This window comes from Eulemur rufifrons, chromosome 5, assembly GCF_041146395.1.
Source record: "Eulemur rufifrons isolate Redbay chromosome 5, OSU_ERuf_1, whole genome shotgun sequence".
Lineage (NCBI taxonomy): Eukaryota > Metazoa > Chordata > Mammalia > Primates > Lemuridae > Eulemur > Eulemur rufifrons.
The window spans coordinates 10,999,459-11,287,816 of record NC_090987.1 but is presented as its reverse complement, the minus strand read 5'-3'; the positions used below and the strand labels follow the sequence as shown (position 1 = coordinate 11,287,816).

Sequence of the window (288,358 nt, the reverse complement as noted above, 5' to 3'; positions counted from 1 at the left end):
CAGAATACCTGAAACTGGGTAATTTTATAAAGGAACCAAATTTATTTCTTACAGTTCTGGAGGCAAGGTCAAGGGGTGTATCTGATGAGGGCCTTCTTGATGGTGGAGACTCTCTGTAGGGCCCGAGGTGGCACAGAGCATCACCTGGCAAGGAGGCTGAGTGTGCTGGCTCAGGTCTCTCTTCCTCTTCTTAGAAAGCACCAGTCTCATGCTAACCCATTAATCCATAAATGAATTAATCCATTCACTGCCCTCATGACCCAATCACTTCTTAAAGGCCCCACCTCTCACTACTGCCAAATTGGGGATTAAGTTTCAACATGAGTTTCAGAGAAGACAAACATTCAAACCGTAGCACGGTCTGAATATGATAGTTCACCTTCCTACTAAGTATTCCTCTACAGCCATCCTTTCATGTTCATTCTTTCTCTCTTACAATAAACACACACCACAGGCCTTCCTATACCAGCCACTCCCTGGGGGGCTTTAGGGGCCACTCAGAGAATAAAACAGTAACTTTGCCCTGACACAGCTTACAATGAAGTTGTGGTTGAAGAAGTTAAAAAGATTTTACTTCTTTGCTGAAAAAGAGTCAGAAAACTTCCCTGTAGTTGCAGACTCTAGTCCTTTAATTTAGGATTTAGGATTTTTCTCTAAGTGTTAAAAATGTAGTTCAGAAGGCCCAGGTGCCAGCGGCGCACTAATTGAACCCTTTGAATTTCTCCTCACTCACCCAAAGGCATGGAGGAAGAAAGTGCAGAAACAGGAGACCCAAACAGAGAAGCACGTTTCCCAAACATGCTCCGAGGAAGAAAAAATGAATTTGGTTTAATGTTCTTCACAAGCAGATTTTGGGGGCAAATGAGCAGAGTTTCCAAAGGCACCAAAGGCATGAAAACAGCAAAAGCAAAGCTACAGGAAACATGAAAGTTCATGGAATATGCAGAGCGCTGAGAGGTTAGTGCAACCAAAGCACAGCACGTGTGTGTGTGTGTGTGTGTGTGTGTATTCACAGATGTGCCTAGATGTGCACACACACATGGGGTCGTAGGGAGGAATGTTGGTTGCTGACACTGGAAAGGTAGATGGGAGAGCTGATCTCAGGTTTTTACCAAAAAGGCACACAGGCAGGATGTAGGGCTTGGGAAGGAGCAGCTGGCAAAGCGTGGCCTGGGAGGGAGCTCTCATACATGAAGTGGTCCTGCATTTTCAATAGCCCCAGCCCTGGGTGAGGAGAGTAAGCTTTTTTCTATCTTAACTGCAGTTTCAATAAAGTTGCTTTCAATCAACATTAAAGCCTTATTTTTAACCCCAGGTTCTTTCTCCTCTCCTGCTATGGTCATCGCTAATAGCCTGGCCTGAACTTAGAGAAGCTTCGCAACTTTCACTACCAAAAATTTATTTTTTGAATTTTTTAAATTCCTCCAACTAGAGCAATAGTAGTCTCTTTGAGTTCCATATGGAATTAAGATTCCTGTGAATTTTTTTATAGGAAAAGAATTTTCTCCCTTTACATATCATTGTTATACACTTCCACAGAGACCTGACCTGCCCAGCCCTCAGATTGCCACTAGACTAGGGGTTGGCAAACTTTCTATTAATATAAAGGGCCACGTAGTAAATATTTTAGGCTTTGCAGGCCATACAGTCTCTGTCGTACCAACTCTGCACTTGTAGCATGAAAGCAGCCACAGATAATATGTAAACAAATGAGCATGGCTATGTTTTAATAAAACTTTATTTACAAAACAAGACAGGAGCAGATATGACCCATGGGCCATAGTTTGCTGACTCCCCCTCTAGTCTAGACCAACATAACCTCATCCCTTTGCAATCAGGGAATGTTTAATCCATTTTGTAACTGGTCAATTTTAATTTTGTCTTACTGTTCAGTTTTCTCTTTAAGCTGATTAATATTCAGTTAGTCTTGCCATATGTATTTGTATTACTATCAACTGTCTTACATCCCTGGAGCAGCATTATATATATTAGAAAGCATTCAAAGGAATAGTTTTATCATTTTAATTTAATTGTTATTAATAACACTTATAGAATCCCTTCACTTTATAAAATTATTTGTAGAAAATGTGGGTAGGCATCCAAAATTATCTCCCCCTACCCACCCCAGGACCACAAGGAAATGAAGACAGAGAAAGAGAAAGATAGCAGAGGGTTCCTTCAGCCCTGGCTTTGTATTTTGATTGTATTAAAAGCATGACTGGGAATGTTCTCTGCACTGTTGAGCCAGAGGGTCACACATCTCATTATTTCACTCTAAGGTATATTCTTAATCAGATACACAAAAAGTGTGGTTACCATGCAGATCTTACAAGCAGGAGGGGTCATGACTCAGAATCTCAGAATTAAAAAGTACCTCGGATAGAAGTGGGTCCCAATTACATATGAGTCCCTTTAAGTAAAAGAAACAGAGAGGGCACATTATGAATGCAAAATTAGGTAGAAAAATATAATATATATTTATTTCTAATGAGAAGAGAAACCTTAACAAATCTTTAAAAGCTGAGAAACAGTACAACCATTTTCTTTCAGGTTCCATTTTTGATTTCCACTAAGACACTTCCTTCCTGTCACATTTAAGTTTTTAGCTGGTTCATAATTATGAAAAAAAATTAATCAAAAATTAAAGAACACACAAAAGTAATTAGAATACTTTTTATAATTGCTGGTAATATATTGTATAGAGCAACATAATTGTGTTATCAAATTACTCTTTGTGTATGAGTTTTGTCACCGGAACTTCTTTTTTGATATTGTCACTTTTTTGATATTGTTTTTTTCAGACTATGGTGCTATGTTGGTGGCAATTTTGCATGCTGTTTCATGTGGAACCACTATGCTTTGTCAGGACAAGATGTGTCAGATATGCTAAAATTCAATCTGATACGTTGGGATGCATAAAAACATGCAACTTTATGAAGAGTTGTTTTCATCTCCAGCACTGCTACGTGTGTAACTACAAACTCCAGAATTCTGATAAATTTTGTTTCAAAAGTTTTACTTAATAAAACTAAGCTGAAGTGGAAAATAGACAATGATCTTAATCAATTGTGGTTCAAAGATCTGCAACTTTACAGAAATGTATGAACGTGTAAACATATTGCTAGGTCCTCCTATGCAAGCAGAAGACCTGAAAATTCCGGCTTTGTTAGCTTCACAGTAAACCCACCTTTGATCTTAGAAGTCATTTATTAATAGTTTATGCCCCATGTCAATCACACATCCCTGGTGGTTAACTTTCCTCTGTACAAACACCCCCATGACACAGTTTTATTACCTCCCAAGGCAACCCATTCCATTTGTAGGCATCTTGAGTTACTATAGAATTCTTCCTTATGCTAAACCAAAACCCACCTCCTAATAACTAGTATCTGGTGGTCCTATGTCTCCCCTTTGCATGATAAATCTAATCACTCTTCCACAAGACAGTCATCCAAACATTTCAAGACAGTGATCATGTCATCCACTGTCTTAATTTGGGTTTGCTAGACAGCAGACCCTAGCTCAAGGATCATTGAGAGGTGGCTCTAGGAAACACAGTAATGGAGTAGGAAATTGAGAGACAAGATGAGGCAGTCAATAAAGTGGGCCTGGTCAATCCAATTACTGCTGTGGGCAACCGGAACGCAATCCTACTATTGGGAAACTCTGAGAAGCTGGAGTAGAACACATGCCTCCGACCGGAGATGTACACACCAACTCTTATCGCTTATTAGTTGAGGGATGCTCTTGAAGACCATTAATATGCACTGGCAGGTCAGGCTCCAACTCCTAGAGAAAGTCCACAAAGGGATGCAGAGGCTGACAGCTGGAAGTCAGCCCACCTGCCCTGCAGTCGGAAGGCCCGAAAGGACACGGGCAGCACATTCTCCATGTCAAGCTGCCCTGGGGTCTTCGGGGGTTCTGCACGTGGCACAGCCACAGGGCTCCTCCGGCCTCATCCTTCAGATGGCCTTGCCTTTGTCTGGCTTGTTTCGCTTAGCACCGAACATGACACTCCCTGCGTGGCCATGCCTTCCCAGTCCTCAAATTTCTGGTCCCAGAAAGTATATGAACAACACAGAACAGGCACCATCATTGATTTGAGGGTATAAGAAAACATAATCAGGTTCAGCCTCGAAAGCAGCCAAGAGAATTTAAGCAAATGGAGTGGGTGTGGTGTGGTTCTGAAGCAGCTCGTCTACTGGGGCTCCCAGAAGGCTTTTGCTAGAACCATGCCCAGGTAAGCCAACCAAAAAAAAAAAAAAATCCAGTCTCTTTAAAAATGCCAGACACATTCACTCTTTTCTAGTCATCTATAGCCTAAAAGGAGGTTCTGTAGTACTCTGTTATGTAAGCAAAGGGATAGCAGCCTAAGGTTAAATTATGGAGAATAAATGAACAATTGTTCATGTTGGACAATCAAAAATAGTCAGCTTTTTGCTACGAAGTGATAGAATTGTTCCTGTGATTCATTACAGCAGTAGTTTTAAAATATGTCCACAAATTCCTTGCTACTCCTGCCTTTCAAAGGTGGAGCCTGATTCCCCTCCCCTTGAGCATGAGTTGGACTTGGACAGAGGTGACCCTGTGAGACTCTGAGGTAGGTCATAAAAGGCACAGTGGCTTCCTCCTTGCTCACTCTCTTTCAGGAAACTGGCTGCCAAGTTGTGAGATGCCCCAAAAGCCCCATGGAGAAGTCCACATGGCAAGAAGCTGAGGTCTCCAGCTAAGAACAATGTGAGCAAGTCACCTTGAAAACAGGTCCTCCCGTCCTAGTCAAGCCTTCAGACGACTGCAGCCCTGCCCGACATATCTCCATGGCAACCTCCTGAGAGACCTTGAGCCAGAACCACCAACTAAGCCACACCTGGATTTCTGACCCTCAGAAACTGTGTGAGATAACAGATGCTTGGGCTTTTTTTTTTTTTTTTTAAGCTGCTACATTTTGTGGTAATTCGTCTCACAGTGGTAGACAACCAATACATTGAGAATGCCTGCATGGCCCACTGGACTTGTGAGATCATCAAAAATTGTCAGCTTTATACCCGAAACTGGAAGAATTCTCTCTTGATTCTTTGTCCCCAAACCTCTGTTTTCCTCATTCTTAATGAAATTCTAAATAACATTCCATCACCGTTTCTTGAATTGCACACGTTTTACCTAACTCACCTCACCCCAAATCTCAGCAATGTAAATGCCTCTATGTCTGCTCTTAGCTGCACTACCAGGCCCTAAATCCCATCAATGGGTGGCTCTGCCACCTTGCCCTAAGAGCTATGGGATAAATCTCTCACTTGGAATGGGAGGTGGAGACTATGAGTATCAGGGCAGGGCTTTATTTGGATGTGTTTTCATTAATTACCTTTTTGAGTTGTCTTTTCCATCCCCTTTCCCAATGGTCTTATAATAACAGCAAGTGAAACCTACCTGATTTGGCTCTAGCCCATGCCAATGCCTTTCTGTCTTTGGGGCTTTGTAAGCAAAGTAGTCAAGAACAGCCCCAGCCGACTCCATTGACGCTGGCCAATTAGTGTTTCAGCGGAGAAGTATTTCTGACGTAAGGCAAGCGTTCCTTGTGCCTTCCAGACTGCTGTGGTAAGTCATAAAACAGCAAATTAGGGCTGGGTGGAGAACTAGCCTTTGCTCCTTGATCCTGCTTTACTGAGAACAGCCAATAAGCTTCTGCTTGTGGTGAAATGAACTCGCGTTGTTTTCTTTTATCCCCAAACAACGCAAACAGCTGCAGTTGCAAGTTATTGCTTGCCAGAATTTATTTCTCTCCTACCTGGTCAAACATCTAGGAGCTGTGAAAAAGCTGATGGAAGGGAAAGGATACTTTGCTGTCTTCAAATTGTAGGTGACTAAAGAATTGAATTCATCCTGACACCAGGAGAGAATCAAGGTTATTTTTTTCTGCAGTTATGTCAGAACTAGAGAGTGAAATAGATGCTGGTGGTGGGTGTAAATACATGTGCTCCATGTTCCTAAAATTTTTTTTCTGCATTATTTGGAACATCCATGTAAATTAGAATGTGGCCCATCATAGTCATTGCACTGGAATCATCCTTCAAAAAAAGAATGCATGTTTCCCCTGGTAATAAAAATTCTCAGAGTGAGCCAGTGATTTCCTGAGCATCTCAGCTGTGGTTTTCACCTTTGATGCTGGCCACTCAGCCACCCAAAAGCTGATAAACCATCTGAAGGCTTCCAGATGTCCAGATGCCCCCACCCTGGTGCCCAGTTTGACCTTTTTCCATTTGGATGCTAACCTGTGGGTCTTTCTTGCCTTCCCAATTCACGCTTTTAATTGAGGGCTTTTATTTTATAAGCCAAGCAAAATTGACACTTCTCAACAGTTTATTCCCATTGTTTTGTAAACATGAGTTGGTCCAAGACAATTCAGAATCTTGTGCCAATACTGAAGTTATTCCAAACTGCTAATTTGAGGGATGAGTATTAGAAAGTCTGGCACACAGTAAGCACTCAATAAATGTTTACAAAATCTTCGTACATATACATGATTTTATTTTACTGAGGCAATTTCTGTTTTCAATACAGAGTAGAAGCAAGTCATTCCTGGCATGTGACACACTGAGTCAAGATCTCTTTGATAACAGGGACACTAGACAGAATTGCTAGAAGGGGCAGAGTTCTTCCAGCTTTCTTGTTACCATATCCTCTCCCACTCCTAACTGATTTCCTCAAATATCCACAGATATTAGAGTAAACATGCTGCAGCCTTAGAGTTATTTAGTCCTTGAGGATATAGAGAACTCAGTGGTCCAGCTAAGATTTGTCACTCCCTGAGCTACAAAGGCCTTCACAATACACCCTCTGACATGAACTCAGTACTAGCATGATATCTTGGCTCTAGGGGTTTCCTTTTAATAGAATGAAAGTAAAAGAGGGAGAAGGAAAGAAGGGACAGAGAGAGAGAGAGAGCACACACGCGCAAGCTCTTCAGCTCCCAGACTCAGCATATTCATATGAGCATGAAAGGACAAAAAGATGCCATGTTCAAACAAAACCTTTAAAAATTCCATTCTGGGAGTGGTCTTTTTCTCATAAAATGTATCTTTCCCATCTCCTTATTCCGGTGAAGAAATGAGAAAGATTGATGAAAGCACCTTTCTTTCAAAAGTCCTCCCTGTCAGTTCGGAGCAAGGAAAATTAAAATAGCAAACAAATTCATTCATCATGATGTGCTCTTGTCTCCTCATCTTTCTTCTCCTTCCTAGATTGCTCATCTCCCAGTCACCTTGCTTTCACTCCCTGTCTGATGGTGAGAATATTTATAATACTTAATACTTGCTATTAAGTACTTAATATTTGCCATATTCATAGGATCTCAAAGATCTTCATAAATATTAATTGTCTCAAGATATTTCAAAAATAGAATAGGTAAGGGAAAGTGAGCTGTGGGAAATCAAAAGGACAACTGCCAGCTCCTAGGAAAAACTTGGGGGTTTCTCTGGACACTGGGGCTCCCTATGACCTCCAACCATTGGCTGCATGACCCCAGCAGGGGTATCAGTCGGTATAAACTAGGTTATGCTGGGGTAACACACAACCCCAAACCTCAGTGGTTTATTTCTCCCTCATGCCACATCACAGGGTGGCCATGGCTCAGTGCCGCAGAAACATCATCCTCACTCTCAGACCCCAGACCCAGGCTAATGCAGAAGTTTTCTTTGTTGTTTGTTTTTAAAAGAGACCTTATCTTTTAGAGATGCACACAGAAAAGTTTATGAATTAAATGGCATGATGCCTGTGATTCACTTCACAATAATCTGGGGTTGGGGCGTGGGATAGAGAAAAAAAACGTAAGATCGGCTTAAGGTAGCAGGTGTTGGAGCAGGCTTATGAATACATGGGGCCTCATCGTTTATACTGTTCTGATTAATTTTGAAATGTTTGAAATTTTCCGTAAAAAAAAGTAAAAACAAAAGCAGAATCTTCTCTAAAGCAGGTGGTGCTGGCCCCAATTTTTCAGAAAAGGCAAGTGAACTCAGAATGACTAAATAATTTGCCCAGGTGCTTGTATGTGGTGGAGCCAGAGTTCAAATCCAGATATGTCCCGCCACCCAGACCCCTTGCCCGGCTAAGTCAAAAGAGAGGCTTCCTCTGGAGGCTGTTCCTCTGGGCTCATCCGTGAGAGAGGGTGACGTTCTTCTTGATTCCCAGAGGCCTCACCAGGAGCAAGGGGACCCTTGTGCCTGTTGCAACAGCAGCCTCAGCAGCAGAGACATTCCTGACATTTTTTGGATCCCCCTTAAACACCCAGTGGTACCCTGCAGAAAGTACACCAGGATGTACACACACAAATGAAGCCTGTAACCTTGAGCGTGCAGAGATATTTTCAAAATATTTTCAAGCCTTTTTCTTTCCTAGTAGTATTACTGAAATATAACCCTTCACGTCCAGCTTATGAGCCATGGGAAACAATCTCAACTGATTTTTGCCTGCATCTTGGACTCCAAATGCCATGTCTTGGCTTGGCCCCCTTCCTTATTCCATAAACTTCCCTCTAAGTTACTTTTCACTGCTTGCAAAAACTCAAATCTAATATTAATAATTGTCAAAATGAAAAAAAACCCACAATGCCATCCACTTATTTAGGGCTAGGAATTGCATGAAGTGCTTTAGAAATATTATCCCCTTTAATCCTCAAAACAACCCTTCAAAGAATGAAGATTTGCCAGCTTTGAGGCTGTTCAAAGAGAGAGCTCTGGGAAAGGGATTAAGGTGGTCCCAAGATTTGAATTAATCTTAGCCTTGACAGGGGATTTAGTAGCCTGGACACTAAGAGTCTTGGAATGGTTTACAAACTGATTCTTTAGATATCACTTTGTCTTGTCATCTGTGACTTTTGAGATCATCCTCAAAGAGAAAGACTCTATGAAACATCAGTAATCTGCCCTCTCCAATCTCCTCCCAACAATGATCAAGCAGCGGCCAATAAGTCATTGCTTTTTCTGAACCCAACAATTTTTACTGAGGACTGCGTAGAATGTGTTTTAGCATCTCACAATATGTAAAAACTACTTGAGAAAACCAATATATGCAGAGCTTGCAAGCTCTTCCTGAATTTGCATGGAACAGAATTGTGAGGACCTAAAGATGCAACTAAAAAAACTTTTTTCTTCCTCTCTCCTAATTCTTCTTGCTGCACCCCGGCCCCCCGCCCCAAGCCGGGCCCACCTCATGCTGTTTGTCACTATTTTTCTTCACTCCAACATCAATTTCCACCTGAACACATCGACTGTAAACATCTCAGCAGCCACAGGGCAGAGTGAGCGCTGCTCTCTCCTACAAGAATTTCACCTTCTACAGACTAAATTTAGAAAGTTATCAACGTCTTGAAAGGGTTAGGGAGTGCTCGGATTCAATTTCCTCGTTACAGTCTTTAAGCTGCTTCCCAGTTCTGGTGCATTAAATCCTGGGCCTGGGGGAAAATATTTGCCTCCAATGCGAGTTTCAGAAAGAAATACAGGTTTGGGCTGCAGATTGCTGCTCTGAAGCCCAGGGCTTTTATTTCCCTTCCCCCGACCTCTTAGCCAGGAGGACAGAAACTATGATCTTAAATAGTTTTAATCCTTCCAGCTAGGCATTTTTCATTCCTCATTGGACATCAATGATGACAGCACTAGGTGTCCCATTCTTAAGACCCTCATCACCTGTCACTTACATTTCCACTTCAAAATTAAAGGCATGAGCACATCTTTGCAAAATAATATCTTTTTGTTTATTCTATGTACAAGTACTATTCTAAATAATTCACTTAATACATATTTATTCCTTTAGGAATTTGGTCCCTAATTTGGTTTATTTCTCTTACTTGTAAATGCCACAATTCCTCCTTTAAAACTCATCTTCTGGCCAGGCACAGTGGCTTACATCTGGAATCCTAGCACTTTGGCAGGCCAAGGCAGGAGGATTGCTTGAGCCCAGGAGTTCAAGACCAGCCTGGGTGACATACTGAGACCCTATCTCTAAACACACACACACACACAAAAAAAAAAAAATAGAAAAATTAGCCAGGAGTGGTGGCACACACCTGTAGCCCCAGCTACTCGGGAGGCTGAGGCAGGAGGATTGCATGAGCCCAGGAGTTTGAGGTTGCAGTGAGCTATAATGACACCACTGCAGTCCAGCCTGGGCGACAGAGCAAGACTCTCTCTCAAAATAAAAAACAAAAAAACTCATCTTCTCCATCTTTCCTGATTAACCCACCCTCTACTGACCCCTTCTTTGGGCCACAGGCCTTAAACATAGAAGTATCATTTTGCCTCAAACACAATCACTTAGTATTGAGTTGCTTTTGCATACATTTATTGCTTCCGTTCACAGGTAGTCTTGTTAACTAGATTGGAAACTCTCCCAGGGCAGGAGTTGTTTTGCCTATTATTCTATCCTCTCATGTAGGGTTTGGCTCTTGGGAGGCCATGTAATAAATGCACAGTGACTAGTTAACTGACAGCAACTAATTATTTGGGTAAATGTCAAAAGTATCAAGATGATGGTTTAATAATAATCACCTGCAGTAATGATAATAGTCATAATAGCATTTCTTTAAGTTCTTTTCCCTCCTGGCTAACTTCCTCCAGACAATACTTATGAATTTTGCATAAGATTGTTGTTGTCTTCACATTACTGTTTCGTGAGATTTATAATCTTGTAAACCATTTGTCACTGAAACAACGTGGAAGATAAAAGTAATTTCAGTAATATGTTGAAAACATTATGCTGTTGAAATGTTGGCACAAATATCCTATAAAGTGAGGAGAGATGTGTTTCAGAAATATTCTAAGCTGGCAACAAGACTTGATACAGAAAGAAGTACCATCAGGCCTGTACAAGGAAAGCATCTAAGTTGTAACGAGCTAGTTTTCTTGGGCCCCAGTTGAAGGTTAAGTGGGGCACAAAGAGGACAGACCCCCTCCTGGCCTCTGCCTCTCAGATTCTCTGGGGAGACTGGATTTCTGGTTAGTCACCAGCAAAGAATACCTCCTGCTCAACCAGGCCTCTTGCCGTATAATTATCTGAGAACAAGTGAGATGCATTTCATTCCAGGCCTAGGAGTTTAGGATGCTGGAGGGGAACGTGGCACTGCTACCCACCACCGCAGAAACATGGTCTATTCATTCATTCAACACGGGCACATGTCGTGCCCATCAGTATCTCACAGTCTAGTGGCAGAGATGGCCACAAACACGTCATAGTGTCATGAAACATGCACCAAAATAGAGGTGTTAGAAAAATAATTCTATTGGAAGCAACTCCTCCTCAGCCTAGGCCATATTCCCTAAATCGAGCTTGGAAACTTCAAAGATGCTCTAGCAAAAAAAAAATAACAATAAAAAAAAAATAAAAATTAATAAATAAAATAAATTTTAAAAATAAAAAAATTCAAAAATGCTCTAGCATAAAGCATTTATTTCCCAAATAAATTGGAGACTTATTTCCCAACCCCATCCCCCCAAAAAACTAGAAATAAAATCCTATGAATATAGCATTGCCCAAAGTATGTTCTATGGACCACTAATTCTGCAGTATGATAATGGCAGTTATAGAAAGGAAGGATGGAAAGGAGGAAAGGAGGAAGAGAGGAAGGAAGGAAATTCCTGGTCACTGAAGTCTGGAAACTGCTGATTTAATTAGCACAGGATTTCTTAGATCCCTTAAAATGTTAACGTGCACTATGAATCACTAGGATAGGAACAGCATGCAATATTTCGCAGAGTTAGCTAAATGCAGTTTCTTTTTTCAACAGACATCTATGTCCTTGTACATACTCTGAGAAATACTGCTCTAGAGCTTTCCCCAATATCATTCCTTTCCATATCCTTTTCCAGGAGGAAGACATCATGCTTAATACAAGCATGGTATAGAGTGGATAATCAAAATAGGTTTGTTAATCTCAATGATCAAATACTAAGGTCTCACAGAAGGACATACATGCATCTCAAAGATCAAAAAATGATGGTTGATGGATTTTTTTAAATGATTTCTTCTAGTTCAAATATGTGTGGTCAAACTATTTTTCCCAGCTCACAGGACTGGACTTTGTCTACTGCCCTCAGAGCGCCCTAATTTAGGTTTACAAATTGCAACACAAGCTTGGTTTCCTGTTTCTCCAGCAGGATTTGAAAAATATGTTGACGCAGCTTAAAAAGCATACACTATAACTCGGAAGCTTAGGTAGTCTCACTTTAGGCAGACGAAAGCAGCTTCTACAAAACTTGGGGTGGTAGATGTTGCTTCTCAATACTGGCTGCATACAGAACCATCTGGGGAACTTAAAAAAATAAAACAACATTCCAATATTCAAGGCTCAACTCAGATGAATTAAATCAGATTTTCTAGAGGTGAAGCCTGAGAGTTGTTATTTTTCAGAAAGCTCCCTGAGTGTTTCTAATGTTCACCCAGGATTAGGAAGCACTGTCCTAAAAGGTCCAGCTATAAGCCACAACACCAGCAGCCACCCAGCCTCATTTTCAGGACTTGTTCATTCTTTGAGGGCCTTGCAGGATGTGGTTGGAGTCCCCCAAAGTCTGCAGGAAACACTGCATATTGTCATATCCACAAAACTGACACTCCCCTGCTTCCATCTTAAGCAATGACAAAACAGAAAAAAAGAAAAATAATTTTGCACCTTGAGATAAACCCAAAACAACACAGATACCCTGCCTACTTGTGGCTCCCAAGATAATAAAAAATTGAGCAGGTCCTATAAACCTTAATTTTCTTTAAAAAAATAAAAAAAAAAATTTTTAGCCCTCACCTTCACCTGCCTGAGCTGACTAAACTACTTTACCCAAGAACTACACTTATCTCATGTGCTGTTTAAACTGAGACATGCCTTTTAGGTCTCCAAAATGAATCTCTCATGCAACAATAGAGTTTACTATCACTTTTTGCCTTTTGTTTTTCCTTCTTTTCTTCCTAACTCTGTCATTTTCTGGCTTTGTTTATATTTGTGTTTCTAGATCAAGTCTGGTTACATTTCTGGTTTGAGGAAGAGTAATAATTTATTCCTTCTTAATGGCTGGGGGTAAGAAATCTACATTTGTAATCTCTATCAGGTGGCAAATGACAGAATAGGTTTATCCATCATTTTTGTTTGTTTGTTTGATTTGAGGATTCTGATATCTTCTGTTGTTGAAATGTTAGTACATAGATTCTATGAAATGAAGAGAGACATGTTTTGGAAATAGTCTAAGCTGGCAGCAAGATTTGGTATAGAAATCAAAGTCAGCAAAGCATACCTCCCCTTCTATGAGCTCATATCACTTGGGAAAATTTCCTGTGCCTATTAAAGGCAAACAGCCTTTTGAGTTCTGCAATGGCTGGACCCATGAGTTTTATGTTCTGCATTTATTTTTGACCTCTAGCTGAAATTATAAGACTGAAGCTGCTAGTTCTTTTTGTGTGTGTGAAAAACAAATTCTTTTTCTCTTCTTGCAAATTGAAGGTGATGAGCCTCTCTTAATACAGTTTTATTACACTTTGTATTTATGGCTACCCTCCCTTCTCTTTTCCCACCCCTCGTTTTCTTTTCCTCTCTCCCCACCTCTCAAAACACTTTTAAAGATAAACTGATTATAAAGATCTTTTATCTTATGTGCAGTCTATGGCTAACTAGTTCACTTGGATCTAACATCAAAGAGGGAAAAATTAACAACTTACATTATAAAGTTGCTTATATTTAGCAGAGCCCGTGTCTTGATTGGTGTATCAAAACTAAGACATACTTATATATAAGTTTAAAATAATAATTTTAAAGGTTTAAGATAAATTTTAAAGTAATTGCAGAAAGGAGATGGAAAATCCAATTTAATGCTTTCAATGTGAAGATTCTTTCAGAAAAATGTCAAAAGTTTGCTAAATCCATACCTCAGAGGAACAAAAGAGTTTACCTTGGAGATAAATTAATGGCCTTGGTTATAGGTGACAAGACACAAAACAAAGGAATGCAAAGGGACACATTTTAGAATGTCCCTTTAAATACAATTTAATGAATTTGTAATACTTGGTTTATAAATAGATGTTTATAAAGTACAAATCTAATTACAAGTTTAAAATAGAGTCTTATTCAAGGCGAAAATTTTAATTCAAAGCAATGATATTTCTTCCTGACTTTATCACAATACAAAAAAATAATACTGTAGTTTATGTAAAACTTGGGTTTATTTTCTCATGGAAAGCCTAATTAATCTGAGTGCTTTAAAGTTTCATGAGTCAAGAAAGTTATAGTTATTATAAAAATGTAAAATTATTTGTCCAGCTAAATAAATTATAATAACTAATGTCCTTCAAAAGGGCTTATTCTTGTTAAAAGTTCATAATTCCATATATCATATATATGTACATATACATATATATTCATATGAAAATTCTATTTTTTAATTGAAATTCACATAAGATTAACCATTTTAAAGTATATAATTCAGTGGCATTTAGTACATTTACAGTATTGTACAAACACCACCTCTATCTAGTTCCAAAACTAGTTAGGGTTTTCACCAGCCCAGCAGAAAACCTCGTGCACATTAAGCAGCCACTCCCTGTTCCTCCCTACCCCCGACCCATGGCAACTGCCAATCTTCTTTCTGCCTCTATGGACTTTCCTGTTCTTTCTTCATATGACATATAAATGGAATCATACAATACATAGCCTTTTGTGTCTGGCTTCCTTCACTTAACATAATGTTTTTGAGGTTCATCCACGCTGTAGCATATTTCAATACTTCATTCATTTTTATGATTAAATAATATTCCATTGAATGTACATACATTTTTATCCATATATCCATGGATGGACATTTGATTTGTTCCCATCTTTTGACTACTGTGAATAACGTTGCTATGAACATTCATGTACAGTTATTTAAGTACCTGTTTTCAATTCATTTGCATATTTGCAATTGTATTCCTGGGTCATATGATAATTTTACGTTTAACTTTGTCAGAAGTCACCAAATTTTTTTCCACATGGCTGTACCACTTTACATTCTCACCAGCAATGTGCAAGGATTCTAATTTCTCCACATCCTTGCAAACATTTATTATTTTCTGTGGTTTTTTTCTTTATTTAGCTATCCTACTGAGTGTAAGGTCATAGCTCATTGTGGTTTTAATTTGCATTTTTCTAATGACTAATATTGAGCATCTTTTCATGGGCTTTTTGGCCATTTGCACGTCTTCTTTGGAGAAATGTCTATTTCAAGTCTTTTGCTCATTTTTTAATTTGGTTGTTTGCCTTTTTGTTGTTGAGCTGTAAGAGTTCATTATATATTCTGAATACTAGAGCCTTATAAGATATATGACTGAAAATATTTTTTCCAATTCTGTAGGTTATCTTTTCACGTTTTTGATAACATCCTCTGATGTACAAAAGTTTTTAATTTTGGTGAAGTCTAATGTATTTTTTTCTCTTATTGTTGTGCTTTTGGTGTTAGATCTAAGAATCCATTGCCAAATTCAAAATCATGAAGATTTACCCCTATGTTTTCTTCTGAAGAGTTTTATAGTTTTAGCTCTTATATTTAGGTTATTGCTCCGTTTTGAGTTAATTTTTGTATATGGTGTGAGGTAGGGGTCCAATGTCACTCTTTTACATATAGATATTCAGTTGTCCTGCTTCCATTTCTTAAAAGAGACAATTTCTGTCATTAAATGGTTGTTTGACAAACTTTTGTTTCTCCATAATATGTTAGTTCAAGTGGCATTTTCAGAATCATTAGTTAACTTTAAGACTTTAAACTAATAAAAAAAAAAAATCAAGCTATTAGTACATGTCTTGTATGCCTGAAAACACTAGTTTTATTGTACTCTTGCCATCAGTTAGCAGGTTAAAATGGATGTATAAACTTACTTCTTTAAGAATTTTTTTTAAAGATGTATTTGATTATAGAGAGATATGTATACAAGACGATAGATGTGGTTTATTTGTTTTGCTTTAAACAAAATTTTCTAATTATGCCAGACCATGAAAGAAGGTAATAGAAGATAATGTGACGGTATATCACAAATGTAGACAGGAAGAAAAAATAAACTTATTAGTCTGGTGTTGTAATGCCTGTAATATAGTGAGTTTGAAAGGAGCAAATAAAATTTTTTCAAAATTGGCCCAGTGATAATTGGTTTATTTATAAGGTAAAAAAGGCTTATGTATCATTGACTGAAAATTGCTACATGGATGGTAACCAAAAGAGTAAAGTAAGAATTTGAGTCTCTTTCTCTGAAAATGATAAATTGATCCTTGAGTATATCAAATGCTCCTAACAAAAACAAAGAATGAAAAAGAGAAGAGTTAAAAAGCTTTCTGTGCCCAGATATCAGTGGTTCTCTCTCTTAGTAAAATACTGTATAACTAGTTGGTTTTTTGTCATAACTTTTAATCAATTTTAACAGGTCTTCAGTTTTGAAAAAGTTAGAATTCCTGATAATTATTTTTACTTACCGCTGTGTCTATTTAAAATATTATCTGAAACCATTTTCTGTCTTTGTGCATCTATGACTAAAGCTCATATTATGTCTCTTTGGACAATTCTTTTTGATATTATCTTTCCCAAATTCAGGACCCAAAGTCATAACATCAAATCTGTAAGGGTATTTATTACACCTAAATTGTTTTTGGAGTTTCCCAGATGTCTAGTGGGTATCACAAAGATTTGAGCTCTCACCTTATAAGAAAAGAGATAATATGGAGGAAATAAGAAATAATTGAAATTATCTGTCGTTCTCTACTTTTAATATCCTCAACACTCTTATGTCCACAATATGAAAAACCAGCAAGTAAAAAAGAGAAGCTAACCCTCTCTGTATTAACTATATAAAAATAAATGTTATTAATGTAAATGTTTCAGTAATTATGAGATTTTATGTCAGAAATACACTTATGTTCATGTTCATAGACGGGCAAAATAACTGTCAATGAAGTTATTTAATTTAAAAAAGAGACATCTTGGCTTTCTATATAGATACTCCTGTCAATTGGTAACAGTCAGAATGCATAGGGATAAACTAAAGACCCTGAGGATTTGACAATGTCCTCACTGTTTATATTGAGTTCCTACCCTCAGGATAAGCATCAGCTAAATCCTCAAAATCAAATGCTTATTGCATCCCAGTAGAGAATTTTACTTTTCTACATTCTGATATTAGGGTTATTATAGTAAATTAACCAGAGCCTTTGAGTGTTATCACCCACAAGTATTTTCTGCTTTTTCCTTATACTTAATCTAAAGGTCCCTGCTACAAAAACAAATCAGAAATTGAGGCTGAAAGCAATATCAAAAGAGCCTAAATAAATGACTGAACCAGATACTTTTGACAGGTGAAACTACAGGGAATAGACTCAAAGGTACAGGCTTCCATTTATAAGCCAATATCTTAACCACCAACAAACGGTAAGACTGTACCGAGAGACCGAATCAGGATCCCAGAAGCAAATGACTTCATGGAAACAGACTGTTTGGTCTAAGATAAAAAGTATACAAAGTAATTCCCTAAAACTAGATAAATGCAATGAACTGATTTAATTGTGGTCAGGGTTCTATTTTAAATGGAACTCTGACCATGTCAGGAAAATTCTTTTCTTTCTTCTTAATCTAGCACTCAGGGCATTTTTCCACAAGCCTATCTGGCAGTGTCCTGCCAGGAAAAGGGGCTGCCCTGACTATTGTTTCTTTTCCTCTCCCCGGGGGCCTCAAAGCCACAGGCTTGAGTGTTCACTGTCAAGGGAGCATATAGATGCTGTCATCTTAGCTGAGGACTAATAGGTTCTTGGGGGCTGCTGGTCTGTCCAGGGAGGAGTATGCAAAAGGTCTGTTTGTTTTACAGTTCCCAAGTGTAAGCGGACCCTTGATGCAACTTGCTCAGGGACGCAGCACTGCTCATTGTGCAGGATCTGCAAACTTCACCCTGTGCATCCTTCTTCTCATTCCGTTTCCATAAGCTCATGCCCTGGTTATATTCAGGAAGCTGAGCCCCTGGTCCCCTGGAAAGTGCTAAAGCAGAAAAGAAAAAAACTGCACTGCTATTCTTGGTCAGCTCCATAATGAGGAGCTTCAGATTCTATATAAAATGAAAGAGATTCAATTGGGTGAGATCACCAGGTCACAATCTCCCTGAGAACACTGCTATTTAGAGCAAACATCCTTCTCAGAGGGGTCCTTAAAGTTTAATAACATCAGTCAACTGCAGCTAGACCCTGTGAGAGCACAATCCCAAAATTATTCTCTGTGTGCTGTCTATTATGGAGGAGCTCTGGTTTACCTTGCGTGCGATTTTAGATCATCAAAGGTGACATTGAATGCTGTCTCCTAAATTTCAATCATAGCCTTAACCACCCTGTGATTTAGCCAATAGCGGTTCTGTGGCTCTTTGGGAACAAAAGGCCACCTTCGCAGGGCTGGAGGAAGGGCATATGCCGCAGTAGAAAGCAGAGAAGCACCCACAGTAAAAACTATGCAATGAGAGGTGGGAGGATGGCTTGAGCCCAGGAGTTCAAGGCTGCAGTGAGCTATGATCCCACCACTACACTCCAGCCTGGGCGCCAGAGTGAGACCCCATCTCAAAAAACAGACAAAAATAAATAAACAAATAAAACAAAGTTATGCAATGGAAAGATGTTTGCTTAGTTGCTGTGGCATGACTCAGGATTATTATGTCCCTAGAAGCATGCAGTTAGATATTTTTTTTAACAGAACTTCTCTTTTAATCTAGAATGTACATATGATGACCTCTATCCTCTTAACATCAACCTCAGTGAAAGTAAAGTACCAACGGAAGGGAAAAGTGTGCCCTTCAAATTGCTACCTATTGATGCATCCAACAACAAGGACATATAGGACATACCTCAAATAAATAATGTTGAGTAAAAAGGGCAGACACAATGAGTATCTATTGTTAAGATTCCATTTATATGAAGCTCGAGAACCAGCAAAATTAATCTGTGATGATAGGAATCAGGAAGTGGTTGCCTCTGAGTGGTGTTATTAATCGGGAAGGGGGTTGAAGGAGTGTGGGGAGAAGGAAAATGGTTGTTTGCACAGGTATATGCATATGCAAACATTCATCACATTTTACTGTATGGCCCTTTATTGTATATAAGTCACACCTCAATTTTTAAAAGTTTTAAAAAGCCAACTAGCTACACACAGTAGCCCTAAAATTGGGACTTAGAAGACCACTCCCTAAGGACAAGTGGTGGACCCCCTTCTCCACCCTATCCCTCAGCCCTCACCTCCCAAATAGGGTCAATATTGCCTAGTGCTGCTTGTTGCCCCTTGTGGGTGGTGACTGTCCCACTGCTCCACTGGCTCAGACTTCCCTGCTCTGGAAATGCTGGGGTACAGCTGGGGTGCACATGTCTCTCTATTCTCACCCAGCTGGCCTGTGCTTTTTCCTCCTTTTGATCAAAAGCACTGCAGCGCGGTTGGCATCTCCCCACTCGGGTTTGGAAATGCACGGCCCAGCCTGGCGTGGTCTGCCCTGCAGACCCTCCCTATCTCTGACATGCTCCACCCACTTGCTGTCTGTTTTCTTCAGTTCCTTTTCCTCGGATAACTACAATGTCCATGTAATACTCATTTGTGCCCCACTCATGAGTCATTGAACGTGATGGAACCTGAATTGGAACAGGAATGCAAAACCCTTGAGCCAAACCACGGTGGGAGTCGGACCTCTGCTCTTCCAGCTCATTCCTGGCCACAGACCCATCTCTGCCGCCTGCTCGGGCAGTGAGTGACTCAGGCTCTCGGACTTGATTCGGGCTTCACTCTGTGTATACATAATACGGAGGTGCTATCAGTCCATTAGGCATTGGAATTGGGATGTTTAAACAGAACAGAGAGAAATTTGAAGACATCCTTTGCCAAGCTCGGATGCAGAACTGCATTGAAGGATGATCATTATTACAGATTTTCACTTCAGTGGGGCGACATTTTTAAATGGGAGCAGAGAAATTTTTTGCATTAGTTTCCTTCTATTGGCAAGATCGCTAACAACATCTCTGAGATCTGAGGGAAATAGTCAACTGTGTTTTATTTTTGCCTCATACTATACATAAGTAGCAAAGGAAATCTCTGAATTTGTCCTCCCTGGAGACCAGACGATGTTCTCTGAAGCCCGGCGTGTACCTTCAGAGCATTGGTGCTGGGTGTGAATTTCAAAATCATATTTTTCTCTTCAAATAACTGTCCTTTCCATGGTCAGTCAGGTGTTTTCTCACATAAATCTCCAGGTTTAAATTCAAATCTAAACAGAGAGGAAATGCTACTCATTTTTAACCATTTAAATATAATAGCTTTCGGCATCTACATTAATTCTGTTTATAGGCTATGCAGGGTTGATAAATACTATGTATTCTTTATTTATATTGGCATTTTATATTTGAAAAAATGATTTATATTGTTTAGTTTTTCAGCCCTTAATGTCATCTTTGAAAAGTCAGAGCAGAATTCTATTCCTGTTTCACAGGCAAAAAAAAAAAAAAAAAAAAAAATGAAAAGTCAAGGTCATGTCTGAGAAAGATTTAAGAACCCAGGGCTTGAGTTTCCAATTCATGTCATCATTCCTGGGTTTTTCTGCATCCTTTGGTTTCATATCCAGTGATTCCCCATCAGCCACCCAAAACATTGTTGCGATTGTCCCTCACTGTGACTCCATGGATGCCTACGGGACAGTGACCTTAAGGAAGCCCAGGGTTCCTCCGCGTGGACATCAAGCTTCCGGCATGGTTCAACTTGACTTGTTCCTTGGTGATCAGCCCCTTCACCTGCGTGCACCCATGTGGTTACACTGCCTGCAGCAACACAGCAAGTCTGGGCTTTGGGTTCTCCTTCAATCCCAAGCCAATTCTTTTTGCCATTTACCTATTACCCAAGAGGATCCATGACATTTACTGTTTCTTCTGTATACAGTTAAATGTGGTAGACATGGGGCGTTTGCTTGGAAATACATGGGCATTTATTCCAACTAGAGGATGTCTGCTGAGTTCACCCCAAAACATTCTCTCCTGGTGAATGTTGAAAAAAACAATACTCCCAGGTTTGTTGACGATAATATTATCAATGGCTTTAAACATGAAACAGCCTCTCTGATAAAGGAGGATCTTACTTAACACTACTCAGAGATAGCCTTGCTCTGAACAGCCAGTCACCTATTTCTTGATTAGACAAGGCCCCATACATTGTTCTGTGAAGAGGGAGACTAAAACTTCTATCAGCTAAAAAGTAGGCTAGAAAACCCGTCTGATTCCCAAATCCTTTTTCTACCTTGTCACTTGGTTCCAAGACATTACCTACCACTATTCCAATCGCTAATCAGGGTGCCTTCTGCTATACAACAAATGAACTAAAACTCATGAGTTGGTTTCATTTCCTCTAAAGTCTGCTCATTACTAAGAAGTACCAGCCCTCAAGCTTATTAAAACCAGAGTGTGGGTTGTTTATAACCTGAGGCTAAGTCCATTGACTGTAAGAGAGCTCAATTTGCATGCTCTCCCACCACCGGGAGTTTCCCTTACTTCCTCCAGTAGTTTGAGCAAGTCTCTGCTTCACCGGAGGCCTGGCTGCAGCCAGAGGCAGGGAGGGGGTGGGATTCTCATCCGTGGACCGTGAATCATCACCAGCACACATTCTCAGCAGCAAAACCAGCCTTCCACTAGCCCAAGACTGTCTCTTCAACATAAACAATTCTCCACTTTTAAAAAGTCCATTTTAAAGCAATTGTTAGAAATGCAGAACTCATCCACATAGTCCTCCTCCCTAACAATACCGGTCCTGGACCCAGAACATTTCTATTCTCACAACTAGACATCTCTGGCCCACTGCTACTGCAGTGTGAACCGCTATGGAGCAAAAAGATCAATAAGCGTTTGAGTGTTTAGAGACGTTAAGTGTTTAGAGGATTGAAAAGCAGGGAGAGTTTCAGACAGTTGAGACCAGGGGAGAAATCGCAGTTAGAAATATTCTGCTTGCACACTGAATGGCTCCACTGGCCAACATGATCTTCTCTCAGTCTGCCTGGAAATGGTCACTCTCTTTTGTGAACCTACTATAAGGAAACGGCTCCTGCCTGGTGCCCTGGACACCTTGCCCATGTCCGCGTACAGCCATGCGGGCGAGGTTTGACATGGACAGAACACCTTAGGTCCTCCCTGGGGAGCCCCTCTCCCCCTCCCTGCCTGCCTCCCCTGGGAGGCTGTTTTAAGGCAATTGCTCATCATCTCCCAGGTTCGGAAGAGGTATGAAGCTTGGAGCAGAGCTACAGACTATGAACCTGCGTAGCTGCGTCTAGCATCAGGTATCTGACAACCTGAGCAGGGTCATCGCTCCTTTTGTTTTGGTGTCGTGCTCTTCTGTGTGTGGGATAAAGACCATGGGAAACTGGCACTTTGGCGAATCTTCCTTTCACTCTGTATGTAAATAATGAACTGAGCGTCTCGTAGTATCGTTATAAGCCCAGTGGGCCAGACCCAGCCTTGGCTTCTCCTTGTCTTGTGTGTGCTTTACACATATTAGTTACTATATGTAAGATTCATTTGGGTAAGAGTTAATTCTTTTGAAAATCCAAATTACTCTAAGACCACTGTCATTAACTTTTTGGAAGGAAGGAAAGCTGTTCATAGACCCCTCTGAAAATATGTTGAAAGATACAGATGCTTTTCCTTAGGAAAATGTAGCTGCATAAAAATTTATGTGGATTTTCTGGAAGTGTATATGCGCCATAGACCTTTGGTGGGAACCTCTGCTGTAAGGGGATTTAGGTCCAATCGATGACTTGTGCTCTGAAATAATATTATCAGATTGGTTTCCTCCTATTTATTAAGGGTGTCCCATACACAGGCACCACGCTAAGCAGTTGGCTTGCAGTGATGGGCAGAGACAGCGTGTTCTCGTGGAGCATACACCAGCTAGTCTACTGTGGAGACAAACATTAATCACACAATCACAGAAATAAATAGAAAATGCAACTGTAGTAAGCAAAGAGAAGAGTACATGGTACTATGAGGACTTGTTATAGGAGGATTCGACCCAGCCAGGGAGCTCAGAGAAGCATCCCCTGAGGAAATGAGATTGAGCTGAGAGCTAGAGGAAGGCAAAGGCAGCGTGTGCCAAGGCCCTGTGGTGAGTGGCAGCGGAGTCTCAGGGATTGAAGGAGGCCAGTATGGCTGGAGTGCGGGGAACAAGGAACAGCATTGACAAGATGAGCCAGGAGAGGCAAGTGAGGGGCAACAGAAGAATCTTGACCGTACTGTGAGAAAAATGAGAAGACATTCAATTGGGCACAGTGGAGTGGGGGTGCTGGGTGGTCATGTGATTAGAGTTGTGTTTGAAACTGTGACTGCAGTGTGGAGAGTGGACTAGACGGGACTGGAGCAGACATGGGAAGCCCACGCAGGGCCCTGCGACAGGAGACAGGTGCGAGAGTAGGGAACAGTGTCAGGAGTCAGAGGGAAGGGACAGAGTTGAGGGCTATGCTGGGCAGGTCTGAGCATTTTTGGTGGGAAGGACAAGTTAGTAACTGGAGCATGGGCCACTCCGAGCTGTGGCCTCAGGAGAACGAGCAGTAGAATAAGAAGAGTGCGGGAGGAAATGCATTCCTTTCCTGTTTTTTAAAGTGAGATTGGCAATGAAAAGATTTCATAATGACTGAATTTTGCCTTCGCTGCCATTTCTACATCCTTCCACTCCAGATCACTCTTCATTCGGATGGCACCTGGTCACATTTCTCATGGGCTGTGGATTCCAGAATTAGAAAGAAAACAGATGGCCCAATATAACACCTTTTCTGGGTTCAGAGGTGAAAATACTGCCCCAAATTTTTGATCTTGTCGTTTTGAATAAACAAGAAGTTTAGTCCCCCAAAATGTATCCTGCTGAACCCTAGTCCCCTGAGACACTCTTCAAATGTTTGATAAAATCAACTTGTTACACGCCCACCATAGGCTGCATTCCCTTTTGCATATTCATGATGCTCATTAGCATATTAAAGGCTCAGAGAAGCCCTGCAGCAAAGAAACTTCTAAATCTATTTTTCCTTAAGTAAACTTGTTTATTTATTTTTTTTTACCCTAACACTTGCTGCTACTCCAAGTGCAAGCTTAGGAAACTCACCCTCAGCCCTTATTATCTCTATTAGCCCAAGTCCATCATGGCCCGGAGAAGTTTCTCGGGGCTTTTCTCCATTTTGGCATCTTCCCTCAATTCTTAGTCTCCACTGTTCTCCAGCTGCTCTCTGGCTCCTACTGCAGGATCTCACCCAGGCTGTCTTGTCCCTCCAAAATGTTCCACACTCCACAGTCACTAAATTGCTCCTCAGTTGCTTTCAAATCAAAAGTCCATTGCCTCAGTACAACCAGTATCAGCCATCATGGAAGAAATGCAATCTGCATAAACCGATTCATGCTAATGTATGAATGACTAATAGCTTGCCACAAGTTCCCCCAGGAGACTCATCTTATCCCAAATAATCTCTCATTGTTGTGATTTTTACTAAACCAACATATTTAGGTTACACCAGGGGAAGAGATCTGGGGGGCAAACGAGCCACCCCGTAAAGCAGACCAGCCCTGGAAATCTCTGAATGATTTCTCCTCTTCCAAAATCTTCACTTCATCTACCCTTAAAATCATAGTAGTATAAAGTTTTCAGGTTTTCCCATCGTTTAGTCACTCGCTACCCCAGGAGTACCAATTTGTGTGAGCAGCAGAGAGAACTGTTCACATTTTTCAAGCCTCCGCTGTCTGCAGCGAGGCAGGAGCAGGGAATAGGGCCTTCAGTGCAAGACGGGGGATAAATCAGGCGCTCGTCAGTTCACATCTTTTCGTGACATGTTTACTTCTGTGAAGTCCTTATAGCCCTGTGGAAAGATAAGCAGGATATTCAGGTGGTAGGTATGCAATAATACAAGGGTTTACGTTTTCGCATCTGGGACGAGGCAAGCATTGTCCTCTTTGTAGTTACTGGTACCTTGACAGCGTCCACCAGCTCACAATGACGGTTCCGTCACACGTCCTGGATCTGCCCCCTTTGTTTAGCCTTTGTTTGTTCATTCCTCAAGCCTGTCACGAATGTGACTCAGCTGAATCATCTCATCTGGGTTTCTTGGGGCTTTCTTGTGTTTTGGCTGGGTTGGAGAAAATCTACAAGTCGTGCACTGAGAGCACAGTGCAGCCCCTCTGCTACAAAGAAACTCCTTCCAGTTGGCTGAAGCAGAGGCTGGGTGTCACGGCCCAAGGCCACATCCTTCAGGAGCACCTGCCGGGGCCTCTTCCATGCTAAGCCAGTGGCCTCTCTCCTGGGAAGTGCACATTCTACTTCCTGCTGTCAGACCCCCAAGCAGATTGTCTAAGACCCCTATTGTTTTTAACAAGAATGTTTCCTTTCCTTTATCCTGTGACAACATTTCTTAACCTCTGGACGTTCATGACTGCGTTTCATTCCTACAACCTTCTCTGGCATTTCAACTAACCTTAACCTAATTCTTCCACTCCAATTTTTAATGCTCTGACAATAGTGTTAATTGCTTCTACAAATTTCTTCCGAAGTGTCAATCAACCCACTCTGTCTCAGCCTCTCTGTCTCTCTGTATCTCTATGTCTCTTTCTCTCTGCCCCTCTGTCTCTTTATGTCTCACATACGTACATACACACATGTGTGCACATGACCAAGAGTTCTCACACCCGCTTTAGGAAATACTCTTAGAAATATTACTAGTATCTGGTATAATTTAAGCAGGACAACACCACCAAAAGCCTGACAGTATTCCTGGAAACAGAAGATCCTATTATTGCCAACAGTTTGAAATCTTCAAGTGCTCACATTTGTCAAGACACTTTGCCAAACAGCTAAAAATGATGCAAGTCTGCACTATTTCAAGTCATATTTTCAACGTTCTTTATAAGAGGGGTTACCTCTGGCCTGTGTCCATATGGATGGGAAAATGCCAGCAAAACATGGTGAAAAATATCTGTATAGCTTATATATTGAAGGAGAAACAAGTTTAACAAATTCCAGGCATAAATCTTCCATGGTAGCGATTTTACTGCTCTTCCCCTGGAACAGCACTGTCTTAAACTTCTCTGGGATTGGCCCAACTGGAACATATGTAGTTAGTATCCTTAGTAGATTCAAGCCACAAAGAGAGGGCTGTGATTTTTCTATGAGGTGAGCCAGTATATCAGCATTTGGTACAGTGTTACCATGTATAATTACAAGGTATAGGAGAAAGTGCTGAAAATAAATCAAATATCATTTTTAAAAAAGAAAACTTCGAAGGCCTATCTTAATTCTAAAACTTTGCTATATAGTCCCACCCCTTTGAAAAATATAGTTGTTTACCTTTTAATTGTTTACTTACTATTGGTTCAAGCCTAAAGAAGTGACTTCTGTTTCTGCCCAGTTGACCTTGCCAGAAGGTGTGCACACATGGACAGTCACTGGGAGCGAGGAATAGGGAATCCCACAGACCCTTTGTAGAGAAGACAGATGGTTTGGAAATTTGACAGTGAGAGCCTGAAGAAGGCTGGATTTGAGTATGAGTGGTTTGGTCCACTTATTTCTCCAATCGCTGGCGTGACCGACATCCCTGCCAAATTAGTGGGAGGAGATTCACCTGCCCCTCTAGTGCTTCACCTGTTCTCCACTGCTGGCATCAAAGACCAACAGCAATTTTCCCATCTCCTTTTTCAAAACTGATTCTCTGTTCATTCATTCATACAATTACAAGGGCCTAGACATATGGAGAGTGCACAGTATTGCAGATAGCAAAGCCTTAAAATAAGGAGAGAAGGAGTACAAGGGTAACTCTTAAACTCTCAGCCTTCTGGATCTTAGTAGCCCAGGTCACTCAGTTTGATCTACAGCTTATAGGCATCTTGCCTAAGAACTACCTTAGATTTACCTTGTAAATAATGATATAATTCCTTAATATAAAAAGTTGAGAATTTGACCATCGTTGACCTTTCTAACTCTATCACATTCTGATTCCAGGGAGTTTTAAGGTTGGAATCCAGTCCTGGGAGAACTTTTCAAAGGCTTGGCAACAAGACAGCCAGCCAGCCAGGGAGACATCGCTAGGGATAGACCCTAGGAAGCAGGCAGGACTATAGTCCACAAAGAAGCCACACTAGCTCCCCCAAGATTCCACCTGGTCCAAAAGAACATGAAATCTAGGTATGGCAACCAGTCTCCAAGACAGCCCCCCAGTGATCCACTCTCCTGCTGTGTGTCTTCCTCTCCAAGTTGAATAGGACTGGCCTGTGCAACCAAGAGGATGCTGCAGAATGGATGGTCCGCGACATCCCTGCTAGTTCAGGAAAGACATTACATCTGTTTCTCTTGAATCACTCACTCTGGGAGAAACCAGATGCCATATCACAAGGACACTCAAGTACCCCTGTGGAGAAGTCTGCATGGTGAGGAATTGAGGCTTTCTGCCAACAACCAGCATCAATTTGCCAACCCTGTGAGTGAGTTTTCTTGGAAGTGGATCCTACAGCCTCAGTCAAGCCTTCAGATGATTGCAGCCCCAGCTGCCATCCCAACTGCAGCCTCATAAGAGACTCTGAGCCAGAACCGCCTGGCTTCTGATCCACAAAAACTGGGATATAATGGATGTTTGCTATTATTTTAAGCTGTTAAGTTTTGGGACAATTTGTTATGTAGCAATAGATAACTACTATGCCAGGTATATTACTAAATACAAAATCACTGGTGATCACAGCTCAGAAACATGGAGAAACCTTTATACATATGGACTTGCTCTGGAAAGCATGGAAGTAACCACACTGATCCTGCCATTGCCCCCTACTGAGCCTGAGGCTTATTTTATCCTCTCAGGACTTAACTATGCCGAACATTTGGAGGGTGAGGGACAGTGGCAGTACCAATCTACATCACAAGGTGCAGGCGACTAGAAACAAATAGAAGGCGAATCAAGGGCCTGGTTAAGCAGATGAGACAAGGGTGGTGCCTTCAATATTTTTTCCATTATCAATGTCATGGATAAATTTTCTCAACAAATTCTCAAAGACATGTTTTAGGAACCTGGAAGAGGAGCTGCATTTCCCCAAAGTAACTCATCCTCAAGTATCAGTCCCACTGTACCCCATGGCAATTTTTATAAAATATAAATTAGCCTTACAAAAAAAATTCCACAAATTTTATTTACCCAAAACATTTATCCCTCAGTCTGACCCCTAAAACCTCCTGAAATGGTGTTGATACAAGATTTTAAAATAATGACTTGCTTCACCTCTTTAGCCCATGCTATTTTGGAATTGTAAAAGTATATTTACAAATGTTCATGCCAGAGTAATCAAAATCCTGTTGATTTTATCTGTGCAGTATTGCTGAGTTAATTTACTTGTTGGGATCAATCTAATTTCCAAAGATTCCCAGGGCCTGCCCAGAGGCACTGAATGTAACTGACACTTACACAAATAGCAGCAGAAAGGTTATGACCATGTTTAGTTTGGTGCTGTCTGGACTTCAAAGTCACCAAGAGTTTTGGCATCAGCCCCAAAAGTAATTTTCCCAGACACAGACCAAGGAACTTCCCCCAAAAGATTGAACTTCAAATGGAAAAATAAATATTGAAAATAAGAAGGGGAAAACATGTCTTTCCTACCCCCAAAGACCTCAAAAAAATCAATGCCAAGTATTCAGTGAAAATTCAGCAAACCAATTTGTTAGGAAAAGATGTAGAAGAGTGTCTATAACTCTCATTGAAAGGGTGAGGATCCTGAAAAGGCCTCTGGCAGATATATTTGCACAACCACTTTGCCAACATTTTTTGCAGATTTTATTCATTTGCATTTAAAACACAAGAAAATTCAGAGTAACATATAGGCCTGAATATTTTTTGCTCAAACTTCCTCCTGTTTGGTGCAAGGTTGGTACCTGATGGATAGGAATGCAGTCAGTCTGAGGTCCCAGAGAGGTACCCAACAGCAGACAAAGTTCCAAGAACATCTTCAGCTGACCAGCATTTAACGGCCACTTGATAACTGGATGATCTGACACTGATAACACTTTGTGTTCCTAGAGAGTGGGGACTCCCTTAGGTACATGGTAATAACAAACAGCTTGGAAATGGGGTAGACTTCCTTGAAACTGAATAATAATTAATGCTTTTGAAGTTGCAAAAAGAGGTTGAGCCAACAAAGCGAGGTGCTAAAACTGAATTATTTTCCAGTACTGAGGTGTGTTTTTCTTCTTTTTTAGGATTTTTTTAGTTTTATTTTTTTTGTAGAGATAAGGTCTTGCTATGTTGCCTAGGCTGGTGTCCAACTTCTGACCTCAAGCAATCCTTCCATCTAGGCCTCCCAAAGTGCTGGGATTATAGGCATAAGCCCACACCTGGCCCATTTTTCTGAATATATTTTAGTTAGCTCTCCATCACCGAGTGGCCTGTCTTTGTGATCTCGATAAGCAGGGATAATGTGGGTGCACATTACAGGAGGATACCTTGTGGTGTGGGGAGAAAAATGTAGAAATGACCCCCTGTTTTTGAGTTAAAATAGATCTAGTCCAAACTGGACCATTGAGTCAACTGGTCCTTTGATCCTTTTAGGTATAGAAACACAGCAATTTGCCTCTGGGCAAAGTTAAAGTTAGAATCTTAATCACTTTCATATACTTATATTTTTCTACAATTTGATCTATTTAGTCGGTTTACTTGCTAGGCTACCCTGCCTGTATTTCACTGCTTCTCCTTGGTGGTCCTAGATTTCAGACTGGACAGTGACCTGCAACAGCAAACTACTCCCATGTGCCTCTTCCTGAAACATATCATGCAGATCCCTACATGGACTGAGATCTTGAGAACACACAGCAACCCTGTAAAAACGGGTCTGGGGCCCATGCCAAAGTAGAGATAGCGCTAACTAAATTTGTTAGAGATTCTTATGTAAAATTCACTCAGGGAGGAATGACGTCAGCTTTCTAAATATCAGTGTAGATGGAAGAATAAAAGGAGACATGAGGGGGTGGAAGCTCTCTCTAGGTGCCTAAAGGATAGAGGGAAGGGTCCCAGAGAAGGTCAAAGGATACAGAAAAGAGTGAGTTAAGACACAAATTTCATGTTGCTTCACAATTTTGCCAAGGGCAAAACTGAATCTGAATGCAGCAGCCTCCAGAGGACATGGCGATATGTAACCTGTGTTCAAGGCTCCTCTGTGCTCTTTCTCCTGGTTGGGTGGATGACATCATTTGACAAGTCATCTTCCATTATGTCAGGAGTTTCAGGGACATGGAGAGATATCAACAGAATTTAGAAGAGACTAAAAGGTAATGCTCCTTGGGATCCATTCCCAGTTCTATCACTGACTCATAGGATGACTTTATTATTCCCATTGTTATTAAGGCTATTTTATTGAAGACTGATACAATACTTAACAAGATTTGGAGGTCAACCCAGGACCATTCCTTGGGGCTTAATATCTAAATTAAATGTGAAACTTTCTTGGGGATACAATTAAAGAGAAAGGCAGATGTGAAGGTTATACAATCTAGGAGAATTGGAGTTGGAAATTTTGATGCATCTTTCTCTTCCTTTAAATTTTTTTTCTCTCCCTTCAAAAACTTTATTAAAAAATAAATTTTTAATTTATTAAAGTGGAATTCATAGAACATAAAATTAATCATTTTACAGGGAGCAATTCAGTGGCATTTGGTACATTCATAATGCTGCACAATCACCACTTCTGTCTAGTTCCAAATCTTTCCAGCACTCCCAAGTAAAACCTATACCCATTAATCAGCCAATTCCTATTCCTCCTACTCTCCCATCCCTGACAACCCCAACCTTCATTCCGTCTTTACAGATTTATCTATTCTGGATATTTATTGTAACTGGGATCATAAAATATGCAACTTTTTGTGTCTGGCTTAATTGCACTTAGCATAATGTTTTTGAGGTTCATCCATATGATGACATGTGTCAGTGTTTCATTCCTTTTCATGGCTGAGTAATATTCCACATGTGGATATCCTGCATTTTGTTTATCCATTCATCTGTTGCTGGAAATCTGGGTTGTTTCCACTTTTGGATTATTGCAGTCCCCACACAATACTCCAAACTTTCCCCTTTTCTTTCCTTATTGTATATCCTTCCCTTCAGAAGACACAAATTACTGTTAGCTTATCTCCAGGGGGTTTCTGGAGGGCTGAGAACAGAAGCAAGGGTTGTGGGTCAGAAGAAAGGAGGAAGAGGAGTTTGGGAAAGAAAAACTAAGATGGAAGGGATGGTGTGACAGAGCAACAGGAGGAAGACCCAGGCAGGGCAGGACTGAGGAGAGTGGTCATTCTGTTCAGAGGGCTCAGGGAAGTTTCCTCTAAGAGATTTAGAATGTTGGCTGAAGTCTCACTTGGGCTGCGTCTTCCACTGCCCTCAAGAGAAAGTTTGGGTGTTTTCAAACAGACATTGAGATTTCCCACCCCCTGCAACCCAGGTTTCTCTAAGTATTATTAGTCCAGATATTTTCATGAAAGAATATCAGTTTGAATCCATTGACTCCTAAGACAGCCTTTTGTTTATTTATTTTTTAAATTTTATTTTATTTTTAATTGACAAGTAATTATATATATTTGTGGGGTACAACATGATGTCATGATACATGTCTACATTGTGGAATAATTAACTGATTAACATATCCTTCGCCTCACATACTTATCATTTCTTAGTGGTCAGAATATTTAAAATCTACTCTTTTACCAATTTTGAAACATACCATATATTATTATTAGCTATTTTTAACACGGTCACCCTGCTGTGCAGTAGATCACTAGCACTTACTCCTCCTGTCTAACTCTGGGCCCTCTGAACAGAGTCTCCCCTTCCCCAGCTCGTGTCCCGCCAGCCATCAGAGGGGAGCCACCATTTTACCCTCTACTTGCATGACTTTGGCCTATTTTGGTTCCGCATATAAGTCATGTGGTATTTGCTTGGACAGTCTTTTAGAAGGAGAATTGAACTTCAGAAGAGGATTTCAATAATAACAAATTGAAGAAAACATTGGTACCTATTTTCTTGGAGGTTTCCCTGTTAAAGGAATTGTTCGGTTAGAGGGAGACTAATGACCACCTACCTATTCCTGCCACTGAGAGGAAGCCTCTAATTCATCTTTTAAAAAAAGGAAAAGGGAAAAAAGTTAGACTTTTAAAAAAAGCTTAAAAAGACTTTTAACTTTTAAAAAAGAATCAGTTTGTAAAGAAATGGGAGACTTCTGTGGATGTGACCTACATATTTTCTTATTTAATTAACATTGACAGAGATGAAATGGGAGAAAACACAAAGGAGGTAGGTGACTGTATGCTTTCCTTTCTTTCTACTAACACAGCTGTTAGTAGGCCTGTGTCTTCAGATTGTTTTAAATATCTGTGAAAATACTGCTTTGGTGGCATAAGGTCACAAGGCCCAGTGTATTTAAGCAATTCATCCTGTCAGCCTGTCTGAGAAAGGTTTAAGTACAACACCTCCTGAAGCCCATAATTCCTTTTCTTTTGTCAAACTTAACTTCTTTTCTTTTTCCTTTAAGATCATGAGAGATCAAAAAGCAAGCTGTGGATAAAGCTGGTCACCAGGTAGATGTGAGTACTAGAGATGCCAGGGTTTAAATGGGAGTATTTATTAATATTTGACGGAGTCAAATCCAAACTATAAGTCAGAAATAAAACCAGACAAAAAAATCAGGTATGAATTATGATCCAATATCTTGAAACCCCATTCCAGACTTGAGCAGTGTTTTTCTGTTCCATTGTCAAAATGTGCATGTGTGTGCCCGTGTGTGTGTGTGTGTGTGTGTGATTTTATATAATTTAAAAATTACCTCTGGCACATGTCCAAAGGAGAAGCCCAAATTCTCTACTGCAAATCAGAAAAAAAGATACAATAGCAATCTCTGATGCTTTAATTTGTAACACTATATCTTAACAACCTGACACTGAAATTCTATGGGCTCTTCTTCCAGCATCCAGGAGGGAAGGGGTAGGAGACAGAACATCTTTCCAGGACCAGGGCATGGGAAGCACACAGTAGGTTCTGTTAGTTCTTAAGCCCAAGATCAGCATTTAGACTCCAAAGGGATAAAATAAAAGAGGACATTTAAAAAGACATCTAGATCACAACAAAAGTCTACCAATCCCTGAGGCAGTGGTTCTCAAAGTATAGCCCCTGGACCAGCCAGCAGCAGCACCTGGGAATCTATTACAAATGGAGATTCTCTGACGCCACTCCAGATCGACTATATCAGTCAGCTTGGGCTGTCGTAACAGAATACCACACACTGGGGGGCTTAAACAACAAAAATTAATTTTCTCACAATTCTGGAGGCTAAAAGTCCAAGATCAAGGTGCCACCAAGGATGGTTTCTGGGGAGGCCTCTCTTCCTGGCTTGCAGACAGCCTCCTTCTCGTTGTGGCCTCATATGGCCTTTCTAACGTGTGCACTTGGACAGAGAGAGTCCCTTGGTATCTCTTCCTCTTTCGCAAAGACAGGAATCCTATGAGATTAGGGCTCCACTCTTATAACTCATTTGACCTTAATTACCTCCCTATAAGCCCTATCACCAAATACTGTGACATTGGGGATTAGGGCTTCAACACAGGAATTATGGGGGGACATATTCAGTCCATAGCACCTGCTGAATCAGAAACATTAAGGCTGGGCCCAGTTAAAACTGTGTTTCAGCAAGCCCTCCAGGTGATCCTGATGCACTACAGTTTGAGAACCACTGACCTAAAACTGAGTAGATTGCTCTTGTTTTGATGCCAGAGTTCTGAAGGCCTGGGTTCAGTAACACATGTTAGTAGAAAGAAAGAAAAGTGTGCAGTTGCCCATCTACTTTGTGTTTCCTCCCATCTCATTTCTGTCAATATTAATTAAATAAGAAAATATGCAGGTCACATTCACAGAGGTCTCCGATTTCTTTATGAACTGATTCTTTTTTTAAAGTTAAAAGTCTTTGAGTATGTGGAGTTTAACCGTGGGCCTAACCTGGGCGCCATGGCTCACGCCTGTAATCCTAGCACTCTGGGAGGCTGAGTCAGGAGGATCACTTGAGGGCAGGACTTCAAGATCAGCCTGAACAAGAGCAAGACCCTGTCTCTACAAAAAATAGAAAAATTAGCCAGACATGGGGGCATATGCCTGTAGTCCCAGTTACTCAGGAGGCTGAGGCAGGAGGATTGCTTGAGCCCGGGAATTTGAGGTTGCAGTGAGCTATGATGATGCTATTGCACTCTAGCCAGGGAGACAGAGTGAGACTCTGTCTCAAAAAAAAAAAAAAAAAAAAAAAAAAAAAGTGGGCCTATAGAACTTGCCAAAATGATCAATTGTGTTGACTTTTTTGTTACCACGATGAAGTGTTTTCATAAGGATTTTGGAAACACAAAAGTAATCCACACATAGTGAGAAGGAAAGAAGCCAAACAATTTAATGGGGCTAAGAAGGGCTTTTCTGCTGGGACAGCTGCCATTAGAGGGGGGGACCTGCAGCGTTTGCATATTAAATATGGCCATTTTGTCCCTGGCCCAGCAGTGTAGGAGAAGCAGAAGTTCAGAGAGAAATATCCTGGGCCAGGGAAAGGGGCTCATTCCTAGTGGGGAAGGTTTTATGGCAGTACTTTGGCTATAAGCTATTGTTTTCTGCCTAAAGCAATAGAGGCAGAATAAATAGCCTCTTCCAGCCTGTGAGGAACAAAACATGAGACAAAACAAACTTTAAAAAATGAGAAAAAAAATTGAGAAATATGTTCCAAAAGGTGGGCTGGATAAAAACAGAGAGGAGCTGCGATAATACAACTGAACTTGTGGTCGAGGTTGAGTCCCTTAGCCTGGGAGAACAGACAGACAAATAAGGGGTAAGACTTAAGAGCAGGACAAGACAGGAACTCAGTTTAGCCCAATCAGGTAGAAAGTGAAATAAAGGGAAATTGAGATACAATGCAATGTGAATTTTTTTTACAAAAGTATTTCTCTAACTGAACAATGCACAGAGATTCAAGGGAAAAAAATAAATGAAATAGAACAACAGAAACAACAACAGCATCAGTTAAAGCAGTGGTTCATAATATGGGTCAAGGGAGAAAATCTTGCCCCCCAAGGGGACATTTGGTGATGCTTGAAGACCAGGGCAGAGGGGCTGCCACTGGCATCTGGCGGCTAGAGGGCAGGGATGCTGCTCATCATGGTTCAATGCACAGGGCAGCCCCTCTCAACAAAGAAGTATCTGCCCTTCAATGGCAATAGTGCCAGGGTCCAGAAACCCTAAGCCAAAGTATTGGAAACAGCTTTTCACATGCAAATATGGTAACAATCTGGACCCACTTGGCCCCCATATTTTTGCTCGTTCTTCAAGAACCCACTCAGTGACTGTGATCTCTGCAGCCGTCAAAGCACTTTGCTCCCACCAATCTCATAGTAGTTACTGTAACTACTATGATGCCTTTTGTTAAACAGAAGTTTTTAGTTTTAGCACTGTAAATTTCATAATCTATTTTTTAAGTTTGCATTTTTTTGTCTTAATAAAGAAATTCTTCACCACACTGAGGTCATAAAGATAGTCTCCTATATTTCATTTTAGAGGTTTTACTGTTAAAATTTATGGCATTAATCCTCTTAGAATTTATTTTTCTGATTGGCGTAGGTGGGAAATCTAATTTTTACACACATTTATCACATTTCCAATATGCATATGTCTCCTCCTGGGCTCTGTATTCTGTTCCATTCATCCATCTCTCTCTTTCTCTTCCTCTCTTGCTTGTTCTGTCTCTCTCTTTTTTCTTTCCTTTTTCTGAGTCAATACTGCTCTTTTAAAAATTTATTATACTGTTACGTAAGGCTTGATACCAACTAGGAGAAGTCCCGCAAACTTGTCCTTCAAAATGATCTTGGCTGTTCTTGGCTTTTATTATTTCACATGAATTTTAGAACCAACTTGGCAAGCCAGGGGCAGTGGGGCACACCTGTAGTCCTAGCTTCTCGGGAGGCTGAGGTGGGAGGATCTCTTGAGGCCAGGAGTTTGAGGCCTGGGCAACATAGCAAGACCCCCATCTCAGGAAAAAAAAAAAAAAAGAATCAACTTGCCAAGTTCTTTTTTTTAAAAAAGCCTGTTGAGATTTCTATTGCAGTTTATGGATTAATTTAGGAAGAATTGCTAGCTATATAATATTGGCTCTTTCCTTCAATAAACATGAATATCAGCCTATTTTTGTCTTAAGTCCTTCAGATATATTTTTCAGTTCTTACATTAAAGGTTCTGCACATCATTTGTTAGGCATATCCCTAAGTATCATATATCTTTGTGGCTACTGTGAATAGAATCTTGACATTTTTATTTGATTATTGCTGATGATTTTTAAAATATACTGATTATTACTGATGATTTTTAAAATATAGATGTTATAGCTAGATGTCTGGATGAACTCTGTTATTAATTCTACAACTTTAGCTGTAGATATTATTTGATTTATTATATAGACAATCATATCTAAAAATAATGACCATCTCTTCCCTTCTGAACTTATATTCTCATTCATTTATCTTAGTTTATTCTATTGGCTAGACATTGAATAGAAACAATAATAGAACTCATCTTTTTCTTGCTTGTGATTTTAATAAGAATGCCTCCAATTTTCATTATTAAACATGATATTTGACATAGGTTTTGGAAAGGCATACTTTATCAGTTCCCTTCTATTCCAAATTTGCTAATAATTTTTATCATGAAAGGATATTTTATCAAACATCATTTCTGCATCTATGTGGATAATCATATATTTTTTCTCCTTTATTCTTTTTTTTTTTACTTCATGTATTTTATTAACTCATATACAATTGCTTGTCTTCTGGTTTATTGAAGCAGTAAGTTAGACAACATTTGCCACAATGTCTATCAAAGTGGCTGGCCATAAAAACTCAAGCACCACATTCATCTGAAGGACACTCTGGATGAAGGTGATTAATTTTGCCATTCTCATCCACCTTATAGTATTTTAGGACAGCCAGTTTAACCTTCTTTCTCTTATGCTTATTCTTCTTGGGAGTGGTGTAAGACTTCCTCCTTTTCTTAGCACCACCATGGAGTCTCAACACAAGATAAAGAGTGAACTCCTTTTGAATGTTGTAGTCAAAGTATGTCCATCGCCCAGGTGCTTGCCAGCAAAAAATCAGTCTTTGCTGGTCAGGTGGAATTCCTTTCCTATCTTGGATCTTGGCCTTTACATTTTCTCTGAGGGTTCACCCTGAACAGTGATGGTCTTCCCTGTAAGGGTTTTTATGAAAATCTGCATCTTGGCAGATCAGAAAGTCTCCTGTATTCTTTTAATGGGCAAATGTTAAATACAGTGTCAATTTTTGTTTGCTAAACCAACTTTGCAATGGTGGAATAACCCCTGCTTGGTCATGATGTGTTACTCTTTTATACATGCTAGACTTGATTAGGTGATATTTTATGATGTTTGCATTTATGTTCATAAGTGAAATTGGTCTACAATTTTCCTTCCTCATTGAGCCTTTGTAAAATTTTAGTATCAAGGTTATACTTGCTTCAGAAAATACATTGGGGAATGTTCCTACTTTTTCTATTTTCTAGAAAAACTTAAGATTGTTGTTATTTCTTCCTTAATAGTTGTTAGATCTTCCAAGGAAGTCCACCTGATCTTATGTTTTAAGATTTTAATAACTTATTCAATTTCTTTAGTATTCAGAAATATTTAGGTTTTCTATATCATCTTGTCTGTTTTAATAAATTTTATATTTCTAGTAATTTGTTCACATTAACTAAATTTTCAAGTTTATTACATATAGATAATTTTTCATAATATTCTCTTATTTTAATGCCTATCAGACGGGTAATGATGATCCTTTTTCTATACCTAAGGTTGGTTATGTGAGTCTTCGCTCTGTTTTCAACAGATTCATATCACCAGGGGATTTCAATTTTATGAGCCTTTTCAAAAAATCAACTCTTGACTTTGTTGATCTCCTTTATTATATTTTTTCTATTTCATTGATTTCTGCTTTTATTGCTTTTATTTTTATTATTTTCTACCTTATCCTTTTTTTGGGTTTTCTAACTTCTTGACAGGGATGATTAACTCTTCAATTTCAGCCTTTCTTCTTTTCTCACCCTTGATTTTAATATTATGAATTTCACTGTAAACATGTAGATCATTAGCTGCATCTTGCAAGTTTTGATCTGTCATATTTTTCATCATCGTTTGGATTAAAATAGTTCTACTTTGACTCATGGGTTATTTAGAAGGGTGTTGCTTAATTTCTAAACATGTAGGGATGTTCCAGAATCTTATGATTTCTAGCTTAATTCCATCATGGTTGAGAACATGCTCTGAATGATTTAATCCTTTGACATTTCTTGAGCGTTGCTGTATGGATAAATATACATTAGTTTTTACAAATAGTCTATGTAATTGGAAAGAATGTGCATTCTGTAGTTGTTGGGAGAAATTTACTCTATATGTACCTTAGATTAAATTTATTAGTGTGTTTCAAATAGTCTTTATAGTTATAGATTGGGTTTTTGCATTTTATTTTTGGTCTGCTTGGTCTATCAGTTACTAAAAAAGGTAAATTTAAAGTGACCAGTATAATTATGGATCTGTCTATTATTATTTAATTTTTTCAAATTTTACTTTGTATATTGGTGCTATGTTAACAGGCGCACACAAAATTAGAATGATCACATCCTTTAGGTGAATTAATCCATTATCATTATGAAGTGTCCGTCTTTATTTCTCTAGTAATATTTTTTGCTTTAAAGTTTACTTTGTGTCATAGTAATATAGTTATACTAGGTTCCTTTTACTTAGTATTTGCATGGTATATTTTCCATCTGTATTCTCTTGAATCTCTTAAAAGCATCTGTAGTTGGGGGTTTTTTAAGCCCTATTTGATAACCTTTGTCTCTCAATTAAAGCATTTAGTCTATCTATATACTGATTACTGATATATTTAGATCTAAATCTCCCACTTCATTATGGGCTATGATTGATTCTGACTTTCCTACATTTCTTTTTTAACTTTTCTTGCTTTCTTTAATTGATTTTTTAAAAAATTTTTTATTGTGATAAAATGTGCATAACATAAAATGTACCATATTGATCATTTTAAGTGTACAATTCAGTGGCATTGAGTACATGCACAATGTTGTACAACCATCACCACTTTTCCCTTCCAGAACATTCTTATCATCCCAAACAGAAACTTTCTACTCAATGATTATGATTTATTCCATTTTTTTTCTGTTATTTTGGAAACTATACACTCTCTTTCTAATCTATTGAAATTATCTTAGAGATTGCAGCATGTACTCTTGATATATCAAAATCTAATGTTAACTTGTACTTATATCCTATTCCTGGACAACGCAAAGGCCTTACACATTTTAACTACATGTTTGCCTCATGCTATTATTGTCATGCATTTTAATTCTATATCTTTTAAACCCCTCAGATGGCATCATTATTGTTTTATACAGTCAATACTCATTTACTTTTACCTATATTTTTTGCCTTTTCGTTGCCCTTTATTCAGTCTTGCATCTCTGAGCTGTGATCTGGGATCATATTGCTATGTTTGAAAAATACTTTTCAGCACTTCCATTAGTGTGGTTCCGTTGGTAACCAATTCACTCAGTTTGTGTTTGCCTGAAAATATCTTTATTGCCTTCATTTTTATAGAATATTTTTGCTGTGTATAGAATACTAGATTGGAGATTAATTTCTTTCAGCACACAGAAGATATTCCATTATCTTCTGGCTTTGATTATTTCTGCTGTGGAGTCTCTAGTTTTATTTCACATCCTTGAAGTTAATTTGTAGTTTCTTCCCCCCACTCTGCTACTCCCAGCTGCTTTTAAGACTCTCCTGCTGTCTTTGGTTTCTTTGCATTTTCTGCTTACTAATAGTTTTCTCTGCTTCTCTTTCAGTTCTTTCCTGCCTTTTGGGGGTGGGGAACCTGCAGCCTTGGGGCTACATGTGGCCCTCCAGATCCCCGAGTGCAGACCCTTGACAGAATCCAAACTTCACAGAATAAATCGCTTTCTTAAAAGGATTTGTTCTATAAAATTTGGATTCAGTCAAAAGGCTACACTCAAGGATCCAGAAGGCCACATGTGGCCCCAAGGCCACAGGTTCCCCACCCCTCCTGCTTCACAGGGGCTGGTACAATAGGTTGCAAAATCTGCAGTGTAGGTTCACAAAAGGAGAGAGACAGACACACACACACACACACACACACACACACAGAGTGAGAGCACGATTGCATAAGCACAGCTCAGCAAGATTTCAGTTCCCAGCGTCTTTACATCAAGCCTGAGTGATGTGCTTGCTGAGTAGCAGCATTATGTGGATCTGGGCCTACCTGCAGAAGAAAATAAACAAATAAATAAAACCTAACGTTTACTCAGCCAAATGCTTCTCAGACTTGGCGAATTCCACACCTCGCCAGGACTGCAGACCATCCCCATCACTGTCAGTGCTTCCCAGTCAGGGAAAACGGGAACGCTGGGGAAGCCGTGTTCACTCAGACATATCGTGCAACTACTCTCTTCCCATAAAGCTGCTGCACAGAACTCATCAGTGTTCGTGACTTTCATCTTTGAACCCAGCCCCAGTGTTTTTGGATCTGGGCTTTTTCTATACAATTTGTTAACATTTTTAACATTAACATTTTTAACATTAACGATAATAATGGTCTAACATACAATTTTTTTTTTTTTTGAGACAGAGTCTCAAAAAGAGTGCCGTGGCATCAGCCTAGCTCACAGCAACCTCCAACTCCTGAGCTCAAGCAATCCTCCTGCCTCAGCCTCCCATGTAGCTGGGACTACAGGCATGCGCCACCATGCCCGGCTAATTTTTTCTATATATTTTTAGTTGTACAGCTAATTTCTTTATATTTTTAGTAGAGAAGGGGTATCACTTTTGCTGGTCTCGAACTCCTGACCTCAAGTGATCCTCCTGCCTTGGCCTCCCAGAGTGCTAGGATTACAGGTGTGAGCCACCACGCCTGGCCCTAACAGACAATTTTTAAACACTTTTTTCTAACGTGATTTTTTTCATACGATTTTCTAACATAGCCAAAAGTTATTCAATGTCTTCTTCATCATCCCAAGTGCCAGAAGAACCTTAGCAAACTTTATCATTGAATGCTCTTTCTCATCATGGAATTATTCCCTAGCCTTATAGTTTTAATTGCTTTTTCTTAATTTTTTTAAGTGAATTTTAAATAAGAGTTAAATTTTATGACACATTTTAACAATTTCTTGACTCCTCATTATTTCTGTTATCTCTGCTCTCCCTGGATTTCTCATTTTTTCTCGCTGAATACTTATTTTAAAAGTTATTTTGTTGAGGAATTATAGGGGGGAAAGAATAAACTTTTTTATGTCAGACAATGTCTTTATTTGGCCCTTACTCTTAGAAAATAATTAATCTGGCATAAAATTTCTACTTGCAAGTATTTTTCCACAACACTTTGCTTCTGGTGTATATTGTGGCTCATGAGAAGTCAGCTATTGTCTTAGTCCGTTTTGTGTTGCTATAACAGAATACCTTCAGACTGGGGAATTTATAAAGCAAAGAGGTTTATTTAGCTCACATTTCTGTAGAAATCTAAGCCTGACACCTAGGTCTGTGATTCTGGAAGAGTCTTTCAGGGAGACATTTTACTTGGTGGAAACAGTGTTGGCCTATTATATATATTTCTCATACATGTGCATATCTGAAACAGAAGTTCCACAACACAGTACCTACCCTTACTTTGTGCAATGCACTCTATAATGTTTCTCTTCCATTCTATTCTATTTCATCATTTTTAAAATGTTGTCACAACTCACTAAATTGCTTTTATGACTGTCTTAATCTGTTCAGGCTGTTATAACAGACCTGAGTGGCTTATAAACAACATAAGTTTATTTCTCACAGTTCTGGAGGCTGGAAGTCGAAGATCAGGGTCCTGGCAGATTTGGTGTCTGGTGAGGGCCTGCTTCCCGGTTCACAGATGGTGTCTTCTGGTTGTGTCCTCACATGGTAGGACGCCATGGTAGGGACACCATGTGAGGACAAGGAGCTCTCTGGATCTCTTTCATAAATTCCACTCATGACCTAATCATCTTCCAAAAGCCCCACCTCCAAATATATCACATGGGGTACTAAGTTTCAACATATGAATTTTGCAGGGAGATAAATATTCGGTCTATAGGACCTCTTGAAGTAAACACCATGGTCTATGATACTCTTTTTTAGAATCCTAGGGTTTAAACAGAGTTTTGTGTGCTGGCCTGGGACTCTAACCATCACGTATAACATTGCTTCGTTGGAAAACTGTATTCTTACGTCAAAACAACTGGATTAGAGTCCAACTTGCAGAACTCAATCCATCTGTAAACAGGGGCTGCCAAGGTCTAAATTAGGAACATTTTTATATTAGGAGTTCATTTAGACCAAAACAAGGAAAAGCTTACGATCAGCCTTCCTAAAGTAATTCCAATATACTTGTCTACTTGGGACTACAGCTCATTGGGAAGTAGTCAACCTTAGCATTTATGCAATGTCTTTTCCCTTTGCAAAAGGGCTTAATTTGAATTTCTGAAGACAGCACAGTGGTAATTCATTTTCCCCATAACACACGGATTGGAAGCTACTTTAATGTGTTTGCTACAAAATATAATTCTGCAGTTGCCTGAAGCATTTTCTAAAATCCACTGGTTTTTCTTCCCAGGGTTCCAGCTGTGTCTTAGACAAGACCTTTCCCATCCTAACTGGTCCTGAGGGACAGAAAGAGTCAGGCAATTTGGGACATATTTCCCCATGCACCCAAGCTTCATCATAGCTACCTTCAGGAACTCTCAGAATATCATTAGGAATCAGAGAGCCTGGCCTTATTTCTTGGGATTTCCAGATCTTTTAAAATTTTATGACAGTTTGAACAACAGTTTAACACAGTGAACTCTAAACCATGTGCGTATCAATAGTTATCCTCCGCCTTCTTTTAAAGACTTATAAATTAATCATTTTATACAATTATTTCAGGAAATATTGGGGTTTGGAAGCACATCAGTATATCCTACCAATTTTTATTCCTTTTTAAATGGTGAAATGGTACTCTAATGTCATTTTTCCCTAGCCCACAAAAAGGAAAGATAAATATTTCTTCAAGATAGTAAATGCAAGGATAGTAAATACCCTCTGCTTGGGGATGCAACACTGAGCGATGCAAAGCTGCTGCTTGCCTATGAGCTGATAGGAACTGTTAAAAGTGGTCGACTCCAGGAAATTGGGCTGGGGAGGGAGCAGAACTGTACACTGTATTATGAAATCTTCTGCATAACAACAAAATCCAGGTACTTTTACTATGGTAAAAGGGAAATGAAATTAAAAATTCTTCAGGTGGAAAAGATGTTTTTTCCTGCAATAAAAGTGATCACTACGTAATCTGCATGATTTATGTGCCGCTGAAGTAATTCAACAGCACATATGCGCCGGGTGGAATCTTCACCTTTGAGATTTTACATACCCTGAAAAAGCTTTTCCAAATTTCCCTTATGTTCTTAGGAAACAAATTATACGAAGTAGTTTACACAGGTCTGCTGGTACAACTCCACAATTGTCACATTTTCTACCCTAAAGGACTTAGACTCTCTAGATTTCTAGAAAACACAGATTTGGGTCCCGGTACAGCTGACCCAGACACTCAGGTACAAAAAGATAAAGAAGTGTGAATTTGGAGCAAAAGAAGAAGAAAGCATTTTGAAAGTCTACTGGGCTCACAGTGCCTGTATAAGACCATAAGAATGAAACCACTACATTAACTATGATTAATTAGTTAATTATAGGCATTATCACACAAAACCAGCAGCACTCAGGAAATCACAATGGCTTCTAGAGGCTGCTCATCACAAGTGTCACACTTTTATAGAATATATATAAAAAAAAAAACCAAGTGAGTTTTTATGCTAACAATGAACCAGAAAATCACTTTAAAATTAACTGGGAGTCAGGCAAGATTTTCCCTTTTGATTCAAAATCTGAAGGTCTAGATGTCAAATAAGGAACACAATGATAAATAAATATTCAGAATTCTGGTTAGAAAAGACCAAAGAGAGATCTAGATACAGGTAGAGAAGGAGAAAAACACTGTAATGATATTGTCAATGTTCCCAGTTCTTAAGTTAGTGGTGGGTTCACAGGAATGCATATTACTATTGTGCCTCATAATTTCCATATATATTATACATATTATTTTGTATTTATCAAGTTTTATGTAATAAAAATATTTTTAATTTTTCTTTTTTATTATAAATTGACAGTTTATAATTGTATATGCTTATGGGGTATAAAGTGATGTTATGATTTATGACTACAATGTGGAATAATTAAATCAAGCTAGTTAACATATCCATCACCTCAAATACTTAACATTTCTTGCGGTGAGAACATTTGAAATTTATTTTCTTAGCAATTTTGAAGTATACAATAAATATTAATGTATAAAAAACATTTTAAGGGAAAAATATCAAGTAGCCTGAGCACGAGAAACTATTGCATTACTCTGCAATATTATTTCACTTCCTTAGTAACATTAAGTTATATTTTCCTCTCGTTTACCCATCTTACAAGCTCTTCCACAAATATTTCATTGCTTAAAAAATATTACTTGGGTTAAGTAGGAAAAGCAAAGATTTAGAATCAAATCAACTCAAGTTCAATACCTGCAGCCTCTAAATCTCTCAAGTTTCTTCTGTTAATTTTAATTATTATATTAATTCTTCCCTCATTTCACTTGTTCATATGCATTGCCTTGATTATGTCAATAGTAACTATTTTTCACAGAAAGGCACCATCATTCTATGAACTCTAGTTTGTAGAGTGGTATATACTATGGCCAGAACTGACCTCACAGAAACAAGAATTTCTTCCACAAGGAATGCCACAGTATCTTTCCTGTGGGTGACTGCAACCACTCCCATGCTGAATCCTAGACCCTGGAACAGCAGCATGGGCTGCCTCCTCAGCCATCACTTGCCCAGCTGGGAGGGGCTGACTAACATTCGAAGACATGACTTGAAAGCTCAGGAGATTGTCAGTGAAAGAAATCTATATGGTGACTCACACTAAGAGGTTCTATAATGTAATAAAATATTCATTCGAACCCAGGTAGCCATGATCCTTGTTGTAACTGACTCCAAAGATGAGCACCAACAATTCCTCCCAACCCTGTTGGGAACCCTGCTCCTCCAGCAACAGGTGGACTCAATTTCGTCCTCAGGAATCTGAGCTGGCCCTGGAATTTACCTTAACCCATAGAATATGGCAGAAGTAAACTAGTGATAGTTCTGGGATAAGAGGCCTAGCAGCTTTAATTTTCAGCCTTAGAACCTTGAGCCTCCATAAAAAGAGGCCCAGGTAGTCTGGTGGAGAGACTACTTGGCGACTGGGAAGAGGGGAGAGGAGAGGGGAAGAGAGCCCTGGTCAGGTACCAGCTCCTCCAGAGAGCTAGACATGTGAGTAAATCTGTATTCGTTTCCTAGGACGGCCAAAACAAAGTACCACAAACTGGGTGGCTTAAAAAAAACAGAAATTTAGTCTTTCACAGTTCTGGAGGATACAAGTCCAAAATCAAGGTCTGTCAGCAGGATTGATTCCTTCTGGAAGTTCTGAGGGGGAATCTGTTCCATGACTCCTCCAGCTTCTGGTGGTTGCGGGCAACCCTTGGCATTCTTTAGTTTACAGCTGCATCACTCCAATCTCTGTCTCTGCTGTCACATGGTGTTATCCTTGTGTCTGTGTTTGTGTCCTCTCCTCTTACATGGACACCAATCATACTGGATTAGGGCCTACCTAATCCAGCATGACCTCATCTTAACTCATTACATCTGCAAAGACCCTTTTTTCAGATAATATTGCATTCTGAGGTTCTGGGTAAACATGAACTTTTGGGATATGTTATGCAACCTAGTTCAGAGACTGTCTTGAACATTCCTGCCCCATTCGAGCCTCCAGACCTGTAGGGCTGCATGGGAGACCCCAGGAGAGATGAGTAGACGAACAACCCACATTGCAAAATCATAAGCAAAAGAATGGTTGTAGTTTTCCACCACTAAACTTTGAGATAGTTTGTTACAAAGTAGAGATAATCAAAACAGTCCTTTTGAAACATTAGAGAGGTGATTTGACCAATCATCAAGTTGAATTACTAATAAAATGCTATAATTTATAAATAAAATTATTAACAAAAGGATGAGAACACTGAGGTTTTTGCAAAAAGCTATTGGAACTTTCATGAGATGTTCAACATGCCATTCATTAAATTGTTTTTCTTCACCCAAGGGTTTGTGAGGGGTGATTTCCTGTTTAAAATGAGAAGGAAAATAAGGGGGGGGGGTGTATGCCCCCAAATGGCTGTAGAAGGCTGACTAACGTGGAAGGAATGTGCAGTGCTATGAACCAGAGAAAAGAGTTTTGTTTCTTGTGAAGGACGGTGGATTTGATTATGTTTGATATTCCCCGGAAATGAAAAAGAAAGGGAATGAATTGGGTTACAACTGTCATTTTAGTCTGTAAAGATTAGAAAGGGAACAGACTTAAGGTGTATGTGTGAAGTGGGGGGAAGGAAGTCTGGTCCTGACCAGGGGTTCAATAATTCCACCTCACCTCATTCAGACAGATGCATTCAAGTCTCAAGCTTCTGCTAGCTTTGAATCCAACCAGATGAAGAAAGTGGTATGTTGCCAGTTTTCCATAACAACCTCCAAAAAACAAGCAGGATGGGAAATGGTAAATATTAGTCTCTTGTGATCCTAGAAACAGCATGGCCTGATACAAAACTGTTGAGTGAGAAAATACAAAAAGAGGAAAAACAATAGTCTCCAAAAAAGAGGATGGATTGTGATTATCATAGCCTACTGGAAAAATAATTCCAAATCTTCATAAGAGACAAGGACCTAGTAGACTCAAATTTAAGTCAAAAGACAGGGGTATTTTCCACTTACTAACCACAAGTATTAGGTAAGTTTCTTGTGCCATTTGGGGTTTCAGATTCCTCATTTGGAAAAGGGGGATAATAATACCCTACTTTCCTATACGGTCATTGTGAAAAGCAAATTAAATTATAAATATGAAAGCACTTTGAACAGTCCAAAAGTGACAAAGATAAGATTTCATTATGAACATTCAGCATATATTTAAGCATGTTCATTGGCAAAAATATTTTCTGCAGGGACAATTTCAAATATGGCTGATTAAAAGGAATCGCTAAAGAAACTGGCTAAACAGTGGTGGTGCGAGAGCCACAACCTCATTAACAGAATGTTAAGCTCTAGTACTTCTGACTTCCCATTTTCAACCCTGTCCAGGAATTCCAGACTTTCTTCTGCAAGATGCTTCTCTAATCCCTACCCTCACATATTCATAACAACGATCATTATTTGCAATAGGTGAACTTCCGGTTAACGTCCTCCAGGAAAACCACCCTCCTTGAATCTCTACACCAGATTCAGCTGTCACTTCCTATTTATGTCCAGTCCAACACAGATCATTGCCAGGATGAAGCCAGTGTCTGGAGCATATGTCTTCTCCTTAGGGTCTTGATTAACAGCCAGTTTGGCATCTTATGAGATGATAGAAAGAGAGAAAACCAAATTTATTTTTCTTCACCCCCACAAAGTCTCTGGACATTTGGGTTTCTAAGCAAGTCTAAAAGAAATGAATTAAGTATTAAATCCTGCTAACCATGTACAAGACAACTTACAAAAATCATTTTATGTCATCCTTACAAATATCTTCTGGTATTGATAATATTATTTTTCTTATTTATTCATAAGAAAATTGAAGGTCAAAGACCTTCAGTTACTTGCCTAGGGCCACACAGTAAAAAAAAAAAAAAAAAAAAAAAAAAGCAATAGAGCCAGAATATGAACCAGGTGGTCTGACTCCAGAATTCAAGCTTTTCCTACTATACAATACAGTATCTTCCTTGGAATCCTCATGTAAAAAAATTAGATGATGATAGAATTTACACATTCCTCCCAAATTTAGTTTATTGGCAACTATGGCACTATAGCTGAGCATACAAGCTGTGGCATGTCTGTGTTCTTTTGGTGGAAATTTAGTCATCCAGTTTTTACTCTTGGCTATGATATTTATAGCTGCTTCCCTTTCTCTCTCTCTCTCTCTCTCTCTCTCTAACCAAATGCATACTATTAGTCCTATATTCAATAATGAATTCTTCAGTGATGGTGACTGCAAACGTCTGAATTCTTAAAGTCTAACATTCAATACTCCCCTTGAGCTGGTCCCCTAATACTTTCCTATCATTTCCTGCACATTTCCTCATTTGCTCAAAGTATTGGAAAATGTATTAAGAATCACAACCTGTGGGGCCCATCTCTACATATGTTCTTATGATGCACTTTCATGTAGAATGATGGATCCCATCTAGAATTATTTCTTGTCAGTATTTCAAAACTCCTAATTGAAATGAAACAGTTACCTGGAATAATAACATCATAGGCTGACTAGAATGTTCTTGGCTTTTGGCCAAAAATGCTGAGTATGAAATACTGATTATTTCATCTGATTAGAAATTCTAATTAACAGTAATACATGGCTTTTATGATCAAATTGAGAAGTAAACTACCTCTTGATAAATGCAGATTTATTTGTAGTGACAAAATCTTTCAAACAACAAAATGGGATGGAGAAGGGGATAGGTAATAAAATCGCTCCTTCGTGATAGAAAGAATATGAACCAATTGACCTGCAGTGGTTTTTTATTCTAGACTCATTCTTTCGCAATGAAATTCTTCATGTTTTTGACATCTCAAATAAATTCTTCTTCCTCCACGAAGTCTTCTCCTACATTGTCAGGGAGAAGTATTTTCCTTCTTGCTTTTTTGTTCTTGTTTTTTTTTTTTTTTTTTTGGAGACAGAATCTCTCTCTGTTGCCCAGTCTAGAGTGAGTGCCATGGCGTCAGCCTAGCTCACAGCAACCTCAAACTCCTGGGCTTAAGCGATCCTCCTGCCTCAGCCTCCCGAGTAGCTGGGACTACAGGCATGCGCCACCATGCCCGGCTAATTTTTTCTGTATATATTTTTAGTTGGCCAGATAATTCTATTTTTTTAGTAGAGATGGGGTCTCGCTCTTGCTCAGGCTGGTCTCGAACTCCTGACCTCGAGCAATCCACCGGCCTCGGCCTCCCAAAGTGCTAGGATTACAGGCATGAGCTACCGCGTCCGGCCTCCTTCTTGCTTTTTGATCCTATGGCAAGATATATATGCTGTTCTCATGGCAATGTACTTTCTTATTTTGTTGGCTTTAAGATGCTAACAATTACAATCTGTATTGTTATTTTATACACAACAGAGAAAGAGAAAACACCAACTACCAACTAAACTATGGCACACCATCTTGATTTTTAAAATGTAAAAAAAGTTAAAAAAAATGTATGTTACAGAATTGATGAGAAACAACATCATGAGTAGTTTTCATTTCAACTCTCTTACTATAACTTCAAGAGGGAGCCACTGTGTGCCTCATCTATTTCTATTTCCTCAGGACCTTGTACTATGGTTCACATGTGGTATATATTCAATATGTGTGTTGTATTGAATTGTGAGCTTAGAATTCTCACTAAAGATTCCCAAAACTGGCTGATATTAAGGCCCTTAATCTGTTTCTGTCTTTTGCATACACTTTAGATAAGCCCCATCTATAACTTAGAAAATAAAGAAGAAAGCATATGATCCTAACAGACTTTCCATCTGCATATCAGAAAAAAAATTATTTGTTAGTGTTTTATTGTGCCTTTTATTCAGATAACTTGGAGTGCTATACAGAGAATTTCCTATTTACATTTCTTGAATAATTTACTTTTGAAAATTGAGCCAAGCAGGGAAGAGCATAGAGGAGCACAGGGAGAGAAGGAGAAGTCAATTTAAAACTGAACTCTCGGCCGGGCGTGGTGGCTCACGCCTGTAATCCTAGCTCTCTGGGAGGCCGAGGTGGGCGGATTGTTTGAGCTCAGGAGTTCGAGACCACCCTGAGCAAGAGTGAGACCCCATCTCTACTAAAAATAGAAAGAAATTATATGGACAGCTAAAAATATATATAGAAAAAATTAGCCGGGCATGGTGGTGCATGCCTGTAGTCCCAGCTACTCGGGAGGCTGAGACAGGAGGATCGCTTGAGCCCAGGAGTTTGAGGTTGCTGTGAGCTAGGCTGACGCCACGGCACTCACTCTAGCCCGGGCAACAAAGCGAGACTCTGTCTCAAAAAATAAATAAATAAATAAATAAATAAAACTGAACTCTCTTGTCTTTGTCCCTGGAAGATACCATAGTCTTAGTGGACCAATGGATGCTTGATGGCTAGAAGAGTGGAGGGTTGGATAGATGATTTAGTCAACTATTACTACAATAATGCTGCAAAACAAACAACATCAAAACCTCAGTGCCACACAATAATTCACATTTTTTTAGTTCACATGGTTTGGCTGGGCACTCTGCTGATCTTGGCTGGACTCATGTATGTAGGAAACATATCAGAATTCCTAAGGCTGAGGCTAGGCTTGGAACAGCACACCATCACTTTTGCCATATTCTACGGGCTGAAGCAAGTAGCATAGCCAAACTCAAGTCAAGAGGCAGGAAAACTTACCCCACCTCTTTGGAAGAGGACTAGCAAAGTCATGTGGCAAAGGGCATAGTTACCAGAAAGGGTAAAGAATTAGGGCCAATGATGTCATTCTGCCATGTATGGTAATAATGGTGTCCTACACATAAATATTGATTTAGAGTTTACAAAGTATATTCACAAGTATTTTCTCATTTAATTTTCACAACTAGACGAGAAGAGCAGAGAAGATATAATTATGCTTACTTTACTGAGGAAAAAAAGGGAAACAGAGAATTTAATTTGTCCTCAATAAACACTAAGTAATTCAGATGGAATTCAGACCCATACTTTAACAGTTCTTTGTGGATTACCACACACAGCTCCGCTGTAGGCATAGGGTTTGTATGCTTTCAGTAAAAGCTTAGGTCAGTTCAGAACAGCTCCTGATATTGGACTTCCAACCACACCTAAAGTTTCCTGGAAGTCGGCTCTGGCTGATTTCTAGATTTCTAGGCTACATACATAAGCATGAGTTGCTGCTTGTTTTCAGATAAACACATTAATTTTGAAGAGATTGAGCTGAGAGTACAAAGAATGATGAAAATCCAAATCGGTAGCAGCACCGAGAGGTAAACAGCACCACACGCTGATAAACTGCTTATGGATTTTCTGTCTTCAACTGATTGGGGAAAAAACTAGTTTGAGGTGATGAACTGTAACTGTAACATGTGGAAGTAATTGGTTTAGTAAGGAAAAGGGTGTTAATTTAGAAATATCAATACTACTACCCTCCTGGTGGATTAATACACAATATAGACAGAACAAAATGGGAGCTCTCCAATGATCTGAGAGTTTATGATTTCATTTACCACCAGGTACGTCTCACAAACATGGCACTCGGAGCACGTGGGCTTCCGCATCTCTACCAGAAAGCCGGGCGCCTTGCCACCCACTCACTGCCATTTAGATAGAGAGCATCAAAAGACAAAATTACAATTGAGTTTAAAGATCTCAATTGGCTTTATTGTTATTCTAGAAGCAAGCAATACTTCCTTCCATAAGAGTAAGTGTTCCAGTGACAGAAAAGGGACTGAATAAATCAGAAACAAAAAACAGATTGATCATTTCAAAGTTACTTTCCTCATAGGGCAGGATCAGGGAGACAGAACAATACAAAGACAATCGATTGGGTAACAACAGGTTACCTCAGGTGACTCCTTTGTTGCAAGGATTAAAACAGGGGGAACTTTATTATCATGCCAATTAAAAATGGAAACTGGCCTATCTGGGAAATTAGGCGCTCTCTCTCTCTCTTGATTTCTTAGAATGCCAGAGAACAACTCTGCTTTGGTTTGGTGAGCACAGGTGACTCCATTTTTATTTTCAGTCTGGTCTACTGGGGGCTAGTACCGGAATTTAGTCCCCAAAAATGACCTCCTATAATTTTTGTTTAACAACAGAGGAAAAAGCATGAAGGTCAAAGTCTAATTCAAGTTCCTAGTAACTTTCCAATAATTATACCAATAACCTTTAGCGGACCTAGACCTCAGTGGAAAACTTCCTTGAGACCCCTGGTACACTTACCCAAGGTTAGGATCCCTGTTATGATCGTGGAGCACCCTACTCTCTTCTTTTGTAGCATTATGTCAATTGCAGTTTATTATTTCTTCATATGGCTACCATCATGCCTGTTGTATCCTGCCTAGACTGTTAACCTTATGAGGGGAGATCAGTATGTTTTTGTTTCATCTCTTGTATCCCAGGACCTAGAACAGTGCTTGCCATATAATAGGCACTCCTCACATATGTCACATGAAAGACCAACTCAATGTCACCAATTTTTACCACATCTACCTCCCTATAGTATGTTCTCTGTGACCCAGAATGGAGGGGGTGTAGGAGAGAGCACCGGGGGACACATGCTTTGGATTAGCTGCCCTACCCGCCTTTCCAGTGGCTTCTCATTGCGAGCACAACACATCTCTTTCTACCCCTTTGTCCTAGTCTCTTGACACTGGCCATCGTGCTCTGTACTCCAGACGGATTGCCCTTCTTTTGGTTCCAGAACACACTGCAAGTCCACCTGTCCCTGGTTCTTTATACCCTGAACACCTCTGTGCACCCCCCTCCCCACTTAAATGACTTATCTCCTGGACACAGGTCAAGCATCACTTCGGGGAAGCCTTTCCTGACTGCCCAGGCTAGGTCAGGCGTCCCATCACAGGCTTTCATAGAATCACCTACTGCTGTCTTTGGTAGCACAAGTTACTGTTGCTATTTCTCATTTGTGTGATTATTGATTAATGACTATGTCTGTACTGGACTGTAAGCACCATGAAAGCAGGAACTATGACAGTTTTGCCTACCACCTAATATTCCTGATTTTTGCTCACCATTTAACACCCAGAGCTTGGCATTGTGCCTGTCATTTGGTTAAAACTCATTAAGTATTTATTGAATGGATCAATCAACAAATTAAATGCACAAGTATCTTTTAGAGCTCTTCCTCTCTTCCCATAGGGATAGTACCCAGATAGTACCCAGATAGTACCCAGATCTGGTTCTACTGCTAACTCTGAGTCATTTGAATTCACATGACTCAGGTTTTGGCCAAGAAACAAGTCCCAGCCAATGGTCCACAGTTTTTTGTCTAATATGTAGTGAGACTTTTCACTCACCACTGGCTGCCCCTTAGGGATCTTTTGATTTAAAAAGAGATACAGAAGTACCTGTCTCCTTAGAGAGAGACTTCATCACCCTATCAAACCAGTCATTAGTGAACTTCTTTGCTCATTTATCATAGATTATTGCTTGTATTTTAAAAACTCCTTCTACACCCACCCTGCCACATATGGCCACAGCTTGTTTGCAAAGAATGCTGATCATGCTTTCAAACAAAACTGTTCCCATATGCTTGTGATTCATTTCCCTCTTCCTGCCTTTGCTTCATTTGTTTTAGAATTGGAGTTTAATTTTGAAACTGTTGCTGTGACAGGAAGTGACTGGGGAGAGGAAGGATTAGAAGAGAGGGACCACGGAGCCGAGGCGGATGAAGGAGATGGTCTGTTGCTTATCCAACCCACAGATTAGATCAAGGGCTGTTAGACTGAAAAAACCCTTTAAAGGTTTGAGATTATGAGGACGTACATAAGATGGCAATTTACTTAAATTGTAAGAAAAGTACATTCTTGTGAAAACCGGATTTGAAAGTCTGGCCCTAAAAATCCAAATAAATCAAATGAAAACAAACAAACAAACAAAAAGGCATACCAAAGTCCCACTTGAGCCCTCCCTTCCAGTTTAAAGGAGGCAGACAGAGAAAATGTGATTTTATCTCCATTTCTGGGATGCATGATAGTCCCATTATCTGCATTACAGCTGAACCCAACATGGGGTTTAGTTGGTGACCAGAACGACAGTTCAAACAGTGTAAGCATCCTGTCTCCAGAGAATATTAATGAAATCAAGGAACGAGTTGGCTGATATTTTCTTCTGCGTATCACAACTCAGTGCATGACCTTTTAATAAAGTGTCTGTGATATAAACTAGCCTGGCATTCTTGGATAATTTATTCATGCAACAAATATTATACAGCATCCAATTATGTGCCATAGCCCTGTCTAGGAAAAGGATGCAGTAGTGAAAAGGAGAGATATCCCTGCCCTCATGGAATTTACATCCTAATGGGAAAGGATGAACAATTAAACAACCAAGCAAGAAAATAGATGTCAGAATTAATTCGCACCAAGGAGGAAGTGAAAAGGAGAAAGGACTAAGAAATGCAGAGGTGAGGTCGGAGGGTTGTTATTTGGAAAAGTGTGGTCAGAAAAGTCTCGTCTATCACGTACAGACATAAGCCGCATAGCTATGGGAAAGCACGTGCCCAAGTCCTGAACAGAAGCACACCTGGTCTGCTGAGGAACACCAAGGACGCTGATGTCACTAAAGCAGAGGGTAGGAGAGAAAGTGAGACGGGTCAAAAAGGAACGAAGTCACACGGGGCTTTGTACTCCGCTACTGTCCGACAATTTGGGGATTTGCTCTGTATGAGACAGGAGGTAACTGAAGGGTTTCGAATAAGAAGTGATATGGTCTGACTTAGGTTTTTAGATGTTCAGTCTGGCTGCTGTGTTGAGACTAGGCTCTAGGGAGTGGGACAAGGACAGATGCAGGGAGATGGGTTAAACAGAGGGCTACTACGATACTCCAGACAGGAGGTGACACCGCTCTGAAACAGGGCTGTTGTAGCAGAAATGGCAAGAGGGTGTATTAGTTTCCTGTAACAAAGTACCACAAACTTGGTGACTTAAAGCAACAGAAATTTATTCTGTTACAGCTCTAAGGCCAGAAGTCATCCAAAATTGGTATCACTGGGCCAAAATGTAGGCTTCGGCAAGGCTGTGCACCCCCCAGAGGCTTAGGGGAGAATCTGTTCCTTGCCTCTTGCAGCCTCCAGTGGCTGCCTGCTTTTTTTTTTAACTTGTGGCTGCATCACTCCAATCTTTAAGGCCAGCGTCTTCAGATTCTCTCTGTACCACCTTCCCCTTCTCCTCTGTGTGTATCACATGTCCCTCTGCCCCCTCTTATAAGGATACATGTGATTGTATTTGGGTCCCACCTGGATTTTCCAGGATAATCTCCTCTTCTCAACACTCTTAATCACATCTGCAAAGACTCCACCTCCTTTTCAAAACAACCATATAAAATAACATTCACAGATTCCATAACATTTTAAATTATCATATTTACCTGTCTGATACATTCCTATAATACTTTTATCCTACATTTTTGGGCTGCATGCTTTTTATCTTCATATTACAATTACTTTTTACTGTTATTTTCTATAGAGAAAATAAAAAAATCAGTCCTCCTTTTAGCATGACTGATCACAGTTTTTAAATTATTTTTAGTTTGTACGCATGAAATGCATAAAACCAGTGTCTTCACACACATACTCCCTTGCTGTTTATAGTCCCGGTAGAGATTTGAGTTTACAAACACAGGAATCTACTAAACTTTATTTCAAACAATCCTTATTTAAAACAACCTCATTCAAAAATGAGAAAAGGACTTAAATAGACATATCTACAAAGAAGATATACAAATGACCAATAAGCACATGAGAGGATGCTCACCATCACTAATCACTAGGAAAATGTAAATCAAAACTACAATGAGATCCCACCTCACACCCATTAGGATGGCTACTATCAAAAAAAAAAAAAAAAAGAAAGAAAGAAAATAACAAGTGTTGGCAAGGATGTGGAGAAACTGGAATCTTTGTGCACTGTTGGTAGGAATGTCAAATGGCACAGCCACTGTAGAAAACAGTTTGCTGGTTCCTCAAAAAATTAAAAATAGGATTACCATGTAATCCGGCAATTCCACTTCTGGGTATATATCCAAAAGAATTAAAACCAAGGTCTCAAAGAGATAGTTGAATATCCATGTTTATAATAGCATTATTTACAATAGCTAAAATGTGGAAGCAATCCAAGTGTCCATCAGTGGATGAATGGATAAACAAAATGTAGTGTACACATACAATGGAATATTATTCAGCCTTAGACACATTGCTACTATGTTTCCATTTCTGGCCCAGCACCTTTGCCTCTTGATGCCAGTAAAGTCAGTACACCAGGCAGGAGGAATTTTCCTCCAAGCCATTCCTGCTCCAGAAGGGTAGAAATGACTCAACTGCACACAGAAGAAACTACCAACCACATAAATATATTCCACTAAACCCAAACTAAATCTATCCTCTACTCAATTTACCCTTAAATCAGTCTCCAAAATACACATAGTCATTCCAATATTCCAATATCATCTAACACAAGGGGAAATTTTTAACTTTCTAATATGGAAACTTTCAAATTATACAAAGGTAAACAGAAAAGCATAGCAAATTCCCATAAACCCATCACCAGCTTCAACAGTTATCCGAGGCCAATCTCGTTTCCACTTTACCCCATCTATTTTCCCCCTTCCTGTATTATTTTGAAACAAATTCTAGATGTTACATCATTTCACCTATATGCAGCATGTATTTCTAAAATATAAAGATTGTTTAAAAAATAAAAACAATGCCACAATCATACTTCAGAAAACATTATAATTCCTTAATGTTATCAGATAGTCAGTGTTCAAATTTCTAATTAGCTTATGAGACACTAAAAATTTATTTTAATAGTTCAGAATTTGATCAGAATTTAAATAAGGTTGTCATTAATTGATATGACTCAAGGGTTTTTATTAATCTATAGATTTTTTATCTCTTTTTTTGTAATTTATTTGTTTAAAGAATCAGGTTATGCTCTATGGAGTTTCCCACAGTCTGTATTTTCTAATCACACCCCTGTGTGTCATGTGTTTATCATGTTCTCCTGTCCTCTGACTTTCCTCTGAATTAGTGGTTGGATTTAGAAGCTTGATAAGATTCCAGTTTGACATTTTTGATAAGAACATTTCATTGGCGGTGTTGGCCACCTTACTGTCTGGTTGTTTCTCTTTTTTTGATGTTAGCGGTTGATGATCAATGTTGCCATAGGTTAAAGTCCCAAAAATAGACCCGGAGACAAGAATCACTGTGAAAAATGACTATTTAGTACCTTGAGAGACCAGTAAGGTGATGCAGGAAGCAAAACAGGAAGGAGAGGAAGCCAAATCAGAGTGTGATCTCAGGCAAAATCCCACAGAGGGCAGTTTCTTCCTGATCCCGTGGGGAAATTTGGCCCTGTAGGTAATGCTTCAGAATTACACTAACTCAAGGCAAGGGACCTAGGGTATCACACACCTATATTTTTCAGTGATTGGTTAAGAGGTTCTGGCAAAGGTGGGCACTGTTGAGGCACTACCAGCTCTGTGTATGTCGGAGGAGGTGCACAAAACAGGAATAGGAAATTAGAGGGGATCAGGGTAGAGCATCCACATCATCTGCATATAATGGGAAGTTTGACCAATTTTGTTAAAAATATCTTCCTTTGCAAATATTACAAAAAGATATGAGCCTGTGAACATATTGCTATGCCTCCACCCCCCAGAGCCTCAGAGGGGGCCCATAGCAATGAGAGGCCTTGACACTTAAGCTTCTTTAGCTTCAAGATAAATCCACCTCTATTGTGAGGAAGAAAGGAAACAAGAGCATGTGGTATCCTGGAAGAGAAGAAGAGTAGAGCAAATTTTTCACATGTGTGAAAAATAGAGTGACGATCTGTTTTCAGATCCTGCGACTTACCAGATCTGTTGGCCTTCTTGCCTTCTTATTGCCCCTGACTTGCCTCATGGCTTCACATCCCCCATTATCCAGCTTAGACTCCATGACCCAGAATTATCAGTACTGTCAACTACTTTGCCTCCGTTGATCAGTCAAGAAGATGAAGACCTCTGGAGTTAGCCATTTGCAGATCATTAGAGACCCTGACAAAAGCAAAACAGAGTATTGGGAACAAAATCCTAATCAGTGTGACTTCATATAGAGATTACAGGAGGAGAGAAATTGGAAAGAAGTGCAGTTACACTCAGTATCCATGGGGAATTGGTTCTTGGACCTCCGTATACACCAAAATCCAAGGGTTCTAAAGTCCTTTACATAAAATGAAGTAGTACTTGCATACAACCTACACACATCTCTACATTACTTATGATACCCAATACATGTAAATGCTATGTAAATAAATAGTTGTTATGCTATATTTTATTAATTTTTTAAAAAAATTTTTTCGGTCATCAGTTGCTTGAATCTAGGGATGCAGAAACCCAGGATATGAAGGGCTGACTGTATAGCACACTTGGAGTTTTGCTAAAATAGACAGCAGAATAACGGAGCAACTGCTAGACAGAGTATTAAGGTATGTTTGTTTTAAGATGGGAAAAGAAGCAACATATTTGAATGTTGGAGAGAATGATCCTATAGAAAGGGATACAGAAGAGAGAACTGCAGATAGATATCCCTGATGAAGTGAGAGCAGACAGGACCTATTAGACAAGGGGAGATGTTGATCAAGACGGAAACATAGATGGTTCGTTCCCAACAAGAGGAGGGAGGCCAGATAGAGATATGCAGGTGGAGAGATTTTGAGGTGAGAGCAGAAGGAAGTTAAACAATGTCTTCAACTGAGGATGAAGAGTAGAAGGAGGTATGGAAGATTTGAGGAAAGAGAAAAAGGTACAAAATAGGTGTCCAGGAGAGCTGGATAGTATAACAGGATTTCCAGGCAGCTATAGGAGCCCACATGAAGTAGTCAGTTACGAATTTAGAGTGGGACCAATCAGCATGGTTAGGTGTTGTTCTTCAGCCACGATGTGCGTCTATAGGAGTAAACTAGGTGGAAAAGTGATTAACAAACTTTGAGGTTTTTCTAGGCAAATTAGAGACAGAGGCAAAGGAACTGACAGTGCTAATAATACTGTGCCATGGAATCTACGCTGGACAATGGGGGATATGAAGATGTGAATTAGGTAAGGCACAATAAAAAGGCAGTGAGACCAAAGATCCGATAAGTCTTAGGATTATTGGGCTTCCAGGAAGAGTTGCTGGAAGGTAATGCATAACTAAGTCACTTCTACTTGAGATTGTGTAGATGGTGTAGTTAACAGTGATGACAAAATCTACGGTTTGACCACAGGAGTGAGTGGCTGAAAGAGGGTAGGGAATAGATCATTGGAGAAGAGAGAAAACCAAAAGGCCACGGTATTGGAAGGCTCATCTATATGGCTATTGTAATGATTGAATCATAAATTCAACATCCTGTGGCCGATTATTAAGGAAGGTCATTCCTATAGCATCCTTCTTCCTCCCCCCTTGTACAACCATCAAAAAGACCATTGATTCTCAGTAGTTTCAGCTGAAGCAGGTCTTCCTGGATGCCTTGTGAGCAGAGTTTCCTCTATCAACTCAGACAAGACAACATGGTAGGACACAGAGGCCCAGCACCATCAGATTGTGTCCTTTACACTGGCCCTTTTGGACATGAATACCCAACTCTGAAAGGGGAAAATACCCTTGTGCTCCAAATCAAGCCATATAAACCTTAGTTTTGTCATTTATCTCCTAAACTACTCACACCTATAATATTGAGAAAATTCCACATTTTTCTGGAAGAAATTTATCCATCTAGTGCTGAACTTTTCTACAGAAAGCCAGAAAAACCCTGTTGTCATCTACCGGCATTTGTGCCCTTATTTGGACCTCCTCTCCCATAACCCTGGATGAAGCCTGTGTGCTCCTGAGGTCAGAACATGGTGAGAACAAAGCCAGTTATGAAAATATGGAGCTACCAGGGGCCCCCATACTATTCACCTTCGAACAGAGAATCCTCCAGGTCATTTAAACTCACCTGTCTCTCACCAGGTCCTGGCTTTTCCCAGATTCTCACGGTTTTCCGTTCACATTTCTCAACTCTTTTTCACCTCTCTCCTCATCCTTTTTCAAAGCCAGAGTTCTTCCACAGAAATGCAAAATGTGGTTAAAACAAATATCCAGGCTGGGCACAGTGGCTCACACCTATAATCCCAGTACTTTGGGAAGCCAAGGCAGGAGGATCCCTTGAACCCAGGAGGGCAAGATCATCCTGGGCAACATAGTGAGACCCCCATCCCTAAAAAAAAAAAAAAAATAGCCAGGCTTGGTGGTAGGTGTCTGTAGTCCAAGGCAGGAGGATCAATTGAGTGCAGGAGTTTGAGGTCATAGTGAGCTATGATGATGCCACTGCACTCTAGCCTGAGCGGCAGCAAGACCCTGTCTCTGAAAAAATATATATATCCAGACAGACTCCAGGAAGAATAAAGAATAAGCTACGTCTCAAAAGACCCAGAGCTAGAGAGGGAGAAGTGTGGGAGAAAACAAGTAAAGGCAAGTGTTGCTTTGGGTGGTGGGAGGAGTATCAGGTGCTCAGGATGGGAAGAGTTTCAGCTGGTGGATGGGGGGAAATGACTTCAGTTTGGGGTTTTTTATTTGTTTCTTTTGTTATTTTGTCCCAGTATCATCTCACTGCCAACATCACACTGGCCAGGAAGGGAAAGTCTCAGGAATCCAAGATTCCCTGCTCTGTTCATAACCACAGTTTACCACCTGACCTTATTGCAGCCTTCTTGATGGCACCTTCAACTGGCACCAGTACCAGTTACAGCTGCATTAGTTTAAGATCTTGCCAGCCAAGATCATCTCTTCACTTGTTCCCTATCAGACTCTGCCTTAGAGTGGGTTTCTATGGGATAGGACCTTACCAGACACTGCCAGGTTCTTACGGAACACCCTGGGATAAACTTGCTTTCCTTGAGCTTATCCAAACTCCTCCCCTCCCCTCAGAAACCTGGCACCCCAACATCCCTCTCCCCTCTCAGGAAATTTCTCTAAAGCCCATCTTCTTGCAAAGAACTGACTGCACACCCCAACTCCCCAACAACAGTCATAAACGCCAATTCACACAGGAGGTCTTTTGCCCACAAACTGAACAATAGCATTGATTTCCAAGTATCTATCTCTATGACATGCTCACTTGCCACTCAACCAAACTGCCTCTCCCTTCTCCTGTGGCTCTCTCCATGTTGGCCTTTGACTCCCCACCAAGGGCAACAAAGACAAATGGCTTCTCTATTTCCCCTTCCAAAGATGGGGGATCAAATCTATGAAATCTGTCTCAACATGAGTCTGAGATTAAACATGGAGATGACCTCAACATCCAGAAACAGATTTTTCACCCCAAAATTTGTCATGGAAGGACAGATAAGCCACTGAATGTGTCACAAAGACTCAGCAGGACTGAAGATAACCATCATTTTGCTGTCTATCTAAACTACAGTTTTCAAACAGCAATTAGAAATTGCAGCGATATACAATTTTTCTCCAATTTCTTAAATTATAACACCAATGTTAGTGTAATAGTTAATAACATTAGTAAAATTATTATAGAAAAATTGAAAAACATAGGAAAGTTTACAGAAGAAAATCAAACCACCCTTAATCTCATGAAAAGAGAAATAACTACTATTATTATTTTATTGTATTGCCTGCCTGTGTTTTTCTACTGATATGCAATATATTATTGTAATTAATTTATATACACATAATATGAACTGCTTGTTACTATAAATAATTTCATTTTTGTGGTATACACTGCATCCTTGAGAATCCTAAAGAACAGTCTTATGCTCCATTATGTAAATAATTAATTTTTTTAAATCAGAGAATTGATACCTGACTATACCTAAAGAAAGGTTACGTCAGATTCTGAGACCAACAAAGCTGAGTGCTGATCTATTTTCTACCACTTAGCAGTTCTATGACCTTGGTCAAGTTTCTTAAATCTTCTGTGCCTTGGTTTCCTCTTATTTAAAACGGGGATGATAATAATAGTATCTACTTTAAAGAGTTGATGTGTCAATTAAAGGAGAAATTACATGGAAAGTGCCTAGACCTGTGTCTGGTATGCAGTAAGTATTAAATAGGGTTGGCCATCATTATTATTTTTACCATCTATGTGTTTCTCCAAGGCTTCTTAAAAAAGTGCTGATCCAGTAATATTACTTATTTAAAGGCTGATAATAGTTGTGGTTAGAACAGCAAATTATTTAAGGTTTTAGTGAATTGAGAGTTGAACAGCAAACCTTCCTGAAGGCCATATAGTGTAATGGTCAAGAGCATGTGTTTTAGATAAAAACAAATAAGGCCTTATTCATCAATATCATCATAATAATAAACATTTCTGGAGTTAACACAAAGGGCCAGGTATTTTTATCAAAGCTTCGCTTATATTAACTCACTTAAGACTCACAATGATCCTAAGACGTAGGTACTATTAACAGGAAACTTAGGCACAATGAGGTTAAGAAACTCATAGCAAAGCAACAAGGCTAGTAAAAGAGCTAGGATTTGAACTAAGGTGACCTTAGTCTAGAGCCTCTGCTTTTAAATATTGCTGTGTTGTTATATATTTGAAAAAGATATTTAACATTAGCTAGTCTTTTGTTAAATAGATTGTGGTCTTTTTCATATGGATTTGACAAAATTATTTGTATATTCTTGATAAAAAGCCCTTTGCTAATTATATGTATTGCAAATATCTTTGCTTACTCTTTAGTTCACCTGTTGACTGTCTTAGCAGAGTCTTTTGATGGATGAAAGTTTTTAATTTTACTGTAAGACCAAACACCTATATTGCCCTATACAATCAGTGTATTTTGTGCCTATCTTATCTTCTAGAAACACTGTGTTTTTCCTTTTTCTACAATTTACTTGGAATTGATTTTTTTTATACCGTGTGAGGTAGAGGTCAAGATGTAGTTCTTGCCATCTGGATATCCAGTTGACCGAACACAATTTAAATTGAAACACTGTCCTTTCTCTCACTGCTCTGCAGGGTCACTTTTCTCACAAATCCAAGATCCATATGTATGTGAGAAAAGAATATTCTATCCTTTTTTATTGTTCTATTGGTTTATCCTATACCAACATTACAGTAATTGTGGTTTTAGAATAAATTTAGCAACTTTGTTCTTTTCAAGGGTCTTCACTATTGTTGACCTTTTGCATTTCCATAAAGTTTAGAATGTTTGCCAATTTCCATAAAATGATCTACAAGGATTTTGATTGAGATTGCATTGAATAACAAATTAATTTGGGAAGAATTATAATTTTACAATATTGTTTCTTTATAATATTAGCTCTTCCAATCCATGAACATGATAAATCCTTCCTTTTTTTTTAGATATCCCTTAATTTCCTGTAATAACATTGTACAGGTTTTTTTTTTTTTTGGTATGGCAGTCTTAAAAAACTTTTACTAGATTTGTTCTTAGGCATTTGATGTTTTGAGTTGCTATTGTAAATGGCGTTATTCTAAGTTTCATTGTACCTCCAGTACAATGGTGAGCAGAAGTGGAGACAAGAGTGGCAGGCATTCCTGTCTTATTCCTGATCATAAGCAGGAAGCTTACAACATTTCACTATTAGACATGATGTTGGCTACAGGTCGTAGGCTCTCATTTTTACCTTTTTCTTTTTCTTCTCTACTCTTTTCCTACTACTGCTCCATCCATTATCTACCTTCTAAAAATTTCTTAAATTCTCTTGTCTGCTTTTCTTGCCTCTTACATTATCTTTGATTTTGTGGGTTTATACATTTTTTATACCTTTAATTTTAATGATATTTTAAGAAGGCACCAAGGTAAACATATTCAAGCTACCATGCCTAAGTAGAAGTCCCACAAGAGTACACATAAAATAATCTACTTTTCTTTTGAGAAAATTTGTTTGATGTTTTAAATTTTTAGTTTTTTAATTGGCAAATAAAAATTGTGTATGTTTATGTTATACAGCATGATGTTTCCATATATGCATACATTGTGAAATGATTAAATCAAGCTAATTAACATATTTATTGCCTTACATATTTATCTCTTTTTTTGTTGCGAGAACATTTAAAATCTATTCTCTTAGCAATTTTCAAGTATATAATTCTTTGCTATTAATCGTAATTACCATGTTGTACAATAGATTTCCTGAATTGATTCCTCCAGTTTAACTGAAGTTTTGTATCCACTGATGAACATCTTCCCAGTTCCCTTCTCGACCCACAGCCCCTGGTAACCACCATTCTACTCTCTGCTTCTGTGAGTTCCAATTTTTAGATTCCACATATAAATGAGATCATGAAGCATTTGTCTTTCTGTGCTTGGCTTATTTCACTTGGCACAACATGCTCTAGGTTCATCCATGTTGTCACAAATGACAGGATTTCCTTCAACAGTCTAATTTTTAACTAAGGTGAACTTGATACAATGGATGAAAGTTCTGCTGTGTTTCTTAACTTGGCAGATTTTCAAAATAAGTTCTCTTAATCTTCATAGGTTTGAAAATATGTGGGAAACAAATATGTTATACACATAGAATTGTAGCTCTTGTAACTGCTAAAATAATAAAGAAATTTTATTACACAGTGATTGAAATTTCACTTTGTGGTGCCATAAGCCACTTGTATCTCAAATTATTTTCTTTATAAATTGACTTTCTGCTTTTGTGCCAAGTTCAATTTTCCACTTCATGCAGGAATCTATTTAAATATCCCTGAGCAATATCCATCTAAACTTCCCTGAAATACCTTCTATGCTGGTGTGTTTATTACTTCTCCCACGGACAGAAACAAATATTTATCTTAATTGTGCACATAAAGTAGTATCACTTATGTTTGCATTATACTGCAAATAACAGAAAAATCAACTAAATGGTGGCCTAAATAAAGCAAGGGGTTCATTCTTTCCACATAACAAGGAGTCTAGAGGTAGGTTGTCCCACCCTATTTTCAGCCCTCTGCTCTTGCATTTTAGACCTTGACCAACAGCCCCGTGTCTGTAAGATGCCTCCTCCACCTCCAGGCAGTGCTTCTGCAGTCCAGGCATGGTGAGGTGCCTGGTGAAGTGCAAAACACATGACTATTCTGTCAGCCCCTTTATGAAGAGGTTTCCCACAGCCCCACCCAGTAACTCCTCTTACATCTCATTGACCAGACTATCCCACTTGGCCATGCTTTGCTACAAGGGTTGAAGTCAATGTTTTATTAGGCATATTACCACCCTGAACAAAACTGAGGTTCCACTACCAAAAAGACAGGGATGGTGGATTTGAGTCAGAAGCCAATAGTATGTACCACAAAAGTTTATCCTGTTTTTCTATATTTATTCCTTCCCACCTTGAGAGAAGAGCAGTCAGAGGCTTTGGCAATAGCTACAACCTCAAAGGACCAATTCTGAACTGCTTGGGCACTAATAGGCACAGGGGGTAAAGTCAAAACCAGAGGCCTCATAGAGAACACACAGGGAAAGCAGACCTGGCTCCAGATTCCCCTGGGAAAAGAAGTTTAACAAAAGAATCTGGGAGGCCCTCCAGCTGGTCTGGTGGAGCTGGGAATGGGAGAGATCAAGATGAAGGACTAAGCAGAAACAGCTGTTGGCTGTCCCTGCCAGCCTGGAGGGGATGGCCCATGCACTTTCAGTGGACCGGTTCTGTTTGATCCATACACATGTAAAAATCATTGCCTCCTTCGCTTTCTAAGTGCTTGGAATTACTCTTTTCCTATTTAAGATTTATATTCACTAGGGTAACACGTGGTTATCTGCTGGAACTTGTAGAACAATCACACTTGGTACAGATGGGCATATAGTGCTGACTTACCACCCATCACTTCAGGAGTTTTTTTTTGTTGTGGTCTGTTATATACTTTTACCTTGTGCCAGGCTCTGGGCTGAGCACACTGCATGTTATATCATTTATCTTCATATAACATTAACAGTATGCATTCCAATTTTACAGATGAGAAACCTGGGGCTCCAGAGGAAGTAGTACTTTTTCCCAGCCCTCCCAGATTGAGGGGGGCAAGCACAAGGTTCAAGTCCAGGTCTGATTCTGAAACCATATGCATGTAGCAAAAGCCCTCTACTTGCTGCCCTGCAACTAGAAAGGAACTGATCTCACTTCCTCATTTACAGAAGAACACACACACACACACACACACACACACACACACAGCCCAGAGGTTTCAAAGGACCTGCCCAAAGTTGGCAGTTACAAAAAGCATAGTGAAAATTTGAAACCAGTTCCTGTGTTCCTTCATCCCACTTCTTTGACACACACTTAGCCTACTTAATTGATGCCTCTAGTATTTTGTTTCCTTTTGTTTTCTGGTCTTTTTTTTTTTTTTTTTTTTTGCATTTACAGAAAAAGGACATTTCAGGCACAATGAAGTCTATATGTAAAAACCCAGAGGCAAGAGAGGATACAACTGCATGTAGTTAAGTCAGCCTGAAAAACATTATTAGGAAGGTTAAGTAGCAAGAGATAAAGCTGGAAACATAGTCAGGGACTATTTCACAAAAGGTTTTATATGCCATGCTTAAAACGATTGCCATATGTATCTATTGAGCCTAGAACTTGTCTTGATTATGCAAACCTCCACTGAACATTCCCTCAGGATTGCGTATGGATGCCACACATTGAGCATGTCTAAAATAAAATAAAATTTATTATCTTGCCTTTAAATGCTCTCTTCTGGATTTTCATTTTTTTTTTTTTTTTTTTTTTTTTTTTTTTTTTTTGAGATAGAGTCTCCCTCTGTCTCCCAGGCTGGACTGCAGTGGTACAATAATAGTTCACTGCAGCCTTAAACTCCTGGGCTCAAAAGATCCTCTCACCTCATCCTCCTGAATAGCAGGGACTAAAGGCACGTGCCACTATGCCTGGTCCCTCCTGCCCCCCGTATTTACTCAATATCCAACCAGGAATATCCACCATCTGTGATTTCTCCATCTCCCTCAGTCCCTATATCGAGTCAATTCAACAAGCCTCCAAAAGATTTCAAATACACCTCCTGCCATTGCCCCGTCTTAATTCAAGTTCCTTCAGTCTTTCACCTATACTATTGCTACCCATGTGTTGGATCCTAAATCTAAGTTAATGATAACTGTCCCAACAAGTCCTACTTCAAATATGACATCTGTGAAATCTACCCAATCCCTTCATCTTGTCAGAAGTTGTCAGTGTCCCTCTGGGTTCCCACAGTGCTTGGGACACATTTGTTATACCTTGATAGCCCATTATTTGTTTGCAAATCCCTTTTATTCACTGGAATGTGAGTGGCCTTCAGAAAGAATTCAGTCAATCTTTGTTAAAGGAACAAATAAAAAGAATTACATAGAATACTTAGTGGATAATACAAGAAAGTATTCTTGCTTCTAGAAATGTGAATTTTGAGATTTAAATGGCAGGATAAGGTTAATGCTATTATGTCGTTTTTCAACAGATAATCTAAAAGTTGGCAGGAAAAAAAAAAACTTGAATAGCCAATTTGAACAAGAACCAGGATTATAACTTCTAAAGAATGGTACACATTTAAGCAATCTTAACCTTCCCTGAATTTCAAAAACAGGTGAAAAGTCTCATTATGTGTGTGATTACTACGGACTCTACAGCCCCAAGACCTAACCAATGACAAATTATACTGATATTGGCACAAGAGCAAAGATAAATAGCAGCCTACAGGCCTCTCTTAAAAAGCCACATCTTTCAAGTTGAAGAGTAATCTACTTTAAAAATGTCTTGGGTAGCAGTTCTATAAAGTTCAACGTCTGTTATTCCTTCAAATGTACCCAATACACTTTCTACACACAGAGAATCCCAGCTGTTTTCATAGCTCTGGGTCGGCCACTAGGGCTCTTGTCAAAAGACATTCCATAATGAATCTGCTTTGCGGACTTGACGGACACATCAGAAGTTGTCAGGGATGTAGGAAAGAGGTGACACTTTTGTTGTAGAACAATGTGAAACCATAAATACTGCAAATGTGCAAATCATTGTGGCCTAAGAAGGATTTTTCCCCCTTAGAACAAGCTTTTAAAAAGACAGTAAGATGATAAATACTTATTTCTATTTAAATGCACCTTTTCCCCATCAGCACATAGTATATTCCAATGTCATCACTTACACTGTGCTGTCCTGCAGCAAGGCTATTGCTAGCAATCTATTCCACAATCTACAGAGATAGCCTACCAAATGGCTGGCAAGTTCATGTCCATCTCTTTCCCCTTGCTGCTAGTAATGACAAGGATGATAAGAATGCCTGACAGTTTTCAGGTACTTCATGCCTTTATATACTTGATTCTCCTGGGGAAGTCTCTGTTTGCCAGTTGTGACTGGCAGAAAAACACAACCATGTTGATACAGCAGAGGGATTCTGCTAACTTTATTCTCCTGAGCCATTTGGTTGTTTATACTTCCAGGGTGTCAGCTCCTCTGAAAGAATGAATCAAACCATCCTGAGATAGGCTTAGGTCATTTACACCATCTGCTCTAAAAATCAATATATGAAATTAAAACAGGAAATGCCATTATTTAGGTGGCAGTAGCAGGTAAAAATGGTCTTCTTGACAAACTTCAGATATTTTCTGCTTAAAATTTTAGAAGCAAGTTTGTACTCCTTCTTGTCCATATTACAACTCTAATCATTCAACCTGAAAAGCATCATGAAGTAGAAGATAACAATTCTGAACGAAGTGCCGTTTTGAAAATGATCTACGCTTTCATGTTCATCAAAGTTGCTGGAATTTTCCAAATAAGTGGGGTGTCATTGTTCCTTTGATAGCAACTGTCTAATTCTGTTTTCTTAGCTTCTGAGAATGTGGAACGGACAAGGGTAAGGTTCTGAGTTTGCTTCCCTAGTAAGGAAGTTATCAGAGGAAGAAAGGCAAACAGTCTTCCTTGATAGCAACACTACTCCAATTCCAAAAAAGCAGCTCCACATGCTTGTCTTTTGGATCAGTAGATCCATCAACTCTGCATATGAAAAACAGCACAGGCCTTGCACCTATAAAATGGTCACCAGAGTCCAAGGCTTCGGAGAGTTCAAATACAACACAGACCTGGACACGCCACCGGGTCAGGGCATGGAGGCTAGCGGCAACTGGTCAGAGTCACTTCCGTGAGCTTTCCCCCTGTCTTCCTCCCATGGAGCTCTGTGTAGTCATAGAGTTTTGACAGGGACAGGACAAGGTGGGAGGAAGACACTTTGGATGAAGGAGGACTGTCCCATCTCTTGATGGCTTTATGCCACTTTTCATTTTCTCTGCCCCCTTGGATTAACCGATCAGAGAACAGTTTGGATCACTCCCTCTCTCTTGTTTGTTCTCATACGCCTGCTGGCCTTCCTCTCTACCTACAAAGCCTCAGGAGAATGTGATGGTAAGGTCAAGGTTGAGTGTCTAACCATTTCAGCTTCCCTAATCCAACCTCATAGCTGACACACAAGTGTTCAAGTAGAGCTTTTGGAAGGGAGATATGGAGAGAAAGGGGATGGAAGGATGCTTGGGTAGATGGATACAAGAAAGGACATGAAACTTCTCTTCCTTGAAGGAGACACATTTGCTCTGCTGCCAGCCGGTTGAACTGGCTCAATCTGAGAAAGCTGAATTTAATCAGGAGACCAGTGACTGCTACACCCCAGGATATAGTCAGGAGTAAGGCCAGAACTTCAAATTGCCACTCAGAAAAGCAACAACAAATGCTGGGGGTGGAGGTGAGAGGGGCGACTAGGAATGGGAACACAGAGCAGAACAGAATCCTTAGCAGAAGGTCCTGGCTTTTTATTAAACTTCATCTAATGCAGAGACAGAAGTCATGTGCATCTGCAGTTCATATCAAAGCATTCATTGCACTGGGTCAGAATCACAAAGCCAGACCCAGGACTCATCAGCTTTGTTCCTGGTATTAGTGGCCTCCTAAAGGAGCAGGTCTAAAAGCAGATAAAATAAGGGAACCCGTGAGTGAGCCTCTGGCTGCACAAGCTCTCAAACGCAGAGACCCAGGGGATGGCTAACAGGTCCTCACCTCATTATTCTCCCGTCTCAGATTCCAGTGAGTTCGGTCAGCCTTCGAGGCCCTGGGAGCATTAAGAACAGTAGCTCCAGCCATCAAGCTGACACGAGATGAGATCTTATAAACCAGAATGTCAGTTAGCATTACATAAGACTCAGGGGCTTAACAAATGAAATGCCACTCGAAGGCTTCACTCTCAGATTCAGAGAAAGGCCTTGTTATGGTGCCAGGCCCTGTTACAGGGACCCATGGTAGTATGTCTAACTTACTATGTCTAATTCTGCCACAGAATTACTGAGAATGAGGCTCTTCTTAAGTAAGCCCCTGAGGGTTTAAAGGACAACCAGGTTTATCACAAGCTTTTGACTTCCTGGTTTCAATTGGATCTGGATACATAAACACCAAAAATATCAAAGGGAAAAGGAAAGTCTCAGGATCTCTTTACTACTTCCAGAGAAATATGGCAGAAATGCTTCAGGAAAGCAAAACCATCAGCAATCTTGACATTAAAGAATAATTAACTCCACATTCAAGTTTATGGGCCGATATTTTTATACACATTTCATGGTGAACTATAATACTCAAACTTGTGGCCCAGTAAATTGCTCGAGTTAGCCATGCAAGTGCTATGATCTGTGCTTTTAAAATGGAGGGAAAAAAGAATGATCTTTCCATCTTTGTGTGGCACTGTATGTGCCTTGGGGGTTTCTAAGTACTAAGTTAAAAAGTGGACACATGTTTATGATACCTCATAAACCGAGACTGAGGAAACATCATGGGACAAATTTGTTTGAAACTATCAATGGGAACCCTTGGAATAGAAAGTAGAGATGAACCTCTGAGTCCACAGATGCATTTCAGTAGAGAGAAGTTTCTTTGAAGGGAATTGAAAAGTGGAGTGACGCTTTGCCCCAAGGAAGAAGCATGGCTTTCCTACAGTCAGCACTAACTAACCCCAGATCCAGCCGTGAGGACGAGGAACATCTTACCCAAAAAAGCAGGCACAACCCTGATCTTGCCTCAAAAATGAAAATTCAGAAAAAATGGGAGGAAATATTTCCTCTGTACCTTTTTTTTTTTCTTTTCTATTTTCATGTCTCTGTAACTAACCTGTTATGGTAAGGACTTGAGTGATATGTGGCAAAGTATGAAACAAGTAGTTGATTGTTGTGTACAATTCACCTCCCAAAGGTACTTACTTCTTGTGGCTGTTGTAACAAGTTACCACAAACTGAGTGGCTTAACCAGTGGAAATTTATTCTCCCACATCCAGGTATCGGTAGAATCAAGCTTCCTCTGGAGGATCTAGGGGAGGATCCTTCCTTGCCTCTTCCAGCTGCTGGTGGCTCCAGGTGTCCTTCACTTGTGGCTGCATCACTCTGTCATCACTCTATCCCAATGGATGTTGGGTAGGTAGCTAGCGATGCTTGCCACAACTAAAGTAGAATACATGTGAACCATGGATTTTATTGTTCTTGCCTCCTCTGGACATCTTAGCACTTGATCTTACATAACATATGGTTTATGGAAAGGGGGAACAGTCGAGAGATTCTAGACTGGGAGCCACAAAGCTCTCCACAGAAGGTCTAGTTTTATTCTACTGGTTCTCAGTGGCCATATTGTGCCATTCTTTTATATCAACTGCTGGTTAGGACACTGGCATTTCAGGTGAAGCACATTATTGCCACATGCCCTTAAAGAATACTTATCTTAGTAGATGCTAAGATGGGTATGTTAACCCATCACTGACAGTACTTTTTGTCTGTGTCTGGCCACTCAGCATTAAACTGTCCATGTTTTACATTGCTGGTCTTCCTTGAGGTGGTTCACATGAGGGACTTAAGCCCAAGGGGCTAGTGCAGAGGAACCACGTAGTAAATATTATCTACCAGTGGATTACTATTATCTCTTTAATTACACCACAAGTTCTTCAAGGGCAGGACTGATGTCTCACACTTTATATCTCCACTCTGCCTGGTAACAAGAGGATGTCAAATTATTTGCTCATTAATGCAAATGGGTTATTTTATTTAATTCATGCCACTGGCCTGCAGATTAAGGCTACTGCTGTCATCATCTATGTAATTCCACTCACATGACTTTAAGCGAAGGATAAAAGTATTCAGATTTTCAAACTGCTCTTCTCTATGTGGACTATTTTTCTGGCATCCGCAAGGAAGCAGTTGTATATCCCTACGGGATTCTGCAGAGTGTGGCAGTTAAAAGTCTTGGCTTTAGAGTCAGACTGAATTAGGTCTCAGTTGACTAGCAAGTCAACTTGCTAATTGTGTGGCGAGGTTGGGGGGTGGTCTGGGAAATGCATTGAAAAACTCTTTGAACTTTAGTTTTCTTATCTGGAAAATAAGGCTAATATCTATTTTGGGTTTTTTTTTTTTTTTTTGCTAATATCTGTTTTTGTTGTGGAACAGCCCTGGGGCCCTGTCATGCAGGCACAGGCTCTGAGAAGGTCCTGGTGCAGACACAGCAGGGACGTCAAGGCCTGGTGAAGCTGGCCCTCCTGAGGAGTGCAACAGCTGCCTCTTACGGTAATGCAAGTCATCTGGGAATGCTGCCATGGCTGGGAGCACAGAGGGCAGCAGGCTCATGCTCTGTGCTCCTCTGCCTTACTGGGCATGTCATTCTACTCAGGCTTTGAAGAGCCCCAATCTGTGGTGCAGACAAGATGAGCTAGGGAGACCTACAAGAGGGCCAAAAAAACCCTATACATTTTTCTCTCACTATTATCTTTCCAGTGCTTATTTTTGCTTTTACTAAAGTAAAATCAAACTTGAGCAGAATCTAAGATGTCCTTCTTGACAGACTAGAACCCAAACCAGGTTCCCCAAGGTCTGGCTTAGCACAAGTGGTTGCCATGACTCAATTAAATGAGATAATGAATGTAAAGCACCTGCCACAGGGGCCGGCATATGGCAGGCTCTCCATACTGATTGTTTTTCTCCAGTAGCACCTACGAGAGAATTCTTATTTTGTTTTGGAAGAATGAATATGCAAGAGCTCTTTGCATTTCTTGGGGATAGAGGCTATGTAAAGCTAAGATTTTTAATTACTATTTTCACTATGTAATACCAAAACAGGCCCTTAAACATTTTGTAATATTAGGCATGAAAGTAGTACTGTGAGTCAGGATGATAAAGTCTGAGATAGTTTTCATGGAACCATTCTGGCCCTCAATTCCAACTTATAAAATAAAAAGAGCATATATAAACATAAACATTTTAAGTAGAGCTTTGGATTTGTTATAATCCACTGTGTTCTGAGAATTGCCAGTGAACTCAATCCCTCTTTTTTTTTTTTTTTTTTCTTTTTTTGGGAAGAGATTACTTATCGGAAGGTTACTGGAATATCTCACTTAATTAAACTTGACCACCAGCAGCTCCTGAACTTTGCATCTTAGAAATTTCCTCTCAGTTCCAGCTTGAAAATCTTGCAAAGAACTCAGATTGGCCTGGCTTGGGTCAAATAAGCACCCCTGAACTAGTCAATTGTGGTAAGAGAAGAGTCATAAAAGACACTTAGCTCCTGCCAGAAACACTAAGTTAGCCATGGAGGCACAACTATCTCAAGAGAGAATGCTGAGCAAAGGCACAACTGACCACTACCCAGTCCCATGATATTTATGTTGAACATAATAGCTGATGGAAATTCATGAAGTAAAATGGACTACTAAAACAGTTAGTGGAAACTAATTCAGTAAGAAAAATCCATATACATACTGGGCTCTAACGTGGCTCAGAGAGAGGAGTGACAGGAGGAGAGCCCCACAGAGAAAACAGGGGAAGGCAGAAATAGGGAAATCAGGAAAACCAAGGAACACACAAATCATCCCTTCTACCCCCTGCTTATCTGTTATATCACTTATGCTTTTATGTAAAATTATTGTGTACACAGTATACTTTAAAAATATACAATTACAATTAATTTTATCTTTTTATTTTAGAATAGTTTTATAGAAAATTTACAAAGATGATACAGAGAGTTGCCACACACCCCCTCACCCGGTTTCTATTATTATTTTTTATTTTATTAACTAAAGCCCACACTTTATTCAAATTTCCTTAGTTTTTACCTAATGTCCTTTTCTGTTGTAAGATCCTATCCAGGATGCCACATTACGTTGAGTAGTCACGTCTCATAGGCTTTTCTTGGCTCGGACGGTTTCTTAGTTTTTCCTTGTTTTTTATGACCTTGTTTTGAAGAGTACTCATCAGGTATTTTGTAAAATGTGCCTGTATTAAGATTTGTCTGTTTTTGTCATGATTACACTGGGGTTAGGGGAGGAGGGCCACAGAGGATGATGCCATCTTCATCGTATCATACCCAAGGTACATCCTATCAAGGTAACTTATCACTGTTGATCTTAACGATGCTCACCTGGCTGAGGTGGTATGCTTTTTTAATAAAATAAAACCAATCACAATAACATAAGAGATACAACAAGACAAGCAGAGGCATATCAGGCAAATTGGGATTTGATTTTATGATTTCTAACTTTAAGGACATTACTTCTCATCAGCAAGGACAGAAACTTTTAATACACTGACAACTTTTCCTGGATGGTCTAGGAATATTGAGATATTCTAGGTAAAAGTTAATGGATGTCTATAAGATTTATAGTTATCTTTGTCGGTTTCTCCAAAATCATATTAGTCAAGTCCACTGAAGATTATCTACTTACAGCAAAAAAAAAAAAAAAAAAAATTACAAATTCATGGAATTGTTGATATTTGATGCAAGTGGTAGATGATATAAGTCAAGCTATTTAAATTCTTGTGTGAAAAGAATTTATCTTTTCATGGGTTTACTCAAGAGTAATAAGAATTTTAGATTTTAGTCCTTTAAGGTCAATTAAAGGAAATCTTGATGAGTGATATTTTCTTTTCAGAATTTTTTGTAACAAAGCATTTAAAAAAATTAACTAGTAATCATCCTTTACAGTGTCAAATCACAAGAAAACAAGCTGATAATGTTGTGAATTTACTTTTTAGATAAAAGGTGTAAAATATAAAGTATATAGACTTAGTCCAAACTAAAATAAGGCTGTACAATGATCTGTGTATGGATGCAATCTGCCAGTACTGAAGTTACCCACATGAAAGACTAAATGACAGGAGTAATTTACACAGAGTCAGGCAAAACCGTAGGTACATTTTAAAGTTTTCCCACATTAAGGGTTAAAATAAAAATGGTTTTCCAGTTCTCAGGGGAAAAAAATTCAATTAAGCATACAACACGCTATTTTTAAAACTGTGAAAAATTGAGGTTTTAGTATAAAAGTATATGGAGACATTTCTAAAGTATGTTTACCAATTGGGAGGCAGATTCTAAGGTAGGGTCTGCAATCAAGCAAGTGGAAACTTTGGATGAATTGCTATCTTCCTCCCTTCTAAATGCACAAAGCAAGTTACATCCCCTCAGTACTAAAATAAATACACCTATTTAACTTTGTTTGACAGGTGTTTCTCAAGCATATTTGATCAAGGAACCCTGTTTATTATCACATATATTTGTATACCAAGGAACCGATGTTCTAAGGGCCATACTTTGAGAAATGCTGCTATGTGACAAATAAATACCACAATTCTAAGTGTGGTGAGTCAAGCAACAACTGTAATCCATTTTAGTGTATCTAAGGAAATTAATAAGTGATGCATCTCAAATGTTCTTTTTATTTCTTTATAGAATGAATATTAAGTACAGAAATCCTACCCACCCTTTTTTTTTATAAACCATGCTGATGCAAAAATTGGAAAATGCTACAAAGACATTACCATAGTATTGAAAGCATGCAGTTTAACAATTAAAAATGCATTAAAATATTTTAAATAGAATGAGGGGAATGTTAACATAAAAAGAACCTATGAAGAGTTGAAAAATGGCCAAGTTATATCTGGTCTCTTGAAAGAGTCCTCAGAACTGGTCTGCAAGGGCTCCTCTCCAAATGACCGAGTTGAATTCTCTTTAGCCCCTGACAAGGTGGCATGTAATGTGTACATGGGAGCTCACCTGGTTCTCCCAAGCAGAGGGAAACCCTGCAGCAGCTCTGCCTGTCTCTAGGGACCACACCCAGGCAATCCTCTTCATTCTTTCTAGGCCAGTTTCACCAGAAATCATGCTTTTAATGGCACAGTTATATGTTAAAAAGGAGGAGCAAAGATTTACCAAAACAGGTGTGTAAAGGTGGTGGTGGGGACATGGGTTGACACAGACGATGTTCCTAATATCTGAGTTGGCTAAAATCTGGAATCAGTTTTTCATGAGAAATACTGATACAACTGATAATAGTTCAGCTCCATCATTAATAAATAATTTTGAGGACATTATTGTAAAAATAGACCACCATTTATAACGTTATTTTCCTAAAAATAAAAGCATTTTATGTTCTAATATTGCACACTAAATATAATAACATAGAGAATTAACCTTCTGGTAAATTATGGACAGGCTGCAGTTAGTTTCCTAAAGCCTTAGAGTTTTTTTTTTTCTTTCTTTTTCTTTTTTTTTTTCTTTCTTTTCTTTTTTTTACCCCCCCCCCGCCCCCCACCAAGCCTTAGAGTTCACTCCAAAATTTATTCATGGCCCATGTGACATGGCATGGCTTTTCTGTTGTCCAATATTTTCCTAATTTAATATGCCCACTTTAATTCTTATAACAATTCCTAATTTAAACAATGTTAACCAGCAAATGTCTTAAGTCTTGATTCAGAAATCTAGCATGACACAGGTAGAACAAAAAAATAAAGGCTTTAAACAGAAATACTTTTTACCTAAATCTTATTTTTTTCTCTGTTATTCAGTATAAAAATATACATTTCAAACCATTTTAAGATACCTGAGAAACAGCACAACAGAAAAGGCCTGTACCCAGGTGAGTCCAGTTACAGTGCAGCAAGGAGAGCCTTTGGCTAACAGGTGTATTTCCCTCTTCTATAAACTCACACTGACCTGAAAGGACAATATTAAGAAAAAGACATGCTTTGAAGAGTAAAATAAAGAAAGATAAAGCACAGAGCACCTTTTACAATGTTGTAATAAGGTATTCATTAATTTTGCTGTAGGAAAACCTGGGAATAGATGAAAGATAAAACTAGATATAAAAAGAGTTAAGCCATAAATGTTTATAAAATCCATTTTCTATGGCATGTGAAAAAAAAGTGTAAAAAATCCTTTGAGGTAATATTAAAGTTCATGATTCTCTTTCTGCCAGTGTCATCATTTGCCACTGTAGCTTCGGTGTTGTCCACTTAGATTTTATATTACAGACTGATGCATGAGGTCATATATTAACACAAACACTTCTTTTTTAAAAACGCAAGTGGTATAATGCTTTTACGGCTGTACTATGAAGTATTATTACAAATAAATTCTAACTATATTTCATTATAAACAGAAATTAAGAAACTATACTTCTCCAAGCTCATTTTTGAGTCTTCTAAGTTGTATTTGTTCACTTATCTGCCAATTTGAACACTGTCGTAATTTGTAGAGGGCTTCCTTGTCATCAATGTGAATTAACTTAATTCAAAAGCAATGATTTTTTTAAATGGGGCACATAGCAGCAAAGCTTAGCATCATCCAAAAACTACTGGCACACCATGGGCAAAAGGCCAACTCTACAGTGATATGTAAAGCTCTCTTTATGGACAATCCAAACAAAAATTGCTCTCAGAATATTTTGCCCACTAGAATTATTAAATAGTTTACAAATGGAAGTCTAATTTAATGAGATGATTTTAGGCCTCTGGGCTAGAATCTTACAACCAGAAGGAATAACAATTTAACACAAATTCTTTTGATATTGTCAGAAAGTTTAACCACTGATTTAAAGAATCCTGTTGAAATAATACATGAAAAAGCTATAGGGGTAACAGATGTTGAGTCCACAGTTAAAAACTACTCCTTTTAAATTTTTTCCTATGGACAAGACACAAATACTAAGCATTTTCTATCTTTTGTATTGCCAGAAATTCCATGAGAATCCAAATAAGAAAAAGTGAAGGTTAAACCTGCATCTGGATGGTTGACTATGAAAACCCTAGAAACAGCAGTAAGAAGCCTAAGATAGTACTACTGCATACTGAAGAAAAATGACAAACACCTGCAAACATTTTTTTCTATTGAAGCTTTGGTAAATTTGAAATAACACACCCTCATTGTCTTTCTAGCGATACTGTTGAGTAGTTAGGACGACTACAAAACCAGCGCTGAAAGCTGATAAATATTTATGGGGCCACCTGGTGATTTCTTTAAGTTCAGCCACAGCAATGATTTTGGATGCCGCCAGTACTGCCCCCACAGGCGCATGTTCTCCTTTGGGGATATGGGAAGCCGTGCGGTTGGGGACCAGATTGTTGCAGGTGCTCTGAACATCACTGAGAAGAGCTGCCAGCTAAAGCAAAAAAATAAAAATGAAGAATGTTTTCCTAAGCTTTTCCACAGATAGAATCACTATCTCATGCCTGAGAAGGCTTAAAAAAAAAAAAAAAAGGAAGGCTTAAAAAAAAAATCTGGAATCCTTTATTCCAGATAACCTATAAATTCAGGATTCCAAATACACATTTTCTTTATAAGAGTAGCATATGCTGTTCATCATTATTCATCTTCTTATTGAATCCTTGATGGGATTTTAGTTTAAAAGGAGAAGGTGAAACAGGATCCATATGCTAAATGATGGCTTCGGCAACATCATATGAGATGGCTTTTGGGTTTGCCACATAGTCTGAGTTTCTTTGTCGTGAGCAGCTGTGCCAGGCCATTGAGAAACACCAGAAAGATGGTCATGGACATGACAATCACGTAGTGGCTGATGCTGCACAAGGAGAAAAAGAAACACAATACTAGTAAGGAGAACACATATGAGGAAAAGCGTAAGATTCCTGTAAATAATGTTTTAATATAGACACACAAAATACACAGAATTACAAAGGGTACCAATGATTTCCAAATAGATACTAAAATGTATAAAAAACCAAAAGTTTGTATATAATGTGAGTTACATATTTGCTTCCTTAATAATGTATTAAGAATTAATAATGCATATTACTTATGTATTATTAATTTTTCATCCCTAATAACACAAACTACCATTATGCTGAAACAGTGATGAACATAATGTTTTGAGATATCTGCAGCAACTGTACTATGTTATGAAAGTGTCTGTGATTGGTATTGCCAGTACCTGTGTCTTTGTCATCAGTAGAAATTAAATTTCAAAAGCTTTTAGAAAAATAAAGACAATTATTTTTCTAAAATTATATTTAAGAAATTTCCTCCTCCAATTCTTCAATCCTTTGAATTCTATCCGCAGATTCCCCAAGATGTTCCCATGTTGAGCATTCTGACATTTTAGAGCATTGCCATTTCATGCTTTGAAATAAGTTAGAAGTACTCTGACAAAACTACCAGCTGCGAAAGAAAGATAAATGTTACCCAAACTCAATTTTCAGTGAAGTGAACATTTTAGTCAAGGAATTGAAACAAAGGGAAATTGGACAAATGTCTTTATTAATCTCACAATCAAAGCTACTGCCTCCCAGGCTTTTGGAAAAAGACAGAAGAATAACGAATACTATTAAAATTACTCAGTCTTAGTTCTCATCTATCAGCAATGGTAAATGTTCAGTTTTCCTTTTTAAACACAGTAATTGTACTGTCTACAGAGAACATAACTTGATAAAAAATTCAGAAGTATGGGAAGAAATGTAGGATATAGATGTGACAAATGTACAACATAGCAGAGGCTTCATGTGGTGATGCCAGCACAGCCCCGCCCAAGCTGAGCTACAGCGCATGTTGGCAAGTTATTTATTTTCATTGCTGACCAGCGTTACACTTAACTTTCTAACTCCATCATAGATATGCACATTTCATATTCTTCAACAAACAGAGGGGGAAATGTTTCAGCAGGCCTATGACCAGCCTAGTCATAGGGAGATCATCTTTACTTCCCCTTCTTTTCATCTACCCACAGCAAATAGAAGAGGAGTCCTGGTCCTGGTTCAAGAACTCCTACTCAGGAGTACCCCACAAAGCAAGCCCCAGGGAACAAGGCTTTGGGACATCAGGGAAGGTAACTGCTGGGTGTTGAGTCAAAAAGGCCGATCACCTGGAGGGAGCTGGAGGGGGAAAGAGATAAAGGGCCTTGGATGTCTCCCTCCCACCTCCCCAATAACTCAACCCAATAGGTGAGCTGCCCCCCAAAGTCAAATTGTTGGCTCTAAGCCAGATTTAGCACGTTAATCAGGTATTTGCCCATAGGCCTCTCAAGGCCAGAAAAGAAAGTCTGCTTTGTGTGACTTTTTTTTTTTGTAATGTTACCGCTTTTAAGTAAGAACCTCCAATTGTAAAGTTTTATAGTTTAATAAGATTTTCTTTGGAGAGGCACTGGTTGGGAAATTCTTATTTAGAATCCTTCTTTAGCTTCACCTTATAAAGTAAGTTTGAAGTAGAAAAGGAAGAGTTGGCTAATTAAAAAGCAAGAATTGCTGGATCCAATGGTATTTCTATTTTTGGCTCTTTGAGGCATCTACAAATTCTTTTCCACAGAGGTTGTACTAATTTGCAGTCCCACCAGCAGTGTAAGAGTGTTCCTGTCTCTCCACATCCTCGCCAGCATTTGTTGTTTGGGGATTTTTTGATAGAGGCCAATCTGCACCCAAATGTTTATGGCAGTACAATTCGCTATTGCGAGGATGTGGAAACAACCCAAGTGCCCGTCAATTCGTGAGTGGATTATTAAAATTTGGTATTTGTATACAATGGAATATTACTCCATTATAAGAAATGACAATGATCTAGCACCTCTTATATTTTCCTGGATTGAGCGTGAGCCCATTATCCACAGTGAGGTATCACAAGATCGGAGGAATAGCCTCCACATGTACTGGCCATCAGATTGGCACTAACTGATCAACACTATGGTGCTCACATAGTAGTAATATTCTCCGGGGATTAGAGGGTTGGTAGGGGGGTAAACTGACAACTAACGGGTGCGGTGAGCATTGTAGAGGGGAAGAGCATGCCTCTAATCCTCACTTGGGTGAGGCAAAGACATAAAATGTAACCAAAATGTTTGTACCCTCATAATATCCTGAAATACAATTAAAAAAAAAAAACATAAAAAGCAAGAATTAGAACTGCTTATGTTAAAAATCTGGCTCTGGTCTAGGCTAGACTCTTGACCTAATAAGAAAACAAGAAAATCAGATCTTTATTGATAAACAAATATCAACTTTAAAGTAAGATTATTTAACACTTTCTTTTTTTCATTGTAAAAATAATATAATAGGATACTGGACATGGAATTTTTTCTACTTAAATTGTGTATCCATGTGTGGTTTTTGTTTTGCTTTTACTCTGAATATGATATGGATCTTACCTACAATCATTTAATTAAATCACTAATAATTATTTATTTAAAAGTGAAAATAATGATCATATGACTAGATTTATTTATCATCATACCAAGCCTTATTGAGAATAAAATTATCTAGTATTTATTATTTGTGCCCCCCCCACAAAAAAAGAGTGCAAACAACATACCTGATATCACTACACACCTATCAGTGTAAGTCTCAGACTTAATACAAAAATTAACTAAAATGGATCACAGACTTAAACGTAAAATGTAAAAGTATAACATTTTAGAAAAAAACAACAGGAGAAAATCTCTGGGATCTAGAGCTAGGCAAAAAGTTCTTAGACTGGACACCAAAAGCACAATTTAAAAAAGAAAAAATTGATAAACTGGACTTCATCGAAATAAAAAACTTTTGCTCTGTGAAAGGCCCTGTTAAGAGGGTGAGAAGACAAGTTACAGACTGGGAGAAAATATTTGTAAGCCACATAGCTAACAAAGGACTAGTAATAGATTCTCAAAACTCAACAGTAAAAAACAAAAAAACAACAAACCAAACCCACAAACAACCCAATGAGAAAATGAGCAAAACACATGAAGAGACACTTCACCAAAGAGGATATACAGATAGCAAATAAACAGACCAAAAAAAATGTTCAATACCATTAATCACTAGGGAAACGCAAATTAACACCAAAATGAGATATTGCTACACACATACTTGAATGGCTAAAATAATAAATAGTGACAACATCAAATGCTGGCAAAGATGCAGAGAAACAGGACCACTGCTTTCTGGTTCAGCCACTCTGGAAAACAGTTTGGCAGTTTCTTACAAAACTCAACACGCAGCTACCGTAAGACTCAGTGAATATAGTTCTGGGCATTTATGCCAGAGAAATAAAAAATTACATTCACAAGAATGTTTATAGAAGCTTTGTTCACAATAGCCCCAAACTGGAAGTAATCTTGATGACTTTCAACAGGTGAATGATGAAAAAAATTGTGACATTTCTATACTATGGATTTACTCACCAATAAAAAAGAATAAACTATTGAAACACATAACAACACATAACGAATGAATCGCCAGAGAGTGAAAAAATGCTAATTCCAGGCCGGGCGCGGTGGCTCACGCCTGTAATCCTAGCACTCTGGGAGGCCGAGGTGGGCGGATCGTTTGAGCTCAGGAGTTCGAGACCAGCCTGAGCAAGAGCGAGACCCCATCTCTACTAAAAATAGAAAGAAATTATATGGACAGCTAAAAATATATATAGAAAAAATTAGCCGGGCATGGTGGCGCATGCCTGTAGTCCCAGCTACTCGGGAGGCTGAGACAGGAGGATCGCTTGAGCTCAGGAGTTTGAGGTTGCTGCGAGCTAGGCTGACGCCACGGCACTCACTCTAGCCTGGGCAACAGAGTGAGACTCTGTCTCAAAAAAAAAAAAAAAGAAAAAATGCTAATTCCAAAAGGTTATATACTACATGATTCCATTTATATTTATAAAATAACAAAATTATAGAAATGGAAAACAGATTAATTGTTGCTAGGGGTTAAGGAGGGGGTGTAGGTGGGAGGGAACTGCCTGTGGCTATGAAAGGCCAATGTTAAAGATCCTTGTGTTGATAAAAATGTTCTGTATCTTGAAGGTATCAATGTCAATATCCTGATTGTACTATATGTTATCCTACAGTTTTGCATAAAGTTACCATTGGGAAAAACTGGGTAAAGAATACACAGGATCTCTCTGTATTATTTCTTATAATCTCATGTGAATCTATAATTATGTCAAAATAAACTGTTTAGTTAAAATTTTTTTAGTTCACAGGCTGTACAAAAACAGGCTACATAAGAGGTAGGTTGGTGCTGGTCCGATGGTAGTGGATTATCAGAACTTATTAACATTAGTATCACTAAAATTGATATGACCCCCCCCCACCACTGCTAAATTTGACTGGCTTTAAAAAAAAATAAAAATAAAAAAACAAGAGGTGGGTTGGATTTGACTGAAGGGCCATGGGTTGCTGACCCCTGCCCTAGACTGTAAGCTCTATGGAAGTAGGGACCATGATTTTTCTCTGATCTCTTTCCCCACTGCATCTTTAAAGTATAATGCAAGGCCTCATGGGCATTTAATCAATATTTGTTAAATGAATTATTAAAGAGAATAATTTATAATTAAAAGAAATCATAACATCCTCTTCTTTCGTTTTATATTACCCTGGCAAATTTAATCTGGACTTACATCAGACTCTCCTAAAATAAGTCATAAACATAATAAAAATTAAATGCTAAAAAACAAAACAAAAATTGTTAAATAAAAAAAAGAATTTCTATGAAAATGAAGTAAAAACTAGCCCTTTAAGATACTGAAACATAAATTTAAGTGTAATCCTGGCATTAGAATCGATAGTCAGAACAATGGAAGGGAACAGATAGCCCTGTCACACAAGATACAGGAATCATCACAAAAAACAACTGTTCTGGCTGGACTCACTTTAAATTTATGAGCACAAATGAGATTTGGCTCTCATCAGTGCCTCAAGCCTGACTGCACACTTGTGAATTACTTTTCTGTCTCTGAGCCAAACCACTTCATGTCCTGTCATCCCTCCTCAAAGTTCTGTCACCTTCCTCCCATCTCAGCAGATGACTTTGCTTATTTTATTGAGAAAATACTGACAGAGCAATCACAAGGGAAATACCTCTTCTTTTCTCACCCAAACCCACCCATATCTGTGCCCATGTTTCCTTCTGTGCCTGCTCCTGTCTAAAACAAACCCCTTCACTTCTGTTTTGGATCCCATCCCAACTTTCCTACTAAGGAATGTTACTTTTGCTAACTATCCCATCCTCTTATACCACTGATTTTTCCCTCTTTTTGGTGAGCAAATTCTTTACTATATAAATGTGTAATTTCTCTCATCCTAAAAACAAACCAAAAACTCTCCCAAGTTCCCATAGCTCCCTCCAGCACCATACTAATTTAAGGCATCTTAAATTTGGTATATCCAAAAACCTGCTCTTAATCTCCCACACCTTCCTTCACCAAACTCACTCCTCCTAAAGCCCTCTTCATCTCTGGAAATGGCTTTACCATTCACTTAGTTACTCAAGGCAAAAAAAACCTAGGAGTCACCCTTGATTCTTTTCTTTTCCCAGTATATCTAATCTATCAACAAATTCCATCAACCTCTCTTTCAAAATATTTTCTAAGACTAGCCTCTTGTCACCATTTTAAATTGCTAAACTAGTCTAAGCTGTCATCATCTCTAGCTTAGAACATTCCAATAGCCTCTTAATCTCCCTGCTCCTCTCTTGATCCCTCCAATATGTGCTTCACACTGTGGCCAGAGTGTTGTTTCAAAAATGTGAAGCAAATAAAATCACTTCCTGCACAACAGTCTAATGCTTCACTTTACACTTAGAATAAATTCCTAATTCCTTACAATGGCCTTCAAGGCCACAAGTGATATCAAATGACTACTCTCCAAACTCTCTTCCTACCATATTTCTATTCTCACACTATTCTAGTTACACTAACATTCACGTTTTCAAAAGTGCTTACAGACATGGGGAAATGGTTATTATAGAAAGCCAACTTAAAAAAAAAAGTATATGTTTTTACATAAATTAAGGCTTAAAGGACATAAATCAACATGTTGAACAGTGGTTCTGTCTGAGACAAGGAATTATGAGTGACTTCTTATTTTTTTCTTAATGCTTTCAGTAGTCTCTATACTAAGCTTTTGATACATTTCTTTTTATGTGATGTTTACAAATTATGCTAGATTTAGCCACAGAACTCTAAAGCTGACTTCATAATTACCACAGAAATCTTCAACTCTATTCTGCTTTTGAGGCCTCAGAGGATACTTCAAAATCTATACCAGTTCCTGAGATTAAAATCCTCAATCTAATAAACTGGATATAATGGTCACAACTTCTTCATGTTATGAGAGTGTTTACTCCCCAATCCAGGGACTAAAGCTTGGAATCACAGGTGAGATGAGTGAGGGAGTGCAAACCACCCAGCATACAGCCTGAAGATCAAATCCAGGAAAGCTCAATTTGACCTTGGTTCCATGGGGGAAACCAGGCAAGGAGGTTGGGAGCCAAGTAGATGAAGAAAAGCAATAAGAACTGTAAAATATTTAGAAAGAATAAACAAAATGTGATAAATTCATACAACGGGACATTATTCAGCAATAAAAAAGAATGAAGTACTTATACATGCTACAATATAAATGAATGCCAAAAAAAATTATACTAAATGGAAGAAGTTAGATGCAAAAGATTACATATTTTATGATTCTGTTTATGTATTTGCTGGGCTCTGTGGCTCACACCTGTAGTCCCAGCTACTCAGGAGGCTGACGCAGGAGCATCAGTTGAGACCAGGAGTTCAAGACCAGCTGTGGCAACATAGCTAGACCCTCAACTCTAATTCAAAAAAAAAGAAAGAAAAGAAAGAAAAGAAAAGAGGAGGAATGTCCACAAAAAGCAAATATGTAGAGACAGAAAGCAAATTAGTGGTTGCCTGGGACTCAGGATGAGAATGGAGATAGACTGGAAATAGGCAGGGGGGAATTTTTGGGGTGATGGAAATGTTCAAAAACTAGATCGTGGTGCTGGCAGCACAACTCCATAAATTTGTTAAAAATCATTGAAATGATTTATAACAAACATTTAAGTCATTTAAAACCTTAAAGTAGATCGATTTTAACCTATGTAAATCATACCTCAATAAAGTTGTAAAAATTTTAGGAAGAAATAAAAGATTACATGCTAGCAAGTGTTAAATTTTGCTCTCATTTCTAGGCCAAAATGTGAAATCTGACTTGATCTCTAAACAAAAATGTTTTGTAAAATCAGCAGGTGATCCATCTTCAAGTTTAATGGAAAGTTTATCTATAAAAGGTATTCTACAGATCACTTATTTCCTTTCAAATGGCCTGAAATGACTGACTCTTGGCTCATTTAAGCTGACATTACTGGCAGGAAACAGTTGTGAAGCTCATCATCTTCATGCAATTGAGCCATAGGCATCCAGCTTGTAATATTTTGCATCAATCAAGTCTTGGTGTCATCTCAGCATAGCAGAGTTAAAGGAACATCAAATTTCAACTTGAAATGAGTTCAACTGTTCCCATTCTCCCCCATGACTATTTTGACATCATTTAAATCAGTAATTCTCAAGGTGGACATGTGTGTGACGGAAGAAGGAGACAGTGCATGTGTGTGGAGCCACACACAGAATTGCCAGCCAGGACTTTTCAACCTGCACGATGCGTGATAAAAAGTTGATTATATTTTTCCTTAATCAGGGTGATGGGCAATAGAAGCAGGTCATGTCTGTTAGATGTACTGGGGCAGAAAAAGGTTCAGAATCATTGATTTTAACGAATAAAGCTTGGTATTTGTTGTAAGAGTACAGACATTTTATGGCACTTATTAATCACATTTAGGATATTAAAAAAATTATTAAATAGAATCATGAGTTTTCATTATATCTAAAGAGAAATGATACTTTCATTGTCATTTGTATTTTAATAAGTTATAACAACAGTGCATGTAGGAAACAATTAAAATCCAAATGAACAATGCTATTAAATCAAACTGCAGCTCAAACTGATGATCCTGACTCTATTCACCTCCCTACAAATACATTGAGAACATAAATTTAAGTATATGTTTTTATAGTTATGAAAATTACCTCAAAGGAATTTTTCTTTAGTTTTAAAAATGCACTTTCAGTATGCCATATAAAAGGCAATACTCTGTAAAGTTTATGACCTGCTATAAATGAAGATAAAGTGTAAAGATCACAAGAAGAAAATACTAAATTAGCTCTGTCAGCTGAACACAATTTTATGGCCTGGGCAGGATATTTTTCACACGGCTGTTTAAAAAAAACACCTGATGCCACAGGTTCTCAAGAGAAACTCTAAACTTACACTAGCATCTTCAGCCGAGTATACTGACTGCAGTGTATTCTTTTCTAAGTCTCAATTTATTTTTTGTAAAATCTGCTCTGAAGATGCATTATGCATATAGAGTTCTATATCCATAAACAGATGTACTAGATATACTGCCTAATGCCCTAGTAATGCATGCAATCTTTATTGTTAAAGAAACTATTACTTATTTATTAACCTGAAAATAAAAGGTGACAAATCTCTCAGAAGAATTCTGAAAACCCACTGCAGTAACCACAACAACGCCATAAAGATTACAGATACATGCCAGACTACATTCATGGGGCTAGTTAGCACCCACTCCTCTCTAAAGCTCTGGGATAGTCTCACCATTTCAGCATTCATAAAGCAATAAAATAGTGAGGACAAAGGGACAACTTTCCATGCCTTTTATTCATAGGCATGGAATGGCTGAAGTTATTAACTATATTACTAATATGAAGGGGGTTAGAAATAAAATTTGTCACAAAGGGAAACCACTGCAGGAGCACAATTCAAATAACCCTGGTCAAATAACTCACTAAGGGAACTCTGCCAGTAAGTATATTATCAGCAACATCTCAGCTTTTCAAATATACTTTCACTTAGGAATAATTATAAACCCAAAACTTAAAAACAACACTTTCACAACTGCTTTCACAAATAGAAAGCAGAAAAAAAAAAATACAATAATGGAAGTTTTCATATGTGAACCCTATACTACGGTGCTTTTGTTTTGAATCTTTTTTTCTTTTTTTTTAGATTTCTCCCACCCCCTCAGCTTGTTTTGAATATTGAAGTATATTTTTTCCCTACTATCCAAGTCATTTCTGGCAATGTTTATGAAGATGCATGAACCACTCCTGCCCACTGGACCAGTACCACATGGTTCACAGAGGCAGTATATGCCATTACTGCTATAAAGGACACAAAGACAAGATCTTAGAATTCTAACTTACCAAAAGCAGCAACAATGAAAACCTCACATTGCAGCATCAATCAGGGGCAATTCCATTTAGAAAGTCTAAATTCACTAACTCAGATTTCATTTTTGACTCTCCAGCCTGACCTCTCTTCCCCAATTCCCCTCCCCTCTGCAACCATCTTCCTTTCTTAAAGTGGGGATCTTCCAGATAATATAAAAGACAAGACAAACAGAGCAAAGAGATATTTCAGCAGGAATGACCAGGAGAGTATGTGAGAAATTTATGTGGAGTATTTCAGTGCCCTCAGTCTGATAAATAGAAATGAGATCTATCTATGGTTCCTTATTATACCTGCCTTCAAGAAGTTTCTCAGAGCCAGCACCCCATTTTACCTATCTGTGGGAGTTAGACCCCTGATCATGAAGCACTGAGAATAAGATAAACTATGGTTTAACATAACTTATTGACTGGCTATGCCTTTATCGTCTTCCCATCCACTTTGGATTTTTAATGTTGTATAGATGGGGACGTAATGATTATATCAGGACAACAGGCATAGACCACGACTGTCCCAGGTAAACAGGACATATGATCACTGTGCATATAGGGCAACTCTCATTATAAAAAATATATTATCACAAAGTATTTCTACAGCATATATTTTATCCTGTACAGCATTAATTAATTATATAGTATTTTAATATGTATGCATACATCATTTATAGTACTGAAAGATGGAATTTACCATCCTTTCCTTATGGCTAGTACTGCAGAGTAGGGGTCATCAAAGCATTCTCAGCCTACAAGTGCTAATGCACCATCCTGTTTCCCTTGGTTTGAATGATGTTCACTGTTTTATGCCTTTGTAGTCTCTTTTTATTCTTATTAAATATTTTATGCTCTTTATTCCTATAATGGCTGTGTAAAGGAATGCAAGGAACAAGGCTGAAAGGTACCACACAAGTGCCAAGAAGAACGTTATGCTAGATGTTAAAGGCAAGTTTTGCAATGGCTTTTTAAAATGCACCAAGCCAATACCGGTAACAAAAGTAAAAATAAATAAGTTGGACTATATCAAAATGAAAAACTTTTGTGCATCAAAGGACATAATCAACCGAGTAAACTGCAGAGTGGCAGAAAATATTTGCAAACCATATATCTGATAAGGGGTTAATATCTAGAATATATAAAAAATTCCTACAACAAAAAAACAACAAATAACCCAATTTAAGAATGGCAAAATGACTTAAGAAACATTTCCCCAAAGAAGATATACAAATGGCCAACAAGTATATGAAAAGATGCTCAATATGAGGTACCCAGAATAGTCACACTCATGGAAACAGAAAGTAGAATTGCAGTTGGCAGGGACTGGGAGGAAAGGAACATGGGGAGTTGTCATGCAATGGGCACAGAGTTTCAGTTATGCAAGATGAAAAAGTTCTGGAGATTGACTGCACAATGATGTGAATATACTACCTACTAAACAGTATATTTAAAAATGGTTAAGATAGTAAATATCATGTTATGGGTATTTTACCAAAAGTTTTTTAAAAGGAAAGAAAAGAACTATTAAGGAGAAAGAAGGTAAAAGTTGGCAATTTGGCTTTGTGCAAAGTACTATGACACGGTGAAGGGCCTTGCAACATCACTGCAGCCTGGGAGATCCAACCTTGAAGGAAATAGGAAAAACTATGCCGAGAGGTACATAATGATTTCAGGGTATCAAAACAGAACTGAAGAGTAGTTGCTGAGGTACGATGCCAGGAACACATAAGGACACTTGTAATAACCCTGATAGTGCTGGTTCAGGTAGCATCTCCATTTCCAGGCACACATCCCACCCCACTCCCCACGCCATGGCATAAAAAAGGTTGTCAAAACTCCTAACTCCTAGGCAATCTTGTGGAAGTAACATCTAAAATACTGAAGCTCAAATAAAACCAAGGAATATAGTTCTTCACTTATATGCTAATGGAATGTACACTGCAGCTTTGTATTCAAGGTTCTCTAAGTTATGCCTCCCAAGGATGTTTTTTAGAAATTTCTTTATCTAAAACCTATGGTTTCTGAAATCCAAATTATTTATCACGCATATGTAATGGAGTGTTTTTTTTTTTTTTTACCTCTATAGCTTTGCTTATGTCCATTCTGTCTGTCTAAAACACTCGTCCCAAATCTCTAAGTCCCCTAATTACGCCTTTCATTCAAGGCCCAGCTCAACTGCATTCAATTGCTTCTCCCCTGAGAAGCCTTCCTTACCCTGCAAGGCTGAGACAGGTGCACTAAGTGTTGCAATAGCCCCTCTAAGTACCTATGAGACAGACTACTTAGAACTTCCAACATTGCACCATATCACCTGCTCACAGGTCTGTTTCCTCCTCCAGTTTTGAGCTCCCTGAGAGCCCAAGACTGTGTTTCTCATCCCCAGCAACTGGCCTGGCATACAGTTGGTGCTCAATAAATATTTGCAGTATTGACTTGAGATCATGAATATGAAAAGGTGCTTTGTACTATATACATGTTATCAACAGTAATAACAGTAAAAATTTTTACTTTGAAGAAAAAATATGCCAAGTAAAGATAAATCTCAAATTAATCAGAGAAAATCTGAAATTTTTAATCAGTGCAATATAATTAAATAATGTTATTCATAAATTAATGATGCATCTTCCTGTGAAAATATATCCTTTTCATTCCTTGGCACCTCTTTAGAGCCAAACCAATGTAGATTTCTCCCATCAAAAAAGTTTCACACCAATGTTCACAGCAACATTATTCACAATAACCAAAAGGTAGAAACAACCCAAGTATCCACTGACAGATGAATGGATAAAATATGGTATATACATATAATGAAATTTTTTTCAGCCTTTAAAAGGAAGGAAATTCTGACACATGCTACAACATAAATGAACACTGAGGACATTACCCTAAGTGAAATAAGCCAGTCACAAAAAGACAAAAACACTATGTGATTTCACTTATATGAGGGAGGTAACCACAGTAGTAAAATTCATAGAAACAGAAAGTAGAATGGTGGTTGCCAGTGGCTAGGGGTAGGGAGAATGGGGAGTTAGTTAGAATTAGTTAGGGGAATGAATTTGGGGAAAAAAAGGCAAAAGGATCAACTTTGTTTTCTTTTTTTCTCAAAGAGAAGAAATTTAGCAGATTATGATGATCACCGACATTCAAATCACAATACAGAGGAAACTGACTTTCTTCAGCTTAAATTTTAAATGTTACAGGTATCGCATGTTAAAATGTTCTCATATTAGGCCAGGCGTGGTGTCTCACACCTGTAATCCTAGCACTCTGGGAGGCCGAGGCCGGTGGATTGCTCGAGGTCAGGAGTTCGAGACCAGCCTGAGCGAGAGCGAGACCCTGTCTCTACTAAAAATAGAAAGAAATTAGCTGGCCAACTAAAAATATATATAGAAAAAATTAGCTGGGCGTGGTGGTGCATGCCTGTAGTCCCAGCTACTCGGGAGGCTGAGGCAGTAGGCTCGCTTAAGCCCAGGAGTTTGAGGTTGCTGTGAGCTAGGCTGACGCCACGGCACTCACTCTAGCCCAGGCAACGGAGTGAGACTCTGTCTCAAAAAAAAAAAAAAAAAAAAATTCTCATATTAAAGATTCTAAGAGGCAGATAAATGATTACATGAAATTTAAACCACCACACAAAATTCACACTGCAATTTGAGTAGCCTTATTTTCATAAACAGAGATTGACAGATTAAGAAACCATACAAGGACACTGGAGTGATCTACTTTGAAACCCCAGAGCCAAGCAATTTCTCTTACATCTTCCACTGTCCTTTAGTTCTCTCCAGACTTAACATCTATCCTCCTCCCTACAGTCTCCCAAGAAAACACTTGCTAATGTGTTAATGCCAAGAATTGAAGAGATGTGAATTGCTACTTGCTATGCCTACCTCAAAATCATACAGATACCTTCTATACTAAGATATTTTTACTTTTTTTTCACTGCACTCTTAAGAACTTTTATGTGAGTATAGTCATGTACCACATAACATTTAACAATGGACCACATATACAACAGTGGTCCTATAAGATTATAATAGATTAGCCAGGTGCAGTGGCACATGCCTATATCCTAACTACTCGGGAGGCTGAGCGAGGAGGATCACTTGAGACCGGAAGTTCAAGGTTACAATGAGCTATGCCACTGTATCACTGCACATTAGCCTTGGTGACAGAGTGAGACCCTATCTCTAAAAAGTAAAAATGTCCTCTGGTAGCTCTGTGGAAAAGAAAAATAAAATAAAATAAAAAGTAAAAACAAATTTTAAAAAAAGATTATAATAAGGCTGAAAAATTCCTGTCATCTAGTGACATCATAGCCACTGTAATTTTGTTTTGGTTCAATGCATTACTCATGTTTGTGGTGATGCTGGTGTAAACAAACCTACTGTGCTGTCAGTTATATAAAAAGTATAGCACATACGATTATGTATAATACATAATACTTGATAATAAATGACTATGTTACTGGTTTCCATATTTACTATAGTTTTTATCATTATTTTAGAGTGTACTCCTTTTACTTATTTAAAAAGAAGTAAGCTGTAAACCAGTCTCAGGTAGGTCCTACAGGAGGTATTCCGGAAGGCACTGTTATCACAGGAGATGACAGCTCCATGCGTGTTGCCACTGAAGACCTTCTAGTGGGACAAGATGTGAAGATGGAAGACAACAATATTGATGATCCCGATCCTGTGTAGACCTAAGCTAATGTGTGTTTGTCTTAGTTTCTAACAAAAAAGTTTAAAAGTTTAAAAAGTGAAACAAAAAAAATTTTTTTAATAGAAAAAAGCTTATGGAATAAGGATTTAAAGACAGAAAATATTTTTATATAGCTATACAATGTGTTTGCATTTCAAGTGAAGTGTTATTACAAAAAAGTCAAAAAGTTAAATAAAATTTAAAAGTTTATAAAGTAAAAAAGTTACAGTAAGCTAAGGTTAATTCATTATTGAAGAAAGAAAAAAAATTTTTTATACATGCAGTGTAGCATAAGTGTACAGTAAAGTCCTAGGTCATCACATTCACTTACCACTCTCTCACTGACTCACTGAGAGCAACTTTCTGTTCATGCAAGCTTCATGCAAGCTTCAACTTCATGCAAGCTTCATCCATGGCAAGTGCCCTACACAGGTGTACTGTATTTTAAAAATCTTTTATGCTGTATTTTTACTGTACCTTTTGTATGTTTAGATATACAAGTACTTGCCATTGTGTTACAATTTCCTACAGTATTTAGTATAATAACATGCTGTACAGGTTGGTAGCCTATGAGCAATAAGCTATACCACATAGCCTAGGTGTATAGTAGGCTACACCACTCAGGTTTGTGTATGCACACTCTATGATGTTCACATAGTGACAAAATCACCTAACGGCACCGTTCTCAAAACATATCCCCACTGTTAACTGATGCATGACTATATATACTATACCTTGTTCCAATATCAAGCCAGCTGCCATAATCCTTGACCAAGAAGAAAAAATGCTGTAAAATAAAACAAAATATGGCTCCATTAAAAACAAAGCTAGTTAGATTCGGTCTAAAACCAAAGTTGTTTTTGGATTGTATATTACAGATTTCTAACCCTTCAGAACCACTATCTGACTGGAATCAACAAAAATATTCCCTTTACTAAATTTTTGCTCAGATTAAAATGAGCAATAGTCTAAAATCCAGAAACAGAATTATCATTCAATTAAATGGACACAAAAGTGATATCTGTGAATAAAGAAGAACCAGCCAACTTTTGTAAAAGACACTAAATAATACCAAAGATGTTAGTGAAAGAAGCAATATCATCCATTCATCAACAAATATTTGCTGACTGACTACTATGTACTGATAAATTCCCCCTCACAAGACATATGATCTAGTGAATGATTCAGCAAAATTATCAAGCATGTGTGTATGCATGTGTGTGCATGAGAGAGAGAGAGACAGAGAGACAGAGAGAGAGAGAGCACACATGCGCATGCAAAAGAGGAGTAAGCATTCTCATTAGAAAACACAGGCAATTATGGGAGCACAGAGGAAGGGGTACATACACTGACTGGGGTAGAAGGGAAGGCTTCCCAATGAAAGGTGAATTCTAAGTGAAAATCAGGAGTCAGATGACAGAGGAGGTTGGGGAGACAGAAGTGTCTGGCAGAGGGAATAGCTTGTATAAACATTGAGAGTCCAGACAGAGCGTGGTAGGTTCAAAGTAAGGCTGGGGTAGAGAAAACAAGGAGAGAGAGGTGAGAGATGATACCAGTCAAGTAAGCAGAAGCTAGATCACAAATGGCTTTGCAAATTAAATTAAGCAGTCTGACCCTTTGTATAAAATTAATCAGAGAATTTTAATTCTCTATTCACGTCTTGCTTATTTGCCACTTTGTGAGCAAAAATTAAAGCTGCTTTGTTCTTACATTGTGTGTGGTCAATTTCAGAATATATTGGACACATAGTTCAATATAATACCAAAAATGCTCTTATCTAAAATTAGCGACTAGGAATCTGATTGGGAAGTTACCCTTATTAGTGCCTGTAGTCACTTGTAGCATGGGATGTTATATGGTAAAGGATTAACCTTACTCAAAAAGAGCTCTGGCCTTTGTTCTCAGCTCCTGAGAGGTCATTTCTTGGTCCTTGGGATGTCATTCCCAGTAGAAGTTCTGCCTGGGGCCTTGGCCACCAGACAGTCTTTACAATTGATTTATGATTGGGGCTTTGAGCCATGTGTATTGGTTCTACCCCTGGAAGGACTGAAGACTAAAGGTCAGCTGTGTGGGCATTATGTGATCAAGCCCCAGTAAAAAGTCTAGACACCAAAGCTCAGGTGAGCCTGGCTGGCAATACTCCGTGTGTACTGTTACACATCAATACTGGGGAGAGTAATGCTGTCCTGACTCCACAGTGAGAAAACAACAGATGCTCTGCATTTGGTGTCTTCCTGGATTCTGCCCTATGCGTCTCTTCCCTTGGCTGATTTTAATCTGTATCATTTCACTGTAATAAAGCATAACTGTGAATATAAGTGTTCAGTGAGTTCTGTGAATCCTTCTAGTGAATTATTGAACCTGAACCTGAGGGCGGTTCTCGGAATCCCCAAACTTGCAGACATAAAATACATTCTTCTTTTTGTTAACGCTCTTCACTCAGAACTCATTTATTATAGCTACATGTTCATAATATCTTCCCAATTAAAAAGCTGTATTTCCTTTTTCTTCCCTTCCCTCCCTCCCTTCTTTCCTTTCTTTTTTAATCTCATAGAAGGGTTAAAAATCAATATTTCAATCAGAAAATGAAATATGATATAAATCTAAAGTTAGCTTTTTCTGTTAATTTCTTTTGAAAGGTTCATTTGAGATACAAAGCAACATGGAATACTAGGTATAAAATGACAGATTTGAATAAATCAAGTATTAAGAATTTTGATACCTTAAGAAGAGCACTCTTACTGCATGACTAATATAAAAAGAAAGTCATTTATATGTGTAAATTATGCCAGCACTTAAAACTCAATATCTAAAGATTTCACGTACAGAAACACATTCATATTTCTCTTGATTAGATTAACTCAGCACTTAAGTTTCTGAATCTTATTCATACTGATTATCCAATATGCCTTACCAAAGCCATAGTGTCTGATATGATGAGAACGATGAGAAAAAGGCTGGGGAAAAAAAATTTTTAATTACATATAATACAACAGGCACATTTTTCAAGCACATTAAAATCCAAATAAGAATAATCAAATAACCCAATATTCTGTTAGTATTTTTGCTTCTCAAAATATTATTTTCAACAAGAGTTCTTTTCACATCATCATGGGTGACTGTCCCTTAGATGAGCTAGAGTTTAAAAATGTATTAGAAAACCATACATCTGAAAAAGGACTAATATCCAGACTCTACAAGAAATTCAAATGAATCAGCAAGAATGAAACAACCCCATTAAAAAGTGGGCAAAAGACATGAACAGGCATTTTTCAAAAGAGAATATATAAATGGCCAACAAACATACGAGAAAATGCTCAACATCAGTAATCATCAGGGAAATGCAAATTAAAACCACAATGAGATACCACCTTACCCCTGTCAGAAAGGCCATTGTTAAAAAGTCAAAAAACAATAGCTGTTGGAGCTGATGAGGTCAAAAGGGAATGCTTATACACTGTTGGTGGGAATGTAAATTAGTACAACATCTATAGAAATCGGTATGGAGATTCCTGAAAGACCTAAAAGTAGACCTACCACTCAATCCAGCAATCCCACTACTGGGGATCTACCCAAAGAAAAAGGAGTCATTAGATCAAAAAGACACATGCATTCATATGTTTACTGGAGTGCAATTCACAATTGCAAAGATATGTAATCAACCTAAGAGCCCCCCAACTAATGAATGGATAAAGAAAATGTGTGGGGGTGTATGTGTGTGTTTGTGTATACCACAGGGGAGCTAAGTGATGGGTATACATGGTCATACAAAATGGTATAATAGACTTTAGAGAGTCAGAAGTGAGGAGGGTGGCTAAGGGGGTGAGAGATCAAAAATTACCCATCAGGTACAATGTATACTATTCAGGTGATGGGTACACTAAAAGCCGTGACTTCACCACTATACAATTCATCCATGGATCAAAAGCCCACTTGTATCCCTAAATATATTGAAATTTAAAAAAAAGTTATTCAACACTGAGTATGTATTGCAGTGGAATGAATAGGACATGAATTATGATTTTTTAAATTACACTTTGAGGAAATTGTAGTCTCACATGCAATTGCAAGAAATAATGCAGAGGGATCCATAAATTATTGTTATTTAGAAAAGTTCATTTTAAGTCATGCAAAATAAAATAATGCTAACATAGTTTTTCTACTTCACTTTGGTGCAATACTTATTTTAATGAGTTGGAATAAAAGCAGTTAGAATCCTCTCACTGGTTGTTATATTCAACTTATCTTTGGGATTATGGACCTAATAAACAAGCATTGGTATAATCCCCACCCATATCTTAACACTTAGGCCTTTAAGAGCTGTAAGAAAATGTTTAGTAACATAAATAATGAGACTGTAAAAATGTGGGCAGAAAGAAGAGATGACACCAGTAATATTTTACAAGTGGATCTGGCAATGAGGAATGGATAGACTTTGGCTTGTATGATAGACTAAATAAAGGAAACAGGATGAGAAGCTAGTTTTCAGGAGGAGGAAAAGAAATCGCTGCGTTCAATGTGTGACAGATTAAGTTTAAAGAGTCAGTGTGACATGCAAGGTTTTAAAAGTTAAAAGAGAAGATTTTTATAAAGCCTCAATTTTGTCACCTTTGCCTCAGTTCTCTACTGTTATATTTAGTTTTTCATTGCACTAGTTTCAGTATTGAATTACTGTACACACACATGAAAATATAGGGATACACACGCACACACTTTGATGAGCCTTCTATTCTCATTCTACATGTCCCCAGTTCTTATTTAAACGTTAATTAAAATCTCTTTTAAAAAGATTATCCACTAACAAAGATGTAGGAAAGTACTTGTCATTCACCAGTGTTTCACAGCATCTAAGTAACCATCTTTTATGTGATATTGACAAGGCATAAATGTTCTCATTATTAAATTCATGTAAATATCTTGCAAAAATATACTAAACTAAACTAGAAATGAGATTTCTACTATTTTTAAGCAGCAGCAGAAAAATTTTTTATTATGGCATATGCATAATAATATGCCAAACCCAGTTCTAGCTTCAACTCATCAAGAATAACATGCAAATTTATGCTAATATTAGTTATTTCTTTCAGCATTGAATATGCCAGCTTGATTCAAGAATAACAAAACTGCTGGGAAGCTTCATATTTATATCAAGTGTTTTTCAGAGTCCCTGTGCTGATGAGGCAATTTTATTGGTTAAAAAAAGCAAATAGTTGAGTTGACAGCTTCTCTTCCATAGTCTTGATTGCTTAAGACTGACTGCTCCAGAAATTCCTCAAAACTCAGAAAGAATACTTCCCACTCTATTTGTCAAATGTGTAGACAACAAGACTGAGAAACTGTATAAATTATTGACATTTAGAAAAGTTAATTTTAAGCCATGTAAAATGAAACAGGGTTAACAGATTTGTCTAATACATATTTAAGAAATAAGCCAAAAGAAAAGTTAGAATGACATCCCCTGTTTTTTGTAAGCATAGTTATATCTATAACAAACAAGAAATTAACTATAGTAATTTAACATTTATGTTTTACTGTTTTCTAAAGAGGCTCTTCACTAGTTTGAATAATTTTTTTTTTTTTTTTTTGAGACAGGGTCTCTTTCTGTTGCCTGGGCTAGAGTGCAGTAGTGTCATCATACCTCACTGCAGCCTCCAACTCCTAGGCTGAAGCAATCCTCCTGCCTCAGCCTCCCAAGTAGCTGAGACAACAGGCGTGTACCACCACACTTGACTAATTTTTTTTTTTTTTTGTAGAGATGGGGTCTTGCTATTGCCAGGCTAATCTCGAACTCCTGGGCTAAAGCCAATTTCCCACCTCAACCTCCCAAAGTATTAGGATTATAGACGTGAGCCACCATGCCCAGCCTTGAATAATATTCTATTAATATCTTATTGCTAAGAAAGCATGTTTGTTTGGTAGAAGCCCTAATCAACTAATTTCCTCTAATGAAAACTGAATTCTGACTAAAAGGGTGAAATAGTTCTCATTTTTATAAATAATCTATATTAGAGTATCTTATTATAACAATCACATAAAATATCTTTAAATGTTTACTTTCATTTCCTAAAAATGCACAAATCCAATGCTTCTTAAACTAATGCATCTTACCTTTTTGATGATAACTGAGTAGTTAACTGAACCGCTTCAAAAGCACACATAACAAGAACAAAGGGGATTAAAATCTGTTTAAAAGAACAAATGATGCCATGAGTAACTGAAGCATTTGGAACACTTTTTGAAAAAAATACTATTTCTATTTATACAAATATTTTTAATTTCTCAAGTAACATATATACTAGCATAGAGCAAACACTGCAATAAAGGCATGATAACAATGACACATAAAATAGTGATGAAACTGATTTAAAATTCTACATTAATAACATGTAGTAAAAAAGACAGCAGACACCAATAAATATCCCAAATAAAAGCCTATTGCAAATTCTGTTCTATTTAACTCATTCTAATAATTAACGAGAATGTTCAAAAGATTCCAAGAGGGTGTGAAAGGTACCGAATGCCCAAATCAAATAAATTAGGTAGATTGATAATTTCTTCACAGATCCCTGAGTCCACATGGTTATTTGAAACTATAACACTATAAACATGATCCAGCTGCTTTATCACCGCTTTTTGGTTTTTTAAACATATGAATTTATTTCTGATTATGAAATCCATACTCATTGTAATAAATTTGGAAAAATATAGAGAAAGGTATAATAAAAATTTTTGTTGGCTGAAAATCCATAATCCAGAGCTAACATTGTTAATATTTTAAGGTATTACTTTCCAATGACCAATTTTTAAAAATACATTTACTTGATGTTTCTAAAAAAAGGAGGGCGATATGGAAAATAAATGCTGTTTAAAACTATAAAATTCTTTTTCAAGTGAAGGACATATGAATAAAATAGAACTCAGGAGGGCCCTCATTTCTGAACAAATAAGTCAACAAAAGTCAAGTATACTACATCATTAAAGCTTACTGAATCATGCTGGAGATTACGGATCTTGTATTCTAATTTTGAGCTTTATATTTCTTTCTTTTTTCTTGTTTTTAATCAAAGGCCCATGGTCTTTAATAGACTGGGAAAAGGACAACCACAATTTTTAAAAATGTCAATGAAAATTAAGCAAATAATAACATGTTTTAAAATAATTCAATAGAAAATGGGACATGAGAAAATGTTGAATCTCTTTTTAACATTTCTTAAACTTACAGTTGTATTAGTGTAATAACAAAAAGTAGATATTAATTCTATTAAGAGAACAAATATCTTTAACAATTATTACTTACATGATCTGAACAGAAAGTAATCAGATTTTAGGCAGGTATCAGTTACTTTATTTAGCTAAATATATACTAACTACACAAAATGTGCCAGGCATTATGGTTAAGGGAATTTGGTAGAGGGACTAAAACAAGCATAATGACTCTAGACAGGAAGGGGAAGAACATGAATTACATTTCACTGGAGAGTCTAAATCCCTGGGAAGCTGAGGATATGTTATTTTCTTTGTCTGGTCAGCACCTGGGTGGTGATTGGCACATTATTGAACATAGCACTCAATGACATACTTGTCGAATGAATAGATCAATTCCAGGTACATGGATTAGGAGAAAAGATAACATGTTGGCAATCTCACAGGTGGGGATCATGGGTTCTGGGAACCTTAGAATGTTGAGCAGCACTGCAGTTTTGGTCACAGCTTCCCCACAGGCTTTAATCACATTTCCAGGACTAACATGGAATCCTTACTCTTTTATAAGGTTCCATTTATATGCATGGGCCAGTCAGTGTTCTATTCTAAATGGGTTAAGTCACTGACTCATCACACAGCCTTGGAAGGTAGTCAAATGGGTTTCAGAGTGAAGCAAAAAAATTAACTGTATTTTGGAGTAAGGGCTCCAGTTCAGAATGGTATCAATGCCAAGTCTGAAAAGGTATCTTCTTTCCATTGCTATTTAACTGTGTCACAATGACTTTATAATATAAATGTAACACAATGTTACATAATCTTAATGTCACAATGTATTCATATAATCTTAATCAACAGCTTAATAAAAAATAATAAAATAAGAAAACTAACCTTCCACATCATCAGGGCTCCCATCATAAAAGGACTAAACACAGTCAGAAAACAATAGACAGAGGCAAGGTCAAAGCTAGGGAATTATAACAAAGAAAAAGGATTTAGAATTCACGCCATAACTTTAAATGAATGTTCTGCTAAAAAGGATGTTTAAATTAATTCTCTCTACTTTTACTAGAACACAAGTATATAAAAAATTATTATGAAGCCACTAAAAGAAACAAGGTAGATCTGAATATGCTGATACATACAAATCTCCAAAATATATCATTCAGTATAAAGGCAAGGTACAGGACAAAAGGTATAGAAGTCCCAATTTGCATTATTTTTTGGTTACAAAATGCTCTTTTCATTTAAAATTACCTGTTAATAGAAGCTATATTTCCAGTTCCAAAAAATGCTGTCACTAAGAAAAAAACCTAAATAGAGTTAAGGAAATGGCAAAACAAATCAGAATTCATACAAATTTCGTTTCATTCAGAAAAGATATGCTAATTCTATCATGAGGATAATTTGTCTTTTATTTGTACACTGATCATGAAGTGTTTTAAATGAGTGTTCCATCATATCTCCTTATGAATGCATTTTGAAATAACCTTAGGAAGGTTATTTTCTTCTTCCCTAACAAGAGCAAGTTGAATTGTGTAGTTGGCTGCTAGCAATTTTTTTTTTTCAAAAGAAGAATGTGGACTAGTGCATACCACAGACATTTTTAGCTGAAAGACATACTTTTAGTTCATATATGTTTGCTGTGTTCCCAGTATATGTAAAACACATGCTAGACTCTGAAACACTCAGAAAGAAATAAGGCATCATGTTTTAAAATAATTGAATAGAGAATGACACATCAGAAAATGCTGAACATCTTTTTGACATTTCTTAAACTTACATTTGTATTAGTATAGTAATAAAAAGTAGATATTAATTCTGTTGGTGTTCAGAACTCACTACTAGTAAAGTACTTAAAATAGTGCCTGGCCCATTGAAAGAGCCCGATAAATGTTACTTATTTTATTATTATAGACACACACACACAAAAGTGCTAAAGCAACACCAGACAGGAAGTATGAATCATGACAACTTTCAGTGAAAAAGTGGCATTTGAATTGGTGAATTGAGCCTTAAATGTATTCATGGATCCATTCATTCAACCAATCATCTAACTAACCACCATTTATTGTCTAGTACATGTTGGAGACAGAGCTAAGCACTAAGAACATAAATATAAATAAAATAGTCTCAAAATACTCATATGGTGACTAAGATTATGACGATATGTAGAAGTAGAGGAGAGACATTTTATGGAAAAGAAACAGTCCAAAAATAAATGACATAGCCAAGAAACAATAAATAGGTGTGATAAGGGCTTATATTAAAGGATACAGTGAAAGATGAATCAAGAAACATAGATGCGGCCTGCCAGAGAGAGTGACTTTAGTGAGGAGAGGCAGTTGTTAGTCAGTTCGGGACATATATTTGGTGATGCCCAGCAGAAGGCTGGACATGTGGCTCTTGAGGTCAGGAGGGAAGTCAAGGCTGGAAAAATAGATCTCGCAATTGTTTGCACAGAATGTCTGTCAAAGCTCTAGGAGAAGATGGCATGAACCAGGCACAGTAAGAGAAGGTTAATGACTGACCTTGGAGAAAAAAATATGGTTCAAGATTAGGCAAAGGAAGAGGTATTAGAAAAGGAGAATAGAGATGATAATAAAAAGCTAAGAAGAGAACTTGTATTGTGTCCTGGAAGTCAAGGGAAAAGAAAGAGGAAAATGAAGAGAGTTGAATGTTATAGCGTGGTTATACAAACTGAGTGAGGAGTGGGGAACGTGCAGCCTCCAGGCTACATGTGGCCCTCCGTATCCCCAAGTGAGGCCTCTCAACCAAATCCAAACTTCACAGAACAAATCCCTTTATTAAAAGATTTGTTCTGTAAAATCTGGATTCAGACAAAAGGCTGTACTCAAGAATCCAGAAGCCCACATGTGGCCCCAAGGCCACAGGTTCCCCACCCCAGAATGGACATACATGAAATCAGTATCTTGAAGAGATATGCACACTACCCTATTCACCGCAACATTATTCACAGTAGCCAAAACATGGAAACAATCTAAATATTCACTGATGGATGAATGCATAAAGAAAATATCTATATATATGTATATACAATGGAATACTATTCAGCCTTAAAAAAAGAAAAAAGAAAATCCTGCCATTTGCGACAAGGTGGGTGAACCTGGAGGACGTTATGCTAAGTGAAATAAGCCAGACACAGAAAGACCTCACTTATAAACTAAAATAGTAAAATTTAGAAACAAAGAGTAGAATGATCATAGCCAGGGGCTAGGAAGAGGAGGAAACTGAGAGATGTTGGTCAAAGGGTACAAAGTTTCAGTTATGAAAGATGAATAAGATCTGGAGATCTAACGTACAGCATGGTGACCATAGTTAATGCTATACTGTATACTTGAAATGTGCTAAGGGAATTGATCTTAAGTGTTCTCGTCACAAATAGAAAAAAGAAAATAGTAACTATCTGAGGCAATAGATATGTTAATTAGCTTGATTACAGTGATTATTTTATAACATATATGTATATCAAAACATCAAGTGGTACACATCAAATATAAAAATACAATTTTCATTTGTTAATTATACCTCAATAAAGCTGAAAAACTAAAACAAAAATAACAAAATAAATACTTCTCTATGAATTTCTAGCAGCTGGTCAGTCAACCTTCCCAAAGAGAGACTTTATTGTGCTATACCGTCGTTTAAACTTCTAATACTAATAACTTTCACAATATTGCTTCTGATGTGATCCAAAAACTCTTGTGAGATAGACATTATATAATGTGAAGTTAGCATAAAACACACATGAAAAATAATTCTACGGTGAGGGTAATTAGATTGGAGTTGGGAGTTGAAAGGGGGCTTTACCCTTAGCTGTAATGTTTTAATTTTTTAAAAATATATGCATATGTGACAAAATACTAATTGTTGATATTTTGAATGGGAGGAATACATACACACACTCACTTGTTATATTATTCTTTATACTTTTCTATAGTTTAACAAAATTTTTAAATGTGGACTATATGAGAAAACTACAGTTGAGAGAGAGGTTAAATGGCCTCTAAGGTAACACCACTAGTTAAGTGACAGGCAGAAAAACCTTCCATGTCTTCTTACTTCATTAAATGAGAGGTTGCAGCTCTTAAAACAAAAGTCTCAACAAAGGATACAAGGAAAAAGGCCCTACGGATGTCATCCAGATAGAGCTGCCGAAACTGAGTTATGTCAGTATTATAGGAGAATTGGATACTGGTGAGCTGTAAGATAATAATAAAAATGTTAATGCACAATAACAGCTTACTTCTATACTCAAAGGCAACCTTATAATGGCTAAGTTACAATAGCTAGAAACATACCCTGTGCTGACAAAAAAAATCAACAATAAATCTTTTCCTATAGCTTAATTATATCTTAATAAAATGTGCCAAAAGGTAAAATATGTTGCTAACAATATACAGAACAGAGTTGTACTGTTGATATATGTGTAATAAAAGAATTGGGATTTTCTTATCCTATATAAATGCTTCACTTTTAAATCCCTATATAATTTTTCCTTCTTCCTAATCTTCTTGAACCCAAGTATGGTATGATATTAAAAGGCATGGTAAAATCAAATATTTCTGTTTCTTTGTTCCTCTGTTAATTCTATTTGCAGAGAAATTATTTTCTTCCTATAAAAAAGCAAAATATTCCTGTCTTTAGTAAAATAGAAAGTCGTTCAACTCCAACAAGACGGGTGCACTCTTGCTTCATTCTCTTCCCCCCAAAAAAGAACACTGACAGGTAAGTCCAAAGGAAGACATTCCCCATTTTCACCCCCCATGTAATTTCCAGTAAGTTCTTGGACTGTTAATAGACTTTTCTAGAAAAAAATAGGCTTCATTTCTGTTAAAAAATAGAATTTAAAAAGTAACACAATGATCCTCAAACTGCTGAAATATTTAATATTAAGGACAATCTCTGATTATTTACATGAATTTGATCAAAACTGTTTTTCATGTATTGTTTTAATGTTCTAAGGTTGAAAAAGTTAAAAACCAGTAATTATTAAATATACTTTCATAAAGATTTTTCTTTATTGAAATTAATTATTCTGAATTATCAATTACTCCCCTGTAAACTCAACTGGAACCCATTAAGGAAGGATCTACCATGAAGGTGTTTTTCTGCAATATCATTTTATCTTCAGTAAAATTGTAAATATTCTATCACTAATTTCTTAGAATTATCTTCAGTTCTAAATAAGACAAAAGACATCAATTCAACTCTCTATCTTAGCATGATAAAGGTATCCTCAAAATTGTGTTGGATGTTAGCCAATTCAAAGTATATCATGTTGCAAAAGCAGTCTAAGATCTGGATGAAGGCCACAATCATTAAGGCAACAGAATAAGCACCTGGGATCAGGATGACTAGAAAGAGAAAAACAACAATGGGAATTTAAATGTCACCTTATGATCAAATTCATAAATTGACTTGTGACAACATAAACATTATTCTGACTAAAATAAATTGGTGGAAGGAAAAATTAGATGTGCAAACAGAGGAAAATAAGATAAAGAACATTCTCTTCTCCTCTATCTCTGCATCTATATTGATGTTTTTTATATTAGTGATGCTCAAGTAATCACTAAGAAAGGCCCAACCTATGTATTGCCAGTAAAACAATAAAATTGTGCTTTTCTATGATAAGCAAAAATTTTCCTTGTAAATTAATTGTTTAACTTAATTACTATACCAAGTAAAATTTACCAAAGTTCTTCAAACGCTAAAATTTTAAGTAGAAAGAATTTTTGAGGAAATAACATTGCAACTTCTTTATAGGATAGAGAATATTTTAATATTCTCAAAGAAACACAACAATGATTTTGACACACTACCTTCTGTTTACAGGAAACACCAGATCGTTGTAGGGTTTCTTGTTCCATGTATATCCAAACAAACATCAAACACGACAACACTAATGGAAAGAGAGCTTCGTACCTAAGGGGTGGGGATGGGGTGAGGTGAGGGGAGTAGAAATGAAAAGAAAAAAACATTAAAATAAATAAATATGCATATTTATACTGATAGATCTTTCTCAAAACAATTTTGATAATATTTAATACTTCTAAGTCACAATATTATTAATACAACATTTAAAATTTCTATGCTTTTCAGAAAAAAGTAGACAAGTAATATAAATTTCAACTCCAACATCACTTTTTTTGAAATGCATTAAATCTTGAGATAATTACATGTTTAAAATAGTAGAGATATTGAAAAATCATTCATAAAATAAACAGCATATATGCATAAAAGAGAAAGAAAATATTAAGACAAAGGTAAAAAGATAATTCCTGAGGTAAAATGATTAATATACATACAAAAACCACAAGATGAACATTCCAAATTTTCTAAAAAAATGGGCAATACAGGAACACAAACATAAAAATTGTTTGACCTTATCAATAACTTATATAAAAATTAAAAAAATAGTGAGATATTATATTTACTTATCACATTTATAAATATTAAAAAAAAGTATTGACAAGAGTGCAGTGAAAAAGGAACTCTCATACTCTATAGGAATGTAGACTTTCTGGAAGGCCATCTAATACTATTATATGTATCAAAAGTCTCAAAAATATTCATATACTATAATAATGCCATTTCTAGGAATTTACCTTAAGAAAATAATCAGACATATATACTAAGATTTCCTCATAAAGATGTTTGTTGTAATATTGTTTACAGAAGGGAAGAAATGCTCATGAGATAAAACAATAACAGCAGACTTTTTCTAAACCATTTCCGCTTAGTTTGGGATAAATGTTCCACCTTGGTACCCAAAATGCTCTATTATAGTACTTACACTGTCTTAATCACATGTTTACTTGTATGCATCTCCTACTAGTTTATAAAATGAGTCTGTGTTTATGTGGCCACCCACCACTGCTGACCTAGGTAGGTCACAAGAAGTATTTGTTAAAGGAGTTATTTACCTAATCAGAAGTTACAAAACAGAGCAAAGCAAAAGAAAACCAAATTTCCATTTTGACTCTTTCAACTACTCAACTCCAGATACACCATGCAGCACTAATTTTCTAAACATGAGAAAGCAAAAGAAAGAAAATTCTTTAAATTCTACCACAGATCATAAAACTAAAATATTGAAGACTGGGCAGAAGAAAACATTTAGGTTTGAGAAAACATACACAAATCACTTGGTATATAAGATTCAGAATGTCTAAGGATATGAACAGATACTACATACATGAGAAAATAGCATTAGTTAAACAAGTACAGAAGACTGTACAAAGCAGTACCATTTTTGGCCTATTAAAATAGCATTTGATATTCTTATTTAAAAATGAAAATACCAAATACTGTTGAGGATATGATGAAATAGTACCCCTCCTAGTTTCTTGGAGATATTATAAATTGGCAGTGTTCTTAAGACAATTCAGAGTTAAAAAAAAAAAGTTCATAGCCAATGGCCCACCTACCCTATACTGAGACGTGAACAAAGGAAAGAATCTAAACTATGTAAAAAGCTAATGAATAAAAACACTACTTAAAATATTATTTTTTAAAAAGTGAAAATAAATTTAAAAAGTAGAGAAATGACTAAGTAAATCAAGGTGAATCCACATCATGAAATATTAAATATCTATTAAAATGGTAGCTAAGAGCCTATAAGCAACCTGGAAAAATGTTTCTAAAATAATGTTAAGTAGAAAGATACAAAATAGCACATGTACTGTGATCACGTCTAAGTTGAACAAACAAACACAGAGCTAAGCATGAAAGAAAACACCAGAACATCAACAGAAGAAGTAGAGTTAATAAGTGATTTTCTTTCTTATCCTTACTTTCCAAAATGTGTTGATACTACTGTTACAATGATTTAAAAAAAATGGAAAGCAAAGATTTCAAATGCCTGTATCCTGGCCATTCTTTAAAAGTCAGTTCAACTTCCACAAGAGTCCTTGATGGCACCAACTGAAACTCTTTCTCTTGTCATGCAATTCACAACTTGACTAACTCACAATAACTTAACTGTTCCATTTTGTAATTGTCTAACACTGTAAAATATAGTCCTTATTTTATAGCAGCTTATAACTCTATTGTATACTGGTAGTACACTAATTATTTTTTCTGTATGTCTGCATAGTGCTCAGGACACTGGAGATGTGAAAGAAAAAGCAATTGTTGATTAATTGAATAAAGGTGCATACTCTGAGCAAAAGGGGACCATAATTTAAAAAAATTATTTGCAGTTATATATGAAGCTATTTTTTCCTAATATATAAAAACATAAATTTCACAGTTCTGCAAACAGTGCTACAGATTTACTTTCTTTCAAAAACTATGCACTACGATCACTTTCTTTTATAAATGTAGATGAATAAATCAGATAAAGACAATCTTCCTATGGGACTTTATGTCTTAAGACAATCAATATTTTGTATAAAGTCTGCATATCTGAATTAATAAACTGAAATACCAATGAAATGTCATCACAGTCTCAGAGAAAACATAACAAAAACCTTACCAAATTAGGATCTGCTGGTTTGGTCTCTGTGCAAATTGAATAGGGCTGACAAGGCATTTAACTTTGTATTATAGTTTGCTAAGCAAAGGGATAAGGTAAACAAAATTTCATAGGGAAATGTTTAACCATCTTTAACCAAGAGAACAAACGATTTTCAAGTACTATAATAGCTTTCATTTGCATAAAAATAATTAAGTGCTGATTAAAAATGAATCTTCTTTATTCATTAAATCAAGGATTCATTGTTAGAATTTAGGATTACTATTAATATATTTCTATAACATAATAAAATTGCATTTCTTTTAAATATCCTGTAATGCTGAACATTCACTAATTTACATAAAGAACCCTCCAGGTCATCCAAAATGATCATGGTGAACCCTAACACATGGACTATGTTTTGCAAAAGTGATTTGAAACATGAAAACATGTACAAAACTGAAATGACTAGACTGTGCTATTTCAAGATAATCCTTTGAGGTTTTTTTGCAAAGCTAAATATAGGTTCTGAATTGAATAATGCATCTCCTAATGCATTCATTAATAAGGTCATACTTAGCATTAATATTCTGATTTGGGATATGAATTTTCACTTTTTAGATTTTCTTAAAATATGTTAAACATACTTGTGATAATCTGTTTTGGTATCTCTTATGACTATTAAACTGGTGATTGAAAGCACTATTATACCCCCAACACAAGTTACCTGATTAACTCACTCTATATTATGAATAGTTTTTTCATTCAAAATTAAACTTCAATTATCCTTCCTTCTTTCTCTCCTTCCTTTTTAATCCAGTGAACTAGATCTATTTCTAGGTTTGCTGATATGTTTTTTAAAATTATTATATAATTTTGTCTCACTAGTTTTTTTTTTTTTTGAGACAGGGTTTTGCTCTATTACCCAGGCTAGAGTGTATGGTGTGTCATCATAGCTCACTGCAACCTCAAACACCTGGGCTCAAGCAATTCTCCTGTCTCAGCCTCCCAAGTAGCTGTGACTACAGACACATGCCACCATACCAGGTTAATTTTTCTATTTTTTGTGGAGACAGGGTCTTTCTCTTGCTCAGGCTGGTCTTGAACTCCTGAGCTCAAATGATCCTCCTGCCTTGGCCTCTCAGAGTGCTAGGATTATAGGCATGAGCCACCATGCCTGGCCAGTTTGCTGGTATTTTTTAATCAATTACATATTGTTGCTTTAGAATATGAAGGTTTATAAAGAGAAGGGTTTACTGATTATTAAACAACTGTGTAGAAGCGTAGCACATATTTCTGGACCCTTTCAAACACTTATTTCCTTAAGTCAACCTCTGGGTGAGATCTCTTAATAAAACTCATGTGCCACCTCAAAATGGTGACTTAGAACGGTAATGATTTTTATCTTTTGTTTCTTACATAAACCAAAAACTTGTACATATTCTCATTCATTTTTGCTTTGATGAATTCTAATACAACAAAATTCTTCATCCTGAAGTTTCACCAATAAAGGGGGAAAGTGTGAAAGGTTTTAAACTCTCAAGATGTTTATCACCCTTGAATAAGAACAGCTGGATGCTTATAGACTTCAAGTTTTATTTAAATCTCAAAGCAAGCCTATCTTAAGATCTTATTAGGTAGCTGGTGAAAATTTCCATGATGCTTATATTACATCTTTGTAGCTGTGGCCCACATCTGATTAGGCAGGGGAAAGGGAAACGACAGGAGGTGTAGGGAGCTTTGGTGAGAGGAGGAGGTTTAGCACCCCACTGGACTGGATCATCTCCTATCCAGGGACTACAAGAATTCCTGGGGTCTAGGTCACTTAGGGTGTTAGAGACTACTATGAAAAGATTTTGAGAGTATCTCTCTAATCCTGAATTAGAACAACTAAGTTTCCCAAAGAGTGAACCCCAAGCCCTTGGACCAAAAATGGCTTTATAGAATCATAACTGTGAATAATCTGTTGATAACACAATGGTGAAGCCCTGTGTTTAGTCTAAATTGGATCAAGATCCTATATTTGGGCCAAAATTCAAACTGTCTGTGAGTGGTGTTTATTAAATTCGTCTGTTCTATTCATTGTTTGTAATAATGTGCCCATTTCTTACCCTCATAAGGATTTAAGCAAGAATAAAATTCAAAAGCAAGGAAAGAATTATTTTCTGCAAAGTAAATGGAAGGAGTACATCACTGTACTCACTGAATTCTAAAAAATGCTTCAGGCTTCACCCTAAACCAAGCTGCTGGATTTTTTATTTTTTTTTTTTTAAGAAAATTTCAATCTTAAATAAAAATAGATTCTTTAACTTTTGGGAAAATATCCTGAAAGTTCCCTGAATCAAAGGGATATTTCAACTGTGATACATGTAAGATTAAGAATAAAAACAAAATATTATGTTCAAAGAAGAATGGACAAATCAAAGCATAATTTAAATGCATGGAAGGAATGTAACAAAAAATAAAAGTCACTGAGACTTAAAATTCCTCCATCATCAATCAGAATTTTCTAACACTGTAGTTAAATGACCTTTTAGCAACTTCAGGAAATAGAAAGATAAAGACAACAAACAATATTATGAAAACGATAAGGAAAAGAAAACAGAAGATTATAGATCAAGTCATATACAATTCTCACAGAGTAGAAAATATTTATAATTTATCCCTCAAGATATACAAAACAATTTTCATTTCCAGAGGTTAAATACTAATAGAGAAAATGTCAATATATCATTTAAAACTTGCTGCTATAAAATTAAATTTTTAAAAAAGTTTATACCCTGTGCTTAGAAGGAGGTAGGTTGACATCAAGGAAAGAAGTATGCTAAACAACCGCTGAAAGAGAACTGGAGAACTCAGTAGTGGCACAATCAAGGAGGAGGCTGCAAGAAAGCAAAGCATCTGTCAGTACAAAAGACAAAAAGTGTTAGATTAGAAGCCCTGAATCATCTGGTATCATTTACAGCAGTTATTGTTTGTGTGACCTTTAATAAGAAGCTATATTTGCCCTAATCATTTCTGTAAGAAATCAGAAACTTTATATTTTTAATTAAAGTGATATTTCAGTTTTTACTATATTTTTGGCTTAAAGAACTCAGATTTTCTTAATTTATATTTAGCCTAGATCACTGTAATAATGTTAACTCCTAAATGAATAATCTGCTATTTTCTAATGAAATAAAAAATATTACTCAAGATTCGGCAACTCTTCTTTTAATCAGGCATTTATATCTTAGTTTAAAGACAACTAACTCCTCAGAATCAGATTTTCCCTAATCCTCCTTCCTCCACATTTTCCCACTGTAAAGTATGCACCCACCATCACAGCGTGCCACTTGGAAAACTAGAAACAGGAGAGAATGACTTCACCATGCATGAGAGTTGTAATAAGACTAATCTTAATAAACAGTTATTTTTCCCCACAGGACAATAAAAGCAACTACCTCTGTGGAGGAAGGGCACACCAAGCAAGTGGGGCAGCAAAACGTAAACTCCCTCATCTCTATTTTGGGAAGGAAATGTGCTTAACCTCCTAATCTCCCAGTGCTCTAGAATATGGGGATAGATGACTTGGGAGGGAATCTTAGCTGAATCACATATTAACTGCTTAACTGCAGGGCAAGTTTGTGAACCCATCTAAGCAGTAATTTATCCATATGTCAAATAGAGATAACATTAAAAAGTTGTTGCAAGGTTTAAATACAATTTCACCTATAAAATATTCCCTGTGCATGGTGCCTGGCACATAGTGCTTGATAACTGTTAGCTTCTGTTATTGTTATTAGTCAACATCTTATAAGTTAAATGTAAGGACAATTTCATTTTCTGGCTGACCAACAGGACTGGCTAAAAAAAAAATGTTTTTTTCATTCAAAATCAAGTCACTGCAAGATTTAAGACTATGCAAGTCATATCTATAATACCCTTAGATGAGTAGCTTCTGACTTTTTTCAGATGTGTAGTTCCAATCATGTTATCATCATCTGATACATGTTTTAATTGGAATAAATAACATTTCAATGTGTCTTATTTTAAAAGTCAGTTCAAATGAAACCTCTTCTGTAAAACCTATAAATATTTTCTGTCCTTGTTTTACTTTTGTCTAAAGGATTGATAAGGTGCTAAAGGGGAATAAGAGTCCCCATTTTGAGTGACATAAGTTAGAACCAGTTTCATAACATATTACCCATTTGGGGATCATATTAGCAAAAACGCTCATTGGACCTACACCATGGTGTATCTGTGCCTGGAGGAGATCTTTGGAGATACTGAAGACTTACCTATGAATCAATTATTGCATGCCTCACACCATTTGGTAAGTATCCTCTAGTACCTAGTTCTACCAATCCCGAGGAGGAAATAATCTTGTTTAAAATGCATGCTCAGAGGAACGTGTATGCGTTTGGCAAACAACAGCAGTAAACTGATCTGAACCTCCTCCTCAACCTTCCAAAACTATAGTATAATAAAATCAATAAGGACAATAAATAAAATGTATAAGATACTCCAAATAGAGAAAGAAGCATAGGAAATATTATATAATATGCAAGTATGCTCTTCTGCAACATAAGACTTGACAGAATAAAGAACAAGCTTAAGAGTCATGTAAGACATACAAATGGACTCAAGTTCTTAATTAGAAGAAAAATATTTTCAACTTGGCATATAAAGCAAAACCTAACCCTATGCTGAATACAGGAGCCAAACTTAAAATACAGTGATTCAAAAAGGCTAAAAATAAAGGAATGGACTAGGCAAATGGAAACAGTGGAAAACCCAGAGTTTCAATCCTGATACCAGACCAAGTACACTCCAGGCCCCAAACAATCAGTAAGGCAAAGAAGAACACCTTATGATGTAATTTGCTCCAAATGACAAACCACCTATATAAAATAAAAATTATGACCTTCTTCACAAAAATAGAAAAACGATACTAAAATTCACATGGAAACACAAAGGACCCTCATTGGCCAAGGTGATCCTGAGCAAAAAGAACAAAGCTGCAGGCATCACACTACTTGCCTTCAGAATATACTTCAAAGCTATAGTAACCAAAACTGCATGGTACTGACATAAAAACAGACACATGAACTAACTGGAATAGAATAGAGAACCCAAAAATATACCCATGCATTTACAGCCAACTCATTTCAACAAACGCACCAAGAACATATATTGAGGAAAGGACAGTCTCTTCAATAATTGGTACTGGAAAAACTGGATATCCATATGCAGAAGAATGAAACTAGACTTCTATCTCTCACCACATAAAAAAACCAATTCAAATGGATTAAAGACTTAAATGTAAGATGTGAAACTATGAAACTACTGGAAGAAAACACTGGGGAAATGCTTTAGGACATTGGTCTGGGCAAGGATTTTTTTGGGTAAGACCTCAAAAGTGCAGGCAACAAAAGCAAAATAGATAAATGAGATTGTATCAAGCTAAAAAGTTTCTACACAGCAAAGGAAATAATCAATGGAGTGAAGACAGAACCTATAGAATGGGAGAAAATATTTGCAAACTATCCATCTGGCAAGGGATTAATAACCAGAACATATTTAAAAACCTCAAACAGCAGCAAAAATTAATCCAATTTAAAAATGGGCAAATGATACAAATAGACATTTTCAAAAGAAGATACACACATGGCCAATAGGTATATGAAAAAATGCTCAACATCACTAATCACCAGGCAAATGCAAATTAAGACAATGAGATCATCTTACCTCAATTAGAATGCCTATTGTCAAAAAGACAAAAAAATAATGGATGCTGGCAAGGATGCAGAGAAAAGGTAACTCTTATACACTGTTGGTGGGAATGTAAATTAGTATAACCACTACGGAAAACAGTATAGAGATTCTCAAAACACTAAAAATAAAACTATCATATGATCTAGCAATCCCACTAGTAGGTATTTATCCAAAGGAAAAAAATCTATATATGAAAGGGATATCTGCACTCCTACTCTGGGAGGCTGAGGCGGGTGGATTGTTTGAGCTCAGGAGTTCGAGACCAGCCTGAGCAAGAGCGAGACCCTATCTCTACTAAAAAGAGAAAGAAATTATATGGACAGCTAAAAATATATATAGAAAAATTAGCCGGGCATGGTGGCACATGCCTGTAGTCCCAGCTACTCGGGAGGCTGAGGCAGTTGGATTGCTTGAGCCCAGGAGTTTGAGGTTGCTGTGAGCTAGGCTGATGCCACGGCACTCTAGCCCGGGCAACAGAGTGAGACTCTGTCTCAAAAAAATAAATAAATAAATAAATAAATGGTAAAAGAGATAAAAAAATATGGACTCAATAAAGTGTTAAAAAATTTTACATATACACATACACACACTTATACATACAGATAAGGGACAAGCACAGGAAGTAAAGACTAGCTTTCTGCAATCCTTGTAAGATTCTATTTCTTGACCTTTTCAGAAGTTTTAGAAGTTTAAAGATAAAATACAATGATATGTGGAAAAAGTTTGTTTTCTTTGCTTTTCGTCTTCATTGTGGTTTATTCCAAGGTAGATAAGAAAACTAAGTTGAGTTAGGCTGCACTACAAAGAAATAAGCTTATGTGTTGAGCAAGAGTTGGGCTGCTTCTTAGGCACACTTGATCTTCTATTTATTATTTGTCATATATTATCTATCTGCTAGTGTGTTGTATATGCCTGCATATTTGTGAAGTTATGCAGTACAATAGAAAGGCTTCATAATTTGGGGGTTTTCTGTGGACTTGAAAACATGTCATATGAGAAATTATTGTATATAGTCACCTCACTAGAACATTAGCTCCTCTGTCCCTGCATAATATAAGCTCCAAGAGGGTAGGGTCTTGGTTCGTATTTATTAATCTAAGAAAACAGAGCAGAGGCAGAACCTGGTACACACTGAACATGATTTTTTAATATGAGGGACTAGTCATGACATTGTTCATGATGAATGCATGTAAATAGTAATTTTATTAATCAAGATAATTCACAAGAAAAGGTGGCCTGCAGAATACCCATAAAGAAATGGAGCTTATATAGTGAAAATGAAATGTGTGCATATTTTATATAAAATGAGAACAGTTATAGTCCAAGAATAACATCCACTTAAACATTGATCAAGGAGTTTGGAAAATGAGCAAATCAAAATTTTAAGAGATACATGTCTGGTTCCTATTGTTATAGATATATTTTTTGAGATGGAGTCTCACTATGTTTCCCAGGCTGGTCTGGAATTCCTAACTTCAACAGATCATTCCATATCACCTGTTGTTATATTTTTAAGCCTCTGCTTGGGTTTTAAGAAGAATCCACGGGAAAACACTCCTATTTCTTAATCCTCTTTTTAAGGTGAAGATCCATTCAAAGATCCATTCCTTTTTTAATGATGAACAACAGAAATTATTAAAAAAAAAGGGGGGGGGGCTAAACTGTATGTCATTCACAGCCATTACAAAGTTGTTTTTTTTTTTTTTGTAATGCATGAGAAACCTGGACTTAAAGCTTACTCTTCTCTTCCAATTGGAAGGTATACCTACGTCCTTAAATTAACACATACTTGCTTCACACATACATTCCAATATTCTTAATTAAGAATTCTACACACAGGAATATGCTTTGAAATGTTTGACTAGCTTAAAATGTGTATTGTGTACTAATTAATGTTATTTTCAGGAAGGGAGACACAGATAAAATTTAACCTTTTCTTAGTCCTGTGTAAGAACTAAGAATTTACGAATTGACAAGAAAATTAAGCATACGATCCTCTTCCCAAAACTCTCTTCTCTTTTGGAATCGCTCAGTAGAATGTTATCAGATTTTAGTCAATATGCAGCTTTGTTATCAGGTCACAAATATTCTATCAAGTAACTCTTACTAACACATGTCGGATCAGAGGAGTTCTAATTTTCTTTATCAAATTACAGCAAGAGATAGATATAATAGCTTGTTATTACTATTTTTTGGCAACAAAATTGTTTCTTTCAATAATCATAAGACAGACATAAATGGATCATTTTAAGACAACTAAGTTGATGGAAAGTTACCTCATTTGGTTTGCGTAGCCTCTTACCTAATGTTGCCCAGCTAACAATTTGATTCATAAGAGGCACTCCTTGTTTCTTGAGCAGACTACTATGAGTGCTATGTACAACATACATGGAAAGCACTGTGCTCAGCATCTGAAAACAAAGACAAAACAGATTTTAAAAAAAGGGGAAAGAGAAGATGATGAAGGATTATACACTACAAAGAATGCTCAGAAAAGTGCTGGAAACAACTGGAACCTGGACAAAATACTATTGAAATTGGACCAGCTAACCTTTTTGTGGCCAAGGCTAAGAGTTAGGACTCTCGTACCAATCAAAGGTCCTCTTTTACAATCATGAAATGAGGCATTTCATACTTTCAAGAGTGTGTTGGCATATATCATCACTCTGTTTCTATTTAGAAGTATTCATTATAAACATTGAAGGTTTCTTAAATCACAAAAATGAAGAGGGGAAATGTACACAGTTTAGTGCCTCCACTTGTGGCCCTCCTCCACAGTAATATCCATTTATTCATTCAACATATTTTTGTGGCTTATTTATCTGGCACTGGGAATACAAGGAGTATAAATACTCTTCAGAGAATATTTATAAACTACTGCAGAAGTTGGCAAACTACAGTTTGTATGCTGGTGGCCTGTTTTTATAAATACTGTTTTATTGGAATTTAGTTACTCCCATTCATTTACATGCTTGTCTACCTTTGCACTACAATGGCAGAGTAACAAATCTGCAACAGACTCCATATGACCCACCAGCCTAAAATATTTACTATCTGGCTCTTTCAGAGAAATGTGCTAAATTATGACTGTGAACAAAGTAAGCTCTCTTAGAGATCAGGTTAGCAGTCTCATTACCAAATCCTACGGATATATTTAATTTAATCATATTTTCAGTGAATTAAGAAGCAAAAATGCTGTCAATAAGGCTATAACACTATCCTAGGATCGTTTCAATTGTAAGACAGTTTTATTTCAGAGATGTTAAAATGTGAAAAAAAAATGTGTATTTTGGAACCAATGAAATATGGTGGGCAGTACAGGAATTCATAATGCAAATTATTAATAATAAAGCTAATGCAAAAAACAATTTTGTAACAGACTTGCCTAATACTCAGGGATATGTCTAACAAAGCACATAAGAATTTTAGCATATTCTTTGCTCCTCTAGTATGAGACTCAGAAACATTCACTTGTGTCAAAGTACTCATAGATAAAATCTGTCAAAGCTACTATGGCTTTAGTGTAAAGTCACTCAGTATACCATTTAAAATAAAACATATGTTCCAATGGCTTGACAGGATCTTTGACAAAATATTTCTTCTCTTTTCATAAGTTCTCTGTTACTATCCAAGAATGAATTTAACTTGTGATATCTTTTAAATGTTGCACATTTTTATTTCAGAGTGTTCTTATAAGTACTTTCTATTACCCCATATTTGTTCTGAGGAAATTTTTTGGGAAGACTCACATGAGTTTTGCTTTTTGTCGTGTTCTATATGTGGTTATTTGCTTATTTATCCATTTATAAGAAAAAAATGGTTTCCATCCTTATCTATAAAAAAAAGTTATTTTACAGAACATTATATAATCTCTAATTTTCACAACACTTTTAGATATTATCTCTACAGATTAAAAACAAACTGAAGTGAAATTACTGAAAATCACACATCTAATATGCAGCATAACTGAGAACTGACTCAGTTTTGAACCATCAAATTCAAAGTTCTTTTCACCACACCAAAGCCACCAACCAAGCTGAAGTCTATTTTCTCCTAGGACATCATCTGAAGTCTTAAACTGGCTATTTTTAATATAAACATACCCTAGGCTGTTTTCACTTCAAAGAAGCTTGTCTTTTTCTGACCCAAATGAGGACAGTATAGAATCTCAGTCCAGAGAAAGCCCTTTTTAGCTCAACTTTTTGGTCAGTACAGATGCCTGTTTAATCTCCTTAACCTCTGCTCTTTAGGCATCTTTGGGCTGCCTCTTTTTGACCTTTTTTCTATTTCGTACCTTTCAGAGAACGTATTTCCATATAATATCTTAAAGAGAAAATTTTCTTTTCAGCTGGCAGATACTGAGTGACATAAACACAATGGCATCTTAAGAACATAATTAAATATAACCATAAGATACATTTTGGTATATCATTAAGTATAACATAGTATTGAAAATATGTAACTGACCTGTAATCCATGTACCCATAGCTCTTCCTTTATAAAACCAGCTTTTCTTTTCATGAGAGATGTTACAACAAACAGGGACAGCAGAAGCACCAGCAAGCCTGCACCCATTCTGTTTTAAAATACAATTCACAATATAAAATTTTCTTAAGATATTTACTGAACACATATTATATAGAAACATGAGACATTTTACCCTAATGTAGAACTTCTCAGTCATTTGGTTTAATCAAGATGAAGTAGCAAAATGGATACACAGTTATAATTGAAATAAAAATCTTAGGATAAAGATGCTGTAGGGATGGGGTTATTTGTAACCTCTCCCCACAATTTTTTAAGTATCTTTACCTTATTTCTATAATTTCATTTTAAAAAATTTTATGCATACCAACTACCACAATTCTTAGTCTGAGTTGGGCAAATTTACAAAAAACAATGTAAAAAATAGCTAAATAAATATTTTATTAGCATCTGCAACATACAATTTGTGACTATGAGTGCTTATGCAAAAAGGATCTACATTTATAATCCATATTACATCCAAATAGCTCCTTTCTATCATTGACCTTGGTGCTTTCCTCAGCTGTCCTGGCTAAGGAAGGGTAAGACAGCTACCCCAGTGGTCACAGAGCAGCACACAGTAATGAAACAACAAATTATACTTTATGGATTATCATTAAAACTTAGGGGAAAAAAAGAATGCATTAATATGATCAAGATTCTTTTTTCTTTTTCTTTCTTTCTTTAATTCTTAAAATAATTTGGCAAATATGTTTTTACTTTAAAGCACTGGAATAAAAGACACATTATAGCTATACTGTGTACATTTTTGTTTTTCCCTTTGATTTTATCTTTAAATGTTTCAGATGATTACACCTTTTAATTTTCTAAAGAAGGGAGATGATGTGAGAGATCAAATGGAGACTAGAAATTTCTCTGTGAACCAGGAATCAAAATAAAGAAGTTGCAAATATAGCTAGTAGGAAACCAACATAAACTGAGCAATCTGAATTAAGTATAGAGGGAAACAATGTAATTTTTAAAAATACCAAATTAGATTTCTCATATTTTAACAAGTTTGTTTCCTGTATTCATCTTTAATAGAATATGCAAGTGGCAAATTTTAATGGAGGCCATTTATATAATTTCCTTTCCTTTTAGTATATGGTAAATTCTGCTCAACTATGTCAATACTACTTGAGCAGGACTGATAGGCAGGAATTGATGAAAGGATGGAAAGGGGCTTTACAGAAACAATAGAAAAGCTTACAGAGCAATCTGAGGCCAAGAAATAAATGAAAATATTTGACTTCATTTTCACACGTACTATTTATAGTTTACGACAGTTGCAAAATGTTTTGACTTACTAGCATTCTAATAAAGTATGGCTTAGATGCTCTTGGAATTCAATACAATTACTTTGGGCTCTGCTAATAAATTGACTTCCTGGGATAATTCCTGATCTTCTTGGCATTCTTGCACAAAGGAGAGAAAATGCATAGAACCTGATAAATCAGCACATACTTTTAAAAAATACTGTTTAGTTAATCTTTCTTCAGTTAAAAAAGATATACCCTCATCTGTTAAAGATTTGGTTAAAATGTTGAAAAATCCTTATAGAGTTTAGAAGAAAGTAACAAAGATGATTACATGATTAGAAAATAAGAGCAAATGTTGAATGAGATAATGATCATTTAGTTTGCCAAACACACACACACAAATAGCCAGTGGGTTACTTGACAATAATTTAAAAGTGCAATTAAAAGCAAAGAAAACCAATTATTTTACAGATTTATTTGGATCATATTGAAGAGAAGTAATTAAGAGAAAAGAATGGGGAATTCAGGTAAGGGTATATACAGAAGAATTTTTGAACAATTTGAGTGACTAAACATGGGAAAGTTGCTAAGGTAAATATTGTTTGCTCCCATGGAGATCTTTACCTTCATTTTAGAATAGGAGAAAATTTCATTTTTCTAAGACATTTTAGTGGGAATATGATTGAAGAGAAAGACGGGGATAACACAATGGCTTTTAGACCCTTTTGTTTTGGCAACATAACATTTATTCGTGTGAAACTAAAATTTTTACTGATTTCCCCAATGTACAAAAGAAAGAAAACCTTTTAGAGTATGGGGGGGGGGTATTTTAAGTTATTGTTGTTTGATGCAATTTCACTGTTTTTGAAGGCCCAGAAGCATTTCCAAGGAGGCTTACTGACTCTCAGAGCCTAGACCAAAATATTATGACTAATGGTTTGATAGTAGTATTTTAACTTCCAGTTTGTTCCCATGATTTTTAACACATTGACTGCCACACTAGAAAAAAATTTTTTTTCCTTGGGGCCACGGTGTTTTATTACGAAAATAGAATAAAAACTTTGAAAACAAAACAATCCTTTCTAATTTAATGAAAAATTTGTTATCTTTTTTTGTTTTCTGTGTGTGAGTTATATGCACCTTGAAAAATAGTTCATGCAGGTCCCAAGGTAAAGAGATGTGTGAGTTACATGTGCTTCATGAGGCCCTGGGCTCAAAACTAGCGTTAGTTAAATACAACTCACATGGCAGTTAATGTGTTAAGCTCACAACAAAATTTCACAGTGTTAATTGAGAAAAAAATTGCACTGAAAAGAAAATAAATTAAAATATTATTCATACACTAGAGAGATATTTGGCTTTCGACCTACAACCGGCATCAGTGGGAACACTGCCAGGAGCAAACAGAAGAACGTCCAACTCAGCGAGGTGATCTAAAATAAAAGAAAGTTATCTTTAGACAATATGGTATAGAAAACTATCATCAGTTTTTCAGACTATGACCATGAAACTAAAAGGAAAATGCAAAATTTTACGGTTGTTTAGTTTAAAAAGTAATATAGTTACTATTTGTGAAGGACTTGTTGCATAGTAGTTATTATATTAAATATAATATGAACATTATCTCATTTAATTCTCACAATAACCTCAAGAGGCAGGTTTTATTATTTACGATATTTCAGATGAGGAAACTGAGCTCAGAGAAGTTAAAATATAGGTAGTACAAGGTCCACAACTAGTAAATGAAACATATAGGATTTAAACCTGGGTCTGATTATTTTAAAGCAAGTGCTTCGTTCAATTGATGTTAGACCATATATTGATAATGACATCTATTAAAAAAAACTGGTTTGTAATAATAATCAATGGAGCCCACAAGGAAAAGAAGTAACAATACTTTTATAATTAGATTAAGATCAGAAAAAGATCATTAATCCCATTAATTGGAGATTTTTATAAATTCTCACAGGGTAGAAAGAAGATATTTCATTCTTTTTGCTTCTTCCATAAAAAAGTATTAAAGTGGAAACATGCAGGTATTCTTTGTAGAAGCACATTGTAATTCTCTACCTAGCTAAAGGAAGAAAATCAAGAATATATTTTATATTTAAAAATCATCTGTATTGAATACATACTTCTCAAAAAAAAAAAAAAAATTAGTGGTTCAGGGCAAGGAAGGAGGTGACTCCTCTGACTCAAGTTCAGAGTGTGGGCCCCTAAGCCACTGTGCTACCCTGAGCAATTCCTCCCCTGCTCCATCACCTAAGGTATTTATTTGAAGCTAAAGGATTCCAGGAACTGCTTCAGAGATGGACATATCAGCTCTGCTTCTATGGCATTTCAATTACCACATAACTAGCTCGATTCATTATGAAAGTGTAAGTGAATCACCAAAACCTTAAAGGTATTGTCAATCCTCCTATCAAAAAGACCAGGCTCTTTTATGTAATGATACATTCTATCCTTTTTTTTTAAAAGAAAAACAAAAAAAAAAAACCAAGCAAACAATTCCTTGAGTTAAACACATATCAAAACAAAGTAATTACAAATTTGTCCTATGTCAAAACGAATACTTATACCTTTGCTCGCGTCCAGAGCTGCGTGAGAAATGGCCAACCCGCAAATGCAACAAGTCCAGCTGTTAGCATATAGCGGTAGAAAAAACTGAGAACCTAGTAATGCATTCCAAAGAAGAAATGAAAAATGAGGTCATTTAATAGTAGTTGCAAATATATAAAAGAAATCTGAAAATGTTGTCATTTGGTAAATTACTTACTAATATTTCAATTCCGAGGGTAAAGACTAACAGATACCCAACAAAATGGTTCAGAGGAAAGGACAACAGTGATGCAACAAGGTCTTGAATAACTTGAAATCTGTTTCAAAAGATTATTTATTAAAAGACTACTTATATTCTATACTGAATTTAAAAAATTAAAAAATTAAAACTTTCAACGCAGCTAAAAATCAGGGAGTTTTCAACTCATAGATTATTCAAAAACTAAGATAAATGTTAACAGACTTGTTTCAATGGCTTTACTTACCTAAATTTTTTTTTTTCTGAAATCCAGAATTATTTTAGGGAAAATGTAATTTCTGAATTAACTTGAAAATGATCACGGTTTGCTTGGTTTTTATAAACATTAAGGACAATAAATGAATCTTATCTGCTCTTAGTTTAAGCATGGATACATACAATTATAGATACAATATCAAATATAAAATATTATGAACCCAAATGCATAAAAACTGAAAATTAAAAAAAAATTCATCTTAGTAATCTTATATTAAAATGTCAACTGTCTTAATAAAATAAAGGTAAGTTTTCCTTTTGCAAACTCAATTTAAGACATCACTAATTGTATACTAATTGTAATTAAATGTGAATCCATAACTATCAAAAATGTATTTCACATTTGAGTACTTTTTACATTTCATCACTGGGAAAAAAAAACTTCAACATTTGTAGTACATTAAGTAGGTAATTATAAAAGGTCAGCATCATTTGGTTTATGGTCTCTTTGTGATTGAAAATAATGGCTACAGAATGTTATCAAAACTATTAAGGTACCATGGAGGAAAGAAAAGCTAATACCAGTTGAAAGGAGAATGTTTCTTTTGTTCTCAACAATGAAAAAGCACAGAGGAACCAGAGATAATTTTGTAAAATCATTTAGGAGATTTTTTTTTCTCAAAGATAAAATGAGTTTTGTTTTATTTTCTATGTAATCTATCAAAAAGATAAAGCTAGAACACAATGTACTTTCAAAATAATGTTTTCCCTTAAGATTTGAATATATATTAATGTGTTGTCTTCATAATTAGGACATTTAATAATTCAAGAGGGGTTCTGTAGCAGAATAGAATTTTCTGCAAAAACCTGTCACTCCAAAAGTTTTGAAACTAGAGTAAATGACATTTTATTAATAAAAAATCTAAATTAAGTATGCATATCCAACAACCTTATTCTTTTAAAATAGAGAAGTAACAGTATGTTCTTTGACCAGTGTCTTTTTGCCTCATATTTTAAAATAGTTAATATTTTAAACATCTTGATATTATTTTTGATATTTTTAATATTTAAATATTTTTAATACTTCATGTTTTAAAGGATGGAAGATGTGGCCAAAGCTGCAGTTCACAAAAATCAGAATGGAAGTATGCATAGCGTCATGAAGCACGTGTTAGTCAACCTGGAGGATACCCTTACTCTGGCTCTCATTCCCAGATCTGCTTTAGGGGTCTGGTTTTCTCAGAGGATACTTTGATGTCCAAAACTAAATTTAAATTCTAGATTTCTGGTGCAAACACAGAAATCAACAAGATCACCATTATGACTCTGGCTGTCTGTGAACATGAACCAGTAGTAAATTTAGTGATATTATTTAAAAGTGTTTGAAACTTGCTGAAAAGCCTTACTTCTGACATTTTCTACAATGGTTAAAATCCATTTGAAGTCCAATTTGTGAAGAAGTAGTTAAAGGTAAAACCTTAGCACAGGTGAATAATAAGGGCTCATTTGTCGGTATTTATACATTACTGTATTAGATTTAATTACAAACTTTCATTTGTGTAAGTTTATATGATGGCTAAGAAAGCAGGGGCAAAGATGTTTGAAAAAATAATGCAAATCTCTGTAAAATATGAAGATATATTGGAATCTGAGATGATGAGACAAGTTCAAAATGTAAGTTACTCCAGGCATAGTATAAGGCAATCAATATTAATTACATTATTTTATTCTAGATTTTTCTTATAAAATATACACAAAGAAGGGATCAAGGTCACTGCTACTTCAGGGCAATAAAGATGAAGTAAAAAGGTAAAATAAAAAGGATATTTATATGCAACATTTATGCAGTTATAAATGAAGTAAGAAGACTTAGATCTTTGATGACTTAGGTACAGAAATCTAATGCATTTTAAATACAGATTTAACTGTCAATGAAGTGAAAAACAAGGCAGGAAAATGCATTACTTACTCTCTTAGAACCGCATACCATATTGGCACTGGCAGCAGACAATATACATAATAAGTCCAGGGACAGGCTTGAATCAGCAGGAAAAATGCTACTAAAACGCCAATAGCTACAAAACTACATGGCAGGAGATGGCTTGGTTCCTGAAAACCAAACAAAACATTGAAACATTTCCAAGTCCATGGTGATTGATAGATTTTTAAAAGAGATTTTATAAAGTGAAGAAAACATTACTTTCTTTAAATGGTTCTACAACTAGATGATTAATCAAAGAGTTTTGTATTAAAGAAAAACTATCATTTGAGGAGCATTTTACGGAAGAAAAAGCTGGATAGCCTGGAATTACTGCAATTAAGTAATTCACAACTTAAAAGTGACTATGATCCTAAAATTTGTTTGCAAGTAACTCGTTCAGAACTCTGAACATATTTCCTCTTAGGAACAGTTTTATAATGTTGTTTTGAGTTCTCTGGCTAGCTCACAAAGCCTATTTAACCAAAAATAAAGTATGGGACTTAATCTTCATTTGGAAAAATGTCTGTCTTTATTCAAGCTCCAACTTGACATGCTTCCCGAGTTGCTCTCTCCATTGCCCAACCACAGTAGGGTCATTCAGTCATACCTACTCTGCCCAACCACCAGCCAAACAAGAAGGGATTCCTCACCGTAAGTGACTAGGTATAGCCTCCATGTGCTCTGGGCCAGGTGGAATGGTGCAAGGATCAGGGACTTTAAGCACAGGAGATTATCCCAGATCACTGGGTGAGCCTGATTCAATCAGTTGAAAAAGCATTAAGTGTAGAACTGAGGCTTCCCTGAAGAAGAAATTATACGTGTTGAGTGTAGCTTTGGCTCCATCCTGCAAGTTCAGTCTGCCCTTCCTGATGGCCTGATCTTTGGATTTGGGACTTACCTACAATAACTGGCACCCATAATAACATACGCCAATTCCTTACGCTAAATCTCTTAATATATAGCTGCTACTGGCTCTGTTTCTTTCATTTAATATTCACCAATACAGCAACTCTTCACCAAATAAAATGAAAATGCTATAGTCCAGCATTTTAGACTTTTGATTACTTTGGTCTAACCTATATTGTCAGTAGTAGTATCTCTTATCCATCCCTTTAACAAACCTCCCACATTCCACCAAAATTATATTTGTTTTGAAGGCAGCATGGCATAGAAAGAGAAAGAATTTAAGTGTTAGAAAACATGAGTTCTATCATTGAAAACCAGTGTGTCCCTGAGGAAAATATGTAATCTCGCTGAGCCTAAATTCCCCTGCCCATATTATGATAATTAAAATCACCAAATTTAGAGCAATGTTAAGCCTAACTGAATAACATATGTAAAGCACCCAGGACAGTCCTGGAACAGTGGGGCCCAATACATATTATTTATTTCTATTATCCCAGCATAATAGTGCATTTTCCCAAATCTGCCTCTGAACAGATTTGCATCATTCAATTTGCTTTAATTCTCTTCATCTCCCTACAGTCTGACTGTTAAACGTCCACCAAGACTTACTTTTTCCTATTATCATCACCCTATTCAAACTGAACTCTCCTTTATTTAAAATATGATAGTCTTTCTATCACCTCAAACATTTAACACATAGTAAAGTTGTCTTCTGTAGTACAGTATAGCTGTAGTGATCTATATCTGGTAAGGTGGTTATGTGTGTACATCTCTTATGCATTTTATTTAATTCTAAGCTCTTTGAGGGCAAAATCTGAATCTTACATTTCTTTGCACAGCCTATGCAGCATCTAGCATCATACTGTACACTCAATTAAATATTGGTTGCATTATCAGATTAATGAATGTAGAAGCACTATCAATTATGAAATCTTGATGATGTATCATCAGTCTAAAAACATCATATTCTTTCTCAATAACCTGAACATCAGGATAAACACGAAAAGGCAATCTTTGGCACAAGACTGCTCTGGATTCAAATCTCAGTCCTTCATATGCTATCTGAGTGGCCTTTAGCAAGTTATTTAATCACTCTCAGCTTCGGTTTCCTCTTTTGTAAATGGAAATTATAATGCCTACTTCCAGCACTGTTATGAGTCTAAGATAGCAGAAAATATTTCAGGTATTCAGCAGAGGCATAGATATATTCATTACTAAAGCACTGCCATTTCTGTTTCTTTTCCCACCATGCAGGAAAATTATTCCCATTCTAGCCAACTTCGCATACATTCAAATAATTAAAATTACTTGGAAGAAATTACTTAAGATGTATGAAAACATTATAAAAAATTGGAATAAACACTAATGTTCTTCCTTCCATTACAGAAAAATACAATATAAAACAGGAAAAGTCACCACTGGAAATGTTTGCAGACCATTATTATTAAAAATACACCATCAGGATCTATTGTTTTTAAAGGATTTGGACATGGTTAATAATTATTAGAGAGAATGAAACAAAGGAAACGGAAGTGGTATATTTTCCCTGGTAAATGATAGTTAGTGACATATTTTAAAAGAGTAAAGTGTTTCAATATAGTAAAACCATATATATGCAGTTATATTTTCTCAGTAATATGAAGTATCAATAAAGAGGGTGTTTCTTAATTGAAAGCACAGTAAAGTAGGGATGAATTCTTAAAATAGGGATAAAAAGAAACTTCTGGAAAATTGTATTTTGAGAAATTTCACAAGTTGAAAGAAGGTAAGAATAATTCAAGAAAAATATATACATTATGGTATGTTATATTGCTTTGAAGCAGTTTTCTGACCATTTGTACTAGAGAAAGATATGGAATACTTATAACATGCTAAGTAGTTATTTAAAAAAGAACAGAAAATCAATACTATTAATACCATAGGAGAATTTAAATTATTTATATAACTACCTTTATAATCCTCTTAAGTTATAGGGCTGTTATTATCAATACATCTTTTTTCTAACTAAAGAAATACAGATGAATTGAAAAAAGATCCAATACAACAAAAGCAAATGAAAAATAAATAAGAGTTAGCTTAGAACAATGACTAGCACATTCTATGAACTCATTACACATGACTTGATTCAATTTCTTTCTTCAGTCCTAGTGATTTTACACCATCATGTAAATCTTCTGTATGTTTTCTGAACCTACCTTAACTTCTTTACTAACACCTCTTGTGAGACTGGAGTGCGACTTGATGATCAACAAAGAAGCATAAGATGTCCATCCAACAAAACCAGTAACAACACTGATGCCCAAAAAGAATCTGTCATATGTGTGATAATAGGATAGTCCTTTCAATGCAAGATGGATTAGCTCCTTGCATAGGGAGACCTGCGAAGAAAGAAAAATACGACTTGTGCGTGGAAAAATAAGAACACCTAAATTTCAAAGAAAGAAAATTTGTAACAGCCAAACCTTTATATTAAAATTAGTGAGCAACTGCAGATGATGGATTAAGAATAGATTTTAATTGTTCAAGGCTTTTCTTGCAAAGTATGAGAAAAATCCAAAATAAAATGAACTTTTTAATCTTGAGTAAAAAAGGTATTGTAAATGGAAATTCTCTATGATATACGTAGTGTTTAAAAATGATTCATTTTGTGGAATAACACAGACAATGCATGAAAGAAAGAAATGAAGGTCTGTAACATAGTTCCCAAATAATGGAGATGATCATATTTATATCACTTTTTACTTTCTCATACCAGATTACCCAAATAAGTCATAAAGCATCATTAAAGTAACTTAATATTTTAAAGAAGTATAGCTTACCATTTTAAAACTACAACAAAAATAAGCGTGGATTAGCAATTATTTAGGCAATTTTAGAAACTGAAAATAGAATTCTTTGCTACTTTAAAATTTTATGACCATTTAACAAAGAAAAAAATCAATGAAAACAATTTGAAGTAGGGGTTAGGAAGAGTCAAAGCTTCAATATGAATCATTGGACTTCTGATACTGGATAGATAATTCCAAATGACAACAGGTAGCATTCTAAAATATTATATATAAGTAGGGTGACTGCAACTTGTAATATACTTTCTCATTTTAAAAAATGGTAATAGTTTGAACTCAATCCTCTGCTAAAAAAAAAAAAAAGGAAAAAAATGGTAATAGTTCATTTCTAATATTAACCTAGAAAAATTTACCATAATATTATCTGAAATAAAAGAAGTATGTCCATGGCTAAAGCAGCTACTCAGGAAATTCAACTGTTCCCTGAAGGCTCAGGAAAGCTCTCTTTCCTGCTTAACTTTGTTATCCATCACCCTACTTTTCCCCTCTCTATCCCCCAAAATGATGATCAGCTATTTACATTTACAAGGCCTGTATACTTACTACTTCATCAAACTTTTTCTGTTTTATATAAGATTTTGCTTTTCTTAAAATGTTGAGCTGTTTGGAATCAGAAAGCAACCTACAAAAGGGAAAAAAAAAGAATAGGTTTAAAGTGTTTCCTCATTGTATTTTTTTTTCTTAATTGGAAAAAAAAGGATAGCGAAAATTAAGAAAACAAAACAAAACAAAAATGAAAGAAATAAACCTTGAGCTATATTGTATTGCTGCTGGTTAGCTAAACTCTTCCAAGAACTAGCTTTTGGTCAAATTTGGTTTTATTGAAACTTTGAGTCAAGAAAGAGACAAAAATTGGCATTCAGTAACCACCAGAGAGGAAAGGTTTTAGATAACACAACAAGGTCTCAACTGGGATCGCTGGAAGCCTACACCCTAAAAACAGAGACAAACCAGAGGTCAAACGAGATGTAAAATTGCAACACAGCTTCGAGTTAGCCACCACTCCTTGTGCCTGTTAGAGGATATGGTAAAACCTCTCCGGAGAAAAATGAGATAACCCAGAGTTTAATATATAGTGATAAGCATATGTTTTAAAATGATCAGAATTAACAAATAGGACCAATTGAAAAAATACAATAGAAACAAACCCATATATGATTCATTTATTGGTATTATGATGTGCAGATACTAAAATAATCATGGTTAATATATACAATAATAGATGACAAGATAGAAGATTGTACCAAAGAACTGGAATCTATTGTTTAAAAGATTCAAAATGGAAATTCTAGAATTAAAGAAATGTAATAAAACTGAAATTAAGAACTCAGTAATAGCAATCTGGACACAGCAGAAGAGAGATTTGGTGTAAGGGAAGATAGGTTCAGTAGGAAATATCTTGCCTGAAGCTTGAAGAGCAAAAAGACTGGAAACTACAGAAAAGACCATAAAAATATATATACACCAGTCATTATGAACAGGTCTAGTACGAATATATTAATAATAGGAATCCCAGAGAGGGAAGGGAGAGAAAGAATTTGGCAGAAACAATATTTGATGAGATAAAGGCCAAGAATTTTACACTAATGCACAGATTTAAGAACATCTATAAACGCCAAGTAAAATACAAAGAAAACTACACATGTACATGCTAGTAAAATTGCTGAAAACCAGACAAACAGAAAAAAGATGATAGAAGCCAGAAAACAATGAAATGATATCCTTAAATTGCTGAAAGAAAATAATTCATAACCTAGAATTCTACACCCATTTAAAAGATATTTCAAAAGTGAAGGTAAAATAAGGACATTTTGGGGGCTTGTACTTTTTGTGTTGTAGCTAAGAAACCACTGCCTAACCTAATGTCATAAAGATTTATTCCTATGTTTTCTTGTAAGAGTTTTATAGTTTTAGCTCATACACTTGGGTCTATGATCCATTTTGAGTTAATTTTTACATAAGGTGTGAGGTAGGAGCCCAACATCATTCTTTTGCATATGGATATCTAGTAGTTCAGAACCATTGTTGAACAATATCACTTTCAATAGCCTGTGAGCCTAGCTTCCAGGAATTCCACAAAAAACAGGCCCAGTTAAAACATTGCATCATGCTCACAGATATGGATTCCCACCAGGAATTTATAGTTTATTCACAGTCCTCCCAGTCCAGATACTATTTATAAATCTTGGATGATTGTTACTGTAAGGTGAAACTCCATTTTTATCAGGTTCCTACAGAAATAGAATTAACTTGTGAATCCAAGTTTAATTCCCATGTAGGACAATGGGTTTTGTTTGCCTGTTACCCACATTCTTTATCTACTTTAAAAAACCTGAATAAAAAACTGTATTTAAAAACTTTCCCACAAAGAAAACACTTAGTTCCAGATGGCTTCAGTTGGGAATTATTCCAACCATTGTAAGGATAAAATAACACCAATATTATACAAATTCTTCAAATAAAAACACAACTTGTTTTATGAGGTCAATGTAACTTTGACATCAAAACTTGATAATATTATAAGAAAGGAAAATGACAGGCATTATCTCTCATGAATGTAGATGGAGAAATCCTAAACAAAATTTCAGCAAGTTAAATCTAGTAATATAGAAAAGGATAATATATCACAACCTACTTGGATTAATTCCAGAGGTGTAAGATTGCTTTAATATTCAAAAGGTCAATGTAACTTACAACGTTAACAGACTACGGGAGAGAAAGCACATGATCATCTCGATAGCTCATTAAATAGCAGTAGATATAATTTAAAGTCCATTTACGATTTAAAAAACACTCAGGAAAATAGGTATTAAATGGAATTTCTATATCCAGTTAAACGGTATCTAAAACCATTTATGTGTGTATGTGTGTTTACTCTGATTTGATTGTATGAATGCATTGTACACCTAAAACATGTACATCTTATTATGTATTGATAAAAAAAGAAAATTTTCAACCTAAAATTCCTAGATTATTCATATAAGCTAAATTTCTACTAACTTCCTTAATATTCTACATTATTTTTATTTCAACTAATATTTCTTTTATAATACTCTTAGAATCCAATAGATTTTTATCATTTTCCTCTTAATGAATGCATCTGCTCAGCACTTCCTTGCTTCTAGGTTTATGGCACAAAACAGTGACAAGGCAATTTGGAGTGAATTCAGAATAGTAGCAAAATCAATTAAAGGACTGAAAATTAAGGGAAGGCTGAAGAAACTACATAATTTAATATGGCAAAGAGAAGACTTCAGGAATAAAATTATGTTCTCAGATGCCAATAAAGAAAGCCCTGATTAGCTGATCTCCACAAATCAAAGATGATTAATAAATTCTACCTCCATATAAATATAATTGTATAACAGAATAGTGGACTACTGCTTATAAGTGCTCCCTAGTGATATTAATTTGTTGTGAATATACTTGAGAAATCAGTGTTTTCATGACATCATACATAACTCACAAAGAATAATTTAGAAAAGCTTAAAAATAATTCTGAAATATATTAAAGTTACAAAAGTTTGATGACTTAGTAGTTGATGATTACCAAAATCCATCAAGGGTTATATTTAACAGTTTACAATTAAAATAGCATGAGAAAAAAATCTCAAAACAAGAATCTCTATCTGCATCAGTCACTATATTTGTTTTTTGCCCATACAATTTCAATTTTTATTAACAAAAGCACTTTCAAAAATACCATGACATATATCACAAAATACCATAAGACTTTACCTGTTTGTCCTAAGAAGATTCTTTCAACATATATGGAATTTAAATGATTAATTTATCATACTTTGTATTGATCAATGCATTTTTCTACATTCTCCCAAATATACCAAATATTGATGCTATGAATTCATTGTAAACACTGTACATTTTTGTCATTTTCCTAAAATTTTACCACAGAAAATGTCATTTTATATTACAGATTCTGAGTGATTTATTAACCTGGGACAAAAGAACTAGTGTAAACTATGATCAAAATCATTAATTATAATGTGAGGATAAAGCAATAACCTAAAGGCATTTCAAGAATGGATTCTGCAAAGTAAGGTGATATACGTAGTAACTGAAGACCCAATTCAAATGTCCAGTTAGAGAATATTCTTTCCCTGAGACCCTTGCTTTTTCTATGCTTTTGCTCATAAAATACTGGAATTGCTTCTTGAATCCTGTATTATTATCTGAAGTCCAATCTTTTTCTTTACCTACTTCCTACCTGACTGTCTATGATGCATATATCGAATAAATGTTTTTGTGTCCTTTTGTGGTGTTTTGCTTACTCTAGGTATCCAAGCCATACAAACAATACATAATGAAGACAGGAGTGATGATGGAAATGGCAATTAAAAATACACAAAGCTATTTTCTCAACAAGAAAATGAGTAGGAAATTATACATGAAAAACATATCAACAAACATATAAAAATCCTTATAAAAGCTTCTAACTCTTAGCTTATCATATTTATCTTCTAAAATATTTTCAATACAATTTTTAAAATGTCAAAATTTCATAACTCCCGTAAGAGTTGTTTCTGAATTTAAAAATATGATACCTAAAAACAACTACACAGTTTAAAAAAAAAGTCACTGTTACTATTCACGACATTACAACAAAAAATCTAAAATTTCTGACTTTTCAAAACTGGGGAAAGGGATTTGATTATTTTCTTCTTCTCCTACTTGTTAATGTGACAAACTGAGGGCTTCGAGAAAAACCCTCTTTGGAGATGATGAAATTTGCTTGTAGTAAAAAGTATAAACAAAGAAATGGCTGGAGGCCAGCCAGGAGGAATGCCAAAGACACTCAGAAATGATCAGATCACAGAACTAGAAATATAATTAAAACCACTGGACAACAGGGGTATTTTACATTTAAACAAGGAACTTTAGAACAGATGGGGTCCACAAGAGATCACCAGAGAAAAAAGTACCAAACTCAAGAATCTCTGCATGGATAGTCCTTAGAGAATTCAGCTTTAGCTCAGGGTACAGCTGGAGTCCCACATGCAGCCATTCAGATCAAAAAATAAATAAAAGAAAGGGTAGAAGAGTTCATTTAGGTTGATATGAGGAAAAATTCTCCTTTGTTTTTACATTACCAAAGTGGGTTGTGAATCATTAAAATATTTTAATAAAATATTCAAAATATTCATTAATTTCTACAAGCTCCATTATTTCTAGAAGGCTATATTTCATTATTACATCTGGATCTACTGTCCCTTTGCTACAATACAATTTCTTAAATATATTTAACATGAAAAATGTAAAGCAAAAAAAAATACTATTAAATTCCTTCTACTTGGCTTTAAAATAAAAAGTCATCATAAAGAAATATTATTGAAACATAAGTATGCAAAGATGTTTCATTTGAAATACAGATCTCCCCACTCATTGCAAAATTGAAATTGGTTATGGTGAGAGTATTCACACCACTGAAACTGGCAAATGCTACTAATTGGGTTCTTTCCCTCCCTCAGAGAGCTAAGCCCCTTGTTCAACACTTACCGAATACCACTGCCATACTACCTTATATCCCACTTTTTTACCCACCTCAGACCCACTATAGCCCACGGCAATTAGTGTCAGGTAAAGGAGAGCAGGTATAGTGGCTACTACTACCGTAGAAGTGTGCCGTGCGTCTCCATCTCAATTGCTGTCTGAGGTAGCAACAACAAATACAATAGCCCTCTTCCCAACAGTCTTCTCTGAAATTGTCTTTGTTAACTTCCCTAGTTCCTATAAATTTGCATCTCTCATCTGTGGGTTTGGTGCTCCTCCAGTGTCCTTATAAAAACAAACTGTCACTCATACTACATTGAACTATCCCTTATCACACCGTATTGTAATTTTTGCTATACTCTCTATATGTTCCCATTAGACTTTGAATCCGACGAGGACAGGTACTCTGTCTGTCTTATTTTCCAAAACCCACTACCTCTAAGAAAACAATAAACATTGGTTAAGCAAGTGAATCAATGAAGCATTAGAGATAATTTCTCTGCAATGGCTAAAATGATGACAAATGTGAACTGTTACCTTATGTTCAGAGTTAAACTGTGTGCCCCCAAAAGACATATTGAAGTCCTAATCCTTGGTACCTGTGAATGTGACCTTATTTTGAAACAGTCTTTGCAGATATAATCATGGCAAAATGAATTAACGCTGGATTAGGGTGGACCTTCCATCCAATGACTGGGGTCTTCAAGAGAAGCAGGAGATTTGGAGACGGAAACACAGGGAAGAAGGCCATGTGATGACAGAGATAGATTGGAATGATATGGCTACAAGCCAAGGAACACAAAGGATTGCAGGCAGCCACCAGAAGCTAGGTAGAGGCAAGGAAGGATTCTTCCCTAGAGCCTTTGTAGGAGGGAGCATGGTCCTAATGATACCTTGATTTTGGACTTCTAGCTTCCAGAACTGTGAAAGAATAAATTTCTGCTGTGTTAAGCCACCCAGGTTGTGGTTGTTTGCTATGGCAACCCTAGAAAACTAATACATCTTCCTATCACCTGCCAAAATTTAGATTACCCAAGAGGAAAAGTGACATTTTTTCCATTGTTAGTTTTCCTCTGAATCTATGCATGGTTACAGATATGAATAAACTAATAGAGTACTAACTGGAAGGGCAACATCCTTGATATACAATATTTTACATACTAATTTGTGAGGAAAAACTTCCTTTATTGACTAAATCTTTTTTATTGAAAACATCAAGTTTTAAAAGAATCTATAATTAACATGTTATGTTTAAGTAAAAAGAAAAGTATTGTCTTAAACTGTGCACATTTCTTTGCTGTAATGGTTACTATACATTTTTTTTCATGGTTAACTACGGAAGAAAGAAAACCAAATTTTAAGATTATAAAGAATTTTATCAATTATTCAGGATGACCTAGTGTTTGAAGGACAAGATCTCCTTTGAAGTATTGTATCTTTCTTACTACGATTTTTGCTTAAAAAAAAAAAAAAATTCATTCACATCTACACATGACCTAATATATTAATGATACCTTTTGGATTAAAGGGAAAAATAATTCAGGATGATAAAAACAGAGAAAGCAGAAGAAAAAATTATTTCTAAAACAATTTGCATTCCTTTTGCTTGATCAATGATATAGAATCATATCATCTTTCATGCTGTAAGTGAATAAAAGAATAATATTTTCTTATGTATGTATGTGATACATAGAAGTTTTTTCCAAAAAGGTGAATTTCAGTTTTGAAGCAGAAAATTACATTTCTTATAAATAATTAGCAAATCAGGTAGGTAAAGTGGTAGAAAGGTTCACATAAAACTAATATTTAAATTTGGTCTAAAGGAGGAACTTTTATCAGCTAAAAGAAATAAATGAATTAAAAGGAACCAAATATCTGTTGCCATTTTAGTAGAAAATACAGTTTGTTGTTAAAATTTCTTTGAGTTTACTGAATTTACATAATGATTTTCAAATAAAAGATAACATACGTTTTGGCTTCTATTGCCAAGCTATATATCTCCTTCCCAGTTCCATTTTTCCCCCTAAAATATCTCTTAAAAGATGTTTTTAGAGGTTTCTTTCCCTCATTTCATGGCATTTTTTTCTTTTAAATTATTTCTTGTCTTATTTTGGCTTCTATACTATATACTCTACACTATATACTCTATACTATATAATTTAGTACACACTTTTAGATGTTAAGTATTTTTTCCCCTTCTTAAGGTACTGTAAAACCTTTTCTGCTTCTTCTAGTCATGTAGCACCACCTGCTGGTCATACCTTGGCATACCATCAGGGTCCACTGGACCCAATTTTAGCTTTTCTTTTCTTTTTTGAGCACTTCTAACTATTTGTCAGAATGAATATTTCATGACTTTTATTCTTTTTAGAGGTCTTTAAAATATCAAAGAGAATATTTACTTATTTTTGTAAAAAACAGGATAACATAGGATATGCAATTACCATACAGACTCACTGGATTCTTTGACAAGTCTAGGATACAGAATTGTAGTGATCCTATTTTTTCTATGTCTTGAAACATTTGCAATTTCATCACCCTATGAATTATTTTATTATTCATCAATTACTCATAACTATGCTAAAAAGATTAAAGAAGACAACAGAAGAATGGTGAGGATACTACTGAACTAAAATCTAATGATGCTGGTGAAATTAATCACGTAAGTCAAATCTCAAGACTATGAATTTTCAGATGTCAGTGTCCTAGATGAATTTTGTCAAACTTAAGAAAGGACAAGTGAACAATGTATTTCTAAGAATAAAAAGGGAGTATGATATTCATTCGATAGGGAAAACTCCAACACACAACAATTTGTGACAAGAACCTAAAGATGTATGACAATAGCATTCTTTCATCTTTTCTGTTTATGGGCCAATATTCGTTAATAATTAATATAGTTTCCAAGAAAACAATACTGATATTATGCACATGTATATAAAGGTGATTAAAAAGAAACAGATGATGTAGAAATGAAAGGTGATTAAAAAGAAACATGATGTAGAAATGAAAAAAATTCACTGGATTAGAGAAATAAAAATAAAAGTATCCATTGACTCAGATGGTAAATAGTGATAATTGTTTCTCCTGTTATACTGAACATTAAAGAGTTCGGATATAGAGCTAACATTTAGTTAATGCCCTCAAATATATCTGTTTCAAAATACCTCAAAAGAGGAATGAATTTTTTTTAACAGGTAAAAGGAAATGCTCTTTTAAAAATAATTTAAAACACACTGTAAGCCAGTAACATCTCCCTAAATGATAGAAAAATCATTTTCAACTCAGTATTCCACCTGGCTCTGGTATCTTTTCCAATTTTATATAATTTAATACATGAATAAATTCTTATTACAGTGCTAGCTAATAACCTCATTAAAGCACTCATTAAAGCATCAGCTAGGTATGTTGTACTTCCATACCCTTCCTATGCAGTCACACGTGTACCAGTCGTATTAGTCTGTATTTTTTAAATGAACAACATCATAATATATTATAGTTATATAATTAACCTTTCCCACTCAACAATCCATCTTACAAATTTTCCCATATAAGCATGTATAAAACCACCTCATTCTTCTTAAACTGCCATATACTATTTTCCAGTATGGATACTACCAATGTTAATTTTACCATTTCTCTTACTGACAGACATTTGTTTCCAGTTTTCACTATAAAAATGATACTGTGCAAATCCAAGTAATTCTCTGAGAATAGACTTTGAGAAGTGGATTTTCTTAGACATATAGTTTGAGTATTCTTTTTTTTTTTTTTTTTGAGACAGAGTCTCACTTTGTTGCCCAGGCTAGAGTGCCGTGGCATCAGCCTCGCTCACAGCAACCTCCAACTCTTGGGCTCAAGCGATCCTCCTGCCTCAGCCTCCCGAGTACCTGGAACTACAGGCATGCGCCACCATGCCTGGCTAATTTTTTTTTGATATATATTTTTAGCTGTCCATATAATTTCTTTCTATTTTTAGTAGAGACGGGGTCTCGCTCTTGCTCAGGCTGGTCTCGAACTCCTGACCTTGAGCGATCCACCCGCCTCGGCCTCCCAGAGTGCTAGGATTACAGGCGTGAGCCACCGCGCCCGGCCTAGTTTGAGTATTCTTTTAAGAGATACTGCAAAACTATGTTGCAAAGTGGTTGTTCCAGTTAAAAATGTACCAGACTCTGAAGTCAGACTGCCCGGTTTCAAGCTGTGTCTCTGCTACTTACAGGTGAAAAATCTCAGGAAAATTACTTAAATTCTTTGTGGCTTAGTTTCCTTATTTGTAAAATGGGGAAAATAATAGTCACCACTCCACAGGATTGAGGAAAAATTTATTTAATACACGTGAAGCACATAAAACAGTACCTTGTGAATAGTAAATGTGCAGCAGATCTTATTTTCATAATTTAGGGACCATTTGCATGTTCTTCTTTGTGAATTTTCAGTTATCCTTTGTCCATTTTTAATAAGGTCATTATTTTTTTTCTTTTAAAGCCCAGATCTATGTGACAATGTCCAAATGAATTCCCTTTCTCACACGCCCAGCAACGCTTCAAATCATGCCACATCTGAGGTTGCTTCATATTTGAAGCAAGCTTTCTCGTAAATTTTGAAATGTTTCCTTTTCCACTCAGTTTCTGATTGTCATTGCTTATTTGGTGAAGGATGAAGAAATGTATGCTTTCTATGTATGCCATCATGTTCTTAATTTCCTCCAGCTTCTTATTCAATCCCTCTATTACTTAAAATTCATTTCATTTAGCTGGAGGTCGACTCATTTCCTATCCTAATTTGGAGGATTTGCCTCCCATTTGAACAACTCTTGTACAATTTTTCTTTCTTTAAGTTTATAGCTGCATTTCCTTTCCTTATTGTTTTTAATGCATTCTGTATCCTTTTTCATTTTGTAAAGTTCATGCTGGTTTTATTTCATGAATGAAAAAGTTTCTTAAATATTTCTGAGGATTTTAATATTTTTAGGTTCTGTTCTGCTTCTTGAATTATATATTTCCTCATGAGTCAATTCTCATTTTATCGTAGGCCTTTTTGGTCATATTGCAGGCTTTCATCTAGTGGTGATTTTTAGCCAGACAAGTCTGTAGGCAGGGATGGTCACTTTTCTCCAGGTTAGGTGAGCCAGTGAGTGGAAATGAGCCATCCTGCCAGGCCCCAGGTGACACAAAGTTAGCAGTGGCTCTAAATATGTGCGTGCAGTCAGACACTGAACATCAAATTATGGAAAGTTTATGGTCAGTTAACAGGCCATGTGGAAGGAGGGCAGTGTGTGCCTGAACCCTTGCTGAAGAGTCCTTCCCTGACCAGCCTTTCTAAAGTGACTGGTCCTAAGTAACTCTCATTTATTCTCACTCTCAACAGCCTTCATACCGGGAATTGATAATGTATTTCTTTGTTTACTTGTTTATTTTGTTACAGTCAGTCTGTACCACTATAATGTAAATAAACTCTACAAATTCAAAGACTTTGTCTATACGGTTCACTGCTATATTCACAATACACATAGTAGTCAATCAATAAATATTTCTTGAAAGAGGGCCGAACCCCTGCATATTCCTCAGATCCAATTCCATTAACAAATCTCAACTCTACTATAATACAATAAAAAGGAAATTAGAATCAGCATAAGAGATATATTTGATATAATACCCTAATGATATATTTAGGGTAATGAATTTTATATGATGGCTTATAAAATTCTAATTTTGTTTTATTTTTATTAGACACCCATACATACATACACACACATACACACACGCACGAACTCAGGCATACAACCACATTATTCAGAGGTCAATACAATATTTAAGCCTTTCTAGTTTATGAATACCACACTAGTGCTACATAAATTATCTAAAATAATTTCAGTGAAGGCCAAGGTATGGTGGCTCATGCCTATAATCCCAGCATTTTGGGAGGCCAAAGTGGGAGAATAGCTTAAGCCCAGGAGTTTGGGACCAGCCTGGGCAACATAGTCACACACCGTCTCTACAAAAAATTAAAAAATTAGCTAGACATGGTGGTGCACACCTATAGTCCTAGCTACTTGGGAGGCTGAGGTAGAAGGATTGCTTGACCCCAAGTGTTCAAGGTTACAGTGAGCTATGATCTAGCCACTGTACTACTGTTTGGGCAACAAAGTGAGACTCCGTCTCTAAAATAAATAAATAAAATGATTCCAATGAAGTCATTAATCACATCCCTAAGACTCACAGATGAAACAATTTATATTCATTTTGGCCAATAGCCAAATCCTTGCTAATTGAATGTGAACCTTAAAAGAGGTTGAGTAAACATGCCCAAGCCTACAAACACAGTCAGTATTGCAAACCCAGGTCTGTAACTCAGATCTTCCCTTTCCTGATTCAAGGAAAACACTACTTTCTGGGATCTGGGACAGCAAAATCTGCTGCCCACCAAAGTCGGCTCTCTTCTTTGCCCACCCAGTAGGAGTCAATGTTTCTCAGAATTCTATCCTGGGCCTTTACTTGTTTCTTTCTTCATTCTTCCTAGAGGCTCTTACATGTGTAACGATTTCCACCATCATCTGTATTCTGATGGTCCCAAAATCTTCATAACCAACACACATCTCCTGAGATCCAAGCCCCTGTTTCTAATTAATTAATATCTTCATCCTGTCTCTAAAATCAATTCTTCTTTCTATAAGCCATAATGGTACCAGCATCTTCTTAATCAACCACGCCAAGAGCCAGGGAGTCATAGTCTTTCTCTTCCTTATCGCTCTTACACCCTCCTAGCCAACCAGCCAAGCCCTGTTGAATTCATCTCCTTAGTATTTCTCACATATCTCTCCACCTCTCCATCCCCTCTTCCAGCCATTCAAAGGTATCTTAGCATCTGGCTCATTATTTAACAAAAGTAAACAGAAGAATATTTCAATTTGTATACAAAAAGACAAAGTTTATAGGTAAGCTAAATTATTCTATCAGCATCAATTCACAAATTCTTTCCTTCAAGTTAATAAAGAAATATAAGGGACTTACTTAAATGGTGTGAACAAAAATGATAAAGTAACTTCTTTTTTCTGAGTCATTTTTACCTGGGAACCAAGCATGAAAATACTATATCATAAATGAGAAAAAAATTAATGAATTTCATTTTGAAATACAAATATCCATTAAAGTGATTCTTCAAGGATGGTTAACTATAATACTTTGAAAATAAATGGAGTTTTGTTTATTATATTGTTTCATAAATATTTGAAGAAAAATTTAACATTTTCTTACTCAATAAGCAGAGAATTAAATCTATCAATCCTACAAAATAACATTACTGAAATATACTTAAAACTCATTCCTTAACTAGTTGAAAACAAAATAAGCCAAACTGCTGATTAACAGTGTTAAGAATAACAGAAAGTTTTAGTCAAAGGGTCATCTCTTTAAGTTGTTCATCTAATAATGTACAAGGAATGTCAAGAAATGTTACAATCTCTAATACTACTTCTGTGGGGCAAATTCCAATAGGTAATGACCTGACTGTAGTCTTTATATGCATACATGGCACATTTAGGGACACTCCTCAAAGGCAATTCTTACCTTCAAACTGAGTCATGGAACCTACACCCCAGAAATGTGAAATGCTTATCAAATACACAAAATTTGAAGATAATAAGTTATAGAAAAGCATTTATTAAAACACAAAACCAAATATTTTCTCTTTATATATTTTACAATTGTAGTTTTGTCATTTTTTTTTCACCTCGAACTGTTCAAGAATCTGCACTGCATTCGTAAACATGCTCTCTGCTTTGAAGAGATCGGTGTTGTTAAGATAATCCACAGGAAGGATTCCCTGCAAATAATAAACACTGGCTTAGCGTTAGTATTAACAAATCTCAGGCTATTCTTATAACATAAAATAGACTTAAAAGGAACGCAATAAAGATAAGGCGGCATAGGGACAAAAAAATAACTGAAATTGTTAAATGAAAAATCGTTTTTAAAACCATAACTGAAAGAGGTCCTATTATTTTTCTCACAAAGTAAATATAATAAATAAAGCAAAAAAGATGAATTAAATTCAATAAAACTAGCATTGACTGAGAGAGTACTATCTGCTAGGCAGTGAACTAAGTGCTTCATACACAGAAAACAATCGCTATAGTGGCGCACAGCCAGTATACTTTAAAAAAAAAAAAAGACATAAGACATATGAGAGTGTGTACATAGGAAGAGTAAAGACTACTTTGTGAAACTTTTGTTTCAGTTGCACACATACACACACATTTATGATTGTTGGGGTCATATTACTCAGCATTCTGAGTTAGATAACTTTTTTTTTTTAAAGTTTGATTTTGATGGGTGAATAAGTGTGGCTGGTTGCAATAGACAGGTTTTTTTGGTTTGTTTTTTGGCATTTCAGCATCGAGGACCATTCTTAACAGCATTACCATTTTCTGTTGAGAAATCTTCTCCACCGAATATAACATGGTAGGCTTATAATCAGGGTAGACAAATAACCCAAGCTAGATGATCTGGAATTGGATTCTTGAGAGTCAACAAACAGACACTAAACAGGTATAATTCTTCTCTGCCCTAGAGTCATTGCACGGAGCAGAATGGCCCTGCCATGGGATCATGGTTGTGGTTTCTTCTTCCAAGTCTCCAGAGCTCTCTTGGTTCCTGGTCATTTCAAAGCCTGGTTTTCAAGCACCCCTTGGATTCAGTAAAGCACCAATATCTTTTCAATAATTTCCCTTTAAACATACTTAGTTTCTGGAGCTTGTGTGTATTCAAAAATTTATCTATACATTGTTATCACTTATAACTAGAATACAAAGATACAAATCATACACAGGTTAGAAAATAAAAAATTTTAAAGAAAAGCTATTGGGCTTGTGATCCGTGTTACAGATTATAATACACACACAGTTATGAGGTATTACATATTTAGAAATAAATATACAAGAATATATAGTTTTAAATGTAATCAAAGATTACATGGAAACATAAAAAAAGGGTAAATTTTACTATGCAATATTTTTTTAATACTGAAAGTTGATCATTTTATTCCTTACCACTGAATTAAGGGGAAAGGGAACTCCAATAAGGGAAGCCATCAGTGGTGCAATATCAGCCTACAAATAGAAAAAGTTCAATTCTAAGAAGTCTACAGATATCAACAATGAAATTAAATAATGTAATGCAACTATATTTTGGAATATAACCATGGTATTTGTTATAATCAATTACCTTCAAATATTTATTTAATAAACAGAAGACATTAATCTTTAAAAATGTCATTTGCTAGAGGTACAAGAACTTACGAAAAAATAAATTTTAAAAGAAACCATTAAGGAAAAAATTATTTATCCTGATAGCTAACAACCTGGCCATTTTAAGTAACAGGTTTTCACTATATGCAAAGGATCCCTTAACTACACAGAAAATAAATATTGAGAGAAGATTTTTAACTGGATAAATGGATATATTAACTAAAGAAAGAAGAATCTATCAGAAGGAGGTTTGACCAGCCAGTGAAATCCAGGAAAGATATAAAACAGAGAAGAGACTCTTTAGTTAAAAGATTCCAAATACCACTTTGGATATCATCCCTTCAAGTCCAGCTCCTCGGAAGAGTTGTTCACGCTTTCTGTCTTGATTTCCTCATCTTCCCATCATTCCTCTGCCTACTCTAACTTGTTTTGACCCTTTATCATTCCATAGACTGTTCTTCCTAAGAGAGCTAGAAATCTCCATTTTTTTCTAAATCTAATTGACCGTGCCCTTATGCCCGGTTTCTAGTCCTTGCTTGAATGTCTGAGATCTCAGCAGGTTATTAAACCTTTCCAATGCATCGATAGCTACAACTGTTGCTGTTGCTGTTATTGTTAGCACCAGCCCCTCAGCAGCATGGCTTAGACTGCTCCTTTCTTGGCCTTTGTTAACCCCGCACAGCTGAGTTTCTTCAGTCTCACTGGCTGCTCCTTTTAGATACCTTCACTAGTCCCTCATTTAAAGTTGAGGTTTTGTCAGGTTTGGTCTTGGGCTCTCAATCCTTCTCACTTGTTACCATTTGAGCTGTCTGTACTAAGTACCATCCCCCAGAAAACTGAAAATTTCTGAAGTCCTCCTAATCACCTTCTCCCTTTCCCCTAGAACCCGCTGCTGGCCTCCTCTAATCTCTTCCCCACGCTGCAGCCAGGGCAGTTCTTTCACAATAAACTGTGTTACACTCCAGGCTTCAAACACTTCAAGGGCTCCCCAAGTTTAGGATTAAGCCCACAAGGCCTGTAAGGCCCCACAGGGTCTGTGCCTCCTTTCTTCTGCCTCCCTTCACCCCACAGTCTCTGTTGCACTGTCCACCAGCTTTCTCCAGGACCCTTTAATACAACCACATTCTCTCTTCCCAGAGCTCTGTGTACATGCTGCTCCCTCTGCTGGGAAAGCCCTCCTCCTACTGCCTTGGCCTGGTAATTCCTGTTTATTTTTCAATCTCAGCTCGATCCTCAACTTCTCAGGAAACTTTTGCTGACCACAGTCTACTAGATACATCCACTCTATACTCTCATGTCTTCACAGGCCCCCTCTGTGGTACTTTTCACAGATACAATACTACATTTATTTGTATACTAGTTCAGTTAGTATCTGTTCTCGCCCTTAACGTCTAAGCTTCCCAGGGCAGGGATCATGTCTTTTATTCACCATTACATCACTTACATTTAGCACAAAGTTTAAACACACCGCAGACACGTAACTGTGTTGGTGGAAAGAATGAATAAATAGATTCTCATCTGATGCAGATCTACAGCAGGAGTAGTGGCTGACAGACTCTGAGAATTCACAAACAATAGCCAACTCTATGTTCAGTTTCTGATTATGATCTGGGCTGGCTATGAGCAAAAGATATTCTTTTCGTGGTCTTCAAGTCATTCCTGTGCCTTTGGCAATGATTTTTTTTATTATAAATTAATAAATTGTTATTATGCCCAAGTATTTTCATTTACTTGGGTAATATGGATCTATCCTGGAAGAAAATATTATTTTTATTATGCTGAGAAGAAACAGGTTTCTGTAGCCATAGGCCTGAAAGTGAGACCTTAGACCTGGCTTGTCCAGCACCATAAGGAATGTCAGCTTGTGTGGTGACCTGGAAGGCAAGATACTCCTGCTACTTTGGAAGCCATATCCCAGTGATGCTACATACCTTCTACAAACAGTGAAGATGGCTATGAAAGTAGCATATTTTTAACAATGATGATTCTGTACTTCATATTTATAGATAATGCTACTAGTCTAACTTTATTAGGTTTGTCACACATTTTCCTGTACCAGAAGGTTTTTAGATGAGGAATTTATACTCTTGTCACTTTTTTCCCATTGCATTTGTAAGGATGCTGGTTAGAATTAAAGGTAAAATATGTGTTAATAAAGAAGAAATGGTAACTGACATACTATTGGAGAGAAAACTACAACAGGAGCTTTATTAGATCTGTGCCTAAAGTAAGCAATGCAACCACAAGAAGAAATCACAGAAATTTAACAGTCATGCAAATTTCAATTTACATAACAAATAATTATCCAGTGTTGTTTGGAGGGAGTCGTCTTTTATTTTCACTTTTTTTTTTTTTTTTTATTTTGCCACAAGAGAAATTAGTTGGGCTGAAATATTTGTCCTGAAAGTATTCCCCTTAGTAATTGAAATGTTTTGCAAAAGACTTTGTCAATATTATTAATATACCTATTTTTTCATATTTTTTGCCTAAATTTCTTGTAGGAGATGACATTAAATTTGAATGTGATTAAATTGAAACAGACCTGATTGACATCTCGCCTCTTCCAGTTCTCCAATCTCCATTCTGAAAAACACAACCAGCCACGAGCCCTAGTGTTAAGATTTTAAAAAGAATATATCATTTGATTTTTAGGAGTGGTCAATACTTAATGGAAAACATAAGTAAGGGAAACATCTATTTTAAGCCGAGTATTAATAAAAAGGATGCTTTAAAAAGTAGAGGTATATCTTTTTAAAAAAAGAATTTAAAAAAATAACTGAAAAGTAAATATCTGGTGTTTTATGTGATGATTTATTAAGTTTTTTTAAATGCTTTAATAAGCTAATAAAGTTTAAACGTATGCTGCTGTTTCTACTAGTCAGCTACCAAAAATTCACATTAATCATCTGTGTGAGGAAAAAATGCACATTCCCTGTCTCTATAACTTATGATATTTAATTTTCATATAGGAAAAAATATATTCCTTCTGTGATGATTCTTAAAGTCATGTGATTCTTGGATGTGAGGGCGACCTGGCTATGACATCTGTCTCCCCACATTGTTCTCTGGGTAGTTTCAGCTGATCTGGCTGGGCGGGTATCCCCTTCCTCCTTCACTGTTTCATGTGCATCCCTCCTGAAGCTGCATGCTGGGTCAAGAGGAGGAGGACCATTCTTCAGCAAAGGTATACGAGTAGTTGAACTGCCCTGCTAAAAGCTACAAACAAGCTCTGAAGTCATGTAATTCTAAAACATCAATTCACTAAGAAATCAAATACTAAAATAAAGTTAAATCACCTAAGTACAAACATACTATTCACCCATGCTATTCATACTATTCTATTTAGACCCAGTCCAAACCATTTATCACAGAGCAGCCAGAAAGGTAGCTGCTGCAACAAACTGGAACCCTGGCAGTGCTCTACTTAACACGCTTTAATGATACAGCAACACACTCAGAACTCACTTCATGTTCCCTACCCATGGCCTTTCATGTCTCAAATGACCTACCTCTTGCTTACCCCTTCAGCCTCTCAACTCACTGTACTCTCCTCGCTGACAGTGCTCAAGCCACATCAGCCTTCCTGCGCCTCAAACAAGCTAAGCTCTTTCCATTTTATGCCTCCACATTTGCTATCCTCTCTTGCCTAGAACACTCCTGCCCTCGCCTTCGCGTGAATGGCTCCCTCTTAGCCTTACTGTGAACAGACCTACTATTAGTCCACTCTACAAAAAGTATCCTACTCCATAAGGGAAAACTTCTCGGGTACTATAAATGTTGTATATGTGAATCTGAGTGGTGATTACATGGTGCATATACACATGTAAAATTCATCAAGCTATACATTTAAGATTAATGCACTTTACCTACTTTACCAAATATCTCAACAAAAATGTGAGGGGCAGGGAGGAAAGGAGCCCAGCCCAACTTCCTCTTATCTGTTTTATCACAGTGCCCTAATTTCCTTTATAGCAGTTATAATCTATAAATTTTGTTTACAATTATTTTAACTCTCTTACTAGAATACTAAGTTCTTGAAAGCAAGGACTATCCCAAAGATAGGTAGTAGATGAAAAAAAGAGTCCTTGAGATTTTTTTTTCATTTTTTTGCTTAAATAAGTCTGGAAATAGCATGACAGTGCACTGGCTGCATCATGCCAGCACTCTGTCAAACGCCTCCTCTGGAGGCCTGTGTTTGGAGCGGTGCTCTCCACTGACAAACGCACCATTACTTACGGAAGACATACTGTTGAGGACATTGCTCACCGTGCCCTCCTGTCTTCATTAGGGCCCAGGTAGATATAGCTTGGTATCATATCTACCTTTTTATCTACTATCTTGTAGATACTATGATTTTATAACTAACAGCATGTTTTTTATTAATATTTGGGTTAGAAAATTGCTATCAAATTTATGATTTACCTCCAAGAAACTTCAGATTTCTTATTTATTTAACCTTTACTTACCTCACATTCAAATTAATTAATAAATTAACTTAATAAAAGAAGATTGAAAATTCCATTTACCAAATGTTTGTAAAGTTCCAAATAGTTATTAGCAGTGGTATGCCGGGAAACATTCAACAAATGAGAGAAGATAAAGAACAAACCAAATTCCTTGGTTTGTAGTGTTTGCAGAGAAATAGTAATGGTACAAATATCAAAATGAGGAATTTAAAACCATAATTTGAAAAGTGCTTTTTTTAAATTAAACTTTTGTTTTATTTTAAAATGCTGTCTATATAAAAACAATAAAGATAAATGTTCATACCTTTCAAAAATGCATCATCAAATTGTTGAGCTGGTACTTTTTGAGGATACTTGATTCCAGCTCCCCAAGCGATCAAAGGAGTTAAAGTCTCTGAAGGATGTCCAGCCCCATGGGAACCTATAAATCAGATACCGAGAATAATAAGACAAGTAGAGAAGAACTTACAGTTAATTTTTTTTAAAAAATACTTTGTTTTAAAGAGTTTATCTAAATATAGTTAATTCCAGCCAGCATATTCCCAAACTGTTATAAAACTTTTTATAACAATTATTTTTAAAATATTCCCATAGTACAAGTCAGAGCATCAACAACAAACAGGTAAAAACTAACAAAAAATCAGAATGTCTGCTGAATAACCAGTTGAAAGAATAAAAACAGCACGACAGAAAAGATGTTGCCGCTGCCAGAGTAGCACCAAAGACAGAAAGAACAGGGACAGCTACTTTGGGCAGCAATCACCCAAGGTTGGGGCATGCAGTGTAGGCTAGGTCCATTCTGCAGAGGACGACAAAGTCTCTGGGTTTTCTGCCAGGCTACTCTGGCTGATGTAGCCAAAAGAAGCCCTTTGTAAAGTGGGAATGCAGCTCACTAGAATTCTATATTGTGGTGTGAGGACCCAAACTTCATTTTTGTCTTATTTCGTTCCCTACTCACACACTGTGTTTGCCTTGGGAATCTCACAGGGGGCACAGGCTTATCTAGAACAGAATTTCGGCACTACTAGGTCCTTCGTTAATGCCATCTTAACATCACCCCCTTTGCCATCTCATATAGTTAATTCCATGTAGATAAATAATAGGTACTTTTTATTTTCTTCTCCACACTTATCTCTAGTTTCTCATTTGTAAATGAATATATATTCTTTTTATAGTTAGAAAAAAGATTCTGTATATAAGATCAGTCATTTTTTACACTAACATTTTAAGAATTCAGCTATTACGTGCTAGACACTTTGCACATACTAAGATATCTAATCCTCCCAACATTATATTTGTAAGCTACATTTACCACTACTTTAATTGTAAGGTGCATATCAATTAAAGACAGACTAACCCCAGTCTGTCATTCCATGGTCAGAGGTAAAGATAAATGTCGTTTTCCCATCATTTCCATAAAAATGTTTAAACATGGACACAATTTCCTTTACTCCGTCATCAACTTTTTTAATATTGTCCTTGTAGTCCCTGTTTATAAAGAAAAAGAACAAATTAAATTAATTTGGAGAAATCAAATTTATTGAACATGAACTCATTACATTCAACATCAGTAACTCCTAAAATACTTTTAGATTTCATCTTTAATATTTTAAAATCAGAGCTCTTTAGATTATTAAAAATATTTTTTCTTCTTTTATTAAAGCAAAAGAACCTGAAGTAGTTTTCAGAGATTTTTTTTAAAAGGAGAGTATTATTTATCAAGTACACTTCAATGAACACTTTTAAGATCTCAAATGAGAGAATTATGACTTTCAAGTTCGAGTCTCATAATGTACACTATACTGCTCTGGCCACATTAATAGACAAGTATCACTGTCTCAAGTACAAAATATTTTCATCCCTAATATTTGAATATGAAATAGAATAACAGAATATGATTTGAACAAATTACATTTAAGCTTTACATACAGTTGAACAAGGTTGGTTCGGTATGAACATTCCATTAACTAAAACAGTGCATCAGGTTAAAGAAGGGGAATTGAGGAATTCACTACTGGCAGCTAACCTGATAGGCTTTATGGTTACAGTTAGGGTCATCTAAACCAAATTCAAAATAAAGAATAAAAGTAAAATATAGTTTCTTCCTTTTTCTTATGGTCTGCAAAAGTGAGAAAAAATATTTGCTGTCATATAAGGAGTGCTACCATATTATTGTATACAAAACTTTATATAATTATTTGCTAGATACAACAGTGATTAGATGGAACAAAGAATAGCTAATTACATCTTTTTTGTGATATAAAAATTAACACCATAAAATGCTTTTTGTTACAAGATTCAATGAAAATGTTACTAAAATATATAGACATTTTAGATAAAATATTTTTTCTCTGCTTTGATAAATGAAGAATATGGAATATATGTACAGGATAAATTTCACTTATACTAATGTGCAGTCTGGCCACAGCACATGTGATTTTAACCACTGTATGATACTACATCTCATGTAATTGAGAACTTACTGTATATTACAGTGGCTATTTAAAATATTAGTTCTATTGTTATAATTACAAATAAAACATCATAGTACTTTAAAAGTTCAAACAGAATAGCTGTTTCCCTCAAAATAAATCAAATTGAACAAAGAATTAAATTACCTTGATGATGGTCGATGAGCATGTCCATTTGTATCTAGTCCTAATAAATGTAAGAAAAAAACTATTTTCTCTTCATTTATTTTAGAAAACAAAGACTGGTTGTTTCTGGCAGCATGAAAGAAGTCCTATATGTAACAAATCAGTTAAAACGTTATTTCACTTATTATTTAAAAATTAATACTGATGATAACATTTAACTAAATTTATATATAACTATTAATACAAAATTAAATTATCTCATGTTGTTTAAATTTGTCCTCAAGACCTTCCAACACAGTCTTTGCTATCAGTTCAGACACCTGTGTTTAAATAATGAGTGAGCTATTTTCTTTGTTTTAATTAGGCCAAAAAAAGATTATAGAAAGGGGATCTTGACTTCATAAAGATCTTATAATATTACTCATCCCATAATTAATTTAATAAAATAAGGCAGATGGAAGAAATATTTTGGCAAGAGCCAAAAATAAAACAGTAATAATGGTAATAGTTTAAGAATGATTTAATATTTTAAATATATTCAGTGAGACCACTTCTCAGCGAGACCTGTCTACTACCACTCTAGTTTAACCATAATCTCTCATTTGAACACTGCAAATAGCCTCCTAATTACTTCCTTTACCCCAGCTAGAATCTGTTTTTTTACGCTGTGTGACAGAAAAACATCTACTTAATAAAATACAGTTTAAAAATTATTATATCAATTTCACAATGATAAACTGGATTCATAAATCTCTTCTAAGACAAATGATTCACCTTGTACTCACATAAACATGAACATATATGCAAGTACCTATGAAGAGTACTTTTAAATTATTTAAAATAAGTTCAACAAGCTATTCCAAGATGTATCTTTGTTGTTTACATAAATGTCTATAACTATAGTAGATGTTAGCTTTTAATAGCAAGAGATGTTTAACTTTTCCACAAAAGTCTGAAACATTTCGATATTTTTCAAATAATTCTTATTATAAATGTTAAAAAAAATACAAATGGTACCATTAGAGAAACTAGCTCTTTAAGAATAGAAATCAATTTTTTAAAATAACATGAAAAAAACTGAGCAACTGACTTGAGTTAAATTCAGAATTTGTTCTATGACTGGTAAAAAATATTCTGCTATGTAAAAAGTGCTACTTTTTCATATATGGACATACAATCTGTGAAGCTATAAAATACTAATCTTGCAGAGATCAATCTCTAATTGTTAGATTCTCATTTTTAAAAGATGATCTTCTGGATATAAGAGGTGAAATATACTCCTAGTTTCTTTTCCTCTAATACTCAGTATACTTATGCCTACCAGCTCCCACTTTTTCACAGTCTCTTTGCTTTCAAACTACTCATTGATTTCCGTACCCAATTAATATTTCTTATGTATCATGGGAGACTGCTAAATGCATTCTCCTTTTTTTCCTTAGCAAAAACCTTTGATCTAATGGGACATGGCAATACTCAAAACCTACACATTTCCCATCCTTTCTTGCAGCTAGACATGCCTTTATGGTTGTAGCCAATGAGCTTTAAGTCAAACATTTCGATCAAAAAGCTATGTGGACCTACCGCTCTTTGAAATAAATGTAATTCACTAAGAGAGAAGGTCCTTTTTGATTCCACATACTGTTGGCTTAAAACACTGAAATGATGGCTGGAAATCTAGCATTATCTTGGATCATGAGATAACCTTGAAAATAAATCTCATGCTCTGAGGATAGAGGAGAACTTTAGGAGACTGGGTCTTGATGACATTGTAGAACCACTATAGCATCCAGAAATGCATCAGTCCCTGGTTGTCTACTTCTGGCATTATCTTTACTAAGATAGAAATAAACTTTTAAGCCATATTTTTTTTTCTATTGCACAGAGCTGAACTTAATCAAAGTTAATACATATATCTATGTACCAAACAATTCCTTGACTGGAGTTTAGAATTAACAATGTGAAAAAGTCAGTATCTCTGCCAACAGGATATATATAGGTTTGAAGGGGAATATGCCAATGCATCAACAATTATAGCACAGCATAATGAAGTATTAAGGAAATATAGAGGAGGGTTATTTAAGTCAAACTAAAAGTAGGGTAAAGCAAAGGAAAGTCAAAGACCTAATGAAAGAGATGATCCATGAATTGCATTTTTAAAAAATGAATAGATTCAACATGTATGAATCTTTGAGGATATTATACTAAGTGAGATAAGCCAGTCACAAAAAAGACAAATAATGTATGATTGTACTTATCATGATATGAGATACCTAAAGTAGTCAAATGCATAGAAACAGAAAGTAGAATGGTGGTTGCTTAGGATTGTGGGGAGGGGAATGAGGAGTTATTGTTTAATGTACACAGAGTTTCAGTTTTGCAAGTTGAAAAAGTTCTGAGATTGGTTGCACAACATCGTGAATATACTTAAAAGTACTCAATTACAGACGCTCCTTGACTTATGATGAGGTTATGTCCCAATAACCCATTCTAAGTTATATCTTAGAATATAAGATATTTTATCTTATATTCTTGATATATCTTGATATTATCTTGAAAATATCTTAAGTAAAAAATGGATTTAATACACCAACCTAATGAACAGCATAGCTTAGCCTATTATAATGACTATAACGTGTTTTTGCTTTTCTAATCTGCTTATCTAATTTTTCTTTAAAGGACAAAATTTTTTAAAACATTATCTACTTTGTTATTATAAATGTATTACTATTACATTTGAACAGCATTTTTCAACAGGCTTTCGCACATTTCACATAGTCTACTACTGCAAGAGACTGGTTCTATAGTCAATGAAAGATCAGAATTTACCTAGGATGATTCACCAAACTAGAAATGGAATGTAGGTTTCCTGAATCCTAATCTAGTGCTACTTTTACTATCAGAAACACAGAATTCTAAAAGATTATTTTTTAAAATTATTTTTTAAAAACTTCTATTAATTGATTATTCTAGACTACATAATTTCTTAGAATTCAGTCTTTTTAAAATAGTGGGCTATAAAATAGAACTTTCAAGCTCATCAAAGAAGAAAAAACTTAAGATACATTTACTAAGAAACCAGTTTCCAGTACTTCAGGTAAAAATATGGGTTTTGTATGTAAACCACTTAATAGCACGCACCTTAACATTATCAAAAACCCAACTATCCAGTTTTGTTGCATCATGGGCACCAAAATCCTCTTTTTCTGCATCATAACTATGTGTATAAACATGGTCTCCACTGGCACCTGAAAAGGAAATTTGGGGAAAATAAATTTTTTATAAATCTTTTTTAAACTATCACAAAATATAAGATAGCCATGTAAAGATTTTTGTAAGCAACCAAAATTTTTCACAAAGCACTGTGTGTTATGACAAGGAAGTGAAAGGTGGGAGGAATAATTAATATTTATTTATTTTATGTGACATGGACCATGCTATGTACTTTAATATATTGTATTGCTTTTTGTCCTCACAATAACAATCTTAATTTTACAGACACTTTACATGTAAGTTTAATTAACTTGCCAAAGTCACAATCCTAATAAGCAATAAAACAAAAATAAGCACCAAAGTTTGTCTCCTTTTAAGGATTAAACTATTAGAAAAAAATGTGTGTCTCTTAAGATGTTACAATCTAAAACAGATGAATTCAGAAGGAGCCATTTCTAAATAAAAAATAATAAACAAATAAAGTAGATGAAGATATGTAATATATAAACCTTCCTAAAGTAACAAGAAAATTCCCAATTCCAATATGTTACTTCTCTTATTCATAGACTCTGCATATTTTTCTCAATATAAAAAAATAAATATTGCTTATTGCCAAATAGTTTGAAGGGGTCAATGAATATATTAATCTTACACATTTGCAAGATTTTATTAAGAATCTAATCCACTTAGTGAATTCCTGGGTTGGATACCCTCTTCCAGATAATAAAGAAGAGATATAGTAAAGTAATGACAATCTCCATAACATCAATTCAGCTCTGATGAGTCTATTCTACTGCTCAGCCATTCTACTACTTCTCACATCCCATATAAAAAGATCTGAGTAGGCTTGTTGGTTACCATGAGAAAGAGAACATTCCTATTATACTGTCTCCAATTTAGACATTGGTTCTGTCCCATCAATTGCAGCCAGAAATAAGAAGGTTAGTTTGGCAAGCCATAGCAACTTAATCCACCCTCACCACACCAGCCCCTCAGAAAGCCAAAGGCTTTCCAAAGAAGGGAATATATAACAGAAAGCAGTTTGAGGTTTTGGGGCCTGCCCAGTATAATAATGTTCTATGAGCATTATATATAAAATTCTAATTATATATTTTGCTTTCTGAACACATAATAATCTTCAGTGGTTCTAATTATTATAATTACACCCACAGCTAAGTATAATGTTACAAAATCTTTCTATTAGTGAAATGATCAATCATTCTTCTCCCACCAAAAAGCACTTAATAACATGAAATCCACACAACTGATTTAAAAAATAATAACATACATAAATTTTTAACCAAGAGATGTTCAAATACTTGCAGAATCATGCACATAAACAAACACAACAAATCCAAATGCCACATTCAATATATTAAATGTCATATATTAATGTCATATATATTAAATGCCAAAATACATAGCATATTCAATATATTAAAATAGGAATTATAAATATAAATTTTAACATTTAAATCTTTATGTAAATGTCTACTAACTTCTTTAATAATCTATCAAAGTATAATGAAACAGATATCGACATCATTATTATAATGAAGTTATGTGATAAGCACTATGGTAAATGTTTCACATGAATTATCTAATTTAATTCTAAAAACAAAACTATGAAATAGAAACTATTATTACATTTTACAAGAAGGAAAACTGAAGCTCAGGGAGGTTATCTAACTTGCCCAAGATTATAAAGCTGTTAAGTGATAGAGCCATATACCATTTCATTGAATCAAAAATATCTATATGATATGCCAATATTTCAAGTACAACTAAGGAAAAAACTGCCAATTAAACTGATACATTGTAATTAACAATTAAAACTATCCATTGTAATACACATTCCTATTTCAGAGATGTTAAAAAAAGGTAAAAATATGTGTCTCAAAATCAATAAATATAATAATATATAAAAATGACCATATTGATTTATCACCTATTTACTATCTAAGGAAATATAATCAATGACTCTTACCTTTGGCAAACATAGGCAAGATATCTGGGCTTCCCCAACTCCATGTGTACTTGCTTTCATTAAAAAGAGAATCAAATTCTACAGGATTTTCCTTCCATCCTTCAGGTTATTGAGGAAGAAAGCAAGCAATAACAACAGTAGCATGTATATGGTGAAATAAGCCAAGAACAACGATGTTAGTCAGAAGACAAATGCAAAACTATTAATAGATTTTATGTTACCTGTATTACACCAATATTTTTAAAAAACTAACAATAGATAATTTACTTCTTTCTAGAATGTAAATCACTTTTGAACTTTGAGAGTAACATCTAGGAAAACCATGGATCCATCCAACCACACCCCTTCAATAGCATGGGATGATGAAAGGCTAAAGCTTAATTCTGGAATCAATACCAGTGTGTGTTCATGTGAGTAAAGCACTCTAAAACACTTTTCAAAAGTATCTAAAAACATACTTTTCACTTTGTGATATGATTCAGTAGTAAAGAAGCACTATTTATATGACAAATTTTTCATCTAATAAAATTGTCTAAATAGACAATACCTTTGGCAACTGCACTGACATCTTCATAAAACCCAGCTATCAGGGCTACGTGACCTGGCCGAGATTCTGTTGGCACACGTGTATGAGATATCCCCCAGCTGCCTTCATGCATTATGATATTCCTAAAAGATATTTAAGACAAATAATTAGCATAGACTATGGTTAAATACTCTCATAAGGCTTTAAGAAAAAAATAAGATTATTACAAAACGAATCAAAACCAAAAAAGTGAGCCGAAAATGAAGAAGGAAAGGAATCTTTCAAATCCTAGCTGAGCCCAGGTGAGACCAACAAAGAACCACTCACCCACTGCACAGAATCATGAGACAAAATAGACCACTGTTGTTTTAAGCCACAAAGTATTGAGATGGTTTGTTACATAGAGACAACCGATACACATACAATATTATTATATTAATGTTAAATTTTAGCAGGTGTGATGATAGTATTATGGTTGTATGAGAGACAGTCCTTGTTCTTAAGAGATACATGCTCAAGTGGTTAGGGGTAAAGTGTCACAATCCCTCACTTTCAAATTGTTAAAAAAAAAATAATTAAAACTAGGGGTACACACATGTGCACACCCATGTGTGTGTGCAGGCACACGTGTGTGTGTGTGTGTGTGTATATAGTTGAAAATTTCTTAAAATATTAAGGGGAGGAGAAATGGTTACCCTCCTAATTTGGAGATAAATTCCTAAATTTGATATTAAGACAGGCAAAAAGTTTCTTTTCCTAAAATGTATCAACATTATTTAACTGGTAACAGTGATTTGCAAAATTCGGGGAAAAAGGCAAACCACCAGTGATACCATTACAGGTAAAAGGGCAGCAAAGCAACAAGTTATAAAACAGTGAATGCATCAATAACATTTTTTAAGATAAATACTTAACTCTCAATATATTATGAAGAAAAATATTCATAAGTATTGGTATATTTTCTATTGATATTGATTTACCTTACAATAGAAGCAATTTTGATAAAATATATACATAATAAGAAAATGGTTTGAAAACCATTGGACCAGATGTTAAAGAAGAAATATTCTTGAACTTCTTGAGTTATATAATGAAAACTGGACTTGAAAGGGAAGAAATATCCAAAGAAATTTGGATATTTCTATTTAAAATCGTTAGTTTATATCATATTTCCTAAAAATTAAACTTTTCAAAAACAAGTTTAGAACAAGGTATAAGACTCCTGAAATTATAAATATATAATGATATACAACACAAAATATATTAACCGTTTGAGCCCTTGGCCCACAGCATTTCCTTTACTAAGACCAAAAGTGCTATCAGAAAAGCTCAAGTTTTCCTTCACAACCAGTAATTTTAAACTGAATTATATTTCTCTCTTTTCTTTGGCAACTAGGAAATTCACTCAAATATTTTAATTATTTATAGGAATTTATGTTATACATTTTTATGTACCGTACTTAACCCTGGTTTGATTTTATTTTCCCACCAATATTTCCCTATTGACCTGAGTTGCTCATTTATTTATTTTTATCCTTTAGTATATTATGCATTTCTCTGAGCCACCATGAAAAGGAATGAAATAATGTCTCTTGCAGCAACTTGGATGGAACTAGAGACCGTTATCCTATGTGAAGTATCTCAGGAATGGAAAAACAAATACCACATGTACTCTCTAATAATTGGGAGTTAGATGATGGGCACACACAGGCACAAAGAGATGTAAAGGCCAGTGGAATTCAAGAAGTGAGGAGGGTGGAAGGGGTTGAGGGGTAAAAACCTACCCATAGGGTACAATGAACACTATTCGGGTGACGGCCACACAGAAGCCCTGACTTTTAAGCATTATACGAGGTATCCATGTAACAAAAACATTTTTACCCCCTTAAATTTTGAAATAAAAAAAAAGAGAGAAGGCCGGGCGTGGTGGCTCACGCCTGTAATCCTAGCACTCTGGGAGGCCGAGGTGGGCGGATCGTTTGAGCTCAGGAGTTCGAGACCAGCCTGAGCAAGAGCGAGACCCCATCTCTACTAAAAATAGAAAGAAATTATATGGACAGCTAAAAATATATATAGAAAAAATTAGCCGGGCATGGTGGTGCATGCCTGTAGTCCCAGCTACTCGGGAGGCTGAGACAGGAGGATCCCTTGAGCTCAGGAGTTTGAGGTTGCTGTGAGCTAGGCTGACGCCACGGCACTCACTCTAGCCTGGGCAACAGAGTGAGACTCTGTTTCAAAAAAAAAAAAAAAAAGAGAGAGAAAGGCAAATGCACAAGCACCCTACTCTCTTTCTCATCATCACCTCTGTGCCCCCTGTGAGATAAACAGTAAGATATTTTGCTGTTTACTTAAGCTCAGGATAACATTTGTAAGAGATGTCTCTGTATCTGTTGACATGTCTTACCTAATAAATGGTGCTCTAGAGTTTCCATTTTCATCTAATTCATACAATGCATCTGCTCGGAGGCCATCTGCAACAAAGAGCACTAATCTTCTTGCTGGAGGAGGCAATGGTGTAAAGTGAGGAGTCATTCCATGAACCAAGGGAGATGTAAAATAAATGTCAAAGATGGAGGCGAAGAACACAAAATGGACTAGCAGTCCCAAAGTAAAGAACAGCAGCATGTCCAGTGCAACTAATTAATCTTCCAGAAAAACTGAAAAAGAGAACAAAATTAAACCGGGGTAAATCTTAATGCAATCATATGTGTTTTCACATATTTTGATTACTACATAGATTGAACATAAATTTTTAAATGTTATACAACTCATTTTCATTTACTGTGGTAACAATAAGCATTATTTAATAATGAGAGATAATACTGAAATGAAATACGTGATAAAGTACACCCGAGCAAAAAGAAAAAGTTCAAGTATAATAAGTACTTAGGTCCAATAAACTATAATAAATTTATGCGTATACTAAGCTTATAAAAATTAACACAGAACCAAAGAACAAAAAATTAAATCAGTCCTAAAAAGAATTAGGGTTCAGTCAAATCAAATCCTATATAAAATAGAAAATATAACCCATGCTAATCTGCTATTCTTGGAATTTTAAATTATTTAAATTACTTCTAATTATTTAAATGTCTGTGAGTTGATTTTTTATTTTTTTTACTTTAGTAATTAGCTCAGGGGTCTACTGTCTGTCTTGACTATCACCAAATTGAGCAAGAAACATACATACTATCCATTTGGTTGAATCACATGAAGCAAGTTAAAGTTCATCTGTGCTTCAGAAAATTTGTACTCATTATGGGAAAATTATCCATTCAATAAAAATGTTCTACGCACATGCTGGGTATAAAATTGTGTGCTGGGGTACTACAGAGAACAGCAAGAAGACATAGTCACAAATCTGATGTGCTTACAAATACTTAAAGAAGAAAACCTACGCAATGCGAAACATTCAAATAATACTTTAACACTTATGCCATTAAACTGCCAAGAGCAAAGTGAACATAGGAGTATTTTTCAAGCCAGTCTGTAATTTGCTTTTGTTGGTGAATCTCTGTAGATTACGAAAAAAAAAAAAGTACTGTAACTTATCTTACTTGTAATGTAACTGCATTAGTTACATACAGTGACCCTGGGCTGAAAAACACCATGGAACAGACACATCTTATTCTTCCTGGAGTGAAGAATCACATCAAGGAAAGAAAGAATGCAAACATACCCTGCAAAAACAAATGAAACATTAAAAAAAACACTTATCAAAGTCAAACAGATCATAAAAAATATATTTATAATAGAGCAAAAAGTCAAATTACAGGTCACTTATCTTCTGAGAGAACCAAGAGTCAACTAAATATCAAAGATATTCCACAAAGTATAAAAATTCCTTACTGAGTAGATGCTATTTTGCAATCTAAGGCAACATTCTCAGAGTTAATGTCTGCTTGCTTTCTAGTATACATGAGCTTCAACAAATACAGTTGCTTTCAAACAATTTTGTTTTAAGAGCATTTGGAGGAGGGGTGATTACTTAAAATTACCTCATAGAATATGATGGAGAATAAATACAAAAGTATTTATATTCTAAATTTACCCTCCGGGTTTACCATCATCTGTTCAAAAACAGCTAGCTTTTAAGGAACAAATATATTTACGTTCAAAGTTGCAAGGTCTCTGTAAGGATACTAATTATCTCACTTCGCCCAGGACTAAGGGGGTTCCTGGAACGTAAGACTTTCCGTTTAAGGGGCTTTTTAAAAATTGTTATAGAATTCATATAACATTTACCATTTTAGCTATTTTTAAATGTACTAAGTTCAGTAGTGTTAACTATGCTCACACTGTTGCGCAACCGATCTCCAGAACTTTTTCATCTTATAAAGCCGAAACTCTATACTCATCAAACAACTCCCCATTTCCCTCTCCCCCAAGCCCCTTGGCAAACACATTCTACTTTCTGTTTCTATGAGTTTGACTATTCTTGATATTTCATCTACGTGAAATCATACAGTATTTGTCCTTTCGTGACTGGCTTATTTCACTTCGCATAATGTCCCCAAGGTTCTTCCATGTTGTAGTATGTGTCAAGATTTCCTTCCTTTTTGAGGACTGAATAATATGCCATTGTATGTATATTCCACAATTTGGTTATCCATCCACCTATCGATGGGCATTTTGGGTTGCTTCCACCTTCTGGGAACTGTGAATAATGCTGCTATGAACATACAATATACAACCAGTTTTGTTTTAAAATAAACATTGGGCATTGGCCAGAGGTAGTCATGTAGTTCTGTTTCACTTAAGGAGACCGGAAATTTGCGGGAACAGATGGAATTATTTGCTCAGAATGGAATATATCTGTGGTACTATCTCTGCCACAGATATATTCTAATACATATTTCACACAGTAATGCAATAATACATATGTTGATTATTACATATAATCATTATTATGTACATAATACATTAATTACATTAGCTGAATGTAAAGAGTGGATTATAGTGGATAAAGAGATCAATCAGGGAGACTGTTAGAAAGCTAGTTAGTAAGGTAGGCCAAGGAAAGGTGTTAAAGAATAACTGACATTTAACCAAGCCTTCAAGGATATGTGGAACATTAATCAAAAGACATAAGCAAAGATGTAATATCTAGTGGCCCATTTCTCAGTGTTAACCAAAGAACCCTGTGATAATTCTTTCAGATCCAAAAAATTATCTACCAATGTATATTTTGTATGGATATTAAATAGAAAACACATGAATATTAAATAAAAATTGCCTTTAGCTGCATACAATTCTTTTTCTTTTATAGTGTAAAGAATCTCTATCAGAGTACATTACACTTATTTAAACAAGTGTTAATTATTATAAGGTTAATAGTCTTACTAAATTTTTTCTGATGCATTCTAATGAGTGAAATCTATTTTTAAGTTTTCCAATCAACTTTTTTAAAGTATAATTCATACACAAAAATGGACCCATTTCAAGTCTTATAACTTTTAACAAAATATATACACTCATGTAACCACCACTGGAATCAGGATACAGAACATGTTTGTCACCCTATTAAGTTCCCCCATTTCCCTCTCCCGCCAATCCCTGCCCCACAATGCCATCCATAAGCAACTACTGATCTGCCTTCTGTGATACTAGATTAATTTTGACTCTTCTAGAATGTTATAGACATGGAATCATGTAGTATTTACTTTACTGTGACTGCTTTCATTCAGCAGTGATGGTCACACTTATAACTTTGACTCAAGCAGTACAAAAGCAATCCATGTAACCAAAACATTTGTACCCCATAATACTCTGAAATAAAAAAAAAAGAAACCAACAGTTTTCCAAAATGGCTGTACAATTTTTATTCCCATCAACAATATATGAGAGTTTCAGGTGCTCTAATCCTCATCACATGTGCCACCGTCAGTCTTTTAAATTTTATCTGAAGTGGGTGTGTAGCGGTATCTTGTTGTGGTTTTAACAGACATTTCCTCAATGACTAATGTTATTGAGCATTTTTTCATAGGCTTGCTGACTCTTTGTATGTCTTCTCTGATAAAATGTTCCAATTTTTGTTCATTTTTAAACTGGATTATCTTCTTGTTATTGAATTGTAATAGTTCTTTATATATTCTACATATAAGCATACCTCATTCTATCACACTTTGCTTTATTGCACTTCACAGATATTGCGATTTTTGCAAACTGAAAGTTTGTGGCAACTCTGCATGGAGCAAGTCTAATGGTGCCATTTTTCCAACATCATGTGCTCACTTTGTGTCTCTATGTCACATTTTGGCAATTCTCCCAATATTTCAAACTTTTTCATTACTGCTATACCTGTTATGGTGATCTGTGATCAGTGATCTCTGATGTTACTATTGTAATTGTTTTGAGGCACCATGAACCATGCCCATATAAGACTGAGAACTTAATCGATAAACGTTGTCTGTTCTGACTGCCCCACTGACTGGCTGTTTCCTTGTCTCTCTCCCTTTCCTCCCTCCTTATTCTCTCAGACATAGAAATGTTGAAATTAGGTCAATTAATAACCCTACAATGGTCTCTGAGTGTTCAAGTGAAAAGAGTCACATTTCTCTCACTTTAACTCAAAAGCTAGAAATGATTAAGCTTAGTGAGGAAGCAATGTCAAAAGCCAAGAAGGTAGAAGGCTAGGCCTCTTGTGCCACAGTTAGCCAGGTTGTAAATGCAAAGGAAAAGTTCTTGAAGGGAATTAAAAGTGCTACACCAATGAACACACAAATGCTAAGAAAATGAAACAGATTTATTGCTGATATGGAGAAAGTTTTAGTGGCCAAGATAGAAGATCAAACCAGCCACACCATTCTCTTAAAGCAAAGCTTAACCCAGAGCAAGGCCCTAACTCTTAAATTCTACGAAGGCTGAGAGAGGTGAGGAAACTGCAGAAGAAAAGTTTGAAGCTAGCAGAGGTTGATTCATGAGGTTGAAGAAATAAGTCTCCATAACATAAAAGTGCAAGCTGAAGCAAGTGGTAATGTAGAAGGTGCAGCAAGTAATCCAGAAAAGTCTAGCTAAGTGGTGAAGGTAGCTACACTAAACAACAGATTTTCAATGCAGATGAAGCAGCCTTCTATTGCAAGAAGATATCATATAGGACTTTCATGGCTACAGAGAAGTCAAAGACTGGCTTCAAAGTTTCAAAAGACAGGGCAACTCTGTTGGTAGGAGCTAATGCAGCTGGTAACTTTTAAGTCGAAGCACATGCTTACTTACCTCTCCAAAAATTCTACAGCCCCTAAGCATTATGTTAAATCTGCTCTGCCTGTGCCCTATCAATGGAACAATAAAGTCTGGATAACAGCACATCTGTTTACAGCATGGTTAAGTGAATATTTTAAGACCAGTATTGAGACCTACTTCTCAGAAAAAAAGATTTCTTTTAAAAATATTACTGCTCATTGACAATGCACCTAGTCACCCAAGATCTCTGATGGAAATATACAAGGAGATTAATGCTGCTTTCATGCCCACTAACACAACATCCATTCTGTAGCCCATGGATCAAGGAGAAATTTCAACTTTAAAGTCTTATTATTTAAGAAATATATTTCATAAGGCTATAGCTGCCATTGATAGTGATTCCTATAATGGATCTGGGCAAAGTAACTTAAAAACCTTCTGGAAAGGATTCACCATTCTAGATGCCATTAAGAACATTCACAGTCCTGGCATGGTGGCTCACACCTGTAACTTTAGAACTTTGAGAGGCTGAAGCGGGAGGGTTGCTTGAGGCCAGAAGTTTGACACCAGCCTGAGCAACATAGAAAGACCCTGTCTGTACAAAAAATAAAAAAATCAGACAGGTGTGGTATCGTACACCTGTAGTCCCAGCTACTCAGGAGGTTGAGGCAGGAGGATTGCTTGAGCCCAGGAGTTTGAGGTTGTAGTGAGCTATGATGACGCCATTGCACTCTGGCCTTGGCAACAGAATGAGACCTGTCTAAAATAAAATAAAATAAAATAACATTCATGATTCATGGAAGGAGGTCAAAATATCACATCAACATTAACAGGAGTTTGAAAGAAGTTGATTCCAACCCTAATGGGTGTCTTTAGGGGCTCAAGACTTCAGAGGAGAAAGTCACTGCAGATGTGGTGGAACAGAATTACAAGTGGAGCCTGAAGATAGGACTGAATTGCTACAATTTCATAATAAAACTTGAATAGATGAGGAATTGCTTCTTATGGATGAGCAGAAAGTGGTTTCTAAAGACGGGATCTACTCCTGGTGAAGATGCTGTGAACACTGTTGAAATGACAACAAAGGATTTAGAATATGACCTAAACTTAGTTGATAAAGCAGTGGCAGTGTTTGAGAGGATTAGTCCAATTTTGAAAGAAGTTCTACTGTGGGTTAAATGGTATCAAACAGCATCACAAGCTATAAAGATATTTTTCATGAAAGGAAGAGTCAATTTGATGCGGCAAACTTCATTGTTTTATTTCAAGAAAGTGCCACAACCACCCCAACCTTCAGCAAACCACCACCCTGATCAGTGAGCAGCCATCAACACAGAGGCAAGTCCCTCCACTGGCAAAAAAATGACTACTCACCAAACGCTCAGATGATCATTAGCATTTTTAGCAACAAAGTATTTTTAAATTAAGGTTTGTGCATTGTTTTTTTAAACAATGCTATTGTACACTCTTAATAGGCCATAGTATAGTATAAACATAACTTTTATATTCACTGGGAAACCCAAAAATTCGTTGGCTTGCTTTATTGTGGTGGTATGGATCTGAAGCTGCAATATCTCTGAGGTATGTTTGTATCTCCAAGACCCAGTTTAAACGTTCCCTCTTCAGATGGTTCTCCGACCATGCTATCAAAAAGGATCCTCACATATCTTTATCATTCAATTGCCTATTCATATCCTTTAATCAGAAAGGATTAGAGTTCTCAGCCTATTCCTTGACTTGTACATTATGTGTGTTTATATACATTAGATATACATATTCATATATAAACTTTGTTCCTAGTGACTTTTGATAAAATAAAGTTTTAAATTTTTATACAGTACAATTCATCAAACTTACCCTTTCTGGAGTGAGTTTTTTGTGTGTCGTATTATATCAGAAAAGTTCCCTTGTTCTTATGTCATACATATTCTTCTAATACTTTTAGATTTTTGCTTTTTGCTTTTCATTATTTAGAATTTATTTGTGCATATAGTATGAGATAGAGATCAAATTTATGTTTTTAACCAAATGACAAGTATTAGTACAGCTACCACTTTAGAATTCAGTAAGATAAATTACACATCAGAAACAAACATGAGTAAAAAATTTTAAATTCAAATCTTGGCTTTCACTATTTGTAATAGTAAAATTTGGAAATAGTATCTAACAACAGGGAACAGATAAATTGTTTATATTGTTTATCTATAATGAAATACTGCACAGCACTGAAAATGAATTAAGTCACATCTCTGGCAAGGATACATCTCCTATATAAAAGGACTAATAAAAAAATTTTAAAGGCATCTTTTACCCTTTTCCCCCAACACAGCCAAACTTCTTAAAAATACTGAGTGTGACCTCTTTTTGCCCTAACCAATTCTCAAACAACCTAAATTAAGCCTTGTTTTCATTACTTTAGAGATAAAGCTTTCACTAAGACAGCTAATAGTGCAAAGTCCAATAGCTATTTTTTAGTCTGCATTTTTTGTGGTTTCTCCATTCAATTGACTTAATTAACCATGCCTTCTTTTTTTAATAAGTTCTCATCCCTTGGCTTCTGTGAAAATTACTCTTTTCATTTTCCACCTATGTCTCTGACCAACATAGACTAGTCTCTATCTAGACATTAAGTTTTGGAGTTACCCAAAACTTGGTCCTAGGCCATCTTCTCTTCTCACTCTATATTCTCTATCCTGACATGTTTAATTGTATCCTTATCTTCAGTTATCACCTATATGCAAAGTCTCAACAAATTATAGCTCCAAATCCACGTACATAATTCCAACCTTGATAAATCTTGGATATTTCAAAGACATTCAAATTGAGTAGGTTAAAGTCAAATTCATAATATTCCCCATGAGACTTGTTTATTACCCTCCAAAATCTCTAGTGTTCACAATCATAGAAGATGGCACCACCTTCCACTCAAGCACGCCAGTCAGAGAACTAGGAGTCATTCTTTATATCCTATTTTTCTCCCATATTCAATCCAACAATCATGTCTACTTTGTTTCTTGAATCTGTTTTAATCTCTACTGACCCCCTGCCATCCAAGATGTATACCATTTCTCACCTGCACTATTGCAATGCACAAATAGGTCTCCCCATATCACTCTAACCTCTCCCTGACACATTTCTTGCTGTGTAGTCAGAGTATCACTCTTTTGTTTTGCTTTTTTCAAAATGCAAATCCAAACATCTCTCTCCATCCTAATCAACACTAAAATCTTTCACATGACTAACAAGGTCTTACATGGACTAGCCTCTCCCTCCTTTCCTAACCTCGTAGAACTCCCCCTTGCTTTAGGTATCTCACCTCTCTTCTTTTATTTCAAGTATCCCATGCTTGTCATTGCTGTAGGACCTTCATAGGTACAATTCCTTTCCAAAGAATGCACTTCCAACCTATCCCGCCCCTCTTTTACCCTATCGTCTCCTAACATCTCCTTTCAAGCATTACTTCCTCAGGGAATATGCAGGCTAAGTCAGAAGCCAAAACGTTTACTTTGGTTTGTAATTACATAGCTACATCTTTGATTATTTGGATTAATGTCTGTCTCTGACACTTCACCATAATTCTGTGACAGCAGGACAGGGCATCTTCAGCACCAATCACAGTCCTACACACTTGGAAGCTCAACATGTAAGTAAATTATTTAGGATTATTTCACAGGTAAATGCAATATGTACTACAGCCACTAGAGGCTGCCTTGCTACTCGTTTTGTTTCTCCGGAACAAGACCTGTAAAGATTGAAAATATTTAAAAACAAACAAACCAAAAAATCACTTTTCATGATAAAGTAACTTACTATACATAAAATTGCAGTGATTTCAAATCAACATTCACAAACTACTTATTTTACTATTGCCAAGCACATGTGTATTAATCAATATTATTACTTAATATTTCTCTTTAAAGAGAATCACATTTTATTCAGATTTATTGAAAAAGAAAAGTTTGTTTGCCATGGTTGAATTGCTTGGAAACCTCCAAACTACGTGCATAAGTACCAAAATTTTTAAAAAATATATCCATGCAACAAAAAAGTTATCTAACTTATACCTGTGGAACCTTTACCACACACTGAAAAACAATAAAACATTAGATATTACTAAAACTTCAATGTTACTTATGATTATTTTAAGACTAATAAAGCCAAAAGTAATTTTTTAAATACTAAAATGAGTGACATGCTTGGGAGAAAAGCCATCTTTTACATTTTCATTATTAAGGTAAAACCTTTAAAGACTATCTTTATTATTCAGATGAAACATCAGCTAAAAAGGCCTAGATTAATGAAAATCTTTCTAAGTAGAAAGGAAATTTCCCAAAACTATTAATAATAAATTATGATAAGTAGAGATCAGCAATTATTAATATTCTAGAGTGTGCTACTTCTTATACATTTTTAATTGATACCAAACCTCTATGTATTGTGGAAAAGAAAAGTACCTACTGGGAAGACTAGAAAGTTGATTTGTTATGGGCTTACAACATCACACACACACTCCATGGTTATAGGACAGAAAGTAGAAGGAAACTACAGATTTATATAGTAAGTCAGTCATGGAAGAACTTCTACATCCAATTTCTTACAACTCTGTGAGAAAACATTTTAAATCTATTTTCAACTTGCATTTTAGAACTCAGATCCTAAACTAAAGATACTGCCTTTCAGCTCTACTGACTCAATTGCTTTTTCAGGTTTTGCTAAAACAGTTGCTAAAACAGTTGATATTTGTTTTATTTTTTAAAACCTGTCAAATATCCTCAATATATAGTAATATTTCATTAATCAATAACTGATCAGAGTAACAACGTTCACTATGTACCAAGTACCAGGCACTGGGACACAATTCTGTGACACCTTTGTCAAAATCATCTCTGACAGATGAATGCAAGTCAGGCTGAGAGGGGTTAGGTAATTTTTTCAAGGTCTCAAAATAAGTAATTGGTAGAATTGGAATTTGAATGTAGGCTTTTCTGATAAGCACAATCCTCTTCAGGAACCCAAAGTGCACACACAGTCCACTTCTAATCATGTCTTTCCCATGCCATTGTTGTTTCTCTATTCCAGAAATTAGTTCCATTTTTAATTTCTCCGGAAAACTGAATTAAATAAGGATCAGCAATCCCTTTTGCTATGAAATATGCAACAGCATATAGTATTGGTCATTCTGATACTATTTCCTAATATTGGGGATTTTTTTTTCATGTTTTTCTTTAATATGTGGCACAGAAAAACACTGACGGTTAAAACATCAGGAGCTAATGTACCATAGAAAGTACTTTAAAATTATAGTACTAACACTATTTTGAAAAAAAAATCTGTAGCAAAAACAAAATTTAAAAACTCAAAGTTTCATTCAAATGAAAATTTTAGTTTACTGAGCCTGGGTAAACTGAAATTAAAGCCTGCACTTAACCGTTGGCATACCTTTACATGGAAACCAATAACCTGAGCTAAGGATATATAAGAATGCTCTATTTTAATTTTTCCACAGAGTTAAAAGAGACACTTTACTGCTTCAATGTAATATGTCACTTACCTAATAGTCATAATTACTGCTGCCTATTGGGAGCTGTACAGTAAGAAAGGAAATCTGAAAGCTGCAAAAGAGGCAATTTGCGTGTGAAGAAAATATTATAGAAGCTATGGAGAATAGCAGTCTAATAGTATTGACTGCATTTATTCCCTTTACCACCTCAGAGTGTAATCAAGGAATGACAAAAAAGATAAATGTTGATCTTCTAAACTTAGGAGTCTACTTATTTTATGTGCTAACACCTAATAAAGGAAACCCAACTTTAAAATAGTTAAGTTCCACAATCAAACCTTGAATCTAAATGAACGAGTCAGGTTGCAAGGCATGGTGGTAAAAGAATTAGTTTTGTATACAGGAGAAATGACGTCAACTCCTTTGAATACTTAATAGTGCAGTTGATTTGGCCAGGATATTAAAACTTTCTAGGCTTAAGTTTCCTATTTTTCTATTGGTGGGTCAGCATTTGACATTTTGAAGGGTCCCTGTTGTGTATATCCTAAGTGTTTATTGAGCACCTAATAGTTTGTTGCCCACATGGAAGGTGTTCACAGATCCAGGCAAATCCAAACCTCTGTTTCATTTTCTGTTTAGCGTCCCCATCTCCCACCCTTACGCCTTTTACACAATTAACTCCGGGGCGGGAAGACGCGCTCAGAGCTGTAAGAAGTCGGTGCTGCAGCTAGGCCCCGAAGTGAGCAAGCACATGGCAGGGAAGGGAAGGAGAAGTCACATTCTGACTACTGCACTGGGCACTTGCTACACGCGCGGAGCAAACATCACCCACTGGCAGCAATGAGAAAAAGTGAAGCGCTCTGAGGGAGCAGGGCGTCCGCGGGTGAGAGGCCACAGTTCCCGTGCCGCCGCACCTCAGCGCACCGGTCCCTGAACTTTACCTGGAGCTTATCCGGGTCAGGCCTGATCTCGGGAACGAGTCCTCCTCAGCGCGAAGGCAGGACCCAATGCCATGAAAGCTCTTGAGCAGGGTCCCTCTGTTCCCCTGAAACGACAGCCAGGAGGGATGTCCCTAACCCACCACCACAACCACCTCTCAACCACGGAACGCCCCTGACATCTATCAGGCCGCGGCTACTCTCGCGATAATTCTGGGGCCAGTCCCCCATAACTCCAATCCCCGCCCTCCTTCTCTGTCCAATAATGGAGGAGTTATGGGCGGGGTTTTGCGTTTGAGCGGAGAGCGCGGCCTTCAATCTTTGCTATCTGGAACAGAGAATGGGCGGGGCTGAGGTGGGCAGGGGCGGGGCTGAGGCGGGGAGATGGGCCGGGCACGCACCAATTCTCGCGAGAGTGGTGACCAGGAAGACGCCTGCAGAGCCCGGCTGCTGGTGCAGCAGCGGCTGAGGCGGCAGGTGCTGCTGCATCCCGACCTCCTGCCTCTGAGCCTACGCCTGATCTCTGGGTCGGGAGGCGGGACGTGGTCAGGCCCAGGCTGTGGAGGTGCGCTGTGTCCACTGAGGCTTAGGAGGGATTCAGGCTGCGGCCTGTCAGAGCCAGTCAGGGAGGCGCCCACACTCCTGACAGGATAAGATGGCGGCGATGGCTCCTGGAGGTAGTGGCAGTGGTGGCGGCGGCGTGAATCCATTCCTCAGCGATTCGGACGAGGACGATGACGAGGTAGCGGCGACAGAGGAGCGGCGGGCAGTACTTCGTCTGGCTGCCGGGGGTGGCCTAGATCCTGGCTCTGCAGGCTCGCTATCGCCACAGGATCCCGTGGCCTTAGGAAGCAGCGCGCGGCCAGGGATCCCTGGGGAGACGTCGGCTGGTGCGGTGGCCCTGGGGAGCACTGGGGAGACCCCTGCCCGATTGTCAATTGATGCGATCGCGGCTCAGCTGTTGCGCGATCAATACTTGCTGACCGCCTTGGAGCTGCACACGGAGCTATTAGAGAGCGGCCGCGAGTTGCCTCGGCTGCGCGACTACTTCTCCAATCCAGGCAACTTCGAGAGGCAGAGTGGGACCCCGCCAGGGATCGGGGCACCAGGCGTCCCTGGAGCAGCCGGCATTGGAGGCGTTGGAGGTCGGGAACCGAGTACAGCGTCAGGCGGGGGACAGCTCAGTAAGTGGACGCAGCCTGTCACATTCCGGCAGGGTTGTTGGGATTGTAAGGAGTTACTGTGGGGCAGAGGGGCATTTCTGGGTGGGTACTGAGTATAGGGACGTTTTAGGGAGCGAGAGTTTGAGGGTGGGGAGGTGTCGTTTGTGGTGGAGGCAAAAGGATCCCGCAGTGACTTCTCTCTGCCCGCCTCCAACCCTTGGCTGGTGTTGCACTTGCTCCTGGCTCCGCTGTTGGTGTCGTTTATCTATAAAATACCTAGAGTTTCTAGTTTACTGGCTATTACAGAACTCCAGAAGGCTCCCTTGTAAACTGGTTTATTGCTTTAAGCATTTTTCCTTTTTCTCCAATTACCTGAATCACACTACCAGGAAATAGTGTTTCTTAAACTGCCCGTAGTAATTCTGAGACTCGAAGTCGAGAGAGACTAGGAAATACTTCTCTCTCCGCAAAGTCAGATGCACTGAAGACCCTTTGTTTTGGGGACGACTTTCTCACCCCAAAATTGGGTTTTCTGCTACATAAAATTTGTTCTGTTTAAATAATGTCGATGTAATTCACTTTCAATGCCTTAATTTAAGTAGTGTTCAAAATTACAGGAAATCCAAGGAGCAGTGTAGGCAGGTTCTGACTGCAGTCTATGTCACTGTCCTACTACCTTACTGGCTTTTTTCTCTGCATAAGATAGTTTACTTTTTTATCTCGTTATAATCATTTTTAGCAGCATAGAGTAATCGCTTACCCCATTCATCATATATTTATTTATAAGCGTTTCTTATGGCTTGAAAACTTGCTATCAGGGATGTACTGTATATAGGATTCCCAGTGTCCTCCCTTTGGGAGGTATCTTACTTTCCCTTACGCATGTATGAGATGTTTGTGTGTGCTACATGAAGCCATCTAGAATTTGACCTCATATGTTAATTCTATATTAACATGTTAATATAGAGTTTTATTACTGTAGCCTAATTGATTTGTGTGTGTGTGTGTGTGTCTTTACTTTTGAATGGTGCCAGCGACTTAAATTGCCAAACTTAGATGAAGTGAAGTGCAAAGAGTGCGTTTTCTATCAAGCTAAATCATAAGCACATTTCCTTCTTGGATATGGTATTTTCTTAATAGGTATAAATTCCTTACTCAGTATGTAACATAAGAGATTTTCTCATTGCTGACCTGTAAGACTTATAAAATGTGACAAAGAGCAGTGTCACAAAGTTGTTTGTGATGGTTGTGGCTTTTTAAAAAAAGAATTCTAAATTATCAATTATCAGATTTTCACCTGACAAGCTCTAGCTCAAGTATCACCTGTGTAACTGCTTTCCACACTCTCCCACCTTAGGTAATGGTTTGTTTCTTTCCTTGTACTACTTTCAAACCTCCATCGTAGCCTTTAGCCCTTTTGTATTTGCTTTGTTGACAATATAACGTTTCTCCATAGTCAGTTCTTCAGAGACATCTTTACAATAAATTCCTCAACTTTGCATAATCCCTGGCCTATTGTTGAACATAACTGAATTGTATCTGCTATACTTTCAACCATGTTAGTTACAATGAAATGAGTTACTCCTTCATAACTTTATTCATTTAATTTTAAAGAATTTCCTTACATTTTCAGCCTGCCTTATTATGACTTTATATTACTGTTTATAGTAAAAAGTTACCCTTATAAACTTTTTCTTGAAAGAATTATAATTTAGACTCATTAAATAATTTAGCATTATTTTAGAGTAAAAATGTACTTCTAAATGCCTTTGCATTATACATTTTTTAGTTTCCTGAAATAACTTAAGTCCTGTGACCAAAAATCACAATTAAATATTCATGTGCACCTGTGCTTTTCTCTTACCCTCATTTAAGTACTGGAGAGAGATGTGTCACATTCCAGCAGGGTTGTTGGGATTATAAGAAGTTACTGTGGGGTAGAGGGGCATTTCTGGGTGGATACTGAGTATAGGGACGTTTTAGGGAGCGAGAGTTTGAGGGTGGGGGGTGTCTTTTGCGGTGGAGGCAAAAGGATCCCACAGTGACTTCTCTCTGCCCGCCTCCAACCCTTGGCTGGTGTTGCACTTGCTCCTGGCTCCCCTGTTGGTGTCGGTTATCTATAAAATACCTAGAGTTTCTAGTTTACTGGCTATTACAGAACTCCAGAAGGCTCCCTTGTAAACTGGTTTATTGCTTTAAGCATTTTTCCTTTTTTTCCAGTTACCTGAATCACATTACCACGAAATATATGTGTGTGTATGATAGTTTTTGTATTTTTAGTTAATACAAAACAAGAAAATAAGGGGGAAAACATCAAAATTATCCATAATCCCAGGAGTGGTATTTACTTTTCCTGTCTTAAATGGTATTTCCCTTTCCTTCATTTTCTATTCATATATTTTAAAAAGCAAAAATTGGTATAAACTGTTTAACATGGTTTTATGTTATTTGACAGGCACTATACTTTTTAGCGACAACTTTAAGATAAAATTTGCATACAATAAATGCACACATTTTAAATGTACAGTTTGGTGAGTTTTGAAAAATTAATCACTACCAGTTACAATATGAAATATTTTTATTATCCCCAGAATATCTTTACTCTTTGCACTCAATATCCTTACTCCCATCTAGATCCCCACTAATCACTTAGAACAGGATATCTCAACCTGGGTTTGGGCATTGTTGACATTTTGGGCCTAACAGTTCTTTGCCATGGCAAAAAGAACACATGATAGTTCTTTTAATATACTGCCCTGTATATTAAAGAATGTTTAACAGCATCCCTGGCCTCTACCCACTAGATGCCAGTAGCAATCACCTCCACTCCATGGCACCCCAATTGTGACAACAAAAAATGTCTCCAGCATTGTCTGGGGAGGAGGAGGAAAAATTTCCCTAGTTGAGAACCACTTCCACGAATAAGTTTTACCTGTTCTAAGATTTCATATAAATGGAAATCATGGAGCATATATTTTTTGTGTGTCTAGCTTCTTTTGCTCAGCATGTTTTTGAATTTCATACTTTTTTTGTGTATTAGTAGGTCACTCCTTTTGGTTTTTAGCCCTTCATCTGTTGTTAGACATTTGTGTTTTTTTCCAATTTGGAGTTGTTATGAATAAAGCTGCCATGAACATGTTTATACAAATTTTGCATGATGTATTTTCATTTTCATTTTCATCTTCTAAAAAGATACATACCATGATTGTTCCTGCAGAGGACTGCTGATTGGGAGATGGAAACTGGGACTTTTCATGTGTGCCGTTTTATATTTTACCACATATCATGTCTTAAGTGGTGGGACTGGGATTCCAAGCCAGATCACTGACTTCGGAGTCTATGCTCTTTGCATTACACCACAACAACTACTTTATGTCTGCTTTAGCAAAAGTTCTCAGGTCATTTCAAAATATGATCGGGCAAAGTATCTTAATAACTCAGAATATGTCTTATTTACTCAGTCAGAGTAGCCAGTCTTGATGCAGAAGGCAAGCCAGGTAGTATAAAATTGATCATTTAAAAAATACTCAAAGTGATAAACCATAGCACCACACTAAGGCAGAGGTGAATGATCTGCCTGAAGCATCAGTTCATTTCATCAAGGTGGCCACACTGCACAGCATTAAACTTAAATCAAAATTAAGATATTCACATCCTACATGCAATTATAGGATATCTGAGCTATACAGAGTCCAGGATCGACTAAACCTTACCTGAGAGCCAAATATAGTCATCATTTATTATTCTGCATGAAATAATCTAACAAAGCCAAATTAGCTTGTACTCTCTTTTTCAATCTTGAAGGTTTCCTGCGAGATTACCTCTGAGTTTCTGGTCTACTCATGTAGTCTGACTAAGCCTTAGGGAGAAGTAGAATACATTTTCAATCATGGGTGTAGCCTTCTTCTAGATTTTCTCACGTATTATGTCAAAAATCCTCAGCAGTCAGAAATTATGTTCAATTGTTTTTGAAACCAGCTGATCCTGTTGTAGGTGGATAAGATTGCTCAAGGAAATGTCATCAAATTTTTTGTTATTTCTAACCATCTATCAGTATGTACTCGTGTGCTGCCTTAGTTCAGACCTTTAGCTCACATGTGTACCATCAGTTTTAGCCTCATCCTGTGGCTTTAATCTCTTCATCCATTCTTACTCTTTTGATTTTTAAAAGGTATTCATTCATGTTACTCCAGCCAAAACCTTTTAAATATTAATAAAATTGCTTCCTCCCGTCCAAAGCAACTTTTTCAAACCTTTTTTTAATTAGCAAAAGCTACATATTACAGAAAAAAAGAATTTATAAATTTTCTTGAACTAGGGATTTTAATTTTTTTCCATTTTTGCATAGTATATTTGTAAAAGTATTAAACTGACTTTAAAATATTTAATTATGGGTATGTATGATACAGTTCTCCCTATAATTTGGCTTCTTCCTGCCTTTTCAACCATGCTGTCCATATGTGAAAACTTTTGTTCTACTCACATTGTTTCCTCGTCCTTTGAATGTGCCTTATATTTTCTTAAACCTGTTCCTGGTACTTTTGTCCATATTATTTTTCCTTCTCTTGGAATGCCTGTCCTGTGTTCCTTCTTTTCTTTTTTCTATATCCTGTGCATTCTTAAAGGAAGGTCCTATTTATGTGCCTTCCTTTCCTTGAAGCTTCTCCAGCCAATAATGATCTCTAATTCTCTCAACTTGTAGTATTTTTTTGTCTGTTCCTCTTATGGAAATTAATTATATATAGACTTGTGAATTTATATGTATTTCTAATTTGCCCTAATGGTATTATTGAAATCTTTGTTTGTTAATGTTTTAGCTGTCTAGATTTTTTTAAGATGTTAGCTCATATGTCTTATATGTCTTTGTCTTCTTTCACACCTGGCACAAATGTCAAAAGTAGACAATTTATAAATGTTTAATTAACATGAGCATAGAGAAGAGACCATGTTAATTTTTTATCAATGTACAATGTTTAATATTGTGCCAGCATACAAGCTTTCAGTAAATGTTGAAGTTATGTTAAAGAAATGATCTTTAGGTAGTAGTGTCCTATAAATGTATAAGTTTGGAATATTTCCTTGTGAAAATTAACCTTTTTCTTTATAGCCTATTTCCTTAAATCTGCCTAAACAAGATTAAGTCAAGGCTGCTATTTCTGAGGCCATTTACAGTGTCAAATCCAACTTACCTGGAATCTAGGAGATCAGAACCTGTTAATATACTCTTACATATTATATTATGCAAGAGAACTACTAGTTTAGAGTACTGACTTTCCTGTCAGATTGCATGAGTTCATATTTCTTTTCCACCACTCCCTACTTGCATGACTGTGCATAAGCTGTTTCCTTTACAGTAAAATGCAGATGATAATGACTCCTGTTTCACAAGGTTGTTATGAAGGTTAAATAAGGTTATCTATGTAAAGATCTGGCACAGAATAAATGGTCAAAAATAGTGTTAATAATAATTACTCTTATTATTAGTAGTAGTAATCATGCTCTTTACCTAACATGCTTATATATGGCAAAATCATCTGGCATTATAGAAATTTTAACTCAAGTAAATAGTTTATCAATAAAGTTTAAGTGTTTAAATCTCTTCCTAAGTTTAAATCCTTTGACTTTGAAGTTTAGCTTGTTATGAAATCTTGTGACAGAGAAAAGATAAGGACTGCAGACTATTCCTAGCTTGCTCATAGATTAATTTTTTAACCTTTATCATTAAGTGATGTGATTACATTATTGTTATCTGTGTACATAATTTAATTTAATTCCAGTGGCTTATAAGTTTATTTAAGGCAAGGACAAAGTTTTGTTGAATTTTGTCTTTATTCTTCTCCTCATGGGTTAGTAAATATTAATTGAATAAAAACATAGCTTTAGTTTTTTCATCTGTAAAAATGAGGAGGTTGGAGTGTCTCTCAAGTTACTTCTAGCTCTCAAATATATTGAAAATAGGGGCCAGTGAAAAATGAGCCCCAGCAATGGAGAAGAATCTAGAGGATTAGGAAATGCAAATATGAGTTTTGCAATGAATAGAAGTAAAAGGCTCTCTCCCACTTTTATTTATGTATATGTATTTTAGGAAAGATGTCTAGATCTTGGTATATCCAGAAATCAGCCTTTTTCCTCTGGTTTCCATATTTGTTCTCAAGTGTTGCAAATCCTTTCTCTCTTTATCACCAAGGTTATTGCTATATCTAGGCATTCCAAATAATTTCAAAATTGACCTTGAGTAGTAGGAAGCAGAGTACCTTTGTAGTTTTACTCTGGCGTTCGTAAATACATTGCTCACATAAAAAAACTGTTCATTAGTGTTGAATACAATTTTATTATTTCCAAAATAGAAAATTTATAGTTAGTCTTATTCCTTTTAGCTTTCATATTTTAGAGTAGCTTTATAGGTTCTCCTTCTTGGACATGTATCTCTGAGATCCTTAAGTGAATAACATTAAAATGTTTATATACAACCTCAGGTTAAATATAATTTAAGGTAAATTTGTTATTAGTAATATCTTTACATTTATTGATATACGTGTGTGTGTGCATGTGTGTACACGCATTTTTTTTTTTGAGAGGCAGAGTCTCACTGTGTTCCTCAGGCTGTAGTACAGTGGTGTAATCATAGCTCACTGTAACCTCACATTTATGGGCTTAAGCAATCCTCTGGCCTCAGCCTCCCCATAGCTAAGACTATAGGCACATGCCACCAAGCCCAGCTAATTTTCAAGTTTCTTTGTAGAGACAGTCTTGCTCTGTGGCCCAGGCTAGTCTGGAACTCCTGGCCTCAAGCAATCCTCCTACCTCGGCCTCCCAAAGTGCTGGGATTATAGGCATGAGCCACCACACCTGGCCAGAATTTATATATTGTTATGTATTTCTTTCTATTTTATTTGTCTTGACAGGATTTTTTAGGTGTGGTTCAATAAGTCATCTTTACTGAAAGAATTGTAATTTTAAGCTAGCTGCTTGATTTTCCCCCCTATTTAATTGTGAATTGGGTACTTTCATGATTTTTTAATTACGAAGTACCCATATGAAAGTATGTATTAAATGTATTAATAACCATGGGAGAAAATACCAAAATTACAAACAAAAAAGTTTAAACTCTACAGAGAAGAGTATATAGTGAAAAATTTACATTCTACTCCTCAGAGCCAATTACTATTAACAACTTACTGTGTATGCTTACAAAAATATTTAATGCAGGTGTGAGTATGCACAAACATGTTTACATGGACTTATATATCTATGTTTTTAAAAAAATTATACTTTGATACTTTGCTATGCCTTTCTGTCAGTGACTTGTTACACTGTAGTTGTTCAATAAATAGTAAATTGAATTAACCAATACTTTTATCAGTCAGCAGGTGGTCAATTTTTCTGATGCATTTGGTTCTTAAAATGTGATGTAATTTTCAAGGATTTGAGACTAATTTTTTTTAGCTATAGTAAAAGTGCATTCTTTCATCAGTACTAAAATATTAAATAGAAATACTTATCAAATCAATCTGCATATCTTATAGTCACACTGTGCATAATGGATTTAGTTCTCAGACATGATAAAACTTATGAAGAGGTTTTACTGGTTTGCCAACTATTATGAAAGTACCAAACTATTAGTTTCTGAGTTATAAAGTGAGTTATTAAGAAGTTAAGTTACACAACAAGCATCCTGGTATTTGAAGAAATGTTCATAGTTAAAATACTTCACATTAGAATGTGGTAACTTCTTTCTTAATAAAAGAGGTTAATTAAATGCTTCTCTAGATATAAAAAGTGATATGTGTAGAATTTCACTTAGTTCACCTAATAGGGATACATAGGTAAGTGTTATGTTGATAATGACATGGTCCAGTTTGAAGAGTCAACCATTTAAATTATTGGCATGTACTAATTGTTTTAAAAGGAGTTGGGAGAGCCCAGTGTAGAGTTTAAATCTATGACTTGCATTGATTTGTCAGGATTGTGCTTTTTGAACACAGATAATCCATTCCCTTAGATATATCACTAAGTATCACTAAGTATATATAAAGTAAAATGGTTTAATAAAAGCATTGACAAAGCCATTAATCTGTCCCTTTTGTGCATTAGCTAGATGTGTCACCCTTAAAAAGTTCTACATGTATAAAATTTAACACAGAAGCAGATAAATTGTCCTTCCTGGTCCTTTACAACCTAGCTAGCCTCAGCAGTCATGATTTGCCTGCCCCTTGGTAGCGTCTATACATTATATTAATAACTGTGCTGTTCACATACAGTGTGTCTATACTTGAATTCTCCACCCACTTATTTGTTCTTTACCTCTGCCTGGAATGCCTTTCCCTCATTTGTTGACTTAGTGGACATCTGTTTTTTAGGGCTCAGTTTAAAATGTTTTCTGGCGGGGCATGGAGGCTCCACACCTGTAATCCTAGCACTTTGGGAGGCCAAGGCAGGGAGGATGGATGAGGCCAGGAGTTCAAGACCAGCCTGGGATGTAGCAAGACCCCATCTCTACAAAATATTAAAAAGTTAGCCAGGCATGGTGGCACGTGCCCATAATCCTAACTACTTAGGAGGCTGAAGCAGGAGGATCACTTTAGCCCATGAGTTTGTGGTTGCAGTGAGCTAGGATTGTGCCACTGCACTCAAGTCTGGGTGACAGAGCAAGACCCTGTCTCAAAAAATAAATTAATTAAAAAAAATGTTTTCTGATTGAAGCCTTCCCATGGCTCCCATAGAATCTGAAAGTCACTGATAGTGAACTTGGATCTAAGAAGCAAGTTTAATGACTAGTACTAAATGATCCCATAGGGATTTCTTATCCATTTAAAACAAAACTGCATCTCAGGGATCTAATAAGAATTGAGATATTTTTATATAAATTAAATTTCCCTTTTTCCCTGACTTTTCTGCATAGTACTTGGTCATCTTCTGGCATACTATATTTTTGTCATTTTGAAAGGTTATTTTTCTGATACAGAATTTGGGTTGCGGTTTTTTCTCATTGCACTGTAAAGATGTTCCATTTTTAATTGATAGCGTTATCGAGATAAAATTTGAATACCTTCAAATTCACTCATTTAGAGTGTACAGTTCATTGGTTTTTAGTATATTTACAGAATTGGTAACCATCACCTAATCTACTTTTAGAATATATTCATAGCTCCCCCAAAAATCTCTTACCCATTAACAGATACCCTATTCACCCCCTATCCGCCAGCCCTAGGAAACCACTAATCTCTGTAGAGATTCCATAGAGATAGACTTTCTATCTTTATAGATTTGCCTATTCTGTACATTTTATATAGATGCAAATCGTACAATGTGTGGTTTTTTGTGACTGGCTGCTTTGCCTTAGTGTAATGTTTTCAAGGTTCATCCATTGTTGTAGCACGTATCACTAGTATTTCAGTCCTTTTTATTGCTGAATGACATTCCACTGTATTGATGTATATACCACATTTTATTTCTCCATTTATCAGTAGATAGACATCTTTTGTTTATACTCTTTTGCTATTGTAAATAATGCTTCTATAAACAATCGTGTACAAGATTTTGTGTGGATGTATATTTTCATTTCTCTTGGGTAGAAGTAGAATTGCTAGATCCTATCATAACTTTGTAACCTTTTAAGGAATTGTGAAACCGTTTTCCAAAGTGGCTGTACCATTTTACATCCCCACTAGTTAGATGTGAGGGTTCCAATTTCTCCACACCCTCGCCAACACTTGTATTGTCTTTTTATTAATGTGACAAATAATTCATCTACCATAAATCACCCTTTTAAAGTGTACAATTTGGTAGTTTTCAGTGTATTTATAAAATCATGAACTATCACCACTCTCTAATTCCAGAACATTGTCATCACCCCAAAAGAAACCCTGTACCTATTAGCTATCACTACCCATTCTCCTCTACTGCCAACTAATATTCTACTTTGTATTTCTGTAGATTTGCTTATTCTGGGCATATGATGTAAATGGTCATACAATCATACACTGTGGGCTTTTGTGTCTGGCCTCTTAGCATAATGTTTTCAAGGTTCACCTATGATGTACTATGTATCAGTACTTCCTTTTTTATAGTAGAATAATATTTTATTGTATGGATATACCACATTTTATCTATTCATCATTTGATGGACATTTGATTTGTTTGTACTTTGTCACCACTGTGAATAAAGCTGTTAACATTTATAAACAGTTTTTGTGTGAACATGTTTCCATTTCTCTTGGGTACATAGCTAGGAATGGAATTGCTCAGCCACATGGTAAATCTATTTTAACTTTTTGAGAAACTGCCAAAATTCCAAAGTGGCTGTTCCGTTTTACATTTGGACCAGCAATGTGTGAGGGTTTCAGTTTCTCCATTTTCTCTGCAACACGTATCTTTCTGATTATAGCCGTCTGGTGGGTTTGAAGTGGTACCCCACTGTGGTTTGATTTTCATTCTTTTAATGAGTATCATTTCCCTTTGAGCATCTTTCCTTGTACTCATTGGCTATTTCTATATCTTCTTTGGAGAAATGTCTGTTTAAATTTTTTACCCATTTTAAAAATGTACTGTCCTTTTTGCTGAGTTGTAAGAATTCTTTATATCTTGTAGATAGGTTATTTGCAAACATTTCTCCCATTCTGTATGTTGTGTTTTCAATATCTTGATGGTGACTTTTGAAGCAAAAAAGTTTTAATTTTGATGAAACCCAGTTTATCAATTCATTTGTTTATCATTTGTGTTAGTTTCCTATGGCTACTGTTAAAAAAATTACCAAAAAATGGAGTAGCTTAAAGCAACACAAATTTATTATCTTTATGGTTCTATACTTCAGAAATCTAAAATGGGTCTCACCTTGGGCTAAATGGGCTAAAAGCAAAGCAGTAGCAGTTCTGCAGGTTTTAGGTTCCAGAGGGAAGCCATTTCCAGGTTCTAGAGGCTGCCTGAATTCCTTGGCTCACGTTTCCTCCTGAATTCCTCCTCCTTCCACGTTTGCCATGTTAGGTAACAGTCATAGATTCTAAGGATTAGAATGTGGACATCTGTGAAAGGCCATTTTTCTGCCTACCACCTGGCTTATTCTTTTGTGTTCTAAGAAATCATTGTCTAACCCAAGGCCATGAAGATTTGCTTCTACTTTCCTACGAAAAGTTTTATGATTTTCACTGTTACATTTGGGTCTATGACCAACTTTTGCTGTCTGGTCTAATTTCCCTTTTTTGCATGTAGATATCCAGTTGTCCCAATACAATTTGTTGAAAAACCTTCTCATCTCTGTTGAAATGTCTTGGTACTTTTGTTACAAACCAACTGACCCTAAATGTAAGGGCTTATTGCTGGACTCTAAATTCTATTGCATTGATCTATATCCCTTTGCCAGTATTGTGCTACCTTGATTACTGTGACTTTGTATTAAGCATCAGTCTTTTATCCTTATTCTTTTTCAAGATTATTTTGGCTATTCTGAGACTGTTTTGTTTGTTTGTTTCCATTAGTTTTAGAATCAAGTTCTAAATTTCTGCAAAGAAAAAGAGAGAAAGACAGTTTGGATTTTGATAGTGATTACATTCAATCCAAAGATTAATTGTGGAATATTGCTATCTTGACATGGATCTTCTGATCCTTGAGCTTAGGATGTCTTTCCACTTATTTAGATCATCTTTCATTTCTTTTAACAATGCTTTGTCATTTATTTTCACTGTATAATTTTTGCACTTTTTTGTTAAATTTGTTCTTAGGTATTTTTTCTTTTTGATGTTATTGGAAATGAAACTGTTTTCTTAATTTTAATTTTGGATTGGTCATTGCTAATGTATAAAACCCTGATTGATTTTTGTGTATTGGTCTTGTATTCTACAACCTTGAAAAACTTGCTTAATAGGTCTAGTTGATTTTTAGTGGATTCTTTAGAGTTTCTTATACAAAATCATGTCATCTGTGAATAGAAATAGTTTTGCTTCTTGCCTCATAATCTGGATGCCTTCAGTTTCATACTTTTAATGAAAAATCAGTAGTCACTCAAATCATTGTTTCCCTATACGAATGTATTGCTTTGCTTTGTCTGCTTTTAATATTTTTTCTTCATTTTTGGCTTTCAGCAATTTGATTATGATGTGCCGAAGTTTCTGTTCTCTTTATTTACCCTCCGTGGAGCTCTCACTGTGGATCTGTATCTGCCCCACCTCTTGCCTCACCTGTTGTTGATTTCAGTTTTACATTTGTTAGACCTTTTGTTATTGTTTCACACAGGTCCCTGGAGCTCTGATAATTTTCTGTTCAATTTTTTATTCTCCCTGTTCTTCAGACTGAATAATTTCTATTAATCCATCTTTAAAGTTGCTGACCTTTTCCTCTGTCTTCTCCATTCTGTTATTAGACTATATAATGAATGTTTAATTTCAGATATTTATTTTTCAGTTCTAGAATTTCTATTGGCATTTTTTATATTCTATAGTTTTCTATTATACTATCCATTCCTTTCATTCATTGTGTACGTGTATTCTTTTACTTCACTGAGCATAGCTATAATAGCTGTTATAAAATCTTAGCCTAGTGATTTCAACATCTGTATTATCTGGGAGTTGGTCCCAGTTGATTGTATTTTCTCTTGGAATGGATCACATTTTACTGGTTTTTGTGTATCAAGTACTTTTGGACTGTATAGAGGACAATGTGTGTGTTAGGTTGTGAAGAGTAGATTCTGTTCTGTTTTTTTCAGAATGTTGTTTTATTTTTTCAGTAGGCACTTAATCTTATTCAGACTCAGTCTGCAAACTTTCTTGAATGGTAGCTCAAATTTGTTTTCTTTTTTTGTCTTTTGCTGGGCTATTTGCAATGTGCACTGCGTGTGCGATGTTCAGGAGCTGGCTAGAGATTTGGACAGGAAAAATTGATTATTTTCAAGTAAGTTGAGTGATGTGATCATTTTTACCTTGATTGTTTATTTTAAAAGAATATTCCTAGATATTAGAATCATAATAACTGGAAATGATCATAGGTATTTGAATTTCAGTCCCTTATTTTGACAATTAAATAAAACTCTGCTTATTTAATACTTTTATATTTCTCTTATAGATCGAGCTGGGAGCATCAGTACCCTTGATTCTTTAGACTTTGCAAGATATTCAGATGATGGTAACAGGGAAGCAGATGAGAGAGTGGCAGGTAAGATTGTAAAGACAGACTTGGATTCTTTGACATTCCAGAAATGATAAAATGACTTGAGGAATTCTCTTCCTTCTAAAATTTGGCATGTGAATATAATGTATATAGTTATTATACAAAGTTGTGTTACTAATTACTAATTTATTATAAGTTTGGGGATACCCCATCTACTTCTTCTAGTGGTGCTGTGAGTCTCTGGTTATATACACCTACAGTTTGCTGAGTTATGCTTGTAGCCAGCAGTTTACAAGCAAGCAGTTGTAAAACTGGTGTAAGACAGGCTTAGGTTAGCCATGGTATAATGAGGCTTGGACCTAAGCCTCATTTTTTGATCCTTCAAACCAGGAATGAAATTCAGGTATGTATACCAGTACAACCCTATTGATTGTTAAAAATTGGTTGAAATACTTCCATGCTGGTTGGTGAATAAAACTTTGCCTTGAGTTTCCTGGGTGCTCCCCAACCATCACAGCATGTCTCCAGAAACTTCTGACTTTCCTATGATCCAGAAAATAAAAGGATTAATGTTCGGTATGGCAGGGGCCTCCAGGACCCTGCCCATTCCAGTAAGAAGGACAGTATCCTTTCTGATTGCTTGGTTGCTCATTTCAGTTTCCTTCCCTTCCCATTCCCCAATCTCCTTACTCTGCCAGTCCTGCCCTCTAGGCATCACCACTGGATCTGTAGGGACTTCAAAGGACCAGTCTATACCCCATGTTCTGCCTACACCAGATAAGCCCAGTTGGAATCTGCTGGGGGTCCACCCTGGAATTCACCCTTGTAGCAGCCCTGGGTCCTTAGGTATAAATATCTGGTGCCTTTCTGGTGTCTCAAGGCTGTGGCTACCTGCCATTGAGGTCATTCTTGAGCGCCTTACAGGAATTGTAGTTTTCATAAGACTTTGGCTCCGAGGGAGATGGATAAGCAGACAGATATATCAGTTAGGTATTTTGAGCTCCATCAGAATGGTGGATACTTCTGGAACAGGAGGGATGCCACATGGCACAGATGGGACCTGTTAGGGCAATATGGGGTCAGGGAACAAGAATGTGGATCTACAGGAATGTGGATTCCTCTCTTGAACATCTTTGTTGAATTTTTCTTTCATTTACTGGAACAAGTTTGTTAAAACCTACCAAATGTTTACCCGTCATGGTAATTATGAACAAAAATGAGTGCTAATTCTTATATAACACTTGCTCCTTTCGAAACACTATTCTAAATATATATTCACTCATTGATTTATGGAATTATCATCATCTTCCCCTCCCCAGGAAAGTGAGGCACTCAGAGAAATTATATAAGACTTCAGTAGCAGAGCTAGGATTCAAATCCAGATAACAGAGGAACAGAACTCACAATTAACTATACCATATGCTACCTCTTGGCATGAAAGATTAGGTTTGATCTAATTAAAAATGACATTCCAATAAATGATTTTCATTCATTGCTCAAGATAGAGATAAGTGTTTATTTTTAAATCTCAGTATTATATGAGTTTTAAAAAAAGTCATTGTTTTTAATTCAGCAGACACTAAGAGATGGGATCAGCAGTATAACCAATACCAATATCAATTTAATAGGACAGTCACTAAAAATAGTCTAATTTGGCCCCCTATTTCAAATCACAGTTTAGTCATGAGCATCATTTATTGACAACTGTAACAAAACATCAGATCATATCAGTAATATCTAAAAATTAGCAATTCAAATAGAAATTATTCAAATAATTTTAGGACTAATTTATCCTACTAATTCTTTCATTTTTCAAATAACATTGTTATATATAATTAGATATTATGTACTTTATGTTATATATTAAATATATGGTGTTTTAGTTTATGACTAAATATATCTAGTTTTGTATACTGTTTTATTGTACAAATTGTTGCGTATTAGAAAATAACTTCTACCCAGAAATTAGCTACATAATTATGTTTTTTTTCTTTACTTTCCATTTGAAAACTTACATTTTATGTTAAGTCAAATTGAAGAGGTTCATTATTCTCATCATTTGGGTATTTTAGTACTTCTAATTAGGGGAAAACATTGATGTAACAGCAAAATGTTTAGCTTAAATTTGTGATCATTAATTGTTTGGAACAATCTTTTAATTATTCATGTCAATATAGGTAGAAGAGAAGAAGAAAAGAAGTTCCTCTGTCTAAATACCACTGTGTATATAACATTTTCATTCCCTAACTTTTTATTAGAACTCAGAGTAAAACGGTTTATGTCTCTATCTGATCTAAATGGTTTTTGAGAGACAATTAACAAAGAGCAGTGGACCTGGGTAACCCACAGACTTATGCAACTAAGAGTGAAATGTATTCAGTATGTGATAGTTCTGACCTTACATTTTTAATCTAAAGAATGTACTGTTTCTAAGTTTGGAGTGATAAAGTAATTTTTAATTACTGTACTGTGCTCATATATAAATAAATACTGTCTTTCCATCTTCATTGGAAAAGGGAGGAGGAAGGAGGAAGAACATATGTTATCCCAAGAGAAAATCTTTCAGTCTTTTACTGTTCTTGTACCATAGCCTGTTATTGAATCAAATATGTGAGTATTTGGATGGAACTTTATTAAAAAGCTTCAATTAATCACAACTCCCATTTCTAAAAAAATTTGACTCTTTGCTAATCACTGGTAGTAACTTAAAAGCTTATCGAAAGACCAGTAATCCAGAAAAGATATGTCATCTGTCATCGAATCACATGTAAACCTCACTAAGAATGAAGAAGCATGTAAGAAAGAAGGGAAATCTCTTTATTATTTTTCTATACCAGTGTTGGATGGAAGCTGGTTATAGATAACACAGTAATGAGTTCATTGCCCCACCAGGCAAATGAAGGGTCTTCTCCAACCTTTAATCAGATGTTGTTTATGAGACAGATACTGCATTTGTTTTCAGCAACGATTTACCACCTTTCTCCTAAATTTAAAAATCTGGTTATTTTTTCAAGTCTGTACAGATTTTCCTTCAAAGAGGAAGGGATCTCTAAATGAACAAATATTTATTGAGCACTTACTCTGTGCAAGGTGCTTTATGTAAAATATTTTATTTAATCTTATTAACAATCCTACAAAATAGGTCATGAAATCTTTGTTTTATACATTAGAAAACTGAGGTTTACCATGGTTGAGAAATTTGCCCAGTAACTTCCGTATAGCAAGGGGCAAGATCAGGATGTGTACTCATAGAAGTTTTTTATTCCAAAGCCCACAATATATCTTTTAGTACCAGACTACAGCTGTAAACCATCTGTATATTCCTGTGGAGAGCAGAATCTTGTCTTTCCTCTATAGACTATTTCATGTAGCCATTTTCTTTTTTTTTATTATTTTTAATTATTATAGGTACATTATAGTTGTATATCTTTATAGGGTACATGTAATGTTTTGATACAGACATACAATATGAATTAATCAAATAAGGATAATTGGGGTATCCATCACCTCAGGCATTTACCATTTCTTTGTTTTAGGAATATTCCATTTCTACTCTTTTATTAGCTATTTTAAAGTATACCCTAACTTGTTGATAATAGTCATTTTTTGGTGCTATCAAATATTGTTCATTCTAACTATATTTTTGCACCCATTAACCATCCCCACTTTATGCCCCCCTCCTTGCCATTTTCTTTTAAAAGAAGTAAAATTTTAAAGGTTTTCATTTCAGTTGTTTTCCATTTCTCAATTTATTTTTATATAAAGTATATATTTTCATACAAAAATGATTTAAATAGTAGCAGATGCCAAACCAAAATGAGCTTAATCTAGGTGATCTTTTTTTTCTTTTTAGTAAAAGGCAGTTTATATGTTATTGGATAAAACTACTGTTAGTGCATATACAATGTACCTCTTAAATTTTCAAATGTTCTTAAAGGTAATAAGAGGTTATATTTAAGGTAAAAATAAAAGTGATTTTATATTCTTAAATTTGTGTGGGTTTGGGGGTGAGGTTTTTTTGTCTTTAACATATCCTAAAGTATCTTTCATGACAATGTTAGTTTCCTAGGGGAAAAACAAAAGTGGGAGGAAAAAAAAACAAGAAAGTGTCATGGTCAGATAAGTTTAGAAAATTGTGGTTTTCTGCAGGATTTTTCAAGGCTTTTAATGTGGTACTAGGTTATTGTAATAATTTATATGTTAAGTCATAAAGGTCTGAACTATGACAATTACAGAGACAAATGGAGATGAATGGTTATTTAGGGAGTTATTAAAGGATCGTAATCAATATGGCTTGGACATTTAATTGAAGTGAGAGTAAAACAAGGGATAAATGAAGAGTACTCTCCAGGTTTCCTGTTTGGCCAGCTGAGTAGGTAGTGGTGCCATTATTGGAGAGACTGCAGGAGGACAACCAGATTTGAGAGGAAGATGTGAAATCCATTTAGATAGGATCAAATTCAAAACTTATGAGACATTCAAGTGGGCAGGTCCAGGAGATAATTGGGTAGATCTGTGTGTTAAGAAAAGGATTTAAAGATTTCTGCGTCTTTAGAGTACTTCTGATAGTTAAAAACCACAGAAGTGAATATCATCCCAGTGGCTTATGAAGAGAAAAGGACCAGGGATGATACCCTGAGAAACACCAGCATTGAAATGAGTGATAAAGGAACCCAAGCAGGAAAAACAATAGATTTTTTTTCTCTAGAGGCTGTGGGACAGAAGATGCTTTCTTCCCACTAAGATCAAAATAGAAAAAGAAATGTCTACAAACTATGGAAATTGTATCTTGCTTTGATTCACTTATCCCTCTGTAAGTCATACCTATTGTTTGTATATTTCTTAAGTCTATAATAGGCAGGGAGAATTCTCTAAACTTAGTAGGGTTGGTAATGGTACTGTCTTAGGATTTTTGTATTATTTTAGGAATGGGTTTATATTCTAGCTCATATTCTTAAGAAAATTGAAAAGAAGTTTTCCTTTTCCTAGAACTGTTCTTGGAATACTAAAATAACAATGATGGGGAAGTGCTATTCATATTTCAAATCACCTTATATTCAGAAAAAAATACTCTAGGAATCTCTGATTTGAAAGACAGTTTGACATTACCATGAGATGGCAAAATCCTTGACTCAGACCTATTGATTTGAGCTCTTCAGTGGTGAACTGGAATGGGAATGAAAAAGTATTAATACTTGACTCAGACCAGTGTTATGGGAAAGATCATCCAAAATACAGTAATATTTTGAGTTTTGTACTAAAATGAATTAAATCTCACAAGTATTTCAAGATAATATTAGTGATAAATTGAGTTGAGGCAACAAAGGATCTATCTTTTATTTCTACTTTGAAATTTCACACTTTACCTGTAGTGTCTCCATATATTTGTACATCTACTAAGTCATGAAGCATGATCTTTAAGCACTGAAATACCTCTGATCTATACCATTATTATCCAACCCATGTTAGGAAATAACTGTTTCAACTAATCTGAAGTTTCTTGTACTAAATTATTAATTATTTTGGTAATATTGTAATATGTAATATTAATATACACCTACATCTTTGCAGTTATTACTTTAGTTCCAGTAAAATTGCATTAAGCAGGTTGGTCATTGATTTCTTCAGCATTTTTTAAAGTCATAAATATCCTCAAATATTTTTAGGAAGAATTATAATATTTGAAAAATACTTGGAAGTTTGATATAATGTGTCTTTTTACAGGATAATTAAATTTGAGATTTAATCTAATGTTTAAATAAAGAGGAGACAAATTCATATCTGTAAATATAGCACTGCTGTAAAGAACATTTCTTATAAAACTCACAAAACTGCAATTACTTGATCATACTATGCCATTGTAGAGATGTGCTATAGCTTCAAAGATATGCCTTTGTCTTGTAAAGTCTGTATTGTATATTAAGGGAAACATGCAGCAGAGTGAATTCATTTTGATAGGCACTATCTTTTCAAAGCATTGGAAACTTCTAATGATATTTGGCAGTATATATGTAGATGTGCATAAAAATATAAATTCTTGCCGTCTGACATGGGTTTTTCTGGCTTTCTGTGCCTTAATCATTCAATGTTTTGCTCTTGGTCACCTAAACTTTCACTAATTGAATTTTGAGTTTTTCCCAGTTTGTGTTTTAACCATTTTTTTTTTTTCATATTTTTATCATTCTGGTATAGGGCATTTCTGATCTGCAATTGTTCTGTAATATGTCTCAGTAAATTTTAAGTGATATCAAAAACATAATATGTACATTCATTTTACTTAAGATATAGTTAAGAATTTTTAAATCAAAATCAATTACCTAGAGTTTTGGAATTTAAAGAAAAGTAAAAGAACATATGGTGTAAACCTATTCTGTACTTACTTTACACTGAATGTGTACAGCTTTACTTTAAGGAAAGCTTTAAGACTAAGTATAGGTATTAGGGAAAATGTTTTATCTTTGTTGCACAGAAATGTTTGCAGATCAGCATTGCTAACTACCAAAAAACATACAGTAACATACAATATCATCTGATTTTTAGTTGTGCTTCCTATGTTGCTGCAGTTAAATTCTGTGCATCAAAATAATTGGCCTTCATGTATTAGATGTGATTCAATTACATCTTAAGTTTTTATTAACAATTTGCAAACTGAGTGAATCTTAATCTTTCCATATATTTTTATAGCTTTGTTGTCTCTGATATCATCTCATGTGACATCTTTTTTCTGTTTATTAGTCAACCAGGGAAAAATTGCATCTTTAAGATAAAACTTTAAATTCCTAGTTTTTCTGCAGAACTATTTAATTGTTGTAATTTTTCAAAATCCATTTGTGACAAAGATCACTTAATTTTCCCAGAGCTTTACTTCACAAAAATGTATTTTTTCCAAGTCCAAGTTTTCTTTCTCTTCAGCACAATATTTATACATTTTAAGAAAAATTCTCAGTTAAGACACATGTAATTAAATCTTGCTTGTTATGAAACATTTTAAAGAGCTTGTTAAAATATTTCCTCAGTATTCGTATTTATTTTATAATCAGACTGTGGTTATAAAAGAAATCTTTGAGATTCACTAATACCTCTTAAAATGAACATTATCTATTAGAAGAATTATAGGAAACTTTGAAATTTTACTTAATTTTACATGGTATCCTTAGATAACTATACTTTCAGAAATGTACACAATCATTTGCTTTAGAATTTTATTAATTAGGAATTAAAAGAGATACTATTTCTGTCCTTTGGCTTTAAATGAAAACTAATATAAAACCCTTAGAACTTTTTTTGGATATGTGTTTAACATATCTATGCTTGTTTTTAGAAAACATATGCTTGTTTATTGAAAAATTTACAGGCATCTAAACATTTATTAAATATTTAAGCCATATTCCTTCAACATGTTAATGAAGGGATCTATTCACTAACTTTTCTATATATTGATTTATAACATTATTCTAGACAGTGCATTTTAAAATAACTTTATTTTTAAAAATCCTATGGTTTTTGTTTTTAAGGGTATTTGCTTGGGCTTCATCTGATTTTACCTTTTCCCCTAAAATTATGTCACTTGAAAACATGTCATTACATTTTTTACCTAGACTAAGTAAAGCAGAAGTACCCATATTACTAATATTTTTATTTATCTAAATGAGAGTATACCATAGATTTTATTTTTAAATAGAGCTATGCCTTGTCAGACAGCTAGAACTTTTGAAAATAATCCCCTGAATTCTACTAAAACTATGGAAAACATTCACCAGTTTGCTTGCAAATCAACTCTGCTGCATGCGTTCACAAGTTTCATAAAGATTGCATGCTTTCTGTTTTTCAATACAAATTGTATTTTTTTTTCATACCCATCCTTGCTTTTTATTTTTTTATTTTTGTTTCCCTTTTCTTGGTTGGATGCCTGTGTGTGTTTATTCCAAATCCCTGTCCAGTCCTGGAATTTGAACTACGGAAAGCCAAGGAGACCATTCAGGCCCTCCGAGCCAACCTGACAAAGGCTGCAGGTGGTGTACATAAAACTTTTTTGAGACTTTTTCTATTTTGACAATGCAGAAGTAGCTTAGATATTTTAAAATGTAAAATAGTAAAATATTATTTATATTTTCTTCCACCAGAACATGAAGTTCCTTTACAGGAACGAAAAAATTACAAATCAAGTCCTGAAATTCAGGTGGGTGAATGACAGATCTAAAAGTATCTCCCACATAAAATGGTAGGACAAATATTGAAGGATTTTCCATTTGTCTTTTATTTTGCTTCCAGGAACCAATCAAACCTCTTGAAAAGAGAGCTCTAAACTTCTTAGTCAATGAATTTTTATTGAAGAATAACTACAAGCTTACATCAATAACCTTTTCAGATGAAAATGATGATCAGGTAATATTTTGACTTCTTAGTGCTAATGGATCAGTTTGAATCTTGCACCTTAAAAAAGTAAATGTCAGCAAGTTTATTATGTAGAAATCAGGAGGTCATTATTTTAAGTCAAGATTGTTCTCTTGATCCATGAAATCTCCTATAGATCTTTTAGCAAAAATAGAAATTCTTGATTGGGTGCAGTGGCTCATGCCTATAATCTTAGCACACTCTGGGAAACCAAGGAGCTGGAGACCAGCCTGAGCAACAGTGAGACCCCGTCTGTACAAAAAGAAGAAAGAAAAAAAAATAGAAAAATTATCCAGGCATGCTTTTGCGTACCTGTCATCCCAACTACTTGGGAGGCTGAGGCAGTAGGATCCTACTCCTAGGCAGTAGGATCACTTGAGCCTAGGAGTTTGAGGTTGCAGTGAGCTATGATGATGCCATTGCATGCTAGTTGGGGTGACAGTGTGATTCTATCTCCAAAAAAAAAAAAAAAAAGTTCTCTAAAGGAGATAGCAGTTCATTTACTCCCTCATTTACTGTATTTGGCAAAAATTAAATGTAATCAATTTCTAGTTATTTTTTATTACGGTAGCTTCATTGAACATGTACTATGTAAAAGACATTAAAGTCATATTTAGCTAACATAAATATCATACCATAACATACCATAACTATGGTTATAGTTTAGATTAATTGTGTTTTATAAATTAAAGAGTGAATAGGAAAAGTTTTGAATATATAAGAAATAGTATTGAGAGTCCGAAAAGAACACAAAAAGAGGAAAAGAAGAACAAAGATGAAAACAAATAGCAAGATGGTAGATTTGAACCCAGTTATATCAATACTCACTTTAAAGGTAAGCGATCAATCCTTCTCAGTTAAAAGATAGAAATTATTAGAGATTTCAACAGTGGTCTTCCAGTAATTGAAAGAACAAGGCACAGAAAATGACTTAGGATGTGAGACTAAAATTTATATGAAAGGGGAAAGGAACTGGTACAGTCAAAACAACTTTAATGAAGAATAACAAAGTTGGAGGACTTAAACTATCTGACTTCAGGTCTTAAAAGATATTGTAGTCAAGACAGCATGATATTGATATATAGACAAATAAATCAGTGGAAGAGAATGGAGAGTGCAGACATAGACTCGCACATAGATCATCTGGCAAAATGCAAAGTTAATTCCATGCAGAAAGGATAGTCTTTTTTTACAAATGGTTCTGGGACAATTTGGTATCTATATGCTGCAAAAATGAACTTCAAACTATATTTCATGCCATATATGAAGTTAACTCAAAATGGAACATAGACTTAAATGTATATCCTGAAAACCTATAAGGCTTCTAGAAGAAAACAGACAAAAAAATCTCTGAAGACTTTAAAGATGGGCAGAGATTGATTAGATACCAAAAGCATGTTGTTCTCTGTCAAATTTTCTCTCATCAAAATTAATAACTTCTGCTCTTTGGAAGCTACTCTTAAGTGAATGAAAATATAAGACACAGATTGAGTGAAAATATTTGCAAGTAACATATCTGATAAAAAGATTTATATCCAGAATGTATAATGAACTCTCTAAACTCAATGATAAAAATCAACCCAATTTTTAAAAGAATAGACAAAAGTTTTAAATAGGTACTTCATCAAAGAAGATATATTGGATGGCAAAGAAGCTCATGAAACAGATTCCCAACATCTTTATTCATTAGGCAAGTGCAAATAAAGTCAGTGAGATACCACAATGAATTTATTAGAATATCTAACTAAGACTGCATGAAATCTTGGGTAGGATATGGAGCAACTGGAAGTCTCATCATTGCTGGTTCTAAGCACAGGGTAAATATGTAATAAATTTTGTATGGATAATAGAAATATGGACATTTGAATAAAATATGTAATATTTATTTAATATTTTTTTTTTTTTTTTTTTTGAGACAGAGTCTCACTCTGTTGCCCGGGCTAGAGTGAGTGCCGTGGCGTCACCCTAGCTCACAGCAACCTCAAACTCCTGGGCTTAAGCAATCCTACTGCCTCAGCCTCCCGAGTAGCTGGGACTACAGGCATACGCCATCATGCCCAGCTAATTTTTTTTTTCTATATATATTTTAGTTGGCCAGCTAATTTCTTTCTATTTTTAGTAGAGATGGGGTCTCGCTCTTGCTGGTCTCGACCTCCTGACCTCGAGCGATCCACCTGCCTCAGCCTCCCAGAGTGCTAGGATTACAGGCGTGAGCCACCGCGCCCGGCCTTATTTAATAACTTTTTAAGTGCTAAAAGTCATTTAGTTATTATTGTGGGCTAAGCACTGTGTTAAGTCCTTTATATACATTTAATTATAACCCCTTATAAGAGATAATAAGTATTGTACCTATTTTACAGATGACCAGTTTAAGCCTCAAATTAACTTATAATAGTAATAATTGAGACAGATATGAATTTCATATTTATGTCTTGTTTTCTCCAAAGCCCCCACTTTTAGTAATCCTATCTGCCATAGATTTAATCCTCAATAATAGTTATGCCATTATTCAAATAAACCATCAAAGAATTAAGGGTATCACATTTAGAACATTCAGATGAATATGCCATAGTTTCTCAAAGAAGGTCTTGTAAATAAGTTATATCAAATTAGTACTAAATTCTGATATGTTAGAGGAAGATAGAATGGCAAGACTGTATTTGCATGTGATTCTTACTCTGAAACATCATAAAGCTCTTCTAAAATCTTTGCCTATAGAACGCTTGAGATTCTATGCCTTTTTGTATTTTTCATAAAACTGTGTTAGATTGAATTAAGAAGAACATTTTACTACACAACAAATCAAAGAGCAGCTATTTGGATTCTGAAAATTGCCAGAAGCATTTTTAATAATACAAGTTAGAATCATGCAACTATAGCAAGAAGACAAGCAGATTAAATTGCTTGCTTACTCACTAGAGATTACACTAAGTATACAGAGGTTGGAATAATAAAGGAAGAACAAAACTAATGCCATCAATGAGTTTACTTATAATCTACAAATAATAGCTATAATTTATGAACCAAGACTGTCTTAATCTAGACATATTTTACGCCTTTATGCCAATATTTGAGCATGTTTTACAACCTTAAGAGTTAGCACAAGCCTTAAAGTTGAGTTTACATTTTTGAGAGATTTAATAAAAAAGATTGTGTAACATCTTGACATCTAAGATCATTAAACCTGTTTAGAATGTCAGGAAACTTACATGAATAATATTGAACAGTGGAAGATATGTTATAAAATAAGTTTAAGAACAGCAATTACTCACTTAGAACATACACTTTGACATCATGACAAAATTATGATTATGTTGGCTTTTCAAGATATTAGCAATAATAACATGCTTCCCCAAAATGCAAGATAAAATCCTCAAAGTTTTTATATATATATACTTTTTTTTTCATCTTTTAGGATTTTGAATTATGGGATGATGTAGGATTAAACATTCCAAAACCTCCAGACTTATTGCAACTCTACCGTGATTTTGGAAATCATCAAGTGACTGGAAAAGATCTTGTGGACGTGGCCAGCGGGGTGGAAGAAGATGAATTAGAGGCCCTTACACCAATTTTAGGAAACCTTCCTCCACCCCTTGAAACTCCCCAGACTGTAGAGGTGAACAATATCAACTAAGTAGTCAAGTCCACAAGAAAGTATTTAAATTATATAAAAGCATACTGTGAGATCTTGAGTTTCTGTTTTTCTCTTCTTTTGATTTTAGAACTCCATGTTAGTACAGAAATTAGAAGATAAAATTAGTTTATTAAATAGTGAGAAATGGTCATTGATGGAGCAAATCAGAAGACTTGAAAGGTTAGTACTTAATCATCATTTCTAAAAATCCTCTTAAAAGTTTTTAAAGACAATGGCAAGTTATATAAATACATGAAACAGCATTTCAGTTGTGAGGTGTAATTTTTTTACCTTTTAATACTTCTGAGAGAAAGTTCTATAATTGCTTTATATATTTAAAATAATCATGTCTTTTTCCCCCCAAAAAAGTTATTAAATCAATGTAGTTATCTTACAATTGATTAGATCTTGGAATTAAGAAATAAGATTACTTCCCCTTCACATTAGTGTTGTAGATATTTCCCGTTCATTATTTCATTTAATTCTTATAATAACCCTATCGGTATTATATTATGGGTATTGTTCCCATTTTGCAAATGAATAAAGAAGTTAAGTGCTAATCAAAAGCAGGGTTTATGAGGCCTTTTTTATGCTCATTGTTGAGAGTTTGTGGCTACACTTTTAAGTATATGAAGCATCAGTGAATATTGTGTAAAAAAGGTTTATCACCTGCCAAACCATTTGCTATTAATATGTTATACTTTTAAAGCATTAAACCCATTATGAGGTTCATGCTACTGCCAAAATTTTTAAAAGTACAGTTGTTCTCTGGTAATTTCTCTTTCTTTCTTTCTACAGTGAAATGGACTTCCTCAAAAATGAACACTTTGCCATCCCAGCAGTTTGTGACTCTGTTCAACCTTCTTTGGATCAGCCTCCCCACAAAGATTCGGAAGACAGTGGACAAGGTCCAGTTGTAAATAGTTCAGACAAGGGAAAAAGCAAGGATATCCATCTTTCAGTGTCAGATGAAGCTGACTCCACTATTCCTAAAGAGAATTCCCCAAATTCTTTGCCTAGAAGAGAAAGGGAAGGAATGCCATCTTCTTCTCTATCAAGTAAAAACACAGTTCATTTTGACAAACCCAATAGGTTAGTATGCATCCTATATTTTGAATTGCGTCTTTCAGCTATTTAGTACATGTCAGACTGGAAGAGGTTCAGTTCTTACTTTGAACTTCCTTTGCAGATTAGATGTATGAAGTTTTACATTTTGTGTGAACTTAACACACAACAAAATACTTGTCACAGAAAAACATGTCACAAAGTAATTAATTAATAAATTAAATTACATCAAAGAGGAATAAACCAGAGGCTAGTTTCTGTCTTAGCAAAGTACTTAAATCTGTAAATAATATGTGTGTTACTATGTGCTATGAACACTTTTACCCAATACTTTTTCGCATTTCACTATTTTTCGGTCATTATCACTTAAAAGAACATTTGGTGCTGCCTAGTTGCCTATGTTAGAGAGGGAATAGTTTTGCTCCTGGTCATTTTTCCTATGTCTTCTTCTACTACTAATATTGTATCATTTATTTTTTTAATTCATTTCAGTTTTATTGGGTTGCATTTGTTGAACTCAGGTAAAAAGTGTGGTTCCTGCCCTTTATAATGCTTTCTACTGGAGGAGACAAAATATAATTTTAAAACCTTTAGATTATAATTAAGAAAGGAATATTTACAGAGCTCTTTTTATATGTCAGACACTGTTCTTAATGCTTTATGTATACTAATTTGTTTAATTCTTATAAATGTCCTATAGTGCATTTTTTCCACAAGGTCATGCTTCATCCTCCTATTAAAGAGAGTATACCCAGTGTGAGGATATGATAGAAAAGCATGACTGATTTGTTTTAGACATATTAGTATGTCATTATTACTGAGAAGTATGGGATTTTTTTTTTTTTTTTAAGAAAAGCTTTTTACTCATGAACCACAATTTTCTGTGCAACTAGAAGGGGTATGTGAGTGTGTATATATACATGTTTTCTATAGGTATTATGGGGGTTACAGAATTGAAATAGACACAACCCAATGCTCAAAGTATTTGTTCTAACATGGATAAGATATGGTCATAAAAATCTGTATTATGATACTCAAAAAATAATTGCATTTATAATAGTCCTTAGTGGTTAGGAATACTTTTGTGTATCTCCTTTGATACTCCAAAGCTACACTATGGAGATAGATGATTATTAAATTTGTGCAACTAATTTGTTTAGCTCTTACTATGTGCCGTGCAGTGTTACAAGGAATATAATGGTAAGCAAGACATATGAGTATCCCTTCAGTCACAAACCTTATAGTATGAGAGAGACCAATAATCAAGCAATTACACTATGGTATGAAAAGTAGTAGTATGAGAAAGGTATGGCTTGCTTTGGGAACACCACATAATCAAGGCACCTAACCTAGCAGGAAAGGTTTTGTGGAAAAGTGTCATCTAATCTCAGACTTGAAGACTAAGTAAGAGTTAATCAGGTTAAGAAGTAAGAGGAAGAGTCTTCTCACTAAGGGAGAACAGCATGTGCAAAAAGAACACAGTGCTTTGGTAGAACTAGGAAGGATTTATTAAGGTTTAAGCAAAAAATGCAAATGAAAGGAATGACAGGAGATGAAGATGGAGAATTAAGCATAAACTAAGTCATAAAAGCATTTGTTGACTCATTGCAGAGGGTTGGAACATGATGGTATCTAAGTATTAGAAAGAGTCTTCTAAGGTAGAGGTAATTGGAAGGTAGCAAAACTGGAGGAAAGGAGACAGGGTACATATTGGAAGAATCCAAGTAAGAAGTGATTGAAACCTGTACTATATTGGTGGATTGGCAATGGGTATGGAAAGAAGTGGATAGATTTACAAGAGAATTAGAAGTTAAAATATTGATTGGATTTGAGGTTAAAAGAAAGTGAAGGATAAAAGCTGATTTGAGGTTCCTGGCTTGGGCAAGTGAATAGATTATATTCCCTCCTCTGAGAGAATGTGGGAGGAGCATAAAAGAGCAAAAAAGCTCAAGCTTTGGCACAGCACTCTATAATCACAGAAATTCCTGAGTGCCACTCTGTAGTGTATACTAAATAAGCTTTATTATGTAATTTTGGGGGTTAGCCTTTTCTTTGTAGTTTGAGCACTAAAGTACAATTCATAGTCATAGTTTTATGAATACTACTAAGTAGAGACCAGTGTTGTTTTAGAAATACGTTGTTTTAACCTCCTTTATTAAACATAAATAGGCTAAAATCTTCAATTGCAAAAAAAAGTATTTTGAAAATATACCATAAATATTGAATGAGCCTCTTCTTCATTTATCTTTAAATTTTACTACTTTTATGTGGGTTTATATTATAATATTAAGGTTTATCGTGAGTATTACCTATGTCTTCGAAACTTTAATTCCTCTCAGCAATATTCCAAGTCCACCTTTATATCCACTTTACCTTTGTTTACCTTTCTGGGACCATAGAGAATCAGGGATGAGAAAAGGCCTCATTTCAGATTTTGCAAATACTTTACACAGTCATTCATCTACTACTATATCATTTCAGGTTTGATCCAATAACATTTAGGGGCCATTCACTCACATAACATCAAGCTACTGCAAGAAGATCACCAGTTACTATTGATATTTTTTTTTCCTCCTGTACAGTTCTCCAGTGAAGTGTTCTTCAAGTTACTGGTGGCTGAGAAATCTGGTTAACATTTGTGGGGTAGAATTAATGCAGTAATAAGGATTACAATATGCAACTTACTTTCTCCTTAAATGTCAGTGGTAATTCTTTGGTATTGTCTCCTTTTCATCCGATATCTTCTAGGAAATTGTCTCCTGCCTTCCACCAAGCATTACTGTCTTTTTGTCGAATGTCAGCAGATAGTCGTTTAGGATCAGAGGTAAATTATACCTGATATTCTTACAACTTCCTTAAAACGTTCTGCTATTTTTCTTCTTAGTATCTCCTACAGAAGCATCTATGATAAGACTATATTTCAAAAGCAAATCTATTATTTAAAGTAATGCTCTAAGAAATAGCTCTTAAAATTTTAAATTTTTAAGGAAGGTAGTTGGCTATTTTGTTCTTTGGATTAAAGCTTTGTTTATTAATATTAAAGTGACTTTTTGTAATCTCTCTTTTTAGTGTTATGTCTAATGATAGCATCTCTTGGGAAGAATTCAGAAAACCAATTTAAATATGCAGTTTATATATCAGTGATTCTTAGATTACTCCATTATTTTCACTTCATTAGGAGTGATTGTCTTCAACAGATGAATTTGTTAACTTTCATATTTGTTCTTTTCAACTATTTTGTAACTGTTGTTGTAGACTCATCTTGAAAGGGCATTTTATTATTTTTTTCTTTTGCCTTTGTTCTCACTCCTCCCTTTCTAGCTGCTTTGTTGTTGGTTCCACTTGACCTCCCATGGGTATCTGTCCCATGATGGTTTAGATGTACTCTGGAAATCCTCATTTTAAAACTGGATCAGCTTCCTTAGACCACTCCTTGTGTGCAACTTTGGTGCACAAACTCTTACCTTAGTCAATGATTACAGCTTTGTGGGCATCTTTTGTAGGACAAAAACAAACACTGAGGAGATGCACCAATCCTATGCTATTCCTATTTGTTCCCAGAAAAGCCTATTAGGCCTGCCTCTTTTCACCCTTGTTTTTTATTAGTATTTTAAATCCATTTCTGGCCCACAGAAATGTTGATGCTCTTTGGGACACTGTTATTGTTATCATAAGTTATAATATTAGAATGTGAGTTTAGAGCAGGGGCAGCAGGGTAGCCTGAATTATTACATACCATCATGCACAGAAGTTCTCCACTGTCGTTGTTTATTAAATCTCTCATTTTCTAGGTGTCTCGGATTGCAGACAGTGAAAAAAGCGTTATGTTAATGCTGGGACGCTGCCTGCCACATATTGTTCCTAATGTGCTATTGGCAAAGAGAGAGGTGAGACACATAAAAATATTTTCATCCTAATAATATCATCATGTTGTCCATTTTTTGTCATTTTGAAGTTTAGTGATATATTTTATTTTGTTAAAGTCTACTACTTGCAATCATATTCTTACTTTTGTGCATGCATCTCTGCTCCTAGAGAATGGTTTTACACCTCTGTCAGGTGAGTTCAGTAAAACTGCATGGGATTCATGTTTTTCCAATTTTGCTTAAAGCATTGTTAGCTTCTGCAGCACTAACTATTACTGTAGGTCCATTTATGTCTTGAATACAGCCTGGTTTTTATATTACCAGTTAACTAATTTATCTCTGCCCTTGGTATGATATGTTTGATATGTCTACAGAAATGGACAATCTTTGTATTGAAAATTAACAGGGACTAATTATGTAATTGTTCTTAAATGTATTCCTGTAGTTGCCTATTATAAATGTTAGTTTTATTATGTTTGGCAATAAATTACACTTATAGGATAGTCATAATATTGACTATAACTTTTAAAAATACCTTTTTTATTTTTCTTGTAATTAACCTATTATTGACAAATGCTTTAAATATCCAAAATACAGATGCAAGTATATTTAGTCCACATAGCATATGTTATGAGCCATAAACAATATAGGAAGCTATCTTTATAGTTACAAGTTATTATTAAATATAGTTATATTTAGCCAATGCAAGACTAATGAAAAGTTATCTGTAATATCATTTAAAGGACAGTGGATGATTTATTTGCAAATAAGTTAAATTATTTATTTTAATTATTCAGTTTATGAAATAAATTTCCAGTTCACAAAATTTTTTTTTTACAAAGAATAGATTAAGAATATTTTAGAATGTATCATGTAAGTTTCTACTGTCATCCTCTTAATATTTACCACTGATTTTACTCATAATTCTTGGGACCTACAGTATGATAGGTACATAATGCATTGGCAAAACCCATTTAAAGCTTATCCTGACCTTAATTATCCATTTAGCACTAGAAATTTGTACTGATCCTCAAGAAAACATGTAGAACTTTAAAAATGTTTATTCCTAGAGATATTTTTTATTAAAAAGACTATGTTTGCCTACTGGTGGTTTTATTTTTACCCAATTATTTAAAAAACAGTTGTAAGATATTAATAAGTATGGAAAGTCTTCTATGTCTTGAAGGATCAGTGTCCAATTTCAGATTGTTTTGCAGTTCTGCCTGGCAGAATGGTGTTTGAGCTTCTTTTCCTTTTTTAGCTTGTAACATAATCCATGTAATGCATTAATGTTTGCATCCCTTTTACAGTATTTCCTCAATATGATCCTTAAAGTATCACAAAAACCTAATTTTGAGATGCAGTTCTAGCTTTTTTATTTTAATTATCCATATTGTCATAAAAGACTACCACTAAAATATGATTGTACTGCATGAAATATTTATAAATTTGCATTATCAGTAATGAGATACATTATATATAGATATATTTACATACACACATGCACATATATATCTAATTTGTGGTATGATGCTTTTCTGGCTGATTTTAAATTTTTTATGTTTAAAAAATATATACTCATTTCATGAAGAACTGATCATTTATCTTTGTTTATTTAATTATTTGTGCATTATTCTATTTTATCAGAAAAGTTGCCATTTATAATAAAACAAAGTTGTTTTTCCTCAAAATTAAATTGGTAAATAATGAAATATATCTTAGTTTGGTTTAAAACCAATTCCTGGGCATAAAATGACAATTTTTTTTCATTATATCCTTGATATTGAATTACTTTTTAAATATTTCACCTCCATTCCTTAAATCTATCTTTTTAAACAGCTCTTATGATTGAAGGGTTAATATTTTGACTTTTATTTCTCAAGTTTTATATATATTCTCTTGTCAGCATAAGCCTTTTTATTGGTATGTAAATATAATTAAAATGTTCCTTGGTAAACTGGTCATAGTAATATCTTAGCTGATTAAATAAATAAAGCATTAGAAACAGGGTTTAAGGTTTTAATTAAGTAATACATTCACATGGTTTAGCATTTATATATTCTGGATATTTATTACATATATAATTTGCAAATATTCTCTTCCATCCCGTAGGTTGTCTTTTTACATTCTTGATAATATCCTTTGATGGACAAATGTTTTTCAATTTTATGATCTGATTTGTTTTTCTTTTGTTGTGTGTGCTTTTGGTGTCAAATTTAAGAATTTACTGCTAAATCCAATGTCAGGAATATATATATATAAACCAAATTTATAAAACTATTAGAAGAAAACATGGGGTTATTCCAATATATTTAGATCCTTGATCCATTTTGAGCTAATTTTTATATATGGAGTGAGGTAGGGTCCAACTTTTCTCTTCTCATATGGCTGTTCATTGCCTAACAACATTTATTCAAGAGAAAAATTTTCCCCTATTGAATGGTCTTGCCACTTTTATGAAAACTTAATTGGCCATAGATTGTTTGGCTTACTTTCTGGACTCTAAATTCTATTCCATTGTTCTTGTATAGCTGTCCTTATGCCAGTACCACACTGTTTTGACTACTGTAGTTTCTAATAAGTTTTGAAATTGGAAAGTATGAGTCCTCCAACTTTATTTTTCTTTCCATTTTTTGCAAAACAGATCATTGGAATTTTGGTAGAGATTATATCAAATCTGTAGATCATTTTAGGAGTATTGCCAACCTAACATTGTCTTCCAATTCATGGACATGGGATGTCTTTCCATTTATTTAGGTCTTTAACTTCTTGCAATAATATTTTGTAGTTTTCAGTGTACAATTCTTTCACTTCTCTGGTAAAATTTATTGCTAGGTATTTTATTCTTTTGGATGGTATTGTAAATGGAGTTGTGTTTTTAATTTCCTTTTCAGGTTATTTATTCATGGTGTATAGAAACAACATACAAATTTGAGATTTGTACATTTATCTTATATCTTACAACTTTGCTGAATTTATTAGTTCTAGTAGTATGTTTTATTAGATCTAGTTGTTCTGTGGAGTTCTCATCATGTCATCTGCAAACAGAGATAGTTTTGCTTCTTCCTTACCAATTTGGGTAGCTTTTGTTTTTTCTTCTTGCTTAATTACTTTGGCTAGGACTTCCAATACAATGTTGAATAGCAGTGTTTTGAGAAATCAGATACTCTTGTCTTGTTTCTGATCTTAGGGGAAAGCTTTCAGTCTTTCACCATTGACTGGTGTTAGCTATAGGGTTTTTATAAGTAAGTGCCTTTTATAATGTGAAGGAAGTTTCCTTCTATTCCTAGTTTGCTAAGTGTTCTTAGCATGAAAATGCATGAAGTTTTGTCACATGCTTTTTCTGCATCTGTTGATATGATAATATGATTTTTTTCCCTTCATTCTATTAACGTGGTATACCTGTATTACATTGCCTGATTTTATGTTGCACCACCCTTGCATTCCTGGGATATATCCCACTTTGCCTTGGTTTGTAATCTTTTTAATGTGCTTTTGAATGTGTTGATAGTATTTTGTTGAGCTTTTCTGTGTCCATATCCATAAGGAACACTGTTCTATAGTTTTATTGTCTTGTAGTATCTTTGTCTGGCTTTTGTATGGGGTTAAGACTGGCTCCATAGAATGTGTAGGAACTGTTTCCTCCTCTTCCATTTTTTGAATTAGTTTGAGGAGGATTGATTTTAATTCTTTAAATGTTTTTTAGAATTCAACAATGAAGTCATCTGGTCCTAGACTTTTCTTTGTTGGGAAATCTTTGATTATTGATTCAGTCTCTTGTTTTATATCTGTTGAAATTTTCTACTTACTGAGTTTTGGTAATTTGTGTGATCTAGGAATTAGTTCGTTTCATCTTGTTTATCTGATTTGTTGATAAACAATTATTTATAGTATTCACTTATAATTCCTTTAATTTCTTAAGGTTGGTACTAACATCCCTGCTTTCATTTCTAATTCTAGTTATTTTCATCTTCTCTCTCTTTTTTAAGTCAGTCTAGCTAAAAAGTTTGTCAATTTTGTTGATCTTTTCAAGAAACAACTTTGATTTTGTTAATTCTCTTTATTATTTTTTAGCCTATATTTCATTTATCTATAATCTTTATTATTTCCTTTCTTCTTCTGGCCTTGGGTTTAGTTTGGTCCTTCTGTAGTTCTGTAAGATATAAAGCAAAATTGTTGACTTGAGATCTTTCTTCTTTTTTAATGTATGCCTTTACAGCTATAAATTTCCCTCTGAATATTTCTTTTGCTGCATCTCATTAATTTTGTTATGTTGTGTTTCCATTTTTATTCACCTCAAAGTGTTCTCTAATTTTCTTAGTGATTTCTTCTTTGTTCCATTGGTTATTTAAGAGTGTGTTATTTAATAGCTACAAATTTATGAAATTTCTATTTTTCCTTATATTACTGATTTTTAATTTCATTCCATTGTAGTCAGAAGATACTTTGATTTTGATCTTTTTAAATTTGCTAAGCACTGTCTGTGGCCTAACATACGGTCTATCCTGGAGAATGTTCCCTGTGCATTTGAGAAGAACATATATTCTGCTGTTTTTGGGTGGAATGTGTTCTTTATATGTCTAGTTGTCTATATGTGGTCTAGTTGTTCTATAAGGTTCAGGTCATCTATTTCCTTACTGATCTTCTGTCTAGAAGTTCTATCTATTTTGCAAGTATTGAAGTTTACAGCTATTATTGTAGAATGGTATTATATTCTTTCAGATATATTTTGTACATGTATAAACAAATTCAAATATATGATCTTTTTTCTATAATTTAAACAAATGATACTCTATGTATTGTTTTTTACTTTGCTTTTTTCCACTTACCGTTATATTTTGTTTTTTATGTCATTATATAAAGAATGTTTTTATTCTTAAGGTGCATTATATTTCATCTTGTAAATGTTTTAAATTACTGTTTTCAAACTTTATTTGATTATGCCTTCAGTAAGAAAGTCATTTTACATCATGTGCCAATATATGCATACATATATAATTAAAAATTTTATAAATCAAATATTGCCTTTACTAATTACAAAAAGGTGAAATAGAAGATAAGCAATAACAAACATTTTATATTTCAGAGAAATAAAGAAAAAAAATCCCTAAATAAACAAGAAAAAAATGCTCTTCATAACCCCATTCAACTGATTTTATGACTGTTTCAAAGGGAGTGGGGAAAAAGTAACAACCGCACTCAATCTTCACGTTACAGTTATAACTTTTGAAATTTAGTATACCATATTTCAAATCTAAGATGTAATTGGTTGTAACAATTATATACCTTTAAGAATTAAATTATGGCATGTTATCTGTTATAAGGTACATCCTAATTTCAGAGATAATAAAAAGTTTTTTTTAAATGTACATTTTAGGTTCTGTGAAATAATGGTAGTCTATTTTTACTAACTTGTATTTAAAAAGTCTTCCTTGCCTATTCATTTTGGGAAAAAATAAAATAAAATGATGGCCTAATTTTCTATATGTGGCTTATATAATAGTTTGTATTAATGGGTTGGTTGAAGAAACTTGAATCTTTTGAGCCAAATTATGAAATAAATATATTTATCATTTGACATATGTATATAGTAAATAGACTAAAGAAGTTGATTTTTCACAATCTCTGCTTAAAGTCATTTGAAGGGGAAATTCTATCATTTAAAAATCAAATTTCATAAAGGATTACTTCTGAAAGCATTTTTTTATAATACTACATCAAAAGTTAACTTTCATATTCATTCTATGCCATAGTATTTGCTATCAGCTAGCTAAATTGGAAGAGCAAAGGGGAGGAGTCCAGGGCTGGGATGGAAATGGAAGTGAGGAGTGACTGTTAATAGGGACAAGCTTTCCTTTTGGAATATTGCAAATGTTCTAAAATTAGATTGTGGTGATGGTTGTACCACTCTGAATATATGAAAAAAGAACACTGAACGTACACTTGAAATGCATGGATTTTATGATAGATGAAATATATCTCACTAAAACTGTAATAAAACAGGCAAAAGAGAAAAGCAATTCTCTAAAACTTTATAAAGTAGTTGGTACCTCTGATGACCTGCCTGTCTTATGAGAAACCAAACTTTGATTTTTTTACATTGCTGTTCATGTTTGCTTCATAGAAAATTTTTTACTTGTGACTAATAATAGTCCCAGATAATCATAACTCTGCTATTTATACACTAATATAGTGAATAAATGTAGTAAATTAGTATACTAAAGTAGATAAGATTGGCCCATCTTCTTTACCTGTTTAATATTTATATTTGTGTGTATATTTAATTTGGGGAGTAAATCACAGTTCTTTAGCAATATTGAGATTTAAAGTCATTTAAGTACTTCAATGAGGCTTACTAAAGATTGAGCCCCAGGAATTACAGATATTAATAATTCTAAGAATAGACATTTTAGCAGCTCTTGAAATGTGTGAGTAATCTGGTTTTTTTCCTATATGAGTCTATGTAATGTCTGTTTGTATTTTTTTCCTTTATACATTAATAGGAACATGCTGACAAGTGTCAACTAAAAATTTAAAGCAAGGCCGGGCGCGGTGGCTCACGCCTGTAATCCTAGCACTCTGGGAGGCCGAGGTGGGCGGATCGTTTGAGCTCAGGAGTTCGAGACCAGCCTGAGCAAGATCGAGACCCCATCTCTACTAAAAATAGAAAGAAATTATATGGACAGCTAAAAATATATATAGAAAAAATTAGCCGGGCATGGTGGTGCATGCCTGTAGTCCCAGCTACTCGGGAGGCTGAGACAGGAGGATCGCTTGAGCTCAGGAGTTTGAGGTTGCTGTGAGCTAGGCTGATGCCACGGCACTCACTCTAGCCTCGGCAACAGAGTGAGACTCTGTCTCAAAAAAAAAAAATTTAAAGCAGAGATTGTACACTGTCTATCCACAGACCAACACAGGCTCACAGATAGGTTTTGTTTGCCTTATTCATTGGTGTTAAAAATGATGTGCTAGTTATTAAACTTTTAAAAATTGAGATATTTTACCTAAAAAGATAAAATTTCTAGTTTTTCTTAAAAACTCATGCGTCTGGTTGCACTGAGTTTACATTTTCAAATGATTCTTTTTAATTGGAGCTTAGTAGTTCCTATCCTCTCTATGTGGGACATGGGATCTCTAGTTAGCCACAATTGCTACTGTACCTTATTACTAGTCACTGAAGCCTGGTGTTATTTCTGTTTATCACCATGTTTGCATTATTGTTTTCCTGACACCCTTTATTTTACATATTTATATGACCTTCTTGGCCATCTTAGTCATTTGAGTATGTGAACTACAAACTATAGTTTTATAGACTTTCTCTATTCCAGGCTACTTTATTATGCATTAGTTGTAGCAACCAACTTTCACTGACACTCCTTGCTTACAGAGTGCTCTTCCATTTTATCCTGAATACAACTGTTAATGTAAACTCTTCCTCAAAACATCTTGATCTTATTTTCATACTTAAAATGTAAAGAACTTACGTTTTTGTTGTTCCCTATTGCTTATCCTATTAAGGCATTATGCTCCCTTTCAGATTCATCTTCAAGTTTAGCACCTCATTTATTAATTTCTGCGTTAGTATAGGTTGCCTTTCTAGCCAAAGAAATTCTCTGCATGCAATTTGCTTATGTTAATATTAACTCTCTCAACTTACTATTTCCTGAGCACTTCTCAGTTGATCCACAAGTACTCTCTATGTCAAAATTTAACTTCTGCTAGCTTTTCTTTGTCTTTTACTATCTTTTGTTTGGGTTCTTCTGTGCTTTCTGTGCTATTTATTAAATTTTACACACTGGTATCTTGGCTTATCAATATTCTAATTGTCAAATTATATTTGATATCGCCAAGTATATCTTAGCTGCTTCAGAACAGATTTTCTTTTTTTTTTTTTTTTTTTTTTTGCTTATTAGTCTTCCTTCCTTTTTCAATCATTTCCTCTCCCTCCCCAATTGTTTCAACGTATGCTCTTGCCTTTGGATTACTCAAAAGAATTATACTGGTTTCCTTAAGGATAGATCACATCATTTTCAAAACATTTTTGATTCAAAAAAGCCATTTTTAGGCCGGGCGCGGTGGCTCACGCCTGTAATCCTAGCACTCTGGGAGGCCGAGGCGGGTGGATTGCTCAAGGTCAGGAGTTCGAGACCAGCCTGAGCGAGACCCCGTCTCTACTAAAAATAGAAAGACATTATATGGACAACTAAAAATCTATATAGAAAAAATTAGCCGGGCATAGTGGCGCATGCCTGTAGTCCCAGCTACTCGGGAGGCTGAGGCAGTAGGATCGCTTAAGCCAAGGAGTCTGAGGTTGCTGTGAGCTAAGCTGACGCCACGGCACTCACTCTAGCCTGGGCAACAAAGTGAGACTCTGTCTCAACAAAAAAAAAAAAAAAAAAAAAAAAAAAAAAAAAAAAAAAAGCCATTTTTAAATGAATTGTGGATATTCTATGTGATTGTAGATCTTCTCCAAACACACATCACTAAATAAGAAATGTTTCTTATATATAGCATAAGAAAATCAAATGAAGTTTAATGAAAGGTACTATCTTGTAATACTGAGCTCAATTATAACAAAATTAGATTGAATTATTTCTTTTTCAAAATTTATTAAGTGAATAACAACAATATGTGGGTTTTAATTTTAAATTAGCTAAAAATGATATTTTAGTTGAAGGATAAAGTAAATATAAGTAACTTGTCATTACTTGAATTTATAATTCATTATTGCTTAATTCTTAGCCAAAAGACTAGAAAGAAATTTCAAGAATAACAACTACCCTAAATTTTTAAATGTCATTGAGTTCTAGGAAATGATTTTAGTGGCAAAATTAGGGAAACCTGGGAACTCTGCTTTATTGGACTAATGTGTTACCTTTCTAGGACCGTGTAGAATTTTCCTTCTTGGCCTAAAATACTCAAAACATTTACTCCTTGGCATCTGATCTAAATGTAATCTTTCCTTCTCTGTTTGGATTCCTTTCAAATCTTAGAGCCTTATCTTATCAACATTACCATGGTTTTTTTTTTTTTTTTGGACAGAGTCTCGCTCTGTTGCCCGGGCTAGAGTGAGTGCCGTGGCGTCAGCTTAGCTCACAGCAACCTCAAACTCCTGGGCTTAAGCGATCCTACTGCCTCAGCCTCCCGAGTAGCTGGGACTACAGGCATGCGCCACTATGCCCGGCTAATTTTTTCTATATAGATTTTTAGGTGTCCATATAATGTCTTTCTATTTTTAGTAGAGACGGGGTCTCGCTCAGGCTGGTCTCGAACTCCTGACCTTGAGCAATCCACCCGCCTCGGCCTCCCAGAGTGCTAGGATTACAGGCGTGAGCCACCGCGCCCGGCCTCCCATGGTTTTTTTAATGTTAAAATTTCCCTTCTCTCATTTCTTGCTTCTATTTCTTCCCTTTACTATCTAATCATTCACTTTTTATAAGATTCTTTTTAGATGACTTTTTTCTACTTTTCTAGTGTGAATAGACACTAATCTTATATTCTTAGATAGTTTTTTTTTTCAAGATTTAAAATCCTCGGCCGGGCGTGGTGGCTCACGCCTGTAATCCTAGCACTCTGGGAGGCCGAGGCGGGTGGATTGCTGGAGGTCAGGAGTTCAAGACCAGCCTGAGCAAGAGCGAGACCCCGTCTCTACTAAAAATAGAAAGAAATTATATGGACAACTAAAAATATATATAGAAAAAATGAGCCGGGCATGGTGGCACATGCCTGTAGTCCCAGCTGCTTGGGAGGCTGAGGCAGAAGGATTGCTTGAGCCCAGGAGTTTGAGGTTGCTGTGAGCTAGGCTGACGCCATGGCACTCACTCTAGCCCGGGCAACAGAGCAAGACTCTGTCTCAAAAAAAAAATAAAAGAAAAGAAAAAAATAAAATCCTCAAGTGATAAAGTCTTGGAAAAACAGACTATATCTAGGAGATAGTTTAGAAGTTCACTATAAGAGTAGGAAAGTTAAGTAAAAATATTAATAAAATCAAATGTAAATAATTTCTAAAGAGATTTACTATCTCTAAAGACATTTCTTTATCATTAGAAGTTACTTTGTTTTGCTTGTACAATTGGAAAGACAATTACAATGCTAGAAGCCTTTCCTGTTTAATATTTTACAAAATTCCGTGAATAACCTAGGATTTGAGGAGTGGGAGCTCCTTCAAATAGAGAGAACTAGCTTGGTTATTAAAATTGTAAAATCAATATAAGTTATAGCAAATGTCATTTACTTGAATAAAGTGCAATATGTTAATCCTCTTCTAGTAATGAATTCTAAATCTTAGAAATTCTGCAGTAGGACTACTATACTGATTTTCTCTCTCATGGTCATAGGAATTCAGTTTTATATTTCACTTTAGTACACATTAGTGAGTACTATCCAGGTTTCCAAAGCATGTTTTAAAATATTTAAGCTTCTTGTTGCTTGAAATATGGACACGTTAACTGGGCACAGTGGTACACACCTGTAGTCCCAGCTACTTGGGAGGCTAAAGCCAGGAGGATCGCTTGAGCCCAGGAGTTAGGGGCTATAGTGTACTATGATCAGGTCTGTGAATACCCATAGCATTCTGGCCTGAGCAGCATAGTAAAAAAATTACCTTTTGGATCTAATATTACCGAAACCATATATATTTTCTTACCATGGTTGTTATTATTATTATTTTAATATTATAAGAGATGTCAAATCTAGTATGCTTTTAGATATGTATAACACTGCTCTATTCTCAATTCTTTTTTAATATTTAATACTTTAAAGATATTCTAAAAACATTATCATCTTGTCTTTTGATTGAAATTTGACCACCATTTTTTAAATGCTGTATTCAGAATTACCAGGAATGTTTTTAAGACTAGACTTCTTAAATCATAGAGATGATGCCAAAGGAAGAATATTGATTCAGGTCTATAGATTTATGAATAGTATAAAAATGGTAAATATGGACTTAGTAAATCTTGGTGTGGATATGCGTGCTTCAGAGGCCTGAAAGACATAAATATACAATAAATAAATGAGGATAAATAACACAATAGACATATACTTACAGAATTCATTATTTCAGTAGTGGTACAAATAAAAGTTGTGATTAAATAAATGAATGATAGAAAAATTAGGGTATTAGGGGCAGTCTCAATCTACTGATTAAAATCCTAGTAGTGTTCTTTGCTAGCTCTTTCAGAAACAGAGCACTCTTTCTACATTTTTCTATCACTTTCTGGACATCTTCTCAGTTCTATGTTGCTGTAAGAGGAGGAAGCCATCTGGCATACTTTACACACTAAATTGTAACTATCATAGCCATGATGTGCCAGGGTGTACCCAATTCTCCTTGGCATGCAGTATCAACCAAAAATTATTGACAGTGACTTCCCGTATATTGTTAATTTTGCCAGCAAGAAATAAATTTATTGCCATCTGGCAATATATTGCAAAATATATTGCCATCTGGCAATATAAATTATTACTAACTGTGATTAAGAAAAGCAAAAAGTATTTTTCTTCAAAGCCCTAAATTCACAGAATTTTAGAATTCAGGGGGACATGTACTGACAAATGTTTTCCCTTTAATGTGTCAATTTGAATTGATTGGTAATGGCTGCCGTGTTGAGAAGTGCTTTGGTAAGCGTTGTTTTGAGAAGGCTTTTTGAGGCCAACTTTTTTCTCAAAAGGAAAAATTAACAGCAGTATATAAGGAAATTGCAAAATGTATGTGAAGTATTTTTTGTTTCTGCACTAATCTTAATTCCTACAACTTTACTTGAGGAAACTAAAAGTCAGAGGAATTTGTGCCTTTCCTCAGTTTCTTTGGTACTAAGGAATAAACTGAAACTGGAACTCCTCTAGCTCCCTGGCCAGTATTCTTAGTTTGACACTCTATAACCATATTTCGGTTAAGAGAGTCTCCATATGAATGTATGCCATCAACTTCCTCTTTGATTAAGGATCATTAAGCCTTGTGATAAAGAAAAAAAGAAGGAAAAAGACAAAATATTAAGGGATAAGGAATAAACAGCAACGTAGTTATTTTGGTTTGCTTGGTTTTGAGATAAAGAAGATAAAATTATACATCATATTTTAAACTGTGCATGTATATTTACAACTATAGCAAATATCTTACCTTCATAACTTGATCTTTTAAAAAATTATTATGAGTATATAATAGTTGTATTAATATATCTTTACAGGGTACATATGATGTTTCATTACAGGCATACAGTGTGAATTAATCAAATCAGGGTAATTGGAGTATCCACTACCTCAGGCATTTATTGTTTCTATGTGTTAGGGACATTCCAGTTTCACTCTTATTTATTTTAAATTATACCCTAACTTGTTGATTCTAGTCACTTTGTTGTGCTATCAAGTATTGTTCATTTTATCTAACTAACTATATTTTTGCACCCAGTAGCTATCCCTACTTTATCTCCCCTTCCCTGCTATCCTTCCAAGCCTCTAGTAGCTTACCCTCATTCTATTCTCTGTCTCCACGAAATCAATTGTTTTTAGTATTAAGCTCCGACACATGAGTGAGAACATGTGAGATTTGTCTTTCTGTGCTTGGTTTATTTCACTTAACATAATAATGTTTTGCAGTTCCATCCATGTTGTTGCAAATGGCAGGATTTCATTCTTTTTTGTGGCGATATTATATTCCATGGTGTATATGTACCACAATTTCTTTATCCATCATTCATCCATTGATGGACACTTAGTTTGATTCCACATCTAAGCTATTGTGAATAGTGCTGCAATAAACATGGGAGTGCAGATAGCTTTTCAATATACTGAATTCCCCTCCTTTGGATATATACCCAGCAGTGGGATTGCTGAGTCATGTGGTAGTTCTATTTTAGTTTTTGAAGGAACCTCCATACTCTTGTTCGTAGTGGTTGCACTAATTTACATTCCCACCAGCAGTGTACAAGGGTTCCCTTTTCTCCACATCCTTGCCAGCATTCGTTATTACCTGTCTTTTGGATAAAAGCCATTTTAACTGGGGTGAGGTGATGTCTCATAGTTTTGATTTGCATTTCTTTGATGACTAGCGATGTTGAGCATTTTTTCACATGCCTATTGGCCAACTGTATGTCTTCTTTTAAGAAATGTCTATTCCTTTGACCATTTTTAATAGGATTATTTGATTTTTTTCCTATTGAGTATAACTTTATCTTTAAAGAGTAATAGACTAGGGAGGGAATGGGGGAAATATAAGAAATATGCATGTAGAGACAGTGGGAAAGGAGGAAGGGAGGATTAGGAGGAAGCAAGAAAACCTTTGGGAGAGAAAGATCTGACATGAAGAAAAAGTACAAATAAAATTTTTAGGGCCTTTCTTGGTTTTCAAGCGTTGGAGTAGTTTCTTTTTTTGTTAGTGCTTCCAGAGTAACTACTTTTTATTCTTAAGTTTCTGTTCTCAGGAGGATACCTTGATGATGCAATGTTTTAGACCTCTCATTAGTATCATTAGCTCTCAGCAGCCTAAATGGAATCAACTAAGGATTAGAACAGTCCTTGGTATTAATGGTCTCCTATCATAATATTGTTACACTTTCAAGTCAGACAGAATATTTAATATTTTATAAAAAGTTGTTTATTTTTTCCTACAAAATCAGAACTAATCCATCAAGCATCATATTGAGCCTCTAGTGAATACATTAGTTAACAATCTGGGATCTATATATATATATATATACACTCTGTCTCCTGTTCCCAGTGCAAAATTGTATTTCCTAATTATTTTTTATTTTTTAGCTTTTCAGTTATGCACTAATATAAAACCTACAGAGGTACCCAAATAGGAAGATTGAAAATGACAGAATGGATGTTTTAAGTTCTTCTTTACTTATCAGATTTATTCCTAGCTCCTTTCATCTATAACTTTGTTCCTTCAAATTTAAGATTTATACCACATAATTATAATTTTAAAATAACATATAAAGACTAGAAATAATAGAAAGGGACTTCTAGTGCCTTTAAATGTCAGTCTCAACTCCTCTAAAAATCGTATCATCTCTTTCTAAGGAAACATTTTCCCAATGAAAAAATGTTTCTCCTACACTGTGGACTTTTTATCGTGCTTTTCTTTAGGTTACATTATTATTTTCTTCAGGTTATATTATCATAGACAATAATAATCATGCATTATTACACAGTGATCAATTCCTGTTTTAAATATGTTTGTACTTTTTGGTGGGTGCTGAGGCAGAGGGGAAAAGAAATGGAGGTAATTATTCTTCAGTTACTATATCATAATGATTTCTTTAATATGCCTGCAAAATATTATCTTTATAACTTAGAGGATTCCTCTCCAAAAATATGTTATCACTTTTGTACTTTTATTCTCCTTATATTTGAAAATCCATTCCAAAATGAAAAACAATATATTTTGAATATATTTTAGTGTTAAGAATTTCATCTTAATTTAATTAGAATGTGAAACAAATATTTCCTAGGAAGAGAGAAATAAAATTTTGGCAATTTCTTACAAAATGTTGAATTTCCTCTGTATGTTGAATGTGCAACAAACAGTACTGTTTAAAAGTTACTTTTCCACATCAAATATTTCTGGTGATCTCTGTCTGTAGTAGTACTGAGAGGATTCAATACTGTGGATAGGGCCTTCTTTTTAATGAGCCACTGGATTAAGTGCTAAGGATACAGAATTTTTAGATTATATCTAATCTTAAGGAAGACATTATATTGTCTTTGTAGAAATGGGAAGTGTCTTTATTTTGTTATGTTTTTAAGTTTTTAAATATAGTGAATTTCTGTAAATTAGTTTAAAAACACTTCCAAAATTGATATTACAATGTCAGTTTGTCACATGATGGAATGTTATTCAGGGTAAAAGCTAGTGGACCCTTGGGAAGTACTGGATACAAAAACAAGGTTAGTTGAATCTTAAACAACTTTTATTACATTGTGATTTATACCTTCTACACAATCAGCACATAAATATTTTAATGTTTTTAGAGTTGGTTGAATTACCAACCTTACAGAATTAAAATTAGCTCTTTTGTATATTGAGGATTAGTTCACTATGAATGTCCATTTAAGAATATTTTTGGGGGAAAAAAGAATATTCTACAATGTATTTTTATTTTGAATTTTTCTACCCTCTTATTTCTTTAGGAGTTGATCCCCCTCATATTGTGTACAGCATGCCTACATCCTGAGCCTAAAGAGAGAGATCAGCTTCTCCACATACTTTTCAATTTGATTAAGAGGCCAGATGATGAACAAAGGTAGGTGTGACTACTTCTTTGGGAAATAAATGCATTTTTGACATTAATTTTACTAATTAGGCATCGAGATTAGCATTTTAATCTAAATGCCTTCTTTTATTTCCAATATCTATTGGTGGTACTGGCACTTTCCATCATGGTATCACTCCTTCATGGTTTCAAAACCCATAAAATGGATCTCAAGCTGCAGTGCTGTCATCAAGTTCCCTTTCCTCCCATCCCTCTTTTTTAAGGGGTCTTGGAATTTACTGCAACAAATGAACAGATAATAGGGAAATTACTCTGGGAAATTTAGCCTATGGATAATAAATAAAACCTAAAACAAAAATCCTTTTAAAAGCATATACAAATCCTACTAAAATCAGAGTACTTATCATCTGCTATGATTACGACAACTCTCGTTATTTAAATCTTCGAGAGGGAATTCTGTCCCTCCTTCTTCCCAAAATATTAATAGTTTCTCAAGGTTGCTGGACAGATACAGGTTGAAGGACATTATTTAAATTATCTTGTATTTTTGAGAGACTAGCTCACATTAAAATGATATTAAATTTTAGTGGGTTTTATTTCTTTTAAAAACATAAATATTCTCTTCTGAAAATTACAGGATAGTTATTTTTGGTCTAAAAACTTATTAATACATTTTTCTGATTTCTTGTAGAATCCCCTAATAATTAGTGATTAGGTTATGACCAAACCCTCAGTATAAGGGAGAGAGAGCAAACTGTGTGAGGATGTTAAAAAGGGACCTCAAGGATGGTATAGGTAAATCATATATTGTCTAGAAAGCAATCTCTTCCTCCGCCTTCCAAATGCAACAACAAGGTCTAGGTAGGTGGTGTAGCAGAAAATTGGGCATACCTAGTAATCCCTCAGACATTCTAATGTTCCCCAGATAGAAACACAACCCTCCCTCAGGGAGAGCAGATTTTTAGAGAAGCCTGACCTCATCTTGCCTACATATGTTCTCAGTGTTGTTTTTAATGAGTCCTAACACCTATAAAGACACAAAATAAAACCTTGATAGATTCTGAGCAGTAGCTCTTAAGGTTTACCTTATAGTGAGATTCTTTCAACAGAAAACAAGTGGAGTTTTTTATAAATCTTGTTTGTTGAGAGAGAAAACTTCTGATTCAAGGTGGTAATAGGTCAATAATTCTTCATTTTGGAATTTGCTATGAAGACATAAAAAAGGTATTAAAAAACCCCAAGATATAAACATTAAACATTTGTGGGAAACAAAGTTAACTAAAGTCAACCATGTGAAACACCTAAGAAATTTTTCTCTTAACCTTATGTCATTGAATGAAACTAGATTAGGAAGACCAATCTAAGTCCCTTGTAGTTTTCACTTTGAGAGAAGTATGTTTCAGTTGGCTAAAAAAGTAGGTAGAATCTGCTAAGTCAGACAACCAGTACTTTTGTCTAAGGCAGTCAGTTACTTCTGTCCTCATTTGGTCTCCAGTGAGTGTTTCTGTTTCTTCATCCATTTAGAGATTATTATTATTCCCAGTAAACAAGAATTAGAGGGAGATGGGCAAATGGTATCTTTTATTCTAGAATATGTGATCTTCTTTTGTAAAACCCTGTAAGCCAAGTAAAGACCAGAAATAGCCCTAGAAGTACGCGGGGCAGGGGCGGGGGTGTTAGTTGTTCCTGTTATATTTGACTGAATGAAGCTCCAGACCACCTCAAATCTTTTATAACATAAATTCTCATCACTGTCAAGAGAACTGGGCATTGAGAAAAGGAAAAAGCACACCCAAATTCAGCAGAACCACATGAAACTATTGTCTCTTTGATATACCTACGATATCTCTAAGAGTGAAGCTATTAGCTGTGGCCCCTTCCTTTCTCTCAAACTGGAGCTAGATCAATTTCTTGATTAGTCCACTGAAAACCAGGAGCCCCATAAAAATTACACTGCACACAAAAATAGTAATTATTCTAAAAATTCATAATAAATATCTTGAAAATTATTTTATTACAAAAACCAAAGAAACATTTAGAAACATTGTTTTGTATCCTAAAATAGAGGCAAGAATTCATGGTTATTATAAAACAGGAGAAAGGTAGCCAAAAGAAGGAGGCTTAGAGGAAAAAGACTGTCTGGAATAAGGGAAGATATCAGAAAGAAAAAAAATTAAAATATGCAATATTTTTGAATTTACATTGAAGACAAGGTAATAGAATTGACACTACTGAAAAGTGAATCCATGTTGTAAGTGATAAATTTCAAATATAAGTAAAGCACTGTATTCATTGGCCACTTGCAGAATTGAAGAATTGTTTGCCCAAACTTCCATAGTTTCAATAATTTCCAGAAACTCTTTAACCATAGCTCATAACACATGGTGGTGGACAAAATGTAAATGTATATGTTCCTACAATATTATGCCTTGACTTTTCCGTAAAATGTTTTGAAAAACCACCAGTACCTTTGTACATGGCCTGAATGGTGTTATATCAACAGATTCACAGCCTTGAAAGCATTTTGGCATTAATTACTGTTTCATTGAATAGAAGTTCACAAAAATGCGTGTGTAAAGGTCTTGGTTTTTCCTCAGTAAATTTTTGCTACAACCCTTTAAATTTTTCCCTTCTAATGGCATTTTTATTAACTTAGCCACACATTTTATTCGAGTCATTTTGTGTTTTAAAATGAGCAAGTTTATTAATCCTCAGCAAGTTGGTGCCAGTCAATACAGTTAAATCCTGGTTTCATAAAGTTATGAAAGTCTTTGAAGTTTGAAGTTATGTATATTAATAGAGGAAACATTGCCCAAATTTTTTTTAATAAGCAAAGGGAACAATGGACTCATTCACAATGTTCTGCAGTATTTTCATTCTTTTTATTTCAATTACTCATGTTGAGTTAGTTTTGTATTAGTTACTTTTGGACTTTTAATTCAAATATTCCTTTGTCTTTATTTTTCATTCTTGATTTCTCTTAAGTATGTCCTCTTTTTCCCACAGATGAACTAGATACATTATGGCCTCTTAATGGTTGTGCTTTATAAGAAATAACATATTTAATATATTAATTTTTAGATCACTGTGTTATCAGTGAATCATTACCATGTGGCTAGAGGGATACAGTATGGTGTTTGGGTTAGTCCTGAGTCAAATGCCCACAACCAAAGATTCCTAAGTAGAGAAATTAGTTATTCCTTAGAGTAGTGAGGGGGATGGCCACAGATCAGGGCGACACATCAGAGGAAAGGGGAATGGATTTTGATCAAACAACAATGATAGATGTCTACCCTCAGAGAGTAAAACATTTAAATGTCAAGAGAAGTTGTACAAGTGTGGACTTGAACAAAATCACCTAGTGGCTGAGTTGGTGGAGTAAGCACCAGTTAGATTTAAAAAAGGCAGTTGAATTTTTGTGTGTTATAATTTGTATGTTACCGAAAAATGATTTTTGCTTATACTTTGCAAAACAATAGAATTGTTCTTTATGATTTGACACCAGTGGCCTCACGTGCTAATCAAGTGGGAATAAGGGTGGTTAAATCACTGTATTAGTACCATTCATCGCAAACTGAAAATTTTCTAAGGACAATTTGGTGGTATAGGAAAATTAGTATATTATTTCTCCTTGAAAAATACCATTTCCTCCTACACAATGAGTGCATTGCGCACCGTTTGGGGAGTGGTAACACTTGAAGGTGCTGACTCGGGAAAGGGGGGGTGGGGAAAAAAATATGAAACTATTGTTTTTAACTTGCACTGTTCACTTAATAATTTATCATGAATATTTCCCATATTATTTCATATCATTGTACAAGAAATAATGTATACATTATGAGGACATACTGTATCTAACAAGATATACTGTTAGACTCTTTGATTCTGTAAAATTAAATAAAAAAAAAAAAAGAAAAATACCATTTCCTCTCTTGGTAACTTAATTAATAATTAAATACCATTTATTGTATTTTTATTTCTGGATTTGCAAGGCAAAAACCTCTTTAGTCTTAGAGCCAATTTTCATAAGCTCTGCATATAAAGCTAATAGCTGCCACCTGGTGGCCAAAAGCACCTATTAGCCTTACATTGGGTTAAGTTACATCAGGAATTGAATATTCCTGTGCACACTTTATTTATTTATTTATTTATTTTTTTGAGACAGAGTCTTGCTCACTCTGTCACCCAGGCTGCAGTGGCGTCATCATAGGTCACTGCAAGTGCAAACTCCAGGGCTCAAGCGATCCTCCTGCCTCAGCCTCCCAAGTAACTGGGATGACAGGCATGCTCAACGCTTGGCTAATTTTTCGACTTTTGGCAGAGACAAGGTCTCACTCTTGTTCAGGCTGGTCTCAAGCCCCTGAGCTCAAGCAATCCTCCTGCCTCGGTCTCCCAGAGTGCTGGGATTACAGGCGTGAGCCACTGTGCCCAGCCCATGCCTGGCCCAGGTCCATACTTAAATCTACTTTCACCTTACAGAAATATAATTATTTATGAAAATAGACTGATAAATTGATTAACTGTGTAATATAAATAACAAATGAAAAGGACAAAATTTTTAAGTTAGCATAATATTTGACATATAAGCAGTTGTTATTTTTCCTTACTTAATGAATTGCAGGCTTCTTTGACAGTATCCCAAGAAAAACTTAATTTTATGCTCAATAATGGTGCTTTTCCAGTTCTTTGCTAACAACCATAATTGATACCATATTTCTACCTGTGTCATTTACTAATCAAACAATCCCTGTCCTATGATTTTCCACAAATAGGAACAACATTTATTTTTTACTATCATAGGAGGCTGTTTCCAGTGCTGTTAATACTCTGTAGGCCATCTGATCTTTTCTGTTTTGGATTACATTTCAAAGCTGTCATATTTTCTAGAATTTTGAATATTAACTCTACTAAGATGTTTGTTTTAAGGGGCCTAACATTTTTTCCTATTGAAGTTTGTACATATTTAATGTAGGGACGGTGACTCATGATTTGGTCATTTCATGTAAAGTTCTATGTAAGTGCGTACCTCATATAAATGTTCAAAATGCTTACATTTTAAGAAAATTCAGCAAGTACAATTATCAAACATGTATGCCCTCCTATTTTAATACCGTAGAGGGGACAAAAACAATTATCAGATATTAGAAAATTTTCATTAGCAAGCAGGCAGCTATAGTGCTGGCCACAAGCCTTGCTAATTTCTTTGTCCACATTTCTTTTATTCACTTTATTTGGCTTCCTAAAATGGAAGGAAGTAGAAAAGCAAAACAAAAGTTGAGAAATAGACACAGAGGATGATGATAAACAAATATAAAGGAAAATCAAGTAGATAAATATTACACGAATTTGTGGTAAATGAGAAGCTGCTACAATCAATATACAATGAAGACACATCGGCTCACTGTTTCCCCAGTGTTGTCCAAAAGATCTTTGTCATTATTCTCCTAAAATAACCTAAGAGAATATTAATAACTAATCAGACTAAACCAAATAGAAATTTGAAGTCATTTTGCAGTTAATTTAAATTTACATAAATTGAGAAATAGCAATGAGCAATGCCTAGGCTTAAAGCACTGATTTTATAATTAATATGGTTTAAATAAGCATTCTATTTTGGTTTTCTTTGAAGTTGGTTACTTTAAAACATCTATTAAAAACATAGCCTTTTTTCCCATCAGGTTTTACTGTTCTAAAGTGTTAGACAATCAAAAGTGGAAGAACATAAAATTTTGCATTTTAAAGTCATTTTAAATGGAACTTCATTCTGAAGAGTGAAAAATATTACTTAAAATTTTATACTTTTTTAAAGTTATAAATCTATCAATTCAAGTTAAAATAGTATATTAGTTATTAGTTAACTATTGTTCTATATCAAAGTACCCCAAAAGAAAGAGATTCAGAATAACCCATTTTTATCTTATGATTTCTGCAGGTCCTGAATCTGTGTCCTCTGCTTTAGGATCTCTTACAAGGCTGTAGTCAAAGGGTTGGCTGGGGCTATACTCATCTCAGGGCTCAACTGGAGAAGGATTTGCTTTTAATCGCAATCATATGGTTGGTCATTGCCAGGATTCAGTTTGTCAAGGATTATTAGACTGAGGGCCTCAGTTGCTTACTGGCTTTTGGCCAGAAGCCACTTTTAATTCCTTGCCACATGAGTCTCTCCAATATGGCAGCTTGCTTTAACAAAGCATGCCAGCTGAAAAGGCAATAGAGTCCAGCAAGATGGACTTTTGTAACATAACCTCAAAAGTGACATCCTGTCAGTTTGGCCATATTCTATAGGTCCAGTCTACACTCAATGGGATAGGATTACACAGGGACAAGAATATGAGGAGATGGGATCATTGGGAGCCATGTCAGAAACTACCTACCATGGTTGTCTTGGGTATCATTTGGGTATCAGAAAAAAATTCTGATTTTAAAAATACCAGCGAGGCGTGGTGGCTCACACCTGTAATCCTAGCACTTTGGCCGAGGCAGGAGAATCAGTTGAGGCTAGGAGTTCGAGGCTAACCTAGGCAGCATAGCAAGACCCCCACCTCTACTAAAAATACAAAAATTAGCCAGGGTTGGTGGTATATGATTGTGGTCCCAGCTACTTGGGAGGCTGGGGCAGGAGGATCCCTTGAGCCCAGGAGTTTGAGGTTGCATTGAGCTATGATGATGCCACTATGCCCTAGCCTGAGTGACAGAATGAGACCCTGTCTCAAAAAAAAAACAAAAAAACCACGATTCTACTAATATGGTACCACAGTTTTTAACTACAGAAAGACTAAGGGAATAATCACTGGTTGTTTTAGTGGCTAGAAACTGAAGTTGAGTAGAAACTGAAGCATTGGGCATATTGTAATCTCAGAATATGTACGTCGGAAGTTAATGTAGAAGGTTATGAGAGTCAGCTTCATACCTATACAGAAATTCTTTTACAAAGTCTGACACAAATGATGTTGCCACTGCTTGAGTGGCTGGTCTTAAGGAATTTACTCTCTTGGTGAGAGTCTAGTTTGTTGTTAGAAAGGTCTAATTTGACTACAAAAACATTGTACTTTATGTGAATTACAGAGATGAGTCTTTTTAACCCTTAGTCCTAGTTGTGCTTTCTTACACAAACACAAGCCTTTATTTTTTTGTATTATTTTTCAGGCAAATGATACTGACAGGTTGTGTGGCATTTGCACGTCATGTTGGACCAACACGTGTAGAAGCTGAACTTTTACCACAGTGTTGGGAACAGGTAAATAACTGTATTGGGTTTTCCCTAGCTAGCATATTGTAATTTCTTATAAAGGCTTATATTTTCTTTTTAAAATGCTATTAGAAAATGTGTGTTATGCTACTGTTTCTGTAGCGCAGCGCAGGGATTTAATAGTGCTTAAGAATACTCTGGGGTACTTCATTCATTCAAGAAATACTTACGAAACACTAATCCTAGTGCTGGGTGCTGGTATAGTCACTAGGGATGCTGTGGTGAATGAAAGGCGAATACATTCTGGTAGGAAGGTAAGAGTAGACAAAGAAATGGTATACTTTTGTAGTAATATATATTATAAAGGAAAAATAAAGCAAGATAAGGGTTAGAGAATGATGGAAATGTTCTCCTAGAAAGGGTGGTCAGAGAAGGAATCTCTGAGAAAATGATGTTTAGGCAAGAATTTGAATTAAGTAGGATGAAGCAGGTACAGAGGCTCTGAGGTAGAAATGTGCTTGATGCGTTCAAGGAAGATCAGGAAGACGTGTGTGTGTGTGTGTGTGTGTGTGTGTAAATAGAAATATAATATAGCATACTTCCATATATTACGTATAGTATATAAAATGTAAACCTTGGATGTGGGAGGTTTTTGTATTTATAATAGAACTCATTATTTTACTAACAATACTTTTGGTTTTATATTGAATGTTAATGTTTCAGTCCTATATAGAACTCAGCTCAGAATCATTGACTTTCTAGACTTGGTATTTAGATCATTAATCATCTTATTTTTCCAACTTAAAAAGATGAGTTTCCCACTTAGGAAGACAAATTATTTACAATAACCTAGTCACTTATGCTTAAGAAAAGTATTGGTCTCTGGAATATCACTGAAGTATGTAGTCATTTAGACTTTTAGTCCCAACTTCTTTGTGCATTCATTTTCTTTGCTAAAACATAATGGAGTCACTAGATTCAATGGGTAAAGTAAACATTATATATAGTAACAATTACCTCTGACACTCCCTATATCATTAAAAGTACAATGCATACTAATTTAGGGTGAGGTTCTAATCACTTCACATCAAAATTAACTTGTATTCAATATATGAAACTTTGAATTTACAATTCTATATAGTTATTCATGTGCACCTCTAATTTTTATAGTTTTTTCCATTTTCTATTTTTTACATTTTTTAAGTTTATTATGATATAATTCAAATACCATATAATTCACTCATTTACAATGTACAATTCAATAATTTTAGTATATGCAGAGTTGTGCAACTATCACCACAATCAATTTTAAGACATTATCATCCCCAAAACAAACCTTGACCGCTCGAATTTGTTTTTTCTCCTTCAACATTATATTAGCTATTCTAGGTCCCTTTGATTTCCTTATAAATTTTAGGATCCATTTGTCAATTTCTGAAAAAAAAGCTAGCTGTGATTTTCATAAATAATGCATTGAATCTATAGATTAATCTGGAGAGTATTGCCATCCTAATTAAGCCTTCCAATCTATGTATTTAGGATGTCTTTCTATATATTTAGTTCTTTTAAAATTTCTTTCAACAGTGGATTGTAGTTTTCAGAGTAGTACAAGTTTTGCATTTCCTTTATTTGTTCCTAAGTATTCTTTTTGATGCTATTATTAATAGAATTGTTTTATTAATTTTGTTTGTTCATTTTTAATATGTAGAAATACAATTGATTTCCACATATACATTTAATTTTGAAACTTATTGAGCTAGACTAAAGAAAAGCAAATGAAAGTTTATGTACAACATACTTTGACACTCAAACCATTCTGCTTTTGAGGTAACTACATCTGGAGTAAATTTAATTCAGAGATGTCAGTTAAAAACATCTCTATTACCACCTCTTCTGTAAGGTGAATAAGCATGGATATTAGGGATCTGTCTAGCCACCTGCCTCCAGTTTGTTGCCCAGTAGATTACTACATAATTTTTTTTCTTAATTTTAGGCATCCAATACATTAATGAATTATGTCACCTTTTCATATGGGAATATGAGAGCAGATATACTTCTTTTCCAGTCAAAGAAAGATTTATATTCTATGAAGAAGACATATGGGAACAAAACCCAGTATGTGTCATTTTTTTTGTTATTTTTTGTTATGGTTCAGTGTAGTCACAATAGGAAAACCCCATTATTTTGCATATGCAAACAGCAATGGATTGAAGTCTACTTACTTTAAAAATAAAATCATATTTCTAGTAAGGGTTCTGGTTAAATCATTGATTAACTTTACTTACTAATCCCTTAGATTAAAAGAAGACCAGCACATATTGTAGACCATATCTATAAGATCCAGAAGCTAGGTTTTCTAAATTTTAAAATATATTAATATTGCGAGGGGAAGGTCCTGATTTCTCCTGACATCCTAAGGAAAGCCTAATTTTAGGCATGCCCATAATCTCTAGACACCTTGCCAAATTTTGACCTTTTGTTTTCCCTTTTTTCTTTAACAGATGACCCTTGCGACTTCATGGTTTAGGCTTTCCCTGATTCCCTTATTCCTGATCCAGGTATAGTCACACAGGGATTCCCAGAAGTGGAAAAGGAAGAAGCTTTATTACATTCTTAACAGGATTTGTGGTGAAGAATAATTCTCTGTTGGAAGAAGGAAGGCTTGATTTATTTGTTTTTTACTCTAGATTAATCACAAATACCCAGAAAGACGACTACTTGTGGCAGAATCCTGTGGAGCCTTGGCACCTTATCTTCCTGTAAGAATTGTCATTCTTTTTCTTAGAAACTTTTTTCTTTTATAATAATAGAGAAACCTTTTTTCAGGTATCTTATACATTTTAATCCAATTATCCTAGGCATGCTGTCTTAATGTAGGAATAAAATGAGTCAAAAAAGAAAAAGCTCACTCACATTAGTACAATCTAGCATTGCAGACAGACAGGTACATTACCATTGATTTTGCATGAGTATAAATATATTAAACTGTATCAGCAGTTCTGAGAGTGTGGCCTGAGGACTAAGGACCCAGGAGACTCTCTTGAGATCATTTCAAAAAAATCTATGAGGTGAAAACTGTTTCCATAGTAAACACATTTTTGTCTTTTTCACTGTGTTGATATTTGCAGTGTTGATGCAAAAGCAGTGATGGACAAAAATGCTGGTGTATTAGCACCAGTCAGGGCAGTGTTACCCAAATGGACTAATAATGGTTGTATTCTTCACTAACATGCATTCACAGAAAAAGCCAATTTCACTTTTAAAAAAGCTTGCTGAATAAGTAAAATTATTTTACTAAATTGTAACCCTTGAGCATGCATCTTTTTAATATTCTGTGAGACAAAATATAAAAGATTTAAAACCTTTTTGATGCACTCTGAAGTTTGATAGCTGTTTGTAAGAAAAGCACTTATGCAGTTGTTTGAGTTGTGAGCTTAACTAGCTGCTTTTTTTCATGGGACCACCAACTTAACTGGACAAAAATCACTGATAGTCAAACTGTGTGTGGTTATTCAGACTTGGGTATGTGGCAGACATTTTCATGAAGTTGAATGAATTGAGTCCGTCGCTTTAAGGAAAACAAGTAGACAGCATTTGTTGCCAGTGATAAAATTGGATCTGTTAAGTGGGAACTAGAATTTTGGAAAATTTATATTCGCCACTGTGAGCTTGACAGCTTCTAAGTACATAAAGACTTTTTTGATGAGATCAGTGGATTTTTTGATGATGTAATGAGATGCGTCAATACTGAAGAAGGTCTGCATAATGCTATTGTCCAGTTTTTCCAAAATGACCAACGCATGGGTTAAAATAGAGACATTAAAAGTCCAAGATAGACCAATGGAATTTAGTGTATCAGAATTTTAGAAGTTTGCTATCAATGAACGATACTATGGTTTCAGATTTCACATTGCAACTAAGCTTTAAGAAATTACCATTTGTCCAGTTTTGGTGTAAAATTAAAAAGGCTTTTTTTTATCTGAAAAGGATATTAAAATACTCCTCCCATTTTCCAATTACATGGCTTCTGTGAGGCCAGATTTTCTTTAAATACTTCAACCAAAACAATGTATTACAACAAATTGAATGCAGAACAGGTAAGAAAACTACCTGTCTTCTTTTAACTCAGATATGAAAGAGATCTGGAACAAAATGTAAATCAACACCATTTTTTGCACTAATTTTTTTAGGAATCTTCCCAGAGGCCTAGCTCCTAGAAGGGATAAAGGGAATGAATGTGGCAACACAATTAATTTAATTTAAACAATTAGTAGTTTAAAGCAGAACTTGATGAACAATAGCCTACATACCAAATCTAGCTCACAGCCTGTTTTTGTAAATAAAATTTGTTGGAATACAGCCACACCCATTGTTTTATGAATTGTCTATGGCTGATTTAATACTACAACAGAAGAGTTAAGTAGTTGCAACAGAGACCTTTAAGGCCACCAAAGCCAAGAGTATATTTACCATTTGGCCCTTTACAGAAAGTTTGCTGACCCATGCATTAAAAGGTCATTTTTATAAAATGGTTCTTAAAGAAAACTACAAAAAATGTAATTGTGCAACAGCACATGGGCTATTTAGTTGCAGTTACTGTTAACCTCATTCTTTAGTGAAAAGAAACTAATAGTAACACAATTGTCTTTTTAAAAAGTAACATTTATGGTGGTTTTTTTAATTCAGAAAAATATAAAGAAAGAATTGTCCATAATCTCAGTGCCAGTTAGAATACGTATTTATTTTTATTTTGTTGAAAATGAATTTTCATACAGTATGAAAAGAATAAAAGGAAAATCAAAGGCTCCCAGTCATTGTCTCCAAGGGTATCTACTGTTAATAGGTTTTAATTAATGCTTTGAAGGAAAAAAAAATTTATATGTATGCCAGCTTATATTTTAATATCCTTTGAAAAGATTTTACTCAATATTAATCATACTATATACAATATTTTATATCCCACTAGCAGTGCCTGAATGTAAGCACTATGTTTTTTTTAGAGATGGGGTCTTATTCTGTTGCCCAGGCTGGAGTGCAGTGTCATGATCATAGCTCACTGCAGCCTTGAACTCCTGGGCTAAAGTGAGCCTTCCACATCAACCTCATGAGTAGGTAGGACTATAGGCATGCACCAACACACCCAGATGATTTTTTTTATTATTTTTTGTAGAGACAAGGTCTTGCTATGTTGCCCAGGCTGGTCCCAAACTCCTGGCCTCAAGTGATCCTCCTGCCTTAGCCTCCCAAAGTTCTGGGATTACAGGTTGAGCCGCCACACTTGGCCCTGTAAACACTATTGACAGGTTCTTGTGTGCGTATCTGTTCACTTTTTAAATATCTCATATTACTATACCTCTATCTTGCTTTCAGCATTTGCATTTTTTATTTCGACAGTGTTAAATCTCCCAGACCAAGATAGCATGGATTTATATTCTGATTAACAGTACATTGGAGTTCTTATTTTCCCATACCTTCACCAAGAATTAGGCATGATGAAATTTTTTAATGTTTTTCTATCTCATGGAGAAAATATATCTTATTGTTGTGATAATTCATATAGATACATTGATATGAGTGAGTTTAAGCATCAAAACAGTATCACTTGCTCTCAAAGGATAAGTAAGCGCTTCCACTACTAGAATACTAAGTAGTATTAATAATAGACATAATGTTTCCTCAATAGATCTGTACTTGCCTTCCATCCCACTGTTACTGGTAGCAGAAAAATCTCTGTATATGTCAGCAGTTTCTCAGTGTGATCATAACTTAAATAGAATAATGCCTCCTGACCTATCCCAAGGGGGTGGCATACTACAACTTAATTGCCACAGGTAACCTCAGCCTAGATCAATGGGAAGTATTTATAAATGCCCACCTGAAGTTTAACTTACCTCTGTAGTATTGCTTTGTGCTGATATCAACCAAGAAGCCCTTTTAAGGTACTTTATGGCATTTTTAGGGCAATTTTTAACCTAAAAGGTAAATAAACATGACTGTACCAAAAGTTATTTTCATCAACCTAAATGTGTTTAAAATTTGCTAAAATTAAATATATTTTTATTTCTAAAAAGTCAAAATGAAAATCAGGCCTTCAGAAAATGTCTGTTAAGCTTTACATATCAAACCATGCTGGAAATTGATGAAAATATTTTCATCCTCTACTTTTATTTTTATTTTAGTTTAACCATTATATGTAAAAGGGACCTAAACACGTTTAGGTTTAAAAAGTTTTATAAATTGATCAAATTACAATTATAGTACAAAGTGGAATAGAATAGACATGAATTTGAATATTGATAACTCTTTATTCTAACCTCAGCTAATAATTAAGTTAAAACGTTATCATAACTGGAAAAAATTCTGTGTGAAATCAAGGCACAACAGTGGTGGACATTATATTAAATATTAGCATAATAAAATAGCAATGCAATTTTTAAAGTACATTTAAAATTCACTTATATTTTATTATCCTTTTTGTATTTTTTTTGTCACTTCAAGAAATTAGGAATGTCGGAATTTTATAAAGTTTCCTCACTGTACCCCAGGCAAATGTTTTAATTGCCAGAATGATGTTTGTAATCCCTCCTGTTGTTATAATTCTCAGCACTCTTAAATGTGAACTTCATTGACTTGCCAAAAGTGCCTGCTAGTGTGCACTGTAATGATGTGAGTGATGTTTACATATTTAGTAATGTTATAAAAACATGCTGAGAGATGATTAATACCAAATTCAAAGAGGAAGGGATTTGGGGGAGAGTGATATTTTGGCTGTATCTGTAATGTTTTATGTGTTTGAAAAGTAAAAACTTAAAGCAAATATAACAAAATATTAGTGTCCATTTAATCTGATGTTACTATTTCCCATATTTTTGTGCTTTAGTGTAAATAAATTGTAAAAATATGTTTATTTTCAGAAAGAAATCCGTAGCTCCTTGGTTCTTTCAATGTTGCAACAAATGTTAATGGAAGATAAGGCAGATTTGGTAAGAGAAGCTGTGATCAAAAGCCTTGGTATCATTATGGGATATATTGATGATCCAGACAAGTATCAACAGGTATTTTTTTCAGAATGAACCCCTTTTACCCCATTATAACATTCCAAGTAATATAGTATTCCAAATCTCTGATACTTCACAATGTATAGTAGGGATGACAGGTATGTCAACTTTAGTCACTTGAGGATGGCTGCCTAATTTCAGTTTTGGAACTCAGACAAAAGAATGCTGTGATTTGTTTACAATATCTGCCACAGCTGTGTGGCGGGAAATCAGCAACAAGTGTGCCATGTTTACCACCCCTTTGCTTTGCTTTGCTTTGCTCATCAATAGATACAGGCATTTTCTTTAAAGAAAATAGGAAGGCTAGGATTATGGATGGCTTTCTCTCTTGCCTAAAATATTTTCTAAATTTATTGAAAAGTATATTTATTATTTATTAGGTTTTGTTAAAAGTTTATTCTTTTAAAAATCTATATTTTCCTCTTTCTTATTGACAGGGTTTTGAATTATTGCTGTCAGCCTTGGGTGATCCCTCAGAAAGGGTAGTTAGTGCTACACACCAAGTATTTTTACCAGCTTATGCTGCCTGGACTACAGAACTCGGAAATTTACAGTCTCATCTTATACCCACACTGCTGAACAAGATTGAAAAACTTCTCAGGGTAAGTCCTTTGTTTTATATAGTTTATAGAAATTTTAAAGGTCTTTTCTAAACCATCTTAGAGGAATATTGGGCAGCAGAGATAGAAAGTACCACTTAGCCGAACATTCTAATACATTGCTAGTTAAAGATTCTGTTGGACTAGAGCAAAGAGAGAGATTCAAGGAAGCTTTGCTTTGCTGAAGTTGAAGGAGAAAGGGCATGAGCTCCATTTGTTAGCTGAAACAACACCTTTGTGGAAATAACTCCTACATTATTCAGAAACTAGCTCTTCCTTAACCTTTCTGAGGACTTAAATATTTTGTGTAAAATATCAGCTACAGTTCCAGAATACAGAGATAGCTGTAATACGAGTCTCTAAAGCTTTCTTATTTACACGATGTCAAAATTGCTTTAACTGTTTATTCCACTGTAGTAGTTGATTTCCTCACTTTTTAAAATAAACATTTTTATTCTTCCCAAGTGAAACAATTAAAGAAATGGTAGAAACTTTTTGATCTAATTTTTGTATGAAAAGTTTCTCTTAGAAGCTAAAAGAGAAACTATCTTTAATGCCTATTATGTGCCAAAATCTATAAAAGAGATTAGGAAGTAAGAGAGGCAAAGTAGCAAGAGCTGCTGCTAGGTTAGCAGTTAAATATTTCTACATGTCAACAGTGAATAATCTGAAGAAGAAATCAAGAAAGCAATCCTATTTACAATAACTACCAAATAACATAAACTATCTAGGAATAATTTAACCAAAGAGGTGAAAGATCTCTACAGTGAAAACTATAAAACACTGATGAAAGAAATTGAAGAGGACACAAAAAAATGAAGATATCCATGTTCATGGATTGGAAGAATTAATATTGTTAATGTCCATACTACCCAGAGTGATCTACAGATTCAATGCAATCCCTATCAAAATACCAATGACATTCTTCATAGAAATAGAAAAAATCCTAAAATTTGTATGGAACCACAAAAGACCCAGAATAGCCAAAGCAATCCTGAGCAAAAAGAACAAAGCTGGAGGCATCACATTAGCTGACTTCAAAATATAATTCAGTGCTATAGTAACCAAAACATCTTGGTACTGGCATAAAAACAGACATATAGACCAATGAAAGAGAATAAAGAACCAAGAAATAAATCCATGTATTTACAGCCAACTTATTTTTGTCAAAGGCACCAAGAATATACATTGAGGAAAGAACAATTTCTTCAATAAATTGTACTGAGTAAATTGGATATTCATATGCAGAAGAATGAAACTAGATCCCTATCTCTCACCATATATAAAAATCAACTCAAAATGGATTAAAGACTTAAATGTAAGGCCTGAAACTATGAAACTACTAAAAGAAAATATTGGGGAAATGCTTCGGGACATTGGTCTAGGCAAATATTTTTTGGATAAGACCTCAAAAGTACAGGCAACAAAAGCAAAAATAGTCAAATGGGATTATAGGGAGCTGAAATGCTTCCACACAGCAAAGGAAATAATAAACAGAGTGAAGAGATATCCTACAGATTGGCAGAAAATATTTGCAAACTATCCACCTGTCAAGGGATTAATAACCAGAATATATAAGAAACTCAACAGAAAAAAAAACGCAAATCCAGTTTTAAAATGGGCAAATGATGTGAATTGACATTTTAGGCATTTATCAAAAGAAGACATACAGATGACCAAAAAGTATAGTATATGAAGAAATGCTGAACTTCACTAATCATCAGGGAAATGAAAATTAAAACCACAAGATGTCATCTCTCCCGAGTTAGAATGGCTGTTATCAAAAAGACAAAAAATAGCAGATACTAAGAAAAGGGAACCTTTGTTGGTGGGAATGTAAATTAGTATAGATAGCCATTATAGAAAACAGTATGGAGGTTCCTCAAAGAACTAAAAATAGAAATACCATATGATCCAGCAATCCCACTGCTGGGTGTATATCCAAAAGGAAGGAAATCAGTATGTCAAAGAGCTATCTTCATTCCCGTGTTTATTGCAGCACTATTTTCAATAGCAAAGCTATGGAATCAACCTAAGTATCCATCAACATAGGAATAGATAAAGAAAATGGGGTACATATACACAATGGAATATTATTCAGCTATATAGAAAAGAGTGAAATCCTGTCATTGGCTGCAACGTAGATGAGCTCAGAGGACATTATGTTAAGTGAAATAAGCCAGGCACAGAAAGACAAATATCATATGTATGGTACTCACACTTGGAAGCTAAAAAAGTTGATCTCAAGGAGATAAAGAGTAGGATGGTGGTTACTAGAGGTTGGGGAGGATAGAGGAGAGAAGGATGAAGAGAGGTTGGTTAATGAGTACAAACTTAAAGTTAGATAGAAGGAATAAGTTCCAGTGTTTGATAGCACAATAGGGTGACTATAGTTAACAATAATTTATTGTATATTTCAAAAATAGCTAGAAGAGACTATTTGGAATGTTTCTAACTCAGAGGATGATACATGAGGTGATGGATATCCCAATTACCCTGGTCTGGTCATTACACATTGTATGCATGTACCAAAATATCACTGTACCCCACAAATATGTGCAATTATTATGTATCAGTTTTTAAAAAGAAAAAGAAAGAAAAGTATTCCTGTGGCTCACTTTAATTTCTTTACCATGGCTTTAAAAATGTCAAAAGATAAAACCTGTCTGTCTGTAAAAGCTAGCTAGACCTTCTCTAAAGAAAAAGAGTCTGTAAAAGATGTTTTCCACAAATGAAAATGACTGATGTTTACCCTAAAGGTTTCCGCGTAAAAGATTCTACCACTTCTGTAGTGCCTTAGTGCTTCTTTACATTTTCCATTTCCATTAAGTATTATGTTTTGAGTCCAACATACTGGTCTGTAAATGTTTGATTTGCCACAGAAAGGAAGAAAGCCATACATAAATCCAATTAGCGATATAATTTCAAAAGACTAAAATTAGCTTCCACCTCCTTATGTTTCAGGAAGGAGAACATGGGCTGGATGAACACAAGCTCCACATGTATCTTTCTGCCTTACAGTCATTGATCCCATCTCTCTTTGCATTAGTGCTGCAGAATGCACCTTTCTCCAGCAAAGCCAAGCTTCATGGTGAAGTGCCACAGATAGAAGGTACTGGACTTAGAAAGATGTAGAATATTATCAGCTTAGCTTCCCAAAGAATTGTTTTTGGTTAAAATTCTAAACATCACTTTATATAACAGCACAATTGCTAAAATGTGTTATTGTGTGGAATCTCATGGTCATAGATTGTATATCTAAGGTAAACTATATTGCTTCATCTGTAGTCTTTTTATAGTTTTTTGGGAGGCTGGAATAAGTGTTTCCTTCCATGAATACATCTGAGTCAACAAAAAGATTCATTTAATATTTACTAGTGCCAATTTGGGAAGCTTGTAATTTCTGTTTCCTTTATATTTTCTTCTTCCCCAACTGTTTCATCTTATTTTCAGTGGAGGAAGGTAAATGTAATTATTTTTTCCTACTATGTCTTTGCTAGAAAGGAGTATTATAAGCAGATGGTGCAGAATTTTCTTTTTTTTCCAAAGAAGGAATGTGACTTACTTTCAGAAGTACGTGAAATTGACAGCAGATACCAGTATTTTCTTATGGTAGCTAATAAGTGACCTTTGGTACTTGGAATGCAATTGATAACCCCATTGCACCCAACCCCAGGAATAAATGGAAGTAGACAAGCTATTGCTGTGTATGAGATACCTGTGCAGCCTTTTTAGATTTGTGAAATTACTATGTTTCTTACTGGCTTCTGATGGACAAAGAATTATAATATTGAGAACATCAATAGACATTTAATTCTTTAGAATCACAATATTCATACAAAGTAATCTATGGGCTACCTACAATCTTTGGAATATGTTGTAGTGTGTCCAAGGATATGTAACCTATGTGATAAAAATGTTATATACTATTTTCTTGTCTGTTTTATTTGGAAAATTGAGAATGCATGGTGTAGAGTTAATTTAATATTTTTAAATGGTATTATTGAGGAGAATGAAAATTCAAACTTTTAAGATGAGACTTCATAAAGCACTCACAGCTGGCCACTTCAGGTTCTACTCCTGTACTCATTAAGGCACTTCATCTGCGTACAGCAGGGTTCCCCAACCTGTGGTGAGCTGTATAACTATTTCATTATATATTACAATGTAATAATAATAGAAATAAAGCACACAGTAAATGTAATGTGCTTGAATCATCCCAAAACCCTCCCCCCTCCCCTGCCCCTAGACTGAAAAAATTGTCTTCCATGAAAATGGTCCCTGAAAAGGGTGGGGACCTTTGGCCTAGAAATTTTCCTATCTTCCTAATTCCTTCTCTTTCTATTTGCTGTGTTAGTTTACTACAGCTGCCTTAACAAAGTACCACAAACTTACTGGCATAAACAGCAGAAATTTATTATCTCACAGTTCTGGAGGCCAAAAGTCTGAGATCAAGGTGTTGGCAGGGTAGGTTCCTTCTGAAAAGGAACTTGCCTTGTGAAGGAAAAGCTGTTCCATGCCTCTTCTCTAGCTTCTGGCAGTTTGCTGGCAGTCTTTGGTGTTTCTTTGCTTATAGATTCATCACCCCAATCTTGGCCTTTATCTTCACATGGTATGTTCTCTGTGTGCTTGTTTCTGTGTCCAAATTTCCGCTTTTTATAAGGACATCAGTCACAATTGGATAAAGAACTACTCCAGCGTGACCTTATCTTATCTAACTACATCTTCAGCAACCCTATTTCCCAATAAGATCACTTTCTTAGATACTAGGGGTTAGGATTTGAACATAAAAATTGGAGGTGGGGGCAGTTCTATCCATAATACTTGTTATTTGACAAATAATTCTTGAATGTCATCTGTTGCCAAGCATAATGCTGAAGATTAGACAGAGCAGTTTCAAAACAGTTTGTGGGGCACAGGGGCTCACATCTGTAATCCCAGCACTTTGGAAGGCCGTGGTGGGAAGGATCACTTGAGGCCAGGAGTTAGAGACCAGCAACATAGGGAGACCTCATCTCTAAAAAAAATAAAAAAAATTTAGCCAGGGATGGTGACACATGCCTGTAGTCCCACCTACTCAGGAGGCTGAGCCAGGAGTTCAAAGTTGCAGTGAGCTAAATTGTGCCAATGCACTCTAGCCTGGGCGACAGAGCTAGACTCTGTCTCAAAAAAAAGCAAAAAACAAAACAAAACAAAACACTTTCTTTACCATCCTATATATATATTCCTTCTAATATTTATGTGACTTCTTGTGATTATCTTTTATTTTCAGTTCTTGTTGACTCAACTTGACTCCCTGACTTTTAACAGTAGCTATAAATATTATGTTACTATACCCTCATTTAGGTTATAGTATATTTATTATAAATGAGGATTTATTGTACTCTCATTTAGGGTATAACCATATATCTATGTCTATATGTCTGTCTATAGATACATATAATTTGGGATATAATTTATTATGAATGAAGATTTATCTGTTTTCTCATAAAGATGGTAACCATACCAATTTATTCTACAACATTAACTAATATTTATGTCAGGCACTGTTTTAGACACTTGGGATACACTCATGAATAAAATAGACAAAAATTTCTGCTTATAGAGCTTACATTCTGGTGGAAGGGGAAAGACATTAAGATTCATAACAGCTGTTATTTTGCTGGATAATTATGGTTATTTTGTTGACAATAAAATGCTAATGTTTTGCCAGCCTATTAAAATGGCATTTTGGGAACTTTTCTATGTTGTTATAAGTTAGATGCTCAATTTTTTAAAAAAATCACAATTAAATAGAATATTTTGAGCCTCCTGAACCATTCTGATTGCTTATCCATAATCACTGAGTAATCCATCTAATTGCTTATTTCCCAATATCATTTTGCTTCTGTTGGAAACAGCTTTTAATTATTTTGTAATTTTCCAATAATTTATCAGTATTTTTAAGGAATAATATTCATTCTATCATAGTATAGCAGACTGTGATCAATATAGTAGAATCCTATATGAAATTATGTCAGATATGTTTTGACATGATACAGATATATGAAGTACAAATATCCCTCACCATCCAAATCTGTATATATATGCATGTTTTATTAGGTCATTAAATATGAAATGTCCTATTTTCAATCAAAAGTTTAGTTTATTATATCTGAACAAGAAGAAGTACAATTAATCAAAGTATGTGCCTAAACTATTAACACAGTATTGCCGTCTTAACGGTAGCTTGCTTATGCCAGCAGTGAAGAAGCCTGGAGAGGCAGTGGCTATGAAATCACAAAAGCATGTTCCACAGCTTGTTGAGAGTTGAATATTTTTCCTTGCAAGAAGTGATCCCAAGCAAGGAAGAAGTGGTAGTCAGTTCCCAAGGTCTGGTGAATATGGTGAATGACAAAGAGTTGCCAAGTCCAGTTTCTGTAGTTTGAGCAGCATTTTGTGATATATTTTCTTGAAAGAGGATTGGCCTGTCTCTATTGACTAATCTTGGCTGCTTAATTGCAAGCATCCTCATCATTTCATCCAAGTGGTTGCAGTAGACATCCACTGTAATGGATTGACCAGGTTTTGTGAAGCTGTAGTTGTTAATACCAGTACTGGACCACCAAACAGACACCATTAGCTTTTTTTGATGCATATTCAGTTTTGGACTGTGTTCTGGCACTTCATCTTTATCCAACCATTGTGCTGAATGCTTGCAATTGTCAAAAAGAATCCATTTTTCATCACATGTAACAATACAGTGTAGAAATGGTTTGCCTTTATGCTGTGACAGCAAAGAGAAAAGCAAGCTTCGAGACGATTTCTCTTCTGATGCTCATTTAATTCATGCGGAAGCCATCTATCCAGCTTCTTTACCGATCAGTTTCACATGGCCCAATGTTGTTGGAATAGTGATGCCAAACCAAACACTTCATTGATATTTTGAGCTGTTTGCACTGCATTGGTTCCACAACAGAACTCACATTCAAAAGTAACATAAATTTTGGACTTATCCATGTTTTCACAAAAATTGCTTTAAAAAAAATTTGAGGCCGGGCGCGGTGGCTCACGCCTGTAATCCTAGCACTCTGGGAGGCCGAGGCAGGTGGATCGCTCAAGGTCAGGAGTTCGAGACCAGCCTGAGCAATGAGCGAGACCTCGTCTCTACTAAAAATAGAAAGAAATTATCTGGCCAACTAAAATATATATAGAAAAAAAAAATTAGCCGAGCATGGTGGCGCATGCCTGTAGTCCCAGCTACTCGGGAGGCTGAGGCAGTAGGATTGCTTAAGCCCAGGCGTTTGAGGTTGCTGTGAGCTAGGCTGACGCCACGGCACTCACTCTAGCCTGGGCAACAAAGCGACACTCTGTCTCAAAAAAAAAAAAAAAAAAATTTGAAAGATAATCACAAGCTAAAATGTGCGTTTGAAAGAATAAAGATGTATGTACCTTCACAATAAAAAGAAAAAAATAAGTGTCAAAGTAAAATGTCAGAGATATCAACTGTCAAACTTAGTACTTAAGGAAATCGGACATTCCATATTTAATAACCTAATATTTATAGAAATTTTAAAAGTAAGTTTTTCAGTTTCCCCCAAAAAACTTTTAAAGTATATAGCATGGGACCCTGGTTATAGTATCTGTAGTACACTTTGCCTTATCTTACTGATCACTGGCTTTAATATTTTATAATAACTTGATGTTTATCAAACTGTGAAATTTTTTTTAAACAAAGCATTTAATATTGAGATTTAAAAACTAAAGAAACCTGTTCAGCTGAAGCTATAATGTATTTTATATATATATCTGTTTTTTCCTGCTATTAACTTATTAGTTCCTTACTCTCTGAAGGAAACATTTTATCATATTTATCATTTCATTGCTATAAACAGTCCAGTAGAATTACAGGTATTTCTATTTTTTTCCAACCATTTTTAAATCTATTCAAATCTAATGGTCTTATCTTTGGGCCAATTTTAATTTAACGTAAATGAAACTTTACTTTTCATTACAGTATTCCACCTATATAGTCTCACAAAATCTGCTTCACTTTTGAGATTTGTTGAATTTGTTCACATGTGAGAAGAATTTATTTCTTTTATTTCTAAAAAATGACGTGATTGATGTTTGCTTTATATCTAACGTTTATAATAAGTTAATTAAATATAAGGGGGGAGGATCTTATTTTCCTTTTGATAGAAAAGCTAAGTTTCCAAACTGCCATTTTCCATATGATTTATTTTGCTTCTGTTATTTATAGTAACGAGGTTTCCTCGGCCTATGTCACCTCTTCAAGATGTGTCTACTATTATTGGAAGTCGTGAGCAATTGGCAGTGCTACTACAACTTTATGATTACCAGCTGGAACACGAGGGTACAACAGGCTGGGAGAGTTTACTATGGGTTGTCAATCAATTGTAAGTTACCACCTCCACATTCATTTGGTATACCTAAATCAGTGGAATGGAAGATAGCTCACTATATTTAGCCTTGGCATTGAGGGACAAAATATAACAAAATTTTTAAAATGTAACTTGGCATCATCTTGGTAAACTTCTTTAGGACAGGAGATTCACAGCACTGGGTATGTAGTTATTTATGAAGAAGGTGCCACTGTATTATGTCCAAAGGATCTTTCTACTGCCTTGTTTGTCCAATAGTGGTGATTGATTTTAAACTTCATCCAGACTTCTCATTTTGGGGGCTAAAATGGATGCCATGTTAGCCAAGCTCTTGCATGAAGCATCAAATCCATAGATTTGAGTCTCATTAACTCCATACTCAGAACTCTACCTTTAAGTTTCCATGTATTTTACAACAAACTGTTAAAATTGACTTTAAAGTATTTATACTGTAGAATGTAATATATTATATTAAGACCTTTTCAAAGGGTTCCAAACAATTCCTTTGCTTTGCTTTCAAAGAACAAAATAAAAGAGGTTATTAGAATTTTATTGTTTCAGAAATTGGCAAGGAAACAGTAATTTATATGTATCCCCTGCCTATTTTTCTTTCCTATCATACTCAGGTTGCCACAACTTATAGAAATAGTTGGCAAAATTAATGTTACTTCAACTGCCTGTGTCCATGAATTCTCCAGATTTTTCTGGCGCCTTTGCCGGACGTTTGGCAAAATTTTTACAAACACTAAGGTAAAAACTTGTATTCCGTGTTTTCTTATATGCAAGAGACATAGAAATGTAATATGTTAATGCTGTAAGAGAGTAAATAAAAGCATGAGCCATTCCTTTATTTTTAATATCCTAGAATACTGTGATAGTAAAAAAAATTCTAATTCCTAATATTCTTTTTATTGATTTTCAGAAGATGATTTAGCTTAAACTTAGTGTATACCATATAAAATTTACTCACTGTGGATATCCTCATAGATTTTAAATATAGGAAGTATCAGCTAGGGAACTCAACCACAATCCTTTGAATATGCTTCTGGCACTCACTGTCTACCACAGGTTCAGGAAGCAGCTGTTTGCTCAGCATACTTTGGTAAAAACCTCAGGCGATTGTGGAACCACAGCAACTTATATATAAAACTTGCTGCAAAGATACCACCTCTTAGAGTAGCATGGACACTTGAGATAAATGCTATATATTTCAGTCACTACCAAAAGTATCATTTGTCATGTTTGCCTGTACAGGTTATTTTGTCGTTTCAGATATTAAAATTGGAATGTCCTTAGATCCTAATCTCTTTAATCCTATTAATTCATTTGTCATCATAGCATAGTGTTAAGACAGTTCTTTAGAGAGTTAATAAAAACATAAAAAGATGTAGTTGCTATAATCAAATGTTAATCAAGACATTTAAAAGGTAAGCATTTGAAGTATCACATTTAATTTAGTGTAACTCTTTACTATTAACATTTACAGCAAAACAGTGTGGTATAATGAAATGGACAAAATTCGGGTGTCTTGGGTTATGGCCCTATTACCTGCTGACTAATATCTGAGACCTTTAATAAATATATCTGGGCTTAGTCTTTTCATGTGTAAAATGAAGAAGTTGCTTTACTGTCTTTTAGTTCTATAAGTATGATTCAGTAGATTAATCTTTTAACAGTGGTCTTCCTCTCACTTTAAGTTAAATATGTAAATTAGTATGCCTCACCTAGGGATAGGAGGACAAAAACCAGACCTGTATGTTATTGTAGCAAAGACAATATCATTTTACATTTTTCATTAGCATCCAATTATTAAACAAATATAATTTGATTTTACTGTTATCAATATAGGCAAAAATTGTTTGACATCTCTAAAACAAGTAGCTATTATTATTTTTTTAGAAAAGCAAGTGGGAGTCTACTTATTGCACTTAACAGTAAGTCTTATGTGGCCTGAAATCTGTGATAATTTTAATAATAAAAAATTTAAGCAAGAATTTGCTCTAACTTAAATTATTAAAGTTAAATTCTATATTTGATAATTAAATTTTAAGGGATTACAATAAAAGATTAAGATGGATATCACATGATGTATATGTTATTTATTAAACACCCTAAATGACTGAAATTTCCTTTCCTTTTTTTTTTTTTAACTGTTTTTAAATACAGCGAAATGCTTTTAATTTAATGAAAGAAACCAAAGGCCATTTGGAAAATACATGTTGATGTAAATGGATTTTATTTATTTATTTATTTATTTATTTTGAGGCAAAGTCTCTCTCTGTTGCCCTGGCTAGAGTGCTGTGGCATCAGCCTATCTCACAGCAACTTCAAACTCCTGGGCTCAAGCGATCCTCCTGCCTTAGCCTCCCAAGTAGCTGGGACTACAGGCACGCACCACAACGCCTGGGTAATTTTTTCTATTTTTGGTAGAGATGGGGGTCTCACTCTTGCTCAGGCTGGTCTCAAACTCCTGAGCTCAAGCCTTCCTCCCACCTTGGCCTCCCAAAGTGCTAGGATTAGAGGCTTAAGCCACTGCGCCCAGCCCTCAATTGATTTTTTAAAATACTTATCCTGAAAGGTGTTACCTCCAGTAACTTGTCTCTTATTTTATCCTAAGCCTCATAATTAAGAATTATTACATTTCTGACCACTTAACTCAATAGTCTATAAAGCAAAATAAATAAATAGCAGTAGTAGCAGTAGTTAACATTTTATTTAATCAATTGGTCCATTGAACCTGAGACTTTTTGAATCTTTTCTTTGGGTTGCTTAGGTAAAACCTCAGTTCCAGGAGATTTTAAGACTGTCTGAAGAAAACATTGGTAAGTGTGTTCATTATTATTTTTAAAAACAATGGAATCTCTTTATTCAGGAAAAATACTATATTCAGTATATATAAATTGTATAAACAAACTAGCAAGTACAATTGAGAAAGAAAATTTATATTATGGAGTTCTTGGTTTTATAACTAATATCTAATCACATCTAATATCCTTCCCATAAAGTGGTAGTGAGATTAATCCTTGTCAATTTTTTTTTTTTTTTTTAATTTTTTTTGAGACAGAGTCTCACTTTGTTGCCCGGGCTACAGTGCCATGGCAACAGCCTAGCTCACAGCAACCTCAAACTCCTGGGCTTAAGCGGTCCTTCTACCTCAGCCTCCCAAGTAGCTGGGACTACAGGCATGTGCCACCATGCCCAGCTAATTTTTTTCTATATATATTTTTAGCTGTCCAAATCATTTCTTTCTATTTTTAGTAGAAACGGGGTCTCGCTCTTGCTCAGGCTGGTCTCGAACTCCTGAGCTCAACTGATCCACCTGCCTCAGCCTCCCAGAGTGCTAGGATTACAGGTGTGAGCCACCATGCCCCTCCATTGTCAATTTGATTGTAAATATCTACCTTCATTGTAACCAGATTGACCTAAGGCTGAGCTTCTCAAACGGGGAACTTATACCCTTGGAGGTTTGAAGCAGTATAGTCAAGATACAGCAACTTAAAAAATAAGCTGCATTTGATTCATAATTAGTTATTTAAAACTTTTAAAAATTAAAACAAACATAATGGACAATAAATATATGTATACATGTTTTTAAAATGAAACATGAGATTTTAAAGAAACCACAGGGTTGAATGGGCAATTCTAGCCCCTTTGTTGATAGTTTTTAGTCATCTGTCTAAAAGAGTCCAGTTATACCACTATTGGTCTAAGAAGTTTTTTTGTGTGTAAATATTATGTCCCTGTTATTTTTTTAGTTTCTAGGATAAATTGTGGACAATGTTAGAAGAAATGTATAGTACCCCCCCATTTTTAACTTGGTTGATTTTTAAAGTATAGATAATTTTTATCTAAATCACACTTTAGTGATTTGACTTGAATGGTCTGGAAAACTCCACTTTTGGCCATTCTCAGAGGTAGTTACAAAATGAATAAATGAATTATTTTAAATTTGAAAACATTGATGAGTTTTTTTTGTTGTTGTTGTTTTTTTTTTTTGGACAAATTTCTTCTCAAAGGTTATTTTCAGTAGCCTTTTAAAGGGTTGATGTTTGGAATGCCTAAATTGTTGTTATTATCTGTTTTAGTTTATTATTAATTCTGATGATAAATTAGTGAAAAAAATTAAATACTCTAAAAACTGACAGCTTTTGTCATTATTAGTTAGCCATGAATGTTTAGCTGTTCAAATAAGAAGTGATTATTAACTCCTGTATATATAGTCCATGTCTATGAATTCAGTTTACACTTAGATTTCTAGTCTCAGATTTATTTCTCTACTACCATTGTCATACTCAACTGACACAATACTCCACCCAAGAAAAAGTTATTCTTACCAAGATAATAAATAAACCTCAAATACTAATTAATGTAAAAATGGACTTTTCTTTTTTTGCTAAAATTTCTTCAGAGCAGTTAGTTAAATACATCTTTTCAACTCAATTTCTTTACTACTCTTGGAAAATAATTTATAACCATATATAAAAAGAAATACAGTAACAAAAAAATTATTGAGAGCAGTAACAGCAAACATAAAGCACTTAACACTGTGCCTCATGATTAATAAATAAGAGCTCTTGTTGCTGGAAATTATCATCTCTGGAACTTTTCTTTTGGAATTGTCTACAGATGCTATTTAAGAAAGTCTCATACAGTAGTTACAGGGCACACACCTATGGTTGGATGCTCTCTTGTCTCTACTTAGGCTGATTCCTTCCTCCTCTATGAAAATAATTAGGGCTCTGCCTGTCTGAAAACCCTATTGAAGGTACAGGAGGGCTCAGGAATTAGTCTAGTAGTAGAAACTAGGTAGAATCTCCTATCTGGAAACAGATTAAATAACATTTATCTAGATGCCAGCTTTTAGCTGAGTGCCTTTGCATTTGAAATACTGCAGATTGAAGACATAAAAATTTAGGAAGACCTGCCTGTGTGGGCACTTGGGAGACTCTTAAAGAAAGCTCTGATTTCTGATTATGGAAATAGGAATATAACATCTCATGTTAGTTACTAAACTTCTTTCTTATTTATCAGAAATGTCTATGCTTAATGGCTCTTCAAGAAGCATTAAGTTGTATTTTAGACCAGCCAACCAGTAGAAACGAGTTTTAATCACAATATTTTTCAAAGTAATGATAATATTTATTTGTAACCTAGTAAATTGTTGTAATTTTTATTATAAATGTATTGTGACTTTTTTCTTTACACTTAAAATATACTCACATTTTTTAAATTATTTTAATGTTTTTAGATTCCTCAGCAGGAAATGGGGTCCTCACTAAAGCTACAGTTCCCATTTATGCAACAGGAGTCCTTACATGTTATATTCAGGTAAGGGAAAATTTCTTATTCTCTAGTAAAAGTGCTTCCTATTTCAAAAAATACCTATATGTCTTCTGAGTGTGTGTATAAGTGAAATTGTTGCCCATAAAGGAAAACAAAATTTATTAATTTTATTCAATAAATAATTTATAATGGAGATCATATTTGAATAATAAAAGTCAGAGTTGAAGAAATAAATTTAGAGATTGTGAGCTTTTCTTAGAAGTGTTAGATTGCACTTATTTAGCAGGGTTTCTTTGTGTTTCATGATGAGGTTTTCATAAATAACAAACAAAGCATATGTGTTAGGTAAAGCAAACTATAAAATGCTATAGTTTATCATCATTTTTAGCAAAGTGCTTTTTAATAATATAGGTTAAGTAGCCCTTATCTAAAATGCTTGGGACCAGAAGTATTTCAGATTTTGGAATTTTTTCAGATTTTGGAATATTTGCATATATACAATGAGATTCTTAGGGATGGGACCCAAGTCTAAACATAAAATGTCTTTGTTTCGTATACACCTTATATGTGTAGCCTGAAGGTAATTTTATACAATATTTTTAATAATTCTGTGCATGAAACCAAAGTTTGTGTACATTGACCAAAAGGCGTCACTATCTCAGCCATTCATGTGGACAATCTGTGGTTGTTTGGCATCACATCATTATCATTTCTGACTCTGAATTTATATGCTATCAATTAATCATTTTCTTATACTTATTCACACATAAGTATTTAACAGTAAAAAATTTGGCATGTCATTACTACAGTGAAAAAAAATAATGTGTTCAGGGTAACTAAACACCAGAATATCTGTTAAACAACAGCCACAACGAACGACAACAGGCTTTCACTTGTGGCATTCTGGTTGGCGCTCAAAAAGTCTCAGATTTTGGACCATTTTGGATTTTCAAATTAGGAATGCTCAACTTGTACTTTATTATTCTTAATTGCTACTGCATAACAAACTTCCCCAAAGATTGTAACTGTTTTATTTGCTCATGATTCTACAATCTGGGCTTCACTCAGCTTCCTCTTCTGCTGGTTGTGCTGGTAGTCTTTCCTGTTGCTGAAATAAATGGGTTGGTTGATAGGGTCTCATTTGGAATGGCTGAACTCCACTCTCCATATACTCTCAGGGATTCTCCTCTGCACCTGGCCTCTGGAGCAGCAGAGCCAGACATGGTGGCTAATGTCTCCCAAGAATGCAAAAGCCTAATCTGCTAGGCTAAGGCTTAGGCCTAGAATTAGCATATTATTTCTTTTGCAGTCTTTTAGTTAAGTAAGTCCCAGACCCAGCCCAGATTCAAGAGAAGGGAACTAAGCTAGGGTGTGAACCAGCAAGTGTGGTTCATTGGTCGCCTCCAATGTAACAGACTACCACACTCTACTTAACATTGTTTTAAATAAAATATATGATGTGTCTCAAGGCATACTAGTAATTTTTAAGTATGAGGCAGTTTCGCCAGTAAAGTGGAAATACAAACTCAAGATAAAGCATTTTTACAAATTAGAATGTGAGAATGAAGAAGGAACACCTTTTTCCAATGGTTTCCTGAATTTTTGCCTGCTAATACCTAACTTCTTTCTTTTGCTCTTTGAATTCAAAGTACAGCAATTCATATTTACTGCACTCTTCTTTCAAAACAAATTTGAATCATCTTATAGTGTTAAAATATAATTCTACAGTATAATATATTACTTTGCAGTAGAAGTTCCAATTCTGTTAAAGTAGCACAGTATTCTTTTAAATTTTACTTTTCTACACTAGTTTCTAAGACTACCTTGTAATATGGCTACTGTTCTGTGTGTAAGATATTTCAAGTCATGTACATTAATAGATTGTCTCTATTGTTCTTAAATTCATGGAGATCAAGGATATTAAGCACTAACACAGTGCCAGACACAATAGTATGCATACCATTCTCCTCTTTTTAATTTTGGAATCTGTTCCAGCATAAGTGTTAAGTCAATATTTCTCTCTTTTTTAGCCTTCCAATGTTTTGTTGGTATTTGTATTTTGACCATAAATAGCATTTTAAAGCATAACAAAGTACTAAGTACAAGGCGTGGCTCATAGTAGGCCTTTATCTGTTGAATAAAGGAATAAGGACATGTCTTTTGAGTCACTATGAAGTCTAAATATGTTATTCATATCTCTAAAGAGATAAAAACATTTCAGCTTGTTACAAAATGTTTAGTACCTTGAGGTAGCAATCACAGGTTGCCAGTGTTTCTCATTTTAGGAAGCACATACCAACGGTTAATATTTCTCTCATGAAACAAAAAGTTTCGTTAGGATAAATCACAGTCCTATTTGCTTTAGTGAACAAAAACTATCTTAAATCAAATACACAAGCAGTATTACTTGTTTTTAAGATTTCAAAAATGAGGAATACGATTATATTAATAGTAAATTTTCAAAAATCAAAAGAATTCATGCTCATTTAGAAGTCTATTTTATAGCTCTTATTTCACTCTTAGTTGTTTTTTTTTTCCAGATTTCCAATTCATTTCCCAATGTTATATCTGCTTTATGTTTGACATAGTAGGTAACAAATGGGTGAAGTCTCTTTTCCAGCATTGTCCTGATGCTGTTTTAGCAGTGTCTATGCCTTTTTACTAAGTAGACTAAGTAAACTGCCATGTCTTAAAACTGCTATAATCATCCTTTTTTCAGGTTAACCATTGCTTTTGTCAATCCTTTTTCTCTTTCTCATTCTAAACTACTCTGACTATGTAGGATAAAAAGGCAGGTGGTAATCTAGTCTTTCTTGTGGATCTACTGATACATTCAAAAGCTATTTATTATTGACCTCCTATGTTCCTACTGACAACTTGAGTTTAATTTATTATATATTTATTTCCTGATGGAATGTCAGATTCCCTTGCCTTATAGATTCAGATTAATTGAACACAGACAGTTATTTTTTTAACTCTACTAATTTATTTTTAACAGGTTTGCTTTTTCTAGCATACTTAAGAGTGCTATTTAAAAAGAAAGAACTATTTTCTGATTATGAAAATAATAATGGTTCATTGAAGAAAGTTTGAAAAATACAGATTTTTTTTAATCAAGGAGTACAACTATTTCTTGAAAGAACACAATAGTCTGTATTTTACCAAGTGTGTGGTTTTTCACCACTAGGATATTGTAAAAATAATTTCTTGGAAATCACTTTTATACTATTAAGAGGATTACTGTTTTAGTAATTTGTATTTACCTACATAGAACCAAAATTCATTGGAAATAAAATTCGTAAAGTAAATTTTAATAAAAGATTATACATTTTATTGTTCTAAATTAAGATCATCGGGTAAAACTTTCTGCAGTGATAGAAATAATCTGTATCTGAGTTGTCTGATAAGATAGGCACTAGCCACATATGACCATGAAGTCTTTGAATTGTAGCTAGTGCAGCTAAGAAACTGAATCTTTCATTTTACATAATTTTTTATTTAAATTTAACTATAAATAATCATATGTGGCTAGTGGCTACCATATTGGACAGCACAAGTCTAAATCAAAGAATAGAGATAATCTTTGTCTTCATATCATTCCGATCATAGATAATGCTTAATAAGTATCTTTAATTAAAATGGCTTCCAAATTAGGATATTTTCCCCTTATTTGGTAACATTTCTAATTGTAGATAGGTAGTTATGGTATTTAGTTCTACTTGATTATTTGGAAATTCATTATCAGTATTTTTCCTCTGTAGGAAGAAGACAGAAAACTGCTAGTTGGATTCTTAGAAGATGTAATGACCCTGCTTTCATTATCTCATGCTCCTCTTGATAGCCTGAAGGCTTCTTTTGTGGAACTGGGGTAAAAAAATAACAGCTTATAGTTTTTTAAAAGGCAGTATATTGCAAAGTCTCTAAATTGGATTTACAGAGTACATATTTTAAGTCTAAAAGGATTGCCATACACACCTATTCTTTCGGTTTTGAGACTTAAGTTTTTTTGTTTTTTGGCTTGTTTTTGGTTTTGCTTATTTGTACATTCTTAATATTTTATAATCAATACATTTTAATTTTTAAAAATGGGGGAAAGGGTGCAGACATATGTTTTCTCTGAAGCAGTTGGAGAAATAAAATCAAGTACAGATTTGAAGAAAAGTTAGTTTACCAGAACTGAAAAAGGAGCTTCCAGGGAAAGCCAGCTCGTCAGGCTCCTTTTTCTTTCTATTTGATTTGCTTAGTCCTACATAAAACCACAGCATCTGGCTGCTAAAGTAGTTTTAGCTCAGTCTTTACTGAAAACAGGCTCATGAATTTATTAATAATATCACCTTAGATCTGGATAGGCTTTACGTCCAAAAATACCCTCCCGTATAGATGGTTTGAGTTGACCTTATTTGATCCTATATCAGCCGTATGACATAAATAGGACATGTACTGCTTCCTCAGTTTTTATAAATGTAGAAACTAAGAGCCACAGAAGTTGTAACTTACCCATCTGACTCTTAGTCCAGTGGTCTTTTTTTCCTCATAAATTTTATGTTTCTTTCTTTATAATGTTAACTTGCATGCTATTAAAAAGAATAAACATTTCTGTCACAACTGCAAATGCTTAGAGAAGCTAAAAGTGTGACTTCTGAATATGCTAAAAGTTTGTGTTATATAAGGTTACTTCCTTAAGTAACTTTATACATTAAGTGTCCATAGACTTTCAAAGAATCCTAGCTGTGACCTGTTTAACCATACAAAGTAATTTCATGTGTTCTGTCAATATTTTTTATCATTCATTTTATCCCTTTAAATATAGTTTTTCAGTATACCAGTAAGGCACTGTGGCTCTCAATTTTAACATTGATTTTTTTCTTCTAGAGCAAATCCAGCATACCATGAGTTACTGTTAACGGTTTTGTGGTATGGTGTTGTCCACACTTCAGCACTTGTGAGGTGTACTGCTGCTAGAATGTTTGAGGTATGTAAACAAATGCTTCTGTTTGTTCCAACTGTATGATTTTTTAGAAGAGGGAGAAGGGACTATTTTTGTTTTTTTATAGGCTTTGCATACCATATTATGTTGATATATATTTTATGACACTGAACAGTGTATAGTTGTGTACTGTGTGATGGGGCAGAAATTTAGCTTTGACATATTTAAGAATGTTTTCTAGCCTTACTGGTTCCTTGAATGTTATTTTTATTATCAGCACTATCTCCAAATTCTCTTTTAAATCTCCTTTTAATCACTCTCCTACATAAATCTTTCTGACTGTACTTTTCTATTTACTAAGGTAAATGACTACTAAAATAAAACTACATGAGGTATTTTTCAAGTTACAAAATGTAGTTGGATTCATCAGTACTATCAGAAAATCAATTGTAATTATGGAAATATTTATTTTGTTGATTACTCCCACTTCACTGGTTCTCTCACATATCATATGTAGAATAGCATCCAAATACATTAAGTGTCTATAGACTTATAAAAGGAAAGAGACTGTTCATATAATTTACCTAGACTTTTTTTAATTGCCACTTACCCAAGTATGAAAATTAAAATATTTATCTTTTGTACCCATCCCATAGCAAATTATGTCATAGCCTAGTATATTTTCTACATAGAAATATTTTTAGAACTTTATTTGAGCAATAAAATTGGTTTTCTGTTTCTTGTTAATTTAGAGTCTTGCCACAGAGCTAAGGCTGTCTGGGTTCAGTTTCCATCTCTGCGACCTAGTGACTTTGTAAATTATTTGGGCAAGTTTGAACTTCTCTGTGCCTTAGTTTCCTCATCTACAAAGTGTATTTGATAATAAAAAGTATCCATCTCAAAGGATTTTTGTTAATGTTAAATGAATTAATGCTTGTGAAGCCCATAAAACAGTGTCTGGAACATAATAATGCTTATAATAAATAGTAACTAATATTGTCATTTTTTTTTAATCCATGGTATTATTTCACAAAATAATATAATAGTATAGGGAACATATACTTAACTAAAATTGTCCCTAATATGCATGTGATTCTTACAGTGCATTAAAGCATTTATAAGAATTCAAATCTTCCTGAAATTTCAAAATTACTCCACAATTTAAGATAAATTGCAATTGGAATGAAAGGGCACTAATGTATTTAAAATATATGCCTTCTAAGATTTTTAAATATATAAATTAGATTTGTGGACTCTAAAGAAAATTCCATTGTTGTCAGGAAGTTGAAAATCCTTTTCCATGTTCCCTCAGTTATTATACATATGTGATCAAAAAAGCTGTAATAGGTCCTTTGTCAAGGTGAATGCCAAAGTAACAGTTTGGTTTTACGTCTAGTCAAGTTCCTTCTGGTTATAAATAATTTGATTATTCAGTATGCTGAAAAAGGGTCATTACAATGAAAGAAGAATCATTCTCCTGTCCTTCCCTACAAAAGTAAAAAAATGTCATTTTAAATGAAGAGCTATTTCTTTAATATGCTCTCTTCATAGGATTTTATTCTAAGACCGTAAAAGCTATTTCTTCCCTTTGTCTCTAAAATCTATGCATCCACTGGTAAAGCATACCTTAATAAGTGAAAATAATTTAAGTAAATAAAATGAGGCATCCTCCTTTTTTATTTGTTTTGTGGTTTTTTTATTTGTTTTGGTTTTCTGCCTTATTTCTTATGTGGCTTTTGTCTGGTTTTGGTTTCTGTGTTTGCTGTCAGTGCTGGTCTGGAAGCTATCCCTATGCTTAAGCAGTTTTCAGTGTTCTCTCAGGTTGATTATGAACTGCCGAGTCTAGTTGGAGAGACTTTCAATATTTTTCAAATTCATTTATGGTAAAAATTTCACTGAGCATGTCAAAAAAGTTATCAGTAGAAGAAATTAAATTTCCTTTTTTGTCAATGATCCTTATTTTGAACAAAATTGTATTGAAAGAATAAATATTATTCATAAGATTTCTTTTGATACCAATGCTTTGTAATTTAGAATTATGCCTACTTCCCCTAAAAATGAGTTAATTCAAAATAAAAACATAGAAAGCAGGACACTTAAAATAAATTCTTTTTTAAAAAAGCAAGACCAGAAACCGTTCTTGCTTTTTAAAGTGAAGAATGCATTTACTAGGAACCTAATATAAGATACTTGAGAAATTGAATATTAAATTTAGCTTAGTTTTTAGATGGCAGGACAAAAAGGGGGGCACCCAATCAATCATATTATTCTCATTGTTAAATAAGAAGCCATATTACATTTTGAAGTAGCAAATTAATGATATTATTTTATAAGGGGATTTGTCCTAGTGTGACATGATAAATTTCCCAAAAGATGCAGAAGAGAACTTCAAATAACTATTTTTTATATCAATCATAAGGAAATTGAGCATGTAACATTAGACCACAACTCAAAGAAGGCATGACTCTATAAGTCAGATGAGACCAAGTTCATTTTCTAGCTCCACTACTTAGGCTTTAAAACCCTGGACATGTTACTTAACTTCTTTAAGCCTCAGTTTCTTCATCTGTTAAAATAATGATAATATTATATTTGTACTTATCAAGTGTAAAGATCAAATGATATATTATTTTGTATGTAATAATTGATAAGCTCTTAAATTTACTTTCTGATTGTCTAGCTTAATAAAGAAATTGAAATTAAAAACCCCAGAGCAATGAAAAATTAACTTGTCCCCTAGATTATCCTCTTTTTTAATGCTTTTGGCAGGTGCAAGATAGCAGGCATTTCAATATACACTTTACTGATTCAAATCTAAGCTATCTTATTTACAAAATGGTACAGAGAAGAAAATTTTAACAATATTTGAACTTCCTTGTCCTGTTTCTTTCTTCCTGACATCTGTAATGTTTAAGGAAATAACAAAAGTTCTTTGTTATCTTATTCCTGCCTAATTATTTGTGGGTTTTTTTTTTTTAATTATTTCAGAATATTGAATTAGATTCTAAAATGAATCCATTGGTAAATGGTAATGATTTATTGCAAAATTAAGAATCTTCACATACAGTGAGCTGTGCTCTCTCTGATGAGTTGTATAGGAGGAATGCCTTAACATAAGCCCACAATGGTAAATTTTTGTTAATAAAACATCCATGGCATCTTTGATCTTCTGTGAGGACTAGTTCTAATTACTAGGCGAACATATTGGTAAGCATTTAGGATGAATACGTGCTTACATTCTGAAATTGAGAAGAGGGTTGCACATCTCTATTGAACTCATAAAATTCAGTAATACATATAAAACAAAATGCATACCATTCAATATTACCCTCCTGTTTTGCAATTTAGCATTGGCCACTAAATGAATTGTTTTTATGATTAGATTATAGAGATCTAATTCTACTCATCATTTTTATTTTAAAGTTTATTTGAGCTTATAGAGAAATGTAAAACAAAGAACTGTTTAGATGTTAACCACCAAAAAGTTTTTTTAATTAAATAATTTCTTTTTCCAAATGTATCACAAATCATATATTCTTGGGGCAGTCAGAATAAACTCTCATTTCTTGAGTGTCTACTCTTTGTCAGGCATAGTATTTAGACACGTTGTATGCAAATCAATAGCACAACAGTCCTTTGAGGTAGATGATAGTATCACCATTTTCAGATGAGAAAACTGAGTTAAGAGATTATATATCTAAGACCACATGGATAATAAGTGGAGAACTGGAATCTGAACCCAGATCTGATTCCCAAGTGTAACACTTTCCAGTAGGCTGCATTAGATCTCTGTACTTCAAAAAGAAAGCTATATGATTTAGAAAGTTGGAAGTTTTCCTGTGTGGTTTTTAAATTTACTTGCTATAGAACAATATAATAAGTGGTTTAGCAGTGGCTGCTAGCCATTTGAGTTTGGTTTAAAAACAGCCCAGTTTGTACCTCGTTGGTCATAATAAAACTACATCACATTTGAGTATTTTAACCATAGAACCCAACATGTGTCTTCTTTTTTTTTAAAAGTAAAGTTTTCTTTTAAGTTGCATTTTAATTGACATTGAAATTGCATAGACTATTTGACCAAAAGTACAAACTGCCATTGAATTGGTAACAAAATCTGTTTTTGTGAACTGCTAGGCTATTTAAGCTTTATTTTCCTCCTAAGCATTCTCTGCCTTTGTAAAGCACTCTAGTAGCAATATTTGCTTAGCTTCTAATTTTGGTTTTGCTTTTGTGTTTACTCTCTTTCTCTTGGTTGTTCCTTTCTTCTTCCCGTGGCGCACTGTGTTTGCTCTTTCCGTGCATCACCTGTGAATACCCCCTACGCTGACCAATCAGCTGTTGGTGAAGGGGGTGAATGAAACTCTGGTAGCTCAGAGGGTTGTTCCTGCTCTCATTACTCTCTCCAGTGACCCTGAAATGTAAGTGTCGTCCCTGCCTTTTACATTCAGCATCCCTTTCAAAATGTGCCAGTCAAGAAATAGCCATCAGCTTTTAAATTTATTGAAGACTCTTTAAAAAAATAAAATTGGGTTATGCTTATTTGATTTTAAACTTTATTGTATTACTATTTATATATCGTGTTTTTTTTAAATCAATCTTCACAGAAAGCCTAATTTGGAGGCCATGTATTAAATAAATATTAGTATTAATAGTATCACTGCTAAATAAACATTTCCAAAACCTAAAACAGGCTGATGGACTATTTCTTTCAAGCCAAGAAAGGATGCTCTGCTAATCTCACTAACAGGTTGTTACCAGTAAGCGTTAATAGCATGAACCAAAGGCTTAACATTTTAATGTCTCGTGTGGATGACTAAACCAAGAAAGGCCAATGAGTCTGCCTGCCCATCCTCAGTCACAGCTAACCCAGTTCTCATTCCAGTTTACCAAACCATTTTTTATTGCATGTTGACTGGTTTACAGCTGACTCTTCGAGGCATGAGTGAAGCGTTAGTTGACAAGCGGGTTGCTCCGGCCCTTGTTACCTTGTCCAGTGATCCTGAATTGTGAGTTTCACAGACTGCGACCTTAAGTTATCCTGTCTGTCTTTTTGAGCATTCTTCTTGGTCTGCTTTTTTTTTAATTTACTTTGTCATTGCTAGAGACTAATACAGTATATTTACCTTGTACTTACTTTGATATGCATTTTAATAATACTCATTTTTAATCTCAAAGTTTCAGTTTCTTTCTTTTTTAATTCTAACAGCTCTGTCAGGATCGCCACAATTCCAGCCTTTGGCACTATCATGGAAACAGTAATTCAAAGAGAGGTAGGAAATAATTGAAATTTATTTATACCTGTGTACTATTGAGGTGATGATGATGCATTACTATACATGTACCTGGTAGCAGGTGTTAGGAAGCATCATACCTTTCATTTGTTTTGTAGTTAGTTATGGGCCAGAGAAAGATCTCACTGTTTGAAAACATGGTAGCCTAACCAACATAGATTTCCATATCCTAAAGAAACTCTAGTTTTTTTTCTCAATTAGAAAATTAAGTGTAAGCCAGTGCTTAGATGTTCTATTTTAAGCCTCGTTACATATTGCAGTTTTGAATAATCCTTCAAATCAGGTCTAGTTTCAAGGTCTTCTATTATTCAGTAGACTTATGGCCAATCTACATAAATTCTTGATTGCCAGTGTGCACAGATTTGAAGAATATTTTGCTAGATAACACTAGGAACACAAATCCATCTTAGTTTTACAAATGAAGGTGAGAAAGTACCTGTATTGTGATAATTGTGTCATTGATACCAAGTTGTAAAGGCATTTAGTGGACTGGTATCATCTTGTTACAGAGTATATTACTGTGCAAACCCTCTGTCTTGCTTGTTTTAGGAGATAACCAAGGTTATTCTCCCTGAAGGTACATTTTAATTTTGCAACTGTGATTTCATTTCAAATTTTTTAGCTTCTATCTGCATCATTAACTATAAGACACATCTCAAAATTAGTATCAGAATTGTATTCTTTGTTATTATGTTGGATATGTCCATAAACAAATAAAAAACCCTGTAGATTAGAAAATAAATTATTTATGGACATATTACCTAGTCACTTAAATGGAAAACCTATTTTACCAAAAAAACAAAAATGTTAATAAAATTCCTTTATAGATTTTTTATAACAAAAATTAAACCATTTTGTTAGTTATAGAAAGAACATTTTCCCTTTTTTTCACTTATATATTTCACTGGTGAAGCAACAGAAAAAAAGCACATCATTTTGCAAAGCTTGCAGTCTTGGCAGAATTTCAACATGTTCTTAAATCCTAAAATAAGAATGTCTTTTAGGGAAATGTGAGTAAGATATAAGTCATTAATGACTCATTGCTTTCAGAAGGTGAATAATTGGGTATCTTAACACTGTGATTTAAGAATTATAATTTAGATATGAAATAATCATAAACATCTATTTTTCCCTAAATATGGTAGGGGTTTTTTTCTTTTGTTTTTAACAATTTGTCAGGGAATATTTGTATTTTAAAAAAACATTTAAGAATTAACAAGCATAAACGAAAATGTGAAACCTTTTCTGAGCCAAAAAATTAAATAACTATTTAATTCCAAATTTCTACCATCATGGGGATATTAATTGTTTGAATCCACTGCTACAAGCCATGTTTAATGTGTATCTTTCACTTTAACAACGCTACCCAGTTTTTAATATTCTATAAAATGACTGTACATTATCCAATTTGAAGTTGCTGGAAAGAGTGAAAATGCAGTTGGCTTCTTTCCTGGAAGATCCTCAATATCAAGACCAACATTCTTTGCATACAGAGATTATAAAAACATTTGGTAGAGTTGGGCCTAATGCAGAACCCAGGTTCCGAGATGAGTGTAAGTTGCATTTTTCTTCCTTTTTCTCTGAATTATAATGTAAAATCAAAGCCAGAAACCTCTCTGAGGATTTGTCATGTGTTAAAGCCTTTCTGTGCATCTTTCATAAACTGAAAGTTGAATGTAAAACAAGTTAGTTATTATGAATTGATCAGTATTGCTATTAGTGGGTGATTTCTTATACTATGTACTGATTATTGTAAGAAATGAACTCATAAACTTAATTTCAAGTTATTTTAGAAACATTTCATAACTGTTAATTGCAAAATGTTGTGCTGCCTTTTACTTAAGAGTTTCTTTTTTATTTTTATGGAAATTTTTGTGTGTTTCTAGACATATTCTTAGGAAAAATATGCATTTCTTCCACTTAGAATACCACTCAACATGACACATCACTTGTTTTAATTCATGGTTTGTTGATCTGTTAAACAATCTGCATGATTATCTGCTAAATATTTTCTGGTTTCTACAGTATCTCTTTTACTGCCTCAACCTTTATGACAATAATTCTTTGGGTATCATCAAAGCACCCCAAAATTATTACTCCAAATGTCATGTCACTGCTATAATTTAGCCCTTTTATTTTTAGCAATTTGACAATCTCTAGGGAGGGCCACAAGATGGGACACTTCAGGCAGTTTGATTTCTAGTACAAAATCAGATTCTTTAACAGGCTAATTATTGAATATCCAGGTTGGTATTGTCTCTTACTATTTTTATAAGAGTCATCAAAAAAAAAAAAAAAGATTAAGTCAGGATTTGTACCGCAGTGTCCAAAAGATCTGTTGAGGGCATAGACACTGATCAAGCTGCAGGAACAGTCATGTGATTCTTTTTCACTGGGTAAATGTATTTATAATTAATTAACCAACTAACAACAAAAAGTTATTTCCATATTTTAGTTAGCAATGGGGTAATTCCACATGTTGCAACATCAAATTTATAGGTAATCCCAGTAGCTGCTCTGAAGATGCCTTGACTTTGTTGAGACTATATGCTCTGAGGCAAGGAGAATAACTTCTTGGCTCCTGGATTAAGGGATAGATTAAATAGGCAATGGGTCTTTTGGTGTGTGCCATGTGTTGAGTTAAAACCTCCCTAGAACATGATCTAACCTTTTTATGTACATTCAAAAGAAAGATTTATGATAATCTGGGAAGAATCAGTCTGGATTCTTATAGGCTCTGCTCCAATTATTTTGTTATATCTTTAGAGTATTTTGTCCACAGTGATTCTGAGACTATAGTTATTTCTCAAATCAAATGTATCAGTATCTTAATGTCTCTAGAATTTTTTAAATATCTAAAAATATAGAGTAGATACCTACCTATTAAATTTATAGGAGTAGCATAAGAAGAAGAAAGGAATTTTCTTCTCATAATGGTCTCAAAATAATAGTTAAAGGTTGGCTTGGGAAAAAAATTTAGGTTAGAGAATCCACACTGCTTGAATAGGTCTAGTAAACCACTATCCCTGAAGCCTCCTACAACTTACTATAAAACCGTATGTCTTATGTCATCTTTCACATTTTGTCACAACTAGACTTTTTTTTAAGACAAAAATCAGTCTTTTTTTTCCTTTGGTATTTGTTTCCTAGTCAAGTAGCTTCTCTTTGCTTTAGAGCTTTACTCTGAGGAATTTAATGTCCTATATTAATAAAATAAATGGTAAAGTAGAACCTGTATCCAAAAGAATGCTATATTGTTATCCATCTATATTTATAGACAATTAACTTTGGGAGTTGAAAGGAAGGACAGAGAATTTCTGGGTGGTAATGTCTCTCTTGGAGTGACATTTTGTATACTTAGATATTTGCCCCTGTATCACTTAGCAAATATAAGACATTAATTCTTTCAGTGGGGCCCCTTGTTGTTTACCGGCTCTTTTTTTTTTTTTTTTTTTTTAGAGACAGAGTCTTGCTCTGTCACCCAGCTAGAGTGTAGTAGCGTCATCATAGCTCACTGCAACCTCAAATTCCTGGGCTCCAGTGATCCTCCTGCCTCAGCCTCCCAAATAGCTGGGACTACAGGCGTGTGCCACCACACCCAGCTAATTTTTCTATTTTTTGTAAAGACAGGATCTTGCTCTTGCTCAGGCTGGTCTCAAACTCCTGGCCTCAAGCCATCCTCCCTCCTCAGCCTCTCAGAGTGCTGGGATAATAGGCTTGAGGCACCGCACCTGGCCTCTTTCCCAGTTCTTAATCATCACAGCACCTTTTGGTCTTGATTTTACTTCAAGGGCCAATTATTTTATCTGGAACACTATACAGTCATTTTTTGTTTTCAGCTAGGAATATTTTACTTTGTAAGACTCTTTGAAAATGTTTGGTCATACATTGGAGATTTTCTAATGTGGCAATTTTCCATTTCAGATTTTTTTCCCCCTAAGTTTCATATTTCAGGTCTGAGCCCATCTATTAAAAAGATTTCCTTTACAACTATTGGATCTACCCCAGAATATTTTTGACAGTTTTCTGAAATTTACAGTTTCATAAAATTTCCTGTTGATTTATCTTTATTTTACTTGCAATTTTAAATCTTCGTCTAGTCTGTCCCAAAGAAAAAGGCTTCTGCAGTAACATTATGTTAAATATTTTCTTTTTTTCTTTACTACTCAAGGTCAGTTTTAGAATTATGCCCATCTAAGCTGGGTGCAGTGACATACGCGGCTGTTGTCCCAGCTACTCAGGAGGCTGAGGCAGGAGCATCACTTAAGCCCAGGAGTTTGAGGCTATTGTGTGCTATGTTTATATCTGTGAATAGCTACCGCACCCCAGCCTGGGTAACAAAGTGAGATCCCGTCTCTTTTACCCCCCCCCGAAAAAAAAAGGAATTATGTCTACCTAGCTTATTATTACTAAATTTTCTCCTGGTTTTTAATCTCCTACTGCTTTTAACTGTAATATTTCTCTTCATCTGAGGTGTTTACAATTAAGCGAATTAGTTAATACAAATATGGGAGCCAGGATGATACATATGTAGCGAAATCTTGAATTCTGTAGTAAATTTCTATCTTGTCTTCCTGAGAATTAGGAGGATCCTTAATTATACCCTTTAACTGCTGCTAGACTAGAGTTTACATTAACTTCTGTAGAATTATTTTCTAGTCAAGCAATTTTAAGGGGATTTTGTACAGTGTGATTGTTGTGTTTCTAGGAAAAACATTGAGGAAAGGTCAGAGAACTCAGGAGCAGAAGGAATAAAGGGGCCATGCATAAATAGATAAAGCTCGAGGAAGATAAGTTTCAGAAGGTTTGGCCAGAAATGAACTAGAGAGTTTTTGAGAGAGACCATCTTAGAGTCACTATTTTGTTGAGGCATCAGCATGCTGATTAATGAAGCTGACAACTGCATGTCTGGAGTTTTGGTCTCCTAATTTTTTCTAGACCTCCTCTGAAGTATATCATTAATTTTGACAAGTCAAAAAGCCCCCTAAATATGGCCATTATTATTCTAAGTTTTTGTGGGTATTTTTGTCATTTACTAAGTTAAGCGTGGAAGTTGTGATTATATAGCCTTAGTTTATTTAGGAAGCAGGAGTTTTTCCAGGAAAAGATTGTAGCTTTTATATATACAAACTCAATGCAAACAAGAAAGAAATCACTACAGTAGGTCAGCAGTCTGTGCTTATGAATGGTTGTTTTGTGTTTCCCAACCAAGCAGAGACTAGAAAGGGGTTGTGTGATTGGTTATGTGATCAACAATTTAACAATCACTGACCCTGAAGTCATTTCTTCAAAGAACTCTGGTTTTAGTGGGAAATTATATTCAGAAAACACAATCTTAGGCGCAAGGAGTGCTCACTGCTACTGAATTGATTATTGTTTCTTGGGCCATCACTTATATTTAGCAGTAGGTTAAAATTTTACATTATTCTTTGAGGGTATTAAACTCATCGAATGACTTAAAAACTCAGCTACCAGTACTGTTTGATATTGGTCTTTGCTAAGAATTTGAGGCTGGGTATGGCGACTCACACCTGTAATCCTAGCACCGTGGGAATCCAAGGCTGGCAAGAGGATCGCTTGAGGCCAGGAATTCAAGACCAGCCTGAGCAACATAGCAAGACCCCCCATCTCTACAAAAAATAGAAAATTTAGCCAGGCACAGTGGTGCGTGCTTGTAATCCCAGCAACTGGGAAGGCCAAGGCAGGAGAATTATTCGAGACAAGGAGTTTGAGGTTACAGAATGAGCTATGATGATGCCATTGCACTCTAGCCTGGTGACAGAATGAGACCTTGTCTCCAAAAAAAAAAGAATTTATTTGAGAAACTGAAGAAAATACAAATAGTATTATGAATAGTATTATAAAGAAGTGAAATAATTTGAAAAAGAAAAGTGTACTATATTTAATGGTAATATTTTATTTTTATAAATAACATAAGCAATAGGTTGTTTATATTTGTTTATTTGCCTTCATTTTTCAATTGGGAAATTGAATTATAGCGAGGCCATATGACCTGTGTACATCCTCATAATTAGGTAATAGCGACAGTGCTATAATCTGTTTCTCCCAAATCACTTTTTATTTTGAAAAACATACTTTCTTCCCTAGTAAGAAAAAACAAGCATAGGATGTGGGTAATCTTTTGAAATCATCCACAATTAAAATGAAATTGTATAAGTTAAAATGATAAGTGATTTAAAAAGTGTATCAGGGTTTTGTATACATGTTTTGGATAAAAATGTAACCTTTTTTTTCTTTTTTCAGTTGTTATACCACATTTGCATAAATTAGCTTTGGTGAACAACTTACAAATTGTGGATTCTAAAAGACTGGATATTGCTACCCATCTTTTTGAAGCCTACAGTGCACTTTCCTGTTGTTGTATCCTTGCTTCATTAAAGTATATCTACATTTATATAACCAATCTTACAATGAACCTTAGTTGTTAAAGATGGAATAGAACTTTTTTTCTTCAACTTACATAAAGATTGTAGAAAATTGAAAATTTGGTTTGCCCCACTCCTTATTATAGCCATCTCATAATGTGAAAATATAATTTTAAATCCTCCGTGCTTATATAGTTTTGAAAACATTGATGAGTTTCATAACCTGAAATTTTATTTACGTTAATCACCTATATAATTGAGCAAGAAATGAAAGGCAGAATGAATTACAGCTGAGACTTCTATATGCCCTAGCATTTAGGTTGTTCAGTGAATGTTTAACTATCAATATCCAGTGGACTACTATGAATATCTCTTAAAGAGATAGCACGCATTGGAAAATTACAGGGTCAACTTAGCTAATCATCTCCAGTGATTATAGAACTGGGAGAAAACTTAGAGATCACGTAGGCCCATGTCAACTACTATGTCGTAAATGATTAAACTAAGGCTTACAGACACTGTGGCTTCTTCTGTTTTTTATAGTTAAAAGCAAAACTGTGACTGGAACAAAGAACTTTAGCTATCCTGTTAAATGTTCTGTTTACTATCCTATGCCTGGTAAAATAAAACAAGGAAGTAAAGATAAAGATAAGGCAAAGTGAACTTCAACTTCTAGGCTCTCTTATTAAAAGGCAGAAGAGTTCAAGAAAGGGGAAATAAGAGATTGAAAAAAGAGTATAAGGCTGAATATTCAAAAGTACATGCTAGACAATATGATCAGAGAATTTTAATGAGATAAATATGTTCTATAATATCACTCACATTCATTCACATTGGATTCTTGATTGGAATGTACCAATGGAGATAACTTTTGTTCAGAATAAATCAAATAGACAAAGTAGAAAAGTAAAGCTATCTGTTAAACAGTTACATATCTTTTTGAAAATACTGAAACTTAAATGGACACATAGTTGAGAATTTCCTTTCAGTAATCTATAATAGAAGTGATTTAATCATATGGATGATCATGTTTTTATAATATAGGTTATAAAGTGGACAGAGACACCATATTTTAATAATTTTGTACCACAACTCTCCACGTGTCTTCTATGAGTTTAATTCCACTAAAAGCAGAACTTATTCTTGATTTATTTTGTTGGCATTTTCAACTTAGAGAAGACAGAGGAAGCAAAAAGAGGAACTGATATTCTGAAGTAGCAAGGAAGAATTCTTGAGTAATGGAGAAGTGACAGAACCCTTGCAAGAAAGTAATAATGGCATGTCAGAGTTTGTATCTCAAAGAAAACACTGGTACATTTATTAGACTTTGTGAAAGGAGATGTTTAAAATTTAAGCAAAATGTTTTGTATAATCTTATATAGCAGAGAGTTTCCGAAGGAATATGCCTCAAGGAAAATGGGAAAGTCAAAAGTTCAAAATTTTTAGCTCTATAAAACCAAATTTTCTAAGTGGGAAAGGCAGTGGGTTTCCAAAGAGCATAGAAATCTATATAGGAGGATTATTATTGTGTGTCTAGATATGCACAGAATATTACTAGAATAAATACAGTACAAAGTCTTTATATACCAGTACAGTAAGGGGAAGAACCATCCATCTTAACAATAGTCCCTGTTCAGGTACTAAAAGTGTTATTTCTACATGAGTCAGAACTTGTACTTGAGTCAACAGGGTGAAATGGCCACTAATAAAATCACATTGTCCAAATCTTTCTGCTATTCCATTACACTCTGAGCTGATCAGAACATCTTTTCAGCACTGGCATCCTGTTTTAATAGGGACATTAGAGAAACTATAGTGTATAACATTTGACATAGTAAATCAAGAAGTCATATTTCAGAAAAGTTTGAAGACATTTAGAAATGTTTAACCTGAAGAAGAGATGGCTTGGAGATGAAAATTTAATCTGATAATTATTTTAAAGGTTGTTAGGTAGAAGGACAGGCGCACTGTGTAGCTAAGATACAGACTTACAGAGAGGCCAATTTTGTTTATAAGAAAAACTTTTTAATTGAGCTATCTAAAAATGCAATAATCTTCCTTATGAGACTATGAATGTCCTGCCATTGTTAACTGTCAAAGGCCTTTTGACCATCATTCACCAATGAGATAGAGGTGACTCCTAATATTAATATCTGATAGAACTAAATACCTCAAAGTTTCCAATCCTTAAGGAAAAAGGTAGGTCCAACAGTGAGTAGAAACAGAGAAGAGTGACTTCCTGCTTCTCTCCATATATGGCCATCTTCAGCTTCTCAATCTGTGCCCCTAGTTCTCTAAATCAGACTGTTAACTACTAGTCCAAAGGTCACTCACAATTATATCTTGGCAGTACCTTCCCCGTATCTAGAAAACAAGACTACATAATCATTAGATTGCAGCCCTCTGATGTCTATAGAGATTTGGTTCAAACAAATGATATCTATATTTTTAGTACCTATTGAATTTATAAATCACTTATAGGAGCTTTGTTTATGAACAATTTTTATTTATAAATGTATTTTCAAGGCAGTAGTTATACTGATTTTTGTTTTCCTTAATGAAATTTTTTTTTCCCCAAAAACACTGATTAAATTATCTTTGTGAGGGAGCTCATTTACTGGCAGTTTTCACTTTAATGTGGCATAATATTAAATGAGAGCTGTTTTTAAAAGGCTAGCAACTAGGATAAGGTCAGAATATGCCAGAATTGATGTGAGTAACCAAGATGAATTGTTTTCTTGAGAAATGCTTCTGCTTTCCTGATACCTTTGAATGTCAAGATAACTCAAATGCAAAGATGACCAGGAACTCTAAGGAGCACAAAACTTACAGTAAACGTTCTTATCAGAGCAAAAGCTCTCTTACCTAATTCAATCAGGACTAATAGTAGGTCACTTTAACAGGATGGATAAAGCAAGAACCAGGAAAAAGGTATATATCTTAGATAACTTATTTTAACTTAAAATATATAAATTTTTTTTTTTTGCCAATCTTTTGATGTAGGACTGAGGCAAGTTTCTCAGATAAACCCACATCCACACTGCAATTACCTATGATACTCAGTTTAAGTTTTTTAAAGAGGATCTAGAAACATTTCTGGTACTGAGTATAGAATTTTTCTAGATTTTTATATTCTTCTAAATCTTTTACAGCTGTTTTATATATAATAATTGAACAGCAATGTTTTAGGCAGTTTGCTTACTTTTATCAACTTTTTCCAAAACTTTCAACTCAGTTGTGGAAACATTAATTTTTTTACTTTTTATACTTCAAGATAACTCAAATGCAACATCTGATTTAACATGCAACATTTAAACATCTGATTAGATTACATGATTTAATTTTCTGGTACTGGCCAAGCATGATGGCTCATACCCGTAATCCTAGCACTCTGGGAAGCCAAAGTGGGAGGATTGCTTGAGGCCAGGAATTTAAGACCAGCCTGAGCAAGAACAAGACCCCATCTCCAAGAAAAATGGAAAAATAGAAAAAATTAGCTGAGCATGGTAGTGCACGCCTGTAGTCCCAGCTACTCAGGAGGCTGAGGCAGGAGGATCGCTTGAACCCAGGAGTTGGAGGTGAGCTATGATGATGCCATTGCACTCTAGCCTGGGTGACAGAGTGAGACCTTGTCTCAAAATAAATAAATAACAAATAAATAAATAAAAAATTTTTTTAGTATTATTTCATACATTTACAGAACATGATCAAATTATGGAATGTTGCAGTGATTGATACCACTGACATAAACAGATCTGTGTGCGTAAACACAACTGACTGTTTATAAATAACTTATTCTGCCAATGCAGAGTCATACTTGAGGGGAGCCTCTTTACTCTGAGTGGTCAGCATGCCATAGGTATCATTTAAGAGGACTTCTTTTTTTATGTGTTAATAACCTGTGTTTTGTTAGACACACCAGTTTTGTTTTGTTTTTAATTTCCTTAACTGCCTTGTCCCAAGTCATTTCAGAGGATTTAATGGTTAATCACTTTTTACCTGGTCTCAGATGTTTACGGACTGACATGGAACATCTCTCTCCAGAGCATGAGGTGAGCCACTGTGATTATCAGTACCATGTTTATGTTTTAATACTGCCTGTTCAGACTTTCATTCTTCTTTATGTGAGGCTTGATTGTGATATGTTGTGCTTAATTTTTTAAAATCTAGCTCGATGTCATTTTATGAATTTATCTACTAATTGTGATATCTTGAGCAACTCCTTCAACATCTTGAGGCTTTGTTTAATTCTCTGAAGCAAGGATAACATACTCTCCTTCACTTAATATAATGAAAATTTAATAAGATAATATACATGAAATTTTTTAACTTTACAATGTTCTCTCTGACCATCAACTTTCTAAGAAGGCAAAGTTTCTATTTTCTATCTTTATATCCTCATACTTCTTATTCTCTTTTTCTCCTGTTTCCTCCAAAACCCTGTTTATCATTTATTTTCTATTCTGTATCTTCAACCTGTTTTTCATTTTACGATGTTTGACTCTCCTCTCTTAAATGAAACAAAAACTCTCCTTCATTGCTCTCCAAATCTTTTTCTTCTCAAAAGTCCACACTCTCTCAGCTTTCACACTGTCTCTTGGCACATCATATTCACTACCTCACACTATTCCAATGAAACTGCTATCCCTAAAGTCACTCATGACCAAACTGCCACACTGACAGGATTCTAGGTCTTTCTGCAGCATTTTCTGTTTCAAAACTCCTGTGGCTCTTGGAACCCCACTTCGAATCCTATCGTTTTCTGCTTCTTCCCAATCTCTCCTCCTTTTTACTTCACCTTTAAATTTTTACTTTTTAATTCATTAGCATTACTCTCTGTGAAGAAGCTCATTTACACATTATTTAACTTGTCGGTATTGTATGTTACTATCTCACAAATCTGCGTCTTCTGGTCTGACCCATGCTATAGCCACAGAACTTTATTGCTCACTGCCTCATGTACATTCAACCTTTATGTCCCATAGGCATCATGTCAAACTCAGCATGGCCAGTCCCCCTAGCCAAAATAACCAACCTTTTACTCTCTTTCCCTCATTTTGGATAATGACAGACTGATTTCTCTGCAAGTCTAATGCCTGATAGTCAACTTAGAATATGTCCAATTAGTTCTTTAATTTCTTAATGTCTTTCTATTCTGTTCCCTTCCTTTATATTTGTGCCACTCTGCTAGTTCAATACTTAACCATATCTCATTAAGACCATTGTAGAATATCCTAATTTTTCTCCAATCTTACCTCTCTTTTATTTGATTCTCACTATAGCCAGAGTACTTTTTCTACAGTATAAATAAATCTGTTCATGTTATTCTTCTATTTAAATCCCTTTAAAGGTTTCTTGCATACAGGGCCTTTTATCATCTGGCATGTGTTCATCTTGATAGCCTCATATCTCTCTTCCTCTCTCTCTCTCTCCTTCTTCCTTTCTGCCCGCACTCACTCACTCTGCCCCAGCTGTGCCAGATCAATTCATCATCTTCACTACATACCATCTTCTTTTGCTTTCATGCTTTTGCATATTCTCATTCCTCTCAAGAGAATACTATTTCATAATATAAAGTGTAGAATATACATTCAAAGGGTATATCACATATGTGTTTGTATAAGTCAGGGTTCTCCAGAGAAACAAAACCAATAGGATATATGAAGAGATTTATTTTAAGGAACTGGCTCATGCAATTGTGGGGGCTGGCAAGTCCTAAATGTGTCAGAGAAACCAGAAGGCTGGAAACTCAGGCAGGAACTGATGTTGCTGTCTTGACTCCAAAATATGGAGGACAGGCTGGCAGGCTAAAAACTTAGACAGGATTTAAAGTAAATTCTTTCTGTAGGAAATCTTACTTTTTGTTCATAAGGCCTTCAACTGATTGGGTGAGGCCTACCCACATTATCAAGGGTAACCTCCTTTATTAATGTCACAGATACTGGTGAGGATGCAGGGAAAAGGGAACCCTTCTTATACACTGTTGGTGGGAATGTAAATTAGTACAGCCACTGTGGAAAACAATATGGAGATTTCTCAAAAAACTAAAAGTAGAACCATACAATCCAGCAATCCCACTACTGGGCATTGATTCCAAAGGAATAGAAATCAGTATATCAAAGGGATACCTGCACTCCCATAGTAATTGCAGTGCTATTCACAATAGCAAAGATAGGGAATTAAACTAAGTGTTTATCAATGGATGAGTTGATAAAGAAAATGTGGTATATATACATAGTGGAATACTATTCAGCCAAGAAGAAAGAATGAAATGTAATTTGCAGCAACATGGGTAGAACTGGAGGTCATTATGTTAACTGAAATAAGCCAGGCACAGAAAGACAAATATCACATATTCTCCTTCATATGTGGCAGCTAAAAAAGTTGATCTCATGGAGGCAGAGAGTACAATGATAGACACCAGAGATTGAGAAGGGCATGGTGGTTGGGGGGATGAAGAGAGGTTGGTTAATGGGTACAAACATACAGTTAAATAGAAGGAATAAGTTCTAATGTTTGATAGCAGAGGTGACCATAGTTAACAACAATGTACTGTATATTTCAAAATAGCTAGACTTGAAATGTTCCCAACACGCAGAAATGGTAAATACCCAAATATCCTGACTTGGTCATTACACATTCTATGCATGTAAGAAAATACAACATGTACCACATAAATATGTACAAATAATATGTATCAATAAAAATAATTTCATTAATCTTTCCAAATATTCAACTTTTGGCTGTGTTGATTTTTTTCTACTGCTTGTTTTTTATTTTATTGATTTCTATTTTCATCTTTATTTCCTTTAGTTTTTTTTCTATTTGTAACTTTTCTTCTTTTCTGATATATGTATTTAAGGTTTTAAGTACTGCTTTAGCTACATCCCATGCATTTGCTATGTTGTATCTGTATTATTCAGTTCCAATTAGATTCTAATGTCCATTATTTCTTTATTGATCCATGGGGTTTGTTTAATTTGGGGGCAGTTGGAAATTTTCTAGTGATATTTTTGTTACTTATTTCTAACTTAATTCTACTATGATCAGAGACCATACTGTGATTTCAGTCCTTTGATATTTGTTGAAGTTATCTTAGTGGCCCAGCATCTGATCAAGATGGCATTTGAAAAGAATGTGAATTCTGTCTGTTAAGTTCATTCTTTTATATATTTCAATAGGATAATGGTAGTTAATTTTATGGTTCAGTTCTCCTATTGTTGTTTCAACTTTTTGTTATCTGTTCTACTAACTATTAGAAGACATGTGTTAAATGTTACAATTGGGGATTGTCTGTTTCTCCTTTTTTTTTTTTTTTTTTTCCTGTTTTGCTTTGTGTATCTCATAGATGCCCATTAGCAGGTCAAGGAAGTTCCTTTCTATTCTTAGTTTGTTGAATGTTTTTTTATCATGAAGGAATGTTAGATGTTGTCACATATTTTTTCTGCACCAATTGAGATGATCATTAAAGTTGTGATTTCTTGAAGAAAATCAAGTTTTTTCTTCTGTTGATATAGTGTATTCCATTAATTCATTTGGGGGTATTAAACCAACCTTGTATTCCTGAGAGAAATCCTACTTGATTATAGCATGTAATTCGTTTTATCTGTAGCTGGGCTCGGTTTGCTAGTGTTTTGTTAAGGATTTTTACACCCAAGATAAATGCTAAATCTAAATCTGCAATAAGAAGCAAGCCTATTTCACCACAGATCACCCTACCTCCATCAGGGTAGGGTGGGACTGAAAATAGGTTGAATAGTCTAAAGACTTTAAAGGGATCAGATTCTCAGATTAGATTCCCTTTCCAACCTTAATGGAAAGCTAGAGTTTTACTTTCTAGACTTGGGATATCAGGCATAGCTGAGATCAGCAGTGAGGTGCTATACTGAAAAGAGGGAAATTAAGTGAAAGCATAGTTAATGATGAGATACCTCCCTACCTTTTGAATGCTGGCAACCAGGATTATACCCACAGGGAGAAAAGATCAATAGTAAGGATTGTGCCAGATTCACACATTAAAGTGAAGCCTACTCCTGCATGAAGAGATTCTAATCAACATTTTAGTGCCCCAGTCTTTAGTGGGCATCGTAATATTACCAACCATTTGAGAAAAGCCATGAATATTGCAGACAGAGATGAAAACATACAAGAAAGGAGAATACTAGAGGAAAATAGATAATGCAGGGAATAGAAGAAAAAGTATAAAACACTCTCCCCAAAAACAATAAAGCAAAAAAATAGCCAAGCAAACAAAATCTATAACCTGTCAGATGAGAGAACAAGAAAACAGAAAAGATTCAAAAAAGGGTTAATCTGGAGTTCCAGGATACATATGATAAAAGTTCCATTCTCTCAGAGTAATGCCCAAAGTCTTAACTGTTATCTACAATAGGCACTAGAGGATACAGCTCCCTTCTTCAGAACATCTTTAGATTTTATTTTCTACCCTCTCTCTCTTGCTCACTCTGCACCCTGTAATTCACTAAAATAATTTTTTTTATTCAGGTTATTTTAAGTTCCATGATAAAAGAATGTGAACAAAAAGTAGAAAACAAGACTGTCCAGGAGCCTCAAGGGTAAGACATTAATTTGTTTTTTAAGGCTTCATGTTAACCTTAATTTCTCTATCTAAATTTGCTATAGATAAATTTAATGTTTCATTTTGTGTTATTTTGTAGTCACTTATATCAACAATAAGAAAATTAAGTCAGCAGTTCTTAAATGCTGGTTCATGAATTCTCTCATCAGAATTATCTGGGGAATTTAAAATTCAGATGTGTACCCCATGTTCTGAGCCCTCCTCAACATTCTGTGTCAGCCTGGGGATCTGTCTGTTTAAAGGCTTCCAACAAGATTCTAGGCTGGACTGGGGACTCACTGGTCAAAACAGTATCTACAAATGTGAACAATTCACTGCATAAAGAATTGTAGACTTGGGGATGTTCTAGTCACATGCTTCCAACAACACTAATTATAATACAAAAATTTGGTAAAATTAAAATATGAACATAGATGTGAAAGAGTAAAGTTGGGCATTCAGGAGAGGGAGCAATTTACAAATGGAGTGTATGTACTCTAATTCTTACTGAAGTAACCTTGGGTGATTAATCTTACATGGACTCTGTTAGACATAAAAAAGCTCAAAAGTATTTTCTTAAAGGCTGACTGCCAGGAATAAGTGTTTCATGCTTTCAATCTGAGGACACACACACACACACACACACACACTCCTCCCTACTCCCAAGCCCAACACACACAGAGCCTTTTGCCTCTTTGATGTATCAAAATCCTTTCTTTAGCCTCTTCTGATAGAAGGAGCTCTACTCCATATATACCTACCATTGCAGCCATGGAAGGTTAAAACAAATAGAAGCATTCAAATCATCTGTATTATTACTGATGTTTTTATAGAGAATTTCAAATAAACAGAAAATATAATGAATTCCCATGTATCTGTCACTTAGCTGCAAAAATGGTCAATTCACACAATTTTATTGTATCCATGCCCTACCTACTTTTTCATTCCATACTCTATAGCTATCTTTAAAAGAATAAGTGTTATTTTTAGAAATATAAATACAGTATCATTATCACATCAAGGTAACAATAACTCCTTAATATCATCAACTGTCTGGCCTTTGTTCAAATTTCTAATTGTGGATAAATGTCATCAGTGATTTGTTGTTTATTTTTTTCCTTATAGTTTGTTTCTTTGAGGCAGGATCCAAATGAGTTCTGTGCATAGCAATTTGTTGATATGTTAAGACTCCTTCAATGCACAGATAAAAGGTTCCCCTCTTATCACTTTTTTCTCCATATAATTTAATTATTGAAGAAACTAGATTACTTCTCCTGTAGAGTTTCCCACAGTCTGAATTTTGCTGATTGCATTTCCCTTGCGTTGTTTAACATGTTCTTGTGTATCTACTATAAATTTGGTAGTTGGGTCTAGATCTAGAGACGTTAATCAAATTCAGGGCACATTTCTTTGTTTCTTTCGGCAAGATTGCTTCATCAAAGGAGGTATGTTTCTATTATAAGGCAGATAATGTCTGCCTCATTCCTTTTTTGGTGATGTTAACAAGTTGTTAATGATTAATTCCTAGTTCCACTAATTCATTAGGTTATAAAATATAATAATCTAATTCTGTCATTCCTGTGCCATTTATGATCTATAATACTTCAGAAAAGAAAAACTTAACACATATATACTACTGTTATCCAGTGGTATAGTTTATATAGTAAAGGCAAGATAAATGTTCTTTTTCTTTATTTACCAGTTTTCAAAATAATGAAGTAATTCATTCTCTGGTGACCGATCAGGTGGCTTTTTTTAAAGTATTATTATAAACTCATATATTTAAACATATTTTATGTAATTTGATACATTGCATTTATTATCCTGTTGATGCCCTAGCTATCCCAAGGCCAATTCTAGCCTTTTCAAATCAACACCTGAGTCCTTTTGACATGACGCTTCCTTGCAATATGGTATGATAACATTATAAACCAACTTTTTAAAAATTCCTTCTTTGGAGAGTAAAGACAAGAAAGGGAGACAGTTAAGGGATGTGATTCAGTAAATATTTTGGAGTCATCCTAATGTAAGTGGTATTTAAAACTTTAAGAGTTAAGTTTTGTAACTGAAGAATCAAGAGCCAAATACTGAACTGTATGGAGGATTATTTTGTGGGAAGAGTAAAAGCAGCAGGAGGGGAGCAGTCAGACATGACGAGAGAAACCATTGGTATACTGGCAGAAGAGCAGTGAGAAGGTTTTCAAGGTGGGAGTTGTGGTTGGGTTTTTAACTGAGTAATTCACGGTACACACCCTTAAAAATGACACAGACCCAGATGTCCTTGGTGACAGCACACACTTCAAGCTATAGGTTCAACAGACATCTGTGGAGCACCTGTAGCTTTCTACACGACATCCTTGACATGTTCAAAAACATCTTATTTAATCCTCAGGATATTTTACAATAGAAATTGCAAGCTATGTTTTGCAGATGAGGAAACTGAACCATCTTGGCCAAAAAGCCACAAGGCAATAAACTGGGTTCCTGAATCTATTACAGGACAGTTGTTGGGTCACTGAAAAATTGTGCTTGATCAGTGTTCTGTTCAGTAGTGTGTTAAATTAGCAATCTTTAGTCATCATTTAGATTGTGTTTACTTCCTACACAGCAGGTTAGTAAAAAAGAAAGAAGAAATGGATTTGAAACTGTTGATCGAAATTAATGCAACTGGCAATTCAGGACATGTTCCCCCCGCCCAAAAGGAATATATTATATCATAGAATTATTATCAGTACAGCACAAAACTTCACTGTGATTTAATTTACTCATTTGTGAAAATAGTGATAATATCTATCTTCCAGGATTGCTGTAAGAATTAAATGAAGTGATACTGATAAATAATAACTATACTAGCAATTATAGCATGATATTAGGTGCCTAGCACTATGCTAAGTACTTTACAATCTATAATCCTACTAGCCCTATGAGATAGGTACTAGAATTTCTTCATTTTAAAGATTCGATAATTTGCCTGAGATCACCCAGCTGGTAAACAGAGCCAAGATTCAGTCCAGTGCCAGATTTGCTCATAACCACTACACATATTGCTTCTTTTAATGTAAATGGTGAACCACGAAAGCCCCTAATCAAGTATGTTGCATAAAACTGCCCTCCACAAATAATTAGTTTTCATTTTGTGATGCTAATTTTGAATGTATTTCTTAATGACATGCTACTAAAGAAATGAAAAAAATGATATTTTCATTTTTTTAATTGCCTTACATGAATTTTAAAATTTCTTTCCTAGCTCAATGTCAATTGCTGCAAGCTTAGTGAGTGAAGATACAAAGACCAAGTTTTTGAACAAAATGGGCCAGTTGACAACGTCAGGTGCCATGTTGGCCAATGTGTTTCAGAGAAAGAAGTAGAAGCAGGAAGGAAGCCCCCAGTAAACACTAAGATGGACCTCAAGCAGACTGGTTCCTTGTACTTGAAGTACTTGCCTTTTTTATTTCCTCAGTTTTATGTTGTTGCATTATAATTTTATCCTAACCTCCAAAGATATTTGCACTGCTTTTGATTATTGCTGTATATCTGTTGATTTTGGAGTTAACAACTGTGGTGATAGAAAATTGAGTTGATAGTCTGTACCAAGTCCCTCGTCTATGTTCTTGTGTTTCAGAATAATTTTTTATATATTATATATATATATAGTGGAAAAGTTTTTTTTAATTTTTGGATGGGATATTAGCAAATATCTGTATTATACACTAAGCTATTACAATGGTACTTAAAATAATGTAAATTTGAAGTCATTGTTATAAAGTAATAAAAGTGGAGATTACTTAAGTATTTAAATTATGAAAGAATAATGCAGACTTTTTATTGTTTCTTAACTGACTAGAAAGAGCCACCAGCATTACTCTGTGCCTTTAGGACTTCAGTTTGTGTATTCTGTAGGAATTGTGTACATTCCATTCACACAGTACTTCTTTAGGATGCTGTGATGAATTTGTTACAAATCCTACAGTAAATAGCTAATGATGAAACTTTCAACATTTCAGAGCTCTCATGAAATCCTTTAAGTGCTATTGAAACCTCCCCAGCACTCGCATGCGTATGATGGACTTACCTAAAGAAAGACAGCACATAAGCATGGGGAGTGGTAACCAAGGTGAAATTTACAAACTGGTGTGTAGTAGATTTAAATGCTCAAAAATAAATGTAACTGAGAAGACCTAATAATTGTGAAATTTTTCTCAAATTGAAATACAGAAGAAGATATAGTTTAAATCTGAAATTTAACACTTACTATATAAAACATTTTATTTAAGATAGTCTCTAATGGTTTTAATTTTAGAGATTTTTTTCATTCTGTGTGTCACAGAGAAGTACTGAAAAGTTAAGGACATTTGGGGGCTGCTTTTTTCCCTCTAAAATAAAAATGACACTCGCTAAATTATTATTGGTTAATTACCATCTTATCCCTTAAAGTCGGTCACTATTCTTGTGTTTGATATGTATATTATTATACATAGAGTCTTAAGTCAGTGTACAGTTCCACTGGAATTTGACAAGTTGTCTATACAGTCAAGCAACTCGAAGTAGAAAAGAGTGCTGGGCATAGAAAGGGGGTGATTGGTTTTGAGGGGTTAATGTGAGGCCTTTTTGAAAAATGAATATTTTGATAAAGAGAATTCTCATTTGAGCACAGTTGATACACATAGGTGATTCTCATATTTGTTGTATAAACTGGTTTAATACACTTGAAATATAGTTGGATCACATTGACTTCCTGGGAAAGCTAGCTTACCACACATTCAAGCTTATAAAATAATTTGCCATAGGCAAAGCCATTTAAAAAGTTCATTCTGAAATTATTTCATTTACCTACAGTGAAATAATTGTTAACTAGTCTTTCTGAAAACTGTTGGATTCTAGGCATTCCTGAGAAATTGAAAGTGGCTACCTTTCATGTCAAAAAATGTTGATCTATTATAAATAAAATGTTTTTGCATATTTGTTTTTGTTTGGTTTTGGCTATGTGTTTTATTTTCTCTTTGAAACACTATATCTTTAAGCAAAAAAAAAATGAGAGCATATATTCATGAAAATGTACTAGTATTTTAGAAATATAATCTATATAAATTACCTGTTTTTACTAAAAAGGGATTGTTGCTATAAAACTAATACATTTCAGAGATGATTCAAAGAAAAATGTTTAAACTCTGATTTGCTTTGACCTATAATAGAATATATGTATATTACCAGGAATGGATATGATGTATTTTTATTGTGAACATTTTTATTAATTAGTGAATACATGTATTTAATTGCTAATGTTTTTTTTAAAAGGCAGTAAGAAGCAAAATTCACAATATATTTCAAGTGAGTCTCCGTTATTGTGCTCTTAAATATCGTAATTTCGTTAAGATTTTCACTTTGTATTTTTTTAGTAAAATATGGACTCTTTACAAACAAGACAGACATTAATCATTAAGACTGAGTGTGTTATTCCAAAATGGTTCTAAACCTCCCATACTCATTCTTTTTAAACAGCAGTAAACTTATGGTATGAGTTTAGGTATTCAACTTAATGAAAAGATAAATTTATAAAGTAATCAAAAGCTAATTTGAAATTATGCCTGTGTTTCCAAAGCAATCCAGAGATTAAATTTTTTCAGAAATCCAAAAGTGCCACAGTTACCAATTTAGTTGAATTCTTCCAAGAACAGTGCTTGAATGGTGGGCAATATCTATCTCTGTACATAGATGTCCTTGACCTTCATTTGTTTGCATCAGTTACCCCTTTTGAAAGATTATTTTGCTAAACATCAAATTGACTTTCAATCTAAATGAAATTGTAATGTAGGTCAAGCCATCGTTGGTATAGATTACTTTTAGATAATGTTAGCTACTCTACTCTACACTGTAATTTTAATGGCGGTCTCAAGGTGCTATCAAATTTCTTTTTCTTGCAAAAAAATTGATTCAAGTAGTCGCTGATAAAGTGTGGGGAGGTGAAATCAGTATGTTTTGAATTATCTTTTCATGATCTCATTTTTCAAGACAGCCCATTTTGGACCATTATTTGAACTTTAAGGACATAACTTTGTCTAGATACTACCTTGTTGATCTTTGAACTGCAATAGCTAACTACAGCTAACATTTTGTGCTGGTTACACTATCTACTGTTCTTTGTATAAAGAATGTATACTTAAAGACCTTTGTAATCAGCAATTCTAATTATTAAAATTCTCCAGATTGGCCAGGTAACAAAATTCCAACTTTAATATTGGATGTTAACTCTCTTATAAGCAAACTATGAAATAAATTTAGCCTTTCATATGAATAGACATGTGTTTGAAATTCTAATGTAACTTTGAAGTGTGCTTGTTTTTGATACTATTTTATTTCAGTACTTTTAAAAAATAATAGATAAAAGATAAACTCTACTAATCAAAAATAATGTATCTAGGCTGGGCGTGGTGGCTCACACCTGTAATCCTAGCACTCTGGGAGGCCAAGGCAGGAGGATCATTTGAGCTCAGGAGTTCCAGACCAGCCTGAGCAAGAGCGAGACCCCATCTCTACTAAAAAAAAAATATGGAAAGAAATTAGCTGGGCAACTAAAAATATATAGAGAAAAAATTAGCCGGACATGGTGGCACATGCCTATAGTCCCAGCTACTCGGGAGGCTGAGGCAGGAGGATCACTTGAGCCCAGGAGTTTGAGGTTGCTGTGAGCTAGGCTGACGCTACGGCACTCTAGCCTGGGCAACAGAGTGAAACTCTGTCTCAAAAAAATAAAATAAAATAAAATAAATAATGTATCTGGCAAATTTGTACATATTGGCAAAATAATTGGATTTTTAGACTATTTTCATACAACATAAGGATGTTCTGCATGCATTTTATCTGTTAAATTAGCTCTCTAATCACAATCTCAGAGTGGCACATCTCATCATTTATATTTTCTCTTCAGGGCCAACTCCAGGACACTGTTTTGATTGCCTTCTTTATGGTTTACTTTGCATATTTAAGAAAAATCTTAAAATAAAAATTCCTGTTCTCTACAAGAACACACCAAAGTACGTAACAGTTAATGTAAACTTAATAGAGCATAAAAAACTAATTTATTATATTTTTGATAGTGTATAAATAATAACTTCAGTTCAGTGTTGTAAGGAATGTAAACTGCTTTTCTCCAAAAAGGCTTCAAGAAATCTGGAAAATTCTGTCCAAAGTATATCTACACAAAGGACTTTATTACTATTTAAATTCCTTTTATTCTGTTAAAGACTATGCATTATATTTATTTCAATGAGTTTATTGCATGAATAAATTTCTTGAGGGACTTTAATGCAGTTAAATTTGTGTTTATAAACTGGCATTTTGTGTTGTGTGTTATAGGTATTAAATTCTTTGTCAGTGATTTTTTGTAGGGTGTTATTTGTTGATAGCAATCTGCCTTTTATAATTTAATTTTAACAACTGCTTTCTTACTGGAAAAGTAATCCTTTCTTGAACTGTTGGCATTTTTAACCTAAGATGTTTTTAGGATATGCATTTTCAATGAAGCTGAAAATGTTACAAATATCTCTACAGAAAATATACATTGCTGAGTAATATAAATCTAATAATTTCTCATTGACTTTATTGCTTCATAGATGCTTTATCTTCATTTCTGATCATTACTTGACAGTTCTTTAAATTCTTACCTTTCTCTGTTCATAAGCCTTCCTGTCATATATTAAATAATGAACCTTATAAGTGAATACTTTCATAATGTAAATCATTTTATAATTTATTTTTATATGGATTTTATAAATATGGTTACCTTTTTAACAAAGGTAACCTTTGTTAAATCTTTTCTTACTCCTAAAGCATAAGAATAATATGTTCTGTATTCCTCACAGGACATTATGAAAATTATATAATAGTAAACCTGAAAATGCTTTAGCACTTATAAAGTATTATGAAAAGTTCAAGATGGAATTAAAATTTTTAAATCACTTAATAAAAACATGGGCAACTGTGGATAATCCCCTCCCCCAGATTTTTCTTAGATTTAGTTTTCCAATAAGGAAATAGATTACCATGCTGGCATGATTCACATAAAATCGCAGAAGGTAGAAACAACTTTTGATTGCACTTTTGCTTACTTTAACCTCTCCCAGAGTTTCTAACCTAGTGAAGACTAGCAAGGTGATTTTACTTTTTATTTACCAAAACTTGTGATTAAACTGAGTAGTCAGCCTAAAATTTTTCCATTATATAATTTATTTAGGTTTGTGAAAAAGGTTTACTCTCTGTAACTTCACTCATGTCTCTTAGTATATGTTTGATTCTCATAGTAACAAGCTTCCTTTGACATTTAGTTTGAACATGTAGGCTTTCTTTAATCTCCTAGCAACTAAACTGTTCATACTAGGGGGAAAAAAATAAGAACTGACATTCCTTGAAAATAACTGACTCCTAGTGTTACCTAAAAGAAAAACAACCAGTGGCTAATAATGAAAAAAATTAGAATCCAGGTTTCAAAAAGGATCCAGGTAACCAAAACCATTTGTATCCTTAATATTTTGAAAAAACAAAAAATCCAGGTTTCTTGCTGAAGCTATAAAAGCCTTCAGATCTATTTGGAGACCATTTTGTTTTCTTTGCCATAATGCTAAAACCCTTACAGCATTTTAATGTCATTTTTATCCCCAAGAAATCATGGAAAGGTGACAGAAGACTAAAGATGGACAGACATCCTGATTTTCAAAAAGGAGAAGCCAATAGATTTTACAAAATGTGGATTACCATTTAGTTTTCAATCTAAATAATGGCTCTTCAGGTTGGCCTTTTCTGACTACCCAATCTAACGTAACCCCCTGTAATTCCCTCATATCACCCTTTTTTTTTTTTCCATGATTACTTGTATCAGCACTCATTTTCTTGTTTTCTATTCTCTATTTTTCTCACTGGACTCAGCGCCATGAGAGGGAACTATCCTTTTCAACCAGTTTCTCTTTCATACTTGAAGAATGCCTGGGTATATGATAGGTTCTCAGCAAACACTGATTGAATGAATGAATGGTCAAGCTTGATACCCGTTCCATGCAATATTGTCAATTAGATTAAAAGGATGGTTTATGGGCTATAATTAGATGTTCCCCAAAGCAGTATGAGTTTACTAAAACTACATGCCAAACAAACCTAACGTTCTTTTGATTAAGCTATTATATGTTGATCAGGACGATGGTGTAGTATTGTGCATCTTGACATCAGCAAAGTATTCATCTCTTTCTCATAGTGTCCCTGTTTGTATCCAAGGTAGAAAATGTGGTCTAAATAAGAGTGTAAATAAAGAGTTGTGCCATATATGTATGAGCTTATATTCATATCTGGCTTTCTCGGCAGCACCCCTGATCAACAGACCTCACCAAGTTTACCAACCAATTTGTAAACGTGGAGAAACCATTTTTTTCTAAAGATTATGGAGTTAATTCATCATTCGTCATATATTTATGGAGTACCTATTTTGTGCTAGGCATAGGGATACAGTGAATAAGACCTACACAGAACCAACCCTCACAGAGCTTTTAGCCAGGCCAGGAAACAAACAGGTTGAGAGAGAAGGGCTAAGGGGGATTTACCTTAATTAGGGTTATCCTTATGGTTTACTTTGGAAGGCTTCTCTGAGATGGCATTTTACCTGAGAACGGGGAAGAATAGACTTTAACCACGTGAAAACAGAAAAAGAAAGCAGTAGAGCAGTATGTGCATAGGCTGTAAGGTGAGAAATAGTGCTGTGTTCAAGGAACAGAAACAAAAGACCAGTATGGCTGGAGTGAGAGTATCAGAAGATGAGATTGGAGAGAGGCATATAGCCAGCTCATATAGGGCTTTATACACCATGGTTAGAAGTTAGAAAGGGAAGCCATTGAATAGTTCAAGTAGTAGAATTACTTGATCTAATTATTATGGCTAGATATAATTCTACTATATAAGAATGCTTTGCAGGAGGGCAAGAGTAGAGGTTGAAGGCAGAAGCTAATGCAGTAGTCCAGTCAAAAGATGGTGGCTTGCACAAAAAATGGAGGGAATAGGGCAGATCTGAGATAAATTTTGAAAGTAGAATTGGCGTAACAGATTGGACATGAAGAGTGATGGAAAGGGAAAAACCAAGAACATCACCTAGGATTTTAGAAGGAATAAATGAATAAATAATGGATGATGACAATAGTGAGGAAGTGAAGAACAAATTAGGGAGTTCATCTAGTTTGTTTTAGATGTGCTAAATTCAAGATATCTGACAGTTGCCTGTGGAGATGTCAAATAAGTTAGCCAAGACTGGATCTCAGGAGAGGTCAGGACTGACTATTATGGAGTCACCGATATTCAGATAAAACCAGGGGACTGGATAAGAGCTTGGGGAAAGAGTAACAGTAGAGAAAAGAATCCAAATTAACTCTGGGACACTCTCCATATCTGGAAATTCAGCAGAACAAAAGGAACTACTAAAGGTGTCAGAAGGAGTGAACAGTGAGGTAGGAGGGAAACCAGGAGAGTGTGGCATCATGGAAGCAAAGATAAGGGCGTTCCAAGGAAGGGGTTGATTAGCTATGTCAATTGCTGCTATCAGTCAAGATGAGGATGGATCTGAAACCCACTGAAAGATTAAAGTCATTGATGACTTCGATACTAGTTTCAGTGGATTGGTGGGAATAAAAGCCTGATTGGAATGGGTTAAGGAGAAACGATAACCAGAGATGATAGCTCTCTAAAGAAATTTTGCCAAGAAGAGGAGCATAAGCACTGATAGCTAGAAGGAAACACGGAGTCATGGGAGGGTTTTATTTAGTTTTGTTTTGTAATGGGAGAAATCAGATCATGTTCATATGCCGATGAGAATAAGCCAGTAAAGTGAGAGAGGGTGATGCAGCAGCAGCAGCAACGGGCAATAACTGTGAGAATGAAATCCTTGAGAAGGCAAGAGGGGGTGAGAGTCAGAGCACAAACGGAGGGTCGGGCCTCCACTGTAATGAGAGAAAGCAGAGAATAGATACACTTGCAGGTAATTGGTAGATTTAGTGGTGGGAAGATTAGGGGGTTTCCACTTAATTCCTTCTATTTTCTCAGTGAAGTATGAAGCAAAGACATTAGCTAGGCTGGCATATGAGAAATATTGGAGGTTTGAAGAGAAAGAAGGTTGAAATGGCTGTCTTCAAGGATGGCAGCATGAATTATGGAGGGAACTGTAGGATTGCCAAGCAATTTTGAGAGCCCATTTGAAAACAGTAATTATGAATTTAATGAAAGGACAGTTAACACAATGGTTTTTCATTTTTCTTTTCCCCAGCCAGGATCAGATATTCCAGAGCAGATGCACAGATTAAAGTATAATCAGGGCTGGGTTTTTCCAGGTGTGTATTAAGGAGAATGGACAAGGGCATTAAAGGTGCTTGCAAAGGAATGAGTATAGTGATGAACCATAGGCTATAAACTGGGTAAGGGACAACGATATTGGGGTGAATGTTGGAGGCAAAAAAATAATGTGAAAAATGAGTTTCAATAAAGTAAACAAATGTTATAGTGAGAATATTCAAGTAGGTGAACTGGAAGGATACTGCCTTTAGAAATAGGAATAAGAAGTAACTAAGATACCTGTTCTAGCTACAGACACTTAAGGTACAGAGGTTTGGGAGAACAAAAATAAAAATCCTTCACTTAACACAGAGCAGGGAAGGTGGTACCAGGATTCTATTAGTATAAGATGGAAAAGAGGATATAGGTGAGATATCTGAAGATAGAACATGGATTTCCATGGGCCCAGTGGGTGGTGGGAAGGGTTAGAGATTAAGTTACTTTAAGGACTATGTAGAGTAGCTCAGGGGTTAGAGCCCAAGTTAAAAAAAAAAGAAAAGAAAACTTCAGCGTCTAGTGAGTAAGGTAAACAGATTTGTGATGATGTGTTAGACCTGATAGTCTGAGAATCCAGGTTGTTCCTTTAAACTATTATAGAACAGTAGGCTCTGTTGGGCCTCCCTCCTGGAGATCAAAATAGTAGGGCAGCTAGCGAAGAGAGCGAAGTCTTTCTAAGATGACAATTTTGTTTCTGTTTTTGTTTTTCCTTCATAAAGATCTTGGTTGTTTCTCCCTGGAAATTTTAGGATCTTCTCTTTAATCTTTGTGTCAAAGTAACGTTATAATACTAATAGGGTCCTGTTTATTCAATCTGAAACTCATTTTTATTCCTGGAAGCTATGTGCCTAGTTAAAAATTCTTTGAGAAGAAAGTGAATATAAATATTGGGAGGCAACTAGCAGTCTTTCAGAACGTCCCTTTTTTCTTTCATATTTCCTACTTATCTATATCATTTGTTCTGTTTTAAAGAGTTCCTGGACTTTATCTTCCAACTCTTTCATCGTGGGGCTTTTTATCCTTTTGGCATTTATGCTTATTTAGAGACCTCTTTTGTGTTTTCTGATACTTTTTCGTAGCATTATATTCTTGTTTCAAGGATATAAAGACTTCTTTAATCTCCTTGAGAATACAAATTATAATTATTTTTTTATTTTCTAGTTTATTGCTTATCTCTGTTTCCTTCAGCGTTATTTTTCTATTTGTTCATCATTTACTCTTTCATATTGGGTATTTCCTCAAACATGGTCACCTTTCATTATTCCTTCATATTTAAGAGTGAAATAAGGAGCTAATTGGGATCTTTGTATATTAGATATTGGGAGAAAGTTCTCTATAGGTCTCTAGTTTTTGCAGGTCTTACTGACTTGCTTTTTCCAGACTCTTTCTTTAAGAATGCTTGTAGAGTGGACAGCCTTGGAAGATAGAGATAGGAGTTTACTCCAGAGCAAAGAACAAATCTGTTTTCTGTCCAGTATAATAATGTCTCCCTCTGAGGCAAAAGTCAGGCAGGCTTCCCACTGTTAAATATTCAGGTTCCCTAAGCTCAGGGTTCCTCTCCTGTCCTGCATGTTCAGGCATCACATCTCTTTGCCTTGGAGTTCAAGGAGCTGAAGAAAATGCTAATAATTTGGTTACTATTGCTATGAGTAAAAAACTGTCCTTTGTGACCCAGGAACCTTGTGTTTTCTGCCAACATCCATGAAACAGGCCAACTTTTTAGCTTGCAAGTAGGGTAAAATCTCAGAGCCTTCATAGTTCTTGTTAGTGGGTAGGGCTTATCTGACAAGCTTCCCTACCCAAGAGAAATCTCTGCCATGATATCCTCATGAAAATGTAGTAGGCTACTTCCTCAACAATAGCCCTGTAATTACCATAGTGAGCTTTAAGTAGTCACTTCTTACAGTGTCCCTCATTATAAATCAAGAATACCAAAGCTGAATTCAGGAAAGAAAATCCACAAGGGATTTACGTATCCTTCTTCAGTAAAATGATGAATAAATTGTGATGCATTCATCCAATACAATACTGTACAGTCATAACATGGATGAATCTCACAAACATAATATTAAAAAAAGCTCTCCACAAAATGATACATACTACATATAGACTCCATTTATATGAAGTTCAAAAGCAGACAAAACTGATCAATGATATTATCATTCAATCTAGAAGGAGGGGTAATGCCTATTGTGAGCATAGATGGGCTATTGGAGTGCTGGTAATATTCTACTTCATGATTTGAGTGCTGGCTATTAGTATGTTTTCATTTTCTGATAATTCATCAGGCTGTACAATTTATGTCTATTATACTTCAATATGACTATTACTAAAAAGAAATCATTCTGTCTCGATCAAGATAGCAGCATCAGTTATCTACTGAGGCCATTCTGAACCTAACCAGTGTGAAAGTAAAGCTTTGCTCTCAGCATACAGGATAACACTTGTGCTTCTGTTCATGTGTAAGGGACATACAGCCACCCGCTCCGAATGTGGCATCAAATCATCAGAGCTGAGGAAAAGGAAAATAGAGGAGATGCAAATTATATCCCTGTTTCTACTTGATACTATTTTATCTGTAACAAAATATCCAAAAAGTATGTGATACCTACTGGTTTTACTCACACAGTTTAGAATTTCGTTGATTTTGAATACCAAATCTGTAGAACTAAAAAAATTCTTGTATACCAAAGTAAGCAAGATAGGTGCCCACGTATACAGTTCAGAAGTTTTCAAATTATGTTTGGGTGTCATTATGGGATAGTACTGCACCTTGATTTATCTGAGTCAATGCTGATATAGAATAGTTTACTTTTATTTAAAAAGTGTTTTATAGGCGATATGAGAGAAAGAGCAAGACATTACAGGGTAGGTAATAAAATAAAAACATCTCTATTTATTAGTAAGTTTTTACTATATGCAAGATTTGTAAAGTCTTATGTTTACTTAATTACTTTAAGTCTTCAATGTATTCTCTTTAGCTTCATATCCAGCAATAAGCAACTATTTTCTTATTACCATGTGAAAAAAATTACAAAAACTGATGAATTCTTATTCTTGCTGACATTTATAAGCATTTTATTTAAAAGATCGTGACTACGTTTTCGGTGCTTAAATTGAAGACCTGTTAAAACGTAACATAATACTTGCAAGCCATCCACTAGAAACAGAAATGATAGCCACATTTTTATTTTACCTTTTTAATTCTGAAAACTAAAGAGTTCACGCAGAAGTGAGGAGAAGCGGGGATTTCCAGTGTGAGGTGCACATTATCCATATAAAAGAGTTTTCATATAAATCTATGATTCCTGTATATGTATGATACGCTTTGTTTTTCCCCAGTACAAATAAGAAAGTTTGTTGTCAGCTGATTACTTTTTAAAAATTGAAAACATTTAACTTTAATAAATATTAAAGCATCTATTGTTTAAAACATTTTTACATTTAGTACATATAACCAAAATTTAATTGTACATGTGCTTCCAAATGTGAGTTTTTAGAATCATAAGCAACATTTAAGGTAGTTTCTGCAAATGTTGATCAACCGTCTTAGCTATAATGTATGCATTCTTCAGTTGATATAGAGAAATAGTATTTGAGTTAAATTTTCTCCTAATAATGCTATTATGTATAAGAAAGGTGACATCCTCAAGCTCATTTTAATGGGTTTTGTTATTAACAAATAGTATTATACATTAATGTTTATAAAAATATTTGAGCGATAGTTCTGTAAATACAGAAATAGTCTTTTTTTTTTTCTTTTTTTTTGAGACAGTCTCACTTTGTTGCTCTGGGTAGAGTGCTGTGGCTTCAAGCCTAGCTCGAAGCAACCTCAAACTCCTGGGCTCAAACGATCCTCCTGCCTCAGCCTACCAAGTAGCTGAGACTATAGACGCACCCTACAACACCCGGCTAATTTTTCTATTTTTAGCGGAGACAGGGTCTCACTCTTGCCCAGGCTGGTCTTACACTCCTGACCCTGACCTCAAGCAATCCTTCCCACTTGGCCTCCCGGAGTGCTAGGATTACATGCGTGAGCCACCGTGCCCGGCCCAGAAATAGTCTTGAAGAGTATTTAATTTAAAAAAATTTTTTTTTAATTTTTATTTAATACGTTAAAATGGGCATTCTACTGTTCAAAAGTGCTTCCCAAATCAGCACACTCACCTCTGGGGCTTTCCAAGCAGAAGTTTAAGTCCCCTAATCATTTTTGAAAATAGAAGGGGGTAAAGTTAGAAATGTGCCAGGAATAAGGCTTGGTATTTTTCATGAAGTGCCACAGTGAAAGTACCTTCTCCCACAAGTCAGTTCCTTTTAGCAAAATCATAATCTCATACAGCCCTTCCTACCCACTGCTTTTTCCAGAAAGTCTGTTCCCTCATTCAAGATAACTACAGGCCAGACAATCCAACATCTGTACTTGAGACCATTCCTGTATTTACTTCATTTAGAGTGTTAACATCTATTTTCCAAGTTTATACAACTGTCAGTTAAAAATACAAAATACTTTTTCCTCAGTGTAAATAATTTAGAAACATCAAAAACAAAATGAGTAGTTTCTCCTTTCCCTTCTAGAACTCACCTGATGTTAAAAATCTGGTGCTTAGCGAGGCAGGACTCCTGCTCCAGCGTCAGACAGCCAGGATTTGAATCTCAGCTCTGCCACTTTATTGGCAAGCGACCCTAAGCAAGTTATTAACCTCTCCATGCCTCAGTCTCCCCATCTGTAAAATGGGAGTAATAATAGAACTCCTCACAAGGCTGTTGTGAGTACTAAATGGATCTGTAAGTGTGAGTATGTTGTTAGTGTTTGCTGTTATTCTTTCCAGAAAGTTTATGGTTATTTATTATACAAACAAGGTATGATATTGCCCCATAACTTTCTTCTTTTATTTAATATATCAAGAACATCTTTCCAAAACTACTTAAGTCTCTTAAATAGCTGCATTGTATTCTAAACTATGATGGACTATAATGTTTTCCATTATTTGTCTATTAACATTCACATTTTTTTATTTTGTGGTTTTACAAAAATGCTACAGTAAACATCCTGGTGTTTCTTTCATTATGTATTCATATATTAGATTCGAAGATATGGAATTGCTTCATGAAAGGATATTTGCATTTTTAAGTTTTTTAATCAACACTCCCAGATTCCCTTCCAAAAAACACCAAACTGACTGGGCAGTGCACCAATCAGGCTGCACAGTAGGAAGTTTATATGCCGGCCAACTAGTATGACTACAATACACATAGCTACCTTTTTAATGGGAAGGGGAAACGGAAGTATGCTGTTGTAAAGCTCTTACATACACAGTGGCAGAATTTTATCGGAAGGTAGACTATTATATAATATATTGATATTAGAAACCTAGCTGCCACTAAAATAAAAAATAAAACGAGGAGGTATATTGAATAAGCTAACAATGGAAAAGAAATGGAATCCTAAAAAATACTCAAACAATTCAAAAGATTGTGGAAAAAAGGAACAAAGGTAAAAAAAATAGAAAATAAATAGCAAGATGGTAGATTTAAACATCATCATATCCATAATCACATTAAATGTCAATGCTCTAAATACAGTCCAATCAAAAGGCAGAGATTGTCAAACTGGATAAAATGGAAAAAGCCAAGACCCAACTATATGCTGTCACTTTAAATAAATAAATATAGCTAAATTAAAAGGATAGAATGAGATATGTCGTATGAATGCTATTGATAATAAACGTGAAGTGGCTATACAGTTAAAGTCAAAGTAGACTTTAGAATTTGAAATTGTTACCACTGATCAAGGGGAACATATAATAATGATAAAAGGGTCAATTCATTAAGAAGATAATAATCCTAAATGTTTATGGCTTTAATCAGAGCTTTAAGAGTAAACAAATCTAGTTATTGTTGGAAATTCCCATACTTTTTCTCAGAACAAATAACAGAAAATCAGTATGGGTATTTCAACCTATTTGACCTAATTGACATTCATAAAATACTTTACCAGCAACAGCAAAATACATAGGATACACCAGGTTTGGGGATAAAAGTAAGGCAAGTAGATAATTCTGGCACTTTAGGAATTCAAAACAGAATATATTATATTGACATGGGACAAGTATCTGCATATAAGCAGTTACTTACACAAAGGAGTGAGTATACATATGTATCCAACACTGACCTAGAATGTGAGGAAAGACACGATCCTAAGCAATAATGACCAACAAACAACAAAAACAATAGGATGCTGTACCCCAGACATATGGCTAGTGCTGTATCTGAAAGGGACAGCGTGGTGGCGGGGCAAGGCTAGTGGAGCTCGGTGCCAACCTGGAGAGCTTGGTAGGGGCCGGGCGGAGAGGGGGTGAGGAGCAGAGACAGAGGGTCTGGGGGATGAGCAAGAGGAACTGGCTGCTGGCCAGAGAATTCTGAAGGCAAGAACAGCGCTATGTAAAGCAGTGTTTTGTGAAGCGGAGTGGACGGCGTATCGTGTTGATCCTTTAACTGTAGCCAATGAAATCTCCAATAAGGACCCTCATCCCGTTAATTTTCGGTGGTTGTGCACCCACCTTCGGAAGGCCCCTCGCGGAAGGGCTGAGGCCAGCCCATTGGCCCGGGGCGCTGGCAGGCAGGGGCCAGTGAACGTGAGGACACCCTAGGGCGGGTCGCCGCCGGCTGTGCGCAGGGGCGCCGCGGCGGGCAGCCTCCAGAGCCCGGAGAGGGTAGGACCCTCGCGGGCTGACC

At 35.3% G+C, this 288,358-nt stretch overlaps 2 protein-coding genes and 1 pseudogene across 6 annotated transcripts; 1 reads left to right on the top strand and 2 right to left on the bottom strand.

Moving 5' to 3' along the window:
* Positions 1-36,836: 36,836 nt before the first annotated feature.
* LOC138383156 (ubiquitin-ribosomal protein eS31 fusion protein-like) lies at positions 36,837-37,306 on the bottom strand (annotated as a pseudogene).
* Positions 37,307-78,588: 41,282 nt separating this feature from the next.
* Positions 78,589-170,264, bottom strand: PIGN (phosphatidylinositol glycan anchor biosynthesis class N). Its single transcript, XM_069467927.1, has 29 exons — positions 170,139-170,264; positions 158,920-159,172; positions 156,537-156,658; positions 155,990-156,088; positions 153,931-154,037; positions 150,814-150,938; positions 149,553-149,683; positions 148,500-148,616; positions 146,272-146,312; positions 143,532-143,591; positions 142,214-142,306; positions 141,496-141,551; positions 129,521-129,599; positions 128,327-128,509; positions 125,214-125,353; positions 123,008-123,107; positions 122,811-122,903; positions 121,573-121,664; positions 118,916-119,024; positions 116,751-116,859; positions 111,471-111,573; positions 106,056-106,158; positions 104,346-104,432; positions 101,467-101,522; positions 101,101-101,176; positions 99,118-99,191; positions 95,924-95,966; positions 93,744-93,796; positions 78,589-78,835 (listed from the first exon to the last, which is right to left on the bottom strand). Exons 2-29 carry the CDS (start codon positions 159,138-159,140, stop codon positions 78,712-78,714), a joined length of 2,796 nt encoding a protein of 931 aa, XP_069324028.1. The 5' UTR covers positions 159,141-159,172; positions 170,139-170,264; the 3' UTR covers positions 78,589-78,711.
* Positions 170,265-170,613: 349 nt separating this feature from the next.
* RELCH (RAB11 binding and LisH domain, coiled-coil and HEAT repeat containing) lies at positions 170,614-273,848 on the top strand. Of its 5 annotated transcripts, XM_069467922.1 has the most exons (30): positions 170,614-171,319; positions 184,352-184,441; positions 192,337-192,408; positions 192,520-192,575; positions 192,668-192,781; positions 196,206-196,409; positions 196,516-196,607; positions 197,226-197,519; positions 200,241-200,316; positions 201,284-201,379; positions 201,528-201,551; positions 216,494-216,606; positions 223,723-223,813; positions 226,453-226,524; positions 230,680-230,820; positions 231,261-231,425; positions 234,387-234,534; positions 239,665-239,821; positions 240,433-240,556; positions 242,580-242,628; positions 245,055-245,134; positions 248,851-248,957; positions 249,962-250,061; positions 254,352-254,434; positions 255,223-255,286; positions 256,722-256,860; positions 261,572-261,688; positions 265,657-265,745; positions 270,199-270,269; positions 273,519-273,848. In XM_069467922.1, exons 1-30 carry the CDS (start codon positions 170,791-170,793, stop codon positions 273,637-273,639), a joined length of 3,678 nt encoding a protein of 1,225 aa, XP_069324023.1. In that variant the 5' UTR covers positions 170,614-170,790; the 3' UTR covers positions 273,640-273,848. The 5 variants fall into 5 exon arrangements, with proteins under 5 accessions (XP_069324023.1, XP_069324026.1, XP_069324024.1 ...); XM_069467925.1 differs by lacking the exon at positions 201,528-201,551 and having other exon boundaries at positions 245,067-245,134; XM_069467923.1 differs by lacking the exons at positions 201,528-201,551; positions 254,352-254,434 and adding an exon at positions 254,940-255,022.
* Positions 273,849-288,358: the final 14,510 nt, after the last annotated feature.

Coding starts and splice junctions, on each gene's coding strand:
- PIGN (XM_069467927.1), bottom strand. CDS start 159,140: ATGCTGCTGTTCTTTACTTTGGGACTGCTAGTCCATTTTGTGTTCTTC. Junction 149,684..150,813: donor GCTCATCGACCATCATCAAG/GTAATTTAATTC, acceptor CTTTATAAACAG/GGACTACAAGGACAATATTA. Junction 148,617..149,552: donor CCATGGAATGACAGACTGGG/GTTAGTCTGTCT, acceptor TCTGATTTATAG/GTTCCCATGGGGCTGGACAT.
- RELCH (XM_069467922.1), top strand. CDS start 170,791: ATGGCGGCGATGGCTCCTGGAGGTAGTGGCAGTGGTGGCGGCGGCGTG. Junction 239,822..240,432: donor CTATGGGTTGTCAATCAATT/GTAAGTTACCAC, acceptor TATCATACTCAG/GTTGCCACAACTTATAGAAA. Junction 245,135..248,850: donor TCCTTACATGTTATATTCAG/GTAAGGGAAAAT, acceptor TTTCCTCTGTAG/GAAGAAGACAGAAAACTGCT.